This window comes from Meles meles, chromosome 12 (assembly GCF_922984935.1).
Source record: "Meles meles chromosome 12, mMelMel3.1 paternal haplotype, whole genome shotgun sequence".
NCBI classification, from domain to species: Eukaryota; Metazoa; Chordata; class Mammalia; order Carnivora; family Mustelidae; genus Meles; species Meles meles.
Window position 1 is genome coordinate 37415142 of NC_060077.1, and position 288358 is coordinate 37703499.

At 45.6% G+C, this 288358-nt stretch overlaps 3 protein-coding genes, 1 non-coding gene and 1 pseudogene across 10 annotated transcripts; 3 read left to right on the forward strand and 2 right to left on the reverse strand.

Moving 5' to 3' along the window:
• Positions 1 to 5395: 5395 nt before the first annotated feature.
• LOC123953799 (acidic leucine-rich nuclear phosphoprotein 32 family member A-like) lies at positions 5396 to 6369 on the forward strand. The gene has a single exon (XM_046024171.1). It carries the CDS (start codon positions 5507 to 5509, stop codon positions 6251 to 6253), a length of 747 nt encoding a protein of 248 aa, XP_045880127.1. The 5' UTR covers positions 5396 to 5506; the 3' UTR covers positions 6254 to 6369.
• A 58735-nt stretch (positions 6370 to 65104) lies between these two features.
• Positions 65105 to 190730, reverse strand: MTCL1 (microtubule crosslinking factor 1). Of its 7 annotated transcripts, XM_046024934.1 has the most exons (17): positions 189511 to 190730; positions 179588 to 179812; positions 177524 to 177682; positions 116214 to 116273; positions 114667 to 114741; positions 109654 to 110991; positions 108404 to 108535; positions 100506 to 100598; positions 98340 to 98570; positions 96707 to 96898; positions 88598 to 88765; positions 84679 to 84933; positions 79078 to 79374; positions 77440 to 77471; positions 71839 to 73378; positions 69021 to 69077; positions 66204 to 66292 (listed from the first exon to the last, which is right to left on the reverse strand). In XM_046024934.1, exons 1-16 carry the CDS (start codon positions 190579 to 190581, stop codon positions 69039 to 69041), a joined length of 5907 nt encoding a protein of 1968 aa, XP_045880890.1. In that variant the 5' UTR covers positions 190582 to 190730; the 3' UTR covers positions 66204 to 66292; positions 69021 to 69038. The 7 variants fall into 7 exon arrangements, with proteins under 7 accessions (XP_045880887.1, XP_045880888.1, XP_045880889.1 ...); XM_046024931.1 differs by lacking the exon at positions 69021 to 69077 and having other exon boundaries at positions 65105 to 66292; XM_046024938.1 differs by lacking the exon at positions 114667 to 114741.
• LOC123954807 lies at positions 97390 to 97494 on the forward strand. The gene has a single exon (XR_006821167.1). It is a non-coding gene; the product is annotated as a small nucleolar RNA U13 (small nucleolar RNA).
• A 7827-nt stretch (positions 190731 to 198557) lies between the features above and the next one.
• LOC123953879 lies at positions 198558 to 199738 on the forward strand (annotated as a pseudogene).
• A 45661-nt stretch (positions 199739 to 245399) lies between these two features.
• RAB12 (RAB12, member RAS oncogene family) lies at positions 245400 to 271150 on the reverse strand. Its single transcript, XM_046024688.1, has 6 exons — positions 270625 to 271150; positions 256550 to 256610; positions 249431 to 249569; positions 248290 to 248379; positions 247544 to 247648; positions 245400 to 246600 (listed from the first exon to the last, which is right to left on the reverse strand). The coding sequence occupies exons 1-6, from the start codon at positions 271148 to 271150 to the stop codon at positions 246487 to 246489; spliced, it is 1035 nt and encodes a 344-aa protein (XP_045880644.1). The 3' UTR covers positions 245400 to 246486.
• Positions 271151 to 288358: the final 17208 nt, after the last annotated feature.

Here is a 288358-nt window from a genome sequence, read left to right on the forward strand (position 1 = left end):
CAAAACCCTCAGTTTGTTTTTCAGAGCCCACAGTCTCTCATGGTTCGTCTCCCCCTCCAATTTCCCCCAATTCACTTCTCTCCATTTCCCAATGTTCTCTGTGTTATTCCTTATGCTCCACAAATAAGTGAAACCATATGATAATTGACTTTCTCTCCTTGACTTATTTCACTCAGCATAATCTCTTCCAGTCCCATCCATGTCAATATAAAAGTTGGGTTTTCATCCTTTCTGACGGAGGCATAATACTGCATTGTATATATGGACCACATCTTCTTTATCCATTCATCTGTTGAAGGGCATCTTGGCTCTTTCCACAGTTTGGTGACCGTGGCCATTGTTGCTTTGACCTTTGGAGTACAGATGGCCCTTCTTTTTACTACATCTGTGTCTTTGGGGTAAATACCCTGTAGTGCAATTGCAGGGTGATAGGGTAGCTTCAGCTTTAATTTCTTTTTTTTTTTTAAGATTTTATTTATTTACTTGGCAGAGAGAGATCACAAGTAGGTAGAGAGGCAAGCAGAGAGAGAGGGGGAAGCAGGCTCTCGGGACTCGATCCCAGGACCCTGAGATCATGATCTGAGCCGAAGGCAGAAGTTACCCCTGAGGTACCTAGGCACCCCTCTAGTTTTAATTTCTTAAGGAATCTCCATACTGTTTTCTAAAGTAGATGTCAGACTTCTAACCATGTTCTAGCTAATTGAACCTAAAAGCCACCTTCTTGACACTAGACTGTATTCATTTATTTCATTATATTTGGATGGTATGAAGGGATGTAGTTACTTTGATTTTCCTCATTTGCACAGCTTCTTCTATGCTTTGGGAGGGATCTGGGGTCCGGGGTGGGGGCGGGGATCGTCAAAGTTTAGTGAGCTCTGAAACTCTGAACGGTTGCAAACTAACAAACAGAATTGTTATGGCATCCCCCAGGGCTTTAGGGGAGTCCTGTGGAACCCATCTGGCAGAAGTCTTAATCCTAGGTAAGACAGAAAGTACATATACACTTTCTCTCTGGGCTGGAGGAATTAAGCACGAGCCCTTGGTCCCCCCACTCCCCTATCCCCACCGCCCCCTGGGAACACCATGTTCTATCCTGCTGCCTCGTGCTCCTTTCGGTCTCCCTGGCCACTGGCTCTCTCTCTTTCCAGATGATCATTCAAGTATCACCTCTCCTCCATCCTGGACACCCACACCTCCTCCTCGCCTTCAGCAGATGACTGAGCATCCCACCGCACAGAGAAAATAGAAGCCACCAGATGGAGATGCCCTGTCTCTCTGTGATCATCTCTGCAAACTTCCTTCCACCTTTGCCATTCCAATCTTGGTCCAGAGAGAAACGGACCTTCCTCTGAGTCTAGGTGCCATTCCCTCCCGAGCTCAGGATGCCACCTGTCTTACCATGCCTCCTGACCTCTCCTCGGAAAGCTCACATTCTGGGCCATTCTTCTTTTTCTTTGCATTATCCCTTTTCTCTTTTATATTCAACTCCTCCCTCCCAAAGGGCTCTTCCTCATCTCTTTTTAAATCTGCAAACCAAGCCAATCCAAGTCAGAAGAAATGAAAGGAAACCCTCCCTTTCCCCCTGCCCCGAACCTACTGCTACCCTTTCTCTGCCCACCTCTCTGCAGCTCAGTCTCTCAAAATTCTTGATTACACTTACTGGCTGCAATTCCTTCCTGTATATTCCCTCGCCCACCGCTCCAATTCTGTGACTGCACGGGCTCCATCGACTTAGCTAACCCATGATCCCTGCATTTGAGGAATGCGTTTCCCTCGTCATGGCACCCACTCCAGGCGAACTGTGATAGTGCTGATGAGAGTCAGTCTTCAACAATGAGACACCCTCTCAGAGGACTGCCATTAGACACAGCGATATTGTAGGGAGGCGGGGCTTGAGGTGTCCGTTGCGCAGGTGTGCCTCAGACAGGTGCTCGAAGGGGCAGGATGGCCAGCGGGAGGAAGCTTCCAGACCAGTAGCTCCCTGATGACGCAGGCAGGAGCTCCTTTAGAATGACTGTCTCTGCAGTGCAGTTCGCAGAGTTATTCCTGGAACCTCAGCCCAGAGTCTGTTTTCTTGCCTTTCCCAACAATTCTCTAAGTTGCCTATGAGTTTTAATAGATCTCTTTTATTTAAATGAGCTAGCATGGATTCTGTTGTCTGAGACTAAGAACATTGACTGAAACAGTGACTTTTTTTTTTTAACTGATGAATCATTTATTTGGACAAAACAAAAATGTGTCCACCTTATTTCTTTTTATACAGAAACTGGGACATTTCAAATATATTAGGTGTTTTTTTCTCTTTTTCAACAGAATTAATTTCCATCTGGTCTCAGGAACTGCTTCTCATTTTAGGATTCATATTTTAGTAACACACATGCACCAGTTACATCCACAAGAGTATATTTGAAACTGGGATAAGTCATTCATTATTACCGTGACCATCCCAAAATATGGTTTAAAAAAAAAGTCCTCTGGCTCACCGTGTCCTGCTTTTTGAGTCAGTTCTGGCCTTCTTTATAGACGTACAAGCCTCTATATGGCCAACTGTGTTATTATCTCCTTTTGACAGAATTTTGATGTTTATCTTTTGCATGAATTCTGATTGCTCTATGAACTACTGGAATGTCTCATCCTTGATTAATTAATTAATTAATGGGGGGGGAGAGAGAGAGCATGGGTGCTGGTCAGGGAGCAGAGGGAGAGGGAGAAGCAGATTCCACTCTGCCCAGGGAGCCCATCGGGAGGCTCGATCCTAGGACCATGAGTTCTTGACCTGAGCTGAAGGCAGACGATTAACTGACTGAACCACCCAGGTGCCCTTTGTCCTTAAACTTTAAAAGCAACTGCTTCACCAGCACTAATAGGGTTCTCTTGGAAATGTGATAGGGACAGAAGGTCTACCCCCAGAAAGGCTGGGGTACTTACACTCTTCACTTCCATGTTGGGGTGTCCCGTGCCAGGGAAGATGGCTAATCACTGTCCTAATCTTCCCTGTGTTTCGAGGCTCTTCCTCCTTCTGTTTCCATCACACCCCCACAGGGCTGGGTCCTAGGTCCTACATCTTCTCACCCTTCTGCCTCCATGGACACTCTGGTCCATGTTCACGGCCGTAGTCGGTCCCTAAATAAATGATGCATGGGTGGTATGTATAGGTAAACTCTTTTCTGTATATAACCAGTGAGATTTTTTCTTTTTTAATTGATGTGTGGTTAGTATGCAATAGTATAGTATTTCAGGTGTACGACATAGTGATGCAACATTGACATACTTTATGATGTGATCACCAAGATAAATCTAGCTACCATCTGTTTCCATAAAAGTTGTTAGGTATTGGGACGCCTGGGTGGCTTAGTCGGTTAAGCCGCTGCCTTCGGCTCAGGTCATGATCCCGGAGTCCTGTGATCGAGTCCGGAATCGGGCTCCTTGTCCAGCAGGGAGCCCGCTTCTCTCTTTGCCTGATTGTGCTCTCTCTCTGACAAATGAATAAATAAAATCTTAAAAAAAAACTATTAAAAAAGTTAGTAAGTATTGTTAGGTTTTATATTGCTACCGTAACAAATGACCATCAACCTAGTGGCTTAAGACAGTATCCTTTATTATCTCACAGTTCCATGGGTTAAAAGTGCTGGTGCAGTGAGGCTTGGGGGTATCTTCTGCTTAGGGTCCCACAAGGTCAGAATCATGGTAGCAGCGGGATAGCATCCCCTTTGGAAGATCTAGGGGTGAATCCACCTCCAGTCTTATTCAGGTGTTGACAGGATTCAGTTCCTGGTGCTGAGAGGGCGGAGGCCCATTTCCTTGCTGGGAGCCTCTCTCAGTTCAAGGCCACCTGCATTCATCACGCTGCCCCTCCCTCTTCAAACCAGCAAAGACATTGAATCCTCATGCCTTGAATCCCTCTGGCTTCTCCTTTAGCCTCATTTTTTCTGATTGCTCTTGGAGAAAATTCTTGGCTTTTAAAATTTTCCTTTTTTTAAACAATTTTTTATTGAGGTAAAATTCATATAACATGAAATTCACCATTTAAAGTATCTAATTCAGTGGTTTTTAGTATAGTCCCAATCTTACGTAACCATCACCATTATCTAATTTCAGAACATTTCCATCCCCCTAAAAGTGAACCAGGTGCCTCTTGGCAGTCACCCCACTTTCTCCTCCCTTTTCCCTGGCACCCATTAATATCTTCGGTCTCTATGGATTTGCCTATTTGGGGCATTTCATATAAACAGAATCACATAATATGTGAGTTTTTTGTGCCTGGCTTCATTCACTCAGAATGTTTTTAAAATTCACCCAATATTGTACCACATATCAATGCTTTATTCCTTTTTTTATGGAAAAATAATATCCCAAAATATTTTCCACAGAAGTTGCATCATCTTACGCTCTTAGCAGCAATGTGCAGAAATTCCAGCTTCTCCAATCCTTGTCAACATCTGCTATTTTCCTTTTCTTCCCACCTTATTACAGTCATCCTAGTGGTATCTCATTGTACAGTTAACTTGCATTTCCCTGAAGACTAATAATATTGACCATGTTTTCAGGAGCTTATTGAATATTTGTGTATCTTCTTCGGAGAGATATCTATTCAAGTCCTTTGCTGCATTTTTAATTGGGTTTTGGCCTTTTATTATTGAATTGTAAGAGTTCTTTATATATTCAGGATACTAGACCCTTGTCAGGCATATGACGTGCAAATATTTTCTCCCACTCTTTTCACTTTATTGATAGAACCTATGATGCACAGAGGTTTTTCAGTTAGATTAAATCCATTACATCTGATTTTTTCTTTGATTGCTTGTGTTTTGGATGCCATATTTAAGAAAATTTCTTTGCTTTTAAGGGCTCATGTGATTATATTGGACTCATATAGATAATCCAGGAATATCCTTTAAGCTTCCTAACCTTAATCACATCTGCAAAGTCCCTTTTGCCACATAAGGTAACATATTCACAGAATCCAGGGGTCAGGATAAGGACATCTTTGGAGGATCATTCTGCCAATAACAGCCAGAGCCTTGGCAACTGCTTCCAGGTACTTCAAGCCCTTCTGATTCAACGTGTCCACAACATGGCCTCTTCTAATGTTCATTATCCTGGTGAAGTATATCATCTATCCATCTTAAAAGCCAGAGTTCAAAGTCATTATTGAAATCTTCCCCTTTCTGACTTTGTATGCCCTACTCTCTGGATTATGTCCTATGCCAAGTTCTCTGATTTTTCCTTTCCAAATTTCACACATATTTATCTGTCCACTTTCTCTAATTCCACCAATCTTACCCACTTTTATCTAGTGTTTTTGTATATGTGCTGCCGAAGTGAACACTAGCTAGTGTTTTTGACTGTTAACAAGTAACAGATGTGACTATAAGAGTAACACATCTTGGAGAACCGAGCGGAGCTGGTTGAGCCTTCAAAGTCCTAAAACGCGCGGCCGTGGGTTCGGGGTTTATTGATTGAATTCCGCCGGCGCGGGAGCCTCTGCAGAGAGAGAGCGCGAGAGATGGACATGGACAAACGGATTCATTTAGAGCTGCGGAACAGGACGCCCTCTGATGTGAAAGAGCTTGTCCTGGACAACTGCCGGTCGATCGAAGGCAAAATTGAAGGCCTCACAGATGAATTCGAGGAACTGGAGTTCTTAAGTACAATCAACGTAGGCCTCACCTCAGTCGCAAACTTACCAAAGTTAAACAAACTTAAGAAGCTTGAACTAAACGATAACAGAATCTCAGGAGGCCTGGAAGTATTGGCAGAAAAGTGTCCGAACCTCACGCATCTAAATTTAAGTGGCAACAAAATTAAAGACCTCAGCACAATAGAGCCACTGAAAAAGTTAGAAAACCTCAAGAGCTTAGACCTTTTCAATTGTGAGGTAACCAACCTGAACGACTACCGAGAAAACGTGTTCAAGCTCCTCCCGCAGCTCACGTATCTGGATGGCTACGACCCGGACGACAAGGAGGCCCCCGACTCGGACGCCGAGGGCTATGTGGAGGGCCTGGATGACGATGAGGAGGATGAGGACGAGGAAGAGTATGATGAAGATGCTCAGGTAGTGGAGGATGAGGAGGATGAAGAGGAGGAGGAGGAAGGAGAAGAGGACGTGAGTGGAGAAGAGGAGGAGGATGAAGAGGGTTATAACGCCGGGGAAGTAGATGATGAAGAAGACAAAGAAGAAGTTGGTGAAGAAGAAAGGGGTCAGAAGCGAAAACGAGAACCTGAAGATGAGGGAGAAGATGACGACTAAGTGGAATAACCTATTTTGAAAAATTCCTATTGTGATTTGACTGTTTTTACCCATTACCACCCCCCCCCCCCGAAATCCTGCCCCCCGAAACTTATTTTTTTCTGATTGTAACGTTGCTGTGGGAACGAGGGGGGAAAAGTGTACTGGGGGTTGTTGGGGGGGGAGGGAGGGCGGGAGGAGGTGGAATAAAATACTATTTTTACTGCCAAAAAAAAAAAAAAAGAGTAACACATCTCTAAAACATTGAGAAGTGTACAAGACACATAGTTAGCTTTCAATAAGGGTTAACTACTCTATTGCTGTTGTTGTTAGTTCTGGATAGAGACAAATCCCTTAACAATGCCTGTGAGACCCTATGTGGTTGGGACCCTCCCTTTCTCTCAGACGTTATCTGACAGTGGCCCCTCTTGCTCTCCACGCTCCATCCAGGCTCACCTTTTTCTCGATCTTTGTATTCCTCTGTTTTTCCTCTCACCCTGGGAACTTTGTTTGGATTTTACTTCTCTTTCCTCTCCATCTGGTAGGTTCTCATCCTCTTCAGATCTCCATGTAAGTGCCACTCCCTCACAGAAATCCCCCTTCTCCTTAGGTATTCACAGTATGGTGCCCAGCTCCTAGTCACAGTTGCAATTTTTTATTTTGTGTCATTATTTGATTTATAACATTCTTCCTCACTACACTGGAAGTTCACCAAATAGCTCTAGCTTCTAGCAAGTACACGGCATGAACTAGATGCTCAGTAAATATTGGTTGATTAAATGTAAATTTTTACAGAATCCAAAAACCTCATGGCTGAAGATCAGTCATCTGGTCTACCCTTTCCTAATGCTGAAATGAATGAAGACCACTAAACAGTCCTGGCAGTTTTGGCCAGTTATCTCAATTATTGGCTTCCTAGACTGTTTGCTGGAGATAGTGGTCTGATTTCCTATAAATCTGACTTATAGATAACATGTTGGTTTTGTAGGCTGGTTATTATAGATAATGGGTTGTTTTTCCAGTTGCTGCAGACAATGGGTCAGAGCTCTATTTTTTTATATGGTCTGGCCATTGTCCATTTGTATAGTCTGTCTCTCACTCATATATCTGAGAAAGGGGGCCTAGGAGTGTTAAGAGATTTGCCCAAGTTTATCCAGCTTGTAAAGAACAAGTAATGTTCTAACTAGTAATGTATACCTAACTCTGCCACCTCATCCCATTCATGCAGAGGGCTGTCTACACCTGTGATGCAAATATGTCCTGTATGTAATGTCCTGTAATGTATGAATCAAAGGCTAAGAGTCCTTTACAATATTGTTAAGGAGATTGAGGAGAGACGATAAAGTAAGAAATGTTGAGTTGAAGGTGACGATATGGCATTTAGTCCTACCGTTATAAAAATCTGCACATCTTCCCTTGAAAGGTGAGTTAGCTTCCATTTCCCCCCGGTATGGTAAGGAGGGTGCAGACCGATTCATTTAAGGGCAGTTTTCCTTAAGCATTTAAGACTTGAGTTGACTGATGCACAGGGCAACATTGGGCACTACGCCTCTGAGGAAGGTAATTGTGTCAGGCATGGGAAGACAGAACCATAATTTGTGGACCTAGGAAAGGATCGCTTTTAGCTTCAGGGAATTTCTCAAGGAAGCTCTTGTCTGGAATTAGGCTGACTGAAAGATGAGTTTATCAAAAATCTCAGTCCCTGTGATTATCATCAGAATACAAGTGGCTGCTCAGTAGCCCTGTGGAGCAGGGCCCTGTGGGAGCCAGATTGCTGGATTTGTCTGCATCTGTTTGTTGAGCTCACTGAGCAGCAGAAAGGCATGCTGGGAAGAGGCCCACCAGGACCCACGGAGCTCTCTCTTCAAGAGCCTGTCAGAGACAGGGTCAGGCCACTGGGGACTTTAGCCTGGTGTGGCTTGTACTCAGGCCAAATGGAAAAAAAAAAACTCTTCCCAAACTCGAAATATCTTCATTTAAAAAATAAGTATCCTTTAAAATTGTATTTTAAATTATAATTTAGTTTGCTATGTACAAATACTATAAATACACAATTATAAAGTTATAATAAAGTTATAATAGTGATAAATAAAAATAAAATTACTATCAAATCAGCTACTCATATATTTAAAGGAACTATGCTAGTTAAAAAGGAGTTTTCTAGCTCAAAGAAAGAATTTAATAATATTGCAGAAGGGTTAATCTGAAGCCATTTTGCAGGGTAACAAAGAGAACAAAGGATAAAAAGAATCCAATGCTACTTTGCATGATAACAGGCTCACAGACTCCTACACAGGTGGGGGCCTGTTTTGAAAAACCATTTATTTTGGAAAATTTTCAAAAGAGTACATTCTTTGCAATATTTTATGCCAAATCTCAGAAATTGTGTCTTCTCACTTGTAAATAATTCATCGTGCCTCTTTACCAGATGAAAACTTTGACAACAAAAAAGGACCACGAGTACACTGAAAAAAATCAACAATTCCTTAATACCATCTAAACCTCAGTCTATGTTTAAACCTTAGATTGTCTCAAAACTGTCATTATTAAGATTGGTTTGTTTAAATCATGAACTCAACAAGATCTAAATATTGCCTTTAGTTGACAAGACAGCAGGCGCTTTTGAACGAAGGAACACATTTTCCTATGCTTGGTTGACACCAGGGAAGGAAATCCAAATTCCTATGAGTCACGCCGGTTACTCTAAATGGGTGAAATGGGTTTAAAAAAAAAAAATATATATATATATATATATATGTATATTTATATATATTCTTTCATTACAGACACACTTTGAATATTAAACATCTAGAAATGTACTTCACTTCCAAAGACATATGAACCCCCCCTTTCACCTCCCCACCCTGCTTGGTGATGGGGTTCAGGAGTTCTACTCCCAAATATGGCACACTGGCACCGTGAGTGTTTGAAGCTGAAGGAGTTTGAGTAAACAGCAGAAGCAACGTCCTTCTGACCTTCCCCTAGCCCTTCTCCTCTGAAATAGGCCAGCCCTCATGTGAGGGGTGCCCTCCCCATAGCCAGAGGAAAGGAGCATCTTATCTCTGAAGACAGAAGCACTTGAAAAAAATCCTAACCAACAGGTCTTATAAGTTTCCAACAGTTCCCTACACTCTCATCCTCTATAACCTATCCTATTTATGCATCACTGCCTGTCCTTAATCAAACCCAGTAGAAAACACACACGTCTAACTATTTCTTCTGGTCCTTCTTTCCTTTCTTTTTCGTTTTTTTTTTTTTTTTTAAATTTATTTTTAAATAATCCCTACACCGAATGTGGGGCTCAAACTCACATCCTTGAGATTGAGAGTAGCAGGCTCTATGGACTGAACCGGCCAGGCACCCTTGGTATCCATAGCCTTATAAAAGCTCTCTAGTCAGATAAAATTTATATTAAATATACTTATATGCTTTTTTCCTGTTAATCTATCTTTGTCGGGTTGATTATCAGAACCAGCCCAGGGACCCTAAGATGGCTGAGGAAACTTTTATTTTCCCTCCCCTAGGTCTATTTTTGCTTTTGATAGAGATATGGGCACAACAATTAGCTCATTTTCCTGGTAGCTCTATGAATAATTAAATCTCCACTATGACCGTAAGATAACTGATAATTGGTTTTTGCCTGTCTGGGGAGACCACGGATGTTTGGACCATCTGTGTGACAAAGAGGAGAGCAACTACGGGGGCAGCTGTATTCACGGCCATGGCCAAGGCCATCAGTATGGCTGGCTCTGAATGGCCCTGTCTTCCTGGTCTTCTAGAGAAGCTAGAAATCCAGATATTTAGGGGAGAGATTCTGAGTTAAAATGCTGGCAGCTGGAGAAAATGGAAAACAATATAGACATGCACACTTGTTGTCTTTTGGCAGTGTTTCTGGTCAGAGTTTCCCTGTGTCTGCTCCAGGAAAGTGAATTTTTCCAGAGTAAATCCCCAAATGGGTTACTGGACTGTCTTTGAGTCACTCCCATCAGCCTAATCAGGCTGAATGATCAGGGTCAGCAGAAAATAGTGTTTTCCTGTCGAGATTCAATGTGTTTCCAGTCTTTCTCAGCCCTTGCAAGAACAGTCGGTTGCCCAATGTTATTGTTACATTCTGACCAGCATAAATCCACTTACTGCAGCCGAGGGAACCGAGCTACTTGTACCCTTCCTGAATGCAGGCAAACAAAAATGTCTTTTTGCATATTTAAACCCAGCAAGTTATTAATTGAAGTCATATAAACTCAGTTTTTTGGTACCCTTATACTCACATTGTGAACGGACGTGTTTCACTAATTAAGATCCAGGACCTTGCTGGAAATGCTCAGCTTGCAAAAGGCTGTTGCCAATCCCACATATATAGAAATGTGGTGAAAACCCTTAATTCGTATTTCTCTAGTCTGATGTATATTGTGATACAGGGGGAATGAGGTAAAGTTTGTATTTGGATTCCCTGTGGGGGAAGGGGATGATTGTGGAACACGATGTCTCTGTAAGAGAAGCTATTTTCACGCGTCACGGAAACCCTCTCTTACCCACGGGTGTGCTAACTATAAATCGCTTCATGTATAAACTTAAGCGGCATTTCGTTAGCCAAGTGCAAGTTCCTGTTCGTACTCGAAAATGATAAGCCTGCATTTCTTTGAAGAGAGAAAGAAAGAAAAAGAGGATAGAGCGAACACAGACTGCATACTATGTCTCCAAGTAAAACACGCTGGAAGAAGCGTGGATTCTCTGGTTTGTATTGTTAAAAATCAACAGAGGCATACTAGACATTTTTAGAATTTATTTGAACAGAAATGTATTGGCATAGGGTAGAGCCAAACCGGAAGTGGTTAGCGAACCCTGGAAAGACTTCTTTATATAGAGAGAAAGTGCACAAGCAAAGTAAGGAAATTATGGACCAGCTGAAAGCTTAAAGCCTCGCTGGCTTTTTACTTTAGCGTTTTGATTTTGTAACCTTGAGGCTTTACAGGTTTTGATTTTCATTTGCTTCCCATAAGGCCACCATCACAGCGTTCCAGTCATCTAGGTCTCATGGCCTCCTTGTTTTTTTTTTGTTTGTTTGTTTTTTGTTTTTGTTTTTGTTTTTTAAAATGTTTTATTTATTTATTTGATAGAGAGAGAGTCACAAGCAGAGAGGCAGGCAAAGAGAGAGGGAAGAGGCAGGCTCCCGGCCAAGCAGAGGGCCTGATGTGGGGCTCGATCCCAGGACCCCGAGATCATGACCTGAGCCGAAGGCAGAGGCTTTAACTCATTGAGCCACCCAGGTGCCCCTCATGGCCTCCTTGTTTAATGAATTTAACATTGTATAGTTTGCAGCTTGGGGTTTGATTTCCGGTGTATCTGACAGAGAGCACAGCCCCAGCCACCCACTCGGAGAGCTCCTCAGTGAGCCTCAGGCTCCCAGCCCTGACCCGAGCTACAATCCCAGTTGGAGGGAGTCTCTCTGCTGTGCCTCCAACTTCCCGGACGAGGAAAGTTGCAAGGAGAAAGGTTGATGCAGAATCTGCCGCCTCTTTCTCCAGCTCAGTGCTTGTCCGTTGAACCTCCCGCACCTCCCTTCTGCACACCTACTTGGCTACAAACAATGCTTCCAAATGGCTCAGAGTGAAATTCCTCCCTTCCTCCTGCTGGGTCTGAGCATAGCTGGCTCACTTCCTGTGTATGCTGTTCCCCAGACAAGGTCCAGACGCTTCCTTCTCGAAAAGTCAGATAGTTGTCCCACAGCTGTGCCTGCGGCAGGTGACTCCCTTCCCTGGTCCCATCTTCCACTCTCCTTCCTTCACTCTGCCGAGGAGCAAGGCTTCCCAGGCTGCATGCTCCCTCTCACTCCTTTCCTTTACCAGTACTCGCACCCCCTTCCCTGTGCACCTGAGTCGTCCCCCTCCCTGTGAGGAACTCCCAGAAGCCTGGACAGGTCCTGCGTCTGGTAAATTCTTTAATTCTTGTAAATTCTGCAGAATTTTACAGGCGTGCTTCTCAGCTCAGGAGGCTGGCGAGATCCGTAACCACACCGATTCGTGGAGATTGTGTGTTTGGTTTTCTCAGCTTGTCATAAAGAAGTTTCTTCCCTCTAACCCCTGCTCCTCCAAGTGTGTCCATAAAGGAGCAGTTCTGGCTAAACTTGGAGCTTGTTGGAAATGCCCAGTGTCAAACTCCAGCCCAGACCTACCTCAGCAGAACACCTGGCGTTTTTGGTGATTCGTAAATACCCTGAAGCTTGAGGAACTCCACTCTAAATAACCAGAGATGGCCCTGTCCTGATGATGGGGCAGACAGAACTCCCACACCCACAACTTTTTTTTTTTTTAAAGATTTTATTTATTTATTTGACAGAGAGAGAGAGATCACAAGTAGGCAGAGAGGCAGGTAGAGAGACAGGAGGAAGTAGACTCCCTGCTGAGCAGAGAGCCCCATGCGGGGCTGGATCCCAGGACCCTGAGACCATGACCTGAGCTGAAGGCAGAGGCTTAACCCACTGAGCCACCCAGGCGCCCCACACCCACAGCTTTTAAAGAAACCTCCCTTCCCCTGCATTGCTGATTTGGACCAGCCCTTCTGCAAGTGAAATAGTGCAGCTGTGGACTTTAGGGTCTTAGGGACCCAGGTCTAGTTTTGGGGTGTGGGTTTGTCACATGGATGAGAACAGACTTCAGGGCTCTCATGCTGAAACTTTTTTTTAGATTGGTTTGTAATCCCCAAGTGACTCTAAAACTGACCTTGACCTAGCAAACATTTAATTCTGACAAGCACCTGTGTCTGGCCCTCACTTTGTCTACAGCACACCTTTCAGGTGATCTTGATTCCCAGAGAGCTATTCTGCAATATTCTGTGCAGTGAAAGTGACGGATAGAGACGCAAATCATGTCCTGCCTAGAAGGCTCAATTTATCCCCACCCCACCCACTGTGGGAAAACTGGTTGCCTCAACTTACGTATTTTTTGAAGATTTTTATTTTTTTATTTGTCAGAGAGATAGAGAGAGAGCACAAGCAGGGGGAGCGGCAGAGAGAGGGAGAAGCAGGCTCCCCGCAGAGCAAGGAGTCCGATGCGGGACTTGATCCTAGGACCCTGGGATCATGACCTGAGCTAAAGGCAGTTACTCAGGTGTCCCTCAGTTTGCATATTACTATCAATATACCTGATCTATAAATTTGTTCTTCAGATACTCTTTTGAACCAGCTACAAGATTTACCTCCCTCATGAGTTAAATAAAATCTTTTCTAAAAATCTGAATGAGAGTCGTGATTTTCTCCTTTTTGAAAATAATCTTTTAACGGCAACTACTTTCTTCTGTCATTCTAGTTTACGGTCGGGGTTCTCAACCTCGGCGGTATTGACATTTTGAACAGGGTCATTCCTTGCCGAGGGGCTATCCTACACCGTTCATAGGATGTTTAGCAGAGCCCTTGGCCTCTACCCACCAGACACGCATAGCACTCCCCCACCCCGAGTCAGGGCAGTTGAAACTATCTCCTGACGTTGTTAAATGTCCCCTAGGGGGCAAACCTCCCCGATTTGCCCCCCGCCCCAACTGAACTACTGGTCTACAGTGAATAAACAAGACTCCGCGTTTTACCACTATTAAACTGACAGATATTCTCTCGATGTTTTCCTAAACTGTAAGAGAGATGAGGAAATCTGCTGGGAATATCATGTTTCAGAAATTATGAAAGGTCATGAGAGCTTTGGGAAAAACAAACAATGCTGAAATCCAAAACGGAAGCCAAGAGGCCAAGAGATTTTTTTTCTTTTTTTTTTTTCTTTTTTTTTTTTTTTTTGTAGAAGACTTGGTTTCAGGAAGGTTTCAGTGCCCTGAGATCCTGAAGGCTGGGGGAGCCCACCAGCTGCCAAGAGAGGGGTAAGTTTGCTTTGGGTTTCTGTGGAGTTAGAGACCCCATGCCTGAGGTTGGTGATAGGTTACAGAGCTGTTTTGTTTTTTCTGTAATGTTAGTCATCATACAGTACATCATTAGTTTTTGATGCAGTGTTCCATGATCCATTGTTCACGTATAACACCCAGTGCTCCATGCAAAAGTGCCCCCCTTAATACCTACCACTGGGCTCACCCATCCCCCCACTCCCCTTCCCTCTAAAACTCTGTTTGAGTCAGTGAGAGTAATACTCTCTCATGGTTTGTCTCCCCCTCTGATTTCCCCATCTTCATTTTTTCCTTCCTTCTCCTAATGTCCTCCATGCTATTCCTTATGTTCCACAAATAAGTGAAACTATATGATAATTGATTTTCTCTGCTTGACTTATTTCACTCAGCATAATCTCCTCCAGTCCCACCCATGTTGATGCAAAAGTTGGGTATTCAACATTTCTGAAGGTTGAGTAATATTCTACTGTATATATGGACCACATCTTCTTTATCCATTCATCTGTTGAAGGACATCTTGGCTCTTTCCACAGTTTGGCGATTGTGGCCTTTGCTGTAATGAACATTGGGGTATGCATGGCCCTTCTTTTCACTACATCTGTATCTTCAGGGTAAACACCCAGTAGTGCAAATGCTGGGTTATAGGGTAGCTCTATTTTTAACTTTTTTTTTTTTAAGATTTTATTTATTTATTTGACAGAGAGAGATCACAAGCAGACAGAGAGGCAGGCAGAGAGAGAGAGAGGGAAGCAGGCTCGCCACTGAGCAGAGAGCCCGATGCGGGACTCGATCCCAGGACCCTGAGATCATGACCTGAGCTGAAGGCAGCGGCTTAACCCACTAAGCCACCCAGGCGCCCTATTTTTAACTTTTTGAGGAAACTCCACACTGTTTTCCAAAGTGGCTGCACCAGCTTGCATTCCCACGAATAGTGTAAAGAGGGTTTCCTTTTCTCCACAACCCCTCCAACATTTGTTGTTTCTTGCCTTGTCAATTCTTTCCCCTTCTAACTAGTTTTGGTTTGAATTTCCCTGATGGCTAATGATGATGAATATTTTTTCATGTGTCTGTTAGCCATTTGTTTGTCTTCTTTTGAGAAGTGTCTATTCATGTCTTCTGCCTGTTTTTTGACTTATTTGTTTTTTGGGTATTGAGTTTGAGAAGTTCTTTACAGATCTTGGATATCAGCCTTTTGTCTGTACTGTCATTTGTGAATATCTTCTCCCATTCCGTGGGTTGCCTCTTTGTTTTGTTGACTGTTTCCTTTGCTGTGCAGAAGAGTTTTATTTTGATGAAGTCCCAAAAGTTCATTTTTGCTTTTGTTTCCCTTGCCTTCGGAGGCATGTCTTGAAAGAAGTTGCTGTGGCTGATGTCGAAGTGGTTACTGCCAATGTTCTCCTCTAGGATTTTGATGGATTCCTATCTTACATTGAGGTCTTCCATCCATTTTGAGTTTATCTTTTTGTATGGTATAGAGAATGATCCAGAGTTTCATTCTTCTGTATGTAGCTGCCCAATTCTTCCATCACCATTCTTATTGAAGAGACTATTACCTTCTTATTGAAGAGACTGTTTTTTTTTCCCATTGGATATTATTTGTTGAAGATTATTTGACCATAGAGTTGAGGGTCCATATCTGGACTCTCTACTCCGTTCCACTGGTCCACGTGTCTGTTTTTGTGCCAGTACCACGCTTGTCTTGGTGATCACAGCTTTGTAGTATAGCTTGAAGTCAGGCAATGTGATGTCTCCAGCTTTGTTTTTCTTTTTCAATATTTCCTTGGCGATTTGGGGTCTTTTCTGCTTCTAAACAAATTTTAGGATTGTTTGTTCCAGCACTTTGAAAAATTCCATTGGTATTTTGATGGGGATGGCTTTGAAAGTATAGACCGCTGCAGAGCTGTTCTTACCTGAGGATGGTCCCTTGGACCTACGGTCCTATGTTCACTCACTTGCTCATTCACTCATTCACTGGCCTCCATCATGGCCCACAGCTGTGCATCCTGTCTGAGGGGAGGGAGATAGGGATGCCCAGATTCTTTCTCTCTGTCTTGGGAGCATTCAGTTCACAGGCAGAAAGACGATGTGGTCTCACACCCCCGAGGGTAGTTTCTCTATATAGAAGGCTATGTTCTCATTGTGGACTTCCTCTTATACAGCGTTCATAATAACCCCTCGGAGGTAGGAATGAGTTATGTGTGATAGCACCCTTGTCAAAATCATTTGGCCCTAAATGCAAAGGTTTATTTCTGGGCTCTCTGTTCTATTCCTTTGGTCTATATGGCTGTCCTTATGCCTGGTGCCACACCTATTTTAGATTACTATAGCTTTGCAGTAAGTTTTCAAATCAGGAGGTGTGAGTCCTCCAACTTTGTTCTTTTTCAAGACCGCCTCGGCCATTCAAGCTCCCTTGTAATTCCCTATGAACTTTAGAGCGCACGCTCCTGCCAGATTCAACGGCACACTTGCCAGAGCACTGTCTAGCATTGAAAAGTGTAGCTTCTGTTCGATGTGCTGTTCTTCCTCTACTAAGTTATCTAATCAACAGTCTATCTCATTGCTTTTGACTTCCCACCCTTGTGATTAACAGAGAACTTTCACAGATCCTGAAGATGCTATCATGTCCCCCTGACTGAGAATTACTGTCTTCTGGGTACTTCCGGAGCCTAGAAGGTTTTTGTCGACTCTTTTCTTTTATTCCTATCTTAACAATATTTTTTGCTGACTTTAACTAGAACATTATATGATGATAACGAGTATGCTTTTAAAACAACACTCCCTTGGTCCTGACTCTGTGAGGCAGTGATTCCCTGCCCCTCCCCCATTCAGAACTACTGACCTGTGGGGACAAGACAGACCCCGGTGTGTGGATGGCGGTTCCTATCAGAAGATCTAAGGGCTGGACTCTTGAGGCGGAGAGTCTGGCTGCCTCAGATAAGAGCTAGTTCTGAGGTACTTTCTGAGACACACGTAACCTGCAGAGAGACCACTCCGAGTGGAGGGCCATCATGAGCTGCCACAGACATTCCCTCCTTGACAAACTGATCAGACTCCTCCGAGCTCTTTCTCAGCCAGACCTCAACTTTTTGGGCTTCCGTGTTTGTCTCCATAATATCCAGTTTTCGCAAGAATCCCGGTAAGTCTGACAAATCCACGTGAGTCCTGATACGTTTAGGAAGAATCCCCTCCCTTTGATATCTGATCACCCTTCCTATCTGACAGGTTCCTCTTGCACAATGTCTCCCCATGATGGCTGATCAACCTGGCCTGTTCAGCCAGTATCCCCCCCCTTTATCCCTGATGTTTTCCTCTCATAATTTCCATCCACTGACCCTGCCCCCGTGCCTCCACCCTGCTCTTTGCCTATAAATCCTCCCTTTCCCTTGTACTTAGAGTTGAGCACAACCTCTCCCTGAACTACAACCCCCCACTACAGTGTGCTTATACCTGTCACTAGAGTTCCCTGAACAAAGTCGGCCTGGCCATTCTCTAACAAGTGCCGGGAATAATGTTTTCTTCAATAGTGCCTCTTCATGAGGACATGAGGGACGCGTCTCCCTCTGGTCTCAGTATCAGGAGAAGTTGTGCTTCTTGTGAATGTCTGGTTTTCTTTAACTTCTGGAAGAAATCATTACCTTGCAACAGCATTTTTTCCCTGTACCAGGTACACAGAGCAAGATGGCGTGCATTTCTTTGTGCTACTCCCCTTCTGGTTTTATTATTTTCATGTCCACTATTTTTCTGACCTCTCTTCCCTCAAATACTTACTAAGCTTTAAATGTCATAGTTTTTTTTTTTTTTCTTTTTTTTTTTTGAGCAGCCTCAAACCTTTATGGAACATAGTTCATGTCAATAGGTCTTCAAAAACAGATTGAAGTGTCATCCTCAATGAACTTGGCCTCACGTTTGCCCCCAGAGGGGGACCCAACCCATTCAGTCCTGCATTGGTTTGAAGGGTGGCCTCATGTCAATGCTAAGCCTTTCTGGGATGAATCTTAGCAAAATTTTTAATGTATAAATGGGGAAAGCCTAACTTTGAAAAATAATCTCATAATTGGTCTACTTGTCAGCGGGGTCAAAAGAGAGATTTATTAAGTACAGTAAGTATTTCTAGTCGTTTAGGTGGCAAAGTGGCCTCTGCTCCCGGCTCCAAACAAGTTCGAACACTGAATTAGTTAATGGTCCTGGGCCTGCCTTTCATTCCCACAGATCGCTGTTTGTTTGGAGAGAATCCTGAAGCATCTGAATTCTAAGAATACAATGTAAAAACAAAGCTTTCTTAAGCCCATCAGTGATTTAAAAAAGAATAAAACAACCAAACATAATTGTGGTCTTTGGCTAACTTTCTAGAGAGGAGAAAACAAGCCATCTGGTGTAACAGGCTGCTTTGGGGACGGCGGATCACAGGGCCGAATGAAACATTCATAGTAATTAGTGGCGGCCCCAGAATAGAAACTTCAGCAGTGCTTTTCCTGTTGTTATGGTGACAGCCCCCCAAACAGCCCACCCCTCCCCTTCCAAGGCGCTCAGCACTTTCTGTGGCCTTCCATCTGGTGCGTGTCCTTGTTGAGTGCAGGGAAATTAAATTGATTGCTCATTTGTCACCCCACAGTAGCGCGTGTGTGTGTGTGTGTGTGTGTGTGTTGGGGTGTGGGAAGGAGGATGTGGATTGGAAGGCATGGGGGTGGGGAAGCCTGTCCCCTGTGCTCAGCAGGAGGGATAAGAGAGCAGCTGGCACACCAGCCCAGCTCACCAGACAGGTGCTGCCAGGGGCTCAGAACTCACCAACGGCCCGCAGCGCCTGGGCGATGATGCGGGAGAACTGGCCTTGGTTCAAGCAGGTTGTTAACCTGTCAGGAGGAGAGAAGGAGGCCTGGTACCCAGATCTTTGAGTTACCAAGACATCCTTCATATTCACCTTCTACTTCTAGGTGGCCGTGTCATTTCCACGGGTTCTTGAGAAGCTGCGAAGTCTCCCAAACTTTTGTTGCTCTGCTAAAAATCTAAGAATTTGACCAGGAAGTCTGGTTTGCTCCAGAGTGTAAAGTAGATTGTCAAGTAGAAATTGGGCTGCTTAGGGGCACCTGGGTGGCTCAGTGTGTTAAACCTCTGCCTTCAGCTCAGGTCATGATCCCAGGGTCCTGGGATCAAGCCCTGCATCAGGCTCTCTGCTCAGCAGGGAGCCTGCTTCCCCTCTTCTCTCTCTGCCTGCCTCTCTGCCTACTTGTGATCTCTGTCTGTCAAATAAATAAATAAATAATCTTTGGAAAAAAAAGAAATTGGGCTGCTTATTTTTCTTAGGGTCTCGTTCATTTTGGAGCTGGTGTTAAAGACATTGATTTGAGCACCAGTATTGTGTGCTGATGTCCACAGGGGCCCCAGGCACTGCAAAGAGGCACTGCTTCGGAGATCACTTTTCTACCAGGGCACTTGCATCTCAGAGGATACGCGATACGCTCAGGAGAGATGTGTGCTGAATTTGGCCGAGGGTATGGTTTCCTTGTCATGAGATCTGTAGGTTTTGTATGTTTTATTCCCTTAATAAATCTCCCCCATATTATGTTTCCCCGTGGACTAGAGTGTGCATGAAACAGATAGAGCTGATGCCATTGATGAGGGCTGCTTAGTGAAGAAATTTCCCGAGAATTCTGCGTGGAGTCTGAGCCATCAGAAGGAAAGACTGCTAACAAGGGACACACTTTCACGGTGCACCTGTCCTCCATGTGAATCTCGGCCTCGGGCTCTGCCAGTTAGACCGCTGGTTCCCTCCTTGCTGAGTTTTTGTGATGTTCATAGCCAGCTTCAAAGTTACTGAACTTGAGGCATCCATGTTTATTTTCATATTTTTTGGCCAGCGCCAGAGTCTGCCATTCATCCTGCATACTTAGTTCTAAGGACACATTTCTAGCCTGAACTTTTTATTTATTTATTAAAAAATTTTTAAAAAAATATTTTATTTATTTGACAGAGAGAGAGATCACAAGTAGGCAGAGAGACAGGCAGAGAGAGAGGGGGAAGCAGGCTCCCCCCTGAGCAGAGACCCCGATGATGTGGGGCTCGATCCCAGGACCCTGAGATCATGACCTGAGCTGAAGGCAGAGGCTTAACCCACTGAGCCACACAGGCACCCCTAGTGTGACCTTTTTAAACAGAACCTTGTTGGGGTTGATAAGCTCTACATAGGCTGGGTACAGTCCTGTGAAGGCAATCATTTGGCCAGCAGTTCTGAATCGTAGACTGTTGGAGCTGGAGGCTCTTAGGGGTCAACTAATTGCACTTGGCAGAAAGGCACACTCAGGGCAGAGAGCTACGGAGCTGGGCCGGGGGTCTGGCACCCCCCCCCCCCTTCTGTAGCCTAATTGCATGAGAGTTGTTTGCACAGGTACAGTGGAAGGGAAGTTACAAAGAGATGGCGCAATTTCTGATCTAGTTAGAAAGATGAGATGCACGAGTAGGCCCCAGCTGGGGATGTCTCACGGCTGTGGGAGGCGTGTGTGAGATTGTGGGGTGTCCCCCCCAGGGGCTCAGACTGCCCACCTCTTGTTAACTGTGTCCCTGGGAAAATTATCTGAACTCCATGACTTTCGTTTGTGCAATTGTAAATTAGGATTAAGAATACCTTCTTTGGAGGGTTGCTGTCGAGATTGGAGGAGATACCGCTGAGACCGTCTGGGCGTATTGCCCAGCTAGAGTAAATGCACAGTTTCATTAGTTATTCTCATCAGTCAAGCTAATCCCTGTCGCTCCTTCCTACCCGGCTCTTTACTCACTCATTTCTTAGACCTTAAGCTTCCCCTTCAGGCTCTTGGTAAATAGACGGTACATCTCTCTCTGCCTGGCAGCTGTTCGGGTTCCAAGGGCAGATGGCCAGCGTCCTCATGCCATTAACATCTGACAGTCTTTGTGAACAGAAGTGGCTTGACCGGCGTGACCCTCGGCACCAGACTACAGGTTTCTGCCGGCAGTCCCCGGTCCCATAGGGGCAGTCCGGCCTCACTCCCCAGGGACGGAGGCAGGCTCAAGAAGGCAGAGAGCCAACACGGGTCCCTGGAGGCTTATCCTCTCAGCTGCCTGCCAGTCCTTCTGGAGGCCCCGGGTTTAAGACTGCTTATCGTTATCTTTCAGGATAACTTCATTCAACAAATATGCCCAGCGCTGTGCTCAGTGCCAAGCACACGAAAGTGAGTAAGAGAGTTCTTGTCTTTGAGTTGCCCAGGGACTAGTGAGCTGTATGCCTAGAGAGCAGCACAGGGCAGACAATCAGGTGTGGGAATTTAGTGGTGTTATCCCAGAGGGCAAGGTGGCACCTGTCCCATCTGCAGGGCTGACTCCTGTTCTAGCACCATTCCTAGAAGGTCTTAGGTCCTTTTGTCCTCACCACGTGGCTACAGCATGGGTGTGTTATCCTCACTTTAATGGATAACCCGGTCTGGCCAAGGTCACCCGGTCTGGCTGTATGTAGTTGGAGTCGAAATTTACCCACTATATCAGATGTACAAAACCGATGCTACTCTCTCATCTGTGACTGAGCTCTTCTAGTACTGGATGAGATTCCCGCTGATTGTAGCACACACTTAAGAATGTCCCTCCACCTCTCTCAGCCTTCTCAGTTTAAAACAGTAATTTGAAGTTCAACTCCTCATCTGGGCTCTTTTCTTCATCCTTCTCTAAGGAGGAGCTTAAGAAAGGGCCTTAATACTGGGCTGGGGTGCGGGTAGCTGAAGCATGCTTTAGAAAAGGTGACTTCCAGCTTAGTCTTGAAGATCAAGGGTTCGGCTAATCAGTTATGAGTGATGCATAGCATTAGGGACAAAAGAGGCAGCTGGGGGGAATGGAATGTGGGAACACACAGCAGTCTGTGGAACTACATATATTCATTTATTCATTCATTCAGCAAGTGGTTTCTGAGCGGGCACTACTTTCCTCTCCCCATCTGTGGGGCTGTTGGGCTGCGCACCCCTGTAGATGGTGGTTCAGTGTTTGCTAGGAAGAGCACAGGAGACTGGAGGTGGCAGGGGAGATGGTTGCCTCTGAGTAGATAATCAAAATTTACCAAATAAGTGGACATAGGCAGTGCCGTTTCTGATGGAATTGGTCTGGGTCAGTGTCTCAGTTATCTTTTGCTGGCTAACAATGTCCCCCACCACCGCCACCCCAACTCAGTGGTTTAAAACAACTGTTTTATTATCTTTCTCCATCCTGACTACTTAGTTGGGTGGTCCTTCTGCTCCTAATCATGTCAGCTGGGTCTGCAGTCAACAAGGGTCATGACTGAGCTGGTTAGTCCATAGGCAACTCAAGTGAATTCCTGCAGTCACAGTTGCAGTCAGATCTTTAAACTGCTAACAGAGGCTAAGGAATGAATATTCTCAAATGCAAATCAGTCCATTATGACACATGGTGACTGTGGGCAGGGACCCTCCTCAGGACCTTGGAGAGAGGCTAGACCTGACTTGCAATGGTTTACAGTGTTGATGGTTTACTATTTAAAATCCTTTGGGATAAGAAAAGTTTTCCATGTTCAGTTACTGCTCTGTCATTAGAGTTCTATCACATACTTAGGTTTTGTGGTCTGTAGGGTTTTAGTGTCATCTGTGGGTATGTATTGGAGCATTCAGGAGCATACGTGGAAAATAAGACAGGCTTCATGTTATTAAAGACCTTTTAATACTAATATAATGTTTCTTTGAGGATTTGTGATAAGAACTGTCCTACACATTTCCCATGGTAAGAATAAAATGAGACAAGGTATGTGAAAATACTTTGCATGCCGTAATTATCACTAATAATCACTCAATAAATAAGTGACCACGTGCTGTACAGATTTTGTTTTCACTTGTGTGTTTTCTAAATCATGTTTTGGTCTCTGAATGACATTTTCTTGGCTCTTGGGGAAATCCATTGGTCAAGTTGAGGTTGTACCAATTTCTGTAAAAATTGACGATATTTCTAAATACATATAACAAACAGCCTTTGAATTGCTCAAAGACTCAGGATTGATGCTGACCATTTTCTTGCTACACTGCTTCACATTTTTCATGTATAAGATCGGACTCAAAATCTAGGCTTCAAAGAGTAGTAGGAAGGCATTAAGTGAACAATGCACAAAAACACTTGGCAAATATATAACACTGAACAATTGCACCACCACTTACTATGATTATCCCTCAAAATATCCTGGAGTGTAGTATGATCAGTCCTATTGTCTATACTCTAGATCTTTTCAACTTCTCAATGTCAGGAAATTTATTCTTAACACTGAGATTTATTAAGACAGAGCTTTATTGCCCCATCTTACGACACTACAGGACATATTATTTCAACTATGGCTAACATAAAAATGTTGTTCAATTACACATATCTTAGCCCAAGTGAACATACATCATTATGTTATACACACACACAATTTGTAAAAGAGTTGTCAGCTACAAACGCATTAGCCTTTACATTGAAGTTAGCCATGGGAAAATGCTGTTGTCACAGAAAATTGGACTCTGAAAATAGATAAATGTTCAGATGCTTCCTTTTGAAATAGGAAGCATTCATCTTGTGACAACATTGGCTTGCAGTAGCTTTATTTCCATTATGGAAGTGCCGGGCAGGCAATTATTGTCCTGAAAAATGTAAGGACTAGTTACTTCATCAGCACAGAAACAGTCTTCCTGTTACATGCCAGATACAGTCTGAAGTCCTAAATGCCAACTCAACTTCTTGATTTAAATTTTTTTAAATTTGTATATTCTTTGGATACATAGCAAAAGCAATAATACAAAATTCAGAAGGTTCTAGAAGGAATAACATGAAACATCCTCCTGCTTCCCAACCCCATAGCCATCCCAGCCCCTTCCTTGGAGACAAATAATGTTAATTTCCTTTCTTGTGTGTACTCCACAGATATTTTATGCATATACAAGCCTGCATCTATATCTTTCTTTTCTCCCCCGAACTGTCTCCCCACCCCCACCCGCATTTCATTTGTACCTCAGAATGAGACTCTATTTGTAGATAAGGCCTTTAAAGAGGTGATTAGGCTAAAACAAGGTCCTGTGGGTGGTCCCTAATTCCCAATGAAGGTTGTCCTTACAGAAAGAGGAAATTAGGACCCAGACACACACAGAGGGAAGACCATGTGAAGATGGAGGGAGAGCTACAAGACAGGGAGACAGGTTCAGAAAAAAAAAAATGGTCCCACCAAACTTTGATCTCAAATTTCTAGCCTCCAGAACTGTGAGAAGTTTCTGTTTTAGCCATCCAGCTGTGGTATTCCTTACAGCGGTTGCAAACCAACACTCCCTCTCCTTTTACAAACCTGTTAGCATGCAATGCCCACTTTGCTGTGCCTTCCTCTTGGCTTACTGTATGGTAAAGAAGTACGTTAAAGCTTCCTGTTTCATTTTACAGTATAAGTATGTGGATTCTTTTTATTGGACAGATTTAGCATAATTTATCTGGCCACTTTCCCACTGATGAACACTTCGATTATTTCTAATATTTTGCTATTAAAAACAGCACTATAGATAGGGGTGCCTGGGTGGCTCAGTTGGTTAAGCAGCTGCCTTTGGCTCAGGTCATGATCCCAGAATCCTGGGATCAAGCCCCACATCAGGCTCCGTGCTCATCGGGGAGCCTGCTTCTCCCTCTCCCTCTGGCTGCTGCTCTGCCTACTTGTGATCTCTATCTCTGTGTCAAATTAAACAAAACAAAACAAAACAAACAGCACTATAGATAGATAGATAGATAGATAGATAGATAGACAGATAATTTTGTACATAAATATTTTCATACATGGACAAGTGTATCCATACAATCGATTTCTAGAAATGGTACTGAAACAGAAAAACTAAAAGGACTCCATGAAAGACTGCGTTTCTGCTGATTCTATTCTGGCTAGGATCTACAGCTCCTCCCTTATACACACCTTACAGAACAGATAATGAATGGCCTCCTTGTAAAGGTCAAGGCGTTCATGATTTGTTTGGAGTCTTTCAGCCCAGGAGATAACATCTGAGCAGTGACTGGGTGGGGTCACCATGAGTATTTTCCAAGACCACTGACTCACCAAGATCCCTGGCTCCAGGGCATGAGTGACTTCTGGAGGTCACCTGAATACTGGTCTTTGTTCCTGGATGCCCGAAAGGACAGGCACACTGGACCCCAAGCAACCCTACATGCTTGTGGCTCCTATAGGTAAAAATGCAGGTTTGTGAGCTTGTCTATGAACAGTGCATGAATTTCATAGCCTGCTTCTGTAGCCTGAGTTAACAGCAGGAGCTTCCAGAGTTCTCAATAACGGTGTCCAAATGCCTGTCCTATCCCTTTTTTCCCATCTTATTTAATTTTTGTATCCATCAGGGTTTAAAGGCATGGGATGTGTTCTTCAATAGAAAACGATGAGAGTCTTATTTATGTATTTATTTATATCAGAAGAGGGTCAGATCCATCATCTGTGGAGCACTGTGTGCTGGAGATAGAGGGGGAGACAGATAACAGAGGACCTCAGGCTTCAAAAAGTCTGTGACTGATGAAGGGAGACACATGGGAGTAATTGAGTTAGAACTCGGAACCCAGGTTGTAAAGTGAACCCATGAGAACCCATAAACAAACATTTCATATTTTACTTCTCATTCTGTTCAGAAAGGATTGGAGCTGGTTTAAGGTTTTATTGACATAAGGAAAAAAAAACAGTAAAATAGTATTTCACAAATATAAAAATCAATAAAATGTTATTATACATAAAATTAGCAATAACTGATATTATACATTTGAACACAGATTTTACCCTGTGATCTGAAAGTAAAACGTTCCTATGAAATATTCCAAAGCCAAAATGGTGTAGAGCAAAGAAGCAATTACCATTAATTTATACAGAGAAAAATTTGAATGTTTCTAGACCTCTCTCGGGCTCTTCTGATTCCTTAGGACACATCTTGCTAAAGGAGTGCAGCAGATAAATGTAGGTAAAACACATGCTCATGGACCTTTCAGAGCTATAATGCGGGATGCTGAGATGCTGAGTGTAGCTCCTGGGAAGGAGCTGGGCGGGGCCGGTCTTGCTGCTTGGCTTTTGCGCTGCCTCTGAACCGGCTGGGCTCATTGCAAAACAAATGCTGAATGCTATTTTTGCTTTTTGTCTTTTTGGGTAAGAGCAAAAAAATCTCTTTGGATTTCTTTTAGCAAAAAAAGGTACTAATGTAGATCTTTTATAAAAGCCAAGTGGCATAATGTGAAAAATTTTGAAAGATTTTATTTACTTATTTGATAGAGGGAGCGAGAGAGAGAAAGCGCACACAGCAGGGGGAGCGGGGAAGGGAGAAGCAGTCGCCCCACTGAGCAGGGAGCCCAATGCAGGACTCGATCTCAGGACCCTGGTATCACGACCTGAGCTAAAGGCAGATGCTTAATGGACTGAGCCACCCAGGCACCCATAATGTGATTTTTGCAAAGCAGAGGACACCTGTTTATCTGTTTCCCCTTGGCAGAATGATTCATAAACTATGAAACCATTTTATTAGCTCAGGCACAGCAAAGACAGATACCAAATGTGCCCACGTTTTTGACTTATAAATTCAAAAGGTCTGATGTAGAACAAGTGGAAAGAAGAAAAGTCGGGTGGAGCGGATGTTCTTGTAGAGGAGCTGGTGGTTTCGCTTTTGCACCCAGGACCAGTCTTCTAGCACCTGGAAATAACTGCCTCATCCACAGATGGGTCCCTCCCCGGAGACTGTCCTCTGCCACAGAAGACTGTCTGCCCTGAGCTTACGCCTCATTCCCGTCCCCAGGAGGTGGCTCCTGGTCAGTGACAGGCTGATGCGGTGCATACACAAGCCCACCCTCTTGTTTTGGTTTGGGCTCTGAAGGACTGTCCCAGCTCCCCATGGGACAGGCTCAAGCTGCAGTTTCGAATGCACTGGGGGTCAGCTTCTCTTCTAGCCCCTACTCCTGCCTTCCTCACTTCTGGAAATTAGCTAGGACAGGGAGAAAGAGCCTGTCCCAAGGAACTGCCCAGGGCTCACTGCAGGACCGGGAGATCCAGTATCAGAAGGTATGATATGCACAGTGTTGACCCAGCTGTGGTTCATGGAAATTTACCTTGGAAGGTGTGGTAGGCAGAGTTCTGAGATTGCTACCCTCCATTCCTAGCCCCTGGTGGACACACGTCTTCAAACACCGTTCTCAGAACTGCTGTGTGGACATTTTGCAGATAAAATTAAGTTTCCGGATCAGTTGGCATCAAGATAGGGAGAGTCTCTGAAGGCAAACATGGTATCTAATCACATGAGCCCTTTAAAAGCAGAGAGTTTTTTCCATCTGGTTACAGAAGAGGAAGTCAGAAATTCAAAGCCTATGAAGGATTGGTGTGCTCTTGCTGGCTTGAAGATGGAGGAACATCTCTGGAAAGGACAGGGATGATGTCTAGAAGCTGAGAGCGCCTCTCAGCTAAGAGCCAGCACCAAAGCCAGGATCTCGGTCCCATAACCACAAGGACTTGAATTCTGCCAAGGACAAGGATGAGCTAGGAGGTGAATTTTCCCTAGAGCCTCCAGACAAGAACTTTGCCAATACCTTGATTTTGGCCTTACTTTGAGTGGGGGAACCAGCCATGCCATGCAGGACTTCTAACATGTAGAACTGTAAGCTAACAAGTGAATGTTGCCTTAAACCACTGTTTGTGGCACTTTGTTATTTATGCAGCAGTAGAAAGCTAATACAGGGGGACAATGCAGTGGGAGGGTCTCAGGATAAGCTCCTCCCCACTACACAAAACTGCACGTAAGTGGGTCCAATTTGATAGCATTATCTCCTGGGGAAAAGGGGGGAGGTCCTCTGAATGTGGCTAGACCTGCACCCAAGAAAAAGGGGACCAGGAGGTCTTAATGGACTTTGGAAAAACAAAACAAAGAAAACAAAACCTCGCTGGGTCTGATTAAATTTATCTGAGACTAGATCAAGTTTGCAAAAAGAGACAGAGTAAGGACTCAAGTTAAAAATTAGTGTGAGAGCTAAAACCAGAAAACTAAAAGAAAACATAGGCGGTAGTCTCTTGGACATCAGCCTTAGCAACGTATATTTATGGATCTCTCTTCTCAAGCAAATGGAACAAAAGTAAAATTAAACTAGTGGGACTACACCAAAATAAAAAGATGTAGCACAGCAAAGGAAATCATCAACAAAACAAAAAGGCACCCTACAGAATGGGTTGATATTTGCAAATAATATACCTGATAAGGAGTTAATAACCAAAATATATAAAGAATTTATGCAATTTAAGACCAAAAGAACAAACAATCTGATTTAAAAATGGGCGGAGGACCTGAATAGACATTTTCCCAAGAAGACATCCAGATGGCCAACAGACACATGAAAAGATGTTCAACATCACTCATCATCAGGGAAATGCAAATCAAAACCAGGATATCACCCTCTCAGAAAGACTAGTATCAAAAAGGCAATAGATAATAAGTGTTGGTGAGGATGTGGAGAAAGGGAATCCTTGTGCCTTACTGGTAGGAATATAAGTTGGTGCAGCCATTGTGGAAAACGGCATGGAGGTTCTCAAGAAATTAGAAATATGATATGATCTAATGATGTCACTACTGGCTATCTATCCAAAGAGAAGGAGAATACTAAATTGAAAGCTATATGCACCCCTATGTTTATTGCAGCATTGTTTACAACAACCAAGATATGGTAACTACGCAAGTATCCACTGATAAAGGGATAAAGAAGGTGTGGTATATACTTAATTGAATATTATTCACTCATAAAAAAGCATAAGTTCTTGCCATTTGCAACAACATGAATGTTGTTGATGGGTAACATTCAAATCAGTCTAGCGGGTATTAGGCTAAGTGAAATAAGTCAGAGAAAGACAAATACCATATGATTTTATTTACATGTAAAACAAAAACAAAACAAAACAAAACAAATGAAGAAACAAACAAAAAACCAAACAGACTCTTCATACGGAGAACAAACTGGTGGTTGTTCTGGTGAGGGAGTCAGGAGTGGGTCAAACAGACTAAGGGGAGTAAGAGGCACAAACTTCCAGTTACGAAATGAATAAGTTGTGGAGATGAAAAGTACAGCCTAGTGAATATAGTCAATAAAATTGTAATTAACTGTAGGGTGACAGGTGGCGACTGCATTTAAAGAGTGAGCACTAAGAAACGTGCAGAATTATCAGATCACTGTGTTGCACACCTCAAACTAATAGAACATTGTCAACTATACTATATTTCAATAATAAAATAATAATAATTAGTAAAATGAAGTTCTATTTTTTACCCTTCTGAGTCTATGATAGGTGAAATTTATACTCACTGTGATTTGTGTTTGGTTGTTAAAAGTGGTTAAGACTTTGCTCACCCTGTAGCTTCCACAGGACAATGATACATTTATCTTACACTGTCGCAGGCTATTCACATGCTAAGAAACGTTTCTCCCCGTGCTAGGATCTTCAAAGACTTTTAGAGAAACACCTACCAACTGCAACATAGGGACTTTATATGGATCTTGATTCAAATAAACTTTAAAGAAAAACTTATGAAGATAATGGGGAAATTTGAACTCTGGTTGAATAGTGTATAATGTTAAGAAAAACTATTGTTCATTTTCAAAGGTGTGATAATGCGTATAGACATGCAAGAATATAACCACTCATAATGAAAGATTTATGGATGAAATAATATAATGTCTGGGATTTGCTTCCAAATAATCAGGTGTGTGGCTGGAGGACTAAGTTCAGAGCAGAGAGAAATTTGGTCATGAGTTGACGACTGTTGAATTGGGGATGACAGGCACACGGATGTTCATTATATTTGTTCATTATGACAAAATACATGCTCTTTTTTATTTTGTGTATTTGAAACTTTTCATTAAAGAGAGTATGAAGCCCACTTTGGTCCCATTCTGTTTTGATGACCGACGTCGCAGATAGTCCGAGCCCTCCTGGGTGCAGGGGTCCTGAGAGGGGGGCTACCTTTGCTGAGCAGGAGCTGTTCCAGGTACAGCCTTTCTCTTGCTGCCTTCATTCCTCTCAAGACTTCTTGGCAGAAATACTACTTCTGTTCTTTTGTATCATCTCTCTTTTCTATTTCTGAACTCCATTTCACGCTTTCCCTAATTATTCCCAACAAAGAGAAACTTGAAATTCACATATGCTTCTGCTGAACATCTTGTTGCTGAAAGGGCATACGGAAATAGCCCAAAGAGCAGAATCTCTGGCAAGGAAAGCATCTGGGGAAAGATTTCTGCCTTAGTTTTCTTTAACACAAGGTTATTTAGCACCGGTCTCAGAAGACACATAGGGAACCACATCTCATTTTCTTGTTAATTACATTTGAGCTGAGATACAGAAGTAAGAAAGCATTTTCCTTTTTTTTTTTTTTTTTAACAAGAAGTTTATTCAAACAATAAGATGCATGACTTGAAGGGAAGTGATCCAGGAGGCTACCATTTCTTTTAGAATAATTTATCTCTACTGAAAGTCAGTTTGCCCTACATTTAACAGCTACATACAAAAAAGTTATAAAATTATCCTTGCTTTTACAATAATAAGTAAAAAACATTAACATTCTCCAATTAAACAATGTAGAAGAACTTTTATGTTGTCCTTTTTTGTGTGTATTAAAACTGAAAGCAAAATAACTTACTGGAATACAAAGATAAGAGCTGAGTGAGTGTGCCACGAATGGAGAAAGGGGCTATTTCCACAGAAGCAGTATTTTTCTCCATTCTGTCTCCATCTGATGTTGATCAAAACACATCACTGGCCATTTATTAAACAACAACAATGAAAGCCAGTATGCTTATGCACATTCTCCAAATATTTTACGTACAACAAAAAAATCAGGAGAGGGGAAATGAAAGAATAGAGAAAACTATATTACACTATCTGATCCTAGTGAGGATATGGTAGAACCAACTTGCAGTTTTCTAACTGAGAATGTCTTTCTTCTTAGTCTGGAGGAACAGAGTTCTGGAATGAAGTAGAAGATTCCCTTTTTAGTAGACACCTCCCACCTCCTGCTGGAACACATCAATTGTTATCTTCCTCATCCACTTCCAACCATGCAGGTCTGTTTGTTTCATGGATTGGTTGCCCATCAAATCAGAATCTGATCTGCCTCATTGACAAACCTTGCCGTGCACAATAGGTTTTCATCAGTTTACTAAGTGGCATATGCCTCTTAATCCTAAACAGCACTACAGAACCATCCTGCCCCCTACCTTCAAGTTAATATGATTGTAGTTCTTAATCTTGACTTATTCCTTGGGCTCTTTCGTCCTGAGGTCTCCTCGGCTGAGGCTTCATAAAGAAAGGATCAGGTTGGCACTGAACAAGCACAAAGCAGCCCCCCAAGAGGAGCAGATGGAGGGTGGCAGTGCTCAAAAAACATTTTCTGAAATAAAAGATAAGTCCCTTGGAAGTCTTTAGAACTTACTAGAATTTGTTTAAAACCTACCAGACCAGGGCAAGAGAAGATCTTTATCATGGGGTTTATTTCTAGTTGAATTAATTGCGAAAGAGCTGACACTTAGCCAGAGAAGTCTGAAACTCCCAGGTAACTGAAATACTTACATAAGATAAAACTCTTAGCAGGGAAGGGCTTCCCAACACAGCCAAAGAGCAAGAACTGCTCTTTTTATGTCAAAAAAGAATAAAAGACTGGGGAATGAATCTAACAAAACAAAATGTCTACTCAGAAAACTATAAACATTGCTGAAAGAAATTAAGGAAGATCTGAATAACTGAGAAGATATCTCATGTTGGAGGATCAGAAGACTCAAGATGTTGTCAAGATGTCAGCGTTCCCTGCAGTGATTCATGGCAAAGTCATTCACTGACATCCCCATCAAGATTCTAGCTGGGTTCTTTGCAGACATTCACAAGAGGATCCTAAAATTCATATGGAAACACAGGAGACTTAGAAGAGCCAAAACATTCTTGAAAAAGAAGAACAAAATTAGAGAACTCATTTCTGGAAACAAAAACTGGTTTTAAATCTACAGGAATCAAGACAGTGTGTTACTAGCATGCAGACAGACATGTAGGTCAATGGGATAGACACATTTGCAGTTAATTGATTTTCAATGGGTTCCAAGGCCATGAGGAAAAGAAGAGTTTTTTCAATATGTTATTCTTGGATAACTGAATAGCCACTTGTAAAAGAATGAAATTAGATGATCTACCAAACACCACATACAGAAATTAACCCCAAATGGGTTAAAAAAAAAAAAAACAAAACCCTAATCTAAAACTCTAACACCCTTAAAGAGAAAAAAATAGGTGTAAATCTTTGCGACTTTGGGTTAGGTAATGGTTTCTTAGATAGAACACCTAAAAGTATAAGTAACCAAAGAAAACACTGACAAATTGAACTTTATCAAAATAAAAACTTCAGTGGCTCAAAGACACCATCAAGAGAAGTGGGAAAAAAAAAAAAGACAACCTACAGAATGGGAGAAAATAGTTGTAAATCATATATCTGGTAAAGGATGATACCTAGAATAGGGGCACCTGGGTGGCTCAGTGGGTTAAGCCTCTGCCTTCAGCACAGGTCATGATCTCAGGGTCCTGGGATCGAGCCCTGCATGGGGCTCTCTGCTCAGCAGGGAGCCTGCTTCCTCCTGTCTCTCTGTCTGCCTCTCTGCCTACTTGTGATCTCTCTCTCTCTGTCAAATAAATTAAAAAAACAAAGGATGATACCTAGAATAGATCAAGAACTGTTAACAACTCAATAATAAAAAGACATATAACCCAATTTAAAAACAGGTGGAGGATCAGAGTAGACATTGTCCAAATAAGATCTGTAGATGACCAAGAAGCACATGAAAAGATGTTCAACACCATTAGCCATCAGGGAAGTGCGGCTCAAAATTACATGAGATACACTTCACACACAGTAAGATAGCTATAATCACCAAGACTGATAATAAAAAGTGTTGGGAAACATATGGAGTATTAGAACCCTCCAGCGTTGCTAGTGGGAACATAAAACATGCAGCTGATGTAAAAAATAGGTTGGCAGTTTCTCAAATGGTCAAACATAGAGTTCCCATATAACATCCCAATTCTAGTACTTGGTCTATACCTAAGAGAAATGAAAACAAAGGTCTACACAAAAACCTGTACATGAATGTGGTAGCCTGGGGCTAGGTGACCACTTCCACGATGGCTTTGTCACAGGACAGGCTAGGGGCTGACCGCTCAGCTGAGTCTGGGGTCCTGAGAACTTGGGTCCTCGCTTCATGAGCTCCTCCATGGGCTGTTCTCCTTCTTCATGTCATGGTGACTGAGTTCCATGAAGGAGAAGGGGCATCCCAAGAGGCAGGAAGCAGAATCTGCTGGTTTCCTGGGGCCTGGGTCTAGAAACTGTCACTATTACTTCTTCACTACTATTACTACTATTACTACTTCACTATTACTTCTGTTGCATCACAGAGCCTAGATTCAAGAGTTGGAGATATTGACCTCAACTCTTTATGGGAAGTGTGTTAAAATTTTGATGACATGTTTTAGAATTGCCACACCCCATGGTAATTTCCAGAGCTGGGATATGACTCCAGGTATGTCTGAATCATGGAGTTCAAAGTCTTAAAAATTCTGCTTTCCATTTCAGAGAGGAGGGGGGACAGACCCTGGGACGGAAGACTGAGAAAGCTATTTGAAATATTTTCAGTTGGTTTTAGGAGGGGTGTTGTTGTTCTATTACCCTACTTATAATCGTGACCATTTTGAGAAAAAAAAAAAGAACAGAACAAACTATTTGCAATATTTATGGCAAATTTCAATGAAGTCACTTTAATGCTGAGTATCTGAAGATGGGAAGGTCGGAGACAAGGCTATTAAAGAACAAACAGAAGAAGGGCTTGTTTCCCTTTTAGCAGCAGATCTGAAGACAGGACACGCCATGAACAGAAAGAGCTCTGTCTATGCTTTGGTTGTGAAGGAGAAGAACAGTCTCTTTATAGTTGGCATGTCTTAACTCAACACCACATTACTCAGCTGGGCTTTAATCCTGGGGCTACAATCAGACCATTCAAAATGCCATCATTATACCTGAAAGATGGGGCATGTGCCAGCATGATTCAGACCCGGGAGCACATCAAAATGGGAAATCAGGGCTTTGTTCAACTGTTGACTTTACGATGCAAATAGAATCCAGCCCCTTTCCTATTTTATTCTGTTATTGTTCCCCAAAGGTTTTCCCCGGAGGATAGAGAAATTCCAGCCATTGCCCTCATTTGCTTTGGGGATCTTGGGTTTTGATAGCACTATGGATGAAGATTTGCATAAACCCCAGCTGCTAGAAGTCTGGCTAAGTGACTATGACTTGGTAAATAGGATCTTGGTGCATGGATAACACGAAGTGCTCGGGAGTGAAACTGACCTAACTGTAAGGTGTTGGAGCATCATTAACGAAACAATGCATTATTTTCTCGTGGTGCTTGTAACAAGGAGAAAATAGCTGTTTTTACTAACCATCAAGCTTGTTTTCCAGAGTAAGACTTCCTTACTGGGATTCCTAAGAGCTGATATCCTGGACCACACTGGGACAACTTCGCATGCCGCTCGGCATAGGCGGTATCTTGCACCATGCTGCTTCTGGGGTCCCGGGGCTCAAAGGAGTCCATGGAAAGGGCTCTGTGAAGATAATTCACAGGAGTGACCTGCAGTCTTGATAGAAGGACAATGGTTTAAACGGTTCTGCTAAAGGAACAGGCAAGAAAGCTGCTTCATGAGCTGATTTTCTGTGAGTAGTTGTCTCTTTAGGACTAGGAAGGGCAAGGAATCTGGCATAGGACAGGGGGATCAAATGACCCAGAGAGAAGTTTTTTTCTTTTTGCTCGTCCTGCCCTGAGTGCTCAGGGAACTACCAACAACATTCCCAGCATCTTTGCCTGGTGGGGCTGATAGGCAATTTGCTGCTGCCTTGCCCAGGCTAAACCCCTTCCGTCCCTAATGGACCAGAAGCCATTAGCACCATCGATCGCTGGCCAGGATACAGCCCCGGTTCCTCTCTGGATGATTTATGATTTCGGTGCTGAGACAGGAGCACCGATGGACTGTCTTCTCAAGATGTGGTCCAGGCGGCGCTAGCATTCTTTCAATGCAAGCCTTTAATCAACAGCAAAGACCCCAGAGGTTAAGGAATTATAAAAACCCGGGCCAAATTTGAGGCTGACAATTTGACATTAGTGCCATCTGAGGCTGCATACTGGGAAAAACAGCTGAGGAGTTTAAGAGAACAAGGCTGGTGGAATGGGAACCATTGGAAGAACAGAGTTTTGGTTGAGTGGCTCGTCTCTGGAGTAGTCAAGGTCAGGAGTAAAGCTTTAAAGTCCCCCTGAATCTCTCCTCCTCTCTGTGGCCTTTGCCATCCCCATTTCTTCCAGATGACTGTTTGACTGTCACTTCCATTCAACCTTGTACATTTTCTGCTCCAGTCCTCCCTGGACAGAGAGCCTTCCAGCAGCAACCTCACCCCACCTACAGGGAATTTAGAGACCAGAGATTTCCTTGGGGGTACTGGTGGCAAGTGGCTACTGGTTACATAAGTACCAATTTTTTTATTTTTTAATCCTTGTGTTAGGTATGATACCTAACATAAAATTTACTATTTGAACCATTTTTAAGTGTGCAGTAGACACACATTATTGTACATCTATCCCCACAAATTTTTCATCTTCCCAACAGAAACTTTATACCCATGGAACAATAACTCAAAAGTGGAATTACTGAATCATATGGTAAACCTATGTTTAATATTTTCAGGGTTCGTCATACTGTTTTCCACAGTAGCAATGCACCAGGGTGCTAATTTCTTCACATCCTTGCCAGCAGTTGTTATTTTCTTTTTCTTCATTTTTTTCCCTAATGATAGCCATCCCAATGGGTATGAAGTGGTATCTCAGTGTGGTTTGGATTTGCATTTCCCTAATGACGCATCATATTGAGCATCTTTTCACATGCCTGTTGGGCATCTGTATGTCTTCTTTGGAGAAATGTCTATTTAAGTCCTTTGCCCATTTTTAAATTGGATTTTGTTGTTTGTTTTTATCTTTGAGCTATAAGAGTTCTTTACATATTCTGGATATTAATCCTTTAACAGATAGATGATTTGAAAATATCTTCTCCCATTCTCTGGGCTGCCTTTCACTGTTGATAACATCTTTTGATGCACAAAGTTTTAGAATTTTGATGAAGTCTAATTTATCTGTTATTTCTTTTTTTGCTTGCGCTTTTGGTGTCATATCTAAGAAATCATTGCCAAATCCAATGTCATGAAGATTTCTCCCTATCTTTTCCTCTAAAAGCTTAATACTTTTAGCTCCTCTGTTTAGGCCTTTGATCCATTTTGAGTTTTTTATATATTTTATATGTATGTATATATATATATATATATATATATATATATATATATATATATGATATAAAGCAAGGGTCCAATTTCATTCTTTTGCATGTAAATATCCAGTTTTCCCAACACCATTTGTTGAAAAGACTGTCCTTTCCCCATTGAATGGTAGTGGCCATTCCCTTTTGACTTTGGTAGATTCTGTTCCTCTACACTTTTCAGATCCCATGTGGGTCTAGGAAGGTTTAGGTGTCTCTGTCACAAGCCTGACTATGCTTTTCGCCTTTGGAGTCTGCCATCCACTTCCTGCATTCACAGGAATCAAATGTAGACTAGATTTAACTAGGATTTAGGTTGTCTGGTTAGCACATATGGTAAAATTTGCACACAGTCAAAATTAGCCTTGAAAATCTTTGTATCACCCTAAAATTACATTGAGTGACGCACCTCCGTAAGTCAATCACAGCTAGTTTCCTCTTCTGGGTTAGACCTGACTGCTTTTTGACAGCGGGGGTGGAGACAGAACTGGGTTTGAGCATCAGATGCAGAGATTGGTTTGCATTTAGGGACCATTTTTAAATGAAAAATATGAATCTATAACATAACTTCCAGGATATCTAGATGCTCACAAGGTGCACTGTCCTGGGCACCGGGATCATCCTTGGGAACAGCACCACTCATTCCAAGGAACTTGTCCACTGGGTGAGGTGTGCTGTGGGCCCTAGTACATTGTGTTTTCGTTCACTCTCTGCAGATGGCAAAAGGTTTAACTCCTATAAGTTAAAAGGCATATTGCATGGCTCCACTATAGGCCATAGACAGCTGGGCAGCTGGCTTGTTTTTGGGTTCCAAAAGCACTCCTTGTCTACCTTCATCTTGCCCCTCTTCGGGCCCCATTGGTTAGAAGTACCTTGGCCTTCTGACTTCAGTATGGCTTTGGCTTCACTCCTGGATTAACTGCTCCCTATAATTTGGCTTTAGGATGGCTGGAACTCTTTGATTCTTGGATTGTTGTTTGTTGAGGCTTGGTTGGCTTTTGAATTAACTTCTCAACTTGGACTGCTAGACTGTGGGGCTCAGGGTCACAATTGAAGGGCCTGCCTTTCCTTTGTCCCTCTGTGTGCCAGGCTACTGCCCACTGAGGGCTTTTCCTATTCATCCCCACCCTCTCCAGTAGAGAGAGAGAGAGAGGGAGGGAGAGAATCTGGAATATGCTTCTCAGACTGGCCCTAGATGCAGCTGGGTATCTCCAGGCTGACGCTGGGCTCCTCCTTTCCTGAGACATCCTGGACCTTCCTGAGGAAGGAAGGAAAATTTTCATACTATTCTTAAAATATCACCTGGGATCTAGGTGGTCACTGTGGACCCTGAAGCCACAGTGTCACTCTTCTCTGGACCCTCCCTCCATCCCTCAGAATTTCAGAAAAATGCCTTGTCAATTCTAATTTCCCTTTACTCTTTTTTTTTTAAGATTTTATTTATTTATTTGACAGACAGAGATCACAAGTAGGCAGAGAGGCAGGCAGAGAGAGAGAGGGAGCAGGGTAGAAGCAGGCTCCCCGCTGAGCGGAGAGCCCGATGCGGGACTCGATCCCAGGACCCTGGGATCATGACCTGAGCCGAAGGCAGCAGCTTAACCCACTGAGCCACCCAGGTGCCCCTCCCTTTACTCTTGATTTACTTCATGTGTTTACTTTGATGTGTACTAGTTAAAGGTCACCGCTGGCTTTTTAAGGAAGCTATTTGGTCCTACACTGAGAGTGTGATTAGCCTTTCTCAGTGCTGATCACTATCTTGAGGTTCTCTGGGTTAAGTGGTTCATTCCTCAGCTAAATTTGTGGAGATCTTCCATGGTGCTCTCACCACTGGTTTATGGTAGGAAAACAAACAGAACGATCCAAATCGTAACAATATTTTCCACACTGGGAAGTCTTGGCTATTTCCATCAATGCTAAGAAGTGGGACCATCCCACATAGGTCCACCTCCAGAGCTGGTGGGGAGGCCAAAGACACAGCTGACTGAAACAGAGGTTCCCACTTACTGCGGCGCAAGTACAACTGGGACACCGGTGGTCCTTGCCCATCTCCAGCATCTACAGACTTTCTGATAGAGTTTTTGAGCAGCGTGAGAGGTGCCATTTCCTGAACACCTCCATGCACCATCTCTGTGCCAGATACTTTCTCTATATATGATACTACACTTGTCCAGACAATGGCTCACCTTCACAACCCTTGGAAGGAGGTTATTAAAATCTTTGATTGGGGCACCTGGGTGGCTCAGTGGGTTAAAGCCTCTGCCTTCAGCTCAGGTCATGACCTCAGGGTCCTGGGATCGAGCCCTTCATTGGACCGCTGCTCAGCGGGGAGCCTGCTCTCCCCCTCTCCCTCTGCTGGCCTCTCTGCCTACTTGTGATCTCTCTCTCTCTCTGTCAAATAAATAAATAAAATCTTAAAAAAAAAATCTTTGATTTGTGGTCAGTGGAAATGGAGATCCAGATGGTTCAAGCAGCTTGCCCAGGGCCACACAGCTGGTGACTGGCAAAATCTGTACTGCTTGATTCCAAACACCTTATTTTAACACATCACCACACAAGGGCCCATCAAAATTCTGAAGTAGCTAAATCTCATCTTTGTTGCTTTAGCTTTTCCGTCTCCCTGTATGCTCCATCCGAGAGGCCATAATTCACAGCTATATGTCACATCGTCCTGGGCTCTCAGGTGGAATCCTGAGCTATAATTTATTTCTTAATTTTTCTCCTCACTCTGAAATAATTGGCCCCGGGGCCATCCCAGTAGGCTCGGCTCTGGGCTGGGTAATACATTATGCAAAATGGCCACAATATTAATAAAAGATAGTGGCTTTCTCTGTCTTCCTTTTTATTATAAGTTTGCACTTTAATGAAACGCTAGCTCAGATGACTGCTGGTAGGAATTTGAGGTACATAACAACCCCGGAATGGAAAACATTTTTGGATAGGCCTTGTAGGTATCCTGCAAATCTCAAGAGTCCCACCACAGAGGCCAAAGCAGATGGTGGAGGGTGCGGCACAAGGCTGAATGCCCCTTGGCAGGGAGGGAAGACATCATCTCCTTCCTGCCTCCCTTTCTGTAAGTGCTATGAGGACACGGAAGGAACTTGTGGTCTGCACTGTAAACACTTTGATGGGATCTATGAGATCAGAGACATTGAAATCACCTTCAAGGAGCCAGACAGAAAGGCAGGCAATAAAGCAATAGGGGGCCAGGCTGGAGCAGACAGATGGGGTTTACGCCCAGGATCCTCCATTTGCCCAGTGCAACCATCACCCACTCTGGGCCTTAGTCTCCTAAGACAGGGATAACAGCACTATTCTCAGGTCTGCGAGGATTAAGGGAGTGCTCCATACGATCGTCTATGCATGTCTTGAAAGAGTGCTCAGCAAATGACGTCGCAAGAAGTACAAAACACCATTGAACTGTACATTTAAAATGGTTACCATTTTAATGAATTTTCTGGTATGTATATGTTATGGACTGAATAGTTGAAACCCCAAATTCTCATATTGAAACCCTATCCCCAAAGTGAAGGTGTTTGGAGGTGGGGTCTTTGGGAGGCGATTAGGTCATGAGGGTGTTGACCCCTCGATGGGATTAGTGGCCCTGTAGGAAGACATAGGAGACAGACTGCCCTCTCTCTGCTCTTCACCACGTGGGCACACAGCAAGAGGACAACTGTTGGCAGGAACCGTCGGCAGGAATCAGGAAGAGAGCCTCCCCAGGCAACGGATCTGTTGGACCTTGGCCTGAGACTTTCCAGCCTCCAGAACTGTGAGAAATAAATGTTTATTGTTTAAGCCACCCAGTCTGTGGCATATTTGTTATAGCAGCCAGAGCTGACTGAGACAGTATATTTTTACCATAATTTTTACAGAGTGCAAAATGACACAGCACTCATCCTCTGGCTCCCTTTCCTGTTCTTTCTAGATAAAGATAATTCACTGGGGATGACACCTGACTTCTTCCCTCACGTTTTAGCCAAACGTCACTGTGTTGGGGGGGGGGGTGTGGTAACAGGCCTGATGTGGGACTTGTTTAGTTTGGACCTCATTCTTACCCTATCACATGAAGGCCCCAAGTGGCAGTTCTGATGTAAGCCACAGCAGAGTTGATGCAAAGAATGTGAGTAAGCCTGTTGTGGTCACTGCGATGTGTCTGTTGACCCAACGTACACCAAGACCCAGACTGAGAGAATCTGTCAGGCCATCAATGTCATCGCTGGGTCATGGGGGGGAGCAGGTGGCAGCTGGGCTAAGAGCCCAACAGGGTCAGTGACCTCTTCCTTACCAGTCACACTTGCTTCCTGGCAAAGCAGGACATGGACACAGGGACCTGACTGAGTCTCAACAGATGAGCCACCCCCAGCCCCAAGGAAGGAAAATGAATTTGCAAAGCACAAATGGAGATGACATCATCTCCTGACAGAAGAAGACTGTCCCTGGGAGCACAGAACCTTCGAGCTGGACAGCGGGGTCTCAGGAGGTGGTGGGAAAGCAGTCAGGAGCTCTTGGTTGAAGGCAGCTGGAAGGCATGGGGTAGAATGGGAGGAGGCAGGACGGCCAGCAAGAAAGAGTGACAGGGCTTCAGGGATGCTCAGTGACTTTGTGAACAACCTGAAAGAAGGTAGGAGACAAGCCCCAAATGTCCAGAACATCCAAAACACCGCGGCACAGGTGAGTGCAGGGAATTGGGGCTGCCATTCCCACCAGTGGTGGCATCTTTGAGATGCTGTTTCCAACATGCAGCAACACAGAGGAGGCTCCAAAATGTGATGTTGGACCGAAGAAGCTAGACGGAAGAGTTCAAAGACACAAACAAATCTAGGGCAGTGGAAATGTGAGCAGTTATATTCTGGCTAGGGATGGCGCTGTGGGTGGGGAAAGGGAAGCAGGGAATATTTTGAGGTGTTGGCTCTCTATCTCCACCGGGTAGTTGTGACCAGGTGTAAAACTCAATGAAGAGTATACACTTAAAACCTATGCAGTTTATGGACTTACATTACACCCCAATAAAATTAATAATAAACACACAATTATGTCCAATGTATGAAGTTTTGTGCTAGATGTCTGTGGGCATTAGTCCAATGAGAATCTGCCCTAAGGAAGCATGGAGCAGATAGTTGTATAGATTAGACAAAAGACATGGTCAAAAGTCATAGGAAAAGAAACCTGGTGATAATGTCCTTAGACAGGAAGGTACAAAGGGACACTAGAGGCTAGAAGAAGGAGGATGATTTCTAGCTGCAAGAAAGGTGTTGGGCTTCATAGAGGAGGTGGCATTTGAGCTGGGACCCTCAAGGAGTTGGGCAAGAACCTCCCAGGTTGAAGAAATAGCTGAATGAAGGCAGAGTGAGAGGTAGTCTAGGAAGCAGCACAAGGTTCCATTTGGTGGAGGTACAGATCATGAGAAGAGAGCATGGAAGAAAAGGTTAGAAAGCAGGTGGGATCCATCTGCACAAGGGTCTTGAATGTCAGGCGAAAGAGTCTGGTTCGACTAGAGGGTCTTTGGGCAGAGATGTGATACTGGTGTGATGTACAGGTTAGACTTGGAAGAAGGAGGCTTCGGGGTGAGGCTTGGTTTATAGTCATCCAGTGTCTGCTACCCAAAGAGCGACCCATCACCGGCAGCACCGGCATCACTTGGGAGCTTCTTGGAAAGGCGGACTGCCCAGTCAAGTCCCCCGAGGGAATCAGAATCTGCATTTTGGCAAGATCCCCAGGGAGTCCTTGCGCACATCAAAGTTTAAAAAGTATCATCTGCAGATCAGATCATGGAATCATGGTCTTGTGTGGGGATGGACTGGGGGTTCTGAATCCATCCTTTGTTGCCTGGAATCCCAAGCCCAATGGTGGAAGATATATAGATACGGATCTTGGCGGGGTTGGAAGAATGGTTCATTTTCGGTGCCTGCAGAAGAGCAAATGAAACTCAGAGTAAGGCCGGGGTAAAATATCCAAGGCAGGACTGCTGTCACTCCTCCATTTCTCATTGGCATCTTCCAGCAAAGGCCTCCATGGGCAAGTAATGGTAGAATCAATACTCTCGACTACAGAGAGTGGAAGCCAGGAGCGTACTTCATTTGAATTATTTATCATCCCCCAACATTAGGAATTGAAAACTTGCCAACCACTGAGTTCTTAAAAAGGTCACGGTCCTTTTTTATCTTTTTCTGTCTGCCCTTTCAGGCCAGCTCTTCATATGCCCTGCCAGACTGTGTCAAGATAATTCTAGGGCTTTTTAAAAAAAACTACTTTGTCCACAGTGAATTTCCTGTTTAAAAGAACTGACTTTTGAGTAGGGCTCTGTTTGGGACTGAGCACTGTGAGTATCTGGTCAATGAAGGCTATGGTTGCCGGGGTCCTCAGTGTTTATCTCACTTGTCCTGTCCTATAACCCAGGTGCTTCTGTCCCTGCCCTTGCCCCCTGACCTATGTGAGGCTAGCGTCTTGCCTGGCTCATGGAACAAAAATTTCCCCATCAATTTATATCATGAAATGTTCAGACGCAAAGAAAAGTTGAAGGAATTTTATACTACTCACTCATCCACCCAACCACATAGACTTTGCTATTAATATCTACTATCCTTGTTTTATCCTGTATTTATTCATCTATCCCTTTCTCCAACCATCAATATGTTTATGTTTTCAGATGCATTTCAATTTTTTTTTCTTTTGAGGTAAAATATACAATCAAAGCAAGGCTCACATCTTGAAGCTTTTCACTTCTTGCATTTTGGTCATTGCCTAAATTTGTGTAACATAAGTGCCCGCCTCCCAAGCGACAGAACATTCCTCCACCTTCATGCCCTTTCCCTGCCGGTTTCCAGCTCCTCCCTCACCAGACACACCACTGAGCTGAGCTTTTTCTATCATAAGGTATCTTTTTTTTTTAGTAGATACTTTCCTTTTTTGCATATGTTCATTTTGTCTATTCCAGAATGTCAAAGAAAAGGAATCCTATGGTAGGTACGGTGGTACATGCTCTTTTCCGTCTGGCTTTTTTCACACGTGTGATGTTTTTGAGATTCATCTGCGTTGTGTTGTATATTGGTCATTTGTTCCTGTTTCTTGCTGAGAAGTGTCACACTGTGTGAATGTACGGCAGTTTGTATGTCTGTCTCTGTATGGGCGGACACCTGGGAGTCCCCAGTTCGGGATATTATTAATATCCATTCTTTTATAAGCCTTGTGGGTGTATGTTTCATTTCACTTAGAGAAACGCCTAGAATGGAGTTACCGAACCAAAGGGCAGGTGTATGTTTTAGTCTACAAAACTGCCAGATACCACAATACAGCCGCCAACAATATACGAGTTCCGGCTGCTTCACTGTTGGGGCTGGTGTTTTTAAAATGTATTTTTTTTAAAGAGTTTTTTTATTTAACAGACAGAGATCACAAGTAGGCAGGGAGGCAGGCGGGGGCGGGGGGAGCAGGCTCTCCACTGAGCAGAGAGCCCAATGTGGGGCTCGATCCCAGGACCCTGAGATCATGACCTGAGCCGAAGACAGAGGCTTTAACCCACTGAACCACCCAGGTGCCCCAGGGGCTGGTGTTTTTAATTTCAGCTGTTCCAGTGGCTGAGTAGTGCTATCTCGTGGTTTTAATCATCTCTATCTCCCTGAAGACTAATGGGATCCAGCAATTTTTCATGTGTTTATTGGGCATTTGTGAACCTTCTTTGCAAAGTATCTATTCACATCCTTTGACCTTTTTAAAATCGGATTGTCGTTTTACTACTGAGTTGTAAGAGTTCTTGATTTGTCCCAGATACTAGCATTTAGTTTTGTGACTATTTTATCTAAGCCTATAGCTGACCTATTCATTTTCTTTTTTAAGATTTTATTTATTTATTTGACAGAGAGAGAGAGATCACAAGTAAGCAGAGAGGCAGGCAGAGAGAGAGGAGGAAGCAGGCTCCCCACGGAGCAGAGAGCCCAATGTGGGGCTCGATCCCAGGACCCTGAGATCATGACCTGAGCCGAAGGCAGCGGCTTAATCCACTGAACCACCCAGGTGTCCCTGACCTATTCATTTTCTTAATGGTCACTCGATGACCAAAAGATCTTAATTTTGGTGAATTAGATTAGAAGAAATCTAATTTCTCTTCTTCCTTTTTTCCTTTTATGGTCACTATTTTCTGTTTCCTGCCTCAAGAATGTTTAGGTTTTCCCTTAAAAGCTTTATTACATTAAATTTTGCATTTAGGTTTATGGCCCATCTCAGGTAATATTTTCTGTGCAATGTTGAGGGGAGTGGAGCAGATATTGAGGTTTATTTTCTCCACTGGGACATCCACTTATTTTTACAGCATTTGTTGAAAGGGCTCTCCTTTCTCTATTGAATTCCTTGGAACCTTTGTAGAAAATCAAACAAACTTTTGCTTTTGGCCAAAATGGTGTAATGGGAACCAGATTTACCACTGAGTCATAAAACACTGGAAACCTGGACAAAAATCTATGAGATGATAGTTTTGACATTGGACAACAGTTGGTGCAGGAAGGTCATTTTTGAGAGAGGGGAGACAGACGAGGTCATCTTACTGTGGTCGTGGCTGACCACCTGGAGAGTCTCCAAGCTGCAGCATGGTGAGGGGGACCCAAATCGGGCCTGGTGGTCTCCCTCAGTGGAGGAATCAGAGGAGGGGATCAGGGAGATGAAGGCAGCTAGAATTTCCAAGGCAGAATGCCAGAGAGGGGAAGGGGGCACCCCAGTTCTGTCAGGCTGTGTGTGAGGGGTGGAGGAAAGTAGGTGTGGTCAGGTTGGGTTGGGGGCTGTTGTTGCTCTGGTTACCTTCAGGGCACCACCGTGCATTTTCAGTCTCTGCCTCAGTGGGCCGCTGTCACCCTCACGCGGGGCCTGGGGGGTCAGAGGCTTTCTCCCACCTCCTTCGTCGGTTCCTGTATGTCCACCATGGAGGAGGCCTCTCTGCCTGTTTGTGCCCCCCTCCAGAAGACTGCTGTGGCTTGTTCCTCTGTGTCAGGCTTGTGCGGGGGGATCAGGGCTCTCCGTTTTTTGGGTCCTTCCTCAGTGTTAGGCCGGTCTCCTGCCTGGCCCCAAACTTTCTCACGATGCCTGATAGAGGCCATGACTTTCCTGGGCTGCTGGTTGTCCAATGTCAAAATCATTCTGTCACGGGTTTCTAGTGTTTTATGGCTCAGTGGCTAATCTTGTCTCAGGCACACCATCTTGGCCAGTAGCAAAAGTTCATCTGATGTTTGACAAAGGCTCCAGAGCAACCCATTTGAAAGAGTTTGCATGCGAGTGCAGACCACTGCCCCTTGTGTCCGGAGCTCCTCGTCACCTTAAACTGTGATGCTTGAACCACACTTAAGAATTTGCTTGCTTTCAAGCTATTTCCTTCCTATTCACTTCTCATGGTGGCCATGTGTTCCTCCATCTCTCCCAGAGGCGAATCAGCTATGTGTGCCATCTTTTCTCAGCTCATCACTCCTCAGATTACATTTGTTTCATTGTCTAGTGGCTTCTTCTCTTTGATGCGCTCAAGAAAAGTGATGATGTTTTTAGAGTGTTCAGCTTTTTCTTGTTAGGGTGGAAGCCAGGAGCTCCCACCAAGGGACGTGGAGCTCCATCTCATTCATTTTAACACACGTTTGTTGAATGCCTTGCTCGCTGGGCTCTATGCATGCTGAGGAGATAAGACACGGTCTTTGCTGGCTGCTGGCTGAACTGCTCATGCACTAGGCTAGCAATGTCACAAAAGGATGTGTTCACTGCTGGTATGCTTGGAAAGTTCTGGAACTGGAGAGCAGCCAGCACCCAGGCCTGTTGGGGCTGCCCTGGAGAGTTCAGCTGGTGCCAATGTCCTATCACATGGAAGATCAATGATTTTCAGGTGGACAGAGGAGATGAGGACATTGTGGGCAGAGAATCACCATACCTATAGTCACGTAAGATGTAAGAGCACGGCTGTCCCCAACAGGGTCTCAACCCTGATTTCCAAATTTGCTGCTGGCTGCTGGAGCTCCCTGACAGTCATGTCTCTGAGCCCAGGCATCTCTTAGATACCACCTGTCACCTTGATTTTCTATCAGACATCAACCCAACATGATTGCAAGCCTGGGCAAGTAGTCTCCCACGGTTCTGTCTGAGCTCTGTTACACACTCTCGTTCTACGCAGTCCCTGTGCCTTTCCCACGGACCCCACCAGACCTCAAGGGCAGCGGTGGTCTTTGCATCTCTGCCTGCCCGGCATCCGGTTGTACCCGGCTTGGTTCGAGCTCTAAGAGTGCTGTATGAGCTAAAAATCAAATACAGTCCTCCCTGTCAGGGGCCAGCCCACTCTCTGGCTCTCGGGTCTGAATGGTACTCCTGCCAAAATCCTGTCTGGGAGATGAACATATAGATTCTGGAGTCAGTTTATTTCTAATTGAAGAGAGGGGACCATCTTATTTCAGGCTGTATCTCCCTCTTGGAATTTGCAAGTCTGGTCTTTTCTAAATGTTAACTTTTCACGAGCTAAATTATTCATCCATTCCTCTAACCCAGTGACATTTTGATTGCTGCATTCACTGTTTAAATTTTGGATGATCTCAGATTCTCCTTGCGCTGGTCTCGGCATAGCGATTAACGGCAAGAGGAGGGGAAGGAATTGCTTGCTCTGCAAACACTGGTCCCAACTGTACTTCTACAGAGTAAGTAACACTTGGGCTGGGGACACAAGGCATCTGTTTGCAGCTGTGACATTCTTTCCCATGGGAAATGCTTGCCCGGGTGTTTCGTTCCTGCCTTTTGCTTTTGCCTCTTTGCCTCTTCCTAGCAGAACAATGTCATATTTTTTTCCAGAACACAGCTCATTCTTGGGTACGTGGGATGAAATGATGCCTTGAAATATAAAACATGAAAAACTAACTAGCGGTGAATTTTGGAAGACTCGGGGTCATGGGAGGCAAATGTAAAGGATAGTTTCTCTACATGCGCTGTTCAGTAATTACGCAGATGTTAAAATAAGTAAAGCAGCGGGCCACTGCAGTTGTCCTCACAGTCACAGCTTTGGGGACAGAGCCGAGGCAGGAATGAAATCCCGGTAGTAGGAAGGGAAAGTGGAGCTGTGGCTCCAGGAAGTCAGGGCGAGGCTGGTTCTTGAAGGCCGGGTCAGTGCTCCTCCGGGATGGTCTCCCAAATGAGAGAGGACAGGTGGCAGGCACTGCGTTAGCTGTGGTCTCAGATTCAATCCATGCCATAGGAACTAAATACCTATTTTCTTCATCTCCCCCGTTTTACATACGGTGTATTTTCCCCTTTGTTTTTCAGTGAAACCATCCTACCACCTAAACTAACATGAGCTCTTTCCGGATGATATGTTCACCTTGTTGTCCCTGCCTTTTTTAATCTCTCCCTCTCATTTCTGTTTGACTCTCTTTGCTTTTGTGATTTGGCTTCACACCCCTCCCATAGCACTCCTGAGGTCCTCTTTCCCCCTCTTGGGTCCTGCGACCTCCTCTGTTCCCTTCTGTCTGCTGGTGTGCAACAAGGCACAGTTGGCAGTCTCCTTCTGAAGAGGAACATGACCGAGTCTGGAGAGATCAGTAAATATTTGCACCAAGCTCTGTTTATATTTTCCTCACGAATATCCCCTTAGCAAATGTTTGGTGAATACCTACTATGGAGACAGACAGAGGAACAGAAATCCTCGTACATCTTGTCAAATCATAGGTGATACGATGTATTAGACACAAGGTAAAAGCGCTGTGTGGCCCCAGAGGGCTGCCCTTTCAGGAGCTCGTGGATAGCTTAACAAGAGTGGTGCTCTGGGGCAGATGGGGTGGAGGGCTCTGAAGCTCATTCAGTTTGGATGGCCTTTTAACCAAAAATATCTTCTATTCTTTTACAAAAATAAGAAATACCCATGTGAACACATTGCTAAAACCCCTCCCATGGTCTTAGTAGAGGCCCATGTGAATGCAAGTCCTGAAGCTTAAATCTCATTGGTTTCATAGTAAATCTGTCACTGGAGATGATGTTTGAATAGTTGTTGTTTTTTTAAGATTTTATTTATTTATTTGACACAGAGAAAGAGACAGCGACAGAGGGAACACAAGCAGGGGGAGTGGGAGAGGGAGAAGCAGGCTTCCCGCAGAGCAGGGAGTCTGCTGTGGGCTCAATCCCAGGACCCCAGGATCATGACCTGAGCCAAAGGCCGATGCTTAGCAACTGAGCCACACAGGCGTCCCTGAGGTGGGTTTTGAAGGCTGTGTAGGAGTTTGCCAGATAAGAAAAGAAGGCAATAACCCGCCTTGTGAAGTTATTAGCATTTGTAAGGGCCCAAAACACGAAAATGAGGTGTATGATGGCATTGACTTCATGGGGTGAGTGGTGGGGGATGACACTGGAGAAACTGTCCTGGGGTCAAACTGAGGATGACCTTCATGTCTCAGGGGTTTTGATTATACCCTATATCATATGCTCAGGAGAGTTTTACACAAAAGTATCATATGGGCAGATTTGTTTTTTTTTAGACACCTGTTCCGGAGCAAGACGAATAATAGCTTGTTATTGGAAGTACCTAAAACCGTTGATGACTGGTACTGTCTACTTACTGAGTCCAGAATTACTATACTGAGGTTTCAATGAATGAATTTATTTCCATATAAATAGATACTGGAAACATACAATGAAGTGGATAAAGCAAGTTGAGGAACATTGGAACAGAATAATATCATTTATGTAAAAAATGTATAAATCCTACAGAACCACACTGTGTCCTGTTTATGGACGCACACACCAGAGGCTCTCAAGAACCTCACCACATTTCCCCTGGGAATAATGATCCTGTATTGGTTAATTAAGCGCTCATGGCAACGCTGTAGAATGTAACGACCATCAGTAATGAGAATCAGTGTAATTTACGTAATACATAAATGTCAGCAAATGTCAGCTACTCGTTTTGAATAGTGGATCCACACGTACTGTTCTATTATTCTTTGTTATTATTTGCATTTTGTTCAAAAAGAAAAGAAACAATTTGGAATGTAAACATGGGATAATTAAAAATATATTCTTTCCTGTTAACTGATACTAGCTTGATACATACACGTACAATTCTTACATTAAAAAAATAAAACGGAGAGGTCCAGGGCTTCTTAATCAAGGATTTCAAGGGAGAAGCCCAGTAAGGTCATCTTTAGCGCCACACAAACATCCAGGCTTGTTCTCAACCTTTGCATTGGTCTCAGATGGGACCCACGCATGCTTCACTCGCTGTAAAATCTGTGTTCAGATTTCCATGAGGCCTCCAAGGCGTTCTGATCCACCGTGGTTGGCCATACCTCACCTGTTGGTCTTTCTAACCCAACCCTGAGCTGAGAGAAGCTGCATGGTGAGAGGGGCAAAGGGGCTGGAGGAAGACAGAAGCCAGCCGAACGGGGTCCCTGCCAAGAGCACCAGCCAAGGCACGGCCTTTGGAGCCCGCGGGGTAGCTAAGAACAAAGCCCGGTCCCTGGTCCCTGAGTACCTCCCAGCTGCTCAAAGGTTGCCTTTTAAGTACCTGGTTTCTCTGGAGGCCAGGAGGTTTACTTTTCGCCTTCACAGGAAGGAGAAAATGGCTCTTTCTCTTTCCAGATCAGCAGCTTTTGCTGTCATTTAGTAAAGACTAGAGGAACCGAGGCTATGTCAGCAACAGACACGGCACTGTAACTCTCGGGCCTATTCTCAGGCTATCGTAGCAACACAATGGACATAAAACTGCCCTTATTCTTTTTTCTTTTAGATATTTTTTCCTTAACTATTTTCAATCTTCAGAGAATAAATAAGTTGTCCGTTACGCTGGGCAGTTTACCAAAATGCTGCTCCAAAACTGAAAGACTGCTTGTCGTTTTCCTAATGCTGAGTCAGGGAGGGCTCTGTGGGGAAGAGGATGGATTTGGGCATTTACTGGGATCTGGTGAGTGTTTGGGGTTTGTCCACTCAACATCTGCTATCACCCGGAAGGGTTCCATCTTTGAGATCCTTAAACTTCAATATTTTGCTCAGGCCATTTGCAGAGACTGCAACAAAGCCTTCAGTGGTCACTGTTCAGAGTGAAGCCTGCATTTTCTAGTCTCCCTTCCAACTAGGTGTGGCGATGTGACTCAGTAGCGCTCGTTTGATGGGATGTAAGAAGAAGCTGTGTATGCAGTTCTTGAAAAGTGTCCTCATAGGAAGGGGGCAATTCGTTTTTTACCCCTTCTTCCTTTGCACTGAGTGGAATAAGGGTGTGATGACTGGGGCGTGAGCAGCCATTTTGGACCCTGAGATAGAAGCTATCATTGAGGTTGAGGGTGACAGAGTTACCTTATAGAAGCAGCTTGCCTCCTTATGATTGTGGACACCAGCCCTGCTTTGCCTATGTCTCCATGAGAGGGAAACAAGCCTACAAGCCTGTTTTGTTTCTGGTACTGCTCTTTTGGTCTTGTGTCCCTCACAGCCAACCTTGGTCCACATATTTATAGCTCCCTTTTTCACCATTATGTTTGTATCTCAACCTGATCAAGACCTCAGTCCTCTTTATTCCAGATTCTCTCTTGATATTATTTCCTTCACTATCCATACTCTCTTTCTAGCCCATGCAAGATACCTCGTGCTATGCCTCAGAGTCCTATGGCAACCTATTAGTCCTCAGGGCCTAAAGAAATTGATCTGCCGTCCTCGTGGCCATGCAATGGGGTATGTGTTCGTAGATCAGCTTCTGAAGGAAAGCCTGCTTCTCTCATGGCTGCAGCTACAGCCCAGGGGATGACAATTTTACTAAGACCACTGATCCTGCAAAGAAAGCAATGGCACCGAGCACAGCTCTGGGCTCTGTGGTGCTTTATAGATGGCATTGGGCTGAGCCTGAAAAAGGATGCATGTTCATTCAAGGAGACCAGTAGATACCAAAGGGTCTTTTGGTTGTTGCCTCAGCAGAAGACTCAGAGGTCTGAGAGCTGCAGCCCAGACAGCGAAGCACTGCAGAGAATGGGAGGGACTGGACCCCGCCCCCGTCACATGGGTTAGGAGGCACGGCCACCTCCTTAATGAGAAAGAGGCTGCGATCTGCAGTCAGTGTTTATGACTCTCATATGGATGCTATGTTGGAATCTTTCTTAATGTAAGTGTGAGCTCAGTCAGTCGCAGTCAACCCTTTTGCTATCCTCGTGAGCTCTGAATTAAAAAACCTAGCTAGATATATTTTATATGGAAAGCAGGAATTAGAAGGGCTCCATCTGAGTCAAGAGTCTCATCCCCAAATCGGATAAACTGAGATAATGATGTCTTTGTGGGGCTCACCTTTGTTCACACCTGGTACTCCCAGAATGAGGCCCAGCCTCCTACGTGGTTAGCACTGGGGTACCCTGCATGGCAGTGAAATGGAATTATGCCTTTCTCTTCCACTGGACTCCGGGGTCCCTTGACACAGGTTTCTACTGACTCATCTCCATATCCCTGCAACCAAGATTGGAATGTAGGAGATGGTTAATGATTATTTGTTGATTGCCCAAGTGAAAGAATCTGGACAGTATGGATATGTAATTAGACCTTATCTTGAAAACATAATCACATAATAATAACTCAGATGAATGGATTTATTGAAAGCAAAGATTATCCACAGGCCCTGTAAGATGAATGCACTTCCATTCATCTTAAGGTCTGTAAGATGAGTATAATTCCTGGGGTGATTTAGTGACGGCATGTGATCAGAAGTCGGAAGGAAAGTTGGATTATGGTTGCCCTTGTGGTCCATGTAGAATTATGTTATGACGAATAGGATCTGTGTTCACAATCGTCTCTTGCACTCATGCATATGAGTAAGAACAAGTGGTACAAAACAATGTGGTTCCTTACCCCAGGAGATCCTGGCATACAGCCCATAATAGGAGATGCTCTGGAAGGAGGAGGAAGGTGTGTCCTAGCTGCTTAGTGTAGGGTAGCCAGTTAGCCTAGAGCTATGGTTCCCTGAGAGACGGGCTGGCCCACTCAGGGGGAATGGTGGTTTTGGGGTGACACAATCCTTGGGGGACATCTTAGGTAGGGGATGGCTGTTAATGCCCGGATGAAGGTTACCAAGTGGCTCTTCCTTGTGGGAGCCATGGATCTGTTTACAGACAGGACTTTCCAGAAAACATCTTCTCACAAACTCCACCAAAGTTCTCTTATTACTCATACAGCTTCCCCACTACCATTTTCCCCTTTATTTTCCTACAAAACCACCCTTTCTTCTGATCTGGGAGACTGTCTTGTGGATCTCTGAATAACCAGTGTCCAGTTCATGAACAAGAGCATGAAGTGAGTGGAGAATGGACAGATGGGTGGCTGGATGGGCGGGAGGACAGGGAGACAACTGAACAAACAGGAAGAAATTGATGATAATAATAAAGAGGTTAAACCAGGAATTAAGGCAGAGGCATAGAATACTTTTGTGTCATCTTGTTTCCTGGCGGATAGGGACCTAGTTATTGAAGTCCAAGAGTAGCCTAAAACAGAACCAGGATTTGAAGCACACTCTTATCTAAGCCCTTCTCATTTGCTACCTGGTGCTTGTAAACGCTTCATGATGGCATAACCTGCACAATTAAGACAACAATGAACACTGGAGGAGCAGTGATTGGCGGAGAAAGGGAATACGTGTATATTTCCTAGAAGATTTTGAGAAGTGGCTTATTCATGGGAGTCACCTATTTTTGACAAAATATCATCTTACAGAAGCACAGTACTTGACAAACGTCAGCTCACTAATGCTCCTGGCCTCAGGCCACCCCAGATACCGGTGTGCCTCTGTCCTCAATCGCCCTTGGTGTCTGGTGCAAAGGTTTGGATGGAAACCAGCTTTGTTTGCCACTGCGTGTTTGCCAACATTTTCAAATGGAACCACAATAAATCTCAATATGTGTTGATACTATAGCAAATGCTGGGCTGGACAGTTTTTCTCTGTGATAGGTCTGGTGGCAAAGCTGTCGGCGACTTGCAGGCAGGAACCCAGTCTGTTCCAGCTCCCACCACGTGCCGAGGTCTAGCAGAGTGCCCAGCACTTGGTAGAGGTCGGGTGTTTGCTGAATGACTGAACAAAGGCACCACTGTGAGGAGACTGGGGTGGGACGTGTCTTTTCAGGTCCTGTCTCCTCATATGCCGCCTGTGGGGCTTAATCAGTCTTACTTGAAGGTGACCACGGAGGGTGGAGCTTCTCATCACCCCAAACGGTGCATAGGTAGGAAACAGATTACTAATGATATGTTTTGCAGACATTTAGAAATGCTACTGGAAGGTTTCTGCGCTGAGCTGGGACAGGATAAATGGCGCAGAAGGAACACCTGCTGGCCGCTGGCTGTGAGCACGGGCTTTGGGTCAGCTGATCCAGGATCTGAGTTGCTGCTTCCACATTTATTGGCCATAAATGACCTAACCCCTCTGAGACTCGGTTTCCTCATCTATAAGATGCATCTATAAAATTGTTTATTAAATGTGATAATACCTAGTACACAGTTGAGTGCTCAACAAATGACCACTACTGTGTTAGTGATTAGTTATAATTCCTAGATGTATTAGGATGTATTAGGCCTAGCCAATAATTGTGGGGCTTAGGCAGAGGAGGAACACAAACTGGCCAGGTTATTGGAGGCAAAAGGAGATGTGAGGCTTCTGATACCTCCTTGTTCCAGATACCCACAGTTGTCTTCTCTAGAAACAGCTCAGGATCTGCTTGGCCCATGGTGGGCAGGGGTCTCTGAGAGGTGCCGCTGGAGCAGGTAACAGCCAAGTGACTGGAAGACTTGCACGAGGGAAAGTTCTAGAAAGGACTGAGAAAGAATGACTAATGGGAAACAGGCACTATATTCAGGTCCCCAGATCACAAATGTATTAAAGGAATGATGTGTACCCAGAGCACTTTGTGAAACCATGGATCTGTCCATAAACCATAGCTATTAGAATTACAATGTGCTTATTACCATGCTGTGTGTGTGTGTGTGTGTGTGTGTGTGTGTGTGTGTGTTTATGCTAGGCAGTGGGTCTTTCAGGTTACCTGGGTTAGGCTCTATTCCTTAAATGTTAATGCTTTTATTTATATTTATTAAATATTTATTTTTCCTTGTCTCCCCACCCCCCAATTGGAAATGAGAGTGCTGGATCCAACAAGCATTTCTTGCGGGTCTGCAAATTTGTGCAGGGCACTGTGAAGTTACAAGGAAGAGAACCCCTGCCTTCATGTGGCTCACAGCCCGGTGTGCCTGAGAAGCCACACTGCCTTAATTCAGGATTCCAAGGAGGCCAGGAATAGGTCCCTTTGGCTTTCACCTCATATTGCAAGTGGCAGAGCAAAATTAGTCTGCAGGAAGCTAGAAGTATAAACCAGCCTTCCTTGGCAAGCACACAGCCACTTGCTGGGCTGCGCCACCTGCCTGGGCACACATGGGGTGTGCTTCTGCCCAGGGGAAAGCAAAACAGGTCATTCTAAATGAGAAGAGGAGGCAGGTTTCTGGCCTCCAAAGCCCCATCCGCTCTATCTCCCACCTGCAGCACTGACTTAAAATCCATTTTACCATTTCAACCCATTTTGTCAAAATGCCAGAGTCCTCTGCTCACCAGATGTCGCTGATGCTCATGAGTGACGTCTGCAAGGTGTCACTAGGCAACCAGGCGGCGCCCCGCGCATCCCCCAGCCGCTCGCCCGCGTCACCATCCTGCCTGCAGCCCCGCTGGCGCCACTGCGCACAGGTGCGGCCGCAGCCCTCGCCTTGACTGCGGCGGAAGCAGTTTGCTGCCCATCTGGTCTCCCAGGCGGCGAGTTGATGTTGGATGCAACCTCCAAAGCGGCCACTGGCTGCTTTATGGGGCATCAGTGCCTTGAGTATGGTGTCCCAAATTTCATTTAAAAAAAAAAAAAGTCCGCTTGGTTCTGACTCCTCCCCTAAGTGGGTCAGGGTAAATTTAGACAAGATCTTGAGTGTCTCGGAGAATTCAATTCAGTTTGAACTTGACCTTTGAGGACACAGTGTTCTCAAGGGAATGATGTTCCTGCTTTGTTATTTTGGGGTTTTGCTTTAACCAGTATGGCCTGGAAATGACCTCCTTCACTGAGGTGTAGCCAACAAAGCAACAAGTGATTGGAGAGATCCCCTTGCGGCCAAGAGAAGGGTGGCTTTTCATACCCAGAAATCCTCTCTGCTTTCTCAGGGCATCAAAATCGCCAGCACAAGTGACCCTACAACCCTGCAGCCCTAGAGTCCATAGGGATAAATCCCATCTTAGCCAAGCTGTAGCTGCTCCAGAATTCCTGGAGAGGAGAGACTTTTGGCTTCATTCTGGTTGAATGGGGACTGGGAAAATTCTTGAAACTCTCTTCATGCCCCATAGCAGTGAGAAGTCAATTGTTCCTACCTAAATAAAGCAGTGAGGGGATAATAGAAATGAGAGGAGATGGGCGAAACAGCTCTGTCTCCCCCTCCCAGGCCTGCCCCAGCCAGCCCTGGTGCTGCCCTAACCAAAGTCACGGTTTTGCTCACACAGCAGGTGTGAGGTTGGAGGGCATCTGCAGCAGAGCCCTGGTCCTCCCCCTAGTGATGAACACATATTTTAAGTAAATAAAGTAAACCTGTGGGTCATCTCCAAGGGTGCTGGGGGCCCCATCTAATTCTGTGGTTCTGTACTTTTCCTTCAAAGGATCACATTCTGTGATGTAGGAGTAAATGCCTTGGGCAATTTCCCTGCCTTCTCCAGAATCTATGAAGCAGATATAATGTGTCCTGAGTGCCTGAATTCATCGTTCTGTGCAAGGCGTGATGTGAGAGTTTAATAGGCCATGATCCCTTTGGAAAGTGTACCATATTAATATAAGAAACAGTTGTGAGTAACCGCTACTTTTTGTGATCACGCCGAGAAAAGGATTCTGGTTAAATAGGTCAACTGAGGCTATGTTACAATCTTGAAAAGATATGACATCAACGAGATTTAAGACATGACTTAGTCTCAAGCTCCAGGGCAGAAGCAGGTGAACGGAGTTGGGCCCAGGTCCACTTGACCACTTAAATGTGCTCCATAGTGGGGTCCTTTCAACATGGCGGCCTGGCCCCATGTGGTTAGCCCGGGCGGGCTGGGGAATAGGGTGTGTCTGAGGCAGCTGCAAGTATCTGTATGGTAAAGCCTTAGGATGATCCAGGCTTTGATAATCATCACCATGTTACCTTGAGGCAACCAACGACTTTTCTGATCCTCAGTTCCTTTAGCTATGAGGCCAGGACATCATTTACAGAATAAACAAGAGAATGAAATGAGATGATACTCACTTGTGTTTCTTGAGCAGTTTTTGCCGGACACAGTGCTGACCCACTGTTTCAGTCCTCACAACCACCTTAGGCAGCAGCTGTGGTTATTTCCATTTTACAGAACGGGAAATCTGAACTCCATGGAAAGTAAGGACCATGCCCGCAGCCACACACTGTGGGAGAGTCGGGATTTGCGCCCACGTTGGACTGAATAGACCCGAAGCTCTTAAATTTGGTTAAGACTATGGTTGCCCAACTATGTGCTGTAAAACAGAATTAATTCTGATGGGGATTCATTCTTTAAAATTTTGTTTAATTTTTTTTTCATTCTTTAAACATTTCTGACACCCAGTTCTCAGCCAGAGCAAGTCTATCAGAAAGTCTGGGAGAGACAGGCTTTATTTTATTTTATTATTTTATTTTTTTAAGCCCTGGGTGATGCCAGTGTGCAATGACATTTGGGAGCCACAAGGTTAATAAATTCTCTTCTGGTGGTTCTCGATTCCAGCTGCACAGAACAACCAGGGAGACATCTAAATTATACGGATGGCCACATCCACAGAAGTCTGACTTATGCAGTTGGGGGAAAGGGCTTAAGTTACTCTGGGTGATTCTCAAACACAGCTCAGTAGAGATGGCTGTGCTAAGTTACAGAGAAAGCAGCCCCAGAAAATGGTTGCGATCTCAGTTACTTAACACATCAGGTAAGGTTAGGGCTTGGTCAAGATGCTCTTAAGGTCTCTTCTAACCTGTACTTGTAATTCCTCGGACAATCATTACTCAACTTCGTCTCAGCTGGCTGGCTCAAGGGCGGAGCTCAAGCTATACTTCTCCAACAGCGAGTGAAGGTAGGAAGAAGCAAAGGAGCAGGAAGGAGCATGGCTAGGATATTTGGCCCATCCGGTTCTGTTTCATACAGGTAGTCAACTAGTTCTGTATTAAGCACAGTCCTGCCTTCATCTACCCTCTTGGCTAAAAGAACTGGGCATTTCTTTTATTCTGAATTCAAAGAATTCAGTAAGAAAAATAATAACCATTTGCTTAACTTTAAATTCCCTTATTTCCTTATGCTGTGAAAATGTGACCTCCTGCTTGGATTTCTTTGTATTATTCATACACATATTTACAATTTTGGGGGACTATTATTGGAGTCAGGATGGGTGAAGGCATGCTGCCTTAATAAGCAATTCCAAAATCTCAGTGGCTTAACACAACAAAGACTTCTTTGCCCCTCATGCTACATATTTTAAGTGAGCTTGTGTATGACAGTCCCTCAGGGGCCCAGCTGGATGGACACCTGCTACCATAACTGTTAAGGCACAAGGTAAGTGGTGTGCTTACTGGCTCTTAAAATTTTAAACCTATTGCTTTTTATTCACAATTCATTGGCAGACAGCCACACCCAACTTCCAAGGGGGTAGGAGGAGCCATTTTATTATGTGCTCGGGAGTACATGGGATATTCATGAAGAACTCTCACGACTAACACAGGCGCATGCACATCTAGCTCCCTTTTTATTAGTACTACCTTGAGAACACTGGTACTGTCCAGAGTCTAACTTGCATGTCCACAGGCATGAACCTATGATAAAAAGAGTAGATGAGGTTGGTGGATTCATGAGGAATGCCGCGACTGAGAGTCTTCAGTGGACAAGAGTAAAAGTGACTCCTTTTCCAAAATGCCATAGAGGATGGTGTACCCAGGAAGGAGTAACTGGCATTCCTGCTAGGGCAGTCCTTATTCTGGGAAGACTACGTCAGGATGGATGGCAGCATCCTGAAGGTCAGGATGGATGAACAGCTTGTCTCCATCTGGTTTTCTTTCCATTTAGCATGGCGTCACATTAGATAAACCTACCAGTTCAATATACAATAGTCTTTGAAAATAATTGTGAATCTATCTTGGAAAATCCGAAAGGAGCATTACATGCATAACTTTGATAGTACCTCTTAAAGTTTTTCTCACGTTCTCCCTTCCTTCACTATTTCCACCTGGAGAAACCTTCCACACTTGAAGACTCTTACCAAACAGGTCAGCCTGCTGTCTTCCTAGACCATCGCCCCAGGCAGAACTAATCCCTTTTATGTGCTCATTCTACATTTATATATACTATTATGACTTATTATATTGTATGATAATGTGACATTTATAGAATCATTTCATTTAACAAAACATAGTGCCAGGCACTGTTCCAGGTGCTTAAGAAGCATTATCAACATGACTTACCTACCATGTGATTACTGCTATTCTTATTTTTCATAGGAGGAAATAGGCTCAGAGGGCATAGGTAACTTCCCCGAGGGTGTCTGGTTAGAGAGCAATGGAGCAGGATTTGAACCAAGGAAATTGGACGCCCTTGTCCTGGTCATGAGCCTCTTAGGAGCAGACAGATAACATTTATGTTTACATTTCCACAGGCCTAGCCCAGTCTCTGTTGCTAAGACTGATTTTTAAACGAATGAGCACAGTATTCAAATCTGTTAATGGGCCCTAACTTACTAGCCTATTTTCAAATTTCTCTGTATAATTTGTAATGTCATAAAACCTGTTATACAAATTACCTTAATGTCATTGGGGTTATTTGGGGGTAAATTCCCCTAGGTGAAATGATTCAGAAAGTATAAACAATTTTACAGATAATTGCTTAATCATGCCCCAGAAATTTGGGATTTAGAATTTACAACTCCACAAGCTGTTTTTAGGTGTGCCTATTTCATCAGAGTATCTTCAGGACTTTGTTTTTATTTTAATCCGTTAAAAGTGTATTTAGAGGGGGCCAATGCAGGCTGTGGGTTGATAAATGATGAACGTCGGAGTCCTGGAGACCTGCCGAAGTTTATTAGCTCACTGGGCAGTTACAGAAGCTTCTGTCATTGGAATGGAGTGGGTTTGTTCAATCTAATGGATGGAATTTGGCTTATGGAAAACAACGGCTGGTTTGCTTTGTGTTCCCATCCCGTTCTTTTAGATTAGGTTGTTCAGGCCCCATCAGTACCTCCCCAGCCTTCCCAACCACCCCGGTGCCTGGAGTCTCAGTCGCCCCTTACAGAGACAAGCCACTTCTATTAAGTTACCCACAGAAGGAGGGCGCCTGGGTGGCTCAGTGGTTAAGCCGCTGCCTTCAGCTCAGGTCATGATCTCAGGGTCCTGGGATCGAGCCCCGCATCAGGCTCTCTGCTCAGCAGGGAGCCTGCTTCCTTCCCCTCTCTCTGCCTGCCTCTCTGCCTACTTGTGATCTCTCTCTCTCTCTCTCTGTCAAATAAATAAATAAATAAATCTTAAAAAAAAAAAAGTTACCCACAGAAGGATGAATAGCTCAGAAGTGCCAACTTCCTTGAGAAGGATCAGACCTTAAAAACAAAACAAAATGCACCCAGACGGGAAGGGAATACAAACCATGCTGTGTGATTTTTGCTGGCCCTGAAAGGATGGGAGCGAAGAGGGAAGACCGGTTCTTCAGCGCGCGCGGCCGTGGGCAGGACAACTGGCCCGGCCTCGGAGGCCGCAGAATAAACAAGGGCTTCCTTCACTTTTTACCCAAACCACGGCGGCAAATTCTGGAGTTTGGAGTCGGGGGGCCTGCGGAATCCTCAGCAGCGGATGCTAAAGGCTGGTTCTTGACGAGCAGCACGTGGCGATCCTGGTGGTGACGCGGCTAACAACAGGAGCAGAAAAGCTGTCCGAGTCGCCATCGTGGCTTCTACGCGTCAACACAAATGTCTTGGACCCGGATGCCTTCCAGCCTTGCTCCGTTCTTATCCTTATATCACAGAAATCTTCTAAAAAGTAATCCCCCTGCTTTACCATCTTCCAACGGATTTCTCCCCCAACCTAGCTGAAAATGCGAACCCTTTCCTGGGGGCCACGTGGCCTCTCCCAAGCTCCCGGGTCTCTCCCTCTCACCCAGACCACCATGGCCGCCTTCCGCTTCCTGGAACATCCCAGGCGCACGCGCACTCCTCCTCCCAGCCTTGCGCCTGCTAGTCTCTCTGCGGGCCCACAGCTCTCGGCTCAAACGGTAGCTCCCCAGGGGAGCCTTTCAGGACCTCTCCACCGCACTCCCACCTGTGTGCCCGGGGTTCTCGCCACTACAACAGAAGCTCTGCAAAACCAGGAGCTCGCGTTTTCTGTTCATGTTTGGTGTTCACAACCCCTAGCAGAGTATCTTGCACACAATAAACCTGGTTCCTTACACGCCTGGGAAGTAGACATTATTATTGCTGTTTTTCAAATGAATCTTCAAGACATGGCCCAAGGTCGCACTACTGGAAGTGTTCAAACCGAAATTCAAATCCCGATTTTTCCACTCGCGGTGCCACACTGATTCTAGTGGCCCAGGGTGTATTAAAGACCCAGTGTCATCAGACCCATTCAAACAGCCAGGTCGCTCATGACTCAGCCTGATTTCTTGCTATACCGGTTTCCAGGGCACACTGCATTCAAAGAAAGATGTGCAAAGGACTAAATGCAAACCAAAGACAAGTAACCTGAGCAGAAGACATACTGGGGGCTTCATGAAAACAACTATGCCTAAAAGTTAAAGACTCGGAAGTGCCTCAGTGCTGTAAGTTCACTGATAAGTGTCTTAATTATTCATGAATTGCCTCCTTTTTGGCAACTGGGGAATGCAGAAGGTTGATTAAAATAACCAAAGCATGTCCTTTTGGTTTAAAAATAGACACGTTACCACCAACTGATGAATAAACAAACAACATGTAAGGGCATCCATACAATCCAACTCTAAAAGGAATGATGGGGCCCCTGGGTGGCTCAGTGGGTTAAGCCTCTGCCTTTGGCTCAGATCACAGTCTCAGGGTCCTGGGATGGAGCCCCACATCCAGCTGTCTGCTTAGCAGGGAGCCTGCTCTCCCCTCTCTCTCTCTGCCTGCCTCTCTGCCTATTTGTGATCTTTCTCTCCATCAAATAAGTAAGATTTTATTTATTTATTCTCTCCATCAAATAAATAAATAAAATCTTAAAAATAATAATAATAATAAAAAACCCGAAGCTCTGACGCATGCGTGCTACAGTATGGCTGAGCCTCGAAGAGACTACGCTAAGTGAAAGAAGCCAGACAAAAAGGACCGCATGTTGTGTGATTTCATTTATGTGAAATATCCTGAATAGGCAAATCCACAGAGACTGAAAACAGATTCATGGGTGCCAAGGGCTGGGGTGATTGACTGCCAAATGCCTACTTGCGACCCTGGGAGTGGCGGGGTAGGGTAGGAGGGGTGGGGTGGGGGAAGGACATTGGGAAAGAGGGGTAGGCCGGAACAACGTTCTGGGTTTAGACAATGTGGATTGCTGCACAACATTGTGAATGCTCTAAAGGCCACTGAATTGTACACTTTAAAGTGGTTAAAATAGTAAATTTTATGTTATGTGTATTTTATAATTTAAAAAGAACAGCGAGTTAGAAAATAGAAAATAATAGTTGTACTTCTCAGTTACTTTTTTGAACGAAAGAAATATGATTAATTCTGACAAGTTTAATTTTAAAAGAGGATGGAGAGCACTTGGGTGGCTCAGTCAGTTAAGTGACTGCCTTCGGCTCAGGTCATGATCCCGGGGTCCTGGGATGGGGTCCCTGCATGGGGCTCCCTGCTCAATGGGGAGTCTGCTTCTCCCTCTCCCCCTACTTGTGCTCTCTCCCTCAAATAAATAAATAAAATCTTAAAAAAAGAGAGACTGAAACACAAATGTACTAAATAAAAATTAGAATCATGGAGTGCACAGATACTGAAAAAGAAAAAAGCCTAGGTTGAGTACAGTTTGATGAGATCTGTCTCTGGGCTGCTGGTGCTGGTCCTGACCCAGTGGGCAGGGCACGCCCCATGTGTGAGGGGTGCTAGCTGGGCTCCAGAAATTTGCTTCTGCCTTTTTCTTCAGGACACAAAAGCAAGTGGCACATTGAGGACAGCTCCTGAAGACATTAAGAGACACCCCTGCAAGCCAGGCCCTGGTGCACCTGCTCCCCTTTCAGAGCCCAGGATTATCCGCTTAGCTGCCTAAGGCATTCATTTGGACAGGAGTCTAGAACATGATTCCATCTGACTTACAGTCTTGCTTTTGCAGGAGTTGGAGTAGTTCCACAACAAACGGACTCAAGAATACCTATGCCCAACTATTAGAAAATTGGATGGAGGGGCGCCTGGGTGGCTCAGTGGGTTAAAGCCTCTGCCTTCGGCTCAGGTCATGATCCCAGGGTCCTGGGATCGGCCCCGCATCGGGCTCCCTCCTCGGTGGGGAGCCCGCTGCCCCACCCCCGCGCCCCCGCCTGCCTCTCTGCCTACTTGTGATCTCTGTTTGTCAAATAAATAAATAAAATCTTAAAGAAAAAAAATTGGATGGTTGGACATGTTCCAAACTGGCTTTCAAGGTACTGGCACTACGTGGTGTGGTTCTGCTCACCCCCAGGGTCTGCTTCCAGCCCCGTGAGCCTGTCACTGCTCCCGCCTGATGCACGTTCTGCAACCACCTCGTACTCTGCTCCTCCCTGTCTTCACACTGAAATCCTGTTCTTCCTCGAGGTCCAACTCAAGCCCTAGTGTCCTTGGGATTTATACCACAGCATTTCTGCATTTTGCTATAGCGCTTGGGAATCTTATCTCCTCCAACCAGACAGTACCTTCTCTCTCTGATGACCAGACCTCTCCTTGTTAACTCTGGGGTGCCCCGCCATCGCACACCGCCTTCACTGCCTGCCAGACAGCTTCGCCTCTATTCTGCCAGCCCCCTGGTTTTCTTCTGCTGGGCAAATGGGCGCCTGGGTGGCTCAGTGGGTTAAGCCCCAGCCTTCGGCTCAGGTCTTCTGCTGGGCAAATGTGTCAGCAGTTGGCTCAGGGAGTGATGTGTGAGTTACAGGAAACCCGTAAGATTTAGGATTCCTGGGGCTTAGGCTGGAGCCACCCATAAGAGATCTTCTTTCTCTAGGAGTTGAGCAACAAAAAGGAGCTGCTGGGGGCCACTGTAGCCGACTCTTGAGACCAGGGTCCTGAGGGCACTGTTGGAGGCTCAGCTCTGTGACGGCACTTCTGGCACTTTTTCAGCTATGAATGCCAACGACTCCCCGTCTTCCTGCCAGCCGGCTGCTTCCAACTGGAGAAACACTAATGCACCTTCCAGCATTTACTATGGGCACAGGGTAGGCACACAAGTAAAGTTTGTTGACCTGTTAGGAGTATTTTTTGCATTAAAAATTGTTACTGTGGTAACATATACATTAGCATTCACCATTTTAGTCATTTTAAGGGTAGAGTTCAGTGGCATGAAGTACAGTCGTGCTGTGGGACACCATCGCCAACATCTGTTTCCAGAATCTCCTCATCCAGAACAGAAACTGTACTCATTCAACACTCACTCCCTGTTCTTTCCTCTCCCCTCGTAACCTGGTAACCATTATTCTCCTTTTTGTATCTATAAATTTGATTACTCTAGGTACTTCATAGAAGTGGAACCATACACTGTTATTTTTGTGACTGGCCCATTTCACTTAACATGACGTCCTCAAGACTCGTGCATGTGATAGGCAGCACGTACGTGCCGGAATCTCCCGGCTTAATAAGGCTGAACAGCATTCCAGCACATGGACAGACCACAGCTCGTTTATTCGCTCGCTGATGGACGGGTCGTTTCTGCCAGTTGGCTCTGTGGATCACGCTGCCGCGAACATCAGTGTGCTGAGAGCTGTTCAAGCCCCAGCTTTCAATTCTTCTGGGCCTACGACCACAGCTGCTGGAGCACAGATGATTCGGTTTCCCTTCAGGGCCGGTCATGCTGTTCTCCACAGTCGCTGCCCCAGGAGTGCCCCAGAGTTCCAGTATCTCCATGTCCTTACTGATAGTTGGCATTTTCCATTTTGGGGGAAAATATTTAAAGGTGGAACTGTGGGAACGCTGGGGACAGAGCTTATTCTGTCAGCGAGTCTACAGAAGGACATTTGGCCTGAAGCAGTTCTTACGCTGTTTGGCAGCATCACCTCTTTATAAACCCCTACTCTATCACCCACTGACAGGCTGGAGACATCAGGGATGGAGGCACCCTCTTGGTGACTGGCCGCTCCCACTTTCCCGAGGAGGGGAGAGGGAGAGAGGCTGGGCACATTTGGACTTTGGATATGAGTTTCCTCATACCTCCATGCCTGCCATGTTTTCAGTCAGAATGAAGTTGCCTTTTCATCAACCCCAGGACGCTCTTCCAGAGAACAGGGAAGCTGCGGGGCACCATGTGCTCACAGTGTGGCCCAGTGAGGTGTGTCAGGACCTCCCCTCTCCCTCATTCCCCTGGCTATGGAAAACTGTCACTTGAGCCCTTAGGAGAGGGTGCAGGGCATGTGAAACACGAGGTCCCGGCACAGGCCGCCATCTTGTAAAGGCTTTATTTCTACTTCATCATTGTCTCATACAGACTCTGAGGCACCATCCTTTGATTCAGTGTGGTACCCTCCTGACTTTTTGTAGTGCTTTTCCTTAAACAAGAAAACTTTGAGTAAACACCGCATATTGCCAGTTCATCGTTAACAATAATTTAAAAATGCCATTGCTGTTGTATCTCAGTGCAAGAGGACAACAATAAAAGTACAGTACGAGGGATTCACAACGTATTACGTGGGACAGGTGACTCACACTTAGGCGATGGCGAGACCACAGCAGCGGTATGTACAGGCACCCCAGCGCTTCGAACCCAAAGACGTGCAAGTCAAGTAGAGTACGTGGATTATACAGAGAATTTGGTAAGCCCAGCTGAGGACTCTGTACCTTTTCAAGAATGCAGACGTGTATCCCCTTGCATAGAGAGGATATCGGTCTTGTCGACTGGCTTCATGGCTTTTTCACTACAAAAAGTTCACTGAATCAGACAGTCTGAAGCATTTCAAAAATTCTTAAAAACCCAAAACACTGACAGAATAAAATTAACACACCCTAATTCAACGTGGAAATTAACCAAACCAAAGTGTAACAGTGCAAATTTAACAGAGAGGCAGCCAGTATCGAGAGCAAGGGTGTTCAGAATCTCTTAAAATGTACATCTTTAAAACTTTTATTGTTTAAATTTATTTATATCTTATCTAGCTTTTTTTTGTTTAATATACTGTGTGTAAAAAAGATGGAGACAAAAATAGTTTTCTGAGCTATGAAAAAAAATTAAGTTATTACAGGCACGTTTACGGTTTCGTTCTGGAAACATCTCAGGTTCACAGGTTGGACATTCAGCAGCTGTGTGTTTTTTAAAAACATTCTTTGACCTTGGAAAGCTAGATCTCTCCTTGTGGGCGGAGCTTGGTTGATGACGACAGTGTGATTATGCAAATTACAGGGAATTATTCCCTGATAATCCATGCAAACTTGCACTCGTCACAGGTGTGTCTTCTCCCCAGGTGGCTCCTCATCGCCGAGCTCCTCCAGTGAGGCAGGGTCTCCAGGCGACTGAGCCGGTGAGGCAGTGGGGGAATGTGAGGCCCAACGGGACGGAGGGCGACGGTTTGCTGGTCTCTCGGGCCTGGAGAAGCAGGGTTCTAGGGATGGAGCTAGTGCGGAACAAGGTAGTTCCTTCAAAGCCAAGAAGAGAAAGACAAGGTTACTCAGACCAACAGGTCCTGGGGCGGGATAGGGGGGCAGGGGGGTGTGACTCTCCTCAAACACACTTCTCAACAGACTCAAGTTCAATGCAATGGGTCAGGGGCAACTTCAGAATGTTAACTCATATTTTGCTCCAGGAGAATAACTTAAAGTGGTAAGTGAAAAATTCAGCACGGATGATCAGTGACACAGTAATGAGAAGATAGAAAAGTATGATCAAAACACGGCAATGCAATGAGATGGGTGTTTACACAGCGTCTTCCGGATTGGGCTGGAGTCTGTGGAAGTGGGGAGAACCACCAGCCACTGGTCACATCCTGACCCAGTTAACCCCATCCTTTTGGTCTTCCTGAATGATCGACTAGCCACAGTGACCTGGCCCTAACAGGCCAGCCTCCCTATGCTTTGGTCTGTTGGAGGCCCACGAAGAGACCCATGAATTATCCAGCTGCATTAGCAACAAGACTCACCTTAAAACGAACTCTGCTGCCGCTTATTCTAAGTTGACTGGCAGTGGGTTAAACAAACTCCCACGGCATGGGGAAAAAAAATGCTGCAGGCAGAAATTTTAACTTCGTTCTGATTTTCTTTAATGATTCTTCCTTGCTGCAGCATTTTAAAAAGTGGAAATCAGAGTGTGCTTGCGCTTGTTACCGGGATCCTATGCCCTCGGAGAACAGATCGTGCACAACACACTCAGCCAGAGGGCCAACCACCTGCTGGACTTCTCAGGGGCCCGCGCTCCTTTCCCGGTGTTAACGAGTATCGAGCTACTTAGTCTGCAGGACAGGAAGCAAGGGTGCCCACACTTGGAGCATGTCGGTGCCCAGAAGAGAGTGGTGGGGGCGTGAGGAAATGGTGAGTTCCCTGGGGGACAGAACCCGCCCCCACCCCAAGTGACACTCAAATGAGAAAAAGCTGAGATGGTAAGCCACTGCGATGAAGAATGACAGAGAACACAGGGGCTCAGAGCCTGTCAGGAAGTGCGGCAGAGGACCGACAGAGATGGGATCAGCAAGCGCAGAGACCAGGATGAGGACAGTTTGGTCTGCGGAGCAGGGAGTGACAGCAGAGAAGAGACAGTGAGCTACGTCAGTGGCGAGCGATGGGAGGAGGAGGGAGGGTGGAAGGAGGAGCACGGCGTGGTCCTTCTGGAAGAGTGATGGAGTGAAGTGGTTCCCACCTACCCCGTGGGCCCAGTGGAAAATGGCTTTAACAGTGGAGATGACTCTTAAACATCTCCTGCCTCTTTGTGACTCTGCGTCCTAGCAGAGGATGGGGAGGCCTGGATTAGCAAAGCACTCTACTGATGGGAACCATGGCAACCAGGAAGACCTCGCCCACGAAGCCCAGCCTGAAATAGCTGAGATGCAAATTGAGGGGGTTCAAAGTGGGGGAGCTGTCCTCCCCTCACCTCAGCCCGCGGGTGCACATGTGCCGGTGTTGCGTGGCTTGGGAAACCTGCCACTGCTTTGTCTTTTTCTGTCTCTGCTCCTGGTATTAAGATTTGCATGTTGTGTTCTGTTTGCATTTTGTGTGTGTTGTGTAGTGTACGTGTGGGATCATGTTGGGTATGAGTGCTGCGTTGTATGTGCCGTGTCTGAGGGTACGTGGCATGTGTGTGCGTTGTGTCATCTTGTGTGTGTCGTGTGCTGCATGTGCTATGTAGGAGTATGTGATGTGTGTTACACATGTGGCAGGTGTGTTGAATGTGGGGATGGCTACTACCATAGGTTTTTTTCCCTGACTTCACAACAGCCCTTTTCCACCTGGCTGATGCTGGACCAGAATGGGCTTTTTGATTAGACCGTGTGAACCCCTAATAGGAAGAAATGGGGGCCCATGGGTTCAAGTATGAACTTTCTCTTTAGTAACACACCAGCATAGACAAGCAAACGATCTTGTCCTTCCCTGAGAGGCTACTGCAAAGGGCTGTGTGGCCATTTTATCTTGGGAGCACCTCCTTCATTTTTGAGAGCCAACCTCATTTTTGTATTTAGCACTCTGAGTTAAGACCTGTGGGTGAGGTGGGTGGGTGACCAATTCTTGATCAAAGGTTAAGTTGGGATTTTTTTCCCCATGCCTCGATTCAGGCTCAGATGACAATCGTGAGGCTATTTTTTCGGAACAAGGGATGGCTTTGTTGTTGATTCATCCCAACAAATATTTAGTGAGCACTTACTAGGTCACCTATGGTGATCACCTGGAAGGACAAGATACATTTGGATTTATTCCTTCTGGTGCGGTTATTGAAAGAGAGAAAAGCCTCATCGCATTATGGTCACAGCTCATTATAGCATCTGGTGGTGTGTATGTGCCTTAGAATAACAGTGAGCAGGTACAGGCCTGACTGGGAAAACGCTGGGCTCACAGACCCCCACAGGCCAGGCCTCTGTGCCCGACACAGTCCCCTCTCCGGCCAATATCCCTTTGCTCCTCTGAAAGCAGAGAGGGGAAACGTTAGCAGGATTTCTTCACAGTGAGCACTCGCTTACTCCGGGGAGCAACTGGGGATGTCTATGCCTGTTGACTGGTTCCTGAAGATGGACTCCAGGCCAGGGCAGGCTGGCGGCGGGCTCTCCGGAGAGGGCAGATCCACCTGGCATGATTCGGCCTCATTACTGAGTGTCAGATACCAACCCCGAATTACACGGAGGACCTTTCCAGATGGTGTGCAAAGAAGGTAGAAAGCACTTACGGCGTGAGGCAGGCAGGGCTAGAGTCCCCAGGGGGCAGTTAGTAAGACAGTTTGGTTCTGGACAGAACAGACAGAGAAAGAAAAGAAAAGCAAGTAGGTTGGAAAGTAGTTTTTAAAAAAGAAGAACAGTAAAAGCTTAAAGTCAACAAGCCTGGTGGCAGCTCCAGGGACAGCTATCAGGAGAGACGTGAGGCCTGCAAAAGCGGCAGGTGCACGCGCAGGTAAGCAGGCCTCTCTCTGCCTGGGTCCAGGTGGTCCAGAGCACGAAGGGACCCTCACGACAGAACAGCAACAGACCTCTCCCTTCCGCTTTCTGTTCCTCCCTGATTTGCCCTTTGGCGTTTCACATTTCAGAAATCCTTTGGCGCACATAGGGATAGAAGCCACATGACTACTGTATTTGAAACAGAGGATTAAATGGTCTGTTTTACTCGCGAGGATCACGTGGCCACTGCTCACACTGAAAAGTTCCCTTCACATTGTCCATTAGACACGGGAGGGAAGCATAGCACTGCATTTCCAGATTATTCTCTTCCTTCGCACTACGACTCTCCTCTTAGCTTCTCTGCAGGGTAGAGCTGGTACTACAGCTTCAAGAGAAAAAGAGGATAAATATAGCCATGGGGGCCAGGGGAGCGAGAAAAGACAAGGGAGATTTCCCGTTGTGCCCCACCCCCACCAGGGAGGTCCCCTGATCGGGCATCCGAGCATGTGTTCAGGGAAGGGCCCACAGCCAGGCGCTCGGAGCAGGCTGGATAATCAGCATTAGTCCTGGTGATTCTGGAATGAAAACCCAGAACTACTTACTACATAATTTATGGAGTGATGGGCAAGGGTTTCCAATGGGCCTAATACAGGAAGTCAGTTTAGACAAGGAGAACTCCAGTGGAATCGAGAGCCAGCAAAATTCCAACAGAAAAGGAAAGAGAGCACACGACATCTAATCTTTGCCACTGGGCGCTCTGCGCAGGTTCTGAATCCTGAGCTTGGCCAATCATCTCTTTGGCAGCAAGCACACCCAGTGAGAAAAAAAATCTAAAACAGACACTCTACAGGGGCCCCGAGTGGGGCAGGCATAGTTCAGTCCTGATAAAACCGTTTTCATGCCTCGAGGTTGTGAATTACCTGAAGCGGTTGTCTTTCTACTATCACAGATTGCCTGGAGCGGTCATTATAACTCAGAGCCCTTTTTGGTTCCTAAACATTAATTTCTCTTTAGTTTCTGATATTAATGGAATTAACTGCAGGCACAGCCAGGTAACGTTTTGGGATGGAGCCCTCATTTCACCGGATTCTTCCAGAGCCTTAAGAAACTTAGGGCATCCACCTAAATAAGCCCTTTGTGGCAGGAAAGTCACTGACCTCAGGCCCCTGGAGGGATGGGGTAACAGAAGCCCAGAGAAGACACCATTTGTCACCCGAGAACACTCAACCATGGTATTCGTTCTTCTCAGCGCACTAAACAGCTTTATCACAAAGACACCTATGTTCCAAACATGGCCAATATACTATCATTATGTTGAAAGAAATGGCCACTGCCATTTCTGTAGGGCACTGCAATGCCACATGGTTTAAACTCTACATGTTGAGTTGACTGTTCCTGGGTGGGTTCCACCGGGAGCCACCGATTCCGCACCCCGCCCCCACCCCGCCACACACCAGGAAAATGTAGAAACACGCCTGCCTCGTCTCCCAACTTGGGAAGCCAGGGCTGCCTGGACCATGGCAGGAGAGCAGGGCCGCAGCCCGGGGAGTATGTCTCTCTTCTCTGACCCTCGCCATCTGCAGGAGCTGCCTGGAGAATGGTGACAGGGATCTGGACTCCATGGGGCTGGAGTGTGTCCATCTGGGCTAGTGGTGAGCCGGCCTCACCCTTCAGTCTGCACGCAGGATCCCCGACCCAACAGTGTCTGATGGAGGCGGGGACCGTGTGTGGCCCCACTGCACCAGGCCCGCAGCCCCTACGCATCTGGTCCCAGCATAACCGTCAGCCTTTGTTTTGTTTTACTCACTCCTGAAGTGGAAACGCGGACTGTTCTGAAAGTGGTGTGGTGTGGACATACTGTGTGTGCAAACACATGAGATCAAAATTCAAGGCCGACCCATTGGTGAATAATGTTAAGGGGAATGTAATAATAATTGCATAATAATTACAGGTGTTGGGATGGGTGGTCATATACGGTGTGATGGTCATATGAAAGACATAAGGGGGATAACAGTAATCATCACATCGTAGGAAGGCAGGATTTTTGATCTTACCCATCTGCCTCACCCAGTTTTATGGCCAGGGAAATAGAGGACTGCTATTCTGTACTGAAGCCAGCACTGCAGTCCAGACCTTCTGGGACATTCCACGCTATCAGCCTCTCTGGCACACCTCTTGTGTTGTCCCGGATAAAGATCTGGAGCACTCAGACAGCCCTGATGTGACTCCAACACACCTCACACACACACACACACATTTCTGGGACACAAATTCACATAGAAAGAGGACAAATTATAACCGCAAGTTAAAGGCCCAGACAGACGAGCATCAATCACCTAGACCAGAGAACCTGAGTCAAACTCTGAGCTACATCTTCAAGAAAAGATCACCGAGGACAAGAACATGAACTTTTCTTTAGGAGTAACCCAAGGCTTGTGTTTCTGCCTATCCGATTCTCCCATAACTCCTGCATGTTCCAACTCACAAGAACCCATTACAGATAAGGATTCTTGAAATCAGATGATCTAACAAACGCCCAGGTTTACACATCTTTTCTGAGCATTTAAACAGAAGAGCTGGTGGGGTGAGGGTTGGAATACTCAGCCTTATTACCTCGATGGACCCTGGTTCAGCTTTGACTCTTTCTCCCATGTGGCTGTCACTGTTAAGACTTGGGGGACCGTGGGGGGCGTGCCTCCTCTCCTCCTTTAAGGCATGCTCCAACAGCTTCTTGTTGAGGATCCGGGCTACGTTCTCAGCGAGTGTGTAACCAGGGGGAGCGGATAAGTCCTGCCTCAAGGGCGTGCCCTCTCCCCCTTCTTCCCTCCACGTCTCTGAGCCAGCCCCGATGGGGCTGGGGGACCGTCCTCGGGAACTGGGGCCTGTTTCCTGGCCTGGACCCAGCTCTGGCCGAGGTTCTGCTGAGCGAGACCGACTCCCGGCCCGTGTCCCCTTCTGGAAGGGGTCCTGCACCACAGGGCTGTGGTCGATGATGTTGAAGAGGCTGGAGAGGCCATCGTTGATGGCGGTGTGCACGGGGCTCTCTCTTGTGGTGGTGGAGCGGGCCCAGGCCGACTCGCTGCACCCCTTTGGGGCCAGCCCCAGGGAGGTCCTGCTATTTGGCTGCTCAGCTTTGGGGAGGGGCTTCCTTTGCAGCTTGGGAGACCCGTACTTGGGGGAGCAGCATGTGCGTTCAAACTTGGCCTGCACCTTCTCGATGGCGGGGGCCACCTGCCTGCTCCTAAGGCCACGGGAAGGAGACGACGCGGGCGTGGCACCACCCCCTGCCTTTGGCGTGAGACACTTATGGGGGCTGCTGGTGATGGTGCTGCCACGCAGGGCTTCGGTCTGCAGGCCAATGTTGATAGTCTGCACGGTCTGTGTCCCTGTTGTCCGGGACCCATTGGTCTGGCAGGCCATGTCCTTGACAGGAGGCTTGGCAGGACTGGAGCATATGGCGTTCCTGACAGAGAAGGCCACCTCCTTCATGTCATCACTCATGTTCTTGGACATCTGCAGGCTGTGTAGTGGGGAGGCGAACCCCAGGGGGGTGCAGAGGGAGCTTTCCAGGGGGTGCAGTCCTCCCTCCACATAGTCCCGGGGGTGTCTGGAGGGGGCACAAGGCCACCTGCTAAGCACGTGTTCTGAGGGACCCCCCTTTGCGTCTCCAGCGCCCCCCCTGGCTCTGCTTGTGGGAAACGGGCACTCGGGCTCCGACCGGCCCTTGCCCTCACCCCCAGCCACCACGATGCTGTCCATCCTGCGGACGGCCGGCGGGCTGTGCAGAACCCGCACCCCGGCCTGCTCAGCGCACACGTGGCTCCGCAGGGGCTGCTTCTGGCAGTGCTCTGGGCTGGTCATGGTGTCCGTGGTCATGGTGACACTCGTGGTGAGATACCAGGAGGAGTCGGGGAAAGGCTCCCTGCTGGCCTCATTCCCTGCCCGCCCCCCCTCGGTCCTATCTGCCCAGGGCTCCGGGGGCCTTTCCTCCCAGCTCTTGCTGTTGAACTCCTCGATGTACTTCAGGTCGTCTGGAGACAGGGGTGGGGTGACGTCCTCCTTGTTGTTGGCAGCCGGCAGGCCCTTCTCCGGCAGGAAAGGAGAGACATCCATCAGACGCTGGAATTCAGACATGGAGGACACAGACACAGCCCTGGGAAAAGTGGGAGAGAAGAGGGTGTCAGCTGCCCGCCAGCCGAGAAGCATGCTCAGCCCCGCCCTTGACCCCGCAGCTCGTGCGTCCTGCCCACCCGCGGCCCGACCCTGCGTCAGTCTCCCTCCACCTCCACCACCGCACGCCTTCCAGCCGCTCGATGTTCTCTGTTCCTGAGCCACCGCCATGCATGTTCAACGGACTCTTCATGACTCTGGAATTGTTCCGGGAGCCTTGTAGGAGTCAGAGTTTCATACAGGCGGCCCTTAACTACTACGAAACGAGCAGGAGACTGGGCTTTGGGGGTTGGTCAGAGCTAAGCTCCAAACCCACTTTGGAATGCTTTCATTTTGGCCTGTGGTTGCTCCAGAGCAAGAAGGACACCTGGCTGATGGGTGCCTTCAATCCCTAACCCACAGGAGTTTCCGAATTCCCGGCACCAAGGCAGGTGCTCGCGCTACTGACAGAGATTCAGCCCCGTCCTGATCCAAACCCCGCAAATGGTGTGCGCCAAGGGGGTTGATACCACAACATCACAGGTATGATCTGACATCCTGTTCATCCGCCGGCCTCATCCTCTGCTGGATGAATTTCTGGTGAAGTACCGTTGATTCCTGAACATCACGTGGGTTAGCTGGTCCCACCCCCATGTAGCCAAGAATCCATGCACAATATCTGACTCCCCCAGACTTAACTACTCATAGCCTACTGTTGAGCAGAAGCTTTATCCATAAGATAAGCAGTTTGTTAACACATACTTTGGGGGTATGTATTAAATACTGTATTCTTGTAATAAAATAAGCTAATGAAAGAAAATATTATTAAGAGAACCACAAGGAAGAGAAAATACATTTACAGCGCCATACAGTATTTACTGGAAAAAAATCCACATCTAGGTGGACCCGTGTAGTTCAATCTGTGTTGTTCAGGGGTCAGCTGTACTAAGGGTCATCCCCAGAGGCCAAAGGGAAGATGTGGAGCAAAGGAGGGAAGCGGAAGGTGTGACAGGTGGGCACGTGATTTCCAAATACGACTTCCTACAGAAACTCCGTCCTGCCCTGCTGAAATCCACCACCAGGGCTCAGGTCTTCCCTCCCCCTTACTCCCTCCTGTATAGCCCAGCCTGTGCTGTGTTCTTGCTCCTCCTGTATTCTTGGACGAGAGGAAGACGCCTGCAGACACTCAAACACATGGGAGGGTGAAGAGGTCTGAGCTGAAGGGACAGCCAGGGTCGGGTAAGTGCTGCCTGATGGACGTGGTTTTGGATTTAGATTCCTGCATAATTAGTGCTTTCATTCCATGTATTTCTAGTTGGTATGAATTTCCTGACTGCCTCCTATAGGCCAGGGCAGGCACCCTATGAGGTGCTGGGGATTCCAAAATGCTAAGACAGGAGGTTGCTGGAGCGCTCAGGCAGCTTGTCAACCCAATGGACCCTCTGGCCGGAAATTGCTCCTGTCGGGGTGAAGGGGAGGGGGGGCATATGCAGACTCTCTCTGCAACGAGACCACTCTCTCATAGAACATATTCCTGTCTGCGTACCTCAAACAGAAGTTTAAATACTTAGGGTTTCAGACCAGCACAACCTGGTCCCAGAAGGAGTGTGCATGGGCCACTCCACTGCAGAAACCATTAATGATGGTGAGGCTAGAACGGGGGTCTGTGTACCACATGGACTGGCTCACAGAACCGGCAAAGACCTGGGTACCTTTGCCCTCACTCTGGGTTGCCACCCTGGGGTAAAAGACAGAAGGCTACAAATGATACCAGTAGGCTTTCTATCTTGTTATTTCTCACTAGAGGCAAAAGTTAGTGATTTTTTGTTGTTAGAAATAATCTACAAACTTTCCCATGGGCTGATGAAGAACAGCAAGCTGGCTACAACTAGCACTGAAAAGAAAAAGAAATAGGAGGGATGGGTCAATTTATCATTGATATGAAGCCTTCCAGTAAGTGCGATTTTTCTCTTCTTGCCTCTAGCCAAGTCAGGGAGTTGCTGAATTAATAATGAGCTTCAGGTGCCTGGGTGGCTCAGTGGGTTAAGCAGCTGCCTTCGGCTCAGGTCATGATCTCAGGGTCCTGGGATCGAGCCCTGCATCGGGCTCCCTGCTCAGCGGGGAGTCTGCTTCTCCCTCTCACTCTGCTGCTCACCCTGCTTGTGCTCTCTCTGTTAAAGAAATAAAATCTTAAAAAAAAACCCAAAACAATAAGCTACAGAACGTTGTTCACTGGGGACTGGAAATGCCCCGTAGGTACTGAAACCCCAATCCTTTCCACATTTCTTGGACATGGCTTGTCTGAGCCCTGTTTCTGCCCACGGAGGAACTAGCCTCAGAGTTAAGCCAGTGCACCGGCCTGGGGCCTTTCTGCTCCCAGGCCTCAGATGGATCTCATGAAACAGAGGTGATGTGGGCACAGAAAGGGAACACATCAGCCTTAGCAGGGGCCAAAACAAAACAGATACAAAACCAGGACACACTGGAAACGTGCCAGTGCATGAAGGCGCACAGAAGAAGGTATTGGGGGGAAGACAGGAAACTGCTAGAACCAAGAGGGAGAAGGGGATAGTGAGGACAACACGTGTACTTTCTTACCGTGGACATTTTGATACGTACTTTTTCTTTTAAAGATTTTATTCATTTATTTGAGAGACAGAACACAAGTGGGCAGAGGAGCAGAGGGAGAGGGAGAAAGAGATTTCCCGCTGAGCAGGGAGCCCAACACTGACCTGAGCTGAAGGCAGACGCTTAACCAACTGAGTCACCCAGGGACCCCTGAAATGTAAGTTTTAATATTTCTGATATTGTGATATTTAAGTTTTAATTTAGGATTAATTTTTCTAAGTATGGATGACTTTTGAAATTAATAGCAGCAATTAAGATAAAAAATAGGGGGCGCCTGGCTGTCTTAGTTAGTAGAGTGTATGACTCTTGATCTTGGGGTTGTGAGTTCGAGTCCCACATTGGGTGTAGAGATTATTAAAAAAAAGAAACTTAAAAAAAAAGACAAAAAATAAGAGCTACTAAGTGAAGAGTTCTGTGAAGATAGCTAAACTTTGTTGACAATTTACTCCATGTCAGGCACTGTTCTGTTTTATATGTAGTAACACATTTAAGCTGTGAAGAAATGGAAACACCTTTTGTTTACAGGTAAGGAAACTGAGGCACAGGGTGGTTACCTAACTCATGGCTGGCGAGAGCAGATGTGCATTTGAAACCAGTCTCTGGCTCTTGAATATGGCCCTGGACTGTCCAAGAATGACCAGACAAGACAATGCCTGAAGGACAGAAACACACCACAGGTGTTTTGGATGGTTTGGGATGAACCCAATACTGGGCAAAATGGGAAGGAGACAGTAATTCATGGACCTGAAGTTCACAGGAAAACCAGGGATGAGGAGATCTGGAAACAGCGAACTGCCCTGAGGAGAAGTTTCCTGTGGTGGAAATAGCATGTATTCGTCTATAAAGAAAAAGCATGTGAGTGGGGATGAGGGGAATTGTGTACAGGAAATCTTTCCACTCAGTTGTGTTTTCAATGTTTAAATATAAACACATTTGCTTAGATGTGTCTTTTCAGGTACATCCTATCATACAAATGACCTAAAATGGTTGATAATGAACAGGGCCAACATCACTCGCTTTGTATTTACTTTAAGGTTTACGGACAGGAAATATTTTAATAAACTCTCCTGGTAGAACTTTAAATGCACAGTATATAAAATGTCTCCCAGCACATCAGGAGGGAGTCTTTCCAGACTAAAGGAGAAGTGAGGGGTTTCGGTGGACTGTTCAGAAACCACTAGACACAACACTCCTTTATATACATGATACAAAACTGTTAACTCTTCTCACCATGACACTAACACCCACAAGAGTACAGCGTCTCCCTGGCCTTTCTATGGCAAACAATCAATAATAATAAAGCAACGACGTACTCAGAAGCCTTACTTTAAGTCATTCTCAAGACTGTTACCACAGGTTCTGGTGACAAGATAGAATTTTAAGACCGAGAGGCTTTAATTTCAGTAGCCGACTATTGTTTTCATCAGTCTTACTTACCTTTGAAGATTTCCTTTGTGATTTTCTTCTTCCTACAAAGAAGAAATTAGATCGTCTGAATCAGTTAATATGGTTGCCAGGCCCTTTCAACGTGCTAAGTAATCTGTTTTGCACTTTGCCCATAGGAAAATCCCATTTAAAATGTATACCGAGGCCAAGTTTTGGTCAGGAATGCTCCTGCCCCTCAGCCCTTTGAAGTATAATAATAAAACCAGAACCCACAGTGTGATGAGGGTTTGGAGCTCCCGCAGTCCAGGGAGGAGCCCATGTGAATGAGAAAAATTGGCTATATACTTTGTCTTGAAGAAAGTGCTCTCCTGGGTTTCCTCAAAGGAAGCTGTGTAAACTTCAAAGCTGGCTTTTGTCATGACCCGAGTACATCTGAATGTGTGTGTGTACGTGTGAGAGAGAGAGAGGAGGAGGAGGTGGGAGAAGGGAAGATGTGCACCTACCCCCCCTCCCCCGAGAGAGGAAGGTGGCAGCTATGTCCCTTGGTCTAAGCCTCGATGTAGAAGGCGATGCAACAGCCCCGGGCTTGAGCACTTCTGTTGTGAGCTTTGCCGTGCGGAATCAGAGGCAAGCTTACAAGGACGTCTGCTCTGTGGCAGCTCAGTATGGGGCCCGGTCACTGTGGACTCCCGACCCCGGTTTGCTTCCTCTCCGCTGTGCAGCTGCACCATGGGAATTGCCAGCAGATCAAACAGGATGGCATCCTGGCCCACGCTGCCAAGAAGGTATCTGACCTCACAGACACCAGACCGAAGTCTAACTGGACCCCATTTCAACACTACTTGACACCAACTCTTCGAAGTCTGCCTTTGGACAGGTTAAGTGACAGGTACAGCAGCCATTAAACTGACTCAGAGGTAATGATTCCTAAAATCCAACCCGGTTTTAAAACCCAGTTGCAGAGGGGCACCTGGGTGGCTCAGTCGGTTAAGTATCTGCCTTTGGTTCGGGTCATGATCCCGGCATCCCGGGATTGAGCCCCACGTAGGGTTCCCGGCTCAGCAGGGAGCCTGCTTCTCCCTCTCTCCTCATTGTGCTCTCTCTCGAATAAATAAATAAAATCTTAAAAACAAAAAACAAAAACCCAGTTGTAGAAAGGGCATAACCAGAAAAACCTGACATTGTGCCCTGGAAATCTCAGCCCAGAGTTGAGCTTACTGTGTTGCTGATCTAATTTACGCACGGCTTCTAAGTGCTGGATTTCCCCCTATTGCATGTCATTATTTAGTGACACTTAGCATTTCCCAATGTGAGGTACCTTCTTTGGAACAGATTTTTTTCTGTTACCAGTAAGTGTTAAGAATCAGAAGACTGCAGTGATTTAATGAGAGGTTGCAGACCTATACTTCCCAGAATGAAAGATCTCTGTGTGTTTCCCTGGACCTGTTCATGGGCGAAACCAGTGTCTCCAAACCCGAGACATGTTTGCAAAGTGAAAGCGAATGCAGCTCGCCCTAGGAATTTGGGGTCGGGACCACAAAGCAAAGATCTTGGCACTCTGAGGGTTTCCTGCCTACTCAACACAGAGGCTGCAATTTGCAAAACCCGAGCCTGCCGGCCAGATGGCCAACTCTCCTGACAACCCCTTGGTCCTGCAGCAGTTAACTGGACCCCAAATCCCAGGCCGACCTGGGGAAGGCAGTTCCTGAACTCCCGCTGGGGCCCTCGGGCTGGAGGCTCCTCTGGCTCGTCATCCAGAGACAAGGCGTCCAAGTAGAGGTTTTCCCGTGCTGAACATCTGTCCGATTCCTTCAGCTTGGACAGCGGCCGGTCTTCAAACGGGGCGGAGTCGGTGTCCGCGCAGGGCCACACCCCCAAGGGACGGGGCATTCGGGGGCTTCCTGGGTGGGCAAAGGGGCGCATGTTGCCTTCCTTCTGATCACAGAGGAAACTGCCACTTCTCCGGGGACTGTTTTCTCTCTGCAACTTGAGGGTTTTAAAAATGAAAACAATGAGCCTCACTTTTCTGTCTGTTGGTCTCTCTAGACCACTGCTTCTCCACAGTTTGGAACTACATTTGGGTTCATCGGAAAGACTGTAAGAAGTCAATGGTCTTAAAGTTCTGACCTTACTTTCAAAAGTAACACAACATTACAGATGCTTTTATTAAAAAAAAAAATCACGATTTTATCCAGCCTGGAAAATCTGCATTAACCACACATATGAGCCTATTCCCATGAAGTTGTATCATTTCACATATATATATATATATATATACACACACACACACATACACATATATATATCATACACACACACATATATAACACACGCATATATATCACATACACATATATATCATATACGATACAACTTCATGGGAAATTATACATTTATTTTTTAAAAACTGACATTGTTACATGACATATTTAGAACTCTTTTTTATACGTTTAGAACTTAAGGCACACTCACTGGGAAACCATCAGTGATAGCAAGCTTCTGAGGGGAAATTTGATTGTCCTAACTAGCTGGGTTTCCTCATTTTAACACTATTCTTCCCAAATCATTTGGAAGGGGTCCCATCTGCAACCCAAGTCATGAATTGGGTTGTAACCACTGGGTGTCAAAAACAACTTCTAACTTTGCTAGAGGGGATTACAATTTAGCTATCAAGTTAAGGAAAGATCTGGACTGACTGAAAAAGGAAAAGCCACATCCTGTAGAACCGTAGTTGTTTGCCTGACTTGGGAAAGGCAGGAAGCAATAGTGGGGAACACACAGGCACCCCTCGAGTGAGGAAGGCCTGAGGTTGGAGTGGCCACTATTCTGTGGCTGGCTGGCAGAAGAGACGTCCCCAGAGATCCCCAGCTCAGTGTCCTCATCTGTAAAGTGGGGACCTCACAGCTGTGAGGGGAGGAGCGCAGGGGCCACTGGCAAGGCGAGCCCAGCAGGGCTCACTGTTCGTCTGAGAGACCAGCACTGACCTCCCTGGGGTCTGGGTGCACAGATACACGCCTTGTTGATTTATGACACTAAAAGGAACCATGTGGAGCAACTCAGGAAGGGAGCCAACGTGAAATCAGAGGGAAAGGCAGGGAAATGGCGAGCTGGGCGGATGCTGCCTCCCTGGAAAAGCCGTAATGGACTACTTCTCCCCAGACTCTCCAGAGCTTTCCTCATGGCCTTCCCTTCAAAACGTGCACACAAAGCACAATGTAGGGCTGAGGAGACCTCCACCCAGGTATCTCCACAAGGGTCTTTACTGGGTGACACGTCACACACCCCACCATGGTGGAAGCTCTCCTGGCTAAGAAAGTTACCTGAAGGGCGGAAGTGACATCTTGATTTGTCAAAGAAGAGAGATGTTGGGTCCTCAAGGGCTAATATGGCGCCGGGAAGTTCTAGAACTCCCCTGGAAGCATTAATTGATTTTTTAACCGAGACTCTTTCACAGACTACACCTCTGTGTCCCAACTAAGCCCTTCATCCAGGAGCTGGAGGTAAGTATGGCCTGTTCATCATCAGGAACCAAGCCATGTGAAATAATCTCCATTATTAAAAGGACTTTTCCTCAATTTAAGTAATTTTTGAGACGGTGGATTATCTTCATTTTCTGAGAAATATGGAAATTCAAGCAGCCAGAGCTTCAATGTTAGAGTCTGAGGCGGGGTCAGAGTTGAATTAGGGAACAAATCAGTCACTCTGGGTTTCAGCAGCACGGCCCCTCTGATCTCTTCCCATCCCCCCCCCCACCCCAAGGCAGTTTTTCCCAGTTCTCTTAAAGATGCTAAATGTGTTCTTTACAACACCAACAAACAAAAAAACGACAACAAAAAGGGAACACTTTTTATTGTGTTCATCTAATGCATGTCAACGCAATTTAGTTCTAACACATGATCATCTCTAAGCTATTCTGGGCAAGGAATTAAAACGCAAGAATCACACTTGGAGCTGTAAATGTGCACCGAGGGTGTGTGTGAAGAGGAGGAAAGAATGACTAAGGAGGAGGCTTTGAACGAGCACATTCTAACTCAGCACAGGGGGAATTCAAAAATAAACACAGGCGGCCAGAAGCAATGCTCACTAAAGCTGGTCAGTGTTAGGTTTCCTAAAAATGAACTGGAATGGGTTTAGCTGGAGGGTATCTGCTGCTAAGATGCCTCTGGGATGTTGTAATAGAATAATGGGTCCTTAAAAGGATAGGGTTTCCTAGGACAGTCATTTCAAACCAGCCACCGATGCCCACTGTACTTCGAATCCTGCACTAGAAAGACTTTTAATGCAAATAGAAAACTGAAAAGACTTGCATTTCAAAAAATACAGGAAACAATAAGCTCTCCACAGTGTCACCTTACCTGAACTGGTCCAAAGAAAAAAGGTCACTTTGTGAATGGGTTTTAAAAGAAAGGCCTTTCAGGCTACAGAGGTAGTTAATTTAAGGAAGTTACTGGAAGGAGACCCGAATGACACATGGTTTTCCCTTTAGGTCTTTAGTACAGTGGCGAGCCCTGTATCATCTGCACGTTAACTGGGATCTTAATTCTAAGGAGAAATGTAGTGTGACTCCATAAAAGTTAACTATCGCCCAGTCAAATCTGGACTGTGACAAGGGTTGCTGATAAGATAGATGACACGTGTTGTGGGACCTTAACTGCATTCCCACAGTCATCTGTCATATGAAATGCCTCATGCAGCGCAGAAATTATGTAGGAATTTAATGACACCGGACAAGTATGAAACATGTGTTCTGAAAGTGGAAAATGGATTTAGTGTTACTTCCTTCACCAACTGTATTAGGTTATCACAGTCAAGGTTACGTGGCTCACCAAGTAGTCAAATATCAAGAGCATATATTATGAAGAATGTTCACCTGTATTTCTTATTTATCTACGGAATGTGGAGTTAAAAATTAAACGAACAATAAACGAAATCTATACACACACACACACACACACACTCTTTGGTCAATTTCCTCTTTTCCAGAGAATGACTATAACTGCTTCATTTAATTTTGGGGATTAGGCACCAAGATTTATAAAATCTTCTTTTAAAATGCTGACTATTTGGGGGAGAAGGTTGGATTTATTTTTGAAAGCCACAACTGCATATCTGAAGCATCATTCACTGGCAGCAAATCTTCTTCTAAAAACAGCGGTGAGATCATTGTGCAAAGCCTGTGGGATCCACCACACAGATTTCAAGAACAGATGAATGCCTGGAACCCACGTGTCTCGAATCCGTTAAACTCAGAGATGTTAACCTTGAGGACTCACGTTCTGAGGCTGTTGGCTCGGCAGAACCACAGTCGTTCTGACTCGGAAGACAGATGTGAACCGGAAATGGGGTTCAGCACACGCCCTATCTTACCCTTCAAGATACAGTCTTAAAATGGGGCCACTGCTCCTCCCCTGGTCATTAACTCCTCAAAGTTGACTATCATCAGATATCCTACTACTTTTTCCTTTCCTAGGAATTCCTCATTCCCAAAAGTAAAAACCCTAAAAGACTTGCTTAAATGATATCCAAGCTGTGACTTCCAAAAAGGAACTATGACAAGACCACAGCTAACAGGCAAAGGGGACCCCAGAAGGGCTGTGGCAGGGATTGTGCTGGCCTTGCTGTGCCATAGGAGGGATGAACACGGTGAGGGCTCCTGGAGGGGAGGCCAAGGGGAACCCTCCCCGATAACAAGGTAACTGGCCTTTCTGAGACACTGGTTAACCAAAGTTAGATGTGATAAATCAGTGACCCCTTTGTGACAATACATGCTATTTCTGCCCCTGCAATTTCCACCCAACCACTGATCTGTTCAGGAGAGCACAGGCACACAGGGGATTCAATACAGAAGATTCTTCTCAAATGATGCATTTCTAGGCCAAACAGGAAGTGGGCACCTTTCTTTTGCTAGACTTTGGGGAATTCTGAAATGAGCCACATCAAAGACCAATATGGTGACTCAGTTGGGTGAGTAATCAAATCTAGGAAGAAGGTCTGCTCCATTCTATCTGCAGTGTGCCTCCTTCTCAACACTTTCTGAGCCAGAGAATCCTGGTTTTTTTTTTTTTTTAAAAGTCCATTCTCTTTCTCTCCCTCCCTGACAGCATGCAGAAACTAACTTTGGCCATTGCACCAGCAAGACGCAGGTATCACGTTTGAGGACAAGAGAGCACATTTTTCAAAAGGCTCCCACATCAATGCAGGCAGTATGGGTATTTGTAAGAGAGTAATAAGGTTATTTTTCCTGAACTCAGTTTCTTATTGATTCATTCATTTCCTTGAGGTCTCATAAATTTATAAGTGGGGCAGGCTGAAATAAAAATCAAAAACAAGGGGCGCCTGGGTGGCTCAGAGGGTTAAAGCCTCTGCCTTCGGCTCAGGTCATGATCCCAGGGTCCTGGGATCGAGCCCCGCGTCGGGCTCTCTGCTTGGCTGGGAGCCTGCTTCCTCCTCTCTCTCTCTCTGCCTGCCTCTCTGCCTACTTGTAATCTCTATCTGTCAAATAAATAAATCTTTAAAAAAAAAATCAAAAACAAAAACAAAAACCATATACACTATGTAAAAATCCAGCCAGAGAAGAAGTCTAAAACCTCATCAGTTTAATATTTAATCTCTGCATCACTCGCGCATGACTAGAAACTATGCAAACGGTCCTGAGTCTGATGCAATTCAGAGAACGACTCTCTGGGAGGTAGAAAAACAACTCCCCGGCTCCCCCTCAATTCATCTGGGTGTTTGAATTGTTTGTTTAACTGAAGACAATGAGCTACCAGCCCCATCCCTTGACTGTGGTCCTCCCTAATCACAGCTCAGCAATAATCATAGGTGCAACCAGCCTCATTTCCAACTTAATTCAGCAATTTCTTTCCTAATGGACAGCAATTCCATTCAAGTTGGAGCAGTCACTGTGACCACATCTTCAGTGATAAACTTAAAAGGTAGTTTGCTTTTTGGCAGGAATCACCTTAGAAGCCCTGAAATAACCTCATGTTTCAAGTGCAGTCTTTAAATTCCTTCAGAATATTACCCACCCCTACCAGCCCTGAGTAGAGACATACCACACATTATACACACAAGGAAGTTACCTACAAATTTAGCAATAAAAAGATCTGTGTAATGCAAGAGCTGAGTGTGGGTCACCAATGCTAGAAATTCTGTGATTTTTTTTCCCTCTTCCTCCAGATGCCCATAAAACATTAGCTTGATTTTTTTTCCCCCCTCTAAGGGCTCTGATTTCAGTTTAGTCATCTGTACTCTCTTCCCTGTTCACTGGTGCCGGGGTACTCCCTTTACCTGTTCTATTCTCCACAGGAGCTCCTTCTTCTGCTGCTCCCACTCCTGCCGGTCTCTGTCTAGACGGTCAAGAAGTTCCACTTTCTCCCGGTTCCAGTTCTTCTCGCTGTGATGGATCTGCCAGCGCAGGTCCATGACCAGGCCATGACTGTCGGCAAGGAGCTTCTGGTGTGTCTCCCTCTCCTTTTTGAATGCTCCTTTGCTGTCAGTAAAAGAGCCTGCTTCTCCCAAGTTCTTCTCAGTCTTCTCTTCCAGCTGGCAAGGAGAAAGGACGTAGACCTTAATCCCTGGAAAATCTTACATGAAGAGGTGAGGAGAATCTCACCACATTTGCATATCATCCCTAGAAACATGTTTAAGCCAAGATTTGACCAATCCCATGGGAAAAAAAAAACCAAAACCAATGCTCATTTTTAAAGCCCTAATTACAAACATTTGACATAGAGAGTCACACAAAACATAAAGCAGTAAGTCCACTAGCTTCCTGTGGTCTGCCTCTCAGCTCCACTTCCTGACTCAGTTACCACCATACCTTGCCCGTCCTTCTATAGATAGAGCTCCCTGAGGGCAGGTCCATATCTGTCCCTAAGTTTGCAGCCCCCACACGGAAATGAGGGATGGACCAGCAGTGGGACCAACCCATCTACAATAAATATTCATTAAACATCCTTGAGATTAAATACCAAAACAAACAAACAAACAAGCAAAAAAATTTCCATCTAGACATACCATATTCAAACTGCCGAAAATCAAACAGGAAACCTTAGAGGCAGACAGACATAGGACACACAGACATGAATGACAGCACACCTCTCCTCTGAAACTATCCAAGTCAGAAGACAATGGAGTGGCACCCTTGAATGGCTGAAGGGGAAACTGACAGACTTCTATGGTCAGCAACAATATCTTTCAAAAATAAAGGAAAAAAGAGCTTTCTCAACAAATTAAAAAAAATCACTGCCGGCAGACCTGTACTTCAAGAAATGATGGAAGTTTTCAGGCAGAAGGATTAGGATACTAAGAGACACTCTGATCTATGCAAAAAAATGAACAATGCAAATGACACAAGAAATGCAAATACAAGCTCATTTTTCCCTAAATTTGCTTTAAAGTATTACTGAGTGTCTAAAGCAAAACCAGTTGCAGTGTATTGTTTGTTTATAGAAGTAAGGTATGACAACAAGAGCAGAGGACGGGAAGGGGGAGTTGGGAACACACTGTTGCTACAGGACATGATCGATTTTAGTGAAAGATCCATGAACATAAGGATGCATCTTTTTCTATTCTAGTTCAGCAGACTCCTGGATTTTTACCTATGGACCATGCTACTCCATTCAATTCTAATGGGTTCTAATCCATTCTTTTCCTTGAAGCCAGAAAAATCTTTTAAAAATGTAAATCAAAATGCTTTACTTCCATGATAAAATCAGGATTAATGTTTCAATCTTTGGCACATTCTTCTTTTCCCTCATACCTGACCAGGTGCAGGTCCTCAAAGATACTCCTTTTTTCATGATGCTTTTTTTTCCTGAAACATCCTTTCTCTCCTTTTCCATGTACCCACTCTTATTCATCTTCTGTGACTCATTCTAAGCAGGACTTTCACAAACAATCCCTCCCTAAACCCTCAGGCTGAGGTGCATGGCCAACACACCCCTATTTCCCGACAGCACTATGTATAGGCCTGGTGGGGCACTGATCACACTATTATAAATTATAATATATATAACCTGGTCCGGGTACCCCGCTGCACTGAGAACCCCTTTAAGAAATGTCTTCTCGGGGTGCCTGGGTGGCTCAGTGGGTTAAAGCCTCTGCCTTCGGCTCAGGTCATGATCTCAGGGTCCTGGGATCAAGCCCCGAATCGGACTCTCTGATCAGTGGGGGGCCTGCTTCCCCCTCTCTCTCTGCCTACTTGTGGTATCTCTCTCTCTCTGTCAAATAAATAAATAAAATTAAAAAAAAGAAAAGAAAAGAAATGTCTTCTCCATTGCTGGATCCTTGGCATCCAGAACAAGGCCTGGCTTGGGAGTGAACTGATGGAATCGCAGATTTGGCCAGGGACACAACATGACCTCCACAGAGATAAAATACTTAACTTTTGGGAGAATTTTCCCGTTTTGCTTTTAAGTAGAAGAAGAGTAAAGATGGGAGTATTACAAAGAAACTAGCCTCAGCCCACATTCATTGCTTCCTGGTCTGCAACGGTTTCAGAAACTTCTTAAAATGATCTGGGTAGAAGATGAGTCTTTACCTATTACCACCTGGCTTCTAAGTCGGAAGTCCTAATTTTATTTCTTGGTGTCTAGTGATTCTCCCTGAGGCTTTATGTGTAGCATGCGTGTGGGTGGCCACCAGGTTTCTCTAAAACAAAGATGAAATATTTTGAAATTGGCTCATATCAAAGATTAGGCCTCCTTTCTTCAGCTACGTTTACATCTGCGAAAATATTTAGTTTTCTCCCCCATAAACATATTTTAAAATAGGTTTAAAGGCAGCTCACCAGAGAGCATCTTACTCATTTTGTCTCCACTCCTGACTCTTCAGGCTGTGCCCTACGGTAAACAGAGCCTCCAGTAAAACTCTCCCACCAGGAAGGAGACAGGATTTGTAACTGGGTCAGTGGCTCCAGCAGCCTGGCCTGATGCTTCCGTTTTGCCCTGCTTTGCTGCTTCCTCTGTGGAGAAGGCGGTGTCTCCACTCTACTGGGGGCTGCGAACCTGAATCCAGGGCTCCCCTGGGCCAGCTGGCCATGCAGCTGAACTTGTGGGTACCAGGCCGGGGGCGGGGAGAGCACTGTTTTCTTTTGACATGACAGGCTCTTTCATCTTTTATCAAGGCCACTTGGAAGATGTCTCCTTTCTGGGCAATTTTTTTTTTCTTTCATGACCTAGCCAATTCATATAAAATTTTAATTACGTTAAGATATGCCTCAAAATAGGACTTAGAAAGTAGATTATCAAAGATGCACAGACTTTTCCTCCCATCGTGACCAAGGGGCTGGAAGAAACCTGGAGAAATAATCAGAACAAGAGGACCCGGGGCAGGACGTGATATTGCTTTTAAGGGTTTCCAGGGGGGAAACGCTTAGATAAGAACGTTTCTGGTGATGTCTGACCTTAACAACCATGGCCATGGTCTAAAATCCCTGAGGTGGCTCTGCTTGGTTGGGAAGATGGAGGTAAGACCCTGTTCTCTCTACTCGAGCACTAAAGGCTTCATGATCTGAGACCAGCCACTTCCTCTGGGCCTCCTTTTCCTCCAGGGGAAATAAGGACCCAGAAATTAATCAGACTTCTAGGGCATGTAGTGGAAGGTCTATAAGCTCTTTTCAGTATTTGGAGAAATCTAGAGGAATGCACGTTTGCCTTTTTCAAAGATAACTAGGCCACGCTTTGTATTTTCTTTGCGCCTGTCTGAACTATGTGTGTTCCTATCACCACTTCATGTTGGCCACCCCTTGATGGGGCGAAATACAGCCTTGTTCAACACAGAATGGAAAAACAAATGCTGCTGTCAAAAAGTGCTCAGCGGGGACTGTGTTTCATACTTGGGAGAGGGAACAGGAGGGAGAAAAAGGTGCCTTGGAAAGGCTGGTAATTATTATGATTTTTTTTCCTAAGCAGGCTCCATGCCCAGCATGGAGCCCAAGACAGGGCTTGAACTCACGACCCCAGCGATCAAGATCTGAGCTGAGATCGAGAGTCAGATGCTCTACTGGTTGAGCCACCCAGGCTCGCCGAGGCTGCGTATATTAAGGAGAGCGAGCGAGCAGGCAGCTGTTCCCGGATTCCCTCTCAGAGCCCTAGCTCTTTGGTCTACGATCACTGCGGATTTGTCGAACTGTGTCTTCTCCCCATCTGGCCCGGATGGCAGAGGCCCCGCAGCAGGAGCAGGGGAGACCCCCACGGGAAGGTACCTGTTCCAGGCGGCACTTGAGCGCGGCCCACTCCACGTCCCAGGCGGCCTTGTCGCTGGCATACTGCTGCTGCAGCCGCCGCCGTGCATGCTCGTCCTCGCGCAGCTCAGCGCGCAGGTCCTCCAGCAGGCTCTTGAGTGCCCCAAACAGCTGCTGGTTTTCCACCACCTGCGGGAGCGAACATGGAGTTGGTTCTGCCATGTAAGGCTATTCCTTAGGTCATGGCATCAAGGGGGTGCTGGGCTGCATCCAAGGGGCCACTGCAATGAATACAGAATAGGCGGAAACTCTGCAGCTGGTGGGACAAAGCCCTAGGGTCCCTATGCTGCCAGCTGTCAGGCTCCCGGAGCTGAGGCCGCTAAGGGCCTGGTGGAACAGCAAGGGGGACCCCGCACTCAGGGCTGGTGCTCCGGGCCCAGAAGCGGAAGGGAAGAAGCTGCAGGAGGCCACAGGGTGCCTGGAAGCCAGGACTGTGAGGAAGCCCAGCATGATTTCAGACATCCGCAGCGAAGGTTGGGAATGCAGATCCGGCAAGATACAAATACTCACCTATATATGCTGTCATTTTAATACCAGCCGTTGAAACAGAAGAGATAAAAATAAAGGTTCTGTGTCTCTTATAAATATAGGGTGGTCATACTCTGGATGGATAAGTATGGCCATGGGGGGATGGCATTTTGAGCTTGCATCCAACGTCAAATATAAATGCTTAACTTGTGCATGAGGGCTTCCTCATGGTCTTCTGAGAGAGGATCACTGTGTCCCTCCTTTCGGCTGCACCAACATCACCAGTAACCAAGCACCTGCTTGTTCTCCTGTGCCTCCCCCGACCGCCCCACCACCCATGTGAGTGCATGGGGACAGACAAACCCAACCCACAACCACGTTTCCAGTGGCCCACACAATGCTCATCTCAAATGAAGTATGGAAACAGGTCTGATAAATGAAAAAGGGATTTTTATCACTAATCTGCTTACACCTAACTTAAAAGATTTTTTATTTTCTAAAACTCACCCTGCCTTGGAAAGCACATTTCAAAACCATGACTGCTGTCTTTGTACATTTCAGCATGGGCATTGTATCAGAAAGGCCGGTCCAAGCGAGTTAAATACTGAATCAATTATGATATTGGATAATAAAAACGCCACAAGCTCATCTCTTCCAATCCAACAGAAAACACTAAAAGTGCATCCTGAGCTCCCAGACTGGTCCCAGGACCATCTTGTTGGTTGCATGTACAAGGCAGGTAGAATCAAAGCTCTCTCAGTTCTGCTGGAGTTAGACTGTCTCGACTCTGGGGACACAGAGCCCCTTACTTTCAGAGACTCCCCACTGCTTGATAGACCTCTTGTGCCCAGGGTAGCAGGACAGGGCCCCCAGCTCTCCTCTACCACATGGAGAGTCTGTCATTCTTCTAAAACCATCTCATTAATCCCTTAAACACACATGCACAGAGATGAAAATGGACAGCCACATTTGGGAAGAATTTAAGATACTCTGGCTATCTATCCGTTTAGATTTAGAGAAAGTTGAATTAGAAAAGAGAAACTCCTTAACATGAGTTTTATTACTGAAAACGCCCCAGTTTTCCCTGTAAGTTGTCTGGAGTTCTAATATTAGATGCGGTAGACTTTCGATGGGGGTAGAAAGGCCTGTTTGTTAACATTTATAGCCGTTTGGTTTTTTTCCGCTTGACCGCCAATTTTTACTTGAATAGCTCTGAAACTAAAACCAGTAAGAGTACAATCCAGGCAACGTCTGAAAGATTCAGCAGCCAGCGAGCCTTCTAAAAATCCTACACGTTCCTTTCAACCAAAATGTAAGTAAATTACCACTACACTCAGAGAGGTGCTCAGGATACGTATACAACTGTAATAAATGCAGAACAGTTTCTTTCAACTCCACACCAAAGGTTTTTAAAAATTATATAAGTGCAGGTGAGTCAGAAGTGTTGCAATAATCTTTTCAGAAATACATACGTTTCTGAGTACAGAATTTGAGAAAAACTATGTTTTATAATAGATTCATATGCTATTTCTGAAAAAGATTTTATTTATTTGAGAGCAAGAGAGAGCACAAGCAGGGGGAGCAGCAGGCAGAGGGAGAGAGAGAAGTAGACTCCCCCACAGAGCAGGGAGCCTGATGTGGGACTCGATCCCAGGACCCTGAGTCATGACCTGAGCCAAAGGCAGATGCTCAAACGACTGAGCCACCCAGGCAGGCCATCATATGCTCTTTTCATCTTTGGATTTTAAACTTAAAAAATCACTACTTTTTAAGTCAGAACATTTTAAGCATAAGTAATGGGACTAATTTTGATCTAGTCTCTGCATAGTCATTTAATGCTCACTAAAGAAAACCATGTAATCAATTCTTGTATGTCATCAATATCTCCCTACAAACCCTACTTTGTGAGTATCGTCAGACTGCGGGGTTCTTAGCCCCACACCAAACGGCTCTGGTAACATGAGGACCAGAATTCGTGGTCCTCAAAAGCAGGAGTTTACAGAACAGTCTTTTTGCAGACTGAAATTTTGGATCTTCTGGAAATAAGTATTTTCTGGCATTAGCAAATATCAGATTAAATAAAATTAAGCCTTAACGTTTTCATGCACAGTTGGGTCAGTATAATTATCATAATGTGCTATTATACCAGTATAATATTGATCGCCATGGAATGAGTTCAAAAATTGCTCTGGGACAAAGGTGGCCAAAGGGAGCAAGAGAGTCCATGGAATGGATGTTACTGTCCTTGTGATTATCACCCAGGAGCAGCATGTGTCACTGCAAGAAGCCAGACTAGCTCTCTCCACCATTGGTGTACAACAGCGAGTACTGATGTCCAAATAAAAATTTCGGAAGACCCATATGGGCAGGATACTTCAAACCTCTTCAGGTACAAAAACCCAATAATGAAAAGTAATACTAATTGTCTCTGATAGAGGGGGTGCTAAATCAGGCGTGCCGATCGCTCACCGGCAGGACCTCATGAGCCTCTCACATCAATCCAGGGCGCGAACCATCCCGTTCCCTGGGTGAGAGTGGAGGAACTAGAGCATGCGCAAATGTAGCAACCGCCAGGCTCTCCCGGGCAGGAGGTGCACAGCGCAGACTGCACTCCCGGTCTGTCCCACCCGAGGCTGGACAAACAGAGCCAACATATCTAAATCTAAATTCTGACATTATACGCTACCCAGGCTTTTATTTTATTTTTTTTTTTAATTTTGCCTAAGAGAAGCCACCTCATCTCTGGAAACAAATTCCATCCCCAGATCAATGGAAATAGTATTAGTAAGCCATCCCGAAAGAATGCCTTGTCTTACATTTTCTCTCTGTGGGGGCCCGTGCTGGGCAATGCTTTCGGTAAAAAGACGACCTAATAAAGTTAAGAATGGCATCAAGATTCTTTGGGCCATTTAGAGGTCTTTGGGTGAAAGTCGTCTTGGCTACAGAACTTTCTGAAACTTCTACGCTGGGGACCCAATTATGCAACCTTTTAGTTTATAGACCTATTGAGTATAGGTCAATTTCAATCAAAACCACCAATTTTTCAACCTCTTCAAGATCAGCTGGCTGGTTTTCTTGCGTAGAAGCAGGATAAAATCACCGCCACCATTTCCTTTTCCACAGGCTCAGGTTATTTCAGCCCTTCCAAGTTCATCTCTCTTCGGCAAGGCTTGCAATGATCCCAAAATTGGGATTAGGAGCTTGACTGTGCTATAAAGTGCTAACCTTATTACAGGTTCAAGGCTGGGCTTCTGCCAGTAAGACTGCTACCCAAAAATACAATAAATATTACTAACAGAAAGTAAAAAGGAAGCTTCTGGGAAAGAGAACACACCAAAATATTTGTGATGCAATGACAACTACTTCATAAAATCATTGTTGCCTAATATTTCTAAGATAAGGTGCTTCATAATTCTATGAAAGAGCTAAACTATCATCAACCACTTTGCTTGTCTCAGAGTCCTTAATTTGGGAGATGGGTTTAATCGAAAGTTGGAACAGATGCACTGACTGGCTGCTACGGGCTGACCCACAGAGAGCCAGGTGGCCTCTACTTCCTGTCCATCAAGGCTAGCAGACATAGGCAGGGAGTTCTAGAATGCTATGGTAGCTGTCCCCGACCCCCAACACAGGCGTAGTTCCTATTTCATACTTATAAAGAGGGGGACCTCATATCCTATTCAACTCCTCTACCAACAAGAGTCCCAGGATAAGTCCTTTACTGTGAGATCAGACTGAAAGGCTACATTGACACATTTTAATAAAGAAGCCATTTGTCATTCTTACTTTCATTGTTTCATTCAGATTAATTTTAAGATTCTTTTCTAAAATGACTATCCTCCCACAGTTAAAAGAGAATGAGTCACTGAAGACCGGCCATGAAAATCCCTGGTAGAGGGTTACAGAGATGAGAGATTCATTTATGTACAAAAATCATCTGTCCTTTGGCTGAGAACATGCCAGGTGATCCAGGCCACAAGGGCTTCTCGGGGCAGGTCACCGTAATTTTCAGAGAGCTTCCAAGAGTAGATGTGGGCTTGTGAAAGAAAGATCGACATACATTTAGTAAGTTATAACACAGGTTAGCCAAAGGCTCCAAGAAAACCAGGGCAGGTGTGATGAAATTCAAGTGGTCAGAGGGGAAGAAATCCCTTCTGAGCAAGGTTTAGGGTTTACTGCTGATGGCGGCTGACGCTGGGGGGTGGGGCAGGGGCCGGAGAGTCCTTTCCTGAGTATCCTCTAGTACTTGTGGTTCTTCACTCCCGTGCCTGTGCTATTTGCACAGTAACAGTAACAGACAAAAACACATAGCCAACATAAAATGTTTCATAATCATAAGCTCTAGTCTGGTTCCTTATACAAAGAGTTGCATGTCTCTTAGGGGAGGTTATAAAGTTGCAGAGTTTGAAAAATGAATCATGGTACATACAAAATTGAAGGTAAAAGTGATCCAGGCTCAAGAGGAGAGCTTCCTTATTGGGAAAAAAGAAAAAGAAAAGAGATCACAGTTTCTGATGTACAGGCCTTATCTGGCAGAGGTGCTCTTTCTGGAAGTTTCTGCATCTTGGGCAAAGCAAAAAAGGTGGGCACCAAGATGAGTCAACTGGGAGGTCCAGGGTGCCAAAAGCACTCGGTCTACAAGAGAGAGGCTGACTTCTACTGAGGGGGCCTTCTGAAGGCCCTGAGCCCCAGACGAGTTCTGGATGAGTTGAGTGACAAAGATCCTTGGGGACAGATGCCACTCGGTTCTAAAGCGGGTCCTGAGGGGAGACTCTTCAGGGACCAGCTGTAGGTGAAGACTAACATGAAACATAATTTCATTAGCTCTTGCTCTGAATTTTAAATTAGGTTCTATATATTTATGCTTAGCTGCTTTAATAAAGAATATTATATCCCATCCCTGGAAAAAGTAACTTCTCTTTGAATAAATTAATCCAATTCACAGACAATTAGCTAGTGGAACCACGGGGCCATAATGCTGGGGCTCTTAGTCACCTTGCATTAAAAATCTTGATTTTGGGAACTCCTAGTAAGCATAAAATGCCTATGTGGATCTCAAAAGCTTCATGTCATGGCCAGCGTCCCAGAGCTCAGTGAGAGCGATACAATAAGCTCTTGCCTATTTTCCAGCTCTTCCAGAAGGCCGGGCAAACTGAAAGTGCTTTCTGTTCTCGAGGATAATCGGGTCGCGGCCGCTAGATCACTAGTCCTGTAACTAAAAATCAGTTGATGGGGAACATTCACACAGCCGAACGTTTTCCAACCTGATAATCTTTTATGAACTATTCCCAAGGGTGACTTGATACACACGCATTTTTCTTTTTTTTTTAACCTCTTTGGACAATGATGCATTTTGCCATCCACTGTGTTCAACTGTGAGAATGCTCACTATGACACACAGCGGAAGTCCAAGGTCCAGGGAGTTAGGTCCCTAGTGTGTTTAGCCTTGGGACAGGAGGTAGGCCACGTTGCCGTGCTGCTTGTCACCTTGGCAGGTTCTCAGAGTTGCTGAATAGGGTGCAGCTCTCCGGGACACGTGTCCCTGCTCTTGCGGGCAGGCTGCCTAGCTAATACCCGTGCCACGGAAGGGCAGGCAAATCTGCTAACAGAGAACGTTCACTCCCAGGCTACCAGCTGTCGTACAGTAGAGCGCATTAATCTTCTGTCCTCGGGCGGACAGCTTCGTGCACTTGACTCCTGTAGACAGACGGGGCCATGAAAGGCCGCCTGGATCTGCCCACCGCACCCGGTCCTGCAGGCTGCCTCCCCTGCCCCCGCCCCATTTGCCTCTTCTGCACACCATACAAAGTGGAAACGCACGGCTCCTACTGCCACTTCCGAGGGGACTAACGGAAAAAATCAGCTTTGGAAGAGTGGGTGAAGAGAGATGATGTTAAAATATGCTGAATGTGAGGTTCCAGCTGACTTGACTTTACATTATTTTCCGCCCCCAGGGTAACGTTTTCCGTGAGAACTGTTTAGAAAACCAGATGTGTTACATTTTTCCCCTTTTCCTAAGCGTCTAGGCGCAGGGGCTGGAAACACCCAAGACGTGACCTGAGACACGACAGGTTTAGAGCTAAGTGGCAGTCAGTCACTGAGTGCTTGCTCTCTGAGTTAATCACGGATGCTTTCTAGAACTGCCTGACATCTCTTTGAAAAATGGTAAAAGCGGTAGGTTTTTGAAGATTATTTGCAAAGTAGCGCTGTATTTCCTAACTAGAGCCATTGCTGGAAAACTCCACTCCACGCGTTAAGAACTCCCCAGGGACACTGGCATAATGACAAACTTCCTAATAAGTGTAATTAAACATTCATTTGAAAGTGCAACCTCTTTCTTGAGTCATATTATTCAGGGGGAAATGAAGGGCGGATGGGCGTGCAGACAAAACAGCTCTTTAGTTGTGAAAATCTGATTTGTCTAAGATGAGAATGCAGACGGGGGCGGCGGGGAGTGGGGTCGGGGAAAGACACACATCCCCGAGGCCTGCGCTCAGACATCACGACTTTTCTCATTTGGATCTGAGCCACAGTTCTGATGATAGCCCTCTCCCACTTGGCCCTCTGAGGCTCGGAGGGAGGAGCCGCAGCTGTGGGGTCCAGCACACAGGGCGTGCCCAGAAATGTCTGCGGTCCGGGAGCCACATGGCCCCACCCCGTCACTGTGCACTTCGGGCCCGCCCGGTCCTGCCCCTCCCTGCCAGAGCCAAGGGTCTAGGGCTTGGGGCTTCTGGCTCTGCCCCACAGAACCCTCAAAGAAGCGACACAGGATCGGAAAGGACTCAGACCAGGAAGGCTGCGAGGAAGAAAGCTTTAACACTGGGTACTTCCCAGGGTCTCTCAGCACTCCAAAGCCGACACAGCTGCTGTTTTGTAGAGAAGCGCAAAAAGTCTGGGCGGCATCAACAGTATCTTTTGGCTGATTAAGCAGGGGCTATCTGCTTAATAATTAATAAATGTGACATTTGGCAACATTCATAATGATTTCATATTATGCACTGAAATCCCATCTCCATATATGCTTTTCAGCTTTTCTAAGTGTCATCAAATATTTTTTTTTCCGAGTGGCCCCAAAAGAACCTGAAACACTTTATACATGTTTGGGATTAAAAAAAAAAAATATTTCTTTCCTCCTCATGCACGAGGTTGCCAAATTCGTGAGGCCGCCGATGCCCATTCATCCAAACATCAACAAAAAGAGCACTGTACCTTCTTTCTCTGGCCCGGAGGAGGGCGCTGCCCGCCCCCCCCCCCGCCGGTAAAGTCTCTTTCGTGGAAGAAGATCAGTCTTTCTAAAGCCACAGATCCTTCCACACACCACTCTATAATTCCCCCCTCTCCTTCTCAGGCTGGCCCTTCCAACTGATCGGATCCTACCATGCCCCTTATTGACATGTGTAAGGCAAATGGACCAATGGGCTGATCCTGAAATAAAGCCTTAATGATATGATTTCTAGCACAAGTACAGTGACAGGCCACCACAGGCGCTCAGAGTTTTCGCTCCCTGGAACACAGCACATAAAGTAAGATGACCCAGACGTAGGCTACGAGTCTATTCTCCCAGGTGTGGGTCAAATGAGGAGCTGAAACCTTGGAACCCACCTGCCTGTGGAGCTGTCCCCCGTGTGCAGGCTGCAGCCTCGATCCATGGTCACCACTTTGTACCGCGGGGTTTGCAGAATGCTCTCCCATCGAAAAGCCTGGACCGTTGTCATCTCGGTCTGGGCTGTCCCCCTTGGGCTCCCCCTGAACTCCAAGCTCACTGAGCCTGGGGAGGGTCTCTGGATGCTCGCTCTGAAAACAGCAGGAGACAACTGTCACAGCTCTACCCGACCCCTTTGCTTGCAGCCTGGTTTATTGCTTGAGGGTAATTCTCCCCTTTATGGGTTATCATGTCTTGACTTCTCAGCCCTTTCCTGAATATGCTCAGTTAGCCCATTTCACTCACTGGCCACCTTCTTCATGTAAACAGCACACTGTGGGTACCCAATTGGTCAGAAAAGATTGGAAATTTGACTGTAACTTATTTCGATCATGAAAAATTCTATTATTTATAAATCATTATTGATTACAGGTACAGTGTTATAAGCTGGAGGAGGAGGAACTCCAAAGCACTGATCAGCAGTAAACTTCACAACCACTTCTAGGCTTTGCTCAAAGGTGGTATTCAATGTCAAGGTTATCTGGAAGCAGGCTGAATTAATTTGGGAAGACACTCCTCCCTGAAGAAAGAAACAACGTTATCTGCCCCTTCCTAGGATGACTTAAAATTACATACAGTGAAGATCCTTTTGTAGTTCGTAAGCATGATGATTGGGTGTTCACGTTTCTGTGTGGTATGTGCCACCCTTTAAACCTTGTTACGACCTAGGCACATTACCCATCTGACGTAAAAAAAAAAAAAAAAAAAAAAAAATTACATACAGCGAAAAGCAGATGAAAAGTCTTTGGGGGCTAAGAGGAAACCAATATTCACGAGGCCCTGAAGCAGCAGACAAAGGATCCAGGGGCGTGGCTGCCCAGCGCACACCCTGTGGCAGTGGCCAGAAGGCAAGGCTGGAAGGAGCCCGCAGGGCTAGAGGCCACAGGGACCGAATCAATCAGAATCAACCAGAAAGCAAATGACTGTGCTATTTCTGTGGTGAATCTGGGAGTGCAGGCAGAAGGGGGGGCACGTATGCAAATGTCAGAGGTGGCAAAACTCAGACCCATCGAGAGCAGAGCACAGACCCTTGTCAAACTGCACAGGCTGGACGGGCTCTAGCATTTAGGAACAAAAACCGAAACGGAAAGGAGACAGAAAGATTCAGAACTCAGTCTGACAAACCAGCAAGGCTTCTCAAGAGACACACAGGAAGGACCCCAGGGTGACAAGGTGCATGACTTCAAAGGTCAGCAAGGGGAAGAAATGGCCGCACAGCTTCACGCAGAGCGGAGTTCGAGATGAGGGCTCTGACCACGAGGCCAACGGACAGCACAGAATTCTTGGTCTAATATAGAACTGGACAACGTGTTGCATTTCCCGTGCCTGGATTGGGCTTGATAAAATCATCCTAAGTAACAGAATGTGACTTTGTGCGTAGGGGTGTAGAGGGACAGCAGTGCCTGGAGGTCAAGAACAAAACCGACACAAATAAAATGACCTCTCCATGGGGGCTGTGGAGGGGGGATGAACTCTCCATGGGGGCTGCGGGGGCAGGGATGAACTCTCTGTGGGGGCTGCGGGGGGGTGTACCTCAGTGAAATCCTCCCCTTCCTCCTCCATCTGCTTCCCTTGCCGCCAATGCTTCAGCAGCCACCGGAGTTTAACGTAGAACAGGAAAATGTTCTGCTTCAAGGACCGGAGCTCCTGCTGCATCAGATTCCTCTCGTCGCTCCAGGTTCGCTCATGGAGGGTGTTTTGCAAAGCCAGGCTGTGCATTTCTAGTTCTTTCCACCTTAAGGCATAGAGGTGCTCCTCCTCCATCTTGAATGGAAAGAGAGACACGAGTGTGACGGCAGCTATTCCAATGTGCCACAAAACCAAACCAAGTTAAACCAAGTTTTGATCAAGTTGCCCCTGGGACAGGAAACACAGACTCCCCCAAAGTCAGGAAACTCCTTGAGAGGTGTACTATTTAGGAAACCTCAAGAGTTTTCTGATTCGGAAGTAAACGCTATTTCAAACCAAGGTGTTATCGTCGGTTCTCATTGTCAAGTCTCTCGTGGTGTTTCTGGAGGTCTCTACACTTCAGGAAAATCGTTTCTCGGATGGACGGCTCACAGCGGACTTCCATGCCAATTCCCTTTGCGCTCTGTTTGTGGGCTTGCAAAAGGCACACTGCAATTGTAAGTGGGGGGAGGTGAAGTGGAAACCTTTCTCCTCGGTTTCCTAAACCTTCTGGTGTGCACCACCCTCAGAAGACAGGAGAAAGCAAGCTGATGGAAAGGCCCACAGAGAGCAGGAGAGAGAGGTGGGTGGATGGGGGAGCAGGGACTGTCCTGGAGGCCAGGTCCTCTGCTACAGATGGTGGGGAGCAGACAGGAAAGTACGCTGAGAACCTCCTTCCACACTTAGGATTCCACATTCTTACTGGCTACAAGTAACTCTTAGGGAAATAAAGCATTGCTGAAAAAGAAGTGTTCTCCATTTCTATGCTCAGTGCCTGCTTTTCAACATGGGTACAGGCACTCTTCCAAGCAATAAACAATGATTATGTCGGTAATGACTAAGCAAAGGGGTGTGAATAGAATCTTATTGCACAGATAAGGGCACAAAAATAATATCAATAGTAGCTAAATGAAAGCTTTCTGTTCCACAGATTGTGGGGGGGAGGGTTCTAATGCCAGCCTTGTAGTTATCAGCTGTCCTCTCCCAATTTAACACTCCCTCTAGGCCAAACACCAAGGCTTTGAGTTTTGTTTTGTCTTATTTTCCTAAAGGACTCGATTAGTGCTCCGAAACCCATAGGGCTGCGACTATGGCTACCTGCAGTCGACACCATCCTATGTGTTAATGCCGGTGAAGGGGGAGGGGCAGCTCTGGGACGACCCCGGCTGTGCACAGAGACTGGCGTGGTCACTGTCATAACACCAGATCTTTATTGCACTTCAAGCTGGGAGAACACAAAAATAGTGATTTAATTCCCCATCTCGGCAGCCCTCGGAGTCCCGCTGTGGGTTCTCTTCCCGGTGGGCACAAGAGCAGGATGAGCGGGGAGGGGGGCAAGTCTTGTCTTCAGTACACTCCTTTGTCTTGGACCCAAGCACTACACATACCTGGGACCCTGCTATTTTGCTCTTAGCATCTCCAGGGATAAACTCACTTCCAGGGATAAACTTTTGGTGCAGGAAAAAAAAGTTAAACTATTTAGGAAATGAGTGCTCGTATCTGTGACTCCCTTCTCCTAGCAACTCTGGGAAAGGATTTAACAGATCATGGATAATTAGCCAGTAACAGGTAATTCTAAGGTAAGCAAGAAGACTTAATAAGGCCGCAGCTCAATCAATGGCAGTTTTCTGAAGACAACCGTTGAGGGTGAGTCATTGGTATTTCTCTCAGAAAATTTACCCAACATTGGGAAAGCTTACAAATCTGCATGATTAAGAAAGTTATGGACACCCTTTCCTGTCCAGGTACATTAAGGCCCTCTTTGATTCTCCTTTGCTGGCTACAGCTACATAGGTCAGATGTTAGGAAGAACTTCCTGAGACCACAACATAAATAGTGAAAAGCATGTTTTAGAGGAGCAAGATGGACAGCTGTCTCCATGAGATGTCCTCGGGGCAGCTCAACCGGATCCAGGAGTCCAGGAGCCTGTGAGTGACAGACAACGCTCTTTCAAATACATCCTGTCAACCTGTCTCCAGGGGGCTCCGTGCTCAGAGCCCCGGTTGTGCTGAAATTGTGTTACATATTTACCTTCCGAATCTTGTTTGTAAATTTCTCTGTCTCCTCTTGATGCAGTCTGGTCGCCCGCGTAAGCTGACCCTGCAGCTCTTCTAGCGATACACTCTGTTCAGGTAAAACAGGGGGGCCCCTGAGCTGATCGTAGGATAAAGGAAGGGGTTTAGTGGAATCGAGAACTCTGCCTGATGGGAAGACGCAGGACAGACATCTGCACACGCCAGGGACACACATGGAGCGACACAGCATGGGCGGGCGCTGTAGCAGTGGAGTGAGTTCAGTGGCAACTCGGGGCCCTTGGGTTGTCTGGGACAGGCAACCCCAGCCGTCCTCAGCTCCCACCTGGGAGACAGATGCTTAGCGGTGCCTGTTGCCCAAAAGTGGACCACCACAGTCCCGGCCACCCAGGCCAAGCCAGGGTGGCAATGACCAGCTCACACAAGTCGGTCTCTAAGATTCACTGCCTGAGTTCATTCCAGGTTGCAGCATTCATTTGCTCCGAGGCTTTCCAGGCAGAGATTTTCCTGTCCTGTCAAGAGTGCCTTTGTTTCCTCTGGGCACCCGGGATAAGTGAGGTGGGGTGCCTTTGGGGACCAGAAACATCTTTTGAGTTGCACACATTGCCTAAGAGGAACTGCACAAAGATCTGCTTATTACATTTTGGGTTAAAAATAACTAAAGGAATCCTTTTTCATGCCCTATACTGGTAAACTCTAGTTTATACTGGTAAAAGCCTGTCTTTTGTGCCTTTTATGTCCAAAAGGCAATGATCGAGAAGTAGGGGCTATTATGTTTTAAGTAAAGTGCATTTTTTAAGAAACGGAAACAGTTATATTTAAAATTCTCAGGCATTTCTAAAATCAAAGCATGACGTTTTACTCACTTGGTTTATGCTGCTTGAAGACAGGGGTTCATAAATCCGGGAACTAGAGTGGATTGTTGCAATAAAAATAGAACCTACTGGTTCATTCTGATGAGCTAATCTGTCCATTCTCACAGAGGATACTGTTCGCTCATCCTAACTGGATGTGACCTGGGTTGTTAGGACCAAATATCATGCCTCAAGAACAGGAAATGCAGGGGGAATGGAGGGAAGTGCGGATCCCCTCTCTTAGCACAAGGGATGATCCAGAGTTTACAGGAAGAAGGATGACGACAGAAAATCAGAGACGCTGGGGATTTGCCAACTTTTGGGTAACATTTCTGGAAGCTAGATATTTAAGTTCATCCTACTTTCAAGAAATAAGGAACTACTGAGGACCGTCATGCCTCTTGGAGTTGCTTGTTACTAGAGATGATTACTATAGACTTTTATATTTACTAGGCTGGGCTTCCAGATCTCACTGAAAAGAGGCATTTCTCCCCATATTAAACTTACGCGAATGACTAGTTTCTCATTTTTAAGAGAACTACTTTATTGTTTTTTAGTATGTATAGTCTTTTACAGTAATGACTTAATCTTTTCTCCTGTTTGCCTGCCTTTCGTAGTTGTGAACACACCTACTTTGTCGTCTCTGATGTTCTAGAAGAATCTGAAGGCGTGTCTGGGAGTAGAACCCTGCTGTTGGCCATCAGCTGGCTCCTGCTCCAGGCGCATGTTTTTGGCTTGTGTGTTTGCGGTTTTGCACTGTGAGCTCATCTTCAGTGGGGATTAGCTATGATCTTGTATGTAACCTGGGTTGAGGATGGGCCTCCAGGACGGGTTTGTGTTCCCAGAAGCCAGTGACAGAACACCAATTCTCCTTCCCTTGGGGGCTCCTTGACCACCAGGTGACATCAGTTCAAGGGAAGGAGACATCCTGGTAAGGCTGTCGGGTATGGTTATGTGGGGGGAGACTTCATGCTGGTAGAGAGGCTTCCCTCTACCAGCAGGCAGACGTCCCTCCAGCTGAGGCTTACACTGTGTGCAGCCCCTGGAGGCCCTGGGTCATTGCTCTCTCCACCTGTGTTGGGCCCAAGGCCCTATGTCCTGTGCCTATGCAGCTATTAAAGCCCAAGGCTCTGGGTTCCCAATTCTGGCAACTCTCCCCCTAACCTGCTCCTAAAAGCCACAGACACTGCTGTTCTGATGTTCCCTTCTCAAACCAATTCCAACCCCTAAAGATTTTCCTAAATTCTGGGGAGAATTCAGCTACCTATTTAAAAAGACATCTTCTATTATGCAGCATTTTATTTTATAAGTATTTATTGAGCACCTATAGTACTCAGCACTATACTGAGGATTTACAAGTACATAAAGCTGCCCAAATCCCTGCCCTCCTGGGGCATCCCGCTTTGCACAGAAGTGTCTTTAGGTGCCTCAGGCTACTTTCTTCCCAGCTTTACTTTTTTAAGCTCATTATTTTGTACATTTAAGATATAAAAACTCTCCATATTTGGATACATCTCCTACTAGCCCAAGAATCCTCCATATGCAGAGATGTTGAAAAGGGCATCCCAGGGGTGTCTGGGTGGCTCAGTCGTTACGTGTCTGCCTTCGGCTCAGGTCATGGTCCCAGGGTCCTGGGACCCTGGCCCACATTGGGCTCCCTGCTCCGCGGGAAGCCTGCTTCTCCCTCTCCCACTCCCCCTGCTTGTGTGCCCTCTCTTGCTGTATCTCTGTCAAATAAATAAATAAAAATAATTTTAAAAAAGAAAGAAAAAGGCATCCTAATTAAGCCTATCTTTCAAGAAAACCAAAGACGTGTTAATTTAGTTTCTGTACATGAAACCAAATGAGTTAGTTTGGTTTAAATCTTAATGAATAATGTAGATAAACTGTTTTTTATTTTAAGCAAATATATGAGCCTCATACCTAAGCACTGATTAAAAAATGTGTCCCTCTATTGGAACCACATCTTTGAAGGGTCACCTTGAAGATGAAAAGGACCCTTGAAGTCCTACAAAGTTGTTCATCTGGGGCATCTGGTTTACCTACAGGGGCTCCCTGTCACCCGTGGAAATGGGTCAACAACAGAAACTTCCCCATCTGCTACAATTTTATTTTACTGTCCATTTTTGCTGATGGACTCTGAAAACCCCTCAGGCAAGTTCAGTGTTCCTAGCTGGGATGCCGTCACTCCAGTGTTACAAAGAACAAAATGCGAACATGCTACAGTCCAAGTTTCCATCCAGAGTTATTCCACTGCCACACAATTGCATCCAACCACATACATTAGGAGCAAGTGTTCACATGACACATAGATGTCCTCTAGAAAATAAATACTTCCATCATTACCAAATTCCCAAAGGGTTGATTCTAAAAGCCATCCTTGGCCCACTTACCTAAGATTCTGATTGTACATCAAATTCGCCTTGACCTCTCTCTACGTAAGGCAGTCTATTGCAACAAATACCATCCTTACTTGATCCCAAGGCTGTCGAGATGTAGCGAGCTCGATGTCACAACCACCTTCCCTGGCAATGTCCTGAATGCCACCGCCCATGCTTTTCCCCGGTGGCTGAGTCCCACACCACTTTACCATGGGAATTTCTGGACCTTTTCAGAGAAAGTGGCTTATAGATCACTTTCTACACTTAAAAAGTCGCCTGCATTATCTCGAAGCAAAAACAGGAGTGCTTTTCATTACAGTTGCTATTAGCAATGCTCCTTAAATAACAGGACTCTATTCTACCTCTATCCCCAGGACTTCATTTTCTGGTGAGTTCCGTTTTGTTCTGGCCAGTTTTGTTACTGCTTCTTCCAAAAGCCGTAGAGGAGGTCAACGCCCGTGTACACATACTTGGCATAAAACCCCACATCATTTTACCACGGCTGGTATTTCACAGCTGGGGCATGAGAGGTCCCAAATGCTTCATGTATGTCGTTGATTAAGGGATCAAAGGAGGAGCTCGGGAAGAGAGCTCTTTGAGATTTCTGATCTAGAAATTCAATCCTCTGGGTATGGGCTCGGTATCATTTATATCTGAAATGTGACCAGGGCCCATGCTTGGCCACTTCTCATTCAGAACTATTTTTAAGGCGCCCCCCACATTCCAGGCTGCGTATTCTACACACTGCTCTCTCTTAACAAGTTGGAATCTCTCAGCAGATTTGTCAGGAGCCGCAGGGAGCAAAGTCAGGGAAGAAATCTGGTGCATGGCAGGAGCATCTAGCTAACATCTACTCAGATGAATAGGCACCAGAAATATCTGTCCTTCTGAAGTCTGTTTTTTTTTTTTCCCCTGAGCTAATTTTGGTGTGCTTACATTAATGGGTTAGTGGGTTCTAGTGCATTCTGACTTCAGCTTGTTCTGCCTATTCCTGTTTTAAGAGTGCTGGGTGTGGATATTCCCTTCCCTCCCGAAGATGAGTGTGCGTCCCAAGCTGCACAGATACGTCGCCTCCTGAAATGCTACACTGTTCGAAGGTGGTTTTTCCTTTTCTCCTTCTTGGTGTTCTTGCTCTTACCGGTGCTAGTACTGAGAGTAGTGGTTTAACCCAGCCCAAACACCCAAATCATCCAAAATAAGAATACGCCTTCTCTCCTCTTACCCCAAACATGAAAATCTACACAGATTTCAGAGAAGGCATTTCACAAATGGAACTTGAGAAATCGATCCTTTGTTAAAACTTCAGCTCAAATACAGAAAGTTTTTTCCTCTTTGAAGCTGTCGATACTAGGCGTCCTTTCAGCTCCCCACTCCCAGGAACTCAGGGCAGAGCTAAAGGAAATTCACACTTGTGGAGTAGGAATCGGCTTGCACAGACAATTAGGAATTTCAAGGGCAGGTAAGAGGAAGGAAGAACACTACTCAAGGTACACCGGCTTCAGTCTTGGGCCCATTCTGGATGTAAGTGTCCTTTTCTGCAGTTACGGGGTGCTCTGGGGTGTCGGGCTGCGTGCACAAGACTCCACCGGGAGCTACTTCTAGGTCGGGCTGCCCTGCTCAACGGATGGGAGCTCCATGCACCGTTTTCATGATAGCTTCATTAGAACGTTTTGGGCAATGGATCTGGACACGTTTTCATTAAAAGGCTTTACGAGGGGCGCCTGGGTGGCTCAGTGGGTTAAAGCCTCTGCCTTCAGCTCGGGTCATGATCCTAGGGTTCTAGGATTGAGCCCCACATCGGGCTCTCTGCTCAGTGGGGAGCCTGCTTCCCTCTCATTCTCTGCCTGCCTCTCTGCCTACTTGTGATCTCTGTCTGTCAAATAAAATAAATAAAATCTTTAAAAAAAAATAAAAAAATAAAAGGCTTTACGAGTTCTGCCTCTAGCATCGTCCATTGTCCAATTTTTTACCCCCCATGTAATACTGGAAGACCGAACTAAGCAGGGGACACCCACCCAGGGACCAAGCAGCTCCTCTAAGACCCCCAAGGGGTCTATGTTGGGCTTCTATCATAAAAGGAAAAACTACAGAGCTATCCAAGTGGTCCCAGTATACGTCTTATCTTTTAAAAAAATATTTTAAAATAGAACGTGTTTGCATACTTAATTGAGTCTTCCGTGTGAAATGCCTTAAGGGATAAAAAAGTCAGAACAAAGGATGTTTCAGTCCCAATGGATACTAGCCCCCTTCTAGGAAATGATGCTCTCTGGGACTTGCCTTTCACCATGAGCTTTTTAACTTTCTCATCAAACTCTGTAAAATTAAAGGAAACTGAAGATGTTTAAAGGAGACGACACAGCACGGCAAGAGAGCCGGTGTGCCGCCAGTCACCTGAGTGACCTCGAGTGGACGGAGCTCTCTGAGCCGTGCTCCTCACAGCAGGGTGGGGAGGGGGCTGAAGCAGACCTAAAGGGACCATTCTAGACCCAGTTCTCCCACCAATCCCCCAGGGGCTTCCTGGCAAGATGCCTCACTCTCCGACCTCCATTTTCTCATGCACGGAAGGGCGGAATTTGCCTGAAGATCTGACATTCCCTTCTGAGCTATACTGTGCAGTGATCCCAAGTCACCACATGGCACTGGCTAGCTCTGCAGATCTACTTCTCAGGGAGGTTTATTTTCCCGTAACACTCAGTCTGAGTGAACGAACTAGGTTTGTCTCTCCCAAGTCAATGGTTTCTGAAGGTATGCAATGCCATGTGCGTATATGGCAGGCAACAGGGAAACTTATCAATGCCCCAGAGTTAAACAATAGCTTATCAGCGTTTAGCTAAACAAGGCGACGTGTAACACGCCTGGAGTGATGAACATATGGGAGGGAAGCGGCAATTAGCCTAAAACTGTTATCCCGGAGAATGGGGCTGCCGTGTTCAGCCGGAGCCATGCCTGTGCAGATCAGGAAACAGCCAGGGGAAGATGAGAAAGGGCTACAGTGGGCAGAGGAAACTGGTTCTAGAACTAGGGGAGCTGTGACACCCCTTCCCACCTGGCAGGTTTCAGTGGCGGGACACCTTTCCCCTCCTTGTTATTAGTCAGACTTTACTTTCCCACAGCACTTAGCACTGTTCATGCTACTTTCTCAGCCAACAGTTCCCTGGCTCTGAGAATCATCCACATATAATCATAGGAGGCAGCTAGAACAGTATTTTTCTTCCCATATCACAGATGGGAAAACAGGCTGAGACCTGCTTGAGCAACAGAGCCGGTAATGGACAGAGCTGGGCGCAAGCCCAGGGCAAGAGTGGATTTTAGCACTCCCTCCTTTCTAGAAAGAGCTAGGGGTGTGGTATTCACTGAAGACTAGGAAATGTGTCTCCCTGGGAACAAATCATTCAGTGGTTTTGAAATGTGCATAACTGTGAGCTTGCTACTGCCCAAGCAACCAGCATTCTCAGACGGAGCCCCTGTGTGGGGCACAGGCTGATTGCCGGGGTTTCCTGCAGGAGTTTCACGGGTTATAAGACACACCAATCCCTAAATCTACATTTGCTTTTACATAAGCTTTGAGGGCAGCTTTCAGGTCACTGTGTCCCCAAATCAATGAGGGTAAAGATGTGACGTACTCTCCCACAGTACAGAGGAAAAGTCCACATTGGAGATCTGGGAACTCAGGTCTGGGTGAACCAGCAGTCCCATGTGCCCAACTGGGACCATGGGACCCACAGCTCATCCCAGCATCGGCTGCAGGCTGAGCTGAAAGCGTGGCTCTACCCCAAGTGCCTCGGTGAGCGTCACTTCCTAGTCAAATGCCTGACGTTTTTGCTGAGTGAGCTCAGTGTGCTTCCAGGAGTGAGTCCCCTGTCTTTGTCGCCCCTGCCGTCTGGGAGCCCACCAGGATCGGTTGGAGCTGAGCAGTAACACCCTTACTGGGACTGATGAATTAAGAATTTCAGCCAGACCTTTTCTAGTGTGGAACATGGTACTCTACCCCTGCCCTAACCCGCCTTGATGAGCAGCATCAGAGAGAGGAATTCATTCCTTGGGGACACCTGTCTCTCTGTCACAGATGGAATTACTTGCCAGGAAGAGCTTCCACAGACAGGACTGCCGACCCCTGTTTCATATGACGGAATATCTCTGGTAGCCTTGATGGGGGTCGGGAGTTTTGTTGCCAAGAGGATGCTATGGTGACAGAGAACTCCCAGGTCGGGAGTGCACTCCCCATTGCCCATTGGCTGGAGCCCTGCCACCAGAAACTACAGGACAGGCCACATGAGACACGGGGAAGGACAGTTCCCTCCAGCCCAGCAAAGACAGTGCTTGGCTTTCATGCCTGTTTTCTTTCCTGTTTGACACGAAGCTACAGAACACTCACAGATCAGTCCCCTGGGCCTTGCTGAGTTTCCAGGCATCCACAGGCAGGACGATGCTTGTCGGACAAAGGAGCTGGCGGTCTGCCCGCCTTCACCCTGTGTGGACCCTCCCATTCCAGTCGCATGCAATGGATTCTGATTTTAGGGGGAGTCCCGCCTGGTTCCACACCCTCCCACCACATCCCTTAAGGGCCCTGGACCCAGGTAGGAAACATCGCACGACCACACAGCCAAAGGAGGGGTGGGAGGGCGGGGTTTGTTGGCCGGTGCGGCCAGGCGGTGGCTGACCTCGAGACTGAAGCAGCTCTGGCCTCCCAGCCGGCAGCTCCCGGCGTCCCCGTCGGCCCGGCGGTGCAGAGGCTCCAGCTTGTCCCCGTGCTCCTGCCCCGGCTGCCACTCCAGCTGACCTCTCAGTTTGGACTGTCAGGTGCATGGGAGGGATGCGGATTTGTTTTGTTTTTAATTTGCAATAAACAACAAAGGGGGGGCGGCGGGGTAGGGAGGAGAAGGGAGGGGTTGCTAAAGGAAACAGATGGGTGAGGTAGATGACAGAAACCACCGGAGGAGGAAAAGCATGAATGGACACAGCGCCGCACAAGAGGGACGAGCACAGACCCAAAATGAGGATGAGCAAAAATGAGGACTGAGAGATCTGCAGAGCAAACAAGAGAAACAGAGGGGGAGAAGGCAGAAGACCAGTTACAAGGCACATGCAACGGGGGTGCGTGAATCAGAGACTCGACCGCAAGCACACTACCCACGAAGGATACGGAAACAAGGCTCCTCCTTCCTCGCTTGTGGTCGAGCAGCAAAAGCCATAATCCAGGCGGCAGCTGGGTCATGCACCCAAGGGCGATGCATAGGAAAGCAGTCCTTGGAAGGCCACTCCACTCCACCCTCGCCCTCGGCTCGGGGAGGGCGACGACCTTCTCCGTCAGCGCCATCCTTTTCCCAGGCCGGCTCGTCTCCCCACTCTGGCTCATCTTCCAGTGGGAGCAGGTGGGCCTGGCTGCCTAGGGCCTCTTGGACCCACACTGGGCCCCTCTGGCCATCATCAACCCAGGTAAGGACGCACTTGCTCCTGAGCGAGTCTGCTAAGTATCCTGACTGTGAAATGAGTTTGCACTTTGTTTTAAACTCCTCTGCTTCTTCATCGAGATGGCCAGTCGTTTGAGACATCAAAAAAAAAAAAAAAAAAGGAGAAAGGATGGACTGCGTCGATCCCTATCGCTTCCATTGGGGTGAGCCTTGTGTCGTGAGGGAGGGCCTCTAAGCCAAGAGCAGCGGCGCAGTTAAAAAAAAAAAAAATAAAGAGAGGAAAAAGGAAAAAGAAACAAGGAAGTAAAAGAAAACTTAAAAAAAAAAAAAAAGAACCCAACCAATAGAAAGGATTTGGTTGACACTTGAGGCCTTAGTACAATGCAGGTTTGAAATCATAACCAAGCAGCCGTGAGCAGAATGAGTTCAAGTGCAGCAATGCCAGCGAGAAGGAGGAAGAGCAAAACGGAGCAGGGAGGCAGAGCCAGGAGCCCCCTTACCTGCAGGTCCGGGACCAGCTCCTTCCCCAGGTTCCCGACGGGGGAGTCCCGGGACACGGAGGTCACAGTGGAGAGAAAGCTGGACGACTCTGTGAGGTGGGGCAGCGGGGACAGGCCTTCCAGGCGCTCCCGCAGGCCGTCCCCGATCCGGTTCACCTGCTCCAGGAAGGCCTGCAGCTCCTTCCTAAAAGCCTTCATCCTCGAATTGATGGTCCCCAGCAGCGGGGGCTCCTTCTTACCCCCCTCACCCGTCTCCCCTGCCCCCTGGATGTCAGCCCCCAGCGAGGCCTCCCCACTGCCCTGCAGCCCCGCATCGTCGCCGAAGCCGGCAGTGTCCGTGATGAGGCGCTCCACGGTCTGCTCGAGCCGCTCGGCCTCGTGCTTTATGCTCGCCAAGCACTCGGTGTCCTCCCTGGCCCGCAGGAGCTCGGCCGCGCACTGTTCGCTCGCCTCCGACGGCCTGCCGCTGCCGAAGCCTGACGTCTTCTCGAACATGTCCTCCGAGTCGCTCTCGCCGCCAATAGGGCCCTCCCGCTTGGGCTGGGGCTGGCGGCCCTCCTCCCAGTCGCTTTCCTTCTTGCCCTGGTCGCTGTCGGCGTCGCTGTCCCGGGGGCTCGGGGCGCGCGGGCCCAGGTGCGCGGCCAGGTCGTAGCGCTGCACGTTGGACAGCAGCACCCGATTCTCGTACTGCAGCTTCAGCACCTTCCCGCTCAGCTCGTTGATCTGCAGCCGCGCCGACTTGAGCTCCTCCTGCAGAGGGGCCCCGCTGCCCGCGCCCTTGCCCGCGCCCTCCGCCAGCCACCCGGGCTCTGGCCGGGGCTCAAACTTGAACTTGCTCAGCTCGTGCGTCAGCTGCCGGTTGTGGTCTTCGATCTCGGATATGGACCTCCGGAGCAGCTCGGCTTCCTCCTCCACGAACTGCAGGTGCCGGCGGAGCTCCGCGGAGGACTCCAGGGAGTCGCCGAAGGGTGAGGTAGGAATGCTCGCCACGTGGTCCCGGCCTGAACCCTCTCGCTCATACTGGACCCGCAGGTCCTCCATCTCTGCCTTGAGGCCCCGGTTCTCCACCTCCAGCTCCACGATCTTCCGGCCCAGGATGTTGGCCTCTTCCTCCACCAGCTTCAGCCGCAGCTTTAGCTCCGCCTCCCGGGTGCTGGGCGGCCCACCTGCCTCCCCCGTGGGCAGAGGGCTGTCCACGTCTCCATACAGGGCCTTGTACTTCTGGAGCTCCTGTTCCAGCGCGTCCTTCTCCCGCCCCAGCTTGGCCATCTTTTTACGCATCAGGGAGCCTTCCTCTTTGGCAAACTGAAGCTGGCACTTCAGATCGGCACTGTCATCCTGCCAGGAGAGAACAGCCCAAGAGAAGGGTTATTTGAAAATACCACATGTTCATGTTTTTTTTTTTATTTCCCTTGCACCTCGCCCTCCAACACACACACACACACACACACACACACACACACACACAGATCTTTCCGTCAGCATGTTGAGTTACAGGTCAAAGGAGCCAAGACAAAGCCGGCGTGAGCCTGGGCCTTCACCAACCGGACACGGCAAAGGCCTACCGCCTGTGGCTTTGTCTCAGAAACCGAAGAAACCAAACAATTCGTTTGGGAACAACATGCACGTGGAATCCATGATACAGGTGACAACCACGGCAGAGGACGTAGAAGGAAATGAGACCCAGTGCCTGTTAGCGACACGGCTGTCCCTTGCTACTTTGTGGGTCCATCCGACGAGTCACCAGCGCGGGTGAGAGATGCCGGAACTCTCACTAAGCCTGGGGTAGCAGACAGGCTTCAGAAGCGAGCTCTACGTGTTGCCATTCATTTCCTCCAGGGTGGACCTCGCCATCTAAAGCAGCCAGCAGCCTACAGGTGTTACCAGGACGGGGAGGCCCTATCAGAGCCCGACACTGCACTGCCTGCTGAGACCCTGAGGCGTGGCAATTCGCCTCTACTCCTCCCCTAGTCCCCCCACCCTAAGCATATCACAAGGATGACAGGAGGACAAGGACACGGGATGACAGGCAGGAGGGGGCTTTGGAAGCCATGGTGCGGAGTAAGTACACGCTCTTGCAGTTAGGATGAACTGTTACCGCAGACCTAACACCTGGGTTACCTCCAACCTTTCACCAGGAAAGGGCAGGCAACATGAGAGCCCCCGCTTCTGTTCCACTCCCTTTACTTGCTCTAACACAACAGGAGATGAAACTCAAAAACCCCAGGCCAGAGTTAAGTGTTTCAAAACCAGAGACGTGGTTCTCCCTGGAATCACTACAGGACACTGGAGGGTCACCAAAGCAGGCTCTCCGCCACAAAGAAGTCACACTTGCATGGCTGAGGTCCTGAAGGCAGGTTTTGGACTGTTTGGAAATCTGACTGTGCCTTTCCAGGGCAAATCTCCATGCCTGGGACCCATTCGAACTGTGATGTGGGCCTGCAGAAATGTTTCACTGGTCCTATTCATGAATGGGAAAAATGATGGATTTCATGAAATCATTTCTCTCTGGCTAACTACAAGTTTCCAAAGGCTGTTGTGGGGACAACGACTTTGGCAAAGGCTTCCCCACCACCCAGAGAGACCCGAAAACACAGTCCATGGTAGCTGTGCCCCATCAGCTCTAGGGGAGGGAGAGACATCAAACCAGTCTCCTGGGGGGCACCTGGGTGGCTCAGTGGGTTAAAGCCTCTGCCTTCGGCTCAGGTCATGATCCCAGGGTCCTGGAATCGAGCCCCACATCGGGCTCTCTGCTCAGCGGGGAGCCTGCTTCCTCCTCTATCTCTGCCTGCCTCTCTGCCTACTTGTGATCTCTGTCTAATAAATAAATAAAATCTAAAAAAAAAAAAATCAGTCTCCCGAACAAGTCAACCCTCTGGGGGAGAGTGAACTTTCAGATCATTGTGCTCAAAAGGTCCAGCAGAGTTACAGGCAGGTTTCACCCTCAGAGAACAGGGCTCATTCTCTGCCCTGTCCTTGCTGCACACTCACCATTGTATAGCAAGATACAGAAACACCCACCTTGGTGCCTCCCAACTGTCCTCCTTCTACCTTACCTAGATCCCTCCTCCTGTACCCCAAATCCATGGAAGGAAAAAATAAATGAGGCAGGGAAGCCTCAAGGAAAAATCTAAGGCCAACTGTGAGCCAGTGGCACGTGGGTAGGAAAGCCATACTGTATTTAATCCTAAGACTAAGGGAAAAGCATGCTTGTTTGTTGATTCGTTCATTCTTTCAGTGAATACAGAGAACCCACCATGTACGAGAAACTGGCACATTACTTTTAAATGACCCCAGTTTCTTAGAACTTTCAAAATCAGATCAAAAGCACCCTTTCAGTTATTTGGTAAACACAGATCTTTCGGTTATTTGGTAAACACAGATCTGCAAGAAGTCGATGCATCCAAATGCAGAGAGAGGGCTCTGCCGTTCACATCAGGGGACAGAGTTTAAATAAGCAAACAGACATACCAGGGGAGACAGACTGTCAACACCTGTAAATGGATTAGCTTGGGGGGTGAAAAGCCTAGGATGGCAGACAGGGCGGTGCCCTCAGCCCCAACATTCCACTTGAGAGCCCGTGTGTGTCCTTAGTCCAGTATATCCTAAATGATCCTGTCTCCACCTTGAAGCACAGAAATCCACCTCTGTATCTGAGGACCGCAGCTGACTTCTTCTGGAAGAGAATGTCACCAGCCCCAAGAGAATGCCACCATCTGCCCACCTTAAGCCTGGGCAGACCCAGGAATGGGCAGGGCCCCCTGCTGGGACCAATGCCCTGCCCTCCCGTCCACGGACACCTGCAGCTCCTGAGGCCCTGGTAGGTGGAGGCCAGGCCGGAAATGGGCGGACAAGGGGCACTATTATCTGCATAGCTCAGACCAAGATGGGAGTCTCAGGTGATCTTCCTTGAGGATCTTCCCCCACGAGTTGAACTGAGAAACCAAGGAAGGGGGTAGGATCTCTGAGAGGCCTGCGGAACCCTGGCCTTCCCCAAAGGTTCAGAAAGGCTCAGCTCTAACCGCTTAGGGTAGGCAATCCGAGAGTCCTCACAGCACATTGATTTCTAGAAACCCTAAACCTCATAACCTCCTCCCCCACCCACCACTCCCCACAAGTCTGACTAAAACCAGAACTGCTCTCCCGAACCTAGACCCCAGTCTGTTAGAGAAGCAAGATTCTATGACGCACCCTAAGGAGAGTCCAATTCATAGATTACCTGAGGATTGATAAAGTATCCAAAAAGTCTTCTTGTTCCTTAAAAACAGAAACTACACATACACCAGGAATTCTAAGGCGATTCAAGCATGCTGTCACGTCTACTCAACACCCATGCGCGACACCAGACCTGCCACCAATGCTGAAGCCGGTTTCCAAAGAAAAGACAATCTCTGGAGCCAAGGGAGTGTGTGCTCTTAGTGAGAGGGTCAGATTCGCTCACTCTGGTCCGGGCAGCTGGAGCTGCGCGCTGTGCCTGTTGGCCAGTGGCAACCCTAAGAGTGGGGATGGGGGGCGGGGTGGAGGAGGCGCAGGAGAGGAGGCCCAGGGAGCTGGGCTCAGTCTGTTCTGGCGGCAGGGGGCCACTCCTTCTCATGAGATGGGCAATTGCAGCCTCAGCGGGAGGAGCAAGAGGCTGGATCCCCATCTTACCAGGTAACCACACGCTTTTCCAGGTAACCAAACCCTGCCAAAATTCCTGGGGAGGGGGCTAGGCTGTATCGTAAGCTGAAGGATATCGAGCTCTGGTTTCAAGAGATCATCAGCTAGCTCCAGGAATGCAATATGAAAGCAGACGGTCCGGTCAAACTTTCCACACCACAGGCAGAGAAGGCAAGCACAGCACGGAGGGGAGGACACACGTGGGACCGGGACCACCACCACCGCCACCACCGCCACCAGCAGCCAGAAAGGCCTTGTCAAGCAGCAGAAATATATCGCTCTGGGTATATATTCTTTGGCTTGCAAGTCTGATGTCTAGCCAGCACCCCAAGCGCTGACTCCTCGCGTTCCTACCTTGCGCCGGGGTGCCGGTTTCCTTTGAGTTTTGGTTGCAGACCTGCAGTTTCCAAGGCGCTCGGGTCCACCGCTCTGCTGGACAGAATACTCCTTTCTCAATGATAGCGCAGGCGGAGCGGGGGGACTCAACACATTCCCGGTGCCCGGAGTCGTTCTCAAGACACTCCCGAGGGCAGTGGCACCTGTTTCTCAGCCCGAGGGACCCCCTAGGGAATGCAGCGGCTCAGTCCGTAACGGGGAGGTGGTCACTCTCTTAAGGGAGATCTGCCCCGCTCAGGAGCCAGGAAGTTGAGACACACTCGACGCCCAGGAGGGTCCAAGCTCCCAGCCTGGGACTGTGGATTTTAATTTCCCCGTTATCAGTGGATGGCAAAGTGAGATGAGGGCAGAGCAGAAAGGTTAATCTTGGGCATTCCTGCTGTTCCCATGGCCCAGTCCTCCTTGAAGGATGTTCTGGGCATCAGTGAGTTTGGCTAAAGGCACAACAGAGTGGACCGAGGGTGAAGTTCACGGAGCAGGTCGGCGGAGCTCTCGGGTACCCAGACTTCTTGAGCCTCTCTAATCACTACTTGTGCTAAGAGCTCAAGGAGCTGACATCCCACTCCTGCCTTTATTCTCTCCCAATACCTAATGCCAGCAGCATTCATTTTTAAAAAATTTTTTACTTATTTTTAAAATTTCTTTTCAGTGTTCCAGAGTTCATTGTGTATGCACCACACCCAGTGCTCCATGTAATCCGTGCCCTCCACAATACCCACCCCTGGGTTCACCCAACCCCCCCACCCCCCTCCCCTCCAAAACCCTCAGTTAGTTCCTCAGAGTCCACAGTCTCTCATGGTTCGTCTCCCCCTCCGATTTCCCCCAACTCCCTTCTCCTCTCCATATCCCCATGTCCTCTGTGTTATTCCTTATGCTCCACAAATAGGCGAAACCATATGATAATTGGGGGAGGGGGGGAAGGCAGAACAAGAAAGGAATCCAGGAAAGCAAGTGTTCAGAAGAGTTCAGGCATTTCTGCAGAACACACATCGTGTACACGGAAAGGGCGATGCCGTGACCATCCCCCCGGCAAGAACACTGCACCTTCAACTGGGACAGTTTGGGATACTGTTTGGCTTGCACGTTAAAAAAAACAAAAACAAAAAAACAACCCAACACCGAAAACATTGCCTTACGAGTGACCCAACACCACACAAGCTGTACTGTTTTACTGTGTGAATGACTCTGAAGGCCAGAAAACGTTTCGCCAGTTGTGAGTGCTACCAGAGAGCCCTGAATTACACCAAATTATGTTTCACAGAGTCCGTCTGTTTTTGCCTTTCTTGAAGAAATCACCAGCTTCTCGGTACGGGAAACAAAATGGAGGAGCTGGTGGGTTAGAGTGAACATTTTCACCCCACGGAGGTTTTGGGTGAGTCCCCATATTTTGGGCAGATCATGTTTCTTTGAATATTTTAAAGGCAACATGAGCACTTTTGAGACAATTCAGAAAGAGGTGATTGCCCCTCAAGGAGACATAACATGAGAAGGATCCCTCTGCTTACCTGGTTAAAGGTTTTCTTTTCTTTGTATGCTTCCCGGCTGCCTCTTCTTTTCAGGGAACTCTGAAATAGATCCAAGGGACATTTTGTTAGGGAGGGGTCACGGGCAGGAGCCGGCACCAGGCTCACACCGTCCCCGCTGGTAGGGGACACACCCAATGGAGGGAGGCTCCCCACCCCCCCCCCCAACCCCGCCACTGGAATCAAGGAACTATTTAGAGCCAATGTTTAAATGCTACTGAATAAGCTTGGCAAAGTCTCTGAACCCTCACGATTGTATCTGGAGTGTTCCTCAATTACTCAGCTTAATGACAAGAGAGCTGGTTTGGATAATTTTTAATAGTGGGGGGAAGATGGGAGAAACGTAGGCATTTTAGGAAGAGATATGTAATGTTTCTGGAGCTGCCTTACCTTCCTAATTATATTTTGTTGGGGCAAATATAAAAATTTTTAATTGGTATGTCCTGAATGCCTATGGGCAAATGGCCAGATTAACAAAGTGGTAGGAAAGGAGAGAAGGGTGGCCTGTGTTTAGGGAGAAAACCTCATCCAGGTTGCAACACAGCCCCCTTCAACTCATGACTAAACCTACATCTTCCAGTTCTTATAAGTCCATAAGTGACTCATGGGACGAGGCCTTGGCTGTGTCCTTCAGTGGGCTGGGTCCCTGCCTAGTTCTACATATGATGCTGTGCACCTCTGCCTGCTATCAGCACGAAATACATCTAAAATACAAAGAGGATTAGAAATAAAAGGCCCGGGGATGTCTGAAATGGAACAGCAGGAAGCCAAGAGGATCCCTGTTAAAGTATGATGACTGAAAGAACCAGCCAGCAGTTCAAGAAGCATCCTAGGGGGAGACAAAGGGATGTGAAACCTGCAAAGATGAAGGGAATCCTGAGATAAGCCAGGAGAAGGTGGTTTGGAAGGTTAAAAGACTTGCCAGCTCTCATTCAGACCCCAGCAAGCCTGTGAGTGGGAAGGGGCTTTCCTTGCCCGCTGGCCCCTCCCCTCCACAGCCTTGCCCTACATGAGGCACCAGGAACAGACCTGGAAGCTTGGATCCTCTGGGAGTTCCTGTCAAGGGGGCTCAGAGCCTCTCTGCTTATTCCTTTGTTGCCCAAACAGCCTGGGAAGGAGGCTCGCACACGTCACTTACATCAGGGCCAGACCTATAGTAGTGAACTCCGTTCTGTTTACATTCCAAATGACTCACTCATAGAAGGCCAGCGAGTGCCATTTACTGGATGAATTTCGGGGTTATGAAACAATTCCAGCCACCCCTTACCCTCTAGGAGGCCAGAGGCCTGGAGAAAAAAAATAGCAGTTGAGAGAGGGTGAGAAGGTTACAGAATCAGCATGGAGTGTGGGTGCTCCTGGGTCAGCCAAGGCGGCGTGTATTGAAGCTGATTGTTCAAACCCAGCTGCAGAAGCAGCTTTGTTTCTTGTAGCCTTTTTGGTAAAAGCAGGGTCAAACTATAAAGAGAACCAGCCTCTTCCAACAGGTTATGTTAAGCCTGTGTTAAGAAGGGTTTTGAGGTTTACTACCCAGAGTCCACAGGCTTTCCAAGATTCTTCACGCAGCCATGAAGAGGCTTCTTTGATTTGAACGAGCTGAACAAGATGAACGCTTCTGATGACTCACAACAGAGAAGAATTACAATAAAGAAGCAGGGACGGAAATCATTCCCAAGGAAGGCTTCAGCCTACAGGATTTAATTCTGGGACTGAGGTCTGCGCAGTCAGCCTGCCTTCCGCCAGCCACCCTCCACGGCGTCCTTTGCATCCCAATGACTGCAAAACACATTCTGCACACCCGAAAGGAAACTATCTGGAAGTGAGATGAGAGCTAGAGGTGGAAACAGAGGAATTACGGTGCTGCGTTGGTTGGGAAGAGGGGGGAACAACTGGGCCAACCCTCCTGCAAGGAGGCAGCCAATGGGGAGCCTGTCTGTGCACAGATCCCTCACCTGACCTGATGGGTCTCCCCCTTGCTGAGCCCTGAGTGCAAGTGCGTCAGAGTCCCGTGATCCTTCTAGCGAATCCCGGAACAGGGCGGCGAGGGGGGGGGCATGGGATCCCCCACAAAGGTCCCAGTCACAGCGACAACTACAGTGAAAAACCATGCAAAGATTAAATTTAACCAGAAACTGGCAGGACCTCAATGAAAGAAACCATACAACTTTGGTGCTAGATATAAAGAAATGCTTGATGCTGACGGAAAGACCCTATTTTATCAAGATGTCACATTTCTCCCATATCACTGTAAGTATGATGTCATGTTAACCAAATTCCTCTTTCTTTCCATATATATAATGTAATATATACACATATATACATGAGAAGTATTTATGGGTGTGTATCCACACACGCACACACACATACACTCACACACACAAATGCCATTTGTGTATATGTGAGGGAGGTAAGAATACAGAAACATTTGACAAAATGATTCAAAAATTCATCTTGAACAGGGGCTGGCAAACTAAGGCCTTCAGGACCAATCAGCCCACAGCCTGTTTTATAAATGAGTTTTGCTGGAGTACAGCCTTGGTTATTAGTCTATTTCTACTTTGTATTACGGAGGGACATCTGAGGAGCAGGGACAATGGCCTCCAGAGCCCGTCACATTTATTATCCGGCCCTTTTCAGAAAGTTTGCTGACCTCTGACCTAGAAAAATAAATTGGTAAAAACAGCCAAGAACACTCTGCAGAGGAAGAATAAGGACAGCAGGTTTGCACTATCAGGTGTAGAAATACAATATAATGGTTTGGTGCTGGTACAAAAATAGGCAGATAAATGGAACAAAACAGAAAGCTCAGAAATAAATTTGAGGGGCGCCTGGGTGGCTCAGTGGGTTAAGCCTCTGCCTTCGGCCCAGGTCATGATCTCAGGGTCCTGGGATCGAGCCCCGCATCGGGCTCTTCGCTCAGCAGGAAGCCTGCTTCCCCCTCTCTCTCTGCCTGCCTCTCTGCCTACTTGTGATCTCTCTCTGTCAAATAAATAAATAAAAATCTTTAAAAAAAAAAAAAAAAAGAAAGAAATTTGAGATTTTAACAGTTGATACAGGTAGCATCTGAAAAGTGGGGGAGAGAATGGACTGTTGTGTATATGGTGGAGAAACTACTGGCTAGCACAGGGGGGAAAAAAAGGAAGATCAATACCATGTATTCTCACCCCCCACCAAAAAATCCACATGAATTAAAAATCTAGATGTAAGAAATCATAAAGGAACTAGAAAAAGAAAATCTCTGTTTGTTCTTGGGCATAGCCTTTACAAACATGCACAAAAAAGCCAAACATCCAAGGAAAAGACTGATCAAGTGGACCGGTAAGATTTTAAATTTTTATGTTTCAAAAAAAAAATCATTTATAGTATTAAAAAGCAAATGACAAAATGGAAAAAAGATTTTTCTAGCACAAGACAGACAAAAGAGTAATATTTTGCAAGCGACAGGAAAACCACTCTCATTAAAAAATAAATGGCCAACAAGCACATGATTACTAGCAATTGAAATAAAATGCCCATTTTTTTCACTGAGAGGTTTAGAGACCAAAAGATGTAGAACACCCAGTGTTGGCAAGTGTCCACAGAGGCAGGCACTTGTATCCAGATCAGTGAGAGTGGGCATTACATCCCACAGCATTACCGGTGGGCAAATGAGCCCGGCAAATGCACACACTCTGAGCCAGGAGTCCCACCTCTGGAAAGAATCCTCTAAGTTCCCATGACTCAGATGGCCTTCACTCACTCAGTATTAACAGTATCTACTATGTTGCCTTGTCTGAGCAACAGAGTAACAAGTCTTTATTTCTAAGGAGCTGTCATCAGAGTATAGAGAGTCAGACAGTAAGAAAGGAAACAACAAGAACAAAGTAATTTCTGCTGGCCTAAGGAAACTGCAGAGATACTGAGGAAGACTTTTGGGTAAGAATGCTGATCACACTACCTTTTCTAATAGCGAGCGAGTACTGTGGATGGTGTTAAAATTATGTTTTTGAAGAATACTTCCAGATTCAGGAAATATAACACATGAAAAGAAAAATAGAGGTTGCAAACATCATGTATTTTGTGGTTTCAATTTACATCCGATAAAATATAAACAGAGATACATCAGAAAAGCAGACTGGAGAAACAGATACCAAGTGTTAATAGTGTTCATCCTCAGGTTATAGAATTATGAGTGATTTTCATTTTCTTTTTTGTGGCTTTTTATAGCATCCAAATTACCCACCGTAAATACTATTTCCTTTACAAGTAAAACAAAAAACCAAACCAAAACAAAACAAAAACAAAAAAACTGAGGAAATTATTAAAGAGGTCTGAGAAAAGAGACTGTCACTGATCTATGTAGGATTGTCGTGGTTTTTTCCTTTTTCTTTTTATTAACCTATAATGTATGATTTGTTTCAGGGGTACAGGTCTGTGAATCATCAGTCGTACACAATTCACAGCACTCACCATAGCACATACCCTCCCCAGTGTTCATAACCCAGCTACCCTATCCCTCCTCCTCCCCTCCCGCAACCCTCAGTTTGTTTCCTGAGATTAAGAGTCTCTTATGGTTTGTCTCCTTCCCTGGTCCCACCCTGTTTCATTTTTCCCTCCCTTCCCCCCACGGCCTCTGTGCCCTGCCTCTCAAATTCCTCGTATCAGAGAGATCTCTGATTGACTTATTTCACTCAGCATAATACCCTCTAGTTCCATCCATATCATTGCAAATGCCAAGATTTCCTTTTTTGATGGCTGCATAGTATTCCATTGTGTGTGTGTGTGTGTGTGTGTGTGTGTGTGTGTGTGTGTGTGTGTGTGTACGTACACCACACCTTCTTTATCCATTCATCTGCTGATGGACATCTAGGTTCTTTCCATAGTTTGGCTATTGTGGACATTGCTGCTATGAACATTGGGGTGCACATGTCCCTTCAGGTCACTACATTTGTATCTTTAGGGTAAATGCCCAGTAGTGCGACTGCTAGGTCATAGGGTAGATCCATTTTCAACTTTTTGAGGAACCTCCATACTGTTTTCCAGAGTGGTGCAGTGGTGTTTTATCAAAAATTATATGCCAACTTCTTGGATCTCTTTTTGTGAGCTGACATTATTTTTATCAGCCTGGTGCTTCAGGCATAACTATATATATATATATAGTATAATCTATATGTATGTTGTTTTTAAAAGACCAGGAAGCCCCCTGAGGAGTGAGGGAACCCACCAGGTGCCCCACTCTACCACAGGTGCCTGGCATCTGGTTCCCTCACTGACTGACACACAGTCACAAGGCCCCCAGTCTGGGGTACAGTGTCTTTCCAGGCTCACCTGCTGCTTTGGGTCTCCTGGCCAAGGGACCCTGGGTGTAGGATGATTTATGTGCATGTGATTCGTGGCCAGTTCATTTCTCTAGAAGATTCAGAGATCCAGTGGAGAATCTCTTCCAAGAAACAATAAGAAAAAGAGGAAAATGTTGACCATCAAATAAACTGAACCCAGAATGGGGGACTTGCCTGCTGATTCATTCGACTCTTTCTTTTTAGTCCGGCCAACAGCCAGCAAATCAACTCTAAATTCCTATTGAAAGGAGAAAAAATTGAATTTCTCACTCCAAACTGAACCCAACTAAGGCTGATGTATTTGCTGAGTATTGAAAATGATTAAATAAAATATGAAGTTAGGCAATTATTTGGACTTTCAAGTCATTTCTTAATGTTTCCTATTTTAAGCCAGCCAGTTTCTTCCAGGCAATTTCAGAAAAAAACGAACAAGCTCTCAATTGCTTAAGTGTTTCAGAGACAGGCTTTGGGCTTAAAATTTAGATTAGTAATAAAAAGAGACAAAAATCATGATCCTGTGAATCATGAGTGAGGGCGGGAAGGAGGGTACAGATGTAGACAGATGACTTTCAGAATTCTTAGAGATCCTTATTATCTAGAAAGCTGTTTACGTTTTTTTGGGCTGATTTACAGCACACGTGCTTATAAAACCAGAATATGAAAATGAAAGGGCAGAGGTCTTCTGTCTGTTTAGGAGAAAGTTGCCAAGATTCTCTTACCCACATTGGTCTCCACTTAAGTGTTAGGAGATGTGAAGGATAAGACTTACGAGCTTCTCCTTTAGTTAGAAGCAACAGGTCCTGGCTGGAAGATAACCTTTTATTCTTCCTTCCCCTCCACTAGCCTCTAAACGGCTCCCAGGGAGACTGGTTCCCATCACGCCCTAGAATCATTGCACTCAGCTGAAGTCCACGCACCACTGTTACACTGCCGAGCCCTGTAAACACAGCCCTCCTCGGATTCACACCCTCCATGGCCACAACCGAAGGAAACACTTTCTCCTTGGCCGTTTGGGAGAATAATGGTGGATATTAACAATTACTGTTTGTTGGGCACACATTCACATCAGGGGCAATGCTAAGCCCTTCCTTCCTCCCTCCCTCCCTTCCCTTCTGTTAATTATGAGAAAGAAGGGTGATGGGCAGAGGGAGAGGGAGAATCTCAAGCAGACTCCCTGCTGACTGTGGAGCCTGACACGGGCTTGATCCCACAACCCTAAAATCATGACCTGAGCCGAAATCAGATGTCAGATGCTCAAAAGACCGAGCCACCCAGGTGCCCCACTAACCTCTTTCCTTATGCATTTGATCTCATCTCATCCTCACAAAAGCCCTGAGAGGCATACATTATTACCACTGATGAACAGATGAGAAAACAGTCGGGAGTGAGATGAGGTTTCACGGTGTCCCACACTCCGAGATGGTGCTCCGACCTGAGCCGGACTCCACCCCCTCATTCACAGTCCCAGCCCAGAGAGCCTCCAGGCTGCTGTCTGTGCTTCTGACAGCACAGTCTGCCAATCTAGGCTGCTTTTCTTTTTGTTTACGAGGTTTCTGAGCCCTGAATTGCTCAGTCTTCTTGTACAAAGAGTCTCTCCTTTCTCTGGCAAAAGAGCACAAAGACCTATTACCGGAACGGTTGCAAATTGCTATGCTCACGAGGTACCTCATGGCCATGAACTATTTGTTGGCACTGGTAGTTTCTGAGGATCTGAGGCTGAAGACAGCACAGGTCCTTATATGGAAAAGACAGAAACTATTATCAGAGGACAAAATGCCACAAAGTAAGTGAGGAGAAGAGAAGACTCTGTTGGGCTGTCCAGCTGAAGAAAGGGACAGCCATAAAGTCTGAGCTGGTTCAGATCCCAGTACCCAAGACAAAGAGAGAGAAGGCTGGAAGGGGGAGGGACAGAGACCACTGGCACACCCAGGCTGCCCACCAAAGGCCACCTTCACTTGGGGAGAGAACATGGTGATAAAGATGACAGGTTGCTGCTTGTGCACATTTGGAAACATGACACGTATCTGCTTCGCAGTAGGGGCTGGTTTTATTTTAAGCCCCAGAGACATTTATCTTGAGGCCCAGTAATTGGAAAATTGTGGCGAAAAACATTCTACAACACGGCAGTCCCAGCCAAACACAAAATAAATGAAACTGAAGGTGATAAAGCGACGGGTAAATGATCATTACTCTGCAATCAGAGAAATGGAAAATCATGACTATGGCAAGACCAAAACAGTGATGGTATAAAAAATAAAGTGTCCTTCCCCCAAATTATAGGAACTCCCAGTGTATACACACACACAGACACTCAGTAACACCATCAAGCAGTACATGAAATACTGAATTAGAATCTGTATTTCAGAAGCTTCTACAGACTCACTGAGTAGGTGCCAAATGCCCTTGGGCATTCACAGAAGCTCAAAATCCATATGAATATATGCTATTTGCCAATCGGAACTGAAGGTAAGGTTTGTGTCTTATTAATAATAATTTGTTCCAGGCTCCCATTGGTTTAGAAAAAATATACTAGTCCATGGGGAGAGGCAGATTATTTCCCAGTCTCACAAAATAATACAAAAAAGTTAGAAGTGCTTTGAAAAACAAAGTTGGGGTACCTGGCTGACTCGGTCAGTAGTACATGGCACTCTTGATCTTGGGGTTATGATTATGGGCCCCACATGGGGTGTAGAGCTTGTTTTTAAAAAAAGAAAAGCCAAAAAATATAAACTAATATTAAAATATTGTTTCCCCTTTTTAGAGAAATTAATCACTCATTTTTCTTTCAGGTGCACATAACTTAAGAAAATACTTAGTACTTCAGGGGCGCCTGGGTGGCTCAGTGGGTTAAAGCCTCTGCCTTCGGCTCAGGTCATGATCCCAGGGTCCTGGGATCAAGCCCCACATCGGGCTCTCTGCTCGACAGGGAGCCTGCTTCCCCCCTCTCTCTCTGCCTGCCTCTCTGCCTACGTGTGATCTCTGTCTGTCAAACAAATAAATAAATAAAATCTTTTTTAAAATAAATAAATAATAAAAAAAGAAAATACTTAGTACTTCAAACAAAAGAGCACATGAAACAGTTTTAAATTACTTACGTTATATTTCATAATAATGAGCCATCACATCCTTTGGTCCTTCTAAATTGACTCCAAGTATTGTTCTAAATAACAGAGTGTGCTATTATACTATTAAAATGTATGCATACGGGGCGCCTGGGTGGCTCAGTGGGTTAAGCCTCTGCCTTTGGCTCAGGTCATGATCTCAGGGTCTTGGGATCGAGCCCCACATCGGGCTCTCTGCCTGCCTCTCTGCCTTCTTGTGATCTCTCTCTCTCTCTCTGTGTCAAATAAATAAATAAGTAAATAAAATCTTTAAGAAAATGTATCCATACATTTGTCAAAACTCAATGCACATAAATTTAAGATCTGTGCATTTCAATATACATAAATTAACAAAAAATATAAGCAAAAATTAAGTTCTAGTTAATAATTATTCATTTAAGGTATCTTTAAGGTAAGTGAATTGGTGCCTACATTTTCAAATGTAGTGTCAAAAAAATAAGCTGGGTTAATAGATGAATAGAAGGTTAGATTAATATCTAATGAATCAAGTATCGTAAAATGTTAATGCAGGATTTAGATGGTGAGTATATGGGTGTTCACTATAAAATTCTTTAAGCTTCACTGTATGTTTGAAAACTTCCCTAGTGTTGGAAAAAAACACATTATGCACACAAATTCCCGATTTCACTGAAAACAGCTGCTATAATATTGTACAGCCATTAAAAAATTATGATTACTAAAAATTTTTAGTAACATGGGAAGTTTTTCATAAAATGCCCATCTTTGAGATATAGGCTAAAAATATAAATTTAATTATCTCATCAAGATTAAATACTTTTGTCTTTGAAATATTCAGAAGCAAATACACTAAAATGCTAGCAGGTCTTAGCAATGGGTGACAGCATTATAGATGACTCTGTGTTTTTCCTTACAGATTTTTTTTTTCCAAGAGTCAAAATGATTATATGTTCCTTTTTCAGAAAAATCCTTATATTTGAAGGATAAGAGAACTGACCCAGAATGCAAACACACCCACTAAACCTACCACTGTGTTACTTTGGCCCCGTCTCCCCGGGAAGCTAGGCACAAGATTGATGGACCTTCCCTCAAGGGAGACAAGAAATTAAGCTAAGGGATTAGCCCCTAGGCGGGATTAGCTCCGTGCTGCTGGAGATCATCAAATATATTTTCACACAGAGGACAAAGGAGGGCCTAATGGACATGGGGGGATAGCAAATGGATCTGAGATTCTAATCACCTCCCCAGCCAAAGGCTTCCTTTCAGAGAGGCTCCCTGACCAGGAGGAGGCTGACTTGCTGACCCGTGTCTGTCTGGGAGCCCTGTTATCTGGAGACCCTGCTCGCCTCCATTAATCATCCACTAAAGGCTCTGAGATCTGGAAAGCAGCCCTGGCTAGCTAGCATTCTGCCTAAAGCCAACACTGTCCCTTTCTTTGGTAAATCATCATCTGGAATTCTCATCTCCTAACCAGAGCACCTGGGATTCCCACTACTAACACCAAGGCACACCCTTCAGGGATTGAAGAGGGGACAGGAGATGCTGACCCCATGGTTTCGTGACTCCTATGGAGCCAAAGTTCTCTCTAGTCCCTGTCAGTCTGCACCACCCCGTTTTGGGGACTGCAGAGGATCCAATCAAGCAAGACAGTCACTGAGCATCAGGGTGATGGGCACGATGCTACCTGCTCGTGCAGCACGAGAAACCCCTCGGGGCCCAGGAACTGTTGGGACACTGTGGGAAGGGGCTGGCCGCCCCTGCCTTCCGAGGTGGGCCAGCCAGTGAGCATGGGGAAAGTAACAGGCTTCCAGCAGAACATAATCTGGGAGGAACAGAACATCACGGCAGGAATACCGGCCCTAGGCGCAGAGCCGAGGGAAGCCCTGGGTCGGGGGCAGCGCTCTGTGAAAGAACGCAGATAGCCCTGGCATCTGGCGATTAAGAGCAAGGAAGCCCACTCTATCATCTGTGGTGCTGTCTTCTGTGAACACACGGGACAGAAGCCTGATGCCCAAACCGTGCATATTGCTGCTGGCGTGTCGTATCGATGCGACAGACCATCTAGACAGTGCTCAGAAACACAATCGGCCGCCAGAGCCGGTATGGCCCCGGCAGCCCTCAACAGTCAAACCAGAGCAGCCACCATAAAAGCCACTGTCGCCTGCAAAGCCCTCACTTCAGGATCAGACGGTGACAGTGGCCGCGGTGTCACAGAGCCCAAGGGCAAACGTGTTCTTTATTTGGACTTGCAACCGCCTTTTGTTAGGATAGTTCCTCCCCAGGCTGTGTATAAATCCATTTGCGCCATCAAGCCAGATCCTAATGGCTCCTGAGTCGACAGAGGACAAAGGCTTAATCAGGAGGCACCGTCTGCCTGCAAGCTCGTCCTGCTGCCTTCTCTGATGCAGCTTTGGGGCCGCGGCCCACTGGGCAGATCACTCATCTCTGACGAGCCTGCGTGCCTGCTTCTGAGCCCTCGCCTGTCCCAGGGTGAGAGCAGATGTCCCTGGTCCCTCCGACCTTCAGACCCTCTGAGTCTCCTCTTCAGCAGAATCACTCACTCCCATAGCAGCCTGGGTTGGGAAGCGTGTGGAGGAGGAGGGGAGACCACACATGCCCACAGCACCTTCTGTCTCGCACTTTCCAGGACGGACAGCAGGCATGGTGCTCTTGCAAAGGTTCCCTGATGCAGCCAGGGATGTGAGGACAGGAAGGTTACACCTCACTTTGGGGTGTTGTCCCTGAAGTACAAGGACAACTTGGGGTTGAGGTGTCTTTGCTTTGCCTGACAGCCCTCTGTTCAGACATCTCTGCCCCCACCCCCCCACCCCCACCGGGGCACCAACGCAAGTCCCTGCACTTGGTGGGACGGGGCCATGTTTCCGTTTTCCTCACACCACCAAACCTTTTGCACGGACGTTTCTAGGAGGAAAGTCACAGCCAGGGGCTGGCCGTTCCACTTCTGCCTGCCTGACCAGCACCACACATGGACTTGGGGGGAGGGGGTGCACGGTGCTTCAGAAAAGTAGCTGATGCTCCCACAAAGAGTCCTCTGGAGGTTTAAGTAGCGAGTAGCCTGCAAATGGGAAAAAGCTGCTGGAGAGGCCTTGTTTCATCCCAGAGGATGTCCACTGACGACTTCTGTGTGCCAATCAGCTCACACTTCACAGGTTCTGGTCACACATCTCTGTACTCCACTGATTCACTGTGACTCTCCTTTTAGGCATTTTATGTCGTCCTTTACTCTCTGGAGTACCTACACCTAAGAGCTCTCAGAGTTGAAAGTGTAATTTCAATTATTTTTTTTAATTAAGTGCTACGCCCAGTATGGAGTCCAAGGCAGGGCTTGAACTCACGACCCTGAGATCATGACCTGAACTGAGAGAAAGAGGCACTTAACAGACTGAGCCACCCACGGGTCCCCTCCGTTGGCTCTGAAAAGCTTTCATAGTATCGCTTTAGAGAAACTTCATAAATTTGAAGATTTTTGTCATCCAAAATCGGTCCACGTCTTTGTGAATTTTTAGTTTTCCGGCAAGCATATGAACAATGTATGTTATGTATGTAAAAGGAAAAAGTGGGTGAAGACCATGGGCATTCACGTCCAAATCCAGGTAAATCACTCGTAGTCCGTGACCCTGGGGTAGCTCCTTGAGCTCCTAGTACCCCAATTTCTTTATTTAAAAGTGGTAATAATATTAATGTCTACTTTGTATAAAGGTTTCTTGTAAGGACTAAATGAAATAATATGCTTAATAAAGTGATTGCCATGGCCACGAAAAGCAAACATTAGCTAACCATTTATGATTTCTTACTTGATTAATATTTTCAGATGCTAATCACCTTCTTTTCCCCCTAAAGTAGAGGAGGGAAAACCATTATTATTCATTCCAGCTTTCTTCTCTCTACAGGAGCAAAACCAGTGTTCACGAAAATGTCTTCTTCATTCTCCATGAGGAACGTATGTTTGAAGTGTCAACTTTGTCAACTGTGTAGTTTCCATATATTCTCTTATTTTTGCACTTTTGTTTTTGGCTATTTCAGGATGCCTGGGTGGCTCAGTGGGTTAAGCCTCTGCCTTTGGCTCAGGTCGTGATCTCGAGGTCCTGGGATCAAGCCCCCCCGTCGGGCTCTCTGCTCAGCAGGGAGCCTGCTTCCCACCCACCACCACCCCCCACCGCCTGCCTCTGCCTACTTGTTATCTCTCTGTGTGTCAGATAAATAAATAAAATATTAAAAAAAAAGAAATTGGCTGTTTCAGAACTTCAAATTCATATCCCAAGTCACCTAAAATCTCGTTATTGTCACAGAGGAAATTTTACCTCAGAAGGAAATCCTTTCTCACACTGAGTGGACGTTACTTACATCACTTCAGGGAGGTGAGGAGGTCAGATTTTCCACAATGCACTTACGTGTGCCAAGAGCCACTGGCAAAGATGCGTAGGATGAGTCAAACCGTGAGGAGGAAAATGAGGACACGTGCTCTCCATCACCATCAGATCCTGCTAGAGCCTAAGGCTCAAAGGGAGGCACGCCTCTTCGTGACTGACAAGGTTTTTCTTTGACACAGTCACATAAAGTGTGTGGCATCCCCAGGCATGAGGGCAGATTTGACTACCCAGACCGCCCTACACAACACCAGGGGCTGGTTTTCGTGGCAGCAAGGGGAGGCCATTCATTGATGGGGCCCGTCACCTTCTCTTTGAAAATCTCAGCCTTTGGAAAAATACCTTCTAAAAACACTAATTATCAGAGACACCAGCAGACACTCGTATGGTAATGTTTACTGCATCGTTATTCACAACAGCCAAACGAGGCAAGCAATCCCAGTGCCCGGATGAACGGATAAGCGGAACAGGTGGTGATCATACAATGGGAGGTTATTCAGCCATAAAAAGGAAGGACATTCTGATACACGGATGAATCTTGAAAATGTGGTAGGTGAAATAAGCCAGAGGCCCCCCCCAAAGGAAAAATATTGTATACTTCCCACTTAGGTGGGATACCTAGATCAGGCAGATTCAGAGAGGCAGAAAGTAGAAGAGAGGTTACCAGAGGCTGGGTGAGGGAGGAACGAGGAGTTACTGTCTAATGGATGCAGAGTTTCTGTTTGGGATGATGGAAAGTTCTGGAAATAGTAATGATAGCTGCACAACATTGTGAATGTCTCCAATGCCACTGAATTATATAATTCAGAAGGACAAAAATGGCAAATTTTATGTTCTGTATATTGCAGAACAGTAAAAAACAAACAAAACAAAACAAAACAAAACAAAAAAACCCTCCTCTATCTAAAATAGCCTAAAAGCCATAGCAAAACCCTCCAAACAAACCTCTAGCTATGGACCGCTACAGCTTATATTTTGGGTGTCACTATAAGATCCTGTGATTTATTTCATTTTCCATGTGTACAATACTATAGATTCTCTCTCTCCTTTTATGGCTAAGAAGCTAAGATTCACTAGTACTGTTTTTAATCTGTAAAATACACATTCAGATGAATTCAAACTGTTTATAAATGTTTTGAAGGCAGTTTTTAAACAGTGACCAAAGTGTTAGGTTTTTTTTTTCTCCAAATCTTTGCTTTTTTTTTTTTTTAAACAATGGCACATTTTAAAATTCTATTTTATTATATCACCTCTTATAACTTGCAGGAAGCAATGCAGAATTCTGTACAATGTACTGCATTGTACAGAAATATATGTACAGAAATACATTGCTTCTTATTGAAATATGGGCAGTAAAAAGGATGAAAGGAGAAAGCAGCTAGAAAGACTGCAGGTAAGAGAGAGGGACAAGACCAAGGAAAAGGGCAAGCCTTGGGCACCTGGGTGGCTCAGTGGGCTAAAGCCTGTGCCTTCGGCTCAGGTCATGATTCCCAGGGCCTGGGATCGAGCCCCGCATCAGGCTCTCTGCTCAGCAGGGAGCCTCCTTCCTTTCCTCTCTCTCTGCCTACTTGTGATCTCTGTCAAATAAATAAGTTCTTTAAAAGGGCAAGCCTTATGTTCTGTCCCTAGACTGAGCTCTAGCTGACCAGCTACCTTATTAGCCCCTATGTCAACTGAAAGGTCAGGACCCTGACACTTGCTTTCTGGTGGGTCAGCAGGGAAAACCTGGTGACATGACAAGACGCCCAGCAAAGGACCACCATCCAGAATGTCAGGAAGCTTAGCAAACTCGCCGCTTGTATTCTGTATCTGGTAACTTGTTGCACTATAGCCAAAGACCTTATATTCTAGGTCTAGCCTCCTCACAACACCTCTGGGAGGTGGGCGCCATTATTCGCATTTCATATGTGAGGGGAAGTAACTCACCCACCGCCCCAGGTGGGACTTGAACCCGGGCTCTCCAGAGCTGAGCTGGCTAGCTGATGAGGAAGCTCAGATGGAAGGGGGTCAGAGCCCCGGCGGGCCACTCATGTCCATGCTGACTGAGCTCATGCTCCAGGTGGAGCAGAAAAGTACACAACAGAAGATAATGCTGTGCCCTTGATATTTTGGGCGTTCCCAGGGGGACAATGAAGTAGCTACGCACTCTTTGCCCCACTAGAGTCACTTCACGTTTGTCTGTCCTTCATAATGAGAGCAGAGCGGCCTCTAAGGACTTGGGGGACCTAGAAGCATAAGCCCTTCAGGGCTCCCTGCAGAAGCCAGAATCCCAAACACACTAACGTCCTCTCAATTGGGACACCCACAGCCCACCGCTGTCTCCCACTTTGCCCTCCTCAAGCCTGGGCACCCTGCAGATCCGAGTCTTGTGTTCTCTGGGTACTGGTGGGCACAGAGCACCTACTGTAACAACAGTTCATCACTTATGGACACGATACTCTGCTCTGGAAATTTCTGCCAGTTACATGCTTCTTTAGAAATCCTAGGTTTGAGAGGATGACCTTCTTTTAATCAGGTTCTCACCATGGAGTTGTGCTTTTTAAGCCTCCTTTCTTCCCAGGAGACTCTTTCCACATTGGGACAAATGAGAACCCCTTCAACTCCCCCATTAGAAGCGTCGCAGAGGGTCCTGGGGGTTAGGGGAAGCAGTCTCACGTGAATTAAGAGCACAGAAAGAACAGGAGAAAGAACCCCTTCTCCTGTGGATTCTTGGCTGCATGGAAGAAATTTAAGTAACTCTTAAACCTCAAGGAGTCAACTTCCCACAGTCTTTGAAATCAACGGTATTCTTTCTGAATGCCTCCTGAACTTGGCTCCTTGGTACAGCCAGAGATTATCAAGGGCCTGAGGATAGGTACGAGTGCTGAGCTCCAGGAAGAATCCTGAAAACACGTCACAATCTCCCCCCCCCCCCCCCGAAAGCAGCAGCATTTACTTGTAGAGCTTTGCCCACACAAATGCACTTTACAAAAAGACTTGTCAGACGCTATCGATGAGTTTAAAAGCACTTGGCATACTTTGTGTGTGTGATCTGCTTAAGTCTTTCCACTCAAAGGCCATTTTCCTCCAAAAGTGATCCCAAATGCAGAATTACAAAACAATAAAAATGCCCCTTAACACACTCCCTATCCCTTTTAACCTTTTATTCTTCTGTTCCTCTATGATTACTGTCCTGGACTCATATTCTGGAGGCGGCATTTCAACTATACTGTATTATCTGCAATAAATGGAGAAGAAGAGGAGGGGTCTTTGAGAGAAATCTACAAGGCTGGTATATTCAGCCCTCTTCATCTGTCTGGAACCCTGCACCTGGTTTCCCCCTACTCTCGGCACAATCTGCAATGACAGAGTTTTGTTTCCTCAGGCCACTTATCACTGTCTACCTATTGTGTGATCACGAGCACCTAAGAGCCAAGAATTCACAATTCACTGTGGTCCCCTGGCTCGTGAGAGGTGAAAGAGAGTCTAAATACAAAATAAGCATGAACAGTTTTTAGAAAAACTTCAAGAGCACAGTAACACAATCCTAGCTCAAGCCAGACTGGATGTTTACAGCCTTATCAAGTCAGATGTGTTTCATGAGTATCCTAAGGCACAGGGCCAACCTCATCACAGAGGAGATTAATCACCCTGCAAAAGTTCCCCACTGTCTTTACTCTAGATCCTACAGATTAAGAAAAACCCAGGTGAAGGGCACTGCTGTCATGTGAACCTCACGGAGAAAATGGGAAGTGAGCCACAGTTAGATAACTGGGAAAATCTCTCGGGTGTTGTTTGGTATCACTCTTGAAGAAAGGATTAGCAGAATGGGTGACACCATCTAGATTGTGATTATTATAAAACTTTCTTTCATCTTTCTTGGATAAAAAGTCTTTAAACTCGTCTTTAAACCCTTGTTTAGCCAACTCCATAGGTATAAAACCATTTAAAGAAAGAATATCTCTATCAAATGAACATGTACATTTTATTAATCCCAAAACAATAAAAGTAGGAAATGACAGCATTTAATACAGTAAAAACATACTCCTTTTAACCAACTGAGCCACCCAGATGTCCCAAAACATACACCTTTTAAAGAACTAGGACACTTTATCAGACTCCCTGTGTTAGAAGACAATATTCCACTGAGATACTGTGATGTTTGATAAATACATATTTGGTCTTCATTGGTATATGGTCTTTCTGGCACGGACCCTGGAATTTTGTAAATGACAAGAGCCATAAACATGTGTTGATATTCATAATAAACCCCTGTCAACCACAGCTGAGTTTATGTTAATGAGGTGACGTTTGGAAAGCTCCTAGAACATCTTAGGAAGATCTTAGATGGGGGCTGGTCACCAGAAGAACCAACCGTGTAATAAGAGAACCTTCAGTCCCATCCTCAGATCTTCAGGAAGGAGAGAAGGGCTGGAGATGGCCAGTGATTTAATCCACTGTGTTTATATAATGAAACCTCCATAAAAATCCCAAAGGATGGGGTCTGGGAGATTTGGAGATTTGAAGAGTGGTGCCCCCTGAGAGTCTGGAACCTCCTCGCCATTCCCACATATCTCACCCTATGTATCTGGCCATTCCTGAAGTATATCGTCTTGTAATAAACCGATAATCTAGTAAATAAGATGTTTCTGTGAGCTGCTCTGGCAAATTCATCACACCTCAGGACGGCGTTGTTGGAACCTCTGGTCCACAGCTGGGTGGTCAGAAACACAGGTACCTGGCCTTGTGATGGCGTCTGAAGTGGGGAGGGACCCGAAGGGCAATCGTGTAGGACTGAGCCCCTAACCTGCTATCTCCAGGTAGACAGAATTGAGTTAATTGCTTGGTGGGATGGACAAAACCCCACACATCAGAATTCGCATCAGAATCAAATCTTCACAAATCACTTAAAAATTTACTAAATATTTACTAAATATAATATCTCCAGGGATGCCTGGGTGGCTCAGGGGGTTAAGGCCTCTGCCTTCGGCTCCAGTCATGATCCCAGAGTCCTGGGATCGAGCCCCAAATCAGGCTTTCTGCTCAGTGGGGAGCCTGCTTCCTCCTCTCTCTCTCTCTCTCTCTCTGCCTGCCTCTCTGCCTACTTGTGATCTCTATCTGTCAAAACAATAAATAAGTAATCTTAAAAAAAAAAAAAACATATATAGGGGTACCTGGGTGGTTCAGTGGGTTAAGCCTCTGCCTTTGGCTCAGGTCTTGATCTCAGGGTCCTGGGATCGAGCCCCACATTGGGTTCTCTGCTCTGCGGGGAGTCTGCTTCCTCCTATCTCTCTGCCTGCCTCTATGCCTGCTTGTGATCTCTCTCTGTCAAATAAATAAACAAAATCTTAAAAAAAAAAACCCAACATATATATATATATATATATCCAAACACACCTTTGTGTCCTGCAACATTTTATGGGTCAGAACCTGAGGGCATAACTGTTTCCTGTCACATGCCCTTGGGACTTCCAAGATCTTCCGTGGGCAGTAATATTCTTATTTCACCTGCTTCCAGGTGTCCCTGCTCCCTAGCCTTCTCTAGGTTTGTTACTGTCAATCACCTGTTACAAAGTTGACTGGGGGTTGTCTTGGTCACCAGGACACACGTCTTTAGTTCCTACAGTAACTGTTTGCTATCTGGGCATCCTCGGGGAAGGAGGGGTTCCAGGGATATGAAAGATTTCCAGGGACATAACACTTTCCCCTGTAGAAGCTAAAGCTTCAAACAATAAATAAATGGAGTTAGTCATTAGAGGTAACTGAAGTTCTAGAATCCTGAAGTTTAGAACCTAGTAGGAGAGCACGATGGTGGCCCACAGGCCTCAGCAGTGGGAAAGCTAGTACTTCAAATTTCCAGCTACTCTTTTAGGAAATACATTCTGCTCTTCCTGACTTCTTAAATGGAATTTACAGAACACAGGTCAACCTTGTCCTCGTGTCTGGGGCTCCATTAACAACTTTTGGGGGGACTCTGCCATGGGCTCTCTGGCTGACTATACCCGGGGCCCAACTCACTCCTAAGAGGTGACCTTCCCCACTAAATGCATCGCTAGGCATCCCAACAGCCTCGTTGGGACTTCAGAGCCTTTTTTTTTTTTATAGCACTCTGAAATTTATGACCGTGTTCCAGATGTATATAAAGCTGACAACACCTGAATTTCAGATAAAGACACACTCTCATCTTTCATATTTTATCATCTTTTTGTTCCTCTCTTGTAGTCTCTCAATTTCTTTTTTCTCCCAAAAGGTTGCCTCTACCCTTCCACATTGCGGAAATGCTACATAATGGGAAGCTGAATCTCTTGCCGCTGATCTATACAATTCTTTTTCCTGGCGAGCTACAGCTGAAATCTCACACCGTTCCATAAGGGAAATGTGACAAGGGCTGGAAGTCACCAAACTGCCTTAATGACCTGCAGAAAGTCCGGTGGCCCTCCACCAGGGACCACCGCACTCACGTGCTAAAGCTCAAACATCCCACTCCTTGGACAGAGGTGTCTGCCCTCACTCCTTGCCTGCTTGTTCTAATTCTGAATACACGTCTAACAAAACTGATGAAAATAATCGTATTTGTGTGATGTTGCATGACTTCCCATATAACCTCTACCTCAAAGCCCTGTTCCACGCACAACTCCCTGTGAGCATCTGCGACTTTATAGGACATCTGCGGACTTTATAGGACTGTGTTCTCTCCCGGAGGGGACGGTTTGTCTTTCAAAGGTGCCTGAGACATTAAAAATAGTCGTGACCCACCACAAAATAGGTCTGGTTATCCTGGGGGCCCCAGAGAGATGTCCTGGAATTCTAAGACGAGGCACTGGTGTCAGGAGGATTTTCTGGGACAGAGCTGGTTCCAGGGAAAGTGAGGAGAAGGGCATGCGATGCCCACAAAGTGTCCTTGATGGGAAAGAAGGCTTGCTTGGTTGTCACTTGCTCCTCAAGAGGAACAACCACACACTCTGCAAGTGTCAGGACCACAGAATTAATTTGCCATCACTCCACCACTTGCTAAATTTGAGCCTGACACGCCAAGATCATCAAGGACTAAAGGCCAGGGTTTTTTTTGCCCAGGTAGGAGTCGTCATACAAAATGATGATGACAAGAGCCAAAGCCCCAAAAGCACTTGTGACCCTGGTGTCCGAAGGCTTGAGTCCTGGACCCTGTCCTGTCACCTGTTGTGTGATGGCAGGCAAATCCCTTGGCATTCCTGAGTCACAGCCTCCCATGGGTAGACCAGTTAGCTCTTGACTCACAGAGAGAATGTGTGTGAGGAGCGAGTGGCCTGGGGCGTGGACCCACTTGGTGTTCCTCAAATGTGCTGTCTCAGTCTGCAGCCTCTCCAACCTAAAGCCACCTAGGGACTGTAATGTTTTCAGTGACTTTCAAGTTAAATGCTTCCCTCCCCAATAGAAGCAAATGGTACTCAAAGCCAGGGATGGGGTCGGAGGGCATGGGGGGGCCTCTTTGATATTGTCAGACAGAAAGGACCAAGGAAAGCTGGGCAGAATTAGGGAGAGTTGTTTTTTTCAGGTGAGCTCTATCTGCAAGCTAATTTCTTCCCACCAAAAAATCTGAAAAACTAAACCCTGTTTCCATAAATACTCCTATGCTTCACACATCAGAGAAACAGAAACGAATAAGAGAGCACATAAGACACAGAAAACTGGGCGGGGCAGAGGCATTATCAGGTAGCAGGCATTCTGTGGAATTACATGTGTCTGCACTACAGCTACGAGCATCCAGAGCGGCTTTGGCTACTGGAATATATATACCAACTAAAAAATATGTAACCATTCTTGATAGAAATGTTACAACATGATTTTGTTGGGTTTTTCCCTTTGACATCACTGGTATTTCATTATCAAGCACTTGATAGGTTTACTTTGGTTGTTCCAGGTAAACCCATCTCATTATTCTAGAATGTTCTAAAACCAAGGGCAAGGGCTGAGTCATCCACCGCCTCCAAACTCCCAACGGCACCTGACGGGATGTTACGCACATAGGAGATATTTTATAGATGATTGTCTAAAGTGGGAGAAATACTTTTTCAAGCAGTTGCTTCACATCTTCTGCAGGAAAAGCAAAAGGATTTTCAAATCATTTGAAATAAGCGTTTCTATATATTTTAAATTTGAAATCTATATAACTGGATTAAATGCTGTAAAATGGTTCTTTGTTAATCAGATGCAAATTTTAAAACATCTCTCAGATGTTCACCTATGGCACTGTCATATTTTTGTTTCATTTTTATATTATTTCATATTTATTTATATTTTATTTTATTACTTATTATGTTATTTATATTTATATATTTATTTTTATATTATTAGAAGACCATTTTTTAAAAAGATGAATTTATTTATTTATCTATTTGACAGAGAGAGAGAGATCACAAGTAGGCGGAGAGGCAGGCAGAGAGAGAGGGGGAAGCAGGCTCCCAGCTGAGCAGAGAGCCCGATGCGGGGCTCGATCCCAGGACCCTGGGATCATGACCCAAGCCAAAGGCAGAAGCTTTCACCCACTGAGCCACCCAGGCGCCCCGACCGTATTTATTTTTTTATATCTGAATACTTTTGTATGATGAGAAGACCATTTCCACAGGTCTCTCATGTTTCTACGCATCCTGCTGGACCAAAGACGCAAGGCTCAGACCCGTCTTTCCCTGGACCGTTTCTCAGGACTGTGCTTGCAGTGAGTGACCTTGAAGATGAGGTTAGTGCTCCCTCGGTAACAGAGAGCAGGCGTGTTTACTGCTGCTGTTAGTGTTGGGTCCCCCCCCCCCAACCCCACCAGCTCAGTGCTCCCCAGTGGCAACACAAGCCCATTGTGTGCACACCATCCTTCTGGGCCCTCTGGGTCCTGCTCCTTGGACTTGGGGGATCAAGGGGGGCTGACTGCTCATGGCTGCCTGGTACACCGCAACTAATAAAGGCCTTCTCTCCCACACCAGAGTCTCACATCTTCCGTCAGCATCCCTGGAACCGTTCACAGGCCAGCTAAGCAGCTTGTAACTTCGGTAAATAGAAACACAGATCCATCTGTATCTTAGTTCAAATAGTGGGTGAGCATCTCCAACTGACATTAGAGTTGAGTAAAGGAAAACTGGGTTAGAAGGTCATGACTATAAAAATGGAATCCAAGGGGCACCTTGGTGGCTCAGTGGGTTAAAGCTTCTGCCTTCGGCTCAGGTCATGATCTCAGGGTCCTGGGACAGAGCCCTGCATCAGGCTCTCTGCTTAGAAGGGAGCCTACTTCCCCCTCTCTCTCTCTGCCTGCCTCTCTGCCTACTTGTGATCTCTGTCTGTCAAGTAAATAAATAATCTTTAAAAAAAATGGAATTCAAGATTTGATATTTTTTTAAAAAGTGATTTTGACATTTCGGAAAAAGTGTCCTGCCCACCTCGGGCTCTGCCATATTGGGTTCTGAGTGTGCATGCAAACATGTCTGTGACGTGCCTGTCTATCTAGCTGGGCACCCTCTGCCTGAGCAGTCTGGCCTTACGTGATTCTGCTGTCATCCCTTTCTGAGGGCTCCCATGATTGCTGGAGGCAGCTGGTCTCGTAGCCCGGGGATCAATAGTAAAACGTCAAGTGTGGCCAGCCTCTGCCCTTGGCCTGGTACCACCCTCCTTCTTCCCCACAGTGGCAGGCCAGAGTGGCCACACCTGTTGCCAAAGCAAGTCATGAAGCTTAGAGACTGATTTTTCTATTTAAAAGTTATCAGCTGTCAGCCCTCTCTCAGCACGCCACCCATTCGTGGAAGCTGAGCTGTTCGAAACGTTTAACCAGGTTTACAAAACTACCCATGAGCTTCATGAAGCCAGGATACTTCCGCATCTCACTCAAAACTACAGACGGTTCCTGACTCATAAGGGTTCGACTTATGGTTTTTTAACTTACGATGGCGTTTAGAAGGCACTACACCGTTGACAGAAACCATACTTTGAACTTGGATTGTGTACTTTCCTGGGCTAGTGATATGGGATGATTGTCCCCTGTGACGCCGGGCACATGGGCACAAGAGTGAACGACCGACTCACAGCTGTGCTGTACCCACACGGCCATCACTGGTCCCTTTTGGCATAGGATTCTATAATTACACAGAAGATTCAGCATCTGATTATAAAATCGGCTTTGTGTTAGATGAATCTGCCCAGTGGTGGTCTAGAGTCCGTGTCCTGCGCATATGGAAGGGAGGCTGGGTGGAACTGTGACAGCCAGGAGGACCAAATGTCTTTTCACCTTAACATGTTTCCAACTTAACGATGGGTTTCCTGGGACGTAACATATCGTAAGTCAAAAAAGATCTGCATTTTGATGTTCTCATTTAAAATACTGGATGATGTATAATTTTTTTTTTTTTTTTGACAGAGAGAGATCACAAGTTGGCAAAGAGGCAGGCAGAGAGAGAGAGGGGGAAGCAGGCTCCCCTCTGAGCAGAGAGCCCGATGCAGGGCTCGATCCCAGGACCCTGGGATCATGACCTGAGCTGAAGGCAGAGGCTTTAACCCACTGAGCCACCCAGGAGCCCGGATGATGTATAATTTTATCTCAGTCTCCAAGTCAACCCTGACCACAGTGTCTTCTCCCAAATCATTCCCCTCCATTCTGTCCTCAAGATGTCCCAGATTCAAAGCCCTGGAGTCCTCTCCAGTTTCCCCCCTTCCCTTCCTTGCAGTCTTACAGGTTGTGCCTCCTTTCAAGACACGTCCATGTTCATCATCCCTCTTCTTCTTCAGCTTCACTATCCCCATCCAGCTCTTCAACAACTCATGCCCAGGTCAATGAAACAACTTTCCAAAGAGAATGTCCCTGACTCCATCTGTCCCAACTCAGTGCATTTCTAACCTAACCTCGTCTTCAGCATGACAACAACAAAGAAGACTTTTTCATTGTGATGTCTTCCTCTTCCAAAAAAAGCCAGTGGCTCTCCTTGAGCCAGCAACCAACTTCACTGGTGCTGACCTGGCCTGAATCTCACCCCAACACCTACCCCCAGCCCATGCTGGATCTGTGGGATCCAGAACAGTGAGAAAGTTTGCCCTGGGTCCTCTTGACTGTTTAAAGACATGCAGCAAAACCCCCCAAGAACAAAAAATGATGGTTTTTTTTAGTGTTCATCTATTGGAAATGAGTGTCAAAAACAGCACTGCAGTGAGAAATCATGACATGAAATTTAAGAGACCGTGTTACTTAAAAGGACTCTTCTGGAAGGACTGAGATGGCCAACTTCTGAGCACAGCCCAGAACAGTAGTAACAGCGTGATCAGCCTCCCCAGGAGCACAGATAAAATATCACATTACACTCCTGGGTGGTCACGGAAAGAGATGTGTTTAATGTCTCTGCCCACAAAACTTAAAACAGAACACCAAGCGGCTAGTGGAATACTCTTCTGGAGCTTTCTTTTGAGAGAACACACACAAGCTATGTCCAAACATGTGTAAAATTCCTTATAAACATTCGAGTCGAAGTGCACAGTCAGCAGCGGCTTGAGCCTTACAAATCTCTCTTTTGCAAATATCCTCTTCTTGATAGAATCCAGACACACACACGCGCACGCGCGTGCACGTACACGCATGCACGCTGTATGCAGAGAGACATGCACGTGGAGCAGGGAGATGCTGGGTCACATGTCCACACCCTCTTGTCCTGCTGTGAGTCTGGGGCCCAGAGGGTCTGCCTAGCCAAGACTGAAGGGTGGCATGGGGACCCACAGGGCAGACCTGGCCAAGGTGCCCGCCGAGCGGGGATGCAGCCCACTGCCCCACAGCTGCCCGCCATCTACTCCCGCTCCTAATACAGCAACACCTAAACCCGGGCAGTGATGACGTCACATCACAACCCCAGCAGAGCCGCAGGTGTCTACCTTGTGACTCCCGGAAATAAAAATTAAGTTCTACAGGCAAGTCGCTTCGCTGGAATGAAGATAAAGTACTCTAATTAGCCAAGAGCTCCCTCAAGTCAGGGGGATAATCTGATTACAGTCGCAATGCATTCAGAAAGCATGTTCATAATCTCGTTACAAGTCCTCCCACATCCAAGAAGAAAATGTTCTCAAGCCTTCTGCAGAGCCGTGTCCTCTGGGCTCATTCATCCAGGGTCCAGCTTGGTAACCCCGAGGAAGAGCTGGTGGCGTTCTAGAGCTCCTCCCTGCCCTCTGTCTGAGGACAGGAAAGACACTTCTCCTCACCTAACCAGCCAGCCAGCCAGCCAGGAGACAAGCACACGCTGCCTGGTGCCGGGAACCCAGCCCTCAGCCAGGGACACAAAAAGTGGCCAAGCAGGGCCCCGCCCGGGAGGAAGGCTCCCTCTGAGCGCGCACGGCTTTGGCAGCCAGATGCATGTGGCCAACCAGGGGACAATTTTAATATTCTGGTAATATGCATTACCAGAAACAAATCCAAAGTGTATTTTTATGTCAGCAAATCTTTACCCCATTTAAACATCATAACGCTCTTCCAAGATTGGTGCTATTGTCTCTATTTTATAGCTGCCCACACCGCAGTTGAGACACACGAGCAGCCTGCCACCGTCACCTAGTTATGAAGTGACAGGAGGACTCAATGTCTGAGTGGTCCAACATCACACACTGAGTTCCAGTGGAAGACACTGTTCCCATGAGTAGTTAGCAGGTGGCCAAAGCCTTTGCTGGCTCGTGGACCTGCGGCCATGGCACCTGCCTGGGGTGAGGCTGCTCTTCCCATTCAGATCGCCGTGCACAGCCTCCTAGCCAGCGTCCCTCCGCCCGCGTCACTGTGTTATCACTCCACTGCCAGTGATCAGCCAAGGAATGGCTCTGACAGTGGCAGGCCCCTTTGGGAGTCCTCCTGCGGCGCCCCACGGCCTCCAGCATAGCATCCTACACTCGGGGCCTAGACAGGAGATTCACACCGTCTGTCCTTGGCCAGCCTGACCTGTCCAGCCTCACCTCTGGCCATTCCACGTGCCGCATCCCTTGCGGTCCCGTGCATTCGGACACTCTGCTTCTCCTCCCAGGGCCCCCTTACTGTGATGTGACGTCATCACTGCCCGGGCCCTTGGCCGGGGCCACTGCCCTTGCTATTTTCTCATTGCTCTTCAACGCCTCTCTGAATGAAGTGTGGGGACACTGCGCGGGGAAGAATGCCCTGCAAATGGAAAACGCGGCTGGCTGCTCCAAAGCTCCATCTTTGGCTGCTGCCAAACAAATAAGGCAAGTGGCCAACTATCTCCGAAGGTCATATGAGGCCAGTCCAGGGTCTCCATTTATAACGGAACTAAAAGTAGAGATGAAGCATGACATTGGGAGGGAGGCATCACATGCTCGTGGGGCCAACAGAGGACACTCTGCTCGTCCTTGTGCATGAGAAAGTGCTTTGAAGGGACTGGACCTTAAGTGACCGTGACAATCCCTAGGAAGGAGCTACGATCACCGAGGACGTCTAGCTGCAAGATGCAAGGATCTCACGTTGGTCCCCGTTTACAAACCGTGAGGCTTCCCTCATCATCAAAGTCTTGCACTCAGTCTGGTGATTCTCTCTGGAAGACAGAGGGGCCTGACCCTGCACTAATGTAAAAAAAAAATTCTGAAGACTCTGTACCAACATATCAATAAACTTTCCTAGGTCTAATAGAAATACATATATATATGTGCATATCTTATATTCATATTAGAATACATAGAAAAGGTATAGATCTCATACCTTGGCTTCCAAAAATGTGAATCGGTCCTATTTTTCTGTTGCTCTGAATTTTCATCCATCCTCGGTTATAAAATAAGTTTCCATTGACTATTTTAACTTTCTTTCTCTTAGTTCTAAATTGGTTTCAAGTTTCTTGAGATTTCTGTCTAATATTGTCTCCAAACGGGGGGTTACCGTACTTATTACATATATTGTACCGAAGTTGCAAAATATTTCACGAACTATCAATAAAAAGAAACCAAAACCCATGAGAAACCTTATGGGACTTAGTAGAAATGTTCCTGGTTCTAAAAAAATTACGTGCTCTCAAGTTATTGTGTCTGAGCCAACAGCGGATCTGCTAGTGATGACGACAAGGTCGCGTGCTCAGCTGGAAGGCAGAGTAGCTGGGCCCTGGCTCCTGGGGGCACCAGACCAAGAGCGCTCACCCCCACACAGCCTGGCTGTGCACCTGGGAGGGTGCAGCCCGTCATTCATTTGTGCACGCACACATTCGGCAAGTACTCATCAGAGGTTTACTAAGGGTTAAATCATACTCCACTGTGATGGAGACAGAAATGAGTATGACAGTGCCTGCCTTCAAGGAGCTCAGGGTCTAGCCGAGATGTTGAGACCGATGCCCAAAGAACAAAACAGGGCAGAATGTGATGAGGGTTCGAGCACTCACTTCCAGCTGGGATCTAGAAGCTTCCACGGGGAGAGGGCCCCATGGAGGTAGCAGACTAAGGGAGCCGCAGTTCCGAAGCAGGCTTGTGCAGGGAGGGGGTGTGTGACACGTGTGGGAGTGTGGTCATCAGAGTTTCTTGGGAATAGGGTGGAAGACATGGGTGGGAAAAACTCGGGCCACAGAGGCCTAATGCCAGGGTAAGAAGTTCAATTCACTTGCCAGAAAAAGAGTCCCCAGTGATTTTGGAGCCTGGAAATGACTGCCGTGGGGACTCTGTGCAGAGCTGGGTGGAGGGGCCGGACCAAGGCAGGGGTCCCTCACGGGACTACTGCAACAGTTCGGAGGGGAGGCTCAGGGAATGGAACGGAAGGGGCAGAACAACGGGCCCCGGGGGCCTGAGGGCCTGCTTTGGGAACTGAAGACCAGTGGTGCCACCGCCACGACCCAGAGGTGAGGAAGGGGAGCTGGTGTGTGGATAGTGTCCAAGATGTTAGCAGGAGTACTGCAGGGAGAGGCAGTGAGGAACCAGAGCCCCAGGAAAGTGCTGCCCAAGCTCTCTCTCCAGGGGCGATTTAAGAAAAATACGATACAATGAATTTCTGAAGAAAGAAATAGAAAATGCGAACCCGCAGGCTGTGTACCTGGATGTCACGGCAGAGTGAAATTCCCACAAGAATTTCTAAGGGCTTACTCTCCACTTTTGGGCCTGTTTCCCAAAAAGACACACCGAGGTCCTAAACCCCACTACCTACGAACGTGCCCCTAGTTAGAAATAGGTCTGTACAGGTATAATTGAGTTAAGATGCATTCATCTGGTATAGGGTGGCCTTAATCCAGTATGACTGGTGTCCTTGTCAGAAGAGGAGAAGAGACAGAGACAGACATACAGAGGGAAGGTGCCCTGGTAACATCAGGGGCCAAGATTGTTGCTGGGCAGCTGCGAGACAGGAGTGGCCAGGATTGCCCAGGAACATGAGATGTGAAGAGGGAGGTCTAGAACAGATTCTCTTCTAGAGCCTGAAGAGAGAGTATGGCCCTTCTAACACCTTGATGTCAGACTTCTAGACTCTGGATCTGTGAGAGAAGACATTTCTGGTTTTGTTTTTTTTTTTAAAGATTTTATTTATTTATTTGACAGATAGAGATCACAAGTAGGCAGAGAGGCAGGCAGAGAGAGAGGAGGAACCAGGCTCCCTGCTGAGCAGAGAGCCCGATGTGGGGCTCGACCCCAGAACCCTGGGATCATGACCTGAACCGAAGGCAGAGGCTTTAACCCACTGAGCCACCCAGGCGCCCCGACATTTCTGGTTTTTAAGATGCCCAATTTGTGGCCTTTTGTGATGGCAGCTCAGGAAAACCCAGTAGTACCCGGGGGAGGGTGGGACTGGCCAGCACCAGGGGCCTGGCAGGGAAGGTCTGGGGCTCTGGACCTAGTCACTCCAGAGGCTGGCCATCCTCTCAGATTGCCACCAGGAAGAGCTAGGCCATTATGGTTGCTCGGGAACAATGAGCTTTGTGATTTACACATGGGCTCCTGGCGACAAGGCACAGTGTTCCTGGAAAGAAGGCAACTAGCAAGTCTGTATCCCCAAGCTAAACCTTAAACTGGCTCCCCTGTCCATTTGGCTTTTGTCTCTTGTCTCTGACAGCAGAAAATACCACTTTTTACATGTACAGTAAGTCTCATTAGGACAGACATTTCCCATGGGAAGCCCGGAGAAGTCAGACCAATTAAAAAAGAATCCTGTTGAAGATTCACCCAGTTCTCAGGTATTTATTCATTACTATTGGATATAATGAGATAATTACCAGTTTACTCATCCCACATCAATAACCCACACCCACCACTTCAGGGGCTCTGGGTTCGGCCACAGCAAAGACTCTGCTCTTCAGGGAAAGAGCACAAGAACCTTCCAGCAGGGTCTGGAGACCCTAAAAGGGCAGACACCCCCGAGAAAAAGCTTCCTCATGAGAAGGAAAACCACCAGTTTAGTCCCAACCTTATTTTTACTCCAAACATGATAACGAACTGTGTAGGAAAACACCTGCTTTAACAGCTTCAGGTTTTTCAGGATTTAAATTGCACACACACACACACACACACACACACACACACACAAACACCCGTGAATAACAACTCTGCCAAGAGCAGCGACAGGCCAGGCATATATCTTAGGCAATCCAGATATGCCTCCTCAAGTCCTCCCAACGACCTGGCTAGGGAAGCGCAAATGACCCCAATTAGAAAAGAAGACGCCAGCCTCCCAGAGAACGATCATTGGACGTGGTGGGGAAGGTGTAGGGGGAAGAGGTCAAGAAAGCACCTGCCAGTGGGTGAAACAGAGGAAGGGGATTAAGGACACACTGATCACGACGAGCCCTGAGTAATGCAGAGAACTGCCTAATCACTATACTGTACACTTGAAACTAATACAACATGGTTATTAATTATACCTCAATTTTAAAAGTCAAAATTAAAAAAAAAATCTGTCCTGGGAAAACCAACATGGTCACCCCTTTAGTTCTGCATGGTGTGTGTTTCATCACACCTGCCTCAGTGCCTGTGATAAACTTGCTGATCACTTCTTATGTCTTCCGAGTGTAGACACAGAAAAGTATTTCATAAAAGACAGCGGTGCCAGATCTGACCCCAAGAGGGCTTCCAGGTACCTCTACACAGAGCTGAAGGGCTATTCTGATGAGTAGAACCATGTAGTATACCTTTTGCAACCCGTGAGGGTGTAAATATTCCCCCTCTGTGGTGGCGGTTCTAGGGGAAGAGCAGAAAAGTCAGAGTCTGCTGGTGTGTTTTTCACAAGCACTCACACACATACACACCTGTTCAGGATTCCGTTGTCAGAACAGGAATGTGTGCAGTTTGCAAAATCTCCCTGATGACTCTGGGAAACGACCCACTCTAAGTTGAGACTGACTAAGAAACGATACAACGAAAGGGGCTGGGACAACTGGTCACCCATGGAGGGCAAACGAAAAAGGCTCCCTCGCTCACACCCTACCAGAGAAGATAAGTCCCATTTGGGTCAGGAACTTAAGTGTGACAGGTGGCAAATCTATAAAATCATAGAAAATTATGTTTATGACTTTGGGGTATGTGCCATGAAGAATAAGATGGACAAATTTAACCACATGAAAATGTAAATTTCTGTTCAAAAGTTATTAACTACACCGTACGATGAGCAGTACATAATGTAGAGAGTTGCTGAATCACGCTGTTGTATGCCCGAAATGAATACAATGTTGTATGTCTACCTACACCATTGTTGTATGTCTACTATACTTCAATTTAAAAAAAGAGATTATAAAAAAGTAAAAGAGATACACCACAAACCAGAAGACAATTTGCAGCGTCTGCAAACTAAAACCTCTGTCATTTCATTCAGAAGACTGGCAAAAATTTTAAGTCTGGCCATGCAAGAGTTGGCATAGCTATCAAAATTTTCGTGAACTGCTACTGACAGACAAGTTGTTACAACCACTTCGATAAACCATTTGGCGTTAGCTGGCAAAAATGAACTTATGCAAAGGACTTGTATAGACATTTGGCCAAAGAAGACATAGAAATGGCCAATAGGCACATGAAAATTTGTTCAACGTCACCAGTCACTAGGGAAATGCAAGTCAAAACCACAATGAGATACCTCTTCATAGCCATTAGGATGGGTACCATAAAATTACAAAATAACAAGTGTTGATAAGGACATCCAGAAACTGGAACTCTTGTGCATTGCTGATGGGAATGCAAAATGGTGTGCCCGTATGGAAAAAAGGACAGTTGTTCCTCAAAACATTAAAAATAGAGTTATTTCTGGGGACCTGGGTGACACAGTCGGTTGGGCGACCAACTCTTGGCTTCGGCTCAGGTCAGGATCTCAGGGTTGTGAGATCAAGCCCAGTGTTGGGCTCAGTGGGGAATCTGCTTGAGACTCCCTCTCCATCTCCCTTCCTCCCCTGTCCCTTCTTTCTAAAATAAATAAATCTTTTTTTTTTTTTAAATTAGGATTACCATATGATCCAGAATTCAATGTGGGACTTGAACAGATACTCATACACCCACGTTCATAGCACTATTTCTTCACAAAAACCAAGAAGCAGAAGCAACCCAAGTGTCTGTCCGATGAACGGATAAACAGAAATGTGATACACACATCCCATGGGATACTTTTCAGCCTTAACAGGGAATGAAATTCTGATACATGTTGGAACACAGATGAACCTTGAGGACATTATGCTCCGTGAAATAAGCCAGATATAAAAGGATAGATACCAAATGATTCCACTTATAGGCGATACCTAGAGTGGTCAACTTCATCAGGACAGAAAGTAGAATGGTGGCTGCCAGGGGCCGGGGGCAGGCAAAATGAGAAGTCACTGTTTAATGGATAGAGACTTTGAGTTTTACAAGACATAAAATTTGTTCTGAAGATGAATGGCGGTGATGGTTGCACAATTCGATATGAACTTAATGCGACTGAACTGTACACCTAAAAATTGTTGAAATGATTCTTTTTGTTATGTATATGTTACCAAAGTTTCAAAAATTAAAAAATCAAAAACGATTAGAGAAGCTCCAGTGCATGGAGTTAGCGGGGGGGAGGTGTGGGGAATGAGGCATATGCACAGAAACATGGTTGCGTAATCGCGCCAACCTGGAAGCAACCAATCAACCAAAAAGAAAAGAGAAGAGATCCTGACAATGGAATAATTTAAAGCAGTAACAACGTGTGACCTTCAGGGATACGCATCAACGTAGACAACTATCAAAAACGCACTGTCACACGTGATATACCGTGTCCTAAAAGAACATCTACAGGACCACCCCACTTCTTTGCTTATTTAACATAAGCAAAACTAAATGATATACTTCTTTGGGATACATAGAGAGTTGGCACATAAGAAAGAAAAGCAAGGAAAAAATTAACACAATTCATGATAATGTTGAGTCAAGGGTGGGAGACAGTCATAAGTGGATTTTCAAACCAACTGGTAATGTTCTAATGCCCAAGATGGGCATTCTTCTTGCTTTTCTGCTTTAAATTGTACAGATAAAATTTACATATAGGACCACCTGGATGGCTCAGTTGGTTAAGCAGCTGCCTTCGGCTCAGGTCATGATCCCAGGGTCCTGGGTTCAAGTCCCAATCAGGCTCCTTGGTCAGTGGGGAGCCTGCTTCTCTCTCTGCCTCTGCCTGCCACTCTGCCTGCTTGTGCTCTCTCTCTGACAAATAAATAAATAAAATCTTTTTTTTAAATTTACATATAAAAATTTAATAACACGTGTACGCTTATGTACATATACATATATGTATATGCTTAAAATATATTATTTTTATATATAATGTAGTTCATAATTTTTTCAAAGATCATCTAAAAAATTAACACATTTAGAACCCTCCCAAATATCAGGAGGCAAGAAGGATGCCTTCCTCTTATCCCCTCTTTGCAGCCCAGGCGAGAGCCCGCGGGTGGTAAGATCAGTGAGACTCCGTTTCAGTGGGTTGGCTGCCCTGTTCTAGGCTCCCAGGCTTTCCCTACACAGGCTTCTCATTGTCATCAGAACAAGAAACCATGGGGCTGGGTGTGGGGATGAGGAACTCTCTTAACAGAATTTCAGTGCTGCCCTGATCCTTGCAACAAACAGAAGGAACAGAAAACAGTATGTGAGTGCCCCGGCCTTTGACAAAGGGGACCTGACAGATACCACACCATGGTGCAAACAGGACTCATGCACTCTAACAAAAGTATCCAGAGGTGTGAAAGTGAAAAATAAAACAGACAGAAGGAATGTATCAAAGACAAAAAGATAAAGAAATACGGGACTCAGCCTACGCAGTGGCAGGGGGCAGAGTGAGGAACAGAAACCAGGTTAAGTTTTTATCTCAGAATTTCCACATAAATCTTCTGGTGTGTCTGAATTGGGTAATTTACAATAAAAATCATGCTCTGAGAGGATGGAAAGAAAATATATGGTGTCCCCTTACAGAAGGAAATCAGGAGCTCCAAAAGTTAAAAGGGCTTAAAAATACCAAAGAGACTTGAAATCAAAAAGGAACTCCTGGAAAACATATTATTACTTGGGTCACTGGAGGAAAATGTGAGCTAGCAGAATGGCATAACGGAAAAAGAACACCAGACAGGAACTCGGAGATCTGACAGGCCACCACCCGCACCCAGCACACGGCAGAAAACATACGACATCTAACAGCTCTGGGTGAGCCCCTTGGCTCTGCCACTTACTAGTCACACGACAGAGGCCAGGTCTGTAGCCGCTCAGAACCTCAGTTTTCTTATCACTAAAGTAGGAATATAAAAATGCCCACTTTGACGATTAGACGAGCACGTGGGAGCATTTAATACCCAGGGGTACCTAATAAATGTTATACCCCAGGCCTCAGTTTCCCAACTGTGCAAGTCCAGGAAGGAAGAAATGAACTATAACCTCACAGGCTCTACAGTTTTGTTTCTCTACTGTGGTAGGTAAACTAATCCCCCTTCTCTCCCCCAAATGTGCTCTTCCTTGATCCAGGGGATCTGGGATGGCCATGACGGTTGCTAAGCAGCTGACTTTACAATAGGGAGATTATCCTGAATTACCTAGGTGGGCCCGGTGTAATCAGAGGGACCTTCAATATGGAAAAAAGGAGGCAAGACAGAGAATCAGAAATCTCATCCCACCACTGCTGGATATGAAGATGGCCGAAGAGGGTTTTGCACCAAGCAAGCTGGATGTGCCAAGAAGCTGAGAAGGGCAAGGGAACGGATCCTCCATTCAAGGCTCCAGGAAGGAATGCAGGCCTGCAAAACCTTCCTTTTCGCCAGTGAGACGAAACTTCAGACTTCTGAACAACAGTATCTTGAGGTAGTAAATCTGCCCTGCTTTGAAGCCACTCTATTTGTAGTCATTTGCTACTCCCTCCGCGACTATACAGCTTTACTGGTTTCCAGTAGCATTCCCTGAGACCTGAGTGCTCCCCACACAGTATGGCTGAGCCCTGGAATGGGGGCCCTGGCTTCTAGCTGCCTCAAGGCAGCTTGTTCCAAGGGCCTTACGCCAGTCTGTGATACTGTCTGACCTACTACACTTGGGACTGGACCTACATGGTGCTGGGGAGGAGAGAACCATGAAAAGAAAGAAAAAAAAAAAAAAGAGGACAAAGCACTAGCTCACCAGTAATGGACCAAAAGATTACATGCATCCGTTCATGCATAGATGGTATAAATTTGTGGGTGGACATATAATTTTCAAAAATTTGTTTTTAAACCTTACAAAACTGCTAGAATGGTGTTCTGCACTGGCGATTCACAGCCTGTACTCCTGGGGCTAATAATACATTATATGTTAATGGAAAAACAAAAACAAAAACAAAACAAAAGAAACAAACCCAGGAAGATACCCCTGAACCAAGGTTAAAATGTCTTTTCCAGCTTCTCCATCCTGAGCTTCTCGGCTCTGGGCTCCCCTCAAAGCAGTTTAAAGTAACTCATTCAAATTTCCCATGTAGTTTTCAGTTAGTAAGATGATGTAGTCTTAACTGCGTTAAGTAGAAAAAGAGTACTATTGATTTCTACTACTAACCCCAAAGGAAATGTCTGAGGCATACAGATGGATGAACTGCCCATGTGTCTTGAAAATGCACAGTATTGTGGCTGTTGTTACACTTGGCTCCCTGCAAAGTCAAGGTTTGGGGAGTTTTGCTAGGGGAAAGGCATAAATTATGGGCTCCTCAAGTTTGTTCTGATATGCTCTCCATTTTTTTGAAAAATAAGCGATTCAGAAGTACTCAATAGAAGTATATGTAGATATTTGGAATTGGCTTTGAATTACTCACCATAAGGGAAGGGAGGATAAAATGAAAGAAGGAATAGATAAAACAAGGTGGGCAAAATGTTAATGGTTAAAGCCGGCTGATGAGTATTTGCAGGTTCATTACACCATTCTCCCAAGCGCTATCTATGTTTGAAACTCTCCATAACTAAAAACAACTTTAAATCAGGTATGCTTCCCATCTGTCAATGCACTCCCACCAAACTGGGGCCGGGTGTCCGGGGGAGAAGTGGCTTTTTGCCTCTCTAAGAGGCCAGGCATGGTCCAGGCTGGGAGAGCCCCTGAGAAGAGGGGCTGCAGCTCCCAGGGGCCCAGCTGAACTGGGAGGAAGGAAAGCAGCTAGAATAGGGACAAAGGTCAAGGGAAGCAGGAACTTCTTGAAGACACAGCTTTACTGGTTTCCAGCAACTTTCCCGGAGACCTAAGCCCTCCCCATACAGTGTGGCGGAGCCACGGGAACATGGGCCCAGGCTTCCAGCTGCCTCCAACCAGCTTGTTCCAAGGGCCATTTAACTCTCCATTAACTTGATTTGATGAGCTTCTGGACAGCCACCAAGTGCACTGAGGAATAAACTCCGTCCAGCAAGCACATCGAAATTTACCGCATCCATCAATGGATATGTGAGCCTGTAGCTCTTGGCGAAAGGCAAATCACTGCTGTTTTCTGATTTCCCCTCATGTCCCTCCTGCTCTGTGTGTGCACTGAGCAGACTCCCCTCATCTCTCATGCTTTTCTCTGTAGCTTTATTCCGTTTATGTTTCCCATCCCATAATCTTTTATTTAGTTATGCCATTTGCTACCGCCACCCATATAATTATTGCAGAACAGATGTTTCGAGGCAAAAACCCTACAGTCCTCAAATCATGCACTCATCCCACTTCCAAAGGTTCACAGAACCAAGCAGCTTCAGGCAAGAGCCAGAGCAGTCGACTGGGACTCAAGAAAAACCGTAACCATGTCACTTAAGCATTCTGGGCCCTGGTGCTGAAAAGGGAGAGAGCCCAGGGTGCTTTGTGAAGAGAACACGGCACCTGTGGGGAAAAGACTTAGAGGCAAGAGATCCAGCTTAGTGCTCAGTCTTCAACACCACTCACCGACTATAAGAGCAACTACATCCCAGACACCACCTTGGCCCACTGGATACAACAATGAAAACCACCATCCCGCCCTGAGGAAGCACAGCCCTGCCACACATAGCTTTCTGAGTCAATGATCTAACATTAAGTTCTTTGATTTCCTTGGGCTTCAGGGCATCTGTCCAATGGGTGCTAAAACATCGACCAGCTTGCTGTAGGAGCCATAAAGTACAAGTAAAACCAAAGCATGAATGAAGCACTACCCCAAGACGGCCATTACCTTATTTCTCAAGGATTTCTCAAGCCTGAGCAGGTTCCTGTTTCCCTGAATGCATAGGCCCAAGAGAACTCCACAGACTGGATTTTGGTTAGTGGAAGAACCACCTAGATAAAGTTAAGTGAGTAAAGAGAGCAACATACAACTATTTCTTTACTCACCAACTACCAGGACAGTTTTGCCTGCGAACTCACTCAACAGAATGGGCTCTAGGAAACATTAACATGTTTTCCGAGGAGAGAACATTTGTCATAACCCTGAGAAAGAAAACGTTACTCTCAGCTCTTTACAATCACAAATATTTACAGAAACCCTTTGTATGGCCCTTAACCATGCACATAGACCTCCCTGTGACCAGGGACCTGGGGTTGGGTGGAGCTGTTTCACCAAAGTAATGCTGGTCTCCTTGACCTTGTCAGTTCCTGAATTACTCAGACGTCTCTGAATACAAGACAGAGATGCTGATGTTGGTCTCTGGAATATGTATCCTTTGGAGAAAACATCCCATCTAGGATAAGATGTCTTATAAACACTACTGATACACATAGGGATTTCTAAGGGAAAGTCATTCATGCTTCTAGTATGAATGCTTCTAGCTTCTGTCACCGCCTCTCCCCCACTGTGCGCACGCACATGCGTACACCCCAGTACTGCTGGGGGACATGCTTCCTGGTGGAACGGCCTCTGCTTGCCCCTTATTGTCCCAACACTTTAGCGCTCACATTTCAAAGTACGTTTTTCAGATGAACTTATGACATACACCAAAATGCACCATTTTCAGACTTCAAGGATGTCTTCTAAAGCTAAGCAAACTCTAACCTTAATGCAGTATCTGTTACTCAAGGTTCTGTGTGTGGTTTCTCATTCTGTTGAGCCTGGTTACTGATGTATTATAGCCGCTACAGAATCATTCAGGGTAGAAGTCGGTCAAAAAGGACTCTGTGGGGTGCCTGGGTTAAAGCCTCTGCCTTCGGCTCAGGTCATGATCCCAGGGTCCTGGGATTGAGCCCCGCATCGGGTTCTCTGCTCAGCAGGGAGCCTGCTTCCTCCTCTCTCTCTCTGCCTGCCTCTCTGCCTACTTGAAATCTCTGTCTGTCAAATAAATAAATAAATAAAATCTTAAAAAAAAAAAAAAAGGACTTTGTGAGCACCCTCTTCCTACTGCCAAAGCATTGTATTCTACCTCATACCCAGACAAGGTCAGTCAAATCGGACTTTAAAAGGCAGTTCTTGGGCAAAACTGCATATATTACGTGGAAGGATAGGAAGGCAGTATCAAAAGAAACAACTCTGCTTTCTAATCTGAAAGCAAAAGAAATGGCATGTCTTTGTTCTCTGCAAATCACATGAGGTCAACTAGACCTTCACAATCTCCCTTAAGGTGGTTTTCTAATTATTTGTGTTATTGGCCAACATTTCTCAGAATATTAAAGACCATCATCTCAAAAATCATGCTATAAGCTCAAAGGGGTTCACATTGAGAGTAGAAAAAGACTATAAAAAATAATTTTGCAAGAGAAGACAAAAATCACCTTAGTTGTCCATTCTTTGAATTCCCTACTGTATGTAAACTGGGGATAAAAATACATCTGTGGGGGCACCTGGGTGGCTCAGTGGGTTAAAGCCTCTGCCTTCGGCTCAGGTCATGATCCCAGCATCCTGGGATCGAGCCCCGCATTGGGCTCTCTGCTCAGTGGAAAGCCTGCTTCCCTTCCTCTCTCTCTCTGCCTGACTCTCTGACTACTTGTGATCTCTGTCTGTCAAATAAATAAATAAAATCTTTAAAAAAAAAATACACCTGTGATCTAGAATGACAATACTGCCTTACAAGCAGATAGAGCATAAAATAATAATAATAATTATTATTATTATTATTTTTGAGAGAGAGAGAGAGATCGTGTGAATATGCAGGAAGGGCCAGGGGAGAAAGAATCTTTTTTTTTTTTTTTTAAAGATTTTATTTATTTGACAGATCACAAGTAGGCAGAGAGGCAGGCGGGGGGCGGGGGGAAGCAGGCTCCCAGCTGAGCAGAGAGCTCGACATGGGGCTCAATTCCAGGACCCTGGGATCATGACCTGAGCCAAAGGCAGAAGCTTTAACCCACTGAGCCACCCACGTACCCCAAAAGAAAGAATCTTAAGCAGTCTCTACACATAGCTCAGAGTCTCGATGGGGACTCAATCTCACGACCATGAAATCATGACCTGAGCCTAAGAGTCAGATGCTTAACCAACTGAGCCACCCAGGAGCCCCTAAAATTATCTTTTAAGAGCTACACTAGTAAGCTCAGCACAGAGGCAGAGAATGGGCTCCTAAGCTTCTCAGTCAGATGACTGCCCAAGAGAAAGGAAAGTCCTCTAGTGTGGAAATGAGAGACCAGGCAAGATGTTTTTGGAGGGAAATGCCATTAGCCATGACATTGGACTAAACTATTCTTTCTTGAATACTACTGAAACAAGAAAAATAAGAAAGTGAAAATAATGTTTTTAGACCATATGCACTCTATTCAGATTGACATGATGTTCCCTCGGACAGCCTGTATTTAGGGCATACAGATTTTAACTTCTAGGAGCTCTGACTGAAATCTTTTGCTATTGGTCTCTGTACCATCGTATGAGCCCAACAGACATTGCTAGGCAGCTAGACCTGGACGTCAGGCAAGCAGACCCCGAACCAGGCACGATGGGCCATTAGATTCAAAGCGATGCCGAACACAAGAAATGAGGAAGGTGCATGAACGTGCCAAGAGGGAGTCACAACAAGGCTCATCATAGTAAAACTACAGCAGGAACAAGAAAATCTGAAAAGGAAAAGGAAAAGTCAGGCTACCAACAAGGAATGACAATAAGCTAAGGAGCTACTAATAGACACCAAAAAATCAATGTCAGAAGTAGATACGGAAAATAATGGAATCAGACCTTTGGGAATACTGAGACAAAGTAACTGTTAACCTAAAATTCTCTACCAAATTAAAGTATCATTTCAGAGTCGGGGCAAAATAATGCTATGTTCTAGATACAAAAAAGACCTCTCTTAGAAATGATCTCCTGGGGCGCCTGGGTGGCTCAGTGGATTAAAGCCTCTGCCTTCGGCTCAGGTCATGATCTCAGTGTCCTGGGATCCAGCCCCACATCGGGCTCTCAGAGGGGAACCTGCTTCCCTCCTTTCTCTCTCTGCCTGCCCCTCTGCCTGGTTGTGATCTCTGTCTGTCAAATAAATAAATAAAATCTTTAAAAAATAAAATAAAATTGTTAAAAAAAAAAGAAATGATCTCCTACTTATGCTTGTTGAAATAACACTAAAAGAGGCATTCCAGCAAGAAGGAAACAGAATCCAGAAAGAAAAGTAGTAACTCGGGTTGGTTAGTGTAGGTCTAAATGGGAAATCCACACCAGCTCTTACAATGAAAAGAGAAACAAATGGAAGCTTAAGATTGGGGGTGGGAGGGGACGCCTGGGTGGCTCAGTGGGTTAAGCCGCTGCCTTCGGCTCAGGTCATGATCTCAGGGTCCTGGGATTGAGTCCCGCATCCGGCTCTCTGCTCAGCAGCGAGCCTGCTTCCCTCTCTCTCTCCCTCTGTCTGGGAGGATGAGGAGAACGGCCTTAATGTCTGTCTGCAAGTCAGAAGGAGCTTGTCTCATTCAGGAGAATGGTAAACACACTTTAAGAGAGTTTATTCAAATTTGCGAAGGCGATCAGTAAAAGAACAGAGAAAAGAAGATAGGACTTCTAAACCCGCAGAGGGAACGAAAAACAAGTCCAGTGTTTTTGACAGAATGCAGGAAGGTGGGGAAGAAAAGAGAAAAACCACGGTAGCAGGAAATGTAAAACAGGACAGTAGAATTAAGTCTGGTTACAAATGCAATCACAATGCACTAAATGGAATACACGCTCCCTATTCAGGCGAGCTCAGAGTATCTCACACATGCACACCCATACATATACACAAACACTCAAACAGACATCGCTGTGGAAAACTGGACATGGAAAAGCTAAAAACAAGTAGAAAAATTACACCAGCAAAAACTACCTAAAAGAAAGCTGATGTAGCAACAGTGATATCAGACAAACTGGAAAATAAGGCAAAAGCATTAACAGGGATGAAAAATATATGAATAGGAAAAGAACAATGTACCAAGTTATAAAAATCACAGATTTCTATGTGCCTAATAATAAAAGCAGCTAACACTTCCCCCAAACGAAGTCATTTCCTTTATTTTACTTAAAGGCCCCAAAACAGACTCCTGGGTGGCTCAGTCGTTAAGTGCCTGCCTTCGGCTTAGGTCATGATCCTGAAGTCCTGGGATCCAGGCCCGTATAGGGCTCCCTGATCAGCAGAGAGCCTGCTTCTCCCTCTCCCATCCCCCTGCCTGTGTTCTCTCTCTCGCTGTGCCTCTCTCTGTCAAATAAATAAATAAAATGTTAAATAAATAAATAGCCCCCAAAAGCCACAGACAGAAGGCCAGCCCACTGGTCAGAGGGGCCCACTGGTCGGATGGAGGTTGTCCCTGAGTTAGTGGTAGATTCTGTCCTGCAGGTGGTCATGGAGCCTTGAGTGGTCCCAATTCTCTAGAAGTTCTAGAAGGTATCGAGGGCTGTTTTCCTCCTCTATGTGTCATGGGACTCAAATCCAACCAAATTCCTCAGAGCTGAGAGGAAAACAAAGGGGGATTCAAATGAAGGGAGACACCCCCCTGCCCAGTTGCCCTGAAGTTAGACAAGTTAGACAAGGCCTGCTTGGTATCTTCCGTGGTTTCTGCTCACTTCGAGGGCGGTCAGTGAGCTTGTGAAGACAATTCCGAGAACACCGCCATCCCCCACAGCCAGCCCAGCCCACTGGCGTCTGCCTCTTGCCGTCAGGCACCTTTCTTTGTCCACACTCGAGAAACCCATCTCGGCCAGCCCAGTCTTTAAACACGGGCAGAGGTGCCATCACCGAAGGCCACTTCTTATTGCCTTCTTTAAACATCCTTAAAACTCATTAGCTTGAAACTTCCCTGTCTGTTTAAATTCTTTACTACTAAATGTCAAAACAGAGCCCAGTGAAGAACTAAACAAAACTCTTTGTAATGAATGTCAACCCCTCTCCTAAGTTTAGTTTCGTCTGTTTGTTGTTCTTAAGATGAAAGGAGGAAGCTTTGTGTGAACGTCTGGCCTCCCAGACTTTTCCGCCTCCTAAAAGGAACACGAAGGGTTACCATACAGGCAGTACTCACAAATATAGGACTATTTATCTAAAAAGGAGCTACAAGACAGCTTTCCGTAATCTTACAGGAATGTTTTAAAATACCTTCATGTTTCCTTAGGTATCTAACTCAAGTGGGAAGTAATTTGGGCATGAGACACAATAGGGCTTATCCAAGGGAATTTAAAAAAAAAGTATATACATGTCATATTCCATTGATTTTAAGATACACACTTCCGCATTTTAACATCTATGAGCTGTCACATGGTATGATCTACGGCATGTCCTGATTTCATTCATTGGCAGTTCATGTTATCTGCTCTTAATGTTACACGTTTTCTTCGATGACCATCAGTGGAACATGATCTGTCAATGGAAATGGCCACAGCCAGACAGACTCTGTGACCCAGGATTTTAAAAAATGCAGTGGATTCCCTCCTTTATCCTATTTCTTCCACACAGAGATGCCTTAATGTGTAACAGTGGGCACTTTTATACGTTTCACACATACACCCCACTTCTCTTCCAGAAAGGGAAAGATCTTTTGATCCAAAAATATAATATAAGTACTGGCTCTGTCCCTTATCAAGTCAACGTTACCCACTGGTGTGAGGTCCTGTTTGCTTATGAGCTGTGTGACCTAGGGCAACTTTCTTAACATCACTGAAAATGGGTCTGCCCCGCCTGGCCCACTCAGTTGCTTAAGGGTGGAACTAGGTGAGGCCCTTGGAGAACTGAGTGCTGTGTCTGGCACCCAGGAAATGGTCAGTCATTTCTGGGAGAGGGCCTCTCATCTGCTTCTCCCTGCTGCCCATGGCTACTCACCTGTCTACTCCCTCTAGAGGAACTCTCAGCAGGTGAGATCCCTGTACAAGCAAACCACCCTTCACTCTTCTTTCTCCTGCCAGGGTGTTCTAATGCCCTGAGGGCAGGTAAATACACCAAAACCCCAGCACTCAAGGGGCATGTTTTCCAAGGCCCATGCTGGGCCTTCTCCTCGCTGCCCACAGCAGTTCAGAGGCTGCTGGAGGTAGACAGGCGAAAGGGACAGATGGACATGGGAATGCCACTGCATTCTAATGAGAGTTCCTGTCCCACCTCTGCCCTGAAGGCATAGAGCCACTTGCCGAATCAGTGATAAGCACCATCCCAGACTGCCAGAAAGGGGTGCTCTCTCGGTGAGTGACAGGGGACAAGGACAGGAGAGGAAAACAAGCTCAAACGGGGGGGGCGGGGGGGGCGCAAGAAAAAGAGTGTGAATGGGATGAGGGGCGGGTTAAACCAAACCATAGCCAGGCAAAGGCCACTGTCATGCGCCCGCCAGGATCTGGCCTCCGACTTGTTTTAGAAAAACTGTAATTAATGGCCAGGGAGCCCCGCAGTCACTGCCCTGGACAACTCCTGCGGTCATAAACGCCCGGCTCGAGACTATGAGTTGGCGACCTCACTGGAACAATTACATGGTGTGGCTCAGTGGTCTGGGGCCTCGACTTTGATGCAAAGAGGTCACTCCAAGGCCTCGTCTTCCCATTGTCCTGGCAGGAACCCCTGCTGAGCTAAAGATCGCCTGGGGAAATTTTTTAAAAAAAAACAAGATGCCTGGGTTCTCCCCCACCCCCAGGTGGTGATGTAACTGGCCTGGGTGTGGCTTGGGCATCAGGATTCGGAAAAGCCTCCCAGGGATTCTGTAATGAGGCCAGGGTGGGGCACCGCAGGGCTAAAAGGTTTACAGGCCCTGCTCAGGTCCCTTTCACTACCCAATAAAAAGCAGTGAAGCAAAAGACACCTTGTTACAACCTGCTCTGAGTGCCGCTGGGCTCTAATCCTCCTGCAAAAAAAAAAAAAAAAAAAAAAAAAAGACTCAAATGTCTACATGATCCTTTCAAAGGGCACCTCTTAAGGTGTCTTGCAAGCAGCTGACAGTGAAGGCAAACACGCTGTGCCCACCTCCGGACCCACCTCTTCACAGGATTAAGAAAACAGGCTGGCCCCGTCCTCGGGAAAAGAGAGTCGAGAGCTAAGCTCTGGACTTGTAGGACTGGAAGCCAGATACAGAAAGAAGGGAGCTAAGAGAGCTTGCCTAAGGTGCTGGGGCAAACCTTGCACATTTCCCCTCCGATCGGTGAAACAAATCCTTTAAGGGGAAAGAACCTGACACCACGGTCAGGGCCAAAGGCATCCACATCACCACATGCTCCCCGGGTCAATCAGGACTCTTCCTCTGAAGCTCCAGGGGGGGAGTTGGAGGGAGTGTCCAGCTTAGTCTTTGGTGCTCCACTAGTGGAGGGGTTGGTCCTCCTCCAAGGACATCTGGCGATGCCCCCTGACACAGTCACAAGTGAGGAGGTAGCTATTACTTGCATCTCATAGAGCAGAACCAGGAGTGCTGTTCATCATTCTGCAATGCACAGGACAGCACCCCCCAACAAAGAATCATCCAGCCCCAAATGTCCATACTACTGAGGCTTAAGAAGCCCAAATGATTTTTTTCTTTTTTTTTTTTTTAAAGATTTTTATTTATTTACTGGAAAAAGTGAGAGATAGTGAGAGAGAACAGGAGGAGCAGGAAGGAAAGGGAGAAGCCAGCTCTCTGATGAGCAGGGAGCCCAGTGTGGGACTCGATCCCAGGACCTTGAGATCATGACCTGAGCCAAAGACAGGCGCTAGGTACCCCGCCCAAGCAATTTCAATGTGTGATGTTTTCATGATGGTTATATGACATCTGGTGACCCTATGAGTAACCTTGTTTAAAAATAAATCCAAACCCAAACCCAAAATCTTGGGAAACAGACAAGAAACTCCCAGTGTTACTTCAAAATTGAAAAGCAAAAGAGTCACATGGTCCAGCCCCTAACACCGACACAGTTAGCCAGTGGGAAAACTGCCTCCAGTTCACATGAGAGAACCTTCCTGCAAACCTCCTCTAGCAGGAGCATTTAAAGTTCTTGATCATTAAGAGTGGTTTTTTTTTTTTAAGATTTTATTTATTTATTTGACAGAGAGATAGAGAGCACAAGAAGGCAGAGTGGCAGGCAGAGGGAGAGGGAGAAGCAGGCTCTCCACTGAGCAGGGAGCCTGATGCAGGGCTCAATCCCAGAACCTTGAGATCAAGACGGGAGCTGAAGGCAGCCGCTTAACCAGGCGCCCCTAAAAGTGTTTTAAACGCACGTATTAGACCCAAACCAAGGCAACTCTTGCCTAAAATGACATCATCTTTAAATCATGCTTTTCCCATGATTTACAAATACAATAAATGGCAAATTCTCAGAAATGATTGTGTTATTTGTTCATGGGAAAAGTCATTAATGCCCATAAACAAACACAGACCATGAAGCATTTGAAAGCCTCTTCAGGGGCGCCTGGGTGGCTCAGTGGGTTAAAGCCTCTGCCTTCGGCTCAGGTCATGATCCCAGGGTCCTGGGATCGAGTCCCGCATTGGGCTCTCTGCTCAGCGGGGAGCCTGCTTCCTCCTCTCTCTCTGCCTGCCTCTCTGCCTAGTTGTGATCTCTGTCAAATAAATAAAATCTTTAAAAAAAAAAAAAAGCCTCTTCAAATCCCCACTCTCCATGTGGTCTTCAAACTGACTGCAGGGACATGCCTGGTGCCCTGACACCCTACCACTGGTTTCCCCACACTGCCCTCTTGCTCACGCCAGACCTCTGGCCAGAGAGAAGAAGCCACATACGATGGGAGGACAATTGAAGAGGGTCTACCCCAACTCTTCAAAATGAAGTAATGAACACAAATGCAGCCTTGATAAATAGACATTGCTTTGTCTGGGCCACCAGCTCCCATCAGCATCCAAAATCGAACAGCAACCCAGTTCAAATGCCAATCACCTGATGAACACGCCCTACATTTTCCACATTCCCTCATTCCAGGAAAATGACCATGGGTCATGAGAAAGAGCACCTGTGATGTTGGGGAACACATGAGAGCCCAGCCATCCCACGCGAACATTCTTTCAGTAAAAGGATTAACCAACCTGTACAAATAAACCATGAGGGAAACTGCCCCGGGAGAGCTTAGGGTCTCTCCTTTGTCTGAGGCTCATCCTTAGGTCAGAAATGCAAATACTGCCAGAGTAACTGCTCAACAGCAAGACATTCCGTGTGCTTGAGCAACTGTATGCCAGTTCCACCTGGAGTCTTTGCAATGCTGAGTAATTTTTGATGACTAGGGGGAAAAATGAAAACTTATTTGGCTCATAATCATACCACTCACTGTACGATGACTCTCACTTGAGTCAGAGAAATACCCAGAAAGTACACTCGGGAAACAGATAATACCGTGTAGTGTTTTCTAAGCATTTCTATCTCTCTGACTCTTGACTCTTGACTCTGCACCTGAAGACAAGTTACCTAAAGTATATCACATCAATAACGCGACTTACAGCATGTAAATTTGACAGACTTGAGTATCAACTGCAAACTCTGAAAGGAGACGTATTTTTATTCAGTCCCATAGCTCAAACTTGATGCAGTTAACATTCCAGTGAAGTCTAGAGCAGAAGTACATGCTCTGTCTCTACTTTGATCATTTTTAAAGACAGGCAGCAGAGAACACAGAGTCTATTTCACTGTAATATGCAAGTTGCGGGTCTAATTGCTTACACAGCAGTAGGTAACATGTTTCTGCAATGCACCCCGCATTATAAAAGATCCCTCCACATTATAAAAGTGGTGTTGAGGGAAGAGGAGAAATAGGTGGGTCTTAAATCTCTGGGGCTTGCAAAGAAAGGCCGCTCACACAGCCTGGCTTCTTCTGGTGTGGCCACTCCGGGGGGGGGGGGTCATCCTCTGCCAAAAGGTCAGCTGAGCCCCCACAGTGCCCGCAGGTGACCCGCTGCAGGAAACAGCTCACCAGGGACAACTGGGTGGGGCCCGATCCCACTGATGGACACCCGGAGCCTGTGTGAATACGCAGTAAGCAACCAGAAAGCAGCTTTCCTTATCGCTAACCAAACAGGGTGACTTCATGACCCACACACAGACATTGTCAAAATGCTTGACCTAGAGTAGAATTTCTGGTTTGTACGAACTGTCCTGGGGTAAACATTTACAGGATCGGAAATTCCTCACGAGGAGGTCTGTAAATATGTTATGGCTCTTTCTCAAGGAGAAATAAAGAGGATGAAACTTTCACCCATTCAACACATATTTACTGAATGCTTGATAAGGGCAGGGATGTGCAGAATACACCTGCATCCTATAAGGCAGAGACAGGAGTGTTCTGAAAGGCCAGTGAGGGGTCCAATGAGACTCAAACTGCTGGCTGGAGCAGACACAGCAGTTTCAAGATTTATACTGCTATGTCATCAAGACTGTATTGGCAGAGATCAATGGAACAGAACAGGATTGAACAGGATATGTTCAACTGAGTTCTGACAGGGTGCAAAGTAATTCAATGGAGGAAAGACAGCCTTAACAAATGGTGCTGGAACAATTAGACATCCGTAGGTTAAAAAAAAAGAATGAACTTGACCTAAGTCTCATGCCTTATACAAAAATGAATTCAAAATGGACCATGGACAAGGATGCAGAAAAAGGAAAACCCTCTTATACTGTTGGTGGGAACACAAACTGGTACAGCCACTCTGGAAAACAGTGTGGAGGTTCCTCAGAAAGTTAAAAATAGAGCTATCCTATGATCCAGTAATCGCATTACCGGGTATTTATCCAAAGGACACAAAAATATGGATTTGATGGGACACATGCATCCCAATGTTTATCAACAATAGGCAAACTATGGAAAGAGCCCAAATGTCTATTGACTGATGAATGGATAAAGAAGATGTGGTGTATACATGCAATGGCATATTACTCAGCCATCAAAAAGGATGAAATCTTACCATTTGCAGCAATGTGGATGGAACCAGAGAGTATTATACTAGGCGAAAATGTTAGAGAAAGACAAATACCATACGAGTTTGCTCATATGTGGAACTTAACAAAGAAGACAGATGAACATATGGGAAGGAGGAAAGTAAAAAATGAGAGAGGGAAACAAACCATAAGGGCCTCTTAACAACAGAGAACAAACTAGGGTTGCTGGAGGGGAGATGGGTGGGGGATGGGTTAAATGGGGGATGGGTATCAAGGAGGGCACTTGCGATGAACACTGGGGGTTGTATGTAACTGATGAATCATTGAATTCTATTCCTGAAACCAATACTGCACTGTATATTAACTAGAATTATAAAAAGATGGACCATAGATTTAAATGTAAAACGTAAAACATTTTTAAAAAATAAAAGAAAATATTCAGAATCTAGGGGTAGGCAAAGAGCATACCATAAAAGGAAGCATTTATAAACTGAACTTCATCAAAATTAAAAACATTTGCCAGGTGGGACACCTGGGTGGCTCAGGGAGTTAAAGCCTCTGCCTTCGGCTAGGGTCATGATCTCGGGATCCTGGGATCAAGCCCTGCATCGGGCTCTCTGCTCGGCGGGGAGCCTGCTTCCCCCTCTCTCTCGGCCTACTTGTGATCTATCTGTCAAATAAATAAATAAAATCTTGAAAAAAAAATTTGCCAGGAGGGAGAGAGACCCCACTGAAAGGACAAAGACAGGCTTGGAGTGAGAGAAAATGTTTGCAAACCACACATTCAACAAAGGACTAGTATCTAGAATATAGAACAAACTCTGAAAACTCAACAGTAGTTAAAAAAAAAAAAAAAAAAAAAACACAAGCAAGCAATCCAATTAGACAATGGGCAAAAAATGTCTAGAGACATTTCACCAAAGAGGAAACACACATGGCAAACATCACAGGAAAATATGTCCAACATCATTAGCCATTAGGGAAATGCAAATGAAAGCCACAACGAGGGGGTGCCTGGCTGGTTGTCAGTGAAGCATGTGACTCTTGATCTCGGGGTTGTAAGTTTGAGCCCCTGTTGGGTGCAGAGATAACTTAAAAATAAAATCTTAAAAATAATGATAATAAAATAAAACCACAATGAGGTATCCCTTATTAGAATGACTAAAATAAAAAACAGTGCCAACACCAAATGCTGGTGAGGATGCTGGAAGCAGTGTCAAATGGTGTGGCCACTCTGGAAAACAGTTTAGCACTTTCTTAAAAAACAAAACAAAAAAAACCTAAAAAACAACTACAATACTACCCAGGAAATGACATCCCAGGCATTTATTCCAGAGAAATGAAGATTTACCTTCCCACAAAAACCTGCACACCAATGTTCACAGTGACTCCATCTGTAAAAGCCCCAAACTGGAAAAACATAATGGATGTCCCACATCTAGTGAGTGGGTAAATGACTACACACTAGGGCTCATGCATGCCTTGGAACATCTCTGGAGAATGCTGCAGTGAAGAAAGCCAATCCCAAAAGGTGACATAGCAAATGAGTCCATTTATATAAAGTCTTGGAATAAATAAATAAATAAACAAAACAGTCTTGGAATGACCAAATTATCAAAACGGAGAACACAGCAGTTGTGGGGATGGAGGTGGAATGGGGGCAGGAGGGAAGCTGGTGTGGCCATAAAAGGTCACCGTGAGGGATCCTTGTGGTGATGGAATTATTGTTCTCAGAGCTTGACTGAATCAATGTGACTGGCCTAGTTCTGGCACCATCCCAGAGCTTACCACCTGGGGAAACGGGGTAAAGGGTACGTGAGACCTCCTGTTAACTATTTCTTACAACTGCCTAGGAGTTTACAAGGATCTCAAAACAAAAGGTTTAATTACAAATAAATAATACTATACGAAAAATACTATACTAAGAAGTATATAGGGTGTATTTCCAATTTCCTATGAAAAATGAGCTGTATCTCTCGGATGTTAACATAAGGGAAACTTTCTCTATTTTTCGAACATTCTCTAGCCAACATGTAACGGTTTAATCACACGAAAACGTTTGTTCAGAGATCAGAAAAGTGTTATAGAAGGTTTCGAGGAGGGAGTGGCATTTCTGGGAGAAATCTTAACGAATGGGCAGCATTTCAACAGATAAAAGAGGCATCTTGGAACAGTCCTGCAGAAAGAATGGCAGACACCACGGAACAAGATGGGAGGGAGAGGGCCATTGGAGGCCCCCATGGGAGTGAGTGGTAAGACAGGCTGGGAGGCCTGTGCACACTGTCTTCAAAGGTAACTTTTGCTGTCCTCCTTCCTATAATTTTCTCTGTAGAGATGAAAGCAGCAGCTTAATAAATACTTCTAAAAGCAGAAATTAATTTTATATGGAAGCATTAATGGGTCAAAGAAAGACACAGGTGCTCTTCCTCACCAACACACTGAAGCAGGGAGCCTAGAGCTGCTCTCTCCTCCAGCAGCTTTCCCTGAAGACCACAATCAAGATGGCCCCACGACAGCTTACCACCTGCCCTGACCTGGGAACCCACCTCTTCCTCCAGGGCCTACAGAGAAGGGAGAGGGAAGGGCTAGAGATAAAGTCCTAAGGAAAGAAGTAGTGAAGGAGGGTTTCTGGGAGTCAGGAGACCTGGGGTAGCCACCATTCACAATCTACCCAGACCTCACCTTCCTCGTGTAGGTGATGGGAAGGTCAGCTAACTCAGCTCCAAGATTCTTCTGGCTCTGATGCTCCATTGGCCTGAGGTCCCCAGGCCTGGGTCTGGCCACGCGTGCCAGATCCCAGGAGAGCCACCAAACTCAGTTACTCCTTCCAAAGTCCTGCCTGTGTCTTCACAACCGTTTTCTTTCTTTTCCAACCTAACCCCCACACTACGTGGAAGTAACATAGTCCTCTGACAACAAAACTTCACAGAAAAACACAACCCAAGAAATGAAAGAAAGCATTTCAAAGACTCGAACCTGGGAAAGCCACCCATTGCTCTTGGAGTCACTACCACAGCTCACCACAAAGATGCAAATATGACTGCCCAGGGAGAGCACCAGACAGTCCCCATGGAAGAGAGCAGGCGGACCATTGCAAAGTGGGTCACAGGACTTTTACTGGCCTTCTAGAAGACCTCAGTATGATTCTGTCTTGACTTTGACAAGAAATTGCTCCAAGGGCACCTGTTCTGAGTGACCAGAACAGACTGTGATGGGCTCTCCCCGTGCCTTTCCAGTAACAGCATGAAATTAGCCATTAGTACTATTTATCATTGTTTAACTGAACACACACCCCCCTTCTTTCCAGACACCCAAACTGTTCCATTTACAGTTGAAGCATTCAAAATTATTTATGCCAAATCTTCCTACAGTAGCTGGACTCTTCCTAATCCTTCCTAGCCTGTGAAATCTGGATTTTCTGGCCCGGTATTTATTCTCTAGGTTGAGGGGGCTCTACTCTAATTACATCCCTGTCTATTGGTCTGATGAGAACCTACAAAAGGCCATTTCCCTCTAGACCCCTGTGCAGACACTGCATGTATATGAACACACACAGATACATACACAGATATATATGTGTGCATACATACACACACACACCAGACTGTACTTGTGTTTTAGTGTTTGGGAAGAAGACTTAACCAGACGCCCTGATTCTTCCTGCTCTCACTCTCATCCCATTTCACCTCATTATTAACCCAGCAGGCCAGCTAACTGGGATATCATTCAGGGCATTGCCATTCTCCACACTTCCTGTTCTCTAGTTAGAGTCACCCTGCCCCCCCGCTCCCAACTCAGGAGACCAACAAATGGACCCAGATGTTACTTATTCCTCCCAAGATATCTCGGAGAGCCTGCCAAACTAACACAAAGAATGCCTGCCTGGACTCTGCGTGCCCTGCCGGCCCGCAGTCCACCACTGACTGGGCCAGGAGCGAGGCCCCAACTGACTCCACAGCAGCTGCCAACAACCTGGTTGGAGTCCAAGGAGATGCCCTGGCATGAGGACTCGGACCAAAGATGCTTTGCACTGGCTCACTCAAGCGTATCTTTTTCTTATGGGGAGGACCATAAAGTCTGGAGACATAGATAATGTTTTATTAAACTATAGCGTAATAGCAATAAACCATTTATTATGTTCGTACACCTATGCTTCCAGACTTTATGGCTGTCTGAGAGTTTAAATGCAATGACACACAGAGAAACTCCTCACCCACTGGTTGAGAAAAAAGCGGAAAGACTAGGTCTTAGTCTGTTCAGGCTGCTGTCAAATACTATGGACTGGGTGGCTTAAAGGACACGCATTTATTTCACACAGTTCTGAAGGCTGGGAAAGCTAAGATCGCGGTGCTGGCAGATTGAGTGTCTAGTGAGAACCCACTTCCGGATTCACAGACGGCCATCTTGCCACTGTGTCCTCACTTGGTGGAAGGGGCAAGGGAGCTCTAGGGTCTCCTTGAAGAGGGCACTAATCCCATAAACAAGGGCTCCACCTTCGTAATCCAATCACTTCCCGAAGGATCCACCTCCTCATTCTATCCTATTGAGAATTAGGATTTAACTATCGAATTGGCAGGGGCTTGGGGATATAAACATTCAGTCTCTAGCAAATACCTACAGAGAATATAAGTAGAAGCCATGATGCTACGAATCCATGAGTTTAAAAAAAAAAGCCCTGGGGCAAATGGGAACTGGTGAGTAGCAGGGTAGACGTAAATGACCAGAGAGAGGCAGGGACAAAAGTGCTGAGCCATGAAAAGGAAGACCACAGGGGTTACTCGTGGCACTCCAGAGTGCTACTAGAAAGCTTCCGCTAAACCCCAAAGGGTCACATCCTGTTTTGGCAACACAGGACACTGAGCTGTCTTGAGCCTTCCTCCCAACAAACACCTAGAAATGCTAAAGAAAACATAAAAAGCAGAAATTTATACACAGCTGACTGACATAGTCACAAAAGGAAAATTCCCTAGTATCAGAAATGCATTACGGATTAAAGGGGTAGAGGGCAGGAGGGAATGATGGCAGCTCTCTTACCCAGAAATAGGCACTCTAGCCAGGGACATGAGAAGAATCTTTGATAAATGCCCCCAGACAACCCACTAAAGGGATGCACACCATTGAAAGTAAACTAAAAATCACTTGGGAAGCGGGAGAGTAATAACCTGCTCATGACACTGGGCAGTGACAAAAAAAAAATCTCCTTGGAAGTATAAAAATATTTAGATGTATGCCACATATAAGTCTGATAACCAACTGACACAACTCCTTTGGGACACAACTTCATGAGCCCAAAATTAACAAGTATATTTGGACCAATAATGCTACTCGGGCATTTGGAAAAGACCAATGCAAAAATCTCACCAAGTGGAACTCCCATCAAGAAATGAGCTTATCTTAAAGCTAGTAAAAAATCCACTTTAAGTGAGAGACAACAGATCGGGGGAAAAACAGAGGATTGGTAACACCCAAGAACTCAAGAAAATGGAACAAACTGAAAGAGGCCGTGACTTAAAAATGTTTCAAAATTTAAGGAAGAAATAACATATGGTAAGCGAAAAAAGAAATTTATGAAACAGAACAAGCAAATTTTTTTTTTTAAAGATTTTATTTATTTATTTGACAGACAGAGATCACAAGCAGGCAGAGAGGCAGAGAGAGAGAGAGGAAGGGAAGCAGGCTCCCCACTGAACAGAGAGCCCGATGCAGGGCTCGATCCCAGGACCCCGGGATCATGACCTGAGCCGAAGGCAGAGGCTTTAACCCACCGAGCCACCCAGGTGCCCCGCAAATTTTAAAATTCATTTCATTGAAATGAAATCTTAGTGGATGAAGAAAAGAGTAATTCTTTTGTGAAGAAGAGAAATCATAACTTGGACAAGAAATGAAGTAATTATTCAAAATAAAGCACAATGGGGCGTGGCTTAGTCAGTTGAGCATCCAACTCTTGGTTTCAGCTCAGGTCATGATCTCATGACCTGGGACTGAGCCCTACCTCTGACTCCGGTCAGCAGGAGGTCTGCTTGAGATTTTCTCCCTCTACTCCTCCCTCCCCACTCTCTCCTGTAAACAAGCATGCATGCACATGCATGCACTGTCTCTCTAAAGTAAGTAAATAAATATATATAAATAAATATATATATATATGAAACACAGATAAGAGTAATTTTTTAAAAAAAGGACAGTTAGGTGAGATGGTGGGTGGAATAAGAATGGCCAGCAGAAGTTCCTACATAAAAGGGGCGCCTGGGTGGCTCAGTGGGTTAAAGCCTCTGCCTTCGGCTCAGGTCATGATCCCAGGGTCCTGGGATCGAGCCCCACATCGGGCTCTCTGCTCCGCGGGGAGCCTGCTTCCTCCTCTCTCTCTGCCTGCCTCTCTGCCTAGTTGTGATTTCTCTCGGTCAAATAAATAAAAAATATATATATTTTAAAAAAACTACTAGGAATTCTAGAAGTGATACAGAAAATGGGGGAAGAAACTCAGTGGGTTAGGCCGCTGCCTTCGGCTCGGGTCATGATCTCAGGGTCCTGGGATCGAGTCCCGCATCAGGCTCTCTGCTCAGCAGGGAGCCTGCTTCCCTCTCTCTCTCTCTCTGCCTGCCTCTCTGTCTACTTGTGATCTCTCTCTGTCAAATAAATAAATAAAATAAAATCTTTAAAAAAAAAAAGACATAATTTCCCTACTGAACGTTATTCAAAGAGTGAGAATTTTCCAGATTTCACAAAAGACATAAACAGACTGACAATGAGTCTTGCCTAAAGTATAAAAATAAATCTAGACACATCTGGTTGAAACTACAGAATACCAAACACAAAAAGGAAAGCATAAAAGTAACCAGGAAGTAAAGAGAGATCATCTACAAAAATGAGAATTATTTGACAGCAGACCTCTTGACAGAAAAATACAGCCAGAAGATAATAAAAAATACTATCTTCAATATGTTAGGATCCTATGCCCAACTAAATATGTTTCAAGACTGAGGATGACATAAAAGCATTTTTAGACAATACCGTTTACTGAAAGAAAACACTCAAGGACATGTTAATGGATCAGCAAGAAGAAAATTGAATTCAGAAGGAAGGAGTAACACTCCAAAAGTAATGATAACAGATTGGAAAATATGTAAATGAATCTAAATAAGCATTAACTATTAAATTAGTCAACTTCTGGGGGAATAGTTTTAAAAAGATAAAACTAAAATGATACTACATAATAACAGTATAAAAACAGGAGCTGCCTGGAGTTGAAGCTTTCTAAGATGCCTAATATTATTAAGGAGAAGAATGGGGATAATGATTAGTTTTAGACGCTAAGTCAAACAGGCATGTTAAATATGTAAGAGTAATTTTTAGAACAGTAATACAAGTTCCTAATCAAGCAAAAGAACATGAGAATTGAAAACTCAATCAATCAAAGAGAAATTAACATAAAAATAGAAAGAAGAAATGAAGAAAAGGCTTGGAATTTACAAACATAAAATACAATAATAGAAATAAATTCAAACACATCAACAACCATAATAAATGTAAATGGATTAAATTCACAAGTTTTTGTTAAAAAAAAAAAAAGATAGTAGTAGATTCCATTTTTAAAAAGAGAACTATACACCAGTCACAAGAAATACATCTAAAACATAATGACTCAGAAAAATGGAAAGTAATGGAAGCACAAAAAAGCTATACCAGGCAAATTTTAAAAAAAAAGAAAAAAGAAAAAAGAATGCATTAGAATAAAGAGGTCATTATCAAATGATAAAGGTAACAATTCATCATCAAAAAACAGTTCTAAAAAAACAGTTCTAAATCTGTACGCATTTATATTCAAAATATATAAGCAAAATTGACAGATTACAAGGAAATATAAATACAAAATTATAACAGGTGATTTTAACACACCTTTATCCTAAATAGATCTATTTAGCAGACAAAACAAAACTATAAAGGATATAAAAAATTTGAACACAATTAACAAGTGATCTAAAAAAACTTTCCAAATTGTTGCCATCCACAACACTGTAAACTGTAATTGTTTACAGTCCACATGGACTGTAAATCAAATGTATAACTACCCTTTAAAAAACAGAACTGAGGGCGCCTGGGTGGCTCAGTTGGTTAAGCGACTACCTTCAGCTCAGGTCATGATCCCAAAGTCCTGGGATCAAGTCCCACATCAGGCTCCCTGCTCCTTGGCGAGTCTGCTTCTCCCTCTGACTTTCTCCCCTCTCATGCTCTCTCTCACTGTCTCTCTCTCAAATAAATAAAATCTTTAAAAAAAAAAAAAAAAAAAAAAAAAAAAAAAAACAGAACTGAATAGAATTGAAAATATCAAAATTCGGGTGCCTGGGTGGCTCAGTGGGTTAAGCCTCTGCCTTCGGCTCAGGTCATGATCTCAGGGTCCTGGGATCAAGTCCCGCATCGGGCTCTCTGCTTGGCAAGGAGCCTGCTTCCTCCTCTCTCTCTCTCTCTGCCGGCCTCTCTGCCTACTTGTGATCCCTGTCTGTCAAATAAATAAATTTTAAAAATCTTAAAAAAAAAAAGAAAATATCAAAATGCGTCCCATATGGCAAAGATAAGCATTATTTCGTGAGACCTTTATGTTTGTATTTTGAGTGATGATATAGAATGTACTGCTTGTTGTGAGTTCAAATTTGGAAGTCTTCAATCTAATGGATTTAAAGTCTTCACCCCCAAATTGGAGCATACGCTTTCCTCTCAAGCACTCAAGAAATATTTATAAAATTTGAATCATTTACTAGCCACAGAAGAAGTCTCAACCAAATCCAGAGAATCAATACATATCCTGAATGGTGCTGAAAGATGGCCCACAAGAGCTATCTGGCTGCTAACCGGTTCCCTGTGGCTTCATTCAACAATCCCTAGGGTGGGTGGGTAGGAGGGGTAAGGGCAATCCAAAGATACAAACTTCCAGTTATAATAAATAAGTCATGGGATATAATGTGCAGCATAATGACCATAGTTAACAATACTGTACTGCATATTTGAAAGTTGCTAAGAGAGCAGATCTTAGCAGTTCTCTTTACCAGAAAAAATATGTTTGGACCCATGTGTTCAACAAGGAATGTTAACCTGTTATTGGAGTGATCATTTTGCAATATATATAAATACTGAACCATGACACCTCAAACTAATATAATGTTATATGTCAATTATACCTCAGTAAGGGGGGGGAATAAAAGAAAAGAAAAAAAAAAAAAGCCCCGTTCCCTGGAATGATCTAAAACATGTCTCTGGCCCTTTCAAGTGCCAGCTAAATTGGCCAGTTATTATTGTGTCTAAGATATAGAAGTACTCGAAAACTTTGGTAGAATGAAATACTGCTCAGTGAAAACAATCTTTAAGATGTTGAAACTAAGCTAAAATTAACCATTTCCAACCTGTCCAGATAATTCATCATAGAGTTGAGTACTAGAAGAAATATACTCCTAAAAAGGCAAAAAATGTTTTGAGCTTGCACAAGTGGAGGGGTGTACCAGAATTGGGTGCATGGACCACAATGCAAAGAGGCACAGGGAAGCAGCCAAACAAGCTGTAGACAGAAGGGACAATTCCAGATAGTTTCATATGCTAACCCTCTTTAACCTTCTTATCTATCAATGGAGTCAGGGACTTTTCTAAGACCCACTCTGTTCAAAGGGGACCAGAGGGCACAGATTATTCTCATCTCGCTCTGCTGCCTTTCTTTCACTCCAGGGTTTGCAGCAAGGGGTGGGAAACCCAGCTGGAGACAGAAATGATGCCCGGCAGGAAGCGTTCTCTATGTCACACTAGAGAGTCAGGCAATCAGGAGCCAGGGCAAATTCATGTGTTTAGGTGGAGAGTCCCATGGTAGGCATTGGGGGAGCGTTGAAGGTAAAACAGAGAAGGGAGAGAACGGAGGTAGTGTCTGCCTTTAATGTGTCGACGGCATAGAGTCAGCTCTCAAATATTCACTTGAGAGAAGACTGATCAAAGTATGGGTAGAATAGAGAATCTAAAAATTCTTATTTGCAGTTAAACCCGACCATCTTAAAGTACGCAACTCAGAGGCATTCACAGGGTTGTAGGACCATCACCTTTATCTACTTTAAAACCTTTTTGTCACCCCAGAAGCAGACCCCATACCCATTAAGCAGTGCTCTCCCTTCTCCACAGCCCCTGGAAACTACTGATCTGTTTTCTGTCTATGGATTTACCTATTCCGAATAAATGGAATCGTGCAACTGTCCAGCTTCTTTTCCTTGGTCTATTTTCGTGGTCCATCCACGGTACAGCATGTGTCCGTGAGTAAGAAAAATGAAATCTTGCTATTTGCCTCGACGTGGATGGAACCACGTAGGATGGTGGGTAGGATGCTAAGTGCAGTAAGTCAGTCAGAGAAAGACAAGTATTATCTGATCTCACTGACATGTGTGGAATTCAAGCAACAAAGCAGAGGATCACAGGGGAATAGAGGAAAAAATAAAACAAGATGAAATCAGAGAGGGGGACAAACTGTAAGAGGTTCTTAATCATAGGAAACAAACTGAAGGTTGCTGGGGGAGGGGGTGGAGGGATGGGGTAACTGGATGATGGACACTAAGGAGGGCGTGTGATATAATGAGCACTGGGTGTTATATAAGACTGATGAATCACAGGCCTATACCTCCGAAACCAGTAATACATTGTATGTTAATTAATTGAATTTAAATTTAAAAATGTTTTGAAGGGTACCTGGGTGGCTCAGGGGGTTAAAGCCTCTGCCTTCAGCTCAGGTCATGATCCCAGGGTCCTGGGATCGAGCCCCCACATCGGACTCTCTGCTCAGCAGGGAGCCTGCTTCCTCCTCTCTCTCTCTCTCTCTCTGCCTGCCTCTCTGCCTCCTTGTGATTTCTCTCTGTCAAATACATAAATAAAATCTTTAAAAAGAAAATGTTTTGAAAAAATCATGTTTTAGGGGCTCCTGGGATAGCTCAGTTGGTTAAGCGTTTGCCTTTGGTTCAGGTCATGATTCATTCCAAGGTTCTGGGGTCCAGCCCCACATGAGGCTCCGGACTCAGTGGGGAGCCTGTTTCTCCCTGAGCCCCTCCCCCCACTCGTGCTCTCTTTTTCTCTCTCTCTCTCTTTCAAATAAATAAGTAAATAAGTAATCAATCTTAGAAAGAAAAGAAGAAAATTCCTAAGACCGCAAAAGCAGAAGGGCAGAAGGTGAAGGCAATCTCAGCGCCAGCAGGAAGAGAGGTCAGGGTACCTGCCAGTGCTCCCGCCGGAGGGACCAGCAGGACCGCAGCACCGTGGACACAAATGGGAAAGACGGGGAAGAGTCAGGTGGGGCCAAGGGTGGCAAGTCTGATTCTGGACTCTCTGAGTGTGAAGCGCTAGGGAAGAAGCCGCCGGGCCGCCGCGCGGACAGTGTGCAGTCCCGGGAGAGGAGCCCCCGCGGCAGCAGCCACGGAGCCCAAGAGGCACGGAGACGCCCCGTCTTACTGTCCTCCCAGGCTGAGAGGGACGCGGTCGTCTGCAGCTACTTCCGTCATTCAGAGACACAGGCGACGCACGAACTCCCCTTGCCTTTTCCGGAATGTGACTCATCGGCTTACGAAACTTGAGAGGTGAACCGGTAACGAGCGGGGACTCAAGATAGAGAAGACAGTACAGTCCCCCCGGGGCGAAGCTCCCAGCGCCTTCCCTTCCGGCTTTAGTAAAGAGAATCCGTTCACGGAGCCCACGGCTAGCACCTTCCAGTATGTACCTCCTCTACCACCTTTGAACCTCGGGTCGCCTGGTTCCATCGTTCTCTGCTTCCCGCACTGTCTAGAGCGTCTACCTTCGTAGACTCTGGTCAGTTTTAGGGTTTGTTTAAAATCATGAGGTTTGGGGCCAAGACGCCATCCCCCGCGGGTATAATAGGGACTGCAGCCCAGCGGGGCCATGCCTGCGGGGGGCTCTAATCCATACAGGCAGGTAGGGGCCGGCCTGCCACCTCCTCTGTGTACATCCAGCCTCAGCCAACATCAGGGTTCTCTGAAGACCCCCGCCTCACCCTTGCCTGGTGTTGAACGTCAGTCATCATTTCTTTCCCTGAGGAGCTATTTGTGGCCTGATGCCAAGTCCCACACAAATCCAGCTCTGTGGGGGCAAGAGAAACTGCTTGCTTCAAATATATTTATTTACTTACTTATGTGTACATATAATTTAAATATTTATATGTAGGCATTCATACATACAACATTTGTAAAATAGACACCTAAGATGTTTTCTGCACCCTCAAGGTCAGGCTCAAACTGGAAATCCTGAGGAAAGAAACCATTATGGCAAACCTTCTGGCAGACTTAGAGCAAAAGGGAAAGAAGGAAGTAAGGGACAGGGAACTCTAAGTGCAGAGGTAAAGAGACCCACAAAGAGGAGAAATCCCCCCAATCCCTTGGGGTAAGTGCACACCTAAGTTAAGGAGCAAGGGTTACCCATGATGAAAGAACGTTCTCAGACTCTGCCTCCACCTCTGTGAAGCTCACCGAGTCCCCAAGCGAGCTGTGCTCACCACAGCTCCACCTTCTCACCCTCCATTATTCACTCCCTCACCCTGCGCGTCTCCAACAACGCCTATGTGCCAGGCAGTGTTCTAGGCACAGAGACCCCACCATGAACTACAGAGACACACCCTCTTCCCACAGAGCTCAAGTCCTGGAGGCACATTAGTGAAGGCAACAAAGAAATAAAACCCATGGCATTGTCAGACAAGTGCTGACAATATACAAGTGAGTCACCAAAATCCACAGCATGTCAGATGGGAAGGCAGATAGGGATGGCCACAGGGGGTTAGCAGGGACAACTGGGAATGTGTACGTGTACGGGGCCAGGTGGCTGAAGTGGGATGTCAGCAGAGACCCGAAGGCGAGGGACTGAGCCCCAGGGCTATGGATCTCTGGGCAAAGAAGGTTGCCCCCCCCCCCCCCATCCCTGCCAACCTCGAGGAACAGCAGGACACCTGAGTGGCTGTTGAGGGGGCGGGGTGGAAGAAGAGAGCCAGCAACACTGGCTCCTTTGCCGTGATTTACTTGTTTTGCTAGCCATGTGTCAAACTGAGCTGTAAACATCTTGAGAGCAGAGCCTGCTCTGCCATACTCACACCTGCCTCCCCAGGGCATGGTACGGAGCCTGAATTAAGTGTGGGCGGGTAGACAGCTGGATGGATGAGGAACAACTGGGTGACTCTGGAAACTTGTCCAAAGGGAACATGCACTAAGTGAGGCTGTTAGCAGGTAATAATGCTGGCTTCAGCCATCATTGTAAAGGCTTCACCAACAGTTTCTAACTCCAACAACATGCAGGTTACTTTCTAAGAAAATACACAGCTTTAATCTTATAGTGGAAGTAACAACAAAACAGCATTTGCATTACTGTATGCAAAGGGAATATATATATATATGTATTCATTTTCTTGACCGCTTTGCTAGAATACATTCACTCCCTAAAATAAAAAAGAAAAACCCTGTATTTAAACCATGTTGCCTAAATAATAGACACAGGTGGCATATACAGATTATTTGTTTACACAGCTTAGCAGACAAGCAGAACACATTTTCCAGCTCATTGGAAGAGGAGACTAGAGGAAAAAGCTACTACTTAATTTCGTATTCCGGTAATAATATTCCCCATTTGGACCCATAAAAGGAATTAATGGCCAGCTCATCTGAATGGAAATGATAAAAAAGTAGTTTTAGACCACGGTTCACCAAGCCCTTTCTGTAGAGGGTCAGATACCAAATATTACAGGCTTTGTAAGCAACATACAGTCTTTGTCACAGTCTGCTTTGCTTTCTTAGATTTATTTCTGTGTGATTGTTGTTGTTTTACAATGCTATGAAAAATGGAAAAACCGTTCTTAGTTTCTGCGCCCTACAAACAAACCACAGTTCAGCAAATGGGGCCCTTGGAGTCCCAAGCCCCTAACAATTAAACCCAAGAAAGAAATCCCCATATGTCTTGGGATTACCTCTTTCAGTCTCTCCAGCTCATTCTGGAGGGCTTGTTTGGATATCTCCACTTCGATCATCTGCTGTCGGAGACTTTCATTTTCATCCTCAGCTTTAGCACGCTTTTCCTCCACGGTTTCAAGTTCATGGTGCAATCGGACAGATACATCTTTGGCTACCTGTATTGACCCACGGAGATAGTCATCAGGACATGAAGCTTGCTGTGTGCTAAGAGCACATTCAAACAACTTCAGAGGCAGAATCATTAAGTGATATGATATCGCCGTAAAGGGCAAAGACCCTGGCAGTATTAACAAGCCTATCTTTAAAGGAGGAGGGCATTAGTTTCAAACATAAAATCTACATTATAAGCGAGGCTATGACCTTTATCTGGATTAAAAGGCTACTGTGGATAGCTCTACCTCGTCACAGAGTATCACCAAGAATGCCAATTCTGCTCACACACACTGCTTTAATGATAAATTAGAAATAAATTAGAAATAATAATAATAAATTTAAAATAATGATAGGGGTGCCTGGGTGGCTCAGTGGATTAAGCCGCTGCCTTCGGCTCAGGTCATGATCTCAGGGTCCTGGGATCGAGCCCCGCATCGGGCTCTCTGCTCCGCGGGGAGCCTGCTTCCTCCTCTCTCTCTGCCTGCCTCTCTGCCTGCTTGTGATCTCTCTCTGTCAGATAAATAAATAAAATCTTTAAAAAAAATAAATAAAATAAAATGATAAATTAGAAATAATAGAAATAATAGTAACAATAACAATAAGAATGGATCAATAAACACTTCTGTTCCTAAGGCATACTAAAACTACTTGCTAAAAAAACAACAAAATAATCCTGTAAAATAATGTAGTCAAGTTTTAACTTGTCTACTATAGTAAAATATCTGAATGTTAAAAGCAATTAAATGTTTTTACCTTCTAAAGGGAAACAAGGAAAGAGATTTTGCAAGAGAAATATAAATTACCCTTATATCCCCCTGAATGACGTTTTGTTAGTGGTTTATAGATTTGACAGAACTACAAAGATTCTTTTCCTGTTATCATAATGAAAGGCGAAATGGGATTTCCTAAGTACTCCCATAATAAGGAGGACATTATGCATAATTCATCTCTTGATAAATGATTTGATAATCGGAGCACAAGAGAAGCCATGCTACCCATGGAGATAGCAAATGGTATAATGTCTGGAATTTCTTCACCTCATTCCCACCTCTGCCAGCGGTTTTCAAAAACACCTTAGACAATTAGCTTTAGACAATTAGTTACCGTCCCATTTCGCTTTCAGTTAAATCAAAACACCATCCTTGGGTTATGGTCATTTCAGGTTTCCTGCATTCCAGAAACTTAAGTAATGATAAAAACATTAAATGATTAGAATCAACCTCTATGAGTGGTCTTTGACTATCACTGAACTGATCATCAATAGATTTTTTTTTAAATAGTCTAGATCTTTAGAAGGCATTTCTGTACAATTCTCCACAACTGTCAGACCAAGTGGCAGATATCTTTTTTAAATTTATTTTTAATTATTCATTTATTTTTTTAAAAATATTTTATTTATTTATTTGAGATAGAGAGCCAGAGAGAAAGAGCACAAGCAGGGGGAGGCACAGAGGGAGAGGGAGGAGCAGACTCCCCACTGAGCAAGGTGCCCAAGGCGGGGCTCCATCCCAGAACCCTGGGATCACGACCTGAACTGAAGGCAGACGCTTAATTGAGCCACGCAGGCGCCCCAATTATCTCTTTTCTTTTAAATTGTAGATCCCTTACTACAATTTGTTTTCTTTTCCTTAGGTTTTAAGATTCCAGTTCATGGGACAGGTTTAAAGTCTTGGAATGTCAAAGCCATATGACTACTCATACCCTATATACCACCAGGCGAATGAAGAACATGTTTGCTAAAATCTGCTGAGAGAGAGAGAGAACTACCACCAGAACGGCAGGACTGGGTGTGTATGTGGGGTCCAAGGGCTGCCGGTCCCCAAACCTACGATCCCCACCCGCCCTTGTCCCTGGCTCTCGCTGCCCCTTCTGGGAACGAGTGCCCCCTATCAGCGACGCTCACTCACCTTTAAGTCCTGCTCCAGACTCCGGATGAGCTCGCCATCCACCTGACCAGTCTCAGCCACTTTGAGGCTCTTTTGCTCGGCTTTCCTGAGGCGGTACTGCAGGATTCTGCAGTTTTTGTGGGCGCGGTCCAGCTCCCGTCGAAGCTCCTGCAGCTGGTAAACATCTTCCTCTAAGTAACTGTCTCTCATCTCTTCCATCTCAGCACGGAGTTCATCCAGCTCGTCCTACACAAGCCAGATGGAACAGAGTTACAAGCCAGGTCCACCCAGACAAGGATGGGGTCCCCCGTCCACCCGGCAATACTGGACGTTAACAACGTGAGTGCTTACCCCGCCATGGACGGGCGCGCCTGTGTGACAGGACACGGGGATCTCTAGAACAGTCACACAAGACAATATTTTCACACGTCCGTTCAAATCTCATGGGTCCAGAAATTCAAAACCAAGATGGATTATTCACTGTGGCCTCCTGACATTGATTCCACTCCCAATTTCTTACATAATCAGAATCGTAGATGAAGTCAACTCTGCAGATAACTGGAACTTTAGATTCAAACCAAACCCTGACCTAAACCTTATCTCCAGGGCACAGTCTTGGGACGAAGAGGAGGGGCACAGAGCGCCGACTTCGAAGGATGTAAACAATGCGATCATAACAACTGCCCTGGAATTACGACACACCTGCAAAAATGTCTCTAAAACGTGGTTCCACCATACAGTAGTCTCAGCACTGACTATGTGACTCACGATTCCAAAGATATAACTTTTGCATTATGTCAAATCCACATCGGGTTTGGTTTTTTCCATTCACTTGGCCTTCATTTCCCATCTCCACTTTACTCTGGCATCAGCATGAAGACACTGTGGGTACAGGAAAACCCAGCACTTGTTCCCTGCTCCTCACCCCCCACCCTCCCATTGCACAGCCAACCAGTGCTGACAGCCCAACAGCAACATATGTGGGGCACTCTCTCCCCGGTGGCTGCACACCACAGCTAGTCTCTGCCTCCGTCCATCCCCAGGTAGCAGGTGCACACACAGGTGAGTCAGGTGGGGCTCCCTGCTTCCCCTTTAACCAATTCTCCACCCAGAGTTATCCTTCACTGTGGAACTCAGACCACGACCCTCAGACCTTCCAGGGGGCTTCCCGCTGCCCTGAGGAAATTCTTCAGAGTCCTCCCCAGGGCCTCTGAGCTGCCCCCTTCTTCCCTGCCACACTGCAGGTCTCACAGGGCCTGGACTGCTGGAGACCTTTCCACCTGTTCTCCCCTCTCCTTAAAACGTCCTTCCCCGGGGCGCCTGGGTGGCTCAGTGGGTTAAGCCGCTGCCTTCGACTCGGGTCATGATCTCAGGGTCCTGGGATCGAGTCCCGCATCGGGCTCTCTGCTCGGCGGGGAGCCTGCTTCCCTCTCTCTCCCTCTGCCTGCCTCTCTGCCTAGTTGTGATTTCTCTCTGTCAAATAAATAAAATCTTTAAAAAAACAAAAAAAAAGTCCTTCCCCAACTTTTACAGAGCTCGTGGTTACATCATCTGGAAGGTACACACACAGCGCCTTCCTTGACCACCCATCCCCCCACCCCCTCCCTGCTTCTAATCCTTCTTGCCTTGCTCCATTTTCTTCCCACCTCTAATCACCGGCTACTTGTTTTTTGTGCTTTTTTCCTATTCCTGTCTGTTGCCTATACTGAAATGTGAGCTCTATGAGGGCAGACCCTTCGAGGGGCTTCTCCGAATTCACAGTGCCCACAGCGGGGTGAGCCACACAGTAGGCCCTCCATAAGTATTTGTGGGAGGAACACACATGAACATCGGTCAGTCCCCACAAAGGCCAAATTGTAAAGATGACCAAAATCGGACACAAATGCACCTTTGTTTTGTTCCAGTCTTGTAACCTAATTACCAAAAATTCTTCCCAAACCCACAGACGTGGCTGCAATATGCAAGACAGAAATCTATTGAAGTATTACAAAAGATTTTAACGAGGAGTAATTTGGAAGGTGGGAGCTTAAGAAAAGCATTCTAGGAATTTTTTTTTAAGATTTTATTTATTTATTTGGCAGAGAGAGAGATTACAAGTAGGCAGAGAGGCAGGCAGAGAGAGAAGGGGAAGCAGGCTCCCCACTGAGCAGAGAGCCCGATGCGGGGTTCGATCCAGGACCCTGAAATCATGACCTGAGTCGAAAGCAGAGGCTTAACCCACTGAGCCACCCGGCACCGTCTAGGGATTTTCTTGATTAGTTTGATCATTGATGGCTTAAATGTCTCCAGACTAGGATATGCTCAGCCATTCCTTTGTGTTGTTCAATTAACACTGAGGGTGAAGGAAAAAAGTCCCCATGATGTGGATACACTAAATTGTCAGTTCTTGTCCCGCTATTCAGTTTGTCCCTGATTCTCTCCACTCTCAGTAATCCTGTGTTTGTTCTTAAAAGCAGGGATTTGCTTGTAATAAAGAACAAGAGCTTCCTAACATCAAAGCCTCAGGCAGATAAGAAATTGACCAGAAGGGATTCTCCAGAAGAGTATTTTAACCTGGAAAAGTTTAGGTATAACAAATAAATTGGGACTCTTTATGGAAAAGTACAAACTGGCACAGACGGGGTAAAGACAGTTGCCTAGCCATCCTCTGCCATATGTAGGGCTCTCCTCGAAAGAGCACAGATAGAGCATCTCATTCCCCCAAACCCCAGCCTGTAGCTTCTCCCCAATCTGTCCACACTACCTTAACCAAGAGAATGGCCTACTCAACTGCCCGTGACTCCAAACGGAGCCTGTCTGAACAGACTGCCAAGAGGAATGATGTTAAAGAAGAAAAGCTTGACCACGTCCCAATGGTATTGATAAAATTAATAAAGTGGTTTTCTCAACTTCTGAGTGTTCTCACAAAATTTCTACAGCAGTGGTCACAATCTCATTAAAAATATAAGATGTTCTCCTGTGTTTAAGAAAAAGGTAAATCTTAACATTGAAAAGTGTTGCAAAGTATAAGCAAGTTTTGTTTCTTTTTTAAGATTTTGTTTATTTATTTGACAGAGAGAGAGATCACAAGTAGGCAGAGAGGAAGACAGAGAGAGAAGGGGAAACAGGCTACCCACTTAGCAGAGAGCCTGATATGGGGCTCGATCCCAGGACCATGAGATCATGGCCCGAGCTGAAGGCAGAGGCTTAACCCACTGAGCCACCCCGGCGCCCCAGCAAGTTTTGTTTCTGGTCTGTCTTCCTTCATGGAGAGCTCTTCCTATATATCTTGTTTCTAGTAGGGAATTTCACCGGGACTGGGAGTTCACAGACCAAGCATGGAAGCCGGTCAGCTGAACACATGTGAACAGGATGGACAGGCTGAGCCCTTCTGGGAATGGGAGAACACAGTTCTTTCAGGAAGGACCTTGCCAACATCAGCAAAGAGTAAGCTGGCAGACTGATGCCTGATCCCAACATTGGAGCTGTGATGCCACTGTGTGGGAGCGTGGCCCTGACCCGCCCCAGGCTGGCGGAGACCAGCTGCAGACGGCAAGCTCTAACACAGGCCTTGTGGGTGTCAATCTTCTGGTAAAGATTAGATAATTAGTCCTGAAGCTTCCAAATCAAGGTCAGGTTTCTCTCAGGTTCTACCTATGGATATGATGGGTCTGACTTTCAGGAAAAGCCTATTCTCCACACTTAACGTTAGAGTACAGTTAAAACGTTAATTGTTTCGTTGCATAACTAATACATAGTTTAATACAAGAATCATTTGTATGGGGGCACCTGGGTGGCTCAGTGGGTTAAGCATCTGCCTTTGGCTCAGGTCATGATCTCAGGATCCTGGGATGGAGCCCTGCATCATCGCATCATCGGGCTCTCTGCTCAGCAGGGAGCCTGCTTCCCCCTCTCTCTCTGCCTGCCTCTCCGCTTACTTGTGATCTCTGTCAAATAAATAATAAAATCTTTAAAAAAAAGAATCATTTGTATGTATACATACAAATATACAGTAACTGTGGCCATTCTGTTCATGGTAGGAATGGTCTGTGATTGCTTTTCCTTCTAGAAAGCTTACCTATAAAAGCCAAGGTCATTAATGCCTGGAATTACCTGTTACTCAAAGAAAAGTTTTCAAAGTGTGAAAACAGTCATAAGAAAACATCAGATACAACTTTCAGGTATAAAACTGACCTCCAGCTTTCAGATTTTGTACCAGGAGGATGCTCATGGATGCAAATATCAAACAATGGATATGTTCTATAGATGCATAAACAACCACGCAAGCTAGAAGAGACAAGTGTGTAAGGGCTCGATGAACCCGCCCCTCCAAATCGTTCAGTAGGCCAGATGTAAACAGCTAACATTTTTTGGCATAAATAATCACCAACATTAGTTGCACTGAAAGGAAAATTATGGAGAGCCCATAACTGCATATATGTGAATCATTGCCTTTATAACTCATATTTTATCTAAATTTGTAGAAGACATCTCATTCAGCACTTTACCTTCATTACTAACCCTATTCTCATCCTGCCAGGAACATATTGCCCATTTCATAGACAAGAAAAGCAAACCCATGCTGGTTAGCATGTCCAAAGCCTCATAGCTAATATGCAGAAGCTAGACTGCAAACCCAGGTGCTCTTCCCAGTAAACACTATAAATTATTTGCAACAACCAGGACAAAGGAAACAATAATGAGCCTTAAATCATGCTTTTAAAAGCCCACCCTAGATGTGACATAATAAAGCAAGTTAACATTTTTAGACCTTAACAACTGTCGATGTGTGAACATATCCCTTATCTCAACTGGCCCCCGGAAAAACACTGCAATATGCAGCGAAAATATTAATATCTCCATTTTAAAGATGAGGCAATTGAGATTCTAAGCATTTAAGTGGCTTTTCAACACCAATCTGCTGCAGAGATGGGACCAAGGCCAGTGTCTCAACTCTCTTCACAGAGCCTTGAAGAAAAGCAGTTTTCAGGTTCAGCGAAAAGAAATTACAAGAAAAGCAAATTATAAACCATGTCAGCTGGCAGCAGACATTTGAAAAGCAAAAACTGTGATTATTCAGATGAGGGTCATGATGGATGGTGATTTTCAAGCTACCACTACGTTAATTTTCGGACAGCACGTTCTAATTTAGACTGCGTTGTGTTAAAGAAACCCGAAAAATGTCTGCCGTTTAATTTAAGAAAACCAAATCAAGCAGAACATATAATGTGTCTGGCAAATATAATTTAGACATATAGTAAGTAGACGGAGAAAACTGCTGTTGGTTTTTTATATGCAGAAACTAAGAAGACTTGTCCTTAATCAACAGTTTTATGTAAAATTAACACCAGGTCTGTTTGCGTACTTCACTGTTAGATCATTTCTTCATTGAAAAGCTAATTTAGTTTTAATTAAATCTATTTTTCAAATTCTGTGTATAAAATGAAAACTTGAAGGTGTGTGAGGCTCCCCAGCTTAGATGCACTTTGCCTTTTGATAGTAGCTCGAGCCCTATTACATCAAATTACAGAAATAACGAGGTACCCTGTGTGCACTGGGGTAAACGAAGATTAAAACGAAGCGTTTCAATGCCAAGCTCCGTGAAAACAGTTTTATCCACAAATAAAAAATAAAAAGGGAATCCACAGTATCTTAATTGAAGGGATGCAAACTCTTGATCCTACTGATCGTTGATGGAAATCTTAAAATCTCCCTCAAGCAACCTGAAAATCAATAACTAGTTGTACATTAATATTTTAATAACGCTTCTTTAAATAGACCCCAATTTGGACAGGGGAGCAGTCATCTGGCTACTGTTGCAATAATTCCATCTTCTGGGAGTTGCAGACAGAAACGATTGTCTGCTGTAATATACAAATAATCCACCTCATTTCCCTCTGGACAATGAAAATGTTCTCTGCACAGTCCTAGCCGTAGCAAAGAAGGCACAGGGGGCCGCTAACCATTGTTTACCAAGTGAACAGTTCACCCAGCAGCTGATGGGCTCTGTTTTCCCTGGTCTACATGATCTCGCCATCTAAGACTATTCCAACCGCTCTTTTGCGGGCTGAATAAAGAATGGGTGTGGAAAGTGGAATGTCAGGAAAGAAGAAGAGTGCTGTCCACTTTTACCCTTCCAAAAGAAAGGCAGAGGAGAGGAGGAGCTCAACACTTCAGCTGTTCAGAACTGTGTATGCTGCTGGCCTCGGTGTCCCCGCTCCAGGCCAGAACTCAAAAGACTACTCAGGTGAGAAACGGAGCGGTCAGGCTGGATCAGTGGTCATACACTGCAACCTATAAAACCCCAAACGGCCCTACCCAATGCTCTCCCTTAGGAAATCCCTCCCCTCAAAGGATGGGATGTTGCCTGACCAAATAGTTAGCAGTGATTTTTGTCTGAAACAAAAAGAATTCTTATGAAATCACTGAGAAAGCAGAGGAAAACAACAACAAAAAGTAGCCTTTCCCCGAAGCAACCCGCACCCATCTTGCAGGACACTGGGCTTTGGAGAACATTATTTGGACACAAGCAGAGGGGGGCATGGTGATCACATCACCAGGAATCTGAAGGGCATTTTCAAAACAGGCCAATAAGCTCAAAGTGATTAAATCCTCCTGAAAAGCCAGTGGAAACGGAGGACATAATTAATATGTTCCCGATGAGCACTAAGGCAGGTCTGATGGTCTCAGAGCACTTGAGCAAAACCCGGTGGCAGGGAGGCTGGCAGGCAGAGAACACACTGGCAGCATTTCGTAGATGCTCTCATCCCTAAGAAACATAGCTGGGTTCGGTTTGAAAGAGAAGCAAAGGCCTTTGGACCATTGAATTCAACCGCTCACCAGAATGCATGAACACTTCCAAATATATTTAAGATCATCAGGGGTAAAGGGACAAGACTGCTTTTCTGACTGTGTTTCCATGCAAAAAGCCAGCCACCTGGACTGAATAATTGTGTGTTTTTCATCTAGCCACCTTGGTGCCCTTTGACGAAGGCAGAAGAGGAAGAGAAAGCAGAATCAGGGATGCCCCAGACATCTCCACACAGCTCAACCCAACATAATATACTTGTCTGTTGACATCTATTTTAAAAAATACAGCAGACCAGCTAAAACTCAAGAGAATTCCACTTGAATTTTTCGATCACTAAGACATCCCCCTGTGGCTTTGCAGGCCTTATATACTTGCTGGATTACCTTTCGGTCACTGTAGCTCAGGAAGTGTGACAGCCTTGCACAGTAATGGTGACAGAACTGACTTGGGAAAGAAGGTGACCTTTAACATGGTCACAATCCTCCAGAATACACCCAAGTAAAATTCCTGGGCCAAAGCTCTTCTTGTTAGGGAACATTTGGCCAGAGGAATGCTCTGTCTAATCATGAGAGCTCTGTGCAACCGTCCCCAAGAAAGCAGTAGGTCAAGGACGCGCTTTTACTGACCATGAGAAAAAAGTATCAGTGAGCAATGAGAGCAATAAAAAGATAAGTTTTGATTTAGAATGTACACACTCTACATGCCCTGTGCCAAGGCATGCCACCCGCCTCTGCCCCTCGAGGTCACTTGTGATCACAGCCCCATTTTGCACGAGTGGGCATGCCCACTGACCTTAATCTACCAGGACTGCTGTGTTTTCTCCCAAACTGAACGACTGTAACTTAAGCTCTTGTATCTGGGCAGACTTCTGGTTTCCTAGCTTCCTCCTGAGCTCCTCTACCTACTTCTCTCTCCTGCTGTCAAAGGACAGGCTGGGAGACGCGCTCAGGCAGAGAGAATGGTTGGCCGTGACACCTTCTCCACAGGAACCAGCAAGCGAAATTTCCCACAAATTAAACATTGTCAGTGGGATTTATATGACCATCTGTACACAGGCTAGTGGAGAAGTGTTCATTATGGCCCTTTCACCTAAGATGAAAAGAGGCCCCCTAGGAAAGCTAAACATTGGGAACATTTCAAGCGAATAAAACAACACATAAGCAAGCGGTATACACTGAGAGAGGCAGCCTTGCTGGGAACAGAAATGCAGCCTGGTGTGGGCGGGCGGGGCGGGGTGGGGGGTGGTGGAGAAGCTGCACCCCCTACTTGCTATATGGCCTTGGGCGAGTCATTTAAGTTTTCGGGGCTTTCAGCATTCTTGTCCATGAAATTGGGGGTTATGATAAAAATGACCACAGCTATACCCTATGTTGTTATGAGAACTCACTAAAATATCAAATATACCAGGCACCTAGTTCATTCAGAGAATCGACCAGCGTGAAAGGATAAAGCAAATAAACAGTTACCTAGGAATGAACTCTGAAATGACTATTGAGCTGCCTACCTTAAGATCAAAGACGCAATGGGAAGCATCCTTTCTTTTATGGAACCCTCAGTTGCTTAGCAGGTCATAATTTGGATAAACATCATTTAATCAGAAACACTGTGGGTCAGGGATCATGCTCAGAGCTGGCTCTGTAGCCCAACGAGATCATCTTTCTGGCCCTTAGGGAGTTTACATTTGCTGAAGATCTACAAAAGTGCTGATTTCAAGATTTCAAGATACAACATCACCGGCCTTTCTCTTCAGCACCTTTGAAATTCACTCTGTTGTCTATTACGTAAGAGTGGGAGACACCAGCAAATGTACTGCTTGAAACATCTTGCTCCGAACTCCCAATCTGTTCTCACCTCTCCTCCTCTGCCTCACTGCTGGCTACCTCTTTGCAGGCAAAACTACCACTGGGCTCATCTGGGGTGAGCAGCTCCTGTAAGAGGCTGAGGTTTAGAACACTCGGCAGTGAACCTATTCCGATGACAGCTTTAACTGCACACTTCACCACCTTAAATAAGCCCATGCCCTTGGTCCCACTGGCCAAAAACGGGGCCTCATTCGGGTAGGTTCAGCATTTGCTGAGAAAAAGTACAAATCACATAACCTAGATAAAGGAAGGCCGCCCACTGGTTTGGGAGGAGATCTATATCAGAATCTTAATAGAAACATGAAAACAGTTATACCACTGTAGCTATTTACTAACTTCAAGACTATAATAAAGCAGTTGTCCCCAATTCCATCCCCCTTATTTTCTCTCAACTCCCTTCAATTGTCTTGACCCCTCCTTCTTCTACCCCGCCCCCATACACACACACTAAGCCCTCCATTCTGCAGGGCCAACCTGCCCACCTCCTGGGAGAAAAGGCAGAAGTCAGATTGACCGCCCCAAAGCTAAGAAGACCAGGAGGAGTCCTCTGCTAGCAGGACCTCACAAGAAATACTCAGAGATTGGGCAACAGAGGTTGCAATTCCCTTGAAAGTGCAGGGGGAATCAAGCGGCCTCTCCTGACAAGCAAAACCAGCCTGTGGATGCCTACAAAGGACTGGCAGACCAAGCCCACCACCACGGTCCCCAACCTAGGGCACACTCATGGGATCCCTGAACTTAAGGTTTATCACTGAAAACTGGGAGGTGCCCCCACCCAGAGAAACAGAAGGGGCCTCACTTTGTACCACTGCAGGAAAAGCATCTGATGCATCCACAGCCTGGCCCACAGCAGGCTCCCCAACCTACACACCTCTGCCCAGGCGAGGACCAGAGCTCCCCAGCTGGGGGTAGCCAAATCCCACAGGTGAGAGTGGTCACAATCTGGCCGGGGGGACGGTCAGCAGTGTATCCAAAATGTAATTCTGGCCACCTCTCCCCAGCACATCTACAGAGCCAAAGGCATCAGCAAGAAGCAGCAAGACGAAGAAACAAGAAAAGCTAAGTGGGGTGAGGACCCGCCCAGACCCACAGGTCTTGCTGTTCCTTCCAGAAGTTTTAGCTTAAGTTCCCAAAGCCCAGTGTGTGTGCGGGGACGGGAAAGTGAAGGGCAGAAGAGAGAATGTGCTTGTCAGAACCCGGAATGTTGGGTTCGCGGGTCCCACCCCCCCCCCCCCGCACCCAGACCATTTAGGGTCGCCTCCGGGACACCTGAGGCCGCGCCGGCTGCTCACCTTGAGATAGTCGTTCTCCGAGCGCAGCTCCTCGATCTCCCGCAGCAGCTCCTCCTCCACCGCCGCCGCCGGTACCAGCCGGGTCTGCTCGCCGGGACCGGGCTCCTTGGGCACCCCGGGGACCGTGCGCTCGAGCGGCGCGCGCCCCCCGGCATCATCTGCCACACCCATTCCCAAGGATCCTGCCAGGCCCCCGCCAGGGCTGCTCCGACCCCCGAGGCAGGCGCCGGCGGCGGGAGAAGCGGCGAGGAGCAATGGGGGCTCGGGGCTGCTGGGCGGCGCCCCCCGAGCTGCCGGGCTCGTGGTGGGGGCTCCTCGCAGCGGTTCCCGGTCGCTGGAGCCCGTGCCAGACTCGGCGTCGCTGCTGGCGGCGGGGAGCAGGCGTTGCTCGTCCGACAGGGGTTCGGAGGGGCAGTCGGAGAGGTCGGAGCTGCTGTCGGTGTGGCTGATGCGCGAGCCGGTAGCAGGGGAGCCGGCCGAGGAGGTCACGGCGAGGATCACGGCGGGGATTGGAGCGGCGGGGGCCGGGGAGCCGGTGGCACGGGCGGGGGGCACCCCGGAGCCGCGTTTGGCTTTGCGGCCCTTGGCAGCGGCGGACAGCAGCTCGGTCCCGGGCGGCGGCGGCGGCCTCCCTGCCCGGGGCAGCAGCTCCGCGGGCGCCGTGTGCGCCGCCCTCCTGAGGCCCGGAGCGGCCTTGGCGCCGCCCGCTGCCTTGGCCCCGGCGCCCGGCGGCGGCTTGTCCTTCGCGCCAGGGGCGCCGCCGCTGCGCCGAGAGAGGCGGCCGGGCGCGGCCAGGGTTCCCGGCGAGGACGGTGCTTTGCCCGCGAGGTTGGGCGAGCGTGGAGCGCCGGGCGCCGGGGCTCGGCCCGAGGAGGGGGCCGCCGGAGCCGGGCCGGACGCCGGGGGCCGGCCGTGCAGGTCTTTGAGGAAGGGTCTGGCGGGCGAGGGCGCACGGTGCAGCCGCCTACGCTCGGCCAGCGGGTGGAGGTGGTGGTGGCGGTGGTGCTGGCCGGGCGGCAGCGGCTTCGCGTCCGGGGCACCACCGCCCGCGAGGCCGTTCAGCGTCTCCATGGCCGGGTCCCGGGCCGCGAGCAGCAGCTCGGGCGGCAGATGCTCCGGGCGGCGGCGGCGGCGTGCAGCCTCCCCGCGCGCCCGCTCATCACTGTCCCCCAGCCCCGCCCGGTCTGCGCCCCGCGCTCCCGCGCCGATGCCGTGCCCGGCGCACCCCTGGTCCCTAGGATCCCCGCGGGGCTGGCAGCAGCCGCCGTCCCGCTCTCCCCTCGCTGAGGTCAACGCCGCTGGAGTTCACCCGGCACAGCAGCGCGGCGGTTCCGCGCGGCTCGCATCCCCTAGACTCGGCGCTCTGGGCTCTCGGGTCTGCCACCGCGGCCTCGCACACCCGCACTCGCCCGCGGGCGGCGCGCTCCCCGCTCCCGCGTCCGGCTCCCCGCCCACGGCAGCCCTGCTCCCCGCAGCACCCGCCCGCTCCGGCGGAGAACTGCACGCGCGCTCCCCCGCCTCCCAGCGCCCTGCTCCCCGCCACCGCGTGCGCATGTCCCGCCTCCCGCCAGCCGGCGCCCGGGGTAGGGCGGGGCCTGCGCTCCCCAGGCTCGCGCGCCCGCTGCGGCCCCCGCCCTTCTTCGCCCGGACCCTCCTCGCTTTTTGTGGCTCTCTGGACAGTGCCTTCAGCTGGGAACGGGAGGAAGTGAGCGGGGTAAAGCGCGGTGGGAGGGAGGCGAGCCCTGACTCCTTGCGGTATACTGGAGGTCCGGGAGACGTGAGCGGACCCCTCCGTAGTGCGTGCAGTGGGGTGCCCGCTCTCCCCCTGTCGTCGACCAGCGCTCCCCCAAACCCCTCCATCCAACCCCTGCCTCCTAGGGCCCCTTAGTTCCCTCTCCGCTGTCTTCTCACAGCTGTGCCTGTAGTCCCCACACTCCTTTAAGGATTAGCTGGTACCCGATGCAGCTATCACGTCAAAACGGGCACGGTGCTCCACAGTTGGCACCCCCAGTGGCCTCCCGAGCTCAGAGAAGGAGGAGCTGCTGTAGAAATAGGAGAAGCAGCACGCCAAGCTTGGGGTCAGAAAGGGAACTCACATTTATAGTGCCGGCTGGGAGCCAGGCACTGTTAGACACTCCATAGGCATTGTTTTATTTAATCCTCATAACAAGCCTGAATTGGAATTACTGTCTTCTTTAAGGATGAGGACAGAGGCGCAGGGAGGTGAAGTCGGCTTTAGGCAGGCTATGGCCGGGGTGGAGGGGGTTGGGGGGGGGGGTGGGATCACGTCCAGTCTGTAGAATTCTCAGTCCTAGGTGCTGTCCCCTCGGAGAACCATGGCTGTGAGTACCTGTTCTGCCACCTGATTGTCTAACGTGGGCCAATGACTTTTTCAAGCCTCAGTTCCCCTGCCTGTATAATTAGAAAATACTGCTAGGTGACTGTTGGAGCAGATGTGAGGACCACTGTGCAAACTGTAAAGTGCTTTTCAAATATCCCTGGGTGCAGGTTTTGGATGTTGGGTAATACCCAGCCTGTCCTCTAGACTTGGCTTTGCCAGGAGGCAAAGGAACAGGCAATAATTACGAGTTGCTGGGGTGAGCATTTTCCCCCCACCAGGGAAGACTGGCGTTTTCCTGGGGTGTAGTTGAGTGCCCAGGATTTACAGAGCAGGGGTTGTAGGTGACAGAACCCTGGAGGGTGTGTGCAACCAAATAGCCTGTGGCTATTATCCTAAAGGCTGGAGGAGCCTTTGGAGAATGGTGAGTATGGCTGATCTTATTTGCCTAGAAAGATCCCAGTGGCTGCAGCAGTGAGGAGACAGAGACCCATGAGGGGAAGCTGTCAGTGGCGGCAACAAGCACAGGCCAGGGGTCTATGGTAGTAGGGATGGAGAAAAGGGGACAGACTTGTAAAGCTACAAGGAAAAAGAGGCTCCAAGGTCTATGATCTTAACCACAAATTACCCTACTGAGCCACCTCCCTCAAAAAATACAGGATAAAGTGATTTTTTAAAAATCACTGTAAATCAGGAAAGCATACTCCCAGAAGACATCCTGTCTGCTTCTCCTTAGATGCCGGCAGTGATACTGAGCCATGGCTGAGCTCTGAGTGCACTGGGACCCCATCCTCTCTGCTGCTGTTCATGTTTTCTGTGAGTCATTTATCTGGCAATTCCTCTGAATGTGGAACAGCACACTCAGAATATAATCTATACTGAGTCTCCTTTGACGCAATGTCTAATAAGACCACAGCCATATTTCATGGAGTATTTGAAGAAAAAGAACACTGGTAGGCAACAACACTGCCGCAGAAGGGAAGGGAGAACGTCAGTACCCTGCCAGGGCTGGTGGGGGGAGCGGCGGAGAGGTGGGGCCGGGCAGCCAGCTTTCCCCTAGAGGGCGCTCCAACTCTCAGTTGAACACATGCGATTTTAAAAGATTTTTGTTGGTCCATCAAGTTAGTCTAAAGGTGTTAGGGGTTGCTATTTAAAGAGGGCTTAAGAAGTGTTTTTCCGGAAAACAACAAAACCCCATGTGGGTGTGCCTGTCTGGGTCAGTCTGCTCTTAGACCCAGTCCTTGCGCTTCCCTGATGGTTCCTACAGAGGGGGAGCAACTGATGAGGGTTGGTTTTGTAGGTTCCTGGCTTTGCTGATTGGGTTTGGCTGGTAGAAATTGTAAAAAAAAAAAAAAAAAAAAAAAAAAGTGTAAAAGCAAGGGAGAAACCAGAGTTATTACCTTCTCTGCCTCAAGTGGCTTCTTCCAAGTGGCCCGGTCTCCTTTGTGGAATGGCTTCTTGGGATTCCAGCTTTCCATGAACGCCCTGAAGCCCCTAGTAACTTCACCTCCTGTTGCCTCTCCATCAAGGGTACTAGCGCCTTCTTATGGTTGCACATCTCTGGGTTACTTCACTGTCCCCCGTTTGGTTCTTGATTCCTCCCTGACTTGGCAATCAACTCCCTGCCTTGTAAATCCTGTATTATAAACATTGGCACTACATACCAAATTTCCAATTTTCTCATTCTTTTGCAGAGGCCCAAGTACAGGCCTAGAGAACTGCGTGCACTAACACTGACATAATAGGTAATTTGGTATGACTGTATCCATGAATTCCTTGTCAAACAGCATGCGGTAGAGTGACGAGAACTGAGGCTTCCACAAACTGGCAATCCGGGTCCAGATCCTGCCTAAAGCTCTAGCATGCTCTGTGCCCTTGGGTAAGGTATAATTATCGCTATCGTCATCACCATCATCTATTTTATACCAGTATATATACCAGTATATCAATACTCTTTGAAAGGTGAGCACACCCAACTTGGAGTGAAAGTTAAAAAACCTAGTCTGTGTCTATACAGCTCTATGAAGAAAAACAGACTTTTTTTTTTACCTTGTTTGACACATAGTGGAAAAAATATGACATGGGACTACACTTCCCTTACCGCTCTGTACACACAGGCAGAATTATATATAGGATTTCTGAGCCCTCGAACCCTTGTCCAAACCTACAGACATTCTTTTCCAGTTTTTTCCGCATATTTTAACACAAAAGTGCATTTAGAGGGGCGCCTGGGTGGCTCAGTGGGTTAAAGCCTCTGCCTTCAGCTCAGGTCATGATCCCAGGGTTCTGGGATCGAGCCCCACGTCGGGCTCTCTGCTCCGCAGGGAGCCTGCTTCCTCCTCTCTCTCTGCCTGCCTCTCTGCCTAGTTGTGATTTCTCTCTGCCAAATAAATAAAATATTAAAAAAAAAGTGCATTTAGAATATGAAATCATGCCTCGATTAAATAACAAGAAGTAATCCTCTTTGAAAAGAGTGGGAAGAAGAGATTTTTAACACTGGCGCTGTGTGTCTGTGTGTGTGTGCTCATGCACGCATGTGTGTGTATGTGTATGTTTCAGGGAAATTGGGGTTAAAAAAGGAAATCTGAAGTCAGGGGGCAACCCCCTGAGGTTGAAGCAGATGTATCCAACCCTGGGAGGTGTGTGGGGGTGCCTTCCAGCTTCTCCCACAAGGTTACTGTCATGTGGGAGCTGAAGCAGGCCAGTCCTACAAGGACCCACGGACCCCTTCTCAGGGTCAGATCGGCAGCTCTGCATAGTGGTGACAGTGTGATGACTCGAGGGGCTCTTGTGGCTGGAGCACATTCATAGCATCTGTGAGCTAGTAAAAATGCAGATTCTATGGAGACACATGCCCCAGAGATCTGGTTTCAAAGGTGTGAAGTGAAACTAGAATCGGTATTTTTTTAACATTTTTTTAAAGATTTTATTTATTTATTTGACAGAGATCACAAGCAGGCAGAGGGGCAGGCAGAGGGAGAGGAAGTAAGAGGACTCCCCGCTGAGCAGAGAGCAGATGCGGGATCCCAGAACCCTGGGATCATGACCTGAGCCGAAGGCAGAGGCTTAACTCACTGAGCCACCCAGGTGCCCCTGGAATCGGTATTTTTAATACATATGTTCGATCAGGTAACCATCTGACCACACGCTGAGAAACCCTGTGCTGGTGTTTCTAACAGGGCACCAGGTGTCACAACACACTCTTAATTTGCATTTCTTCCTGTTTTTTTTTCTTTTTCTTTTTTTTTTTTAATTTAAGATTTTATTTATTTATTTAACAGAGACACAGTGAGACAGGGAACACAAGGAGAGGGAGTGGGAGAGGAAGAAGCAAGCTTCCTGCTGAGCAGGGAGCCCGAGGAGGGGGGCTCAATCCCCGACCCTGGGACCATGACCCAAGCCCAAAGTAGACACTTAACAACTGAGCCACCCAGGAGCCCCTCCTCCTCTTTCTTTTTGAAATTCCTTCCAATGCTCGCATGTGAAATTCTGGATGATAGACATGTAGAGACGGAGACAGATGTACTCTAAGTCCGAGCTGGAGACAGCATCCCACCAAAGGGCTCTCTCCGGCCAGGCTTGTGGGGAAAGAAGAGAATCTCCCTCTCATGTGAGAGCTAAAGGAAGATATACGTGAGGGTAGAAAGGAGGCCCTTTTGCTCTTGATCGATCATTCTCAAATGAGCGTGGAAGCACCTTTAGGGGCATTTTGGACGTTTGCTGGCATGACGGTTGGGTTTGGGGGCACTTGTGGAATTTAAGAGAGGGTGTCTGGAATGCTAGTGTCGCAATATGCCTGAGAAGAGCTGTTCCACACGCTGTCCAGCTTCCAAATGCCCTTCTGAAGCATTCGCATAGGTTAAAGACCAAACCAAACCGAACACTGTCACTATCTGAGCCTAGAATGCAACTATCAGTCCGTTTGGGCAGCTATAGCAGAATACTGCGGTTTCGGGGGCTTATAAACAACAGAAATTTGTTTCTCACAATTCTGGAGGCTGGAAGTTTGAGCTCAGGGTACCCATATGATCACACTCGGGTGAGAGCTCTCTCCTTGACCACAGACTGCCATCTTCTCATGTCCTCACATGCGGATGTGCGTCTGGTGTTCTCATATGGCAGACCCCTCTGGGGTCTCCTTTATAATGGCACTAATTGCACTCATGAAGCCACCACCATGCTGAGCTAATCACTTTCCAAATGCCCCACCTCCTGAGATCATCACCTTGAGCATTAGGATGGCTCATGAATTGGGGGGTGAGAGGGACATGAACATTGGTTGATAGCACTATTTTACACATAAACACAATACTTTTATGTATAAAGTAGAATTTTTAGGGTTGTTTTCATAGATACTAGATTTTTTTTTGAAAGAGAGAGAGAGAGAGCAGAGGTGGGGAGGGGCAGCAGGAGAGGGAGAGAGAATCTCAAGCAGACTCCACGCCCAGTGTGGAGCCTGACACAGGGCTTTCTCCCACAACCCCAAGATCATGACCTGAGCCGAAATTGAGAGTTGGATGCTTAACGTACAGAGCCACCCAGGCACCCCATACTGGATTTTTTTTTTTTTAAGGAATGCAGCTGCAATAGAAATCAAGACTGACTTAATTTTATTTGGAGATTTAGAATGACTTCTTCACCTTCTGTCATTTTGTCATCGATGGCAGTGCCCCTTTAAGTATCTGAATCATCACGGTAACACACCTCTATCTGTCTGCATTTTAACAATTACCTCTATGTATAGAACCACCTGACTACTCATTATATATATTTTCTATATATTTGTACCTAAGCTTTATATGTGGAAATACACACTACTTTGTTATAAATTACTTTCTTATTATTTCTTTTATGTTATCATTAGAACACTATATTAATTTTATAAGATATGTATGATACATAATGAGTGATACACACATAATGATTCTCATTGCAGAACATAGGCACCTTTGTAAGAAAAGGGGATTGCTGTGCTCTGACACGGGTGAGATCCAGTGCTCCTATAGGGAAACAGCTAAGGCGTGTTGGAGGATGCCCCCTAGTGGTAGGTGTTGTGATGGCACACCCCTTCCCCAGCACGCAGGAAAATGAGTCTCCAAGTGTTGGTGATTCCAAGAGAATTCCTTTCATTAAAAGAGGCAGTATTCCCTTATAAAAGCTTTTGATATGTTTGCGAAATTCATGGTTAGAAATTTGGGCTCCCTTCTTCTGACAACATAACTGCTAAAATTTTTTAAATTATTTTTTAAAACTTATTTTGGGATTCTAAGCTTGACGCACACTAATCAAAATTCGTTTTGAAAGAAAGGCAAGGTCCCTTCCTGATAAGCAGCATGTATACTCTGAAAAACTCAGGGAAATTAATGTGCTGTGTTACCATCCCTTCAATTTAGAACATTACAGATTTCACCAGGTAGCTTCTGAAATGTACAGCATATGTGTGTTTGCTTTTATTGTAACTAGTATTTATATGTCTACCTATACGGTTACTACCTTTCAAAACAGGAATGAGGATGTGAACTAGAAGACGCCATTAGCCACTTCATCTCACTGGTCCTCTTTCCCAACTTCAGAGCTCTTCTTTCGGTATAAAATAAGAGCAGGTTTACAAGGAAAGCAAAAATGGAACAATGGATTTATAGAAGCTTCCACAGCACATAGTACTTAAGAAATAAGCCTTCTGATTAATTCAGGAAATACGATGCTACAAAAGAGAATGCATTTTGATTACTATTTCTATGTAAAATTACTGTCACGCAAATTTCACCAGTGAAATGATAGAATAATGTGGATTCTGAGTCTCATCACGATGATTTGTTCATTTACCTCGGAGAAAATAGCTCAGTCTTCCTCGACCTTTGAGGCCTCATCTATAAAATTAGGGAGTTGAACTTAAGTGAGCTTTAAGGTATGTTCCAGCTTCACGAATCTGGGTGTTGAGGGGAATTTGCATGTGCTATTTTAATTGTCGGCGTGAGATTATCTGTAGCAAATTGGAGGCCTCCTCTCTTCATTCTCAGACAAAATGTACCAGGCAATATAAACCAATTTTAAAAGAATAGTATAATTAAGAAGGTTAACATGATGGAATAAATATGACAAATGTTAGTTATACATATTCCTGGTTATCCTATTGGGGCAGACTATTGACAGTTAATCTTTTTTTTTTTTAAGATTTTATTTATTTTATTTTAGAGAGTGCAGGTGGAGATGGGGGGAGGAACAGAGGGAGCAAATCCCAAGCAGATTCCAGGCTGATGTGGGGCCTGACTCAGTGCTCCATCTCATGACCCTGAGATCATGACCTGTGCCGAAACCAAGAGTCGAATGCTCAACCAACTGGGCCACCCAGGCGCCTTGAGAGTTAATCGTGTTTTCTCAGTGGCCCTCAGTACTATTACTTAGAATAAGTCCATTTCACATTTGTCTCTTTTAATACTCCCCCACAGGATCTGAGAAATTGAAAGCAAAAGAGGCCTTGGAGAGCATTGCCATTCTGTTCTTTTGTCAGCCCCTAGTTAGGAACCCCCAGCCCAGGGACCCACTGGTTGTTATTCTGAAGCAGTCCTCTTGTCTATGATTAGGGTTATCATGATCAGACCATAGAATACTTGAGAATGGAGGAGCAGCGGCTACCTGAGCTGCACCCAGCAACGCGCTCCTTCCTGCTCCCCCACATCGGCCTTGGCCCTCTCACCAGCTGTAGAAAATGGTGAAAGAAACCACTTACTATGATATTTTGGGGGTCAAACCCAATGCCACCCTAGAAGAATTGAAAAAGTTCTCCAGGAAACTGGCCTTGAAGTACCACCCTGATAAGAATCCAAATGAAGGAGAGAAGTTTAAACAGATTTCTCAAGCTTACAAAGTACTCCCTGATGCAAAGAAAAGTATAACAAAGGAGACGAACAGGCAATTAAAGAAAGTGGCACCAGTGGTGGTTTTGGCTCTCCCATGGACATCTTTGATATGTTGTTTGGAGGAGGAGGAAGAATGCAGAGAGAAAGGAGAGGTAAAAATGTTGTGCATCAGCTCTCAGTAACCTTAGAAGATTTATACAATGGTGCAACAAGAAAACTAGCGCTGCAAAAGAATGTGATTTGCGATAAATGTGAAGGCCGAGGTGGTAAGAAAGGAGGAGTTGAATGTTGTCCCAGTTGTCCAGGTACTGGAATGCAAATAAGAATTCATCAGATAGGACCTGGAATGGCTCAGCAAATTCAGTCTGTGTGCATGGAGCTCCAGGGCCATGGGGAACGGATCAGTCCTAAAGATAGATGTAAAAACTGCAATGGAAGGAAGATAGTTCGAGAGAAGAAGATTCTAGACATTCATATTGACAAAGGCATGAAAGATGGCCAGAAGATAACATTCCATGGTGAAGAAGACCAAGAACCAGGACTGGAACCAGGAGATATTATCATTGTTTTAGATTAGAAGGACCATGCTGTTTTTACTCGGCGAGGAGAAGACCTTTTCATGTGTATGGGCATACAGCTGGTTGAAGCACTGTGCGGTTTTCAAAAGCCAAAATCTACTCTTGACAACCGAACCATTGTCGTCACCTCTCATCCAGGTCAAATTGTCAAGCTTGGAGATATCAAGTGTGTGCTAAATGAAGGCACACCAATTTATCGTAGACCATATGAGAAGGGTCACCTCATCGTCGAATTTAAGGTAAACTTTCCTGAGAATGGCTTTCTCTCTCCTGATAAACTCTCTTTGCTGGAAAAACTCCTGCCTGAGAGGAAGGCAGTAGAAGAGACTGATGAAACGGACCAGGTAGAACTGGTGGACTTTGATCCAAATCGGGAAAGACGGCACCATTACAATGGGGAAGCATGTGAGGATGATGAACATCATCCCAGGGCTGGTGTTCAGGGTCAGATCTCTTTTTTTTTTTTTTTTAAATATTTTATTTATTTATTTGACAGAGAGAGAGGTCACAAGTAGGCAGAGAGGCAGGCAGAGAGAGAGAGGGAGAAACAGGCTCCCTGCTGAGCAGAGAGCCTGAAGCGAGGCTTGATCCCAGGACCCTGAGATCATGACCTGAGCCGAAGGCAGAAGCTTAAACCACTGAGCCACCTAGGCGCCCCTCAGTGTCAGATCTCTTAATGGGGCCAGTGAATAACACCGCTGGCACTTTATGTGCAGTAGTGAATGAGTGAAGGACTATAATCATAGCTCATTACTTGCTATTGTTTTTGTTTTAATATTAAACTATAGTAGTGTTTTAAAAGTTAAATGAGGAATAAACTCAAATATAAAAACTCAAAAAAAGAAAAAAAGAACATTTGAGAATGAAGGGACACTATTAATAATGACATGAGACAACAGGCATGAGCTGGACCTGAACAGGCAGCTCAGGCTATAAGGTCACCCCATGACGCATGCACATTCCTCAAGGTAAGAACGTTATCCAAATTGGATCAGACAGACTCCTGTTTACGTCCAGTTTCACTAAGAAGACACGAATTTTTCATTTTGTTTAACTTTTTTACATATAATTGGATAGAAGACTGTTAGAGAGGGCGCCTGGGTGACTCAGTAGATTAGGTATCTGCCTTGGGCTCAGGTCATGGTCCTGGGGTCCTGGGATCAGCATAAGGCAAGGCATCAAACTGAAACAGAACAGAGCAACCATTCTCTGTTTTACAAATATATGAATCGGTGAAGCACAATCTTCGTGCGTTAATGGGTCGTGTTTGCCCTTGAAAAAGACTGTGTAAATATTGAAAAATCAGTATATATTTAATGACTGCAAGTCTCTGAGCAGCAAAACCTTCTTAGTAGCTGTCCAGATCAAAGCCTACTTTGGAGATGATGTGAAACAGACAGTCTTTTATCTCCACGAATTGCTTTTGTCCTACAGTGACATGAGGATCTTATTTTTTGCACCAACATAACGCCATTTTATCACCTAGGATATAACATTCAGTGATTTCATGAACTCCCAGTTCCTCTCTGCCATGCAACCTAATTTGTTTGCTTATTTCTGTTTTCTCTGTAGGGTGCTTCTCAAATATCATCAAGGAGTTTAGAAACTTGTCAAATAATGAAAAATGAAATAATCATGGAAGCATAGAAAGAGGAGATAAAGAAAATAAAAAGTCATTGTCTAGTCTGTATTAACACACTATTTAAAGGATTTAATTGTTTTCATCCCTTAAAAGATAAGTGAAATAGAGTGGAACGGGCTGTCTTTAAAAAAAGTACCATCACAAGCTCTCGGGAAAAGCATTGCCTAGGCTGAAGGCGATGTTTCAAAAAATGCTACAGAGAAGATTGTTATCTGGGCCAGGGGTTCTCTTTCAACTCTGTAGATGTATTCTTGGCTGTCTTCCAAAGAGGATAACCTTCTCAAGTACAGAGCCACAGGGCAGTACAGAAATCCGCACGCAGTAGGTAGGTGGTAGATCTCTGCCTATTTTCTAACTACTGTAACTCACCACTGGAGCAAGTGGGGGTCAAGAAGGAAGACAGCCAGGAACTTTCAGAGCTGGAGGAGAGCTGCCGCCATTGCTGTGGCTATCCTTCTGGTCTTTATTCTTAAAGACGAAAAGAGTTGTATCTTTGTCATTGTCTGGCACCTTGAATATTCCACATACTGAGAACATTCTACAGGCATCAGGATTTTATGTAATCATCAAAGTTGCCTTTCTCCTCCTTTCCTTGCTCCCACTCTTGAAAGTCTCTACAAATGTATCATCAAGGTCAAGGGACTGGTTACTTAAAACTTAGAAGAATCGTCAGTCTGTTCAAATCCCTCTTCGGGGATGATGCCCTTCTATTTCTTCACTCAGCAAGATTCTAGAGTCTTAGCAAATGTTCTATCAAGGAGAACATTCTGGATTTCATTTTCGCTTTAGTCACTGAGAATTATGGAGGCCAAAGCATTCTTTTATACTATTTCTACATATACTTCCGGGGCGAGAAGATGGACGAGAAGTATCGTCATCCTATAGCTTTTCAAAGAGAAACTCATTTGAATCTCAGTCAATGAAGTGCAGCAAAATCAAGATCACAAAAACCAGCAAAGAATTTGTCCTAGATGCCTGGATCTTGTCAGAGTGAATGACAGAGCAGATTCACACCCTTTAAAGAATTTGTAAATTCAGGCACTACTGGGAACAGGGGAGTGTTCTCCTGAGAAGCCCAGATCTAAGACTCAGTAAGCAAGGGCTCCGGCAGCACAGAGAAGCTTTCCTTTTGAATCAGGAGCAGCCCAGACCGGGACTCGCCTGGTATAGTGTTCAAAGAAGCACGAATGACCTAGGACCTCTATGCTATTGCTTTCTATTCTTGTCACTTCCTGCTGTTGGCACTTCCGCTGAAAGCAACGATGTATGACATTAAAGGAAAAGAGAAGATCGGCAACCCGTAGTTCCTTCCCTGCTCCTCCTAAGCCGAAGGCTGCGAGTGTGGGGAAAGATGTGCAAATATCAAGCAGCAGCAAAATAAAAACAGCTGGGTGAGTTTGGGGCCATGAACGTCATGCAAGGTGCAGTGAGTCAGCGGCAAGGGCTTGCCCCATTACTTCTATGAGAAAGCGCAAGCCAGCGGCTGTGAGCTAGGGCTCTGACGCCAGACCCCAACATTGCCAACTTGTATCCTCGGATGGGTGACCTACTCTCCGTGCTTCAGTTCTCTTAAAAAATGATGATAATAATGGTGCCTTACTCACAGGGCTTGTGAGGATTACATTTTTTAAAAGATTTATTTATTTACTTATTTTTGAGAGCGAGAGAGAGAGAGAGGTTACATCAGGGTTTGGGGCAGAGGGAGGGGTTGAGAAAGTCTCAGGCAACCCCTCCACTGAGCACAGAGCCCCACATGGGGCTCGATCTCATAATCCTGAGATCAGGACACCGGCGGGAACCAAGAGTCAGACGCTTTACCCACTGTAACACCAAGGCGACCCCGAGATGATATTTTAATACGCAGATATTGAGAACCCTATAGCTGGGCATCCAGCAAGACCTAAATAAAGATCCCAGCTATTACTAGTGGAGATGAAGGTATGAAGCAATGTATCATTGATACATGAGCACCTCTGAGTCTGTGCCCACCAACTTTCCGATGGTAATTTAGCTTTCCTACATAAATCCACTTGCAAGGCAAGAATGTGCTTGGTAGTACATTACTTTCTTTCTTTTTTTTTTTTTAAGATTTTATTTATTTATTTGACAGACAGAGATCACAAGAGAGGCAGGCAGGGGCCAGGGAGGGGGCGGGGAAGCAGGCTTCCTGCTGAGCAAAGAGTCCAATGCCAGGCTCCATCCCAGGACCCTGGGATCATGACCTGAGCCAGAGGCAGAGGCTTTAATCCACTGAGCCACCCAGGTGCCCTGGTAGTCCATTTCTTACTGGAAAATTATGAATAGGTATTCTGATTTGCAAATTTTTTTAAAAAAAGGAAGAAAACATGCAAAGGGAAGGAATTAAGTCTGGTCAGGCTTTACGGTGGAGGTAGCAAATGAGGCTTATCAAAGGGAATAAGGGGACTAGATAAGCTGTTCTCTTCCTTCTTCTTTTTTTTTTTCCAAAGATTTTATTTATTTTTAAGAAGTAATTCAGCAAACCCCACCACACCACTGAGTGCCAGAGCCAAGCTTTGCCCTCAGGAGTTCTCACCCACTGTCGTCCCTGCACTGCCTCCCAGCATATGCTCCATGGGTGGGGCGACCCAGGCTGGCAGGCATCCAGCAGAGCGGCTGGGGACCTTGCCTAGGGGTGAAAGGGAGGTGACTTCGCCAGATGCACAGAGGACAGATGTGTGAGAGAGGCAACAGGAAGGAGAGAGCTAACCATCCTCAGGCAGAAATGATAACCGTGGATGTCTTGCTTCTTCATGGGAAATTTAATGCCTGATGTCTGCTCTCTGGGTTCAGAAAGCCAGCAGTGTTTCTAGAATTTCCATTCATCGGTGAGATGATGGTGGAAGGAGAGTTTATATTTAGCAGGAATCAAAGATCCTTGGGAGTGCACGGAGTCCTACAGGAAAAATGTGTTCTGCTCAGATTCTATATACGTTAAAATTTGAAAAGGTGGGGAAGCAGTTTTTTAATTAAAAAATGTGAATGAGCCACTGAGTAAGGAGCAGCACAATCCCTGATCCCTGTATGGTGACCTAGGGAAAGGCTGACCTTGAGCCCCTGAAACAACCAGCTGTCTTTAGGTCCCTTCAGAAGTTTACGTGTGGCCCTACGAAAGCATCATTTGAGAGGAGCCAAGGAAGAAGCAATTAGATTCTTTGAGACTTGAAAACAGGCACGAGGGAAATGACTTGAGATTTTCTTGTGTCCATTTGACAATACTGCTGTGTTTGGACCTGTTTCCATTTGTGCTCCATGGTGAAATTCGCAATGGACAAGGGCCAGCCCACTGAGATTGCCCTTGGGTGGCACTTACCTGCTATCAGATGAAGAAGCATGACTTTGATCAGTGCCTTCAAAAACTGTAAGCATCTCCATCCCAGACATTTATTCAAGTGCAGAGATAATGTGGTCAGATCCAATGCTGATTTAACAAAATGCCTTAGGAAAGCCCTTAATGATAGCAGTAGCCTTTGTAGATGTGAAAATCCTGTGGGCGCCTAGGTGGTTCCATTGGTTGAGCATCTGACTCTTTATTTCAACTTAAGTCATGATCTTGGGGCCTGGAGTCAGGCTCCTGGCTCAGAAGGAGTCTCTCTCTCCCTCTGCTCTTCCACCCACACTTTCTCTCTCTCTCTCAATAAATAAATAAATCTTAAAGAGAAAAGAAAATCATGTCATCAGTGTGCATGGTGTAACTGATGATTTCGCATTTGTGTGTGGAATTGTCTTAGCATCTCTTGCCACAGATTTGGATGTTTTCCGTTCCTTGTCCCCTGTGGCAGTGTTTCCACATTGAGAACTAAGGAGAGAGTTGTCACAATCCCGTCCCTCTGTTTATCTGCTTTGGAGGACATTGAGGTTTTCCTAGAACTATGTGCTGTCGGAGGGTCTATCGAAGGAGGCAGAAGGATGGCCAGGAGTCTACCTGGAAGGCACTTTTAGAGGACAAGGCTGATGCTTGAAGGAAGAGAAGATGCTTCTCTGTACCACTTTCCTGATCCTTTAAGTTGGTTCTGGGCTTCAGAAGTTTCATCTTTCTCCTCTCTCTGCTTGCCCAATGACTTCTAAGCCAATCAATTCAGAGAGTATGTTTTCCTTGAGCATTGTCTATATGCAATACACAGCCATCACCCATCTCCTTCACGGTGCCCCTATCTCAGCCTCCGAGCTCTATCCTGCACACTGTCCAAGCTCTCGGAAGTTCTCTGGGTAATGACTGATTCCCTTGTCCTGTCATTGCAAGGTTGGCTTGCTTCAGGGCGCAGCACGGGAGCGGAATGCCTAAGCTGGACTTACGGCATACGAATTGCAACACTTCCATATTTACCCTGCACAAACAACCAGGACCAGATTGTGCACACATTTCAGGGTAAGTCTGAGAGATGCCCTGTCAATCACTAAGAAATTTCTTGAATAAAGGAGAAATGAATTCATTCATTCATCTACCCACCCATTACTTCTACTATGCAAAAGTATAAGTATGCCTCTCCAAACACATAAACATGAATGTTTTCTTTCCTAATTTTTGAAAAGTAAGGACAGTGGGGTTGCTGGGTGGCTCAGTCAGTGAAGCATCTACTTTCAGGTCGGGTCATGATCCCGGGGTCCTGAGATGGAGTCCCTCCCTGCCTGGGGCTCCCTGCTCAGTGGGGAGCCTTCTTCTCCCTCTCCTCTTGCTCCTCCCCGCTGCTCATCCTCTCTCTCTCTCCCAAATAAATACATAAAATCTTTAAAAAAATAAAAATAAAAAAAATAAAAGTAAAGACAGAGAATATACTGCATCAATTGTTGCTAGATACACTACTAATCTCAAATGAGGGGGGAAATGGAAAGGAAAATTTTATACATTTTTTCTCCTGATTCACAATGTTAATAAAATCTTTGTTCCTATTTACAAAGCTTTACATGGAATGCAATATAAAAATCTTCATAATAGTGAATTTGGTTGGGTACTAAACAGAAAACTAATTTATTTTCCTTTATTATTATTATTTTTTAAGTAGGCTCAAGGCCCAATGCAGGGCTTGAACTCACCCTCCTGAATTCAAGAGTTGCATGCTTCACTGACTGAGGCGGCCAAGTGCCCCGAAGGCTAATTTAAATTACAGAAAATTTATAGGGTTTTTTTTTTTTCTGATTAAAGAAACCAGACTTTCATAATGTATAATAGTAATGGGAACTAGGTGGGGGGCCGGGGTGGCTCAGTCGGTTAAGCAGTGAAGCATCTGCCTTTGGCCTCAGGTCATGATCCCAGGGTCCTGGGATCAAGCCCCCTCTCTCTCTGCTGCTCCCCCTGCTTGTGCCCTCTCTCTGGCTCTCTCTCTCAAATAAACAAATAAAAATCTTTAAAAAATAATAATAATGGGAACTAGGCAGCCCACGGTCATTGTTTCTTTAACACCCAGTCTTGCTCTGCCCGCGGCAAGCAAAGAATGACGTGCCAATGACCTTCTTGAGGACCAGACTGACCTCCAAATCTCAAAAGACCACAGGGGATCTTGTTAGCTGAGTGAATCTGGGCAAACTGTGCCTTAATTTCTCTCCATGGAGCTTCCTTTGTCCACCAACAGCAAGACCATAATAGCGATAAAAATCCTCCCCCAAGAACTGCAAGGATTCAATGAGATACAGTACGTCAAACCTTTTGTACATTCAAAACACAGACAAGTTCTAATTCATGAGCTATGTGACCTTCTGGCAAGTCACTTAACCTCACCAGTTTCAGTTCTCTCCAATTCTAAATTCTCTTTCCAAACAGCCTCCTTGGATTATAGAGAATTGTAATTAGCATATCAAGCACCAGCCTAATTTGTACCAGCTCCTGCTATCCCTGCAATTACACTGTTTATATGTAAATGGCACCCCAAGTCCCTGAATGGTGCCAGGGCACTCAGCTAAGAAAACAGTGTCTAATCTTATTGACACTCGTCCTTTTCTTAGCAAACCCTTGTTTCAGAGAACACAAAGGTACACTTCTGAGCAGCCCCTAAGGCACTGATAAGGTGGGAAAAAAAAAATGCAGTTTGAATTCTCAAGATTTTTCTTTGGTTGAGTGATGGGAACAGAAACGACCCTGCACACACCTTCCTTTAAGAGTGCTTTGGAAGCTAATTATCTTTGGATGGACTGTTGCAATTAGCTATGATAGCCAGTTGAAGCATTTTTAAACTGAAAGGAAATGTTCATGGATCTGAACTCACCATCAGGATGTATGTTTATGTCTGGAGCGGGGGTGGGGTGGGCACAAGTGTGCATCCAACAGAAATCTGTATAGTCAGGAAGGTTTGACTGAATGAGTCTTAGAATCTGCTGGTTGGTTCAGTTTCCCACCCAAACATCTGAGTCAGCCCTAGTTAAGGCTCATTCATTTAGCACAAGAATTTTGCCAAACACAGAGAACACAAAAATGACTAATCATTGCTTTGGCCCTCCAAGAGTCTTGTTCAGGAGCCGATTTATAAGCAAGGATGATGTATGATGATGTGTTAGGGGAGATGGGTGCTGCTATGGGGCACGAAAGAAAGAATAAACAGTTTGCCCTGGATGCAGGTAGGAGAGGGCTGGTGAGGAATAGTCTAGAAAGGAGGTGACCATTTTTGTCTTTTCCATATTTGTGTTCCCCCAATTATTAAGGTTCCCTGCTCCTCATTTTAAGGAAAGATAGTAGCTCTCACCGTCTGTCAAGTTTAAGCTTTCCTGTTTGGGAACATGACATTATCTCCAAGCTAAATGTGTCAGAGGGAGATTTTTGTGGCTAATAACTGCAGACAAATCAGAGTTTTGCTGACTTGTTTGGGCATGTTCCGCGTAAGGGGAACTCGGCAGGGCCAACTCATCAACCTTCTCCTCAGCGGGGGAAGCAAGGGCTCATCAACAGCTTGGGCTTCCCATGGGGCCAACTGAAGAGGAACTGGGTATGTTCCCTAAACACAGCCCCACAGTTTACAGAGTAAACAGTAGGTGGGCTTTTCACCGGGTCACTTTCTAAGCCCCCATCTTTAGGATAGTTGATTCTTTGGAATGAGGCCACTTTGCACCAAGAAGAATGTGAAAAGGCGGTTTGTGGTTAGGCTCTCTCCACTCCCACATAACCCAGCCCGAAGGTGGTTCTTAAAGCAGCCCAACAACCACCATAAGAAGCTTCAGAGCCCCCAGGGCAGTGGTTCTTAAATTTCCCTTGTAATAGCACCACCTGGACCCCGCCCCCAGAGTTTCCCATTTAGTAGGTCTGAGAATTTGCATTTCTAGCAAGTTCCCTGGTGAGACCACGTTTTGACCATGACTGCCTCAGAGCATGACTGATGACTCTTGCTAAAGCAAACTTTTCAGACAATTTAAGTATGAGACTTAGTGCAATCTTGCATAGTTAGATGATTAGACCAGATATAATAAGAAAAGGATGTTTGATGAAATATCATATGGGGCATCTGGGTGGCTCAGTCGGTTGGGCATCTGACCTTGGTTTTGGCTCAGGTCGTGATCTCAGGGTCCTGGGAGCAAGGCCAGCATCATGCTCTGTGGTCAGTGGAGAGTCTGCTTGTCCCTCTGCCCTGCCCCACCACTTGTGTGCACACTCATGCGCTTTTTCTCTCTCTCTGTCTCTCAAATAAACAAATCAAATCTTTAAAAAATTAAAGTTTCTCATGAAATTGTTTTAATTTGTTTTTTTAATCAAGAATGCTAATTTCTTTCCAGAAGAGGTTTGAGAATTATATCATACAGAATTAGATTCCTTCCCAGACTGGGTTTGGGACATATGTTCTTTTATACCAGTAATACAAGGCACTTGCTAAACATAAATAGAAGGTGGTTTTATTTCTTTACTCGGTAGATACTCCCTCAGGCCTCTAGAAAAGGAAATGCTGTCATACCACATGCACAAGAAAACCAGAGTTCCTGCCTTCCGCACAGCTAGAATTCCTTGTCTGCCCTTCTGTCTGTAAGCTGTCTCTTGGCTCGCTCACTTGTAGCTTTCCCTGTCTCTGGCTTTAGTCTGTGAAACCTTGGGCCGTGACCACACAGGATGTTGCAGCTCTGTTCCCCTAGCTAACTGACTCTTTTTCTTGTACCCATGTTCCAGAACTCTCTGGAGAGAAAATCTGATTGACCCAGCTTGAGCTAGGGGTCTTCCCTGACCCAGTCGGGGTTGGGAGGTGCTAGCAGCTCTGGGGCCATTGACCAGTCCAGCATCCCTGAAAGAAAGGGGAGTCTAGGTGGGGAGGCAATGATGGACGCATGCTCAGTAGACCATATACATCCTGTCATGCAGCTTTGCATACGTAGTGCCTACAAGGCCTGCAAGTGCCTACAAGGCACTACGTATGTAGAGCTCTGAGCTAGACACTCAGTCAGGACTAGTTTCCTTTCCACCTCATTCGCCTTCCAGAAAATTCATCAGGAATTCGGGGAATGAAGTAGAAGAATCTGGTTAACTGTGTCTAGCAGGAGAGCACAGGTGGGAAGGTCTTCTGAACCCCTGATCCGACTTCCTTGCTGGCTACACAACTAGTTTGTTACTCGGTCATGGTCTCGGTCTGAAGGCTCCGCAGGAGAGGCAAAATCTTAGATGATTAGACCAGATATAATAAGAAAAGGATGTTTGATGAAATATCAATTACTCGGTCATGGTCTCGGTCTGAAGGCTCCGCAGGAGAGGCAAAATCTTCAGGTCTGCCAGCTCAGGACATCAGGGAGTCGCCACACACCTCTGTTTCTTCACACTTCAGGAAAGTGTGACCGTTTGTCAGAGATTTTCTTTTTGCGGAAAAGGTGACAGAAAAATTATGAATGTTGTTAAAAAAAAAAAGCAAACTTCAACTGAGTACATTCGCAGATTATAATTTGCTTTATTCCATGATTCACAGACCGGGCAGCATCCCATCTCGCAAGTAGGAAGGAGATCTGAGCAGCTGGACAAAATGGACGTCTTTATAGGCCGGAGGGGGAGCAGGGACAAGGAAGTCAGGAACAGAAGGATTATTTCAGGACACATTCCCCATCCTGTAGGGTAAGGGCAGGGGTCTACAGGCAGGAGCTCTCACTAGTGTAGATCAGGTAGTTCCCAGCTTATTGGTTTAAAGTCCACTCTGGGGAGAGGCCAAAACTACAATTAGGACAGGTACTAAGTCTTGCTTTGCAGGCATGGGGCTCAGCACAAGTGACTCCATTTTGGACCCCTTACTTCTTTTCTTAACATTGTGTAAAATGTACCTTGATCTCAAGGGTCTAAACCATGTGCTTAACTATAATCCAAATGCTTGAGTGCATATGTGGACTTAATAGCATGTCTATCACTTTGTGCCAATTTATGGGGGGGAACTTTTGTAATTACAAAAGAGACAATGGCTCCTAATGTTAGCATTAAGAGCTTATAAAGGTGTGACATTTAATTCAAGTCTTTGTTTGGGCGTGCTCAATTCAAGGAGTTTTCTTACCTCCCCTCCTTCCTTCTTCTGTTTGTTTTTAAGTTTCACCAATATATCTAGGACTTTCTGTCAGTAGAAGTGGTCCTTTTATTGGTAGAATTTTTACCCATCACAACCCTACACAAAAAGGGAAGATGGGAAACCAGTGCCACAGTAAAAAGGTCTTTTGGGACATTCTTGTCCTACCACGGTGCTCGAAGCCCTCACTGTTGGGGGGTGGGGGAGGTCTGCAGCAAGACAGTGGCCAAGGGGACAGACAGCACCCCAGAATGTTCCTGTCTTCACAGTGAACCTCTAGCCTCAGGTCTATTCACCACGGCACTGTGGGAAGAAGCTCCCTGGTTTAATTTCAAAGTACCTGCATTTCTACCCGTGGTACAGTAAGCCATTCATCAGTTTAGCATTTATCATTCCCTGAAGGTTAAAAAAAAAAAAAAAAAGCTTCTTTCTCACATTTTTTAGCTATAAGCAAACTATACTCATTTACCAAATGTCAAATCAGCCCGCTGACTGACTACGCACCATAAGAACATGCCGAAATTATCTCCTCTGGGAATTCTACTGTTTTTAATCATTTTCACGTTGGCAGGAAAGAAAACACTGAAAAATATATCTCACTGTCCTTATTAGAGAGTTTCCTATATTCGCACCACTGATTCCTAAAAGAACTTAGAAGAGGAAACTGCAAAATGAGAAGTTCTAACTAAAACGTAGCCCTTTCTCTTTTGGGTTGACTGTAAATTTTCAAATCACGTGACCAAATTCTGGAAAATAATACTTTATCCAGTAGTTCCAACAAAGCTCTGTGCACGGCAGTGACCTCCTCCCTCCATTTATCTTCAAATTAAGAAGACTTAATTTGAAAATAATATTTTCTCTGGAACTGTGGGGCCGTGGTTCTCAAGCCTCAACTTGTATCAGAATCGTCCGGAGGGTTTGTTTACACAGTGTTAGCTGGAGCCTGATCCCCGAGTTTCTGATTCCGCAGGAATGGAAAGAACTTGCATTTCTAAACCCATCTTGGGTGCTACTGCAGCTGGCTGCACTGGGTCTTGGGGGCCACACTTTGAGAACTGCTGGTCTGGATAAAAAGCAGGCAGCATTCCCTTCCCAAGGTCTGCCTAACTGCCTGCCCGCCATCCCCTTGTCTCATCTTCTAGGTCTTGACTCTGGGGGAGGAGGGGAGGAACAGATTGGAGGAGACTTCGATTTCACTTCTTCTTTTTTTTTTTTTTTAAGATTTTATTTATTTATTTGACAGAGAGAGAGTGAGAGAGGGAATACAAGCAGGGGAGCAGGTGAAGGAGAAGCTGGCTTCCTGCTGATCTGGGAGCCAGATGTAGGGCTTGATCCCAGGACCCTGGGACCATGAACTGAGCCGAAAGCAGACGCTTACCATCTGAGCCACCCAGGCACCCCCCAGTTTGACTTCTTAACCAGGAAATAAAATAATATGTAAATCTACCTTGCAAAAGTTTACTAATTCTCTTGTTACATTGTAGAAAAATGTGACAGATTTTGTATATCATATTGAGCTCCCTACATTATTTAAAAAAAAAATTTTTTTTTAAAGATTTTATTTATTTGACAGAGAGAAATCACAAGAGAGGCAGGCAGAGAGAGAGGAAGGGAAGCAGGCTCTCCGCTGAGCAGAGAGCCCGATGCGGGACTCGATCCCAGGACCCTGAGATCATGACCTGAGCCGAAGGCAGCAGCTTAACCCACTGAGCCACCCAGGCGCCCCTATTTTTTTAAAATTTTTTTAAAAGATTTTATTTATTTGACAGAGAGAGAGGGATCACAAGTAGGCAGAGCAGCAGGCAGAGAGATGGGGAAGCAGGCTCCCTGCCAAGCAGAGAGCCCTATGCGATGCAGGGCTTAATCCCAGGACCCTGGGATCATGACCTGAGCCGATGGCAGAGGCTTAACCCACTGAGCCACCCAGGCACCCCCTACATTATTTTAAAGAGGAAAGAGAGGTTTAATCATCCCTAAATGTCTCCACAATCTTTCTCATCCCTATGCAATTTACTTTTTATGTCTTGCTGTCTCCCATTTATTTATAAATAAAAGTTCAGCCCCAAATTAAGGAATCCTCTTTTCCAAACACTGAGTAATTCCTGAAGAAAAAGGGAAGCATCAGGGCGCCTGGGTGGCTCAGTGGGTTCCCCACCCCTCCCCCCCACCACCTGCCTCTGCCTGCTTGTGATCTCTGTCTGTCAAATAAATAAATAAAATCTTTAACAAAAAAGAAAAAGAAAGAAAGAAAAGAAAATGGGAAGCATCAGCTACTGAGCCCCACTGATTTTGCCACATAGGCCTATGCAACTCTGGGTGAGACTTTCAAGGGATAAGGAAAACTATAGCTTTGGCCTCCAGAATTGAAATACTTCTTGTAAGTTTCCCATCCCTTTTATACCAGGAAAATGGCAACTGGGCAAATGAAAGAATAAACAAACTCTCATAAGTTAAATATTTTCGTAACCAAATGAAGCTCAGCCAACTACTTATTTAAGGAAATATTTCACATCTTCTTTTTTTTATCAGCTGGAGAAACCGATCACACACATATATTTATTTCATTTATAAGTGCAAAAATTCAGCCCTGCTTTCTCAACCTTATTAACGTTGAGAAATTTATCAGTAATACCTCTGAACTAAAACTGTAACCACCCAAATGTGGGACAATTAATTAAGCAGTAAATATTTACAGCACTACAAATTTCTTTAGACCAGAAATGGGAGACAACAGTGAGAGAGAGGTCATCTTTTTCTACCATGAATTACAAACGTATAGAATAAAAATCAGTTGATGAATACATAAGTAGGGGAGCTGGGTGGCTCAGTCGATTAAGCATCTGCCTTCAGCTCAAGTCATGATCCCAGAGTCCAGGGATCGAGTCCTACATAGGGCTACCTGCTTGTTCTGCCTGCTTCTCCTTCTGCCTGTGCTTTCTCTCTCTTTGTCTTACAAATCAGTAAATAAAATCTTTTTTTTTAAGTTTTTAAAAAAAGGAACAGATAACCAAAAATGGCTTTATTTAGTCTGATTAGACCAAAACCAATCATAATTTATTTTTAAATTTAAAATAGAGAACAAAAATTCTCTGCAGAGATTTGCTCACATTTCAAGATAATGACGAAAACGGCTCTTTCTCTGGAAAGAAGGTCAAGGGTTCCTCCACTGTGAAGTGGGTGCCCCTTGTGTTCTGCCTCACTTAGCCGCACGCTTAGCTCTCATGGGACTTGGAAGATAAGAGAACGGTTCCAACGAGAAGCTCAGGCTCTGTGCTGTGCCTGGAAAAATAACGCTGTCTAAATCCATGGAATGGTCGCCTGCCTTCTGGCCAGGGCCACGAAAGGGTGACAAGTGTCCATGCTCCTGCATCCCACTGTCTCAGAAGTCCATGCCTGTTCATCACTCCGTCGTGAAATCCCTCTTTTATTTATTTTGCCAACTTTCTGCGTTTTCTGTTCATTGCAATTCTTTCCATATCGTGCATGCAAGACCTCTGTCGTTTGACCGTTACATCCTACGGTTGTATTTGTAGATATAGAAGCAGAAATATTTTTTTTTAGAGTATAGTATTTAGAGATAAAAGCACACAAATCATAAGGGAACATCTTGACGAATTATCACGAAGTGAGTACACCCAAGGACCATCCGGGAACTAGACGGCTCCTAGCAGCCCAGAGGCCGCTCCAGCACCTGCTACACACAGCTGGCCCTTGCCAGACTCCCAATGCCAGAGTTCAGTGGACCTATTTCGAACTTTACAGACACGGAGCCCTTTGGTGTGTTTCCTTTTGTACCCCGTTTCTTTTGTTCATGTTAATGTTTCTGAGTTAATGTTAATGTTTATGAAATATATGTAAATGAGTTTATGAGTCTGTTTCCATAGAACACCTCATTCTATGGAACTCTATTTCATTCTCTTTCCTTGCTCCATAGAATTCCATTTTAGGACGTCCACAGTCTACTTACTTATTCTGTTTGCAGTCACTCCGATGGTGTATGTTTGGGACTATTAAGAACAACACTGTTGTGAACATTCTTAGCTGCGCATGTGATGTGCAGTTTTGCTGGCTGTTATTTTAGGAGATTGTGCAGAATTGGTTCCACAATGGCCAAACCGAATCATACTCTCACCAAAGTGTATGAGTGTTTCTGTCCCTCTGACCCATGGCATGGTTCTTGCTATATATTTATTTATTTTCAAAAGATTTTATTTATTTATTTGACAGAGAGAGAGATCACAAGAGAGGCAGGCAGAGAGAGAGGAGGAAGCAGGCTCCCCGCTGAGCAGAGAGCCCGATGCGGGGCTGGATCCCAGGACCCTGAGACCATGAACCGAGCCGAAGGCAGAGGCCTCAACCCACTGAGCCACCCAGGTGCCCCTGTTCTTGCTATTTAAATTTAAAAAAGCAACCTGAGTTCCAATAAGCACCCACAGGTCCGCACAGCATACACACAGCATTTAAAGTTTGCTTTGAACTTACTGCTCTCTCTCTCTCTCTCTCACTCTCTCTCTCTGTAGGGCCAATAGAATCAATATGTGTTTTAAAAAGGTATTTAGGGTTAGGACATTGGGAGATGGAAAGAAGTGAGTTGGGGGAAACCGGAGCGGGAGACAAATCATGAGAGACTGTGGACTCAGAAACAAACTGAGGGTTTTGGAGGGGAGGCGGGTGGAGGGTTGGGTGAGCCCGGTCGTGGGTATTTAGGAGGGCACATATTGCATGGAGCACTGGGTATGATGCATAAACAATGAAACTTGGAACACTGAAAAAAAATTTTTTTTAATTTAAAAAATAATAAAAAGATATTTAGGGGCGCCTGGTGCCTCAGTCGTTAAGCGTCTGCCTTCGGCTCAGGTCATGATCCCAGGGTCCTGGGAACTAGTGCCGCATTGGGCTCCCTACTCATCAGGAAGCCTGCTTCTCCCGCTCCCTCTCTGGCTGTCTCTATCTCTCTCTGTCAAATAAATAAAATCTTAAACAAAAAGAGAGAGATTTGAATTCCTAGGTTTGGAAGGACAGATGTCATTGAAATGTGCTATTCTGTAGGGCCGTTGTTTTAAATTATGAGGTCGGGGACTCCTTTGAGAATAAAACCTAAGTCCTTCCCCTCTCTAAAATGCATTTATGCACAAATGCCCAGAAAATTCTGCCTGACCTTCTGAGGAGACTCACAAATGCCGGCAGCCCTTTCGTTCCCGACTTCCAGATCAAGGACTCCCTCACAAAGCACGGACTTGAGCGGAGTAACTGTTCGCAAGAGATCTTATTTCCAGTTCTTATTTCCTGCCTTTTCATTCTCTCCCTGCCTCTTCCTTATTTCCAGCAGAGAAAAGTTCCAGCTTCCTACTTTGAAGAAGTCCCACCTCATTTCAAAGAGACCAGGACCTGTCCCCTGCGTGCACTTGCCTCCGGAGCAGGAAGGCCCTGAGAGCTGTGTTTCTTCTCGCTTGTGGGCGATCTCTTCTTCATCACCCCGCTGCCGGCACTCTTTCAGGCTGTGGGGCCCATAATGCCAACTCACATACACACCCTCTGCGCCCCAGCCTGACTCCACCCCCCAGCCGCCGGCTCGCTCTCTCCTCCTCACCTCCAGTTTCCAAGATGGAAACATTATTCCCCCATTTCCACATTTCCGGGAGAAAAACATGGCAAAAATGTCAAGTAGTCCCGAGCCCCCTGCATCCCTGCTTCTTGAGAATCGTCTAACTCTGATGCCTGGTTCCATCCCAGTCAAGTTAAATCCAGGCCTCAGGCCAAGGTCAGGCATTGGTGTATCTTCCAAGTTTCCTGGGGGTGATTCTGACACTCAGAGCCGGCTGAGAACCAACCAGCTGTAGAGGCCAAAGGCTGTGGCCAGGTATGAATATAAAAAATGTTTTATCCATAACTATAGAAGAACCATGTTGGTGTGAAATGGAAGAGGGAATGCGTATTCTGGAAAACCTAGAGAAGATTCATCTGCAGTGGTCCATTAAATTCAGAATATGTGGATGAGGGCGCCTGGGTGGCTCAGTGGTTTAGGCCGCTGCCTTCAGCTCAGGTCATGATCTCAGGGTCCTGGGATCGAGTCCCGTGTTGGGCTCTCTGCTTGGCAGGGAGCCTGCTTCCCTCTCACTCTCTCTGCCTGCCTCTCTGCCTGCTTGTGATCTCTCTGCCTACTTGTGATCTCTCTCTGTCAGATAAATAAATAAAATCTTTAAAAAAAAAAAGAATATGTGGATGAATGAAGCCCTTTCCACATGCCATTCAGACCCCCCTTTAGCCAAGGACAGAGACAAAAATGGAGGTCTTCAATCTCCCACTGGCTTATTGTTTCTTCTTTTTAAAAATATTTTATTTCTTTGACAGATAGATTAGAAGTAGGCAGAGAGGCTGGGGAAGCAGGCTCCCCACTGAGTAGAGAGCCCTATGTGGGGCTCAATCCCAGGACCCTGAGATCATCACCTGAGCCAAAGGCAGAGGCTTAACTCACTGAGCCACCCAGGCGCCCCTTCCCTTAGGGGACGACTGCCTGCTGCTCTGTCTGCTTGTGATCTCTTCTCTCTGTCAAATAAATAAATAAAATCTTAAAAATAAAATACAATAACAAGTTAAACTAAGAGTTGCTGAAAGAACAGTGGTCCTCCTCAATGTTTTTCTCTGTCCATGGGACTCTTGAATTTTTTGTCAAGTGTCATTATTACACTATACTAACTTAATTTTCTTCTTTTTCCAAATTCTAACACAAGTGGCTTTCCTGGGTGTTATATAATATAACTTGAAAATATTTAATCTTGTGCTTATTTTTAGCATTATTTTAAAATGTTTTTTTCTGGGAAAAAAAACCCACAATAAAATAAAATAATAAAATAAAATAAAGCATTTTTTAGTAGGAAGCCACAGAGGAGACTCTCTCCCTCTATGTATTAAGTCTGTGTTCAGAACCACAGATAAGACTATGGGGTTGATTTGAATCAGAAAAGCTTTTTGCTCTTTTAATGTCTCAGTATTTCACTTTCTCATTTTCTTTCTTTTCTCCCATTTTCTTAAGTTACAGGACAGGCTGCCCTAGAGAACCCGGTTTTTACTAGCACATACCTTTGGATACTTCCTAAGCCTCTCGGTGCCATCATGCCTGAGTTCTTCCACTTTGAAGATAATAATGGTACTTACCTCTTTTCCATTTATCTATTTGCTTTACTTTTTAAATTAAAAAAAAATCTTATTTATTTATTAGAGAAAGAGAGAGCACAAGCAGGGGAAGGAACAGAGGGAGACGGACACACAGACTGACGCTGAACACAGAGCCTAACATGGGGCTCGATCTCATGACCCTAAGATCATGACCTGAGCCAAAATCAAGAGTCAACTCTTAAGCAACTGAGCCACACAGGCACCTTGTGTCTACTTGGTTTAGCATGCAAGTATTTCTGTACCAGATTACTGTTGTAGTCACGTTAGAAATAACAGCACACTGAATCCTAACAGGGTTGTGGAGATTACATGAATAAAGTCATAGCCCAGTGCAGGGAGCAGAGGGCATCATTATCCTCCATCTGCTCATTCATTTCCTTCCTCTGGATCTTTGTAACCTCTGCTCACACCTGTGAAGCTGGACTCCTCTCTGCTATTATGTGTGTGTATGCTCTGCATGAGGGCTTAGCACTTTCCTGAACACCTCCTGCTTGAAAGAGACCTAGATTTTTCTGTTTGCTTGTGATCTACTTACAACTGAGGTAAGTGTCCTTTTAGAAGCATCACTGCTAGGGGAAGGCAGAGTGAGACCACCAGGCCTCCTGGTTGAGCAGAGGCTTTGAAGGATGTGTAGGAGTTTTCCATCTAAGGGAACAGGAAGAGGAGGTGAGGTCACAGGAAATGGTATGGCCCTATGTCTGAGGAGTGGTGAGGACGCCATTGTCATGGGGAGTCCAGGAGATGAAGTCAGAGATGAACATACTCCCAGAAATGGGGAAGTCTACAGAGAGTGGAAGCTTGCCTATGGCAAGCTGGCCACGGAGAACCTTTGGTTCCAATCAAACTTCATTTCTCTAGGACATTCCATTAAAAAAATATATATACATCTTTATCGAACTCTAATTCACATATGAAGAATTTTCCCATGTAAAGTATATGATTCAGTGTCTTTGAGTGTATCATAGAATTGTGCAACCATCACCATAACCTTAAGTTTAGAACACTTTCATCACCCCCGGGGAAATCTCATACGGTCAGCAGTCATTCCCTATCCTCCACCCTCACTCCCAGCCTCTGGCAACCACGGATCTACTTTCTGTCTCTACGGATTTGCCTACTGTGGACATTTCATGTGAATGGGATGACACAGTGTGTAGATCTTTTGTGGCTGGCTTCTTTCACTTAGTGTATGTTTTCTTTCTTTTTTTTTATTAAGAATTTTTTTTAATATTTTATTTATTTGACAGAGAGAAATCACAACTAGGCAGAGAGGCAGGCAGAGAGAGAGGAGGAAGCAGGCTCCCCGCAGAGTAGAGAGCCCCATGTGGGGCTCGATCCCAGGACCCTGAGATCATGACCTGAGCCGAAGGCAGAGGCTTTAACCCACTGAGCCACCCAGGCGCCCCTCACTTAGTGTATGTTTTCAAGGCTTATCCACGTTGTTGCGTATATTTCTTTTACGGTTGAATAATATTTCTCTTTTTTTTTTAAGATTTTATTTATTTATTTGTCAGAGAGAGAAAGAGAGACAGTAAGAGAGTGAACACAACCATGGGGAGTGAGAGAGGGCGAAGCAGGCTTCCCTCTGAGCAGGAGCAGAGAGCCTGATGCAGAGCTCAACCCCAGGATCCTGGGATCATGACCTGAGCCAAAGGCAGATGCTTAATGACTGAGCCATCCAGGCACTACAGTAATATTCCTCTTAAGGGTAGGTAATATTTTGTTTATCTGCTCATCAGTTGCTGGACATTTGGTTTGTTTCTGGTTTTGGCTATTGTGAATATTGCTGCTGTGAACATTCACGTACAAGTTTTTATGTGGACATTTTTTCATTTCTCTTAGGTATATATCCAAGGGAGTAGAATTACTCATAGGGTAACTCTATGTTTAACCTTCTGAGGAGCTGTCCAACTTTCTTCCAAGCAGCAGCACCATTTAACGTTGCTACCATCATTGCATGAGGGTTACGATTTCTCCACATCCTTGCCAACACTTGGTCTTGTGTGTCTTTTTGATGATAGCCATCCATATGGAGGTAAAATGGCTTTTCATTGTGGTTTTGATTTTCATTTCCCTAAGGACCAATGATGAGTAATTTTTCATGTGCTCATTGGTCATTTGTATATCCTTCCCCCATCATAAAATGGGTTATTTGTCTTTTCATTGTGAATTGTCAGAGTTATTTATATATTTTGAATACAAATACTTTATCAGATATGATTTGCGAATATTGTGATACAGACTTCATTTCATGGATGTACAAATGTTTTTTCACTTCCTTGATAGCATTGTTTGCTGCACAAATTTTTAGATTTTGATGAAATCTAAAATAACCTATTTTTTTCTCCTGTTGCTTGTGCTTTTTTGTTGTTGTTGTTGTTAAGGATTTTATTTATTTATTTGAGGGAAAGAGGGTGTGAGGGAAAGAGGGAGTGAGGGAGAGAGCAGGGGCAGAGGGAGAGGAAGAAGCAGACTCCCCACTGAGCAGGCAGCCTGAGGCGGGGCTGGATTCCAGGACCCTGGGATCGTGACCTGAGCCGAAGGCAGAGGCTTTAACCCACTGAGCCACAGGCGCCCCTGTTGATTATGATTTTGCTGCCATATCTGAAGCTACTACCAAAGGTCATGAAGATTTACTCTTAAGTCATATTCTAAGAGTTTTGTAGTTTTAGTTCTTAGATTTAGGTCTGTGGTCCATTTTGAGTTCATTTTTGTGCCTGGTGTGAGGTAAGGGGTCTCGAACCTTCTGGATATTCCATCTTAATCAAGAATTGGAGTTTCTGGGGCACCTGGGTGGCTCAGTGGGTTAAAGCCTCTGCTTTCGGCTCAGGTCATGATCCCAGGGTCCTGGGATGGAGCCCCGCCCGTATCTGGCTCTCGGCTCAGCAGGGAGCCTGCTTCCCTTCCTCTCTCTCTGGCTGCCTCTCTGCCTACCTGTGATCTCTGTCTGTCAAATAAATAAATAAAATCTCAAAAAAAAAAAAAAGAATTGGAGTTTCTATTACCAGATGAAAACCATTTTAGATTTTGGACTACTGTACTTAGATTTCAGTGTGGCAACTTGGGCTCACTATCCTTGAGACAAGTAACAAAAAATAACAAATTACTGCCTTTTGTGGCAAAAACAAAATAAAACCCTGATCTCTTAATTTGCTAAATATTTGCTTCTTTTCCCGTCTTTAGTTCTCTCTTTCAAAATCCTTCCCTTTTGTTTATTCCCCTTTTCTCTCCCACTCATTTGCTGTGTTGTAATATTACAAGCACATTCAATTAGGAAACACACAAACACACCCCTTGTATAAAAGGGACTACCAAAGATCAATCACAGATACGAGAATGATTTTGTAAGTTCAGTACAAAATCAAATATTGTACTCTCCAAATCACTCATATTTGATTTACCTCCCCACCCCCTTAGCAATGCCCAGCCCATGGGGAACAGTGGATGAACGCTCACTGTCCTCATTGTGGCTCCAGCTCAAGCAGCAAGAGGGGTAGAGGAGACCCCTGACTGCTGGATGGGTCTGGGGAAGGTCCCATCTCTGAGCTGGCACATGAGTGGGCATAGCAGGCTGACGCAGATAAGGTCTTGACCTATAGGAAGCACCGTTGCTTTCATCCACTGCTTTGTGTCCACGTTTATGCATAATCTCGTCTCATCCATAGGGCACGCTGCTCAGTAGGTCCTTCACCAGCTCAGCTATCTTTCTGACTCTCCAGTGAACAATTGCGGCTACGAGGAAGGCGGATCCCTCTCCTAGGCTTTCCGGGTCTTGTGTGGCCATTCGCCTGCCCCCTTGCCTCTGTCCTCTGCTGGCCCATCTCCTCTGGGTCATTCCTGCTCCAAAGCGCATCCCAGCACCTGTCCTCAGAGCTGTTCTCTCAGCAGCCCCTCCTTTGCCATCAGTCCTTTTCCTGTGACGACCTTGGCTTTTCCTCATGCCTCTTGGTACCTCCTTGGTCTGCTCACTGCTTTTGGAGGACTGGCCCATGAGGCATGGACTCTCCACTGCCTCCACAGAGCCTCACCCACTCCCCACCTCCCGGCCCACGTGGGCACTGGCAAGTGCTCACAGAAGTGCTGTTTAAGATCATTAACTAGTTAGTTGCTTTCTTGGGTATAAGACATACATATATATAGCTAATGTATATATAAGACATACATATATAGAGCTATGTATATATATATATAACTAACATAAACTAGTCAGTTGCTTTCCTGGTTATAAGACATACATATATATAGCCTCTCTTTGGACAAGTATGAAGCATCTTCTTCCTTGGATTCCAACTGTCCCTCAGGGAGCCTTGGGCACAAGTGTGGCCCCTGGTGTTGAAACCAGGCTGTGCTCAGGAGGGGACAATTCAGGACAAGGAGCCAAGGAACCACAGATGGGGAGGGGGTGGCAGTCCTTCATCCAGGCGACAGAGAGGGAACGGGTGTTGGGTAACAGCTAGCCTGGCAGACCTTAGTCTGGGCTCCTGAACCTCGCACTCCCGTCCACGTCTCGGACAGAACCTCTCACACCTGCTGCAAGTGTGTAGGATTTGGGGGCCAGAGGGCCGAGGGTCTTGAAGCCAGATCATGCCCTAGCCCAGCCACCCCTGGCCCTGGGGCTGGACAAACCCCAAGATCTGTGTGTCCGTGGGTCCGCAGATCTAATCAGAATACGAGAGTGCCCATCTTGAAGGCTGTCGTAGGAATTAAGTCATTTCATACATGCGATGTGCTTAGGACAGCACCTACTAGCTTGCCCTGTTCGGGAAGTGTTAGTACACTAAGGGGAGCAGGAGGAAGGCGGGGGAGCCCGGTGGTAGAGAATGCGTGCAGCTGCCGGGCTCTACTGTGCCCACCCTGGGACCCCGCACTTTGCATACAGCTGGAGCACAGACTTTTCCGACAGAAGTCCCTGAGCCAACTGGCACACCACTGGGGCGGAGAAAGGAGCCGCCGTCGCCAAACCCACAGAATGAAGATTTAGCCTGCTGACAGGAGCCCTGGGATTCCTTTTGTCCTGGCACACTCTCCCCCACCCCCTTTTAAATTAACATGACTAAACTGGGAATCCAAGGCCTTTGTCCTCTCAATCAGTCTCAAGTTCAATGCTCACCTGCAGGCTTTCACTCGGTGAAAAGAAAGGTGGTCAGAGCAAAGCAGCCACCAAGCCTTGCAGAGGTACAATTCAGTTATTATTATTTTAAATCCTGTTCCAAACAAAAACACTTTGCAGCCTCCTGCTTAAGGAAATGGTTGTGTTTAACAGCTTAAACAGGCTCCCAAGGGCTCAGTTCTCAGGATGTCAGGTGGGCGGTACGGGGCCCCGGCACCTTCATTCTCCCTCAGTGGATTAGCTTTCTGTCCCCGGGGCAAGCTCACCCAGAGCCCAGCTGCAAATGCAAATTTATAATGAGAAAGGGTGCTGCCTTCAATCTCTATCAGCCAGCGGGAGCCAGTTTCCTAGGTGACAGGCGGTGCTGTTTTCCTGGGTAAATTCACAGGGATGGGAAGGAGGTAAAAAATTAGTAAAAAAATGAACCTGAGCAATGAACTAACTCTTTTCACTCATAAAGGCTGACCTCCAGCAATCACTGGGAATCGTGGGCTGTATTTTAACATGTTCCACCTCCCTAATCCTTCTTTCAACCAATACCATCGATTACAGTTTTGATTGTTCACCAATTTATTATTCAATTTGTAGTCGTAGGTTTAAAAAAAAGCACAACTGCACTTTGTGTTTTCACAAATGAGTTACATTTGCTTTCTGTGTAACAATTAATGCTAAACTGTCAAGTTACGATAGGACAATGAGGCTTGCGTGAGCGTAAAGACTTCTCTTTCCCTGCCTTAGAATTAAGAGAATTCTTTCCTTCTCCTTCCTCTCTCTTTTTCTTGTCAGATATATTTATTGTCTGCATACATTCATTGAATGTTTGCTTTGGCTGAGACACTCATTTTACAAAGACTGACATGTCCCCTGCCTTCCTTCATCACCTAGTTGGGGACATAGGCACAAAAAGTAATTACAACCCCCATGTCAAGCAGTTTTCACCAGCCGGTGGAGTCAAGAAGGTCACCTTAAGGTTATCCCCAATTCCTGTCCTGGCCCCCACCTCCACACAGAGCCTGGCACCCCACGTCGTTTCCTCCTCTCCCCTGTGGCCGGAAGCTAAAGCGGGGAGAGAGGAACAAATCACTGAGCGAATGAAAACATAAATGCGGTCCAATCAAGTATGTCTTTTTTTTTTTTTTTTAAGATTTTATGGGGCGCGTGGGTGCCTCAGTGGATTAAAGCCTCTGCCTTTGGCTCAGGTCATGATCCCAGGGTCCTGGGATGGAGACCTGCATCAGCTCTCTGCTCAGCAGGGAGCCTGCTTCTCTTTCTCTCTGCCTGCCTCTCTGCCTACTTGTGGTCTGTCTGTCAAATAAATAAAATCTTTGAAAAAAATAAAAAAGATTTTATTTGACACAGAAAGAGAAAGAGCACAAGAAGGGGAGTGGCAGGCAAAGGGAGAGGGAGAAGCAGGCTCCCCGCTGAGCAGGGAGTCTGATGTTGGGACTCGATCTCAGGACCACAGGATCACGACTCAAGCCAAAGGCAGATGCTTAAAAACACCCAGGGCCCCAGGTATGTCTTGATATAGGCATGAATATGTTCCTGCAGACTGGTTCCATTTATTTGAGAGTGCATGCTTGAAAATTCAGAGAGCGAGCTTCCTATTTAAAGGAATCTAAAATTAATTAATTAATTAATTAATTAAAGCAATCTGATAGTGAATCATTTGGCAAAGCAAGGAAATTACCAACATTTTGTAATGATCCCAATTAACCAACTTGATTTCCTTTGCAGTTTCACATCCAGATTCTTCTTGGAGTGCACAGTTCCACTGTCCTCATGATACTCCCGAGAATGCGCCGGGAAGCCATGAGGATCTGAGACAGCCGGAGCCCAGTGAGGCCTGGGGAGTCTGCCCTGGCTGCTCCCTCCACAGGCTGGTGTAGCCTGCACCCCGCAGGGGGTCGGGAGGAGCTCTTGGGAGCACTCACAGGCTGGAGAGCTTGAGGTTCTGGGTCCTGTTCCCACAAAATCACCCTTAGGCCTCCTTGAATATTTTACAGTCATCTTTGACAAGCCTCCAAATAGCCCATTAGAAATCCGTGGAAGCCAAGGGCCTACTTCAGTTTCCAGAGGAGGAGAGGCTGCTGGGCCCTCGAAGGGTGGGACGGAAGCAGACAGGGGAGGGGGTAGTCACTGAGGTTCTGTGGGGGCCGCAGATTGGCAGGAATGGTACCAGCCTCCCTGCTGCTGGACCTGGCTTCCAGGGCACAGGCCGTTCTCTGTGGTACCAAATGGGCAAAATTGGTTTTGTTTTGTTTTTAAAGATTTTACTTATTTATTTGAGAGAGAGAGAGAGAATGAGAGAGAGCCCAGGAGAGGGGGAGTCAGAGGGAGAAGCAGACTCCCCCACTGAGCAGGGAGCCCTGGTAGGACTCGATTCTGGGACATGACCTGAGCCGAAGGCAGTGGCTCAACCGACTGAGCCACCCAGTGCCGGAGATGGGGGGATTGTGAACACCCCCAGCCAGCATCTGTCCCCGGAAGTCCACACAGAAGCTGTGTCCTCACAATCTTGTTTTCTCGATGGCTTGAGATAGAGGCTGGAGGAGGTCCAGGGCGTTTTCCAAACCCGTGGTCAGGGAAGTGGCAAACTTAGAGCTAAAATCAAAATCCATTCGAATTCAGGAGGATCCTTTCTGAGGGACGGTCCATGGACGTCATGAGCTGAGCTGGCTTTTTGGTGTCCCCAGACAGCCGAGCTGTGTCATCGCTGGCCACCCTGTCTCCAGCCGCCGCTGCTTTTATTTACAGCCTGTGAGGAAAGGGCCTCTGGGTCTGAACATGGCTATTAATATCAGCATCATTAGTAGCTCAGTCACAGGAGGCAAAGAAGAAGGTCTTTTTTACTTCATGGTCTAGAAGTGCCCAGACGACCGTCAGATCAATAGCGATTTTTATCTTCAGGTCAGACTGGCAGCAGCTGAGGCCACGCAGGCCCAGCTCCGGGGGTAGCTGCTCCCTCCCCAGCTCCCTCTCTGGGACTTGTCCTGGTGACATTGACATCTTTTGTTACAAAGTGGTTTATAAATGATTGTGGAGCCCTCCATGTCGTGTTCCAGCTACTTCGCAAAGAAGCACTGGAGAGAGAAAATTCCACAGGGCTCAGAGGAACCCTTCCCTGGGAAGACTGAGCTATTCATGTCATTTGAGAACAGCAAGATGTTGAAAATACAATAAAAACTGCCCATGAGAGAACATCTGTATGGATTTCACCCCTCCCATTTCTTCTTTTGAAGATTTTATTTATTTCACACAGAGAGAGATCACAAGTAGGCAGAGAGAATGGGGGAAGCAGTATGCAGGGCTCGATCCCAGGGCCCTGAGATCTTGACCTGAGCAGAAGGCAGAGCTTTAACCCACTGAGCCACCCAGGTGCCCCTACCCACCCCTCCATTCTTTTTTTTTTTTTTTAAGATTTTATTTATTTGACAGACAGAGATCACAGGTAGTCAGAGAGGCAGGCAGAGAGAGAGGAAGGGAAGCAGGCTCCCTGCTGAGCAGAGAGCCCGATATGGGGCTTGATCCCAGGACTCTGGGATCATGACCTGAGCTGAAGGCAGAGGCTTTAACCCACTGAGCCACCCAGGCGCCCCCCACCCCTCCATTCTTAAGAGTCCTTCTTTTCTCCCTCTCCCCAGCCAAATTCAGTCAGAGGACACTAAGACCAGGTGGAGACCATTCTTTCAGCTTAAGGCAGTGGGTCCGGGCTTTTGGATAAACCGCTTGGGAGGACAGAATGGGGGCTGATTTCCTCGCGGGGAAAACAGCCAGAGCTGCTGCTGGCCCCTCACTGGGCGGGAGCTTCACCGCACGAGCAACTGCCAAGACAAGCGAGCGCAGAGAGCGGGCAGGATCCTGACGGGACTTGTAGGGCGGAGGGAGGGTCTGCGGGCTGGGCCCGTGCCCCAGGCCCCAGCGAAGCAAGCCCTGAACTAGCTGACTTTGCAGGTGGCTCGTTGCCATGGCAACTTGACCGCCTCCTGGAGACGGGGGTGGGGTCCTGCAAGGAGGTGGGCCAGGCAGCTGCAGGGTTTGCGTGGCCGTAGAGGGAGGGTGGCCTGTGGGGCTGCGCTGTTCTGGAAACAGCTTCGAGTATATGTAGGATTTAACAGCGTTTTTTCCCTAATAGGAAAAATTATAAAACGTTGATGAAGAAAGTTACAGCAACGTCAGAGAAAAGCCCCAGAACGCCTGAAAGGGACCAGCTGCTGGGCATTCAAAGGGGAGGCGTAGCAGAGTGAGAAAACACGGGCACGGTGGAGATTAAAATCCTACCCAAGGACAAAAGGCAGAGAAAATAGGGAGCAACCTGGATCTTTTGAATCCAGGGAGAAAGTCAATGAAACTATCCGAGGCAGCTCCCTCAGCCTGCAGCCTGGGGCGGTGAGTGACAGGGAGGGGCTGGGAGTGACCTTGGCAATGACAAAGCCCGGCTTGTGCTAGAAATGGAGTAGCGAGCTAGCAGCAGCCGCCCTCAGCCAGTAGCACACCCAGACTTTTCAAGGCCGGCAGATGGCTGGAGAATGTGCACCGCCTTGAATTTTAAATATTTCTTCCTAGGAAATCAGATCTTTCTTGTAATGTGAAATGGATTTAATTGAAGTGACAGTTTCAAGTAGTCCTCACAATTGCTACGAGGCACAAAAAAGACCAGAGTCAGGATGGTTGCGAGCAGGCTTGCTTTATTCTTAGGTGAGGTCCAACCAGCAGGTGTTCCTGGTTTCTTTCGAATCTGTTCTCGGAGTGGCCAGTCTTACCCACCTGGTGAGATCCAAATGGTGAGCCATTTGGGGGTGGGGGGCAGTTGGGGTGAATGATTGGTTCTCAGTGTTGAAGGGAGAGGACTCAAGGGGCCACCTGCCAGGAGTAGCAGACCTGGGATTAAAACCCCAGTCAGGGTCACCACAGAAGAGAGTCTCCAGCTTTCCTGACTATCTCAATGGACCAACCTGAAAAGCCCCAACTCTTGAGCAGCAGTGGCTAGTTTTTGCTTTATAAATTTATCTGAATGAACCTAAGTGTTACTGTTTCCAAAACAGGGAAACAAGGTGACCACCCTGGTTAGTGCCTGGTTGGGCTCATAGTAAAGGGGGTCATTAGCCGTAGATGAAACTTCTTTGCTTTGCCAGCACATCATGAGGACCACAGTTGGAAGGAATGGTTCATTCCAGAACTTGCTCTCAAACATTTGGTGACTTTCTTTGGAAGACAGGACAAAAAAGTTGTCCAGTAAAACACAAAGTCACAAATCCTTTGGATTGAGTTTGACTTATGCCCTTGTTTCCTGGAAGTGATCCAAGCAAGGTCGTGTGGGCATCTGCTGCTCTCCGAACCATGATCCCGGGAAGCCTCCTGCTACCAAGTGAGGGCTCGCCATTTTGGATTTTCTCCCTGAGGCTGTCTGCTCAGAGACCTTGGGTCCTCCATCGTCATGAGTCAGCATTCATATCTCTGTAAGAATATTTTAGGGGAGTATCCAGTAAATATAAAGAGTGTCTACAAATCAGTACATAAAATGCAGACAATGCAATAGGAAAAAATGGACAAAAGAGGAGGGGAAAACATTAAAACCACAATGAAATACCATTATATACCCATCAGAATGGAGAAGATGAAAAAAATAGGCAATTTCAAGTTACTGAGAAGTTATATCAATATAATTAGTAGTTATATTTGATGATTTGAATAATTATAGTATTTTATTATAAAATAATAAATTGTTATTATTTTAGTAATATTAAGTACCAGCAACTTAATTGTAGAGCTGCTGATAAACACACACACTGTAAATCGGTACCAATACTGTGGGGAAATTCTTTGCCAGTATCAGTTAAAGCTGGACATACATACCCCGTGACCCAGTCATTCTACTCCTAGGTATACCCATCTGAAATGCATACCTGTGTTCACCAAAACAACAAACAGGAATATTCACATCAGCCCTATTTTTATTTTTTTAAGACTTTATTTGTCAGAGAGAGAGAGCACGCATGCACAAGCAGAAAGAGAAGCAGGCTTCCTGCCAAGCAAGGAGCCCGATGTGGGACTCGATCCCAGGACCCTGGGATCATGGCCAGAGCGGAAGGCAGATGCTTAATTGGCTGAGCCACCCAGGTGTCCCCAGCCCTATTTTTCATAACCGCAAGCTATCCAGATGTCCACCTACACAGGGTAGATTAAATCACAGTTGAGTCCTACAATGGATTACTGGACACGATGAGGATGGACACGCCATGTCTTGCTGCACCAACACAGATAAAGAAATCTCACGCACATAATGTGGAGCAGAAGAAGTAGCATGAAAGAGCTATTGAATTATGAAGAATTCATTAACTGAAAGTTCAAAACCCAGCAAACCAGTGTCTGGAGTGAGAAGTTAGGATCGTGTGTAAGAGGGTTCTTCGGAGGCCTTGCCGTTAACCTTTCTTGCTCACTGCAGGAGGAGTCTATCAGCTGTGCAACTCGTGATTTATGTACGTGATCCTGCAGTAAAGATGACGGAGATGGGGGCGTCTGGGTGGCGCGGTCCGTTAAGCATCCAACTCTTGGTTTCAGCTCAGGTCCTGTTCTCAGGGCCATGAGATCGAGCCCTGCGTAGGGCTCCCCGCTCAGCAGGGAATCTGCTTAAGGCTCTCTCTCCCTCTCACTCTGCTCCTCCCCTCCTCACTCTCTCTCTGAATTAAGTAAATAAATCTTAAAAAAAAAAAAAAAGGATGATGAAATCAGAATAGAGCCAAACTAAAACTAAAAGCCTCTGGGAGAGCCTGCCCCTGAGAAATGTTGTTATGTCTTCCAGAACAGAGCAGAAGTGCTCCCTGTCTCCCAGGACCGTCGTCCCCCTGGGAGCTACTCGTGGCCACCTTTTGATGACCCCCTAACTTCTGAGAGGCCCAGGGAGAACTACCTTTCTCTCCTCAACTCCTGTTTAGCCTCACAACGGCCTCACCAAGAACTCTCTCTGCCTGACCCCTATTGCCAAGGAGAAACCAGGGGAAAGTTAGTATCTTTTTATTACATCCTAAACCTAATCATTACCTAAAGCCATCATGTAGCAAGAGAAATCGTGCTTTATTTCCAGGTGGTATAAGCTAGATCATAACTCTTCAAGGTACCGTTGCCAAGGTTCTTAGAAAATTCATGATAGTATCCACTCAGATTCTCCCTCTCTTTTTCTCCTACTCAGAGGAGTGTGTCTATTTCCACCCCCCAGTTCCTCACGCTGTATCTGACCTTGTGGTGTCCTCTCTAAAGTTCTTTCCCATCAGCAGAGGCTGTGCTACCCCGTGGAAACCAATCCTCTGGCTATCCCTTTCATGCCGCTTGAATTCCTTACCCATCACCCCCTGGCTGTGTCCCCTCCCTTTTCCTCACCTGCTCCTGCCGCATATGCCCACAGCCAGGAGTCCTGATCTCAGTGTGGTCCAGAGCCCCAATTTACAAAGCAAATTGCCAAATCGGTTTAGAGAATAAAATAGGGTTTTTTGGTTTTGTTTTGTTTTTGTCTTCCTTGAGTGACACTTAGATAAAAGCCAAACAATAGACTCTATGGAAAGAATTATCTTTAAAACTACCATTATACTCTGTCCACCTCTGACACTTCTTTATGCATAAAAATCTTCAGCTTTGGATTTAGGAAAATTCCCCTGGGTTCAAATTGAATTAGGTCTTTTCAAACTACTGCTAAAATGTAGGGCATAATCTTAAAAATTAACTTCCCTTTCCTAAGCTATACCATCTATTCAAATGATGCCTTTTATATGTGGTAGAAAACATTAAAATAACAAAGACTCCAATTTAGAAATAATGGTGTATTTGTAAATGTTATTTTAACCTTCAGGGGCGGTCTTTTCCTTTATCATTGGTGCTCTGGCTCCCCCTCATGGACAGTTTGCACTATTGCAAAAGCACTTCAGAGGTTTTTTTTATTCCAGGACCCTTAAGAGATTTCGTTGTTTAAAGTCCAAGTAGTTTCCCTAGGGGTTTGAGGTGACTTAATTAATATACGCACTATGATATAGTGGAGGAAAAAAGAAATTTAGGCTCTAGAATGTTTTCAACAACATCCCTTCACTGAAGGTAATAATGGATTCCACAAGAGGTTTCCTCCGTTAGTTGAAGGCATGACTTCAAAGCACAGTGAAGACAATTGCAGGGGTCAAGACGCTGAGTTTCTTTCTTTCTTTAAAAATATTTTTCTTATTTATTTATTAGAGAGAGAGAGCATGAGAGGAGAGAGGTCAGCAAGAGAAGCAGACTCCCTGCTGGGCAGCGTGCCCGGTGGGGGATTCGATCCCAGGACCATGACCTGATCATGACATGAGCTGAAGGCAGTCGCCCAACTAGCTGGCACCCAAGACAGTGAGTTTCTTTACCCGGCTCTCCTATCAGCTGTCTCGACCTGGGGAGTAATACAAAAGAAAGGAAGAGAGAGTGTGACTTTCGAACTCTGCGCCTCAGAATTTTTGATAGAGTCGAGCAGCAGATATTTGAAGCTTGTGCTCAATTTCAACAGCTTTGAGTGTGGGTAATTTGTGGAGCTGGTTAAGAGCAATCCGTATGTTTTTAAATCACTAGCAGATGGGAGGGCTGCCTTCATTTCTGGTGGAAAATAAAAAGCCTAATGAAAATACTAGACCGAATGGATACCATACACCATCGTTCTTGGTATTCTATTTATGGACAATCACTAAATACTTTGGCTGGCTCTTCTCATATGGGCTGTGGTAAGGTATTTTCAGATCTGTCTTGGGGGAGAAGGAGAAGGAAGTGACTTTTCCTCTTCTGTTTTCTTCTAGAATATTTGTAGTTGCAAGTGTCACATTTAGGTGTGTGATCCTTCCCCCCACCCCACCGCCTGTGATCCTTTTTGAGTTAGTTTTTGTGTAAGGTGAGAGGAATAGATTGAGGTTCATTTTTTTGCACGGGGATATTTAATTGTTCCAGTACTATTAATTGGGAGAAACCCCCCTATCTTTCCTCTGTTGAATCACCTCTTTCTACATTTGTTGAAAATCAATTCATCATATATGTGTTGGTCTATTTCTTGACTTAATTCTGTTCCACTGACCTATATGTCTATCCTTTTCCACCATGTCTTGATGACTGTAGATTAATAGTTAAGTATTAAAATCAAGTAGTGTGAGCCTTCTAATTTCGTTCTTCTTCAAAATTGCTTTGACAACACTAGTTCATTTGCTTTTACATATGAAGTTTAGAATTAGCTTGTTGATTTCTACAAAAATTCCTTTAGGGATTTTTATTAGATTGGCATCAACTCTATAGATATGTCTAGGGAGAGTGGACATCTTAATAATATTGAGGCTTCTAATCCATAAAAACAGTAATCTCTCCATTTATTTAGAGCTTTTTTCTTTGATCGAGATTTATAATTTTCAGCATACAGATCTTGCATATACGTTGTTAGATTTGTATCTAAGAATTTCATGGCTTTTGGGGGAGGGGTGCTATTTAAATGGTATAAAATTCAATCTCAAAATCTTTATTGCTAGTAAATAAAAATACAGTCGATTTTTTAAAAAAATTTTATTTATTTATTTGATAGAGAGAGAGGTCACAAGTAGGCAGACAGAGACAGAGAGGGGAAGCAGTCTCCCTGCTGAGCAGAGAGCCCAGTGTGGGGCTCGATCCCAGGACCCTGAGATCATGACCTGAGTGGAAGGCAGAGGGTTAACCCACTGAGCCACCCAGGTGCCTACAGTTGATTTTTGTATATTGACTTTGCATCTTGTGACCTAGATAAAGTCCATTATTAGTTCTAATAACTTTATTATAAATTCTCTGCAAATTTCTATGTCAACAATCATGCCATATGTGAATAGAGATAATTTTATTTGTATTTATTTCCTTTTATTCCTTTTCTTGCTTTTTTGCAGGCTAGCACATCTAGTATGATACTAATTAAAGAACAAACATCCTTAGCTTGTCCCTAATTTTAGAGGGAACACAATCAATATTTCACCATTAAGTATGAAGTTCTATGTTGGTTTTTCATAGGTGAGCTATAGCAAGGTCACCTATAAATTTCTTTTGAATGAGTTTTCAATTTCTTTTGAATGAGTTTTGGCAGTTTGTGTTTTTAAGAAATTCATTCCTTCTAATTTAACTTGTTTCATTTATAGTCATAGAATAGTTAATCGTGTTTCATTTTTATTCTTTTTTTTTTTTAAAGATTTTATTTATTTATTTGGCAGGGAGAGATAGATCACAAGTAGACAGAGAGGCAGGCAGAGAGAGGAGAAGCAGGCTTCCCGCCACGCAGAGAGCCCAATGCGGGGCTCGATCCCAAGACCCTGAGATCATGACCTGAGCTGAAGGCAGAGGCTTTAACTCATTGAGCCACCCAGGCGCCCCTTCATTTTTATTCATTAAATATCTTTACTGTCTGTAATGATGTTTCCTCTTGCAGTACAGATACGGATAACTTGTGTCTTTTCTCTCTATTTCTTGGTGAATTTGGCTAGAGGTTTATCAATTTGTTGATCTTTTCAAAAATAATTTACCTCCCCATTTCATTAAAATTTTTATTTTGATAATATATATATAACATAAATTTACCGTTTTAACTATTTTTTAAAAGATTTATTTATTTATTTTAAAGAGAGAGAGAACACGCAGGAGGAGGGAAGGGCAGAGGGACAGAGAGAGACTCCCAAGCAGACTCCGAGCTTAGGGTGCAGCCCCATGCGAGAATCAATCCCACGACCTTGAGATCTCGACCTGAGCCAAAATCAAGAGTCAGATGCTTAACCAACTGAATCCCCTGAGCGCCTTCCATTTTAACTGTAAGGACCTATTTAGCCAGAGTGACTCCATCTTGGTTAAAAAGCCATTTTGTTGTTTGTGCGGTAAAACCTAAACTGACCCTGCGCCCCCCACCCCCACTCCCAGAAAAATTTACTTAGAAGCAAGTCTGGGAAACCAATAAAATATGGTTGGCCAGTTCCTAATAACAGAGCCCAAAATACAAGGACAGGTCAGCCAGTTCCTGATAACAGAGCCCAGAATACAAGGACCAGTCAGGCCAGGTGGAGACATCCAATCAGTAAAACACACATACTGTCTCCTTAACCACCAAAGAATGTAAACCCCGCCTTTTGGGCGCCAAACTTGAGTGCCGATTCTGACCAGAGTAATAGGTTAGTTCAAACAGCTACTAAAGGGTAAATTGTAATTCAATTGGCCACCTGCGTGTGACCTAACATGACTATGCAATGTTACAATCTCATTGGCCACCTGTGTGTGGCCAGGCTTTTGCTCTATAAAAGTTAGTCTGTGAGGCTGGGAGGGGTCGCTCTCTTCAGAGACGGTCTTGGCTGGTCAGACTAACTTCTAATGCTTGGCATGGAATAAAACTTTGCATAACTTTAACTTTGTTTCAGTCTCATTCCCCTGGCCAATCAGTCTGACTTCTAATACTTGACCTAAAATAAAGCTTTAAATAACTTTCACTGTCTCAGTCTCCTTTCGCTTAATAACGGACCTAACCTTAACTGTCGTTAAGTGTACAGTTTAGTGGCATCAAGTACCTTCACACTCGTGTGCAGCCGTCACCTCCATCCAGTTCCAGAATTTTCCATCCTCCGCAACTGAAACTCCGTACCCGCTGAACATTCACTCCCTGTTCCCCCTCCCCAGGCCCTGGTAACTCTCATTCTACTCTCTGCCTCTATGAATTTCACTACTCTAGGGACTCCATATGAATGGAATAATTTATATGTCAGTATTTGTCCTTTGTGACTGGCTTATTTCACTTAGCATAATGTCTTCAAATTTCGTCTATGTTGTAACATGTGTCAGAATCTCCCTCCTTTTTAAGGCTGAATAATATTTCATTTTATGTATATATCACATACCACATTTTTGTTTATTCATTCATCCAACAGTGGGCACTAGGTGGGTTACTTCTACCTTTTGACTGTTTTCAATAATACTACTATGAACATGGATGTACAAATTATCTGTTTCAGTCCCTGCTTTCACTTCTTGGGTCATAAACCCAAAAGTAGAATTGTTGGAACAAATGGTAATTCCATATTTAGTATTTTGAGGAATCCCCATACCCTTTTCCACAGAGGCTGTACCATTTTACATTCCTACTAGCCGTGCATAAAACTTGCAATTCCTCCATATCCTAGCCAACATCTGTTTTGGTTTTTCTGTAACAGTCATTTGCATGGGTGTGAAGTGATATCTCATTGTGGTTTTGTGTTGCTTTTCCCTAATGACTATTTTTTGTCCATTTTTAAATTGGGTTGTCTGTTTTTGTTGTTGTTGAGTTGTATGAATACAGTTTTGAGTTTATTGATTTTTTTCCTGTTATTTTTATGTTCTTGATTTCATTGATTTATGCCTCATCTTTATTACTTGCTTCCTCTTCTCGCATTGAGTTTAACTTGCTTTTTTTTTTTTCCTAGATTTTATTTATTTATTTGACAGACACAGATCACAAGTAGGCAGAGAGGCAGGCAGAGAGAGAGAGAGGGAAGCAGGCTCCCTGCTGAGCAGAGAGCCCGATGCGGGACTCGATCCCAGGACCCCGAGATCATGACCTGAGCCGAAGGCAGCGGCTTAACCCACTGAGCCATCCAGGCGCCCCGAGTTTAACTTGCTTTTTCCCCCACACCTAGTTTCTTAAAGTGAGAACTTAAGATCAGTTACCTAAGACCTCCTTTCTTTTCTAATATAAGCTCTTCATGCTTTAAATTTTCTTCTGTGTACTGCTTTAGCTACCTTCCCCAAGTTTTGATATGTTGTATTTGCATTTTCATTCATTTTAAAACGTTTTTTAAAAATTTTTAAAAAGATTTTATTTATTTATTTGAGAGAGAACACAAGCAGGCAGAGAGGCAGGCAGAGAGAGAGGGGGAAGCAGGCTCTCCACTGAGCAGAGAGCCCAATGCGAGGCTCGATCCCAGGACCCTGAGATCATGACCCGAGCTGAAGGCAGAGGCTTAACCCACTGAGCCATCCAGGTGCCCCAATTTAAAATGCTTTTAAATTTCTTTTTTTATTTCTTTTTGACACATGGGTTGTTTAAAAGTGTATTGTTTATTTTCCAACAATTTAGAGATTTTACAGATATTTTCTGTTATTCTAGTTTAATTCAGTTATGATCAGAGAACATACTTATATGATTTACTTCTTTATTTTTAAAAAAGATTTTATTTATTTGACAGATGGAGATCACAAATAGGCAGAGAGGCAGGCGGGGGGCAGGGAGCAGGCTCCCTGCTGAGTGGAGAGCCTGATTCGGGGCTCCATCCCAGGACCCTGAGATCATGACCTGTGCCAAAGGCAGAGGCTTAACCCACTGAGCCACCCAGGTGCCCCTATGATTTACTTCTTTAAAAAAGTTTAAAGTTTGGGGTGCCTGGCTGGCTCAGTTGGTGGAGCATGCCACTCTTGATCTTAGGGTTGTAAGTTTAAGCCCCATTTTGGGTGTAGAGATTACTTAAACAAAATCTCATTGAAAAAAAATTTTTTAAGCTTGTTTGTTTGTTAATTGAACCTTTATACCCCACATGGAGCTTAAATTCGTGATCTCAAGATCAAGAGACACATTCTCTTCTAACTGAGTCAGCCAGGTGCCCCTGATTTCCTTTCTTTTGAATTTATTAAAGTTTGTTTTATGGCCCAGATTATGATCTATGTTGGTAAATGTTTCATGTGCATTTGAAAAGAATATATGTTCTGTTCTTGCATGGAGTTCAGTTTGGTCAAGCTGTTGTTCAGGTCTTTGATAACCTCACTAATTTTCTGTCTGCTTGTCCTATTGATCATTGAAATGTAACCACAATTATGGATCTGTTTTTTTTTTCGCCTTTCAGTTTTACCATTTTTTGCCTTATGTATTTTGAAACTCTGTTGTTAGTTGTATGCAAGTTGAAGATTGTTGCCTTCTAGGTGAATTCATTCCATTATCATCCCATAATCCTCCTCTTTTTTTTCCAGATAACGTTTCTTGTTCTGAAATCAACTTTTTCTGATATTAATATAACCAATCCAATTTCTTTTGGTTAGTGTTTTCATGACATAACTTTTTACAATCTTTTTAATTAATTAATTAATTTTTTAAAAAGATTTTTATTTATTTATTTGACAGACAGAGACCACGAGTAGGCAGAGAGGTAGGCAGAGAGAGGAGGAAGCAGGCTCCCTGCTGAGCAGAGAGCCCGATGCGGGGCTTGATTCCAGGACCCCCAGAGATCATGACCTGAGCTGAAGGCAGAGGCTTTAACCCACTGAGCCACCCAGGCGCCCCGCTTTTTTTTTTTTTACAATCTTTTGACTTTTTACTTGTCTTTATCATATTTAAAAATGTGTTTGTTGTAGACAGCATATAGTTAGGCCTTGCTTTTTTATATGACAATCTCTATCTTTTAATGTGTAGATTTAGGCTGTTTATATTAATATGATTATTATTTGGTTGGAATAAATGTCACCATTTTAATAGTTGTTTTCTATTTGCTTGTTTTTATTTATTTATTTATTTTAAAAAGATTTTATTTATTTATTTGACAGACAGAGATCACAAGTAGGCAGAGAGGCAGGCAGAGAGAGAGGAGGAAGCAGGCTCACTGCTGAGCAGAGAGCCCGATGCGGGGCTCGATCCCAAGACCCTGAGATCATGATCTGAGCCGAAGGCAGAGGCTTAACCCAGTGAGCCACCCAGGTGCCCCTATTTGCTTGTTTTTAAAAGTTATTTAAAGGTAGGGTTTGTTCTATAATCCCATTAATGATTTTTAGGAAACTATAATGACTCTAACAACCAAGCTTTTGGGGCCATCTTCCCTGTGAAACGTGGCAGAAAGTAAATTGCCCATTGAGTGGTTAATACAAATAGACAAGGAACAGGTTACTATATATTTAACCCAAAGTGTTACTAAATCTTTTCAAAGACTGTGAGAGAAGGCCACAAGGAGTCTAAAGACTTGGGGCCTGGTCTTAGCTCTACCCCCTGCTAACTCTGCAGATCTGGACAAGTTCCAAATCTCCTTGAGGCTCAAATGGATGAAATAATACTACAAATGATGGAAGGAGCTATCTCTGAATCTTGGGTAGAGCTGGGGAGAACAATCTCTCCCCTTGGGGAAAATATTCTAGACAAGATGGGATTTCTGAATGTGTTTGGAATTTAATAAATTAACTCTCAAGTTTGAGATTTTTTTTTTTTAAGACAAGAAGAATAATTATTAGGATGTATATACAAACCGGTGGCTCTTGTAAGAATGCAAGCAAGGAGCCATGAGACTTCAGATAATTCAGACTAGAGAGAAGACTCTGTCCAGTGGGGCGTGAAGACCAACTGGAAACAGAGGATAGAAAAGGGAGAGGTCTAGAGCCACTTGCAAGTTTCAGACCTGGGAAATTAGGTGGATAGTGGTTCTTTCACTGAGATACAGAATACGGGACAGGTTAGATGGGCTGGCTCAGGAATAGAAGGTGATATCAGTTTCAAATGAATGTCAGTTGAGTTTGAGGTGTCTGTGGCTAACCAGGGTGGAGGTGTCAGGAGGTAGCCTGCCTGATCTATGCATTTCCAGAACATGAGGAGTCTGAGCTAGAGACTTGGAAGCCATCGGTATCCAGGTGGCAGTTGGAGCCATCGGCACGGGTGACTGCATACACTGGAAACTGGGCTGAGGACCGACCCCTGGGGTGTTAGTGAGGACGCTTTCAGCTGTTAGTAAGGAACATTGCAACTAAAAGTGGTGTAAGCTGCTATCATCTTACATAGCAAGATGACTCAGTTAACTCAGTGGCTCTGAAACTAAAGGGCCTGTATTCTTTCCATTTTCCTCATCTGTCTTCTCTGATATTTTGACTGTCCTTTAGGGAGACTTTCTTTATGGGTCCAAGATGGCTGCTGCAGTGCCAAGCTTCACTGAAGACGACTGATCCACACTAGAGAACCTGTGTGTGAGTCTCTTTTTAAGAGTAAAAGCCTTTCCAGAAACCACCTAGTGGGCTTGAATTCATGTTCATGCTTATCCCCAAAAACAACATCAGGAGAAGGGATGGAATTGTGATGGGTGTATACCAGTTAAGATTCACCCCCAGGGCTGCTTCTGGAAGCACACAGCCATTCCCTACCTGCACAAAAGGAAAGAAGTGAGGAAATGACCATTGGATAGAAGCCCAAAGACCTGCCACTCCCTGGGGAGCATAAGACCTAAAAGATAAGCCAAGGGAGAAATGCTTAGAAACATTCTGAGGACACAGACATTAGAGGCCATAGAAGCCAAGAAAGAAGAAGAGATTCTGGGGGCACCTGGGTGGCTCAGTGGGTTAAAGCCTCTGCCTTCGGCTCAGGTCATGATCCCAGGGTCCTGGGATCAAGCCCCACATCGGGCTCTCTGCTCAGCCAGGAGCCTGCTTCCTTTCCCCTCTCTCTCTGCCTGCCTCTCTGCCTACTTGTGATCTCTCTGTCACACAAATAAATAAATAAAATCTTTAAAAAAAAAAAAAAGAAGAAGAAGAAGAGATTCTGGAAAGATAGCATGATGATTAAAAACAAAAATTAACCAGGGAAATGGGAATCAGGTCTGTGACTTAGTTAATGGTGTTGTACTAATGTCAAATGTCAATTTCAAGTTTTGATAATTGTGCTATAGTTCTAGAAGATGCTGTCATCAGGGGAAACTGAGGAAAGGGTATGTGGTAACTGGACTATTTTGCCACTTCCTGTCAGTCTAAAATTATTTTAAAAAATAAAAGGTTTGAAAAAACTATGACAGGGGTGCGTGGGTGGCTCAGTGGGTTAAGGCCTCTGCCTTCGGTTCGGGTCATGATCCCAGGGTCCTGGGATTGAGCCCTGCTTTGGGCTCTCTGCTCAGCGGGGAGCCTGCTTCCCCCTCTCTCTCTGCCTGCCTCTCTGCCTACTTGTGATCTCTGTCTGTGAAATAAATAAATAAAATCTTAAAAAAAAAAAGGAAAAAGCTATGACAGTAACAGCTCATTACTGAGTATTTGCTGTGTGCCAGGATAATTCTAGGAAGTTCACAGATCGTCACTTATTTAATCCTCACAACAAACCTATAAAGTAGCTAGCATCTAATCTTATCCCCATTTCTCAGATGCGGAAACTGCGGCACACAGCAGCTAAGTAATCTGGTAAATGATAATGCAGCCGGCAGGCAGTCTGATTGAGATTCGAACCCATATGACTTGGCTTTGGGACCACATTCCTGACCACTGCGCCCTACTGTTGCTCAGGAGCTGGTCTTCTGGAAGGGCCCCCTGGACACTGTGTGACATTAGGGGGCACTCTCAGGGCTCAGTGCTGTAGGGACGCCAAGCATGTTGATGCCTGTCACCAGGTTTAGCACCAGCAGGCTGTTGGTGACATTTTGTGGAGAACAGTGTGGCAGTGACCTGGGAGGTGAGCTCGAGGGGTGAAGAAAGCACAGAGAGCGAGTGTGACTGGCTCCTACAAGAAGATGAGCTTTGGAGAGACGTGGCAGCTCCAGCTGGGGACAGAGGAGTATCTGCCCAATGGGGAGATCGGAGCTGATTTTGGTCCAGGGGCCAAACCAGCTGCAGGGAGAACTGGAACTCACAGGAAAGAGGGACGCTTGGTGGTGGATGGGATTCATCCTGGGCCTTGGGGTTCTGTGTGGGAGGAGGCTGCGAGGCGCCTCTGTCCCAACCTGGCAGAAGCCATGCAGGGAAATGCAAACTTGGTCCCATTGTCTCTGCTCTTCTTTTCTTTCTAACTTTCAGGTGCCGGGTGCCTTTCCCCTCCAGCTGTCACCAGGTCTTGTTGGATGATGGATTACGCTTTGATGGGAATCCAAACTAACAGGCTTCGTATATTAAAACTTTCTGCTTTGAATCTTGGACAACTGCTTTCCTGAGTTTAGGACATTCCAACAAATTAGGGCAGAGGTCCTTTCATGGGTTGAGGGGCCCGAGGCAAACCTAGACTTCACTTGCTGACCCAGAGGGTAAAGCTGAGGAAGCCTGAGGACTGAGACATACTGGGACCAGTGTCTTCCTGGGAGAGCTTCAGGACTGCCCTCTCTGATTGGTCTTATAAACCCCACGTTCTTCTCCAATATAAGGGAATGTAATCTATTTTAATCACAAGCATTTATCGAACATATCTGGACTAGCGTCAGAAAGGTCTGTGATTTCTTTAAAGAAAGAAATCCAGTAAAATCTAGGGATTCTGTTGTTAAGCGTGGCCCACCGAGATCTAAACACCCAGCCCCCGGCAGTGGGTCAGTGGCCGTGACAAAACTCTCACAGCTTTGGGACCGCCTGTTGTTTTCTCTGGGTGTGCACGGTGAGGAACTTTCCATCCTACCGGACATGTGCGGTGAGTTGTTTTCACCAACAGCAGATGAATTGGGGCTGTTTACCCTCTCGGTTTGTCACAGGGTTGATTTAAGCCATAGGAACAGGGCTGGCTGGTCTACAAATAGATCAGACGCATCAGCTTCCCCTTGCTAAAAATATGAAGGCAGATTTTTCAGAACTCTTTTCAGCAACCATTGCAAATGTATTGGAATGAGACACGCTTTCCTTTTTTTTTTTGTATGCATGCAGACAGTTCCACTGTATTTCCAGTAATTATGTTCTATCATGAAAACAGGCTTCACCAAACATTTACAAGAAGCAGCCAAGTGTTTAGGAAGCTATTGGAATGGCTAACAGTGCATGTTTTACTACACAGTCTTTTTCCAGAGGTTTCCCCGGCTCTTTGGATACACCGCCTGGCCAACAGTCAGTCCATAGTTAAATCATTCTTTCTTTTTTTAAAGATTTTATTTTTTATTCGACTGAGAGAGACATAGCAGGAGAGGGAACACAAGCGGGGGGAGTGGGAGAGGGAGAAGCAGGCTTCCTGTCAAGCAGAGAGCCCAATGCGGGGCTTGATCCCAGGACCGGGTGATCACAACCTGAACTGAAGGCAGATGCTTAACGACTGAGCCACCCAGGCGCCCTCATAGTCAACTCATTCTTGAGGGCGAGAGGGAGAGTGTCCCCCCACCTCTCCATCTTCTCCCATCCTGGCCTTGGCTTCTCCCTCCTCTGCTCTCCCTGGGAGTCTCTTCGTTATTTAATGGTGTCCCTCTCTCTTGTATTTGGACTCAAGGGCTGGGACTGTCTGATTTCTCTGTCGTACCCCCTGGAGCACCCAGGCACAGCGTTCTGCAATCAGCAACCACCCAACACATTTCAACTCGGCCAACTACAGTATTGCAACTAAGTAACGGGCTGCGTACCACGTCCTGACCACGCTGACCTTCTATCCGTGGGCCCAATTATAACATCAAGGTGATCCATACAAGTACTTTCTCTCTCCCCTGAGAGTTGCTCCTGAAAAAAAAAAAAAAACAAGCAAACAAACAACAAAAAACAAACAAAACCAACAACCAGTGTTAGGTATTTTGTTTACAACCTGGGCTAAAAGCTCGTGTTTTATTGTGTCATCCACTAATACCAACCCTCCGTTTTAATATTCAAATCTGAACCATTAGAAAAAAACCACCTGCCAAACTTGAAATAAGCACCAGGACGGACAGAGGAGGCAGAAGGAAGTGAGGAGGGTTTTCACGCACAGAAGCACCGCGATGTTCCCCAACTGCATTCGAAGTAATTCATTCACTGCTGACTCTCCACGAAGCAGGTGAATCCAGCCTCATTTACTGTCTACTCCATAGACTAGTGATAGGATTTTGTGGTCTTAACAATATCTACAGATCTTGGGGCGATAGGTGATTCTTATTTGTACTTTCTCGGACTTTGTTCTTCTCTGCCTATGCAGACAACTAAAAATTCATTTTACACCGGTCTCTCTACTCATCTCGGTTTCCGAGATTCAAATGGGCACTCATCTAGGACAATGAGCTACAAAAAACATAATGGCGTTGTTTACACCTGTTTTTTAAAAGGAGAGACCTTTTTAAAAACAAGAGAGAGAGGACATTGAGTTTCCGCTTCTTACATGATGGACCATCCCCGTGGGCAAGACGGGCCACGAGTCAAGAAAACTATTCACAAAGTTGACATCGAATCACCAGCCCCTAAAGGACTGTGGAGGACTGTAGTATAGGATACCGTGAAGTCCTTATCACACTGTCTAAGGTCCTACTGATCAGAGAAAAACCCTAAAAGCATACTGGAAAACTACAGCTGGAAAAGTTGGAAGAGCATACTGAAAAACTAAGGAAAGCCAACAGCTGTAAACCGCACAAAGACATCTTGCAAAGTCCTACATTTAACTCCGAAACTACCCCACTGAACAAGGGTGCTTCTGTTGATACTACAGTGGACAGGCACAGAGGCAGGAGTGAAGATTTAGTTGTTCATATAAAAGGCCACAGATCACCGAAGTAACCACAAATGCCTAGGGCAAACAAACATTATTTTCTTAAACGCATCTTTGAACCTGTTTCCTGAGACCACGCCCAATACCACGCCCTCTGGCGGTCAGAAAACAGACAGAAATCAGGTATTTTAATTAATTTTTTTATTTTAAAAATAAATAAATAAATTTACTTATAAAGATTATTTATATATTTATTCATTTGACAGAGATCACAAGTAGGCAGAGAGGCAGGCAGAGAGAGGAGGAAGCAGGCTCCCTGCTGAGCAGAGAGCCTGATGCAGGGTTCAATCCCAGGACCCCGGGATCATGACCTGAGCCGAAGGCAGAGGCTTTAACCCACTGAGCCACCCAGATGCCCCCCAAATTTATTTTTTAAAAAAAGATATTAGTGAGTCATCAGTTGTAATAACACACAGTGCTTATTCCATCCCAGGACCCCGGGATCATGACCTGAGCCGAAGGCAGAGGCTTTAACCCACTGAGCCACCCAGATGCCCCCCAAATTTATTTTTTAAAAAAAGATATTAGTGAGTCATCAGTTGTAATAACACACAGTGCTTATTCCATCAAGGGCCCTTTTTAGTGCCCGTCACCCTGCTACCCCATCCCGCCACCCGCCTCCCCTCCATGAATGGATAAAGATGTAGTAATACACACACACACACACACACACACACACACACACACACACACACACGGAATATTACTCAGCCATCCAAAAATTCTTACCATTTGCAACGGCATGGATGGAGCTAGAGGGTATTATGCTAAGTGAAATAACTCAGTCAGAGAAAGACAATTATCCTATGATTTCACTCATATGTGGAATTTAAGAATCAAAACAGAGGAACTAGGGGAAGGGAGGGGAAAAAATAAGACAAAATCAGAGAGGGAGACAAACTGTAAGACTAACTACGGTAGCCGCACCATTGTTACAATGCTAACCCAACGGAGGGAACCCGAGGTAATCCCGTGACAGCTGAAGGAAGCACGATTGCTGTCAGCTCTGGGGGAAGCAAAAAGGAAGAGGGGGTGTCGCCCAAACTTCGGAGCTCAGAGAAGGGACCCCTACCGGCCTGGCCTGAGCTTCTGAGGGTGCTGCCAGCCTGGCAGGTGCTGATGCTGAGCAGGGCTGGGACCCGCTGGGCAGACAGGCATCTGAGGAGGGGGTCAGCAGAGGCTGTGGTGGTCAGGCCGGGGCCCGGGAGGCAGGACGCCCGCCTATCCCAGCCCCAGTGCTGCCCTGCGTGCTGTGCGGGGAGGGGGGACACTGGTCGCTGGAGGCCCCGCATGGGCTATTCCTGCAGGGGCTGACAGGAACAGGAAAGTGGCAAGCAAATCCCTCCTCCTCCCCAGTCCCTCAAGCCTCTCCCATCAGCTGGCTTGAGAGGAAGAGGAGGGTCTGTGAACCCAGTCCCACCCCTGCATCAGAGCAGAGCCACGAGGAAGGCATGACAGTAACACCTAATTAATCCACAGAACCCGTGACTGACCGTTGGCCTGGAAAAGGTACGTTACCATTTTCTTGAGGACATACTAAGTAAATATATATTTAGCTGTCGTAAAGCATACAGTTCAATGGCACTAAGCACAGTCACATCACATGTAACCACCACCACCATCCATTGCCAGAACTTTTTCATCTTCCCAAACTTTAAGATTGTCGCTATTTCCTCTGCTGTTGGTTCAGGTCATGATCCCAGGGCCCTGGGATCGAGCCCCTCGTCGGGCTCTGCTCAGCAGAGAGCCTGCCTCTCTGCCTACTTGTTACCTGTCTGTCAAATAAATAAATAAAATCTTAAAAAAAAAAAAAAGATTGTCCCTACTAAACACCAACTCCTCTCTCTCAGGCCCTGGCAACCACCATTCCACTTTGTCTATGAATTGGACTCATCTAGGTCCCTCATATCATTGGAACCCTGTCATTCTGTGCGTGGGTTATTGCATTGAGCAGCATGTCCTCAAGATTCGTCCACATTGTGGTGTGGGGTGAGAATTCCCTTTAAGGTTGAACAATATTCTGTTTCATGTAGAGACCACTTAGGTTTACCCACTGATCTGCTGATGACATGTGGTGTGTTTCCCCCCTCTGGCTATTGTGAATAATGCTATGAACACTGGTATATAAGTATGAGTTTGGGTCCCTGCCTTCTATTTTTATTTTGGTATGTACCCAGAAGTGGAATTTCTGGGTCATACTGTAGTTCTTTTACGTTTAACCTTTTGAGAAGAAGCCTGGCTATTTTCCATAGTGGAGGATGCTGTATTTTTCTCATCTAAAATGCTCAAAAGATGTGAAGTTTTTGAAAAATACTGTCAGATGTATAGTTCGTAATTACACAAAGAAATGTGGCCACTCAACTGTCATTCATAAATACAAAATTTTATTTGCACTTCATTAGTGTAGAAAGACCACAATGCTTTTCATATCACAACACTCAAGACACACCAAGTTATTCAAATACATAATTACTTATTTACCTTGACTAAACAAAACAGTGCAGTTTAATAAAAGATATACCAAAGATAGAGTTCACAAATTCATTATCAGACCAAAAAAAAAAAAAGAACACAGTCTAGGCTTAATAGGAATAAGCTTCACCATAAAGGGGAGAAGTTTTATCATTACAAAGGTATAGAATGTTTAGGTAAATACATGTATGTTCTTTGATATAGTAAAATGTATCTCTTTAAAATTCCTTTAAACAGGATTTGTTTAGGACAGCAGCGTTGTTTTAAAATCTTCTATAGTTTCAAAAACACTTTTCTTTATTGAATCTTTGTAGTTCTTAAAAGCACAGGGTATGTCCATTAGGAAACCATGAGAGAGATTCTGCGGCCTCAGGACCAAGTCAAACCCCTACTCTCTAACTAGTAGTACTCTACCATAACATAACATTAATAAATACCCTTCAAAGACAGCTATGAATGGAGCTTTGCTTTGTGGCAGAAATACTCCCAAACTTCAGAGATGCTACAGTTGGGGGAAATGTCTTGTAGATGAAGAAAAAGCACTTATGATAGCTTTATTTTTTTCCCAAAAGTCTTTAGTTTTACAAATTTTCTTTAAAACAGTAAGCAAAGCACCACTTTCTTTCTTCTTATCAGAATATCTTCTGTCCTCATAATATAATTAACGAGGACAATTATTTATTTCAAGAAACATTATACCTTTCACTTCCTCCATTCTTCATATTAGAAGTACTATGTTTCCCAGTGTATGTACACTAGATGCTGGGATAATGAATGAAATATAATAATTTGGAGGGAAATATGTAATTTATAACCAAAACTTACCCAGGATTGCATATTTGCATATTTACAAGTTAGTGTATAGCTGTGACTTGGATTACAAAGTGCGAAAGGAAATTGTCAAAATGATTGTAGTGCAGAATAGAACATTCTCCCCTTTCCAGGAATCATTTCCACTTTGTCTCCAAAGTAGGAAATCAACAGCATCGAACGTGTGGTCTCGGTGGAGGCAGTTCTGGTGGGATCTCAGGTTCTGGTTGTAACGAGAGGATGCTATTGGATAACTCATTCCTTAAAATATCCAGAGGCATCTTAAGGATAAAGGAAAAAAGACAAATGCATTTAACCCTGCAATGTATCTGGAAGCTCTGCAGATGACACGATTCTATGTGAGCAAAGTATTTCTACTAAAGCTTTCTAATCATCATTTAATTAGATGTTCAGGTATGAAGCCAAAACAATGAGAACCAGATTGAGGGTGTTCTCTGCCACATACAAACACTGGCCAGTCTGGATCATACTCTATGGCAAAGGAAACCAGATGGGATTTCTCTCAACAACGTGTATTTTCACAGAACCTAGTAATAATGGAAATTTAATGCATTAATACAGGGGAAAAAATGGTTCTGCATTCTCGGGGGTATTATCATCACTAAGGGAAGAAAAAACTTCTCAGCAATTATATAAACAATCGTTTTATTAGAAGCTTCTGAATTGTTTGAATTAGCAGATTATAGGTAGTAATAACGTAAATGTAAGTTCTTGTTAAAAAAATCTCTGAATTTAAGCCTACAGATGCTTGAAGAAACTGTTCAACAAAGCTGTCCAGCAATTTTCCTGCAACTTAGTGTCACGGAAAGGCCTAGGCAAGGGAACTGGGCCCCACTGGGGAGACACCTGCTTGCTCCACGAGGTCCCCACTGCCTGTATCTTAATTCTTGTGGGAAAATGGGAAAAGAACAAAAGGAAATGTCAAATAAACATGGCCCATTGTTATACCTGCTCCAGTCACTTCACCAAACCATCTTCAGGGCTCCTCACACCTACTGGACACCAAAACTGGACTCAGCGGGGCCCTGCAGATGTGGCGGCTGCCACAACCCGAGGCCTCCGGCCAAGGCAACCACCTCACCTGGTTCTTCACCTCTGAGTAAGTTCCCTGTCTCCCTTTCTAAGTCAAACATTCTCAACCGAGACATTGTAAAGGGAACAACAGGTCTCACACGAGATAGCGGCCTGGTATCATTATTTTACCTTTTTCAGAATGTCATCGACAAGCTTCAGAAATATCTCGTCCACATTGAAGTTGTCCTTGGCACTTGCCTCACAGAACCGCATTCCGGTTATCTGCTGTGCGAACTAAGAACACAGGGTCATGATTTCTTGGGGGGGGGGGGGGGGGGTGGAATGCCACGCAGTGGAGCAGGTGGCCAGGGGGCCTGTAACCGGGGCAACCACAGCGTTTGGGCTCCTGCTTGAAGGGAGGGGCGGGCCAGGTCTGCCAAGCCCCGTTTAGGCTCAGACACAGAGTTCATGTGTGCGGCACCCACGAGGTGGCTAAGGAGGCACATGGGGCAAACCCCGCCAGGGTGAGTGAGGAAGGATGTGGAACAAAATCCCTGAGGTGACGTGGGGACATTCAAGTTTCCAGAGCGGTAATGCATGTGACATTTACAATGGGAATATCACTGATTCTCCCCGGAAGGTTACAATATCCCAGGGCAAATCATGAAAGCAATTTTACGGCTTAAAAAATGTTTCTCTGTAGGAAATGGTGGGTTAGAGAATAATGTCATATATACTGATGTGGACACTCCCTCCCCTCCATCTTGAAACAATTTTTAAAACTTCTTGCTCCTTTAAGTCCAAACAAAGGAGATGGACGTGACTGTATAATTATTTCATCATTAAAAAAAAATCTACTTAAAAAAAATCTCCCAACGGCAGACCGCACAGCAGTGGGAACAGTGACGTCCCCCTCTACTCCCCATTTCTCTCACCTTTTCACCTTGCTGCCTGGTGATTTCTCGGTCAGTTTCACAGTCCAACTTATTTCCAACTAAGAGAAGTTCTGCATCTTCTGAAGCATACTGTGGAATTTTAGAAGAAGCTGCATTTCAAAGGTGGGCACTGTCGTATCCCGACAGGTAACATAAACCACTCTGCTGTTTGCGATCACTGTGTTCATCCACACCCCAACCGCACACCCCCCACCCCTCCCCCTGCCGGGTCCCTGGCAGGACTGACGCAGGTGGAGTCTGAGACAGTCCTCCACGGCGCTTAGGGCTTTGGAGAGTGATGCAGTAACAGGCATTCTGAGCCTTTGACGGGTAATTTCTAAGAATCTATCCTAAGCAAATGATTTACATCACAGGCAAAGCCCTATACTTAAAATGACCATCAACTGACAAAAGTCCAACAAAATAGATGGAGAATGAAATAAGTTAAGGTATATAAAATGAATGCAGCCATTAAAAAAAAACCCAAACCACCCATACTTTGGAAGAAATTTCAAAGACACAGGAAAGCTGATATAACAGAACATTCAGTGAACTAAGCAGGCTTTAAAACCACATGGAATATGGATTCAGTGTGATTTTTCAGAATAGCAAAAGTATACATTTTTAAATTTACTTTCGCACTTGATTTTCCAAATTTTCTATCATGACAAGATATCATTAATCTTATAATCAGGAAAAAAGTTAAGCTACATTTCTAAGATAAATTAAAAATAAAGCCACAGTATGATCTGTCTTCAAGAAGACTAACCTCTCTTGAATAACTCATTCTAAACAATGACTTGGAACAGGCTGCAGCAAAAGGCCCCTGAATGCCGTAACCTTGGCCGAGTCACCCAAGGGTCTCGGTCTCCGTCTCTGTGCAGAGTATGGGAGCTGAACAGCGCCCATCTAGGGAGGCTGCTGCGGCACAAGCATGGGAAGTACTCGAGAGTACTCGAGAAACAAGAGCACTTGTTCACAAAAAGGCAAAAAGCAAAAGTATAAAAGGGGGGAGAGCATTAGATCTCAAGACCTCAGCAGATCCACAAACTGAGCACCTCATGGGGCCTTGAGGCTTGAGGCCATGGCTTTTCGGTCTATGGGATTAATACAGGTTCTCAGAGGAAAACACAACACCTACCTTATCAATCATCTTCATCCATTTTGGCAAATCATCAAAAGTCTCCTTCTTAGTGATATCATATACTAGTATGATCCCCTTGGCACTTCTGTAATAAGCTGAGGTAATGCTGTTGAATCTCTCCTGACCTGCTGTGTCCCTATGAAACAGCAGCGACAGTCAGCTCCCACACAGTGACCAGAGGGAGCAGCTCCACCTTCCAACACGGAGTGGAGACCCTGCCCCGCCCCCTGCAAGCTGCTTCTAGTCCCGTCCATGCATAAGCATCAGTATTAGTGGGGGGTGGCGGGTGAGAGGTAGTTTTTCTGAGTTAGTTACATTCAGACAAAAGCAGGCGCAATTTCTCTCAAACCAAGATTCTGAAAATCAGAAAACAATGTGAAAAATGATGGAAAGTGTAACCCCCCTGTACACACTTCTTTTTTTTAAATAAACTTATCTCTATATTCCACGTGGGACTTGAACGCACAACCCTGAGATCAAAAATCACATGTTCTACCAACCGAGCCAGCCAGGCGCCACCCCCCACCCCCAACTCTCTCTAAACCAACATCAATGGTTATATCTGACTTTGTTGAGAAGATGACCAAGAGCTGCTCGCTAAGGAAAAGTACTATAAAATCAGTCTTGTTACTGTCTTAATCCTTCTAAGGTAAAAAAGGGGCCAAAGGGGGCAGGGAATAGGTTTTCAAATACAGTAAAGTTCATTATTGTCTGACTGCTACTTTAAAAGCCAGAAGTTGTATTTATTCTCCAGGCTGAAGTCGATCATTTCAACATGAAGAATGATGCAAGCTCACGAACGGTGTAGAGCAGCTGGCTGAGACATTATTTTCTCCATCGAATAAGCCAAGAAACTGCTGAAAACCATCATGTATTTATGAATGAGCTCAACGGAGCAGGACTTCTGATCTGGAGACAAATTTCTCTAAAGATAATGTAATTTAGCTCTTCCCAAAGACCCTGAACTCACAGCACACTCCCGGGGGGCATATGAGACTGGTGGGTCCTGCAGTAACACTGCCGGGGGGCAAGGCACTGAAAATTGGCTTCTTCACTGCAAGGCCATTCAAGGCCTCCCAAAATGACAGCGTGTGGGTTTCTGAGAGGTAGAACGCACAGCTTTTCCCAGATGCATCTGATCAAACACTACTTCCCTTGAGCTGCGCTTTGTGGGACTGTTTCCCTAACATACCCTTCCCTTCGGCAACCGTGTTGTAATTTACAGCTTTATTCACACTGGTCTTGCCCCCAAATTAATTCACATTAGTGATGGCATTGTTATGTCAAATACACAAAAAAGCTTGTTGGCAAATTCATTTTCACATAAAGCAAAGCCATTTGCTTTGTCCCAGAGGATATAAGAATCTCTGGCTGCCTCTGACTGGGAAGGTCCAAGAGGGCCGAGGCTGGTCTGTTTCTGTCCACCAGGGTCCGGCAGGGTGCCTGGCCCGTAGCAGGCTGTCAATAAGCAGGTGCCGAACGAAGTCTACATGTTCAAAATGCAGGAGTTGATGCCACTTCAAGACAAAATAACTTAAAATGCCCCAAACCTGGAAAACCAAATAGGATAAATGGGGACTGAATTCTTTAAGATTCCTAAAAAACTTTAAAGACCACACTAATGGGCACTGCACCTGCAAAGTTAGTGAGAAGGAACTGATTCAGGTACCATTTCATTTACACAAGGAATCAATGAGTAAAATTATTTCTGGAATCCTAGGGAGAAAGGGGTATAATTAATACACATATTTTAGGGGTGCCTGGGTGGCTCAGTCATTAAGCGTCTGCCTTCGGCTCTGGTCATGATCCCAGGGTCCTGGAATCGGGGCCCAAATCGGGCTCCCTGCTTAGAGGGAAGCCTGTTTCTCCCTCTCCCACTCCCCCTGCTTGTGCTTCCTTTCTTGCTGTGTCTCTATCGAATAAATAAATAAAATCTTTTAAAAAAACCAACAACACTTTTATTTGGAAGGGGGAGGGGCAGAGGGAGAGAGCAACAGGGAATCTTAAGCAGGCTCCATGTCCAGTGTGAAGCTCGATGCTGGGCTCAATGCCAAAACCCTGAGATTATGATTGGAGCTAAAATCAAGAGTTGGATGCTTGGGGCGCCTGGGTGGCTCAGTGGTTAAGCCTCTGCCTTCGGCTCAGGTCATGGTCTCAGGGTCCTGGAATCGAGCCCCGCATTGGGCTCTCTGCTCAGCAGGGAGCCTGCTCCCCCCCACCCCCTCTCTGCCTGCCTCTCTGCCTACCTGTGATCTCTGGCTGTCAAATAAATAAATAAAATCTTAAAAAAAAAAAAAAAAAAACCCAACAGTTGGATGCTTAAGCGACTGAGCCACCCAGGTGCCCCCTATAATTAATACTTCTGAATCAATAAGGAATTAAATCTTTGAGAGCATGGTTTCCCAGTCGATCACAAGTTATGGTTTGATCAAATTGGGATCTGATCAAATATTTTTAATACTTTAAAAAATACGCTGTGCTGTTTGGATATTGTTGAGAAACAGTATCTCATTTCTTTAAAAAGTCAAAAAAAACTATACCTTTTTCTACTTTGAAATTTTTGGTTAGCATAGTACTTTAACAATTTAATAGAATAAACCTTTATTCTAAGCAACTTTAATCTGGCTGTTTAATACAACTCAACTGACATTAATTTCTGCACACAAAGAATTAGAATCTAGACACTGGGGGCTCAAAAACAGTGAAATTAGAGGTAACCGTTTTTTGTTGTTGTTTTTAAAAGATTTATTTATTTGACACAGAGAGAGAGATCACAAATAAGCAGAGGCAGGCAGAGAGAGGGGGGGAAGCAGGCTCCTTGCTGAGCAGAGCCCGATGTGGGGATCGATTCTAGGACCCTAAGATCATGACTGGAGCTGAAAACAGAAGCTTAACCCACTGAGCCACCCAGGAGCCCTGAGGTAACATTTTTTAAATTTCATTATTTTTTAAAAAACATTTTATTTATTTGACACAGAGAGAGTGCCCAAGTAGGCAGAACAGCAGGCAGAGGGAGAGGAAGAAGCAGGCTCCTCACTGAGCAAAGGAACCCAATGCGGAATTTGATCCCAGGATCCTGAATTCAAGCTGAAGGCAGCCGCTTAACCAAGTGAGCCACCCAGGTGCCCCTAATTTTAAATGCTTTTATTTATTGTGGTAAGATGACCTGACATGAAACCTACTCTTCTTTAACTCCTTTATTTGGGTGTTAAATATTGTTATGTATAGGCATGAAGTTGTACAGCAGATTTCTAGAATAAAAAAATAAATAATAAAAAAGCCAACAGTTGAATGATAGGGAGAATAAAGGGCATTTCTCATAAAGTTAAAAACACCTGTTGCCTGGGTGAGGCAGTCAGGAATCTCAGAAACATTAAGAAATTAGCGATCTCTGTTGGCTTTCATTCAGACACAGAGAAGAGGGCAAACCTCAAAATGCAAAATCAGAGGCAATCATTCTAACACAAGTAAGTGAGCCAGTAAGTACAGTTTACAAAAACCCCAAGGAGGAACCATTATCAATTTGCCACTCCCATTTAAGGTCATTCCTTAAATTCCATCCATTTGTTTCCAGTTCTGAATGCTTGAGGTAGAAAAGCATCTTCCTTTGAGAGACTATCCTCTATTTCCAAAATATGTGGGTCATGCAAATTTTGTTTTCTATCCTCTGAAGCTCTTTTGCTTGACTTATTTCCCCTACTAAACTATCTGCTATCACATACGGTCAAAGAACAGGGAAATGAAATGCAGACACAGCTCAGCGAGTACTGATTACAGATCTCCTATGGGCCAGTAGCATAGAAGTCGCACCTGAGTTCCTACTTCTCAAAAATTAGCTGCTAAGAAGACACCAATGCAGTGATCATACTTCTATCTTTCTGTGAAGATGCAGAATCCTAATATTTCCTCTTTATCTCCATAAACCTGAGTTATCACTGTCGTGATAAAGAGAGGATTTCTTGAGATTTGCAGTGTACTAATGTCAGCTAAACTGTCATCTGTTGCTGTTGGAATATGTGGTGACTATTTCTCTCTCTGCTTTCTGGTGCAAACTGACAAACTCCTGCAATTCTGTTTCCCCGGTTTTGTAATAAGACCATGCTTTGAAAATTTAGAGATTCTTACTTGTATTTAATACATCCACTTAAAGACGTAATTATTACTTTGCAGGGCAGGAATCAATTTCTGCACACAAATGTCCCCACTTCTTCCAAGCAGAGAATGACAAGCAAGTCTTGATGTTGACATAAGAAAGCTGGCTAAAACTAAAGCCCTCCCACAGGGAAGACAGGCGTGCTGGACAGGTCGGAGGGGCCCTTATATGATGCATGTTGATTCCCTGTGTTTAATCTTCAGGATAGCATCTGAATGTCAATTCATGAAGCTGTCTTCTAGCTGACACACAGTTTTAGCTACACTTACACAAAAAGCACTTTTAAGCACAGAGATGAGAAAACGGTCCTTTTTTCTGGCCACAGATAATCAAGGGACCGAAAAATATGGCAATGATATAAAATGTCGCATAAAAGTGTGATAATGTCCTCTGGAGCTTTCGGCATCTTAAACTTTTAGGAACCTCTGGTTAATATTTCCTCAGCTCGGCTATATCCAGAAATCATCAAGAAAAAAAATGCATTTCTTCTAATCAGATCTCTGTGAAAACCAACTGGGAATGTCCATGGACTAACATTCTAGAAAATCAGAGCACAGCTATTCTTAGTAGAGCAAGGCTACTGAGGCTCTTTGAAGAGCCCTCCTGGCCCCTCCTGGGCCATCAACTGCGACAGCAAAGTGGTGACAGCAGGCTCGCAACAAAGCCGACTATGACAGCGACGGTGCGAGCGCGGCCTCTAACTCTGAAATGAGTCGTGTGTTCCTTTAAGAAGTGAGCCTCGACCTCCATACTTCCGTTCTATCTACTGCATTAACAATAATGAAGGACATGTTTAATCCTCTACACAAATGCTTCAGATGACAACAATCTGGCTTTGAGTTTTGTGTGATTAACAAGTGGCGGGCATTTTGTGGATGTGTTATTCACTGCTGAAAACCCCTTTGGGAAAACGTATGTCCTCCTCCCTCAATCACTGGAATGTTCCCGGTGGAAAACGTGTAATCAACCTTTCCTTCTTTTTGTTTTTTTGGTTGATTTTATTTATTTATTTGCAAGAGAGAGAGACAGAGAGACACAGACAGAGTGAGAGAGCATGAGAAGGGAGGTCAGAGGGAGAAGCAGACTCCCTGTGGAGCTGGGAGCCTATGTGTGACTCGATCCCAGGACTCCGGGATCATGACCTGAGCTGAAGGCAGTCGCTTAACCAACTGAGCCACCCAGGTGCCCCGTAATCAACCTTTCAATACAGTCACTAAATCTCGAATTCTTTCCTAGTTGCATTCTTCAGTAGAGTCAAGCAGAGCAGTTACGCTGGGGAATGCATTTACATCCCAGAGAAATAATGGTTTCAGAGTGTCCTCTGCCTTTCCTGGAACTGTCCCAGCATGCTTTTCCCCACAGGAGGGAGTCACAGGTGAGGCCCTCTTAAGAGATATTCGGAGGCACTGTTCCGAGATTCCAGAAGTAGCCAATGTCACTGGGGCAGACAGTCTTCGTGGGCTGAGTTCCAGGGAGCCACAGGACATCTGAACATACTTTTTATAGGTCAGATTACTACTGCCTGAGATGAAAACTGAAGTATGAATTCAGTAATTAAGGTACATCTGCTTAGCCAGGCCATGATGTCATCACCTAGACACTGCCATCACTCACGAAGCAAGCTCCACAGAGGGCCTAATATTAGCTCCATCACCCTCTGTTCAGTAATGCCCTTCAGACAGGATCTCACCCACAGGTGCGAGGCAGAGGTGAACCACCGGGATGGTCCTTTGAGAGATGGTCTTTACCTGAGAGAGCTTACAGTCAGAAACAGCTCATGTGGAAGATACTTTGTTGTCCCTTCCAGAGCTTAAAAATGGGCAGCAATGTGACAAAGTTTGCGGACTTTGCAAAAAAAGGGCTACTAAAGTAAGAAACATCCATTTGTTTGGTCATTAAGTATTTAGGCAAGGCTGTTAATGTTTCATCACCAAACCAAAGCCCAAACCCCCACACCCCCACACCCGAAGAGTCCTTACGGTGGGTCACACAGCGGCAGGGGACCAAACGAAGACATTACCTCAGACCCCTCCAGTGGGCAGCAGTGCCGGCTCGCAGCAGCCGCGCCCACCCAGGGGCGCGGGCGGAGAATGAAGGCATGGCACTAACATTCAAGCATTAGGTGACCGATGATGCCACAGATGAGGAGCAAGGAACGCAGATGAAAGCAAACACACACATGGTGGACAAACACTCAGAGCTGAGGTGGACCTGCAGAGGAGTTAGTAGGCTGAGTACACGGCAGCGTATGTGACCAACACATGGGCATCCCGGAGCCCCTCCGCGGCGCCACACTGAAGCCAGCACCAGAGGGTCTCCGGTGGTCTAGGGCCGTCTGTGGGCTGCTGGGTGCCCACAGCCAGTTCCTCATGCCCCGCAGCTCCCCCACGGTGACCTTAGCTGCTCATCCGTGGCGCTGCGAGAAGGGGCTTTTCTTGAGGGGCTCTGGATGCATTCCCAGTTGGCACAGGTGGGGCTCATGTCATGCAGTACGAGCCCCGGGGCCAGCGGGAGCGTGTGTGTCCCACCGCGGTGCTCACACCGCGCCACCCCGGGCAGTCCCCGAACCGTCTGTGGGTGGTCCGCACAGATCAGGTCGGCAACGGGCTGCAATTTTTTTTGCATACTCTCGAACAAAATCACTTTAAAAACGTGAAGACAAGCGTTGAGGCAATCACCTTAGGGATGACAATTTGGCTATTAATACAAATGATTGGGAAAGAGGCATCGAGGCCCCAGTTAGCTATTATTAAAGTAACATTCTTTTTCACCACTCCCCAGGTGCAAATGAAGGATGAAATAAGTAGCCTTTTCTAAATTTTCTCATTGTTCATTTTATTTAAAGATGAGCAAAGGAGAGGAAAAGTAGGAGAGGCAAGCCAGCTTGGACAGTTAATTTTATTAGACAGGCGTACAGACTGTGAACACACATGGTGGTTACTGCGGGTGGACCCCCCACTTACCAGATCTGTAATCTGATTTTCTTTCCTCTTAGCTCTACAGTTTTGATTTTAAAGTCAACACCTGCAAATAAATGAAAGTGAAGCAAAAAATAAAGATGCAATTTTCCATAAAAAAGAATCCTATTTGTACCTTTTGTATGGTTATCAGTAAAACAAAAAAACCTGACGTCACTAAATCCCAAAAGGAAAAGCGGAAGTCCACCAATGACTGTGGCGCTCAGTCTACGCTTCCACAGGCAACTGAACGAATCAACCTACGCCATGTTTTACCCCCAACTACCTAGGTAGCATTTGCTAAACGTAGTATGATTTAACACTACTACAAGTTCACCATAAAAGCCACTAAAAGAATGCATTTGGTAATTACATTAACAATTGAATGGTTTTAAAAGAATGATAGATTGGGGGAAATGGAGGAAATGGAGGAAACAACCTTGATTTCAAACAGCCTCAGTCTGAATTTAGAAATTATCTTACCAAATTCTGTAGCATTCACAACAAATTTAGTTAATATATAAACAGGACTTCTTTATTACATTGTCAACAGCTGCAACAGGAATTATTATTATTTTTTAAACAGGAATTATTTTTAAAAGACTTACTTATACAGGCTAACATACCAAATTTTAATTTTTTTTTTAAAAGATTTTATTTATTTATTTGACAGACAGAGAGAGATCACAAGTAGGCAGAGAGGCAGGCAGAGAGAGGAGGAAGCAGGCTCCCTGCGGAGCAGAGAGCCCGATGCGGGGCTCCATCCCAGGACCCTGAGATCGTGACCTGAGCCGAAGGCAGCGGCTTAATCCACTGAGCCACCCAGGCGCCCCCCAAATTTTACTTTTTATTCACAGGTGAAGCCCTCACATTTTAACACTGAGCAAGACATCATGTATCACTCACTGTCCTTTTCTAATTAAGCCCTTAAAGTTTCAGGTAACTTTTAAAACCAAATTTTCATTTGTATATGTTACCTGATACGGGTCTCAATTATAGAAAAGTTGTAGATTTCTTTTTTTTAATTTTTAATTTTTTAAAAAAGATTTTTATTTATTTGACAGACAGACATCACAAGTAGGCAGAGAGGCAGGCAGAGAGAGGGGGACGCAGGCTCCCTGCCGAGCAGAGAGCTCCATGCGGGGCTCGATCCCAGGACCCTGGGATCATGACCTGAGCCGAAGACAGAAGCCTAACCCACTGAGCCACCCAGGCGCCCCGAAAACTTGTAGATTTCAAAACAGTGTTTTTTTTACACCATTTTCGCAACTAAGAAAAACAAACCAAAGGGATGCCAACGGAATCTGAGAGTTAGAAACACTCCCTCCAGGAACCACTTCCTGACTGTTTCTTGGGATCCAGAGTCGCTGTGCTGCCAGGCCTCTAATGGGGAGGGGCCCGCCGCTGCCAGTGAGGGCTCAGCAGCCACCCAGTGGGTGAGGACCCCCTCCAGGGCTCTCCATCTCAGGGATCTGTTGCAGCACTGCAAAGTCAGATGATGTTCTTGAGGTGAAGCGAAAGACATGTGACTGACTTTTATAATTAGTAACACACTGCAGATACCAGTGCAATACAGAAAGACATGTTTACAACCCGGGCTTCGGGGAGGCAGCTCTCAGTCTGTGCAATGAAGAGAAATGGCAGGAATATAAACTGTCACAAGAGAACAGAGCTAGGGAATATGTTTTAATTCTGAATCTCTTACACCAGCCATCATTTCAAATGTCACTGAGTGAAAGCTGGTTAATTCCATTTCACTTTCAGTTCTGGAACCGATTTGCTCTTCAAACTCAAACGACACCCTAAACCAGCCTTGAAACAGGAAGCATGTTTGTGGACTACCAGTATCCTCAGAGTTCCTGAATGACTCAACCATAGGGAAGCACGTCACTTAAAGTGATATTCTTTTGCAAGGCACAAGAAACAGCCTGGAGAGATTTGTTATGTTCTGATTTTAAACACACACACAGCTTAAGGACAAAACAGCCACTCCTGCTATTAGCTACAGTGAGGGCCTCATCCCGTTACTCTGTGATGGCAAACTACAAATCAAATTCATATTTTTGTCATGACCACTATTCTATTTTGTTTCCAGATACTTTGAGGGTTTTTTGGTTTGTTTTGTTTTTTTTACGTTTCAGCTAAGGGGGCTGTAACTTCGGTAAAACTTGTTACAGAGGCTGCTATTTTATTAAAAGGATAGGCAGATGATACTTCTTCCGTGAGCTCTGCTTCAGGTCAGTTGAAAGAAGCCCTCGAAACAGCCAGCACCAGTAATTTTTGTTTTGATTAGGCTGTTTCCTCTCAAGAATCACTCTGAGCCTGAATATGCCAGACACTCTTTTTCAACCTACTTGAACTTAGGCAACTTTTACGAACAATCCTTTGTAACCACAAAGTCTAATGAATAAAAGTAAAAGCTAAGGCTGTCAGTGTTCAGAACCAGGAAATAAGCGGTAATGCTATCACCATGTGGTGGTAAGTACATTACTAACTTAATAGGAAAACAAAACGAAGATGAACCCACAGTGAACAGGATTAAGAATCTGCTGAGCCAAGATGAAGACTGTCTAGTCTCAGTGAGATTAGTGACAACTTCACTAACAACAGAAAAATAGCCCTTGGCTAAATCTAAAACCCCATAAAAGGAAAGAGCCCAGGGCACCTGGGTGGCTCAGTGGGTTAAGCCTCTGCCTTCAGCTCAGGTCATGATCTCAGGGTCCTGGGATCGAGTTCCACATCGGGCTCTCTGCTCAGCTGGGAGCCTGTTTCTCCCTCTCTCTCTGCCTGCCTCTCTGCCTACTTGTGATTTCTCTCTCTGTGTGTCAAATAAATAAACAAAATCTTTAAAAAAGAAAGAAAGAAAGAAAGAAAAGAGCCAATTAGAAGAGCGCTCTCTCTCGAATGCCATATCCTTTACCACATTTAACCACCATTCAGTAGCCTGTAACAACCGGAAACTTACTCCAGCTTTATGGCTTGTAACAACTCAATGTTTCTAAAAACCTTCTTACATGAAGAAAAAAAAATCTCTCAGTATTGTCTATTTTAAGAATTTGCATGTCAGAGAAGTTATGATGATCCTTCATAGAAGGTAGTAAGTCTTTCACAGCTTCAAATGTTCAGCGGATTCATTTCAGGAACGGTCAGCACAGAGCTGGTCTGAGAAGGAGCTGCTAGGACCGATGTTTAGGAACAGGCAAGGGGCAAAAAAAGTGGCATCTCCATAGTGGCCCTTGTTGAAAACCCTGTTTCCTACAGGTAACCCGACGACCAGGGGAAGCCGTCAGTCCTACCATCAGTTGATGGGGACAGTCCCTGCCCTCAAAGGGCTCAGTCATACTGACCTAAATCACCAGCCCATGCAGCTGGCAAAGAAGTGCCTTTCTTTGCTGTTCTCTCTTCTTAGAGTGCCTCCTTGTCTGTCCAGAAAACTTTTTGGTCCCAGGTGATTCCCCATCTGAACGCTTCTGCCTAACCCCCTTCTGCCTAACCCCCAAGTCCCAAGTGTGCACTCTGTTCTTTGGACCTGAACTGTCCTATCCCTTCTTTGTTGTATTGTGCCTCCCCGAGGACACAGTCGTCTCTGACTCCCTGCAGTCTAGGATACAGCCTGGTACACACAACAGCAACTCCATCAATCCGACAGACGAGAGCCACTCCCTCTTCTCTACCAAACATTGGACACATAAGGAGAAATGCTGACTCTTCTTGGAAAGCTTAAGGAAATTCAGGACTGATCAGTACAAACAATACAACAAAACTCACACAAAACACCTCAGTAGGAAGGAAAGACAGATGTTCTCAGGGTCTGGTGACACATACAGTCACCTGTATGTGTTTCATTTCAAACAGAGTGTTTCATTTCTCCTACAATTCCAATTGTTGATGGTAAGTCCTTAAAGGATGGGGCAGTCGTAATATGCTCATACTCTCTCCCTCCGTGCCCTCATGGCAGGGGATTATTATGGTAATAGTTGATTCAGTCACTTAGATGGGAAGTGGTCCACTAAGTGAATTATTCTAGCAATAGGAGCTTACCTTTAAGCTTACTAATGCTATGAAAGTCTTTGCAAAAATATTTTCATCAGAAAGGACACAATTCACAGAACTATTAACTCCTGTATCAATGGGCGCAGATGGTTCTATCTGAGTCACCCTGTCTTCTTGATCTTACTTTACTTCAGCAACAATGATAGTGGACATCTGTCAGACCCTCCGTGCTGACATGGGATCCTGTGGCGGCCCAATGAAGTGGGCATTATTATCCTCATTTAACAGAGGGAGACACTAGTGTGGAGAGAGGGCAAGGTAATTTGCTTTAAGGTCATCTCACATGCTAGCTGAGTGGCAGGATCTAGATTCAAATTTATAACACTGCCCACAATGAAAACTTGTTACAATGAACGTCATATGCATGCCAAGAAAAAGGCAAGGTGTGAAATGTTCTGTAAATGACCCTGAACCACCCTAACTGAGCTGCAAAAGAACAAAGCCTAACTTTGCACTTGGCCTTCTTTGTATTTGTCTTTCATAAACCTTAGCAATAGCATAAAGAATTGGCATATTTACTGCTGATAAGATTTCTAAGTTCCCCTTCAGGCAAAACATTTCTAAAACATTACCATAGTTCTCTCTGCCAGGCCATAAGAAGTTACAAAATTGAAAATGGCAAAAATAAACAGAAGCCTCTTTCTTCACATTCCTTTCCAGCAAAAAGCTAAACAAATAAAAGCAAAAATAACACCAGGATCCACACCTATGATGATAGCTGAATGGACTTCTCTTTTACTTCTTTGCCCATCATCTCCCCTCTAACCCCAAGATCTGAGTTTATTTTACTTAACACTTTCAAGAGGTTGAAAGATTTCACAGACTTTGAAATTAAATCTGTCCCCATTCAAACAGTGGTTATGATGTTACTGCCACTTTAAAATAACAATGTTAAGTTTACACAGAGGCTTTTCTTCCAGGGATACAGATTTTATAAGGCGTCATCCAATTTCGGCCATGATATTTCTACTAAGGAAGAGGATTTCCGGCGTTTTCATGGAGTCGAGAGTGGGAAAATAAATTAAGAAAGGAGTCAAATTCACACACAGAGAGGTAAATTTAACATTGGAGAACAAGTCACTGGCACGTGGGGCCAGTCTTCTGCCCAAATGCCACCTACCAGAGGAGAGTACAACCTAAGTTCACAGAGGAAAGCGCCATGTAAAGAAAAGGATTCAATGACGATTCAACGCAAGAGAAACCAAGTGCTATGACTGTAAAATACCCAGCAGAAGGTACTATTATTAAAATAGAAAAATGATGTATGACATTAAAAATGCTCACCGGGCCAAGGACGTGAAGGCTCTATCCTATCAGTAAGAGGTGCCTCTTTCATTCCAAGCTGGACACGCCAGCCGGTTGTCTCCCTGTCCCTGACACACGCAGCACAAAGAGGGAACCGTGCACTTGACTGGACCAACAAAGGGGTACCATGAAGTGCATGAAGCAGGGATGATCTGAGGGGATCGACGTCAAAGGAGAGGCAGGGAGGGAGGCGAGTGTGTGCGCCCCACAGAGCCCGTCAGAACAGGCAGGCGGCTGCATTTTCACGAAGCATATACACTTAGGAAAGACCTTCACAGGAGGGAGTTTGTTCCCTTCCTAATAAAAACATTAAGAACTCTTCTATGTTGTTTACTGCGCTTCGGTACTATTCTAAGGGTTTTATGTTCATTAATTCACAGCAGTATATCCTCTTAACAATTTTATGAGGCAGGTATTACTGTCCCCATTCTACAGATGAAAACACTGATGTCAGAGGGGCTAGTAGTAGGCCAGTCACCAAGCAGGTAAGTATTAAGGGCACTGATCTGAACCTGGTGGAGGGCTCCAAGTTACATTCCTCCCACCTCACTGTGCAGCCTCACAGACAGGACAGCTGGAAGGTATAAACATATCTTTAGATTATATTAGTTTTGCATTGTTAGGGAAATATTTTTAAAAAGAAGAGTGAGGCTTGCTGGCTGCCTTGGACAATAGTTCCCACACCAGCAAGGCTTCCTCTGCTCCCGGGTTACAGACAGACCCCTCTGAAAAGGCAAAGTTAACTCGCCTTTGGTCTTAAGAGGAAGAGACTATAGAGGGAGGGGAGGAGAATCTGGGAAAAAAACCCCAAGCCCCAGAAGAGCAACAGTGGATCAGTAATATTTTCGTCATATGCACAAAACATTAACTTGACTATTACTCAGATTAGGTCCATAAAAATGCAGACTGTCAAATGCATTTTGCACTTCACCTGGGCCATGTATTTACATTTATTTTTTAAAGATCTGTTTATTTATTTTTGGAGAGAGAGCATGTGTAGGAAGCAGGCAGGGGCAGAGGGAGAAGGAGAGAACCTAAAGCAGGCTCCATACAAAGCACGGAGCCCCACAAGGGGCTCGATCCCACAACCCTAAGATCATGACGTGAGCCAAAACCAACAATCAGATGCTCAACTGACTGAGCCACCCAGATACCCCTAAATTTTGATTTTCGCATTCACCTATATATTTCAGTATGTCTCTCTAGAGGATAAAGATTCATTTGTGGAGTGTTCCAGGGGTTTTGCATCTATGGCATAAATTAGGAGAAGGGAACATAACCGACCTTAATAATGGCCTCTTTCAGGCCAGGTACCCAAGATATTACACTCCCATTTATTCCCGTACCAGGAGATAAGAAAAGCATGTAAGTCCTACTTATTTCTTTCCATGAATGAGGAAACTGAACTTAAGCTGCTCACTTAAAGACACAGGACTGCTCGTGAGAGAGGGGGCTCCCACCCGGGACCCTGCATCCACCTCTCAGATCCACTCCTTCCACCTATCACACCGAGGGGGTTGGGGATGGAGGGGCCTCTCTAGAAGGAGTAGTGGCCAAGGAGAAGGCGGAGTGGTTTTCTTTAGAAGTTGAAAATTCAAAGTGAAAGACGGTAGGTGTGATTTGGTAGGTGTGACTCGGTAGGTGTGATTCGTTAACAGTATCCCAGGCCCAAGGTTCTGGTGCAGGGGTCTGAGGAGGGAGAGAAGGCATGTGCACACCCCTTCACCTGGGGACTGGCTCAGCCTCAGGGGGTCCTGAATCCTAACGGAAGGTGGGAAACAATTTTATTCATCAGCTACTTCTACCACAGCGGCCTGAAGTGGAGTTGTGGGCTATTGTTCAGTTTTGCAAACTAAGAAGACATTATTATGTAAGCCCCAGAAACCAAACAGTGGTGGCTGCCAGATTTGGGGGGGGGGGGAGGGAGGAGAAGGTTTTCCATGGAATATAGTGTTCTGTTAAGCTGGTGCTGTGTTTTCTGGTTTTAAAGGATAAGGAGTTTCTGAAAAACATAATCACATTCAATCAAGGGCACTATTTTTTAGGTCTGTAGTTTTGGTTTTTCAAATGTCAAAGCTGTACAATCAAAGGACAAAAGGGGAATAATCAATTTCTTCCTCTGTTCAAGTACAGCAACATAGCATTTTATCTCTTTCCCAATGTTTTATTGTGGCTGCTGCCGCGACTCTGTCTCTTGCCCTTCTCAGAAGGACAAGCCGGGTAAGGAGGCACTAGCTTTGTGCCCTACAAAATGGCTAGCGGAGCGGTGTCTCACATAAATAAATACAAACAGCCTCTCTGCTAATACCTACTGACTGACTACATCACACAAAGCTACATTTACTTTACACATTCCAACAAATGCTTAATTAGAACAAGGTATCTGGCACTCAAGGCTGGAGAATAGTTTGGACTTAACAGTTCTCAGAGGAGCCTACTCTGCCTTCTGAAGCCAGTTCTAAGATCTGCTAGCAGACGGCTCCTGGCCATTCCACGCGGCTGGAGGGAGAGAGGCAATCTCTAAGAATCTCGATCTCTAGCATGCATAATGAAACCTTTCTTCTTCCATGTGGCACAGGGAGAGAAAGGCTGAATGCACTTAAGTCAGGCCTTTAAATAGATTTTTATTCAACTTCAACAACCACACGGCACCCCAATTTCCATACTTTCTTTGAAAGCGAACTGTTCCACAAGAAGGGACATGCTCAGCACAAGCCTCTCCTTTGGCACCCAGTTCATTAAATAAATCAAGCTAATGACAATGCACAGCATCTGCTGGTATAAAAACGAAATGTTAACCATCTGCATCTGTTCCGTTCACACTCACATCTCCCTGAGTCATCGTGTTACATCATTTTGGCAGGGCAGTGAGACAGCACTGAAGAGGCTCTCGGTCTTGGGCTCTTGGGGTGGGAATTCTGGACTACGCTCCCTAATTCTCTTTCAAGTGAAAACACTTAGGCAGATCAGCCACGGCATGGAAGACTGCATAAGAGCAAACAGGAGCAAAATAAAATACACGATTTAGAATTTCAATCCAGTAGTAGATGCTCATTCTGGGTTTTCCGGCAAAAAAGTCTGACCTGTTTCCAGAACGAAGCACAAGCAGTCAGCTTCCCCTGACGGCGGTTTCACTGCTTTGAGGTAAAGCTGACCAGACCCTCGTGGGCTGCATTTCACCCAGCGCGACCCCTAACACTCGAGGCCAGAACCACAGAAAGCCGTTTCCGCAGGGGCTTAGCGTTCACCTGTTTCCTGCTAAAATACTCTCCCCTACCTGCACCACTAAGTTTCCTGCCCATGAAGCAGGATCCCCAGCGCACCTTCGGCTTAACTCCGGACTCTGACAGAAGCACCATCTTGGGGCCAGCTGGGGGCGGGGGTCTACCGCACTGATGCACAGAGAGGAAAATGCGGAGTGCTGAGGTCCTTGCAACTAAAGTCAGAGAACTTTTTAATTCTGATAGTATGTCTCTCCTAATATTTTTTTGGTCTACTTCACCTTTTCTCCTTATTCCTTTCTTTTTTTTGAAAAGTTGGTAGCAGCAGAGTTTCAAAAATGTCTTTAGTTGGCAAAATAAAACAGCTGGCAATCCCAGGCTTCCACTGCCCGGGGGGATACCTAACCGCCCAGGAAAATTGGAATTCTGGTCTAGACTGCCTTACTCCTACTTTTCCTCTATTCATTCATATAAAATTTTGGAAAATTTTAATAAATATGTAAAACGCTGAAGATGTTTGAATGTCTGAATAGTTAGGTAAGAAATCTAATTCTTAGGGCATATTTTAAAGTCCAGAATGCAAGTGACGAGTGATGACAGCGGCATAGTTAAAGTTAATTTCAGTGATACCATAGGTCAATGATCTTGCTATCTTCACAGGCCTGCAGGGGGACCAGATTCCATTAAGTCCTGAAGGACTCTGTGATGTCTGATTGTGAGTCACGGAATTTTCACAGAGCAAAGTAACTTTAAACCTTAGAGTAAGCTAAGGAACAAACAGAAAAAACTCACTTCTAGTCCTGGTCCTGACCAGCTGTGCCACAGAGGGTAAGGTGCTTACCTCTCTGAAACTTTGCTTCCTCATCTATAAAATGGGAATAAATTCCAGGATGGCTGTGAGGATCAGACAGTGTCCCTTTTGCTGGGATATAGTAAGTGCTCAATAAACAGTAGCTACTGCTAATAGAATGTTGTATTTTGTATGCAGAGACAAGGGAAGTACTTATCCAAAGTCATAAGCTAGTTAGTGACAGAGCCTTAAATCAAAAGCCCAGGTTCCTCATTCTTACTCCAGGGTTTTTTTCTAGAATGCAATGCTGCCCGTGCAGGGGTGAAGGTGGGTGCTACCTGGTAAAACCATTTTAATTCAAACAAAGTTAACAGCTAGCTTCCAACAAGTACTCAGAAATAAAACAAAGGCCAAGAAATACAAAATTTTAACGGGTTTTCTTGCATGTCAGATAGTTGTAAATTTCTATAACAGAACTAATTTGTTTTCACTTCCTAAACGTCAAAACACTGCTCCTGTATTTTTTTTTAAGTTTATTTATTTAAGTAATCTGTACACCCAACATGGGGCTCAAACTTAGTACCCTGAGAGCAAGAGTCACACAGCTGTCTTCAACTGAGTCAGCTAGGCACGCCTGCTTTGTACTTTTTTTTTTTTAAAGATTTTATTTATTTATTTGACAGATAGAGATCACAAGTAGGGAGAGAGGCAGGCAGAGAGAGAGAGAGGAGGAAGCAGGCTCCCTGCCAAGCAGAGAGCCCGATGTGGGGCTCGATCCCAGGACCCTGGGACCATGACCTGAGAGAAAGGCAGAGGCTTTAACCCACTGAGCCACCCAGGTGCCCCTGCTTTGTACTTTTTAAAGGACCTGTCAAATTATGCAGTTATATCGGGCTAATTCAATTCTGTGGATACAAAATCCCACTTGAAAATAATACTCCACCTAGGTAATTTCCATTAAACAGGTCAATTACTAAAGAGTCTTTTAAAAGTTTTTACTTAAATATTTTAAGTAAATACAGTCTTTTTAGCCTTTCAAGGCCTGGCAGATTTTGTGTGTGTTTTAAACCAAATCAACTTCGGATTTGATAAACAATACAAAACAAACAAACAAAAAAACAAAAAAACCCAACCAACATTTTGCTCATTTTACAAATTAAGTTCTTTCTCTCAAATCCTTTGGGATTTCCACGACAATCTTTTACAGAAAGTTCAAGTGAATCTGAGTCTCTGTAACCAGGCACTTATTGGAGCCACTCTTCTCCTCTCTGAACTAGATGAGGCCATCACTTGAGAGACCCACCTGGGTGGGTGGGCGCATGCTCAGAGACTTTCCTGCCATGGTATGGGGCCTGGGGTCTCTTCCAGACTCTGCTGTCATGAGCAGCACACATCTGCAAGCCAGACAGGGAAAGTTCACTGTGGAAGAGAATCTTCCTCTATGTGGATCCAACCTTGCTACTAAAACTCAGAAAACTGCCTCAGAAGGACAACTGGCCATGAGCTAAACTGCTCAGCCGGGAGGCATTCAGGTGAGACGACCACAATTCACCACACCCAACACTACATTTAAATAGCATTTTTCTAAAGGAACTTGGGGAATGAATTCATCTTTACAGCATCCAGACAACAAATCCTCTTCCTGCTGCCGGTATCAGAGGGGCTTCCACTGCGTTCCTCGAATCTTCTGCACATGTCTCCAGCACTGCTCTTACCAACATGGGTCATCCTATTCCCCACAGGCTCTGAGCCACTTCTGGAGACCACGTCCCCTTTAGCAATGGATCTCCAATCAGGAACATAGTACCTCACGCCCAGTAGATGCTACGTAAATGATCTGATTGCAAGAAGGAACAAACAACTCAGAGGCAGAGACTGAAGGGGGGGCTAGTTAGCATTCTTGAAGTATCTTCGTACTCTGGATTAGACCAGAGGTTATCAACTTTCTCTGAACTTCCCACAATTAATCAACAGTTAGCGAGCCAAGAACTATGGGCTATGTTTGGAAGAAACAAAAATGAGCAAGACAAAAACCTAACCACATAAGGAACCCCACAATGGTAGCAGCGTGGGAGATATGTGAAATGTATATATTTATGTTTGCCAGGAGGAAAGAGAACCAAACTGCCTGGTCTCCTTGCCTCCTGTTTCTTCATCATTCCCAAATAAATATCCTATGTAATCTTGCCAAATTAAGTTTCACCGTCTCCACGCCAATGCTATATTCAGAGGCCTTTCCAGCTCCAGTTGCTATGTGATAAGGTCCATGCTCCTTAGCATGGCAGTCAAGGTCTTAAAGCCTTATTCCTGAAGTCTACTAATGAGTCTTTCCCAGAATGTGGCCGTGAGACTGTGATTTATACTAGAAAATATATTTGGCCTTTGTCCACATTCCAGTCAGAGCTCCTAGAACCCTTGGAATTTTCTAGGGAGCAAATTATAAAGGTGTCTTTTGGTATGTTAATGAGGTGACTTTTGAGGTCACTAAAAGATGGGGGCTAGTCAGCAGAACCAAGTGATTAGAGGGTCTGAATTTTTGATCCCCACCCCAAGGAGGGTAAAGGGGATGGAGATTGAGCCCAATCATGAATGACTAGTGATTTAACCATGCCTATGTAATGAAGTCTCCATAAAACCCAAAAGGGCAGGTTCAGAGCTTGAGGGCTGGTGAGCACATGGTATATGGGGAGAGAATCATCCCCAGGGACCACGGAAACACTTCCTGCATCACCTCCTTTTACAATTAACTGGTAATCTACAAAGGAGAAGGTTTGTCTGAGTTCTGTGAGCTGCTCCAGCAAATTAATCAGACCTAAGGAGGTGGTTGTGGGAACCTCTGGTATCTACGGCTGGTCAGTCAGAAGTACAAGTGAAAGCCTCTACTTGCAGTTGGCTCTGAAGGGGGCGGGGGTGGTTTTGCACAACTGAATGCTTAGCTCCTGCTCAGAAAACCCTTCTTCACCTCTTCTCTTTCCCACTCTAAAGCACATCTCTGCCCATCTCCTATCCACGCATCGCCCCCACCCCCCAACCTCTCATTTATCCATCTATCAGTGCCTGGGTTGATTTCTCTTTATCACACAGTCCGGTCATATTATCCCTCTTTTTATATATTTTGAAGTATGCAGCCATCAAACACTTTTACTTCTACTAAATTGCCTTTACCTCTATTTACACCGGGTACTAAAATAACAATGTAAACCTCATTTGATCGTTCAGTAACTCCCTATCCTCTATATGGTCCAAGATTGGATATTTAAAACAGGTACAGTAATGCTACTCAGTTTTAATATCATGGTTCCAGGCGTTATCATTTTAAAAACAAAGGATACGGAGAGCCCAAGCATTTCCCAAATAGTCCATTCTAAAAAAGGACCAAGGGAAACACTTCTCAAAGGTGAAACAAAAAAGTATGAAATTTGGGGGTTTCATTTTCCAATTAGACATTGAAAATGTAGTACTGTTCTGTTACATTTAAAAAACCATGCTTCCCCAAATTGTACTGCCTTGGCTACCACTGGTTACAACGCTAAGTATGTGGACAGGAACACGGGAAGATACGTTTAATTCTGTATTTCAAATTTAAATACTATTCAATGTTTCTTGGACCTCCTTGCAGGAGATCCTTTACTGCCTATCACTGAAGGTGACTGCCCTTTCCTTTTAAGAATTAGCTCATCTATGTGGTTCCCCTAGGTCTGACAGCTTTAACAGGTTTTCCATAGGAAAAAACTACTACCCATACCAACCTGACAAACCTCCATACCAAGTCTCCTAAATCTGACTTCATTAAAAAACTTCCCCTCTGCAGTTTCCATTTTAGATGCTGCGGACAAAATACTTTCTGACCTGGAGTTACTGTATTTACTTCACTGCTGCACTTCACCCACTTAGGTGATTTTGGAAGACTCCTCCCTATTTCAGCAAGTCGCAGGGTTATTTGCGGTCACGGACAAGTACAGCTGAAGTCCCTCTGACCCGCACTGACAGTTAAAACGAGAAACTTAGTGTAGATTTAGTCTTAATATTCTCCATAGAGCCTCCGCAGGGAATTTCAAACTTCATTATTTCGGCGCATTGGAAAAGTGAGTTCAAAATTAGCAAATAAGCCCTGGTTCTCACAAGGTGAGACTAAGCACCGGAATTCGCTGTAGATGGTCCACTTTGGCCATTTCGCCAGGCGCAGAGCTTCAACTTCACTACACTGCCCCGCCTGCTTCCCACCTCGCAGCACCTTTTCCTTTGGGTGAGTAATGGAAGGGCCAGGAGATTCCGTGGAGAGATTCTCACACTGTCCCTGAAAACTGAACGGGACCAATGCATCACCCTGGTCTCATGACCGGCCCTTGGAGGGTGCGAGAGGGGACGCTGGTTCAAAAACCAGCTCGGATCAGGACGTGGGAGGGGCGTGAGGGGTTTGAGCCGTGGGAGGATGCACGGCCCGGAGGCCCCAAGGACAAGTCTGCGTGGAGACTACCACGAAAATCTCGGTCTGGCCTTAGGAACGGGATCGAGGGACTTCCATTTGGAGCCGCCCCTCCCCCTAAATTTCACCGAGAGGCCCATCCACCAAATACAAGGCCACCAGCTGTAGGGGGAGAGGCTCACAGACGCAAAGAAAACGCGGCCGGTAGAGCGCTGGGCACCGCGGGAGGGCAGCGCCGGCGGCGGAGGGGCCCAGCCGGGGTCCGGCCCAGCCCCGGCGCCCTTACCCACGGTGGACTTGCAGGCCTCGCAGAAGGTATCGTCGGTGAAGCGCTCCATCAGGCTGGTCTTGCCCACGCCGCGGGAGCCGATGATGATGACCTGCAGCTTGAAGTCGGCCGGCCTGGGGGGCTGCTTCCTCCGGCGAGCCTGGCCGCCCGACAGCGCCGGGGAGCCCGCGCCCAGGCCGCCGCCGCCCCCGGCCCGCCTCTGCAGCGCGGCGCCCGGATCCATGCACGCATACGGCTCCCGCTCGGCCCGCCGCCCGCCGCCGCCCGCTCCCGGGCCGCGCGCCCCGGGCCCCGGCGCCCCCTCGGCCTCCGCCGCGCGCCGGGGGTCGGCCCCGGACTGGGTGTCCTTCCGCTCGAGCGGCCCCGGCGGCCCGTGGGCTCCGCGCTGCAGCTGCGCCTCCGGCCGGCTCCCCGCGCCCGCGTCCACACCACCACCACCGCCGCCGCCGCCGCCGCCGCTGCTGCCGCCGCCGCCGGGAGAGGAGGAAGGGAAGCAGCTACTCCGCAGCAGCGGCAGCAGCATCCCGGACGAGGAGGGGCAGGAAGCGCAGGCGCGGGGCGGGCGGGGCGGGGCGGGGCCGCGGGACCTGCGCGGGGTGGGCGGCCCGGCGCCCGCGCGTCCCCTGCCGGCGGGAGGACCGTGCGCCTAGCGCTCCTCGTTCACCCCGCCGGCTTCACTTTGCGTCCTCCTAGTCCTTGCTCTCCCATACCCTGCTGCTCCGCTTCCGATGCCCTCTCTTCCCTGTCTTTTCTTTCTGTTGGCTCTTGTAACTTCTCTTTCTTCTTCATCCTTCCGCCTTCTCCTTTTTCACTCCTCCTTTCCCTTCTTTCACTAGACACAGTCCCCAAGCACGACTGCAGTTCATTAGCCATCTCTCCCCCAAACCTGCTACATTCTCAAGATAACATCCCCCAAATCACTGTTGCAAACTCAGAGAGTTGCTGGGACGCTCGCAAGTCCCCGAGCCAGGCCTTCTCCGTCACACCCTGCCAACTGGGGGCTCCCGTGCAGCCCCAATCACGCTAAGGCCCCACCCTCTCCCCGTGGGAAGTAGGTTTCTTCGTCTTGCCGGGTCCTTTCTGTCTTTCATCGGAAGAAAGGTCCTGTCTTTTCCATAGGAAACACACGAAATCAGTTATTTTTAGCCCTGATTGCTGCCTCATTCAGAGTTCAGCAGTTTTTATTCCGTTTCACTTTTAATATAAGTAAACGGCATGCTCCTTTGGAGGAGCGAGTGAGTTAAACCTCGAACAGTGCTAAGAAAGTCCAAGATTGACACTCCACAAGTTTAGGAATTATGGACTCGGGCAGGGTGTTCTGCCACTTCTAGTTGAAAGGACTTAAGGATACAGAAAATCGCTGCTGTGATTCCTTGCCAGGGATTTGTTTAGCAAATTCCTCAGCGTGAATTTGAGCACCTCGGAACACAGGGTTCTAAATATGATAGGAGCTGGCGCATTTGCTGAGAATGATCACGTAACCCACCGAATTTCAGCTTTATTTAGAACTGGGTTTGGTAATGCGTAGTACACGTGGGTATTACTCTACAGACCTGATTTGTAAAACCCTTTCATTGCCCATAAATTAATTGGAAGTTCACATTTGTAGGAGAGTCCTTAGCTTTCCAAGAGCAATCATAATAGTTTTTTCCTTTGTTCGCTAATTCTTATGATATTTAAAATATGACTGGGTCTCTGTAATTTTAAACACTTCTCCATCATTTACAATCAAGGAACCACTCTCTGTGGATTTCTCTCCTCTGCTATAGGAAGGAGAGTAGTGACCCCACTTACTGATTAGCAATGTCAGGAAGCAAGTACTTGCCTGTTGGTATATGCATGACCTCATCAGTCTTGACATCCCTACCAAGCTTTGGTGGGAGTCCATCCTGTTCTCTGGTGTGTACATGACAGACATGTTGGTCACTGATTACGATGCACACCTGCTATTTTTGTAGTGATCTGTTCGCTGAAGAGCTAGCTGTGAAGTTTGTGCTCTATGCAATTACTCATAGTTAATATACTGTGGTAACGGAAATTTGAACTGTTGGGGAAATGGTGTTATTTAACTAAATTGTGGTAACTGAAATTTCTGCTTATCCGAGCCTGCAAAGAGAGTACTGTCTGTACCCCAAAGCATTTATTATCATGAGGGTGGGAATCAGATTGCATCATTTGTCTTTGTTGAAAAAAACTCTTGAGTTTTGTCCAGACTCTCACACTGCTCTGTGAAGTCATGTGCCTCAGGTAAAGCTTGCCCAAGCATCAGGACCAGTGGGGGGAATGTTGTTTTTTTCTCAATCAGTTACTCAGATTCTATTCTCCTTGCCAGTAAGTGGCCCAGAAAAGGGCATATGATCAAAATCTGGTCAATGAGAAATACAGGGAAATCTTTGGGAGGACAGAGCTTCTGGTAAAAGGTTTTGTAGCTCTCCAAAAGAGACCCAAGGTGGGGGGCGGAACCCAAACCAAAACAAAACCAAAACCAAAAAAGGCCCCAGGAAGAGATAGTACCTCTTTTGCCTTTGACTTTTTGTGTGAAAGGTATAATGCTTATAGGAGTTTCTGCCATCTTGCTGTCTTGAGGACAGCTAGCTGACAGGTTGTAGATGGTAGAGTGGACAGATGAAAAAAACCTGGGACTTAGATGTGGTTGGGAAGGCACTGAATTTACCAATCATGGTAACAGCCCCAGCCTGCTCTCACCCCGCCTTGGGACGTCTTACCTGCAAGAGAATAAATTCCCTTGTTGTTTAAGTCTTCTGAGGTAGGTTTTCATATATGGAGCTGAAGGAATCCTAACAAATATTGGGAGTGCATGCTTACAAATATGACATTAGAGAGGTAAGCTTGAAAATCCTAATCTTTTTTAAAGAATGTACTTTATCAGTAACAAATTACTTGTGATGCGGACAACTGATCATAACTGACCACAAAATTTGTGGTCCTGCCATTCAGAACTGGGCTGTGTACTAGCTAGGAAGGGAAGGCAACAGATGGGAGTAGCTAGAGAAGAATACCAAATTCAATATATTTCCCTAAGTTAGAAGTCAAAGTAATATTCTATTGGATACTGCTATAAAAAAGCATCATCTAAAAACTCAGAGTAGATCCAGGTTTTGTGGGGCTTGACAATTTGGGGGTCACTCTTAAAGAAATTTCAAAATTACAAATGCAAAACCATCGAGAAATTGAGAACAAGGTCTGAGATGTTACATAACTTGCAAGCTAACATGTTAGCTCAACATGGTTCCACGGGTGAGAAGAGAGAAGACTTCTGGGTCAGAAGCTGGACACATGGAGAGACAAGCAAGTCTCAGTCTCCTTATTGCCAAGACACACTCCCACCCCCAACCCTGTAGTTTTACTATATAACTGACATATAACATTGTTTTAGTCCAAAGTGTGAAACATAATGATTGGATATTTGTATATATTGCAAAATGATCAACACAACAAGGTTAGTTAACACCCATCAACTCACATAGTTATAATTCTTTGTGTCTGATGAGATTTTTTTTTTTTTTTAAGATTTGACAGACAGAGATCACAAGTAGGCAGAGAGGCAGGCAGAGAGACAGAGAGGAGGAAGCAGGCTCCGCATTGAGCACAGAGCCCAATACAGGGCTCGATCACAGGACCCTGGGATCATGACCCGAGCCGAAAGCTGAGGCTTTAACCCACTGAGCCAACCAGGCGCCACCCCCCCTCCTTTTTTTTTTAACTCTTCTAGCAACTTTCAAATATACGCCACAGTATTGTTCTTGTTTTTTTTTTTTTTTTAAGATTTTTATTTATTTATTTGACAGATCACAAGTAGGCAGAGAGGCAGGCAGAGAAAGAGGGGGAAGCAGGCTCCCCGCTGAGCAGGGAGCCCGATGCAGGGCTCAATCCCAGGACCCTGAGATCATGACCTGAGCCGAAGGCAGAGATTTTAACCCACTGAGCCACCCCGGTGCCCCTGCCACAGTATTGTTAACTATAGTTTCCATGCTGTACATAACGACCATGACTTATATATCTTCTAACTGGAAGTTTCTACTCTTTGACCCTGTTCACTCATTTCACCTACACTTACCTCCCCACCTCTGGCAACCACCAATCTGTTTTTTGTATCTTTGACTTCGCTTTTTTTAGATTCCACATAAATATGAGATCATAGAGTATTTGTCTTTCTATGACTTATTTCACTTAGTATGACACCATCAAGCTCCATCCTTCTTGCAAATGGCAGGATTTCCTTCTTTTCAAAGGCTGAATTATCTTCCATTGTGTGTATGTAACAAATTTCTTATCCATTCATCCATTGATGTATACCTTGCTTGTTTCCATGTCTTGGCTATTGTAAACGATGCCGCAGTGAAGATAGGGCACATACATCTTTTTGAGCTAGTGCTTTTCTTTTTTGGGTAAAGACCCAGAAGTGGAATTGCTGGACCAGATGGTAGTGCCATTTTCAATGTTTTGAGGCGCCTCCATACTGTTTTCCACAGTGGCCACACCCATTTATATTCCCACCAAGAGAAGGACGCATGTTACTTGTTAACCTTAGCACTTTAATACTCCCAGCACAGCGGACAATATGAGCATCATATTCACCCCAGTTCCTTTGTCCTCAAGTCCCACAACAACTGTTGTGGGACTGGGTCCAGGCAAATGGTGCACAGAGTGGGGCTTGCATGGTAGCTGACAAGCCTCAGGCTTGGGAACCACAGTCCTTAAAGGGGCTGCAAACCAACATCCCCAACCTTGGCAGGAGGGAGTCTTTGTCTCTATTATACTGGTCAGCAGTTAAATCTTCCCTCTGTCTTGAAGGGAGCCAGGATTTCATTCTTCCAAGGTCATTTGCTATACAAACATCCTGAAAAGATTGTCGGGAACAAAAGTTGTCAGTGCCCTTGCTTGTAAGATACGTAGAAGCACGAGAGACCCATGGACAGTTATCTGCCAACAAAAATTAGGTAAAAAGTAAATATCTTTCCAAATGATAAAATAAATGATAATTCACAAATTTAAAAGAGCTGATAAATGTTCTAAACAAAATTTTAAAACTTAGTATTTTCATTAATGAATTGCCCAAGTCATGTCTGTAATTTTTTTTTTTACTACATTTGTTGGCTGCATGCATTTGATTATATTAAATGATTTTGTAATATCTTCTACAGCGAGAATTGAAATGCAGTCTTTCCTCTAGCATGGTTGATTGGAATTTTTAACTTTTTGTTACTGATGGTTGGAACGCGTAAAACCCATGTGACTTCATATCCAGACATATTCTCTGTTCACAGTTCTGCCCTAGGTTTTTGTCCTATAAACATAGGACTTCTGATCAACAGCATTTTCATTTAAAAAGAAAACAAAATGTATCATGTGTTTATAATTGTTTATACTTCACTATTTAAAAAAAAAGATTTACCCATTTTGGGGGGGGGTAGTAAGGGAGGAGCAGATGGAGAGGGAGAGAGAGAATCCCAAGCAGACTCCCTGCTAAGCACGGAGTGGGGCTCGATCCCACCACCATGAGCTCATGACCTCAACCCAAATCAAGAGTTGGTCGCTTAATCAACTGAACCACCCAGGTGCCCCGTCTACACTCCACTACTAAGTGCATCCTTTACTGGAAAGAGTTCCACTTTGCTTGGGCACTGATGAGGACTAAATTTTCTACTTACAATTTTGTGCTCTGGTTACTGGAAGAACACTCTTCAGGTGCCTTCTGACTACACCTGCCATTTCCTCTCCAGTGTCCATGTATTTTTGGTGCCAGCTAGTAGGACAGGTTCTAATTGCAATATGACTTCTGAAGATGAACCATTGTGTCACAACCCACATTGGTTGGCACAGCGGTCAGAATAATTCCTATCTGGAATTATTAGCAGTCATTTGATTGTACATATAAGGGACTGTGAACCACACAGTATATCCCATTAAACCTAAACTAAAAAATATGCCCAGTTCTATGTCCCCATAGGCATGGCCACTCAAACGCCATGTGATAGAAGGATAGAAGGCTCGGGAAGAGGCAGCAACCTTAACAAATTACACTAAAGTTAATTTTCCTCTAAACTTTACAGACACATGGTTATGAGAACACAATGCTGGGACCCCTCCCAGGCCTCTGCAAACAAAGGGTCCTGAAGCTTCAGCTTCATTCCTTATGATAAATCTGCAGCTGTGTAAGTCCCAACTCCATACTTCTGTATTAACCAAAATCAAAATAATCTTTTCCTCCTCGTTACTCAATTAGGATGAATAAATGTCTCAAATACGAATGTATAAAATATACTTACACTTGGAAAAGAACATCTGTTTCATATTTGGGGATTCTGTGCAAGAATTTTTTTGACAAGAGGGGTGTCTGGGTGGCTCAGTGGGTTAAGCCTCTGCCTTCGGCTCAGGTCATGATCTCAGGGTCCTGGGATCAAGCCCGGCATCAGGCTCTCTGCTTGGCAGGGTGCCTGCTTCCCACCACCCCCCCCCCGCCTGCCTCTCTGTCTACTTGTGATCTCTGTCTGTCAAATAAATAAATAAAAATCTTAAAAAAAGAAGAATTTGTTGACAAGAAAGAGTTTAAAATTTAGGTGGGAGTGATTGATAGAGTCAGCCCTGGAAGAAATGGGAAACTGAGCATGGCTGCCCCTTTCTTCAGAGAAGTGTTTGGTAGATGGTGACAAATGCTTTTGCAAGAGTAGGGAAGAAAAGCATGTCAAGGATGCTAAGGGCCTCTCAGCCTTCATTATGTTATTACTTCTGTAAAGTCCAAGGCCAGATCAAGACCTTCGGAAGGCGTAAGCTCTGGAGAGTGTGTCTGTGTCGTCCACCAGGGCCTTCCCTGTATGTACTGCCAAAGACAAAGCAGATGAAATGTAATACAAATTTGAGAAAGGTGTTAGGGGTTGAAATATGTGCTCCAAAATGTTACGTTGAAACCCTAACTCCCAGGACCCCAGAATGTGACCTTATTTGAAAATAGCGTCGTTGCAGATGTAATTAGTTGAATTAAGATAAGGTCATCCTGGAATAGGGTGGGATGGGATCCCACATGGCTGGTGTCTTCATACCAAAAAGAGAAGAGGCGCAGACACGAGAGGGGGGATGCCATGTGATGACAGAAGCAGAGATCCAAGGGCTAAAATTGCAAGCCAAGGAAGAGCAAAGATTGCTGGCAAGACTCCAAAAGCTGGGAGACGCAAAGAAGGACTCCCCCCGCTTCAGGTTTCAGAGTGGATTTCACCCCACCCGATTTCTCACTTCTCATCTCCAGAACTGGGGGAGAATATATTTCAATTGTTCTAAACCACCCAGTTTGTAGTCTTTTGCTGCAGGAGTCCTAGCAAACCAGAGTTGACCCTTGAACAATGTGGGGGTTAGGGGTGCCAATGCCCTTCCCACGCAGTTGAAAATTCAGGTACTGAAAATCCTTTTGACTCCCGGAGGAGTCACTCTTAACTACTGCTAGGTCACTCTTGACTGGAAGTCTTACTGAGAACATAAAAAGTTGATTAACACATATTTTGCAATGTTATATGTATTGCCTTATTGTTTTCTTACAATAAAATAAGCTAGAGAAAAGGAAATGTTATTAAGAAAATCATAAGGAAGAGAGGATGTATTTACAGTACTGAAATGTATCAGAAAAAAACCCATGTTATACACGCAATATTTATATGTGTGTATGCTCAGTTCAAACCCATGTTGTTCAAAGGTCACCTGTTATACGAAGGGCCAAGGAATTCTGATTTTTTTGGTAATGATTCATTATTTCAATGCCTGTTTGTTTCTTTTAGAAAGTATGAAATTCTTTCTTAAAATTCTCCTCCTTGGCCATCTTTTTGGGTGTCTCTGGTTTCCTGATGCTCTAGGTATAAACTTGGTCTGCCCTTTGTGTTAGTCAGAACTGAGGTTCTTTTCTCTGCCTTCGTAAGATTTTCGATGATGGACTGTTGTCACCCAAAACACTAGTCCATGTTCTACTTTTCAGACTCAGTTCTGGGGTAGAGCCACTTACCGCCTTGGAATCATGGGAAGCAATCTGGCTAAACCCCTGTCTGGCCCTAGATGACAGCAGTGCCCTCAAGACCAGGAAGCCTGTGCTGGCGGACACAGTAGGTCCAGGGTAGGAAACCGATGGTAGTAAGTCGAGGTAAGTTCACGGCCAAGGCAATTTGTTGAGGATCGGTGTCTGGCCCCACCCCATACTTGATTGCCTACCACCTCTCTACCGTTTGACAAATGATTATTTGACATTCTCTCAATATATCAAGGGCTATGCAAATGCAGCTGGAAGAAAAGTCCCCTCATGACCTCTTCCAACTCATGTCCTTTTCATGCCGAGATCCAGTGTTTCCTCTAGAAAGAACTTTTAGAATTAGGGAAGATTGTCCAAATCTTTCATTGGCCAGAATGAGGTCATATGATTTGAAGCCAGTTGCTGGCCAAGGAAATGGGTCTGTCTTCAAGGGTTACCTCTGATCCTGGGGCTATGATCAGTCTCCATGACTTACTGGATGAGGTCTGGGCACTCGAGTGAAGTCAGCACTTGGCTAGCAAAGAAGAAGGTGGGAATGGATGTTGGGTAGGTATCCAGTGGTTCCTGCTGTAAGTGTCAGCAGATAATAGCTTACTGGCTGCTCTCCTTCCATGCTTAGGAGCCCATCTGTCTATGACTTCACCCCAGCCAGCTGGTCCTAGTAAGAAGACCCTGACTGCATGACTGTCCCATCTTCCTTCTGCTCTGGATTCCACTCTGCCTGTCCTAGGTTTCTGGCTGACACAGTCCTACTTGTCAGGTGAGGAAAGGCAAAGCACAGTCTGAGTTGGATAATACAGCCTAGACAAATATAGAGAGATGCAAATGCTTCCACATGTTCTGGGACCAATGAGGGGTCAGGAATTTTGGAAGAAGAGACACACCATCAGAGCAAATTAATTAACTCATTTATTCAGCATGCTTAAATCGATTGCCTGCTATGTGCTAGGCCCTGAGGGTCTAATCCTGGACAAGAGGACACAGTCTTGGTGCTGGACATTCCCAGGGCCACTTTCCGACATCCCCCCTTGGTTCTGGGCCCAGGAGGTGACCTGCTTGGCTGCCAGGACAGTCTTCTCCCACTCTGGCTCCCAGTTGGGTTCGGCCCATTAGAGGCAACAGTAGGAGATGAGGAGTGCTCAGATAATGAGAGTGAGGTTTGATTCTTCAAGTTGCGTCCCTGCTGGACTGCTGCAGGTCAACCACATCTCTCTTAATGACATGCCATCTGCTCGTTTTATTACGCTTTATCAGTGAGTTAATTTCTCCCGCACGAAAATTTCCAGGTGAAATTTTTAGATCCTGTCCTTCATTTGACCTGAATACTTTTATCTGCATGAAATGGCTCAAGGGGAGGAACAGGCTTGTCTCCACTATATCATTTAATAATATAACATATTATTGCAATTTATGTTGCTTAATAAAGTGATCTTTAGAATATGTGTGTGTGCGGGTGGTGTCGATAAGATGGGGAATCGAATCATCCTGGTGGTCACTTCTATAACATGGTGTACATCAAAATCTTGCACTCTGAGTTGTCAAAAAAAAATTATACATGCATGCCTACATATGATGCTTAAAAAAATGTAGGTACTTTCAAAGGCAACCATCTTTCAGTCTAGATGATTTAAATATGAGCTTCTTTCTTCAATGGAAATGAATACAGATGATATTCAAGTTGGTGGTCTAATGCTGGTCATTCCACCTAGGGAGTTTACTGAATTGGGATCATTCTTTTAATAATCAGAAATTCTGCAATGGTTTGTTGTTTTTCATGAATTAATGGCTTTTCTTTTTTTTATTTTTTTAAAAAGATTTCATTTATTTATTTGTGTGTGTGTGAGAGAGAGAGAGCATGCAGGAACAGGGTGAGGGGCAGAGGGAGAGGGAGGAGCAGACTCCCAACTGAGCAGGGAGCCCAACATGGGGCTGGATCTGGGGCTTCACCCGGGGACTCCAGGATCATGACCTGAGCCAAAGGCAGATGCTTAACCAACTGAGCTATGCAGGCGCCCCAGTGGCTTTTCTTTTTGAAGGAATGAGATGTAGGGGAAGGGTCCGCCTTTTGTTTCTTCTTCCCAATGTCTCCTGCTTCCTTGCTATATAAATGAGCTGAACCTGGCCTTGGTGTATTGGCCCCTATGTGGTTTATTTCTTCACATCAGGCAGAGACCCTTTAGCTCAAAATCTTGATAATGCCAAGTAAATTTTTATATACCCAGTTGATTTAAACATAGGCCCCATAAGCAGATTTTTAGCCATTTCAAGCCTGCCTGCTTTGTATAGCCTGAGAAAGTACGCCTGATTTCTGCTAACCATGGATCAGGTTAAACTGGGGCTATGAAGACCCCAAGCTACTCCTCAAAGTAATCTGATCCTGGGGTTCTCTGTCCAGAGACATCACCTCACCATGGAAGACCCCTCTCTGAACCTCTTCTCTGATTGCCTGTTAACCTGGGGTCTCTGGTACAGAAGCTTCTAGACAGTCTCCTGCCCTCAGGGACTCCCCACATGCGATCCCATCAAAGGGGTGTCTGATGAAGCTTGTGTGTCCTATTGTCCCTTTCTAGCCATGTCATTTTCCTTGCTCGCCTCTGAAATCCCTCAAACCCCCTATACTCCTCTATTAATAAATTACCCTGTATTTTTTTTTTTTTTTGAGGAAGTCAAGTATCTACTCGGAACAGTACATGTAACATCACAAAATTCAGAAAGTGGGAACCACAGGCTCCAAAATGTCTATGTAGATGGCCTTAGCGATGACAAGAAGGGTGATGGCCACATTTTGGTTTTGGCATAATATGTGGAAGGCTGAATATGGATTTCAGTTGGAAGAAGAAGCAGCTTTAAAAAAAGCCAAGTTCAGCTCAAAGCTTGGATGGTACCTGGAAATTGTTTCTTGCTTAAAATTCATTTAGAAAGTCAGTAGTAACATTTATGGTTCTCACAATTCTGGAAAATCACAGGGAAATTTTTGCTTTATTTAAAAAAAAAGATTTATTTATTTATTTCAGAGGGAGAGAGGGAGGAGGGCAGAGGGAAAAAGAAAGCAGACTCCCCACTGAGTAGGGAACCCCCACCTGCTGAGGGCCTCAGTGTCTGGACCAAGAGTTGGATGCTCAACCAACTAAGTCACCCAGATGCCCCTGATTTTGGCTTTAGAAGAGTAATTACCTTTGTCAAGAATTATTTGATGTAGAAATCTACTCAGATTATCACAAATCAAAAGTTGGAATTTGTTGTCTTATACCCCCTTCCCAATGGGAAATACAACCAGGTGCCAGGCTGAGCTATATTTAGGAATATTGGAAGAGCAGACACAGAACGTCATGGGCTGAATCATGTCCCTCTCCAGATCCCACAAATTCATATGTTGAAACCCTGACGCCCAGTATCTCAGAATGTCACTGTGTTTGGAGAGGAGGCCTTTCAAGAAGTGATTAAAGTAAAATAGTGTCATATGGGCAGGTCCTGACCTGATAATGACCACTGTCCTCATAAGAAGAGATTAGGACCCAGACACAGAGAGGTAAGACCATGTGAGGACACAGGGAAGAGAAAGCCACCTACATGCAGGCCACCAGAGAAGTCTCAGGAGGAACCAGTCCTGCCAATACCTTGCTCGCGGACTTCCAGCTCCAGAATGGTGAGATATGGGTGTCTGTGGTTAAGCCCCCCAGTCTCTGGGACTTTGCTATGGCAGCCCTAGCAAACTCACACACGGACGCCACCAGATGATGAGTCTTCTTCTCAGCTCTTCTCAGCTCCGTTGCCCCATTTATCTCCATCTACAGATGGCTTTCTTGCAAGTGGTGCAGATCTGGTAAAGATGGTCTTGCCAACTTTGATTCTAGATGAAGGCTCTGAGCTCCAGCCTCAAACCATCTGCAGTCTCTGGGAGGGAGAACCTTACTGACCCCCTTGGGTCAAATGTCCATCCTGGTCTAACATGAACTATGGTTGTTGGGAGAGGAGAGTCATGTGTGCCAGCACGAAAACCTGGTCCTTCCAGTCCGCAGCAGACTATCTGCTCTGAGTGACCCTCAGGTACAGGGGTTGGGCTGAGGCAGGTGTCCCAAGGACTGAACTACTGACCCCAAGCAAATCTTAGAGATGAAAGTAGAACTGTCAGACAAAACCAGCACAATATGGTCCATTGGGGTGGATCAAATATCTTGTATCCTCTTCCTCTGAACTGCCACTCAAAGTGGGCAGTGACATGTAATGAAGGGAGGACATGGCTCCAGCAGCTTCTTCCAAAATATATAAGAAGTCCATGAGGATTTTAATCATGAGCAGGGAAGGAGCAGGACTGAGCTTTTCTCTCTCTCTCTCTGTCACGCACGTGCACACACACACACACTCACACACACACACACACATACACGCATGCACTCCTCAGTTGTCTTTTTGTGATTTTTCTCCCCTCTTTAATATTGTTCTTTTATTTTAAAATGGGGGCAGAGTGGAAACGAAACGTCCGGTGTGCCTTCTTGTGTGTCCTGTGAGAGCAGATGGAGGTCCTACATCTCAATCAGGAGAGTCCTGGGACCCTGGGAAATTTGAGCTCAGCAAGCCTCCGTGCCTTTTCGCAAAAACAGAAAATTAGAAAATGTCAAGGTATCAATGAATGTACAAAGTTTCAGATTACAGAAATTGAACGGTGACAAGCTTTAGCAAAAAGGGGGAATTGATTTTTAGGCTCTGGGCACGTCACAGAGAGAAATGCACGGGGGCCCTGGGACTGAAGGCGAGCAGGAGACTCCAGGCCCATCAGGCCTTTCTCTCACCTTTCATCTGTGCCTCTCCAGGGCGTCATCTTGATCGGTTATCTCTTGTGATCCTCCTCCGCTTCCCAGTTGTAAAAACAGGAAACGGCTGTTATCTGCAGCTCCTAGAAAGAAAGAATATAAATTCCATCTCTTTTTCTGTTGTCAGACTCCTAGGGAAGGCCTCTGGCAGTCCTGGCTGGGGTCCGTGCTCCACCTATGGACCAGCCAAGAGCGTCAGAGAACAAGACAGCTTGATGCGGCCAGGTTCACGGGCAGGGGAGGCCCGTTCCAGAAAAGGGCAGAGGGGTGGTGGAGATGACGTGGGCTGTGAGCTGGGGAGACAAAATTATAACTGTCTGCTTCCACGAACAGGCAAAAGAGGGGAGAAGATTTATAATCATGCCGTATCCCTTTGGGATATTTGAACACCATTTAAAAAATTTTTTTTTTCCCACTGAGGAAGCACATTGTCTATCCATGCTCTGAGATAGAAGCTGTGGTGGGCTTGTTGTGGACCTGCCCCTGTTCTTTTTTATTCATTCAGTGGGACCAGTTTTTCTCCACACCTGGATAAAAACTCGGGCTGCTTGATGGCTTTCAGGTCACTCTCAAGTAATACAAATTGTCTCAATACAGAAATGAGAATTTCCGGTCTCTGGCCATTTTCTAAACTCAAAGTTGGTTTGATGGAGATGTCTCTTCACTACCAGGTGGGAGGCCTGTCCCCGAGGAACATCCAAGGTTCTATTTTTTCCCAAACCCCGTCCATTTGCTAACCATGACTTCCAGCACCTGGAGGATTGGGGGCTACCTGGGGACAATGGGAAGGCGAGAAGGAATGGTCTGTGTTATGCTGAGATTGCCATGAGCTGCCTTCTTGCTCTCCGCTGCTGGCAGATTCTGTCTCCTGTTTGCAGTTAGGGAATGATGATTTTCTCCTTGTGCATTGTTTGTGTTTTGCCCAGAGCTAAACCTGACCCTCTTTGCCCCTCCACGGGGGGCTCACCTGGACAAGACCTGGCCGGCAACAGCTTTCTCACAGGGGGAAGCATTCGTGTCCATTTGCTATAGCATCTTGGGCTGCGGCCTCCCACATAGCCGCCATCCCTCCCCTGGGCCACTGGCATCTCTCATTCTTTCGACTTCCGTGGGAATCCGAGACCCATTTCTGGGGCCACCGCTGCATGGAACACCAACCAGCTCTCCACGGGGTCCCCTTCATGCCTCTCTCTGCAGTCTGAGTTGAGACCAAGTGTCCTCACTTCTCTCCCAGGGGCTGGGACTTCAAGCCCACCCACAGTTTTCTCTAGAAGTCCCCTGGATAAATGCCCCCAGTCTCTCCACTTTCTGGCCTTTGATGCAGGTCAGCATCCCAGTTCCTCATGACTTCCTTTAAAAGTTAACATCCTTATTTGGAAGCTCAGTTTGGCCTACGATCTTCCTGGTGTCAGGGCCTCAGTCAAAAGTTGCATTTTTATACCCTTTTATACATGAAAAAATATCCCCTCTTCTTTACTTCAATTTTAAGTGAATGAAGGAATAAATGAGTAAGTGAATAAATTAATTAAATAAGTAAGTAAGTAAGTAAATGATTCATTCTTTTTTTAGAATTTGTTTATTTTCAGCGTAACAGTGTTCATTGTTTTTGCGCCACACCCAGTGCTCCATGCAGTACGTGCCCTCCCTATTACCCACCACCTGGTTCCTCAACCTCCCACCCCCTCCCCCCCCCCCGCCCCTTCAAAACCCTCTGGTTATTTTTCAGAGTCCATAGTCTCTCATGGTTCATCTCCCCTTCCAGTTTCCCTCAACTCCCTCTCCTCTCCATCTCCCCATGTCCACCGTGTTCTTTGTTATGCTCCACAAATAAGTGAGACCATATGATACTTGATTCTCTCTGCTTGACTTATTTCACTCAGCATAATCTCTTCCAGTCCCGTCCATGTTGCTACAAAAGTTGGGTATTCATCCTTTCTGATGGAGGCATAATACTCCATCGTGTATATGGACCACATCTTCCTTATCCATTCATCCGTTGAAGGGCATCTTGGTTCTTTCCACAGTTTGGCGACCGTGGCCATTGCTGCAATAAACATTGGGGTACAGATGGCCCTTCTTTTCACTACATCTGTATCTTTGGGGTAAATACCCAGCAGTGCAATTGCAGGGTCCTAGGGAAGCTCTATTCTTAATTTCTTGAGGAATCTCCACACTGTTCTCCATCCAAAGTGGCTGCACCAACTTGCATTCCCACCAACAGTGTAAGAGCGTTCCCCTTTCTCCACATCCTCTCCAACACACGTTGTTTCCTGTCTTGCTAATTTTGGCCATTCTAACTGGTGTCAGGTGGTATCTCAATGTAGTTTTAATTTGAATCTCCCTGATGCCTAGTGATGATGAACATTTTTTCATGTGTCTGATAGCCATTTGTATGTCTTCATTGGAGAAGTATCTGTTCATATCTTCTGCCCATTTTTTGATATGATTATCTGTTTTGTGTGTGTTGAGTTTGAGGAGTTCTTTATAGATCCTGGATATCAACCTTTTGTCTGTACTGTCATTTGCAAATATCTTCTCCCATTCCGTTGCCTCTTTTGTTGACTGTTTCCTTTGCTGTGCAGAAGCTTTTGATCTTGATGAAGTCCCAAAAGTTCATTTTCACTTTTGTTTCATTTGCCTTTGGAGACATATCTTGAAAGAAGTTGCTGTGTCTGATATTGAAGAGGTTACTGCCTATGTTCTCCTCTAGGATTCTGATGGACTCCTGTCTCACGTTGAGGTCTTTTATCCATTTCAAGTTTATCTTTGTGTACAGTGTAAGAGAATGGTTGAGTTTCATTCTTCTACATATAGCTGTCCAGTTTTCCCAGCACCATTTATTGAAGAGACTGTATTTTTTCCAGTTTTGTCAAAGATTATTTGACCATAGAGTTGAGGGTCCATATCTGGGCTCTCCACTCTGTTCCACTGGTCAATGTGTCTGTTTTTATGCCAGTACCACACTGTCTTGGTGATCACAGCTTTGTAGTAAAGCTTGAAATCGGGTAACGTGATGCTGCCAGTTTTGTTTTTGTTTTTCAACATTTCCTTAGCAATTCGGGGTCTCTTCTGATTCCATACAAATTTTAGGATTATTTGCTCCAGCTCTTTGAAAAATACCGGTGGAATTTTGATTGGAATGGCGTTAAAAGTATAGATTGCTTTAGGCAGTATAGACGTAAATGATTCATTCTTGAAAGCTGCTTTTTGTTTGGAAAATTTGAAAATGCCAGCTATGCATTGTTGTCCCTGCATCTGTTCCTAAATGTCACACGTGTGAGGGGTTACATGGAGCTTGCTTCAGCGTTAACACTGGAAATGATAATACTTTTTATTTATATAACCTTTTAGAGTTGAAAAAAGGGGTGCTTCCAAATCACTTGTTTCTGCATTCAATTGTTCAGAATTAGGAGACATAAAAGAGCCATTGGAATACATGAATAATGTATTCTTTTGTGTCTACCTCAAGCCTGTAAATAAGTGAGAAAGTACATAAATGATTTTAAAACTTTGGAAGATTGGCACCTCAATCAAGATGACTGTTTTTTGAAAAAAAAAAAAAAAAAAAGGATTTTTTACTTTTAAGTAATCTCTATACCCAACATGGGGCTCGAACTCACAACTCCGAGATCCAGAGTGGCATGCTCCCCTGACTGAGCCAGCCAGGCACCCAGAGACTATAGTTTTGTCGTACGTTTCCAATATTCTTCTGGGTTTACTCATTGATGATCATACTGTTAAAAAAAAAAAAAAAAGGATTTTTCTTGTTTTTCCTGGAGGCATTCAAATTTGAAGGTTAAAGTCAACAATGCTGTATTTTAATAACCAAGTATGTTTGATGGTATTGATGGTATGCTGGGGCTGCTCTCCAAGAGATGCTGTCTCTCAGGGAGGGTCTCAACCAAGTGAGGCTGTCCCATGCAGGGTGTTGTTGTGGAGGTCTGGAGCTGGGCCACTCTGTTATGTGGACAATACACATTTTACTGCCATTAATCGCATTCCCAAAGTCCAAAATCACAGCTTCTCATTGGAACAGGCAGTCATTTTATTTGAAACAATGTCTTTTTTTTTTTTTTTAAGATTTTGTTTATTTATTTGACAGAGACAGACACAGCCAGAGAGGGAACACAAGCAAGGGAAGTGGGAGAGGGAGAAGCAAGCTTCCCGCTGAGCAGGGAGCAAGCCCGATGTGGGGCTTGATCCAAGGACCCTGGGATCATGACCTGACCTGAAGGCAGACACTTAATGACTGAGACACCCAGACACCCCTGGAATAATGTCTTCTTAACGGTGGAGCTGTGGCTTTCTTCCACAAAAAAATGCCAATTAAAAAAAGAAAAAACATCTCCCCTTCCCTTCCTCTTTTCCCCCTTCTTCCTCCTCCTCTTCCTTCTCCTTTTCTACCCTCTGTCTCCCTCTTTCTATTTTGTTCTCTACACAAACTACCCATTCCAACTTTAGTCCAACTGAAGGTGGGTGTCTTAGCATTTGGCTGGTGACTGAGCCTGTATTTCCTTCCCCATGGGTGGTGAGGAACTGAGGTCCCCCTCCTCTTCCAATGGTCCTTCCTACTGGTGCCTGGGCAGGAGGCACAGAAAGTCCCCTGCAGTCTCACCCACACAGCCAGCCATGGCCCCTCACCACAGAAAGTCACGAGCTTCTTTGAGGAAGTAGGCTAACCTTGGTCTTTTTCTCCTGATGACTTCTTCAATTTCTTAGCTCAGACTACATATGTAAGCCATACAGTGCAAGACAATGGGTTTCTCTAGCAGTAATATGGAGCCTATAAAGACTCTTAGTTCTGGGAGCCAGGAGTCCCGGGGCTGCACTGTCTTCTTTCTCCCGAGTCACAACAGATGCCATTGCTGCTATGACCTCCTTCTTCTGTGCC

Excerpts from the sequence above, each read along its gene's own strand:
- LOC123953799 (XM_046024171.1), top strand. The coding sequence starts at position 5,507 with ATGGACATGGACAAACGGATTCATTTAGAGCTGCGGAACAGGACGCCC.
- MTCL1 (XM_046024931.1), bottom strand. The coding sequence starts at position 190,581 with ATGGAGACGCTGAACGGCCTCGCGGGCGGTGGTGCCCCGGACGCGAAG. Across the intron at positions 116,274-177,523 it reads AGCTGGAGAGACTGAAAGAG|AGTTCCCTGAAAAGAAGAGG; the intron begins GTAATCCCAAGA and ends GATCTATTTCAG. Across the intron at positions 114,742-116,213 it reads AAAAGAAAACCTTTAACCAG|AGCGGTGGACCCGAGCGCCT; the intron begins GTAAGCAGAGGG and ends TCTGTCCAGCAG.
- RAB12 (XM_046024688.1), bottom strand. The coding sequence starts at position 271,150 with ATGCTGCTGCCGCTGCTGCGGAGTAGCTGCTTCCCTTCCTCCTCTCCC. Across the intron at positions 248,380-249,430 it reads GGATGAAGATGATTGATAAG|TATGCTTCAGAAGATGCAGA; the intron begins GTAGGTGTTGTG and ends AAAATTCCACAG. Across the intron at positions 246,601-247,543 it reads TCGATGACATTCTGAAAAAG|ATGCCTCTGGATATTTTAAG; the intron begins GTAAAATAATGA and ends TTTATCCTTAAG.